The sequence below is a fragment of the Dama dama genome, chromosome 27 (genome assembly GCF_033118175.1).
Source record: "Dama dama isolate Ldn47 chromosome 27, ASM3311817v1, whole genome shotgun sequence".
Lineage (NCBI taxonomy): Eukaryota > Metazoa > Chordata > Mammalia > Artiodactyla > Cervidae > Dama > Dama dama.
Window position 1 is genome coordinate 35792452 of NC_083707.1, and position 246920 is coordinate 36039371.

Sequence of the window (246920 nt, forward strand, 5' to 3'; positions counted from 1 at the left end):
CTCGGCACAAATCTCAGTACCCTTGATTCAGGTATTTACCGTCTTTGGGTAGATGTTGGCAGCAGGGCACCTGCATGTCCCTGAAAGTGAAGGGGCTCCCTAAATTTTGTTGCTTAGTACCTGGTCCCAGCCCTGGTTAGCAGTCATAGACAGCAAGATGGCAATTTTGGTGACAACAAGATGCTAGTAGGTGGGTGGGGGTGGAGTGGTGAGTTGCATAGGAGGCCATTGTGTGCAGTCTGCAAAAAATCCATGAAGAGAGAGTCACTCCATGAGCACATAGGGGGCAAATGTCAGGGTGGCCTCAGAATATGATTGTTGCCTTACATCCTTGGAGGTATTAATATATGCAGACTTCAGTGTTAATGGAGAGATGTGAATTCCTCTTCCACATATTAAAATGTATTTGGTGCATTTCATTCCTCCTGGAAAACTACAGAGAAGTTCCAGTGATGCAACTGTGTTATTTCCCACTAAGTGTTTGCTTTATAATGAAGGAAAACAGGCATATTTCTTAAGGAACAGGTGTAGTGCTAGTGGATAGGAGAATAGCAAACAGTAGGGGCCCGCTGCCTTGGCAACAGTCTGGTGTCCTAGCAACAAGCATATTCATCTGCCTGGCCTGCCCTGTGGAGTTCTGTCAACAGAGGTAAAGGGCTCACCCACTAAACTTAAGTGGCAGGCTTTCTGTTCCAGGGTGAAGCTAGGCCAGTAAGTGTAAACTTGGAAGTGGAGGAGAAAACGAATCATTCTGCCAAGAAGCCAGTGGTTTGGAAGCTAAGAGGTCAGCAATGTAGGAGTTAAATTGATTCACATCTACTCTTTATCTAGATGTGTTGGACATATGCTTCTTTCTTTATTTGTTCGCTCTCCTAAAGGAAAGATAAAAAATATGGTGGTGGTGGCTAAATTAGTCATGACTATGGCTCTGCCCCCCAGGCTTTCTTTGGGTTTAGAAGTGTGTTATTTTCCCCAAACTTCATTTGACCTGTGCCTCTCTGTTTGAAGCCACAAACACTAGGAGAAAGAGGACAGGACAGTGGCAGTAATTTAAATGTGGGAGCTTCCCTTTTCCCACATAGTTTCATGGTAATCGTTAAATTCTGTGAGAATGATTGAGAAGATTTTTGATCTGGAAAATGTCCAAAATATTTCATGAGACCCATAGGAAATTTCAAATGATTGGAACTAGCTATGGGATAGGATAAAGGGCAAATTTTCTGAAGTTGAGGCCAGGGCAGAAACTATATATATATATACACACACACACACACACACACACTTTATGTATAGTTTCAAAGAGTGCATCAAAAGGAATTAAATACTTAAAACTTATATTCCTTTAGAATGGTTTAACTCTTATTAGTGGGTGTCATAGTCTAGTAGGTTATATACACACATACACAAAGTGTTTAAAAGTCTTTCATAACTAAATCAACCAGAAGCCAAAAAGAAAAAATATCGTTAATAATGAATCTTAGGGAATTCCCTGGCGGTCCAGTGATTGGAACTCTTGTGCTTTCACTGCCAAGGGCCCAGGTTCAGTCCTTGGTCAAGGAACTAAAAACCTACAAGCCACATAGTACAGCAAGAAAAAAAGTTTTAAAAAAATGAATCTTAGCTGTTAGTTTCTAAAAGAAATTCAATCTTTCATTTTGACTCAAAATGATATCATAAAGTTCTAGTGAATTCATATTTTAAAAAAAATAGCAAAGAGAGTAATGAAACAAATTATAAAGTTAGTTTAAAAATTCAAGTGGATGTCTGAAAAATGTCTTTGGTAACTGTGGAGATCATTGTTCATAACAAAGAACATGCTGAGTAACTATGCTTGGATCATTATGACAACTTAGGCTTTTAAAATGAATTCTTACACATTTGAAATGAATTCCTTACATCCTGGTGACTAACCAACCAATTTAGAGATTGAAACTGCAAACAGATGGTATTATATTTCAGATGATTACCTGTAATTGATTAGTAAAAGTAAAGCACATAGCGATGAGACTATATTTTGGAGTATGATGTCAAGAAAAAAAACAAATTATACTGAGTGAAGATATAAGGCAAGTTTCGGCAGAGCATTAGGAGAACCTGGAAATAATCACAGGTAAAGCCAATCATATAAGGCAGAGTCTTGAAGAAGTTAGGGAAAGAAAATCTTTGTTAAATGTGAACCAAGAGAAAGTTACGTATGTGTATGTTAATGGTTTAAATAAACACCCAAATATATTTTACTTTAAGCAATTCCTTTAATTAAATGTAAACAGCAAACTCAATCATGTCAGCTTCTATTTTAGTAACATGTTTAAAAGAGGTTACAAATCTCCTAGTAACGATGTAGCTAGCCACAGTTTTTCTTAGGAAAAAAATTTATTTCTCTAGTAGTTTGTTCTAAAAGACAATGTATTTATAGAAAATGAAATTTAACACCAAAGAGGTACTATTTTGCAAAGTATGTGACTGTTGGCTTGAGGTATGCTCATCAAAATGCATTTAGTTTTCCAAAGGACAATTCTATACAAGGTTTGACCAAAGGTTTAATAAAAGTTTCAAAGTCCTGTTAAAGATTTCCTAAGAGTCCCCATCTCACTTGCTTCCATTTTACTTCTGCTTTTCTGTGGTCACTATGAATGCGCAAGAAGCAATTTTGCAAGCATTTATATGGCTGTGAGCCATGTATGAGTCAATTAGATTGCCTATTTTTTAAATCTCTCTAACAGTTTATAAAACAGACTAACCCCTTCTCTCACACTGCATCAGGCCTGGATTCTGCCCTTTTGAGGAAGAATACATTACACCAAAAAAAAAACAAAAACCACGGTGAGATCAGGGCAGAACGTCAGTATCAAACTCTTTTCCTTTTAAAAGTGATCTACAAATTCTTGAGATCTCTTTGAAACACATGTGCAATGCTCAGAAAACAGCGATTCTTTTTTTTTTTTTTTAAACAGCAATTCTTTGGTAACAGGGCCCCACAGATTCCCAGGCCCTAATCACGCCCCCCCCCCCCCCAACACCTTATTCTTCTAGATTTGTTTGTTTTAGATGGACTAAACCATGTTGCTTATCACAATTGCAAATAACTTGCCATGAGAAACCCACTTTCCATGAATACAGGTCTCTAGAGATAGAAGTTTCAGGGATGTGAAACACAATCTGTTCAATATTACTCTAGGCCGGTATTAAATATAATGAACCAATAAAAAGAGTGGCATGGATAAAACAAAAACTATTCATGTTATTTGTATTTCAACAGGAGGTTGAAAAAATGTTTTAAGTGCCTTCGAGGGCAGCAGACTTGCCTTCCTTCCTCTTTTCTTCCTTCCTTCTGCCCTTCATTCCTGGGCCCTGATGCAGCCAATATCGGCATGAGTTTGTATTCTCTGACCCCAGGGTAGATGCTGAGGCTACTAGTGATGCTCCTGCTGCTGCTGCTGCTAAGTCACTTCAGTCGTGTCCGAGACTGTGCGACCCCATAGACGGCAGCCCACCAGGCTCCCCCATCCCTGCAATTCTTCAGGCAAGAACGCTGGAGTGGGTTGCCATTTCCTTCTCCAATGCATGAAAGTGAAAAGTGAAAGTGAAGTCGCTCAGTCGTGTCCTACTCTTCGCGACCCCATGGACTGCAGCCCACCAGGCTCCTACTAGTGATGAGACATGGACTAATAGTGTGCTGAAAAAAATTCAACCTGGAATTTCTGCTTCATGGACCTACTTGACAGGCCCTGGTGAGATAACTGTATGCTATTTTATCCTACATATACATTCTGTATTTGGCAACACAGCACTTGATGTGGGCCATTCATTAGTTACATTGCAACAGGAATGGACCTCTGCTTGTTCATTATTTAGAGCCCAAGAATTGAGAGGAGCATGGGGTACAATACATAGAAACACCATGTGCTCAGTCGTGTCTGACTCTGTTGTGATACCATGGGCTGTAGCCTGCCAGAGTCCTTTGTCTATGGGATTTCCAGGCAAGAAAACTGAAATGAGTTGCCGTTTCCTTCTCCGGGGGATCTTCCTGACCCACAGATCAAACCCATGTCTCTTGCATTGCAGGCAGATTCTTTACTGTTGAGCCCCTGGGGAAGCCCATGGCATACAATAGGCACTCAATTCACTGGAAAAGACCCTGATGCTGGGAAAGATTGGAGGCAGGAGGAGAAGGGGATGACAGAGGATAAGATGGTTGGATGGTATCACCGACTCGATGGACATAAGTTTGAGCAAGCTCTAGGAGTTGGTGATGCACAAGGAAGCCTGGCGTGCTACAGTCCATGGAGTTGCAAAGAGTTGGACATGACTGAACGACTGAACTGAAAGTGGCTTTGATTTGCTCTTTCTGAAGATTTCCAAATGCAAATATAAAAAGAAAACAGTCATGCTAAAGCTATTTGTCCTTATCCAAACACACCATGTTCTCTACATCTCCTTGTATTTTGACCCATTGCTTACTCAGTGTAGAATGTTTTTGAGCAGCCTTTTACTTACAGATTACTTCAACCTTCAGATGGAGGGATAACACTTCTGTGATGCTTTGACTGACTCCTCTGTTTTGTGATGTTTCTTCCTACGCACATAGCTTCTTATACTCACAGTTCTCTTATGGCATTGTGATTATTTATTGACCTAATAGGATGTCCTCTTCCTAAGCTATGAATTCCTTAATAGTAAGGAATATATCTTTTCATCATGGTAGTCCCAATTCTAGCATGGGTCTGTTTTGTTGGGATACATGCTGTGTCCATTGAATAAAAGCTGTTTCCTTTCACATCCCAACAGGAAAGTCAGACACCTGATCAAGCAATTTGGTTATAGTATAATGCATTTTATAGTAGAAATATGATACAGTGAGAGAACAAAGGAGGGGAAGGTTACTTTTTCCTAGAGTTTGGGATTAGAATGCATAGAGAAGATAACATTTGGCCTGTCCTTGGAACATGACAAGGAGTTCACCAATGGATGACCTAGAAGAGAGAACACAATGAGCAAAGGCAAGAAGATTTAAAAGTGCACAGTATCAGGGCCTTCCAAGGTGGTCCAGTGGTTAAGAGTCCCCTCTTCCAATTCAGAGGACATGGATTTGATTCTTGGTCGGAGAACTAAGATGCCTCAGCACCAGGGCCACTAAGCTCTTGCACGCAACCACTGAGCCCACAGGCCACAGTGAATGATCTCACCGGCCACAGCAAAGATCCTGCCTGCTGCAACTAAGACCAGACGCAGCCAAATAAATATTTTTTAAAAATAAAAGTATTGCGCATGGGGCTGGAATTTTGCTTCCAGACAAGGTGGAATTGCAAGAAGCAGATTTATCTTCTCATCTGAACCAACTGTAAAACCAGAAAAAATATATGAAATGATGTTTTCAAGATCTTATACACAGGTAACAAAGGACAGTGACGGATGCCAAATAGGAAACGAGGAAGATGAGCCCTGTGACTGTCCCAACTTACCTGGAATTTTCAGGCTATGGTTTCAGGAGAAGGAAGCCAGGCAGGGCTCACTGGCCTGCCCAAGTCAGGGAGATGAAGCTGGGCATCTCAGGAAGCTTCATTTCCTAGAACCTGAAGAGATTCCTTTTGGAATCTTCCGCTGAATGCTGATTAAGATACTCATGTGAAGAAATTAACTGACACTGGAGAAAGAACCACCAAAAGGATGAAAAGGAATAATCCCTGGAGTTAATCCATTGATGAAATGGCTTTGGTTCCATTTCCATCAGCTGGAATGGAAAATCTCGTCATTCACAGAGATTGAACAGATAGGGTTTGCACCAGTAGTAGGACAAAATTAGGCCTAGACTCAAAGTTGTTCTAGTTCCCTCTAATGAAGCTGGAAAGCAGAAACTGTGTATTGGTTTTTTTTATTACTGTGTAACCCAGACACACAAACGTAGCAGTTTAAAGCAACACTGAATTTATCTCACAGTGGTTGTAGGTCAGGAGTCCAGGTACAGGCTAGCTGGTTCCTCTACTCAGAGCTCATCAGGCTGAAATGAAGTGAGCCTATTGGCTGGACTGATTCTCATCTGAGTCTTGGAGTCCTCTTCCAAGGACTGTTGGAAGAGTTGTTGGCAGAATTTACCTTTTTGCAACTATAAGACAGAGATCCCTGTTTTATTTGGATTAAAGGGCTACAAATAGGAGCATGGTTTCTATACTTTATTTAAACTGATAAATTGTCAACACCAGCAAACTGTGATAAGTTCTACATATATAAAATGTCATACTTAAAAAAGTATACAAGGTGATTTATGCAAACAAACCATAGATACATAACAATGAAATTGTAAAATGGTTCAAATAACCCACTGGAAAACAGGAAAAAGAACACAGAAGCGAAAAAGAGAGAATGAACATAAAACAAAAACTGGCACATTCAACTCCTAAAATAATAATAATTACATTAAATGTTACTGGTCTAAAGTACCAGTAAAGACTTACTATAAAGCTAAAATAATCAAGACAGTTTAGTATTGGTGGAAGAATAAAAAAATAGATCAATGGAACAGAAGAAAGAGCCCGGAAAAACACTCACATAGTCAACTGATCTTTGACAAAAAACCAAAGTCAATGAGATGGAGCAATGACTGTCTTTTAAACAAATGGTACTGGAACAATTGGACATCTACATGCAAAAAAATTGATTTGGACAGAGACCTTATACTTTTCATAAAAGTTAACTCACAATGGATCACAGACATAAAGTGCAAAATGCAAATTGTAAAATTCCTAGAAGTTAACATAGGAGAAAACCCATAATCTTGAATATGTAAAAACTTTTTAGATATTATGATGAGACCAAAGTCATGATGCATGAAATGAATAACTGATAAGTTGGATTTGTTAAAATTAAGAACTTCTACCCTGAGAAACACAATGTCAACAGAATGAGCAGACATGTCACAGAATGGAAGAAAATATTTGCAAATATTTTTCAAAATATCTGATAAAAGACTTTTGTCCAAAATATACAAAGAACACAAAGCTCAACAATTAGAAAATGAACAACCTGACTTTTAAAAAATTGGCAAAAGACCTCAATGGACAACTCACTAAAGAAGATACAGATAGCAAATAAGCATATGAAAAGATGCTCAATATCTTATGTCATTAAGAAGTTGAAAATTAAAACAATAATGAGATACCATTACCTACCTCCTAGAATAACCATATGTTTTTGTTTTTTTTTTTTTAGAATAACCATGTTTTTGAAAACCCTTAAAAATTATATAATAATTTGGTCTCTTATACTAGAGAAAAAAATTTTCCTAGCTTCTTCTTTTAATACAGTGAAAATGGTACAGAGTCATTACTTGTATATTAAGACAGACACACACTCAGAAATACATAGAAACACATGCAAATTAACAGACTACAAAGTCAGAGACCTTGTTCAAAATTTGTTTCTGTCATATACTGGCTTCCTGATATATATAAGTTAATTCATGTTCTGAGGCTCAATGACTTTATCTATACAATGGAGATACGTCAGAGGGTTATGATACTTTAAAAAAGAGAATCAAATAAAATTCTATAGAGGTACAAGGCACTTAGTAAGGACTTAATAAACATTTATAAATAAATATTCATTAAAATTATAAATTTTAATTATTATTAGTAAATTCACCCAACACCTTTCTCTGACATTATATTTCATATAATGTATGAAATTTAAAATTAATAAATCTTACTATCTTAGTGAAATAGCTATGTCTGTTTCTTAACCATGAAAAAATACAAAAGGTATTTTTCATTAATTTTTTAATCTTTTAGGATGCTTCAATTTGAAAATCTAGTCATTAGATTTTAATAGTGAGAAACTAAATAATGAAATGAACAATCCACTTATTAATTATTGTGTTTTTATATTTCACAAATACTAGTTCTTAGTCATTATGAACGCATTTTCCGTTTCCCAACTGCCTATTTAATGAAAAATACACAAAACTCCAGTTTATTTAGAGTGCAAGCAATTGAGATAATCAAATAATCGAAAATTTTCTATACTTCATATTTTGAAAGAAAATCCCAATCAAAATTAATTCCAAATAGGCAAGCTGATTTGGAGAACTTTTTATTTTATTTATTGTTATTTTTGGCCACACTACTCACCTTGTGGGATCTTTGTTCCATGCCCAGGGATTGAACCCCGGCCCTCAGCAGTGAGAGTGCAGAGTCCTAACCACTGGACCACCAGGGAATTCCATTGGAGAAATGAAAAAAAAAAAAAAAAATTTCCAGGTAGCTTCTATGAACAGTCTGGTTCCTATTGATACATGATGTTAAAAAGGATGAAGTTGAAGTTCACTAAACATCTTTGAATTATTGGTATAATCTGTGCTAATCAAATTCTTTTAGAATAAAATTTATTATGTATTAATTACTTTTGTCAGTCTCACACATTTCAAAAAGCACAAACACTGTGTGCAGAGAGTGTAAAAATATCCTTGTGTAGACTAAAAGAGCTAGATTACACAATAAAAATATATTCTAACTGACCTTATCTGAAATAGAAAATATGTATATACATGTTGAGCTGTAATGAAGATTGGATATGAATTCTGAGAACTTGAAGACTTGTATTTAGGAGCAAAGTATTTTAGAAATAGCTGAGGAAAGATTTTCAGCTTTTCAAATTTAGTCTTTAAAAGATAAGATGTATCATGTATATTTGTGGGAATATTTTGTATCCTTAAAATACCTTTAAATGAACATGGCTTCACTGAAGATAATGTGGACAGACTGAATCATCTTGTTGAAAATAGAAAGCGGGGGAATTAGTATAAAGGCTAAAGGACTTTTAAAAATACTTTGCTTGTAGTATAAGTCAAATCATGATGCCTTAAACTTACAGTGATATATGTCAAGTATATCTCAATAAAACTGAAAGAATGAAAATTGCTAAAATGCTAGCTGCTTTTCTCCATAAAGTAAAATAGGAATTTGAAAGTATCAACTTTTCCAATTAAATTAAATTCTTTATGTGATAAACCTTATAGGTACATATAAAAGGCAATATTAATAACTGACATTTGCTTAGAATTCTACAGCTTATTATTTCTTATTGGTTATTGTTTTGTTTTTCACAACAACTGAGGCAGGCATTATCAAAATCTTCATATTCCAGATGAAAAATCTGAGACGCAGGAAGCATACTTTTCATTTTCATCATTCAACTTTTCTACCAAATCACAACAAAGATAGTTTTCCCTTTCTTTAGACAATGAGGACTGTTTTCTGGTTTTGTAGTGTTCATTTTGTTTTTTTTAAAGTCCCATGACAGGGAAATGACAGTCATAAATAGTAAAGAGAGGTTGCTATTTTCTCCACCATTGAAACAGCAGCTAATGCTGCCTTCTTAGGACTAAAAACAACCTAACAAAACTCTGCACTATTCTAAGACCCAGAAATAGAGATCAAGTCGATCTTGGCTCCCTCTGGAATTTAGGTTGGCATTTAGGGAGTGGGAGTGTGTACTCTGGCATTAGGGATCACTCTGATGCTCAGTCCCTCTGGTGTTTACGAGAACATTAGTTTTGGAGAACACAGGGCCAGGAAACGGGCTAGAGGTCCTAAAAAGTAAGGAAAAAACACAAGCAAGTTTTCATACAGGACTTCAAATTTCATTCAGTCTACTGTTTCTACTACCATCACAGAATCCATTCTAAAATTTTACTCTTTTGCTAATGTGAAATTATCTTGTTTTTGGAGGGCATATGTTTCAGTCACTACATAGCTCTCAACTTGTTTCATAAGCCAAATAGTTCTGTTTTTAGAAACATATAAACTACTGTAGTTACCAGAAAAATTAGATTTAGACATGTGAAAAAGTGAAAGCAGTGACAGATTTTATTTTCTTGGGCTCCAAAATTACTGTGGACGGTGACTGCAGCCATGAAATTAAAAGACACTTGTTCTTTGGAGGGAAAGCTATGACCAACCTTGTTGTTCAGTCGCTCAGTTGTATCCAACTCTTTGCGACCCCATAGACTGTAGCATGCCAGGCTTCCTTGTCCTTACCATCTCCCAGAGCTTGCTCAAACTCATGTCTTTTGAGTCAGTGATGCCATCCAATCATCTCCTCCTCTGTCGTCTCCTTCTCCTCCTGCCTTCAATCTTTCCCAGCATTAGGGTCTTTTCCAATGAGTCAGCTCCTCGCATCAGGTGACCAAATTATTGGACTTTCAGCTTCAACATCAGTCCTTCCAATGAACACTCAGGACTGATCTCCCCTAGGATGGACTGGTTGGATCTCCTTGCAGTTCCAGGGACTCTCAAGAGTCTTCTCCAACACCACAGTTCAAAAGCATCAATTCTTTGGCACTGAGCTTTCTTTATAGTCCAACTCTCACATCCGTACATGACTACTGGAAAAACCATAGCCTTGACTAGACAGACCTTTGTTGGCAAAGTACTGTCTCTGCTTTTTAATATGCTGTTTAGGTTGGTCGTAACTTTTCTTCCAAGGAGCAAGTGTCTTTTAATTCATGGCTGCAGTTACCATCTGCAGTGATTTTGGAGCCACCCCCCCCCCCCCAAAAATAAAGTCTGCCACTGTTTCCACTGTTTCCCCATCTATTTGCCATGAAGTGATGGGAGCAGATGCCATGATCATTTTCTGAATGTTGAGTTTTCAGCCAACTTTTTCACTCTCCTCTTTCACTTTCATCAAGAGGCTCTTTAGTTCTTCTTTGCTTTCTGCCACAAGTGTGGTGTCATCTGCATATCTGAGGTTATTGATATTTCTCCCAGCAATCTTGATTCCAGCATGTACTTCATCCAGCCCAGTGTTTCTCATGACATTTAGTTAACAATAGTTTGATTATAATGTGTCTGGGTTGTGGTTTTCTTTGAGTTTATTCTGTTTTACGTCCTGTGAAATTCTTGAATCTGCAAGTTAATGTCTCTCACCAATTTGGAGTTTTCAGCCATTGTTTCCTGAAATATATTTTTCTGAACCAATTTCTTTATAGGACTCTATTACAAATGTTAGACTTGTGATATAGTCCCTTGACTCCTCATATTCAGTTTTTCTAATCTTCTCTTCGTTCTTCAGATTGGACAATTTCTGTTAATCTGTCTTCAAGTTCATTGACTTGTCATCTTCATTCTGTTTTTGAGTGCATTAGTAATTTTAAATATCAGAGAATGTATGTTTTAATATAATTTTGTCCTTTTTTTTATAATTTATTTTCTTTGCTAAGACCTCCTAGCATTCCATTTATTTTATCTCATATGTGTTTACCTTTACCTCGTGAAGTCTCAGTGGTAAGAAATCTGCCTGTCAATGTAGGAGACAGCAAGAGATGCAGGTTCAATCCCTGGATCAGGAAGATCCCCTGGTAGAGAAAATGACAACCCACTTCAGTATTCTTGCCTGGAAAATTCCACGGACAGAGGAGCCTGTGGAATTGTAGCCCTGGTGGGCTACAATCCATGGAATCACAGAGTAGAACCTGACTAAGCACACACATGCATGAAATTTATTATAGTATCTGCTTTAAAGTCTCCTTCATTATTTCAACATATGTGTCTTCTTGGGGTTGGCATCTGGTGATTGTCTTTTCTCTTGAAAATTAGTCATGTTTTCCTGGTCCTTTGCTTACCAAGTAATTTTGGATTATATTCTGGATTCTTTGACTATTGAATTGTGTGGATATGAATCCTGTTAAAATTCTCTAAAGGATGTTATTCATTATTATTATCTCTATTACTGTTTTAGCAGGTGACTGAACCAGTTAGCTTCGGCCTACAAGTTTTGAAAATCACTCTCTAGACGGCTGGCAAGACAGCTGGGTGTGCACCAGCCTTGAACCTGCAAGCAGACTCTCCCTGCCCCCAAGGACTCCAGCCCTGCCATGGCAGATTTTCAGCGCAACAGCTGCACTAACTTCTTGTGCACCCAAAAGGGAATGCTTCTGTTTGTTGAGATTATATTGTGCCTTGTGATTCTGACCCTCTACGGTGCCTCAACATCAGGCTATATCTCTCTGTCACTGATTGAATTGATCCTAGCGATCATCTTCTTTATAATCTACACATGTGACCTGCACACCAGGATACAGTTCATTCACTGGCCTTGGACTGATTTCTTCCGATCTCTCATAGCGGCCATCATCTACCTGATCACCTCCATTATTGTACTTGTTGAGAGAGGAGATCGCTCCAGAATTGTTGCCGGGATACTGGGCCTAATCGCTGCGGCCCTTTTTGGCTATGATGCCTCTATTACTTGCCCAATGCGACAATAAAGACACACAGCAACACCTACTGACCCCGCTGTTACCCAGTGTCCGTGAGCTGCCTTCATTTCTCTCTGTAATCTGCAAATAAATTAACTCCTTTCCCACCCCACAACACTCTCAGCCAACCCCGAGCCCCGCCGGTATTGAGGTGCAAGTGCCACTATTTAGAGAATTTATCTTCCCAGCCTGCCCACCAGCCCTCCTGGGTGTGTCTTGGTCCCCTTTCCTTATACAGTATCCAAAAGGAGATGCCATTTCTGTCTGGTCTATACCTAAAGCACAACATGGGGCTTCCCTGGTGGCTCAGTGGTAAAGAATCTGCCTGCCTATTCAGGAGACACAGGTTCAATTCCTGGGTCAGGAAGACCCCCTGGAGGAGGAAATGGCAACCCACTCCAGTATTCTTGCCTGAAGAATCCCATGGACAGAGGAGCCTAGTGGGGTGCAGGCAACAGGGTTGCAAAGAGTCTGAGATAACTGAGCCACAGGGAGGGAGAAGAGTGCCTCAGGTTTCATATTCCAGGCCCCAGGCTGGCTTACTCCAAATAACTTCCTCAATACGTGTGTGGGGAGGGGTGGGGGTGGGGGGCTGGGGAATGTGGTTCTATGTAGGAATAAACAAATAACAGATTGTTAGAATAACAACCAAAAATGCACTTTCTGTGGGCAGTGGTTCTAATCTCAGTTCAGTTTCCTGACCTTGCTGATGCTCCTTCAACCACATCCATCTCTAAGAGGTTAGTCCGAGATCTGGTTGGTGGTTTAAATCTTAATTCAAGCCCCAAAGCTTTTGCTGCTTTATGTCTGTCCCATGCATATGCAGCTTCCCTGGTGGCTCAGATGATAAAGAACCTGCCTGCCACATAGAGAACAGACTTCTGAACACGGGGGATGGGCAGGAAGGAGAGTGTGGAATGAATGGAGAGAGTAGAATGGAAACATATACACTAGCATTTGTAAAATAGCTGGTGGGAATTTGCCCTAGGACTCAGGGAGCTCAAGCCAGGGCTCTGGAACAGCCCAGAGGGGTGGGGTGGTGTGGGAGGTGGGAGGAAAGCTCAGAAGGGAGGGGACACGTGTATACCTATGGCTGATCCGCGTTCATGTATGGCAGAAATGAAAACATTATAATTATCCTTCAATTAAAAACAAATTAAAAATTAAAAAAGGATCTGCCTGCAATGTAGGAGACCGGGGTTTGATCCCTGGCTTGGGAAGATCCCCTGGAGAAGGGAATGGCTACCCACTCCAGTATTCTTGCCTGGGGAATCCCCTTGGACAGAGGTGCCTGATGGGCTACAGTCCATGGGGCCGCAGAGAGTCAGACATGACTGTGTATGTTTGCATATACAGCACGAGGGTAAGCCAGAGTCTTGTCTAGTTTCTGATACAATTTTGAGACATCCTCTTCTCTAGCTCACTTCTCTTCAGGATTTCTCCTACACTCTCTGCCCCAGAGAGGCCCCCTTCCCAGTCCTTCTGTGCAAAAAGGCAAGAGTTTCAGAGTAACTATCAATACTGCTGAACAGTTCTGCACTTAGGGCAAAGTCACAGGAGAAAAGAGCGGAAAAAATGGAAAACTCATTTTCAAATACATTGCTCCTTCAAGTTTTGACTCCACTCAGCAATCCGCCTGATTTCATTTACTTTTAAGAGTCCTCGGCTAATTATTTTTGTGTGTTTTGTCCAGAGATTTCATGGTGATCAGCAGGAGAGACGGGCCATAGTCGATACACTCTTAACATGGTCAGAACTGGAAGTCACATCCTGATATTAGAAGAAAACAAATTTTAAGGATGTTTGTAAAGATGTGTAAAATGAACATAAGGAAGAGTTAGGGTCTTGGTGATCACAGGGTCCAATGGAGTTCCCTCAGTAGTTGGAGTAGGAAGGGGATAAGAGTGCTAAGTATAGACAACACCAATCAAGTGAATTCTTGAAAATAAAACACCACGTCAGAGTTCAAGCATTCCAGTTATGGAGAGACCTCTTGATGCCCTTTCTCATATTCTTCTTTAGTGGGTAGTTCGCACAAACATCCTTTAGTGATGTCGTGTGTGTGTTAGTCACTCAGTCATGTCCAACTTTTTGTGACCCCAGGGACTGTAGCTGTGACCGTCCAGCTGCTAGGCCCATAGAATTCTCCAGGCAAAATTACTAGAGTGGAGTAGCCATTCGCTTCTCCAGGAGATCTTCCTGACCCAAGGATCGAACCTAGATCCCCTGCATTCAGGCAACTTCTTTTCTGTCTGAGTCACTAGGGAGGCCCCTAGTGATGTTTAGGGTAGTGATTTAGAAATTATGCTGCTCAGAGCTTTAGGCATTCCATGGAGCCCTTTCTCAGCCAAAGCAGTGGGGAGAGGGTAGGTATCCTGGTATTACTATTGGCTTCAATTATAGCAGCCTACTTTTATCTGTTGTTCTTATTGGGTGGTGTTGTAAGATGTCATAACAACTAAGATTTGCACTGGTTGAAAACAAAATAGAGAGCCACTTGTTTACAGTTGAGAGCCTGTCTTGATCATGATCAGTCCAGCAGTAGCATCTGTTTGGTGCTTTCCAGTTCTTCTCTGATGCTTGTAAAACAGCTGAGATTTCTAGGTAAGAAGTGCATGCCAAGTCACTTCAGTGGTGTCCAACTCTTTGTGACCCTGTGGACCATAGCTCACCAGGCTCCTCCGTCCATGGGGTTTTCCAGGCAAGAATGCAGGAGTGGGTTGCCATGCCCTCCACCAGGGAACCTTCCCAACCCAGAGATCAGGTAGGTTCTTTACCACTAGTGCCACTGGGAGGCCTAAACATTCATGTAATCATATGAAATGATGAAAAGGCACAATCACTCCCGAAATAAAGAATAAAAGTCAATCATGAATGAGATTGCTGGAAGTGTTTCTAGTATTAAATTTTCATTAGTGTCAAACTAAGAAACAGAATTGATACCTGAGGCATACCACAATTTTTTTTTTTTTTTTTTTGGCTACCATGAGGCTTGCAGGATCTTAGTTCCCTGATCAGAGACTGAACCTTCATCCTCGGTAGTGAAAGTGTGAAGTCCTAACCATTGGACTGCCAGGGAATTCTCCATAACAACATGTTTTGAATCTGGAAAGCACAGTTGTGAATTAGGTAGAAGGAATCCTGTCTCACGAATCCCCTTGATTCCCTTCACTGACTGCCCACCGTTTGGGAACACAGTGGTTCACTAATGAGAAATCTAGACACCCACGGCCTTAACTGTGTAGAAACAGGTCGGAATGGTCAGAGTGTCCTTCCTGTCATTCACGGCCCCTCTTATTCAATTCAGTTTCTACAATCCCCAGAACACACTAAGGCTTAGGATGAAGAGTCTTGAGATCTTGGGATAGGTAGTCTTCTCAAAGATAAAGAATTTCAGGTGCAGTAATACCTTAATCTTTTAGAGTGCTGTGTGTCAATTGTCTCATAAAACTCGGAGGAAAAATTAGGGGAAAATGTAATTGACAAATTATGGGAGAAAAAAGAATTTCAGGTAGAGAAACAGTGAAAGTTGAGGGCAGGGGTAAATTTGTCCTTAAGGAAGAATAAATATAGTTAAATTCTCGAGGTTAAACATCCTCTTTCTAACAGAGAATCAGGAAGTAATTCCACTTCATTTCGAAAGAACTACACAAAAGAAATGCTTGCTAAGCAGAAAAAAAAAAAAACTAGAATAAGTCCTATGGATATTAAATCACAGAATATTAGAGAAGAGAGGGACTTCCTTGGTCATCCAGTGACTAAGAGTCTGCACTGCCAACTTGGGGGGGCCCAGCTTCAATCCCTGGTCAGGTGACTAGATCCCATATGCCATGACTGAAAGTTTGTGTGGTGCGGCATCTAGAGATGCCACATGCTGCACCAAAGATCAACTATCCTGTGTGCTCCAACCAAAAAAATAAAAAATATATATACTTTTGTTTTAAAAAGGGGGACTTCCCTAGTGGTTGAGGGGTTAAGACCTCCCCTTCCAATGCTAAGTGTGTAGGTTCAATCCCTGATCAGAGAACTAAGATCCCACATGTCTCAAAGCCAAAACATAAAGCAGAAGCAATATTGTGATAAATTCAATAAAGACTTTAAGAATGGTCCACATCAAAAAGTATGAGAGAAGAGAGTCACAACACTCTGCCTTTAATTTGTTTTTAAACTCTGGGCCTAGATATTTTTCTCTCAAAGCTGAGAAAATGGGGGTGAGGGTAGGGGGTGACGAGTGAGAACTATGGAATAAATTTCTGCAGTATAAGATATAAAAATCTCCTAAGAACTTTTTTTGAAGTCTTCATCCAAAACTGGTTTATTACAGGAAGACATTTAGAAAGATGAATTTTTAAAAATCTACATGTCCATCAATGGATGTATAAATGAACAAAATGTGGTATTTCCATACAATGCAATACTATTTATCCTTAAAAAGGAAGAAAATTCTTACACGTTATGTGGGTGAACTTGAAGATATTATGCTAAGTGAAATAAGCCAGACACAAAAAAGAAAGATTGTGTGATTCCACTTATTTGAGGTACCTGAAATAGTACCTCATTCATAGAATACTATGAATAGTACCAAAGTCATAGAGATGAAAGGTTGCCAGGGGCTGGGGTGCGGGATGGGTATGGGAAGTTGGTGTTTAGTGGGTACAAGATTTCAGTTTGGGAAGATGGGATGTTCTAGAAATCACATCCCATCTTCCCAAACTGAAGATGGGTGGTGATGGTTCTACTGCAATGTGAGTACAGTTAATACCACTTTTCTGAACACTTACACATAATGAAAGTGGTAAATTTTAGGTTATATGTATTTACTTCAATTAAAAAATGTTCCCCTAATCTATTTAAAAAGTCAAGAAAGTACATAGTATATGATTTCATTTCTATGAAGTTCTAAGACTTGTAGAACAAATCTATGGTGATAAGAATCACAATATAGATTAATCTATATTAATGAGCTATTTATGGTGAGCTAATTATGGAAAGAGGGATGAGGGACTTTGGGAATGTTGAAAGTGTTTTAAATAATTGATCTGGTGGTGTTCACACAGGTGTGTACATGTTTTAAATTCCACTGAGTTGTACCCTTAAGATTTGTGCATTTTACTAGATCTAAGTTATACCTTTTTTTTCAAACCGATGTCTATGAAATACAAATAGGGTATTAAAAAGAGAGAGCAGGCTAAATTGAAATGAAAACATATTGAGGGCAAAAGGAAAAAGAAAGTCTTTAAGGAAAATAAATTTTTTAAATGCAGTAACTCAAATAAAATCCATTCTGAAGGTCATATGTAGCAGACATCTCAGTGCAGCAAATAAAATCAATGTCTCAGAAGACAAACTTCAGAAGCTTTCTCAGAATGTAGAATAAAAGAAGAGAAAGAGAGATAGGAAGACAAAGATGAGACCCTAAGTACTGATAATAGACATTCCAAAAGATGAGATAAATGAAGCATATGCAATAAACTAATAAGAAAATTTCAGTGAGGTGAAGAAACTTAGTCTTTTAAAAAGTTCCCTCTTCCAGAAAAAAAAATTATGATAAGAGATCCACCCCTGGGATTATCCCAGTGAAGTTTTTGAATTTCAGAAATATGCAAAGAATCCTGCAAGAAAATGTTGACTATAAAGTAACAAAACACAGATTGGTCTTTTTCTTTTCCTCAGTAGCATTAAGTCTAAAGATGATAGTGGAGTAAATCTGAAGAATTTTTAGGGCAAAGATTTATGAACCCAAAAAACTGTGTCTAGCCATGTTGTGAAGACAACAGACACTCTTAAAGATGTGCTAAACCTCACTTAAGTATTCTTTATTTTTTTAATTATTTAAAGTTTTAAATGAGTTAGGGGTTTGAAAAGGACAGTGTGGAGAATACAGTCAATAACTATGTAATATCTTTGTATAGTGTCATATTGCAACTAGATTTATCACAGTGATTGAATGAATAGAAATATTGAATCATTATGTTCTGTAATGGAGATTAACATAATGTTTGTAGATCAATTATATTAAAAAACCAACCAACCAACACAGAAAAAGAGATCAAATTGTGGTTACCAAAGATAAGGCAGGTGATGGGAGAAAGAAGTGGATGAAGTCAGTCAAAATGTACAAATTTCCAGTTATAAGGTAAGTACTAGGGATACAATGTACAATACGATAAATATAATGAACACTTCTATGTGTTATATATGACAGTTGTTGAGAGATTTTAGGTGTGATTCAGACAAGGTTTTAACTATGCTGAGAACATTATTGCAATTTTCTTTGTAATCTGATTACTTCCAGGAGAAAGTTTCAATTTTTCATGTTCCTTCAATACTTGCTAATATCCTTTTTTCTTTTAATAAGTCAGAGTTGGCATTAGGCTTGGAGCCTTAAGCAAGCAACAGTAAGTAAACAGAATATAACACTGTTTCCTGCTTTTTAAAAAATGGTTACCTGCCATTTATGGAAAGTGATTCTGTTTTTCCATCTTCTTCTTGTTCTTTTTGATTTTCTTTTTCCAACTTCTATAATGATGTAAAGTTTTCCACTTAATTTACTTTAAAGTTTACATTTAAAACGTGACACACTTTAAGAAAAATGATAAGTAAATAAACGCACAGCATAGAAGATATGAAATTGGTATTTGACTGATATCCAGTGAGTGGAAAGATACTGTCCTAAAATGATGAAGAGTACGTATTTTAATCGAAAGTTAACATCAGGCTTATAGATGAATTATTTCTCTGGAAAACTGGTGAAGGACGGGACTGCCTGTCATTTGCCTCTATTGCTCTGGCCAAGACATGGAGACCTGAAATAGATATAAGATAGGATTACTGGTGAGAAAGAAACCCAATCATCATCATTTAGAAATCTATATTTTATCAAATCTATGGCTTGCTGTTTTCCACATTTTAACCTCTCCAAAACTGAGATATATCTCAGAATTAGTGATTTGTCACAGTTTGTTATGTCCCCTCTTTGGAGGACATTGAAAGATTTTATAGACCCAATAGTAGTTCAGCAAAATGGCTTGGTAAAAGGCCACTACATATATCAAATTCAACACTGCTCCTTTATACCAATAATCATGAAATAATCAGAACATGGGTCCTATTCAAGACAGCAACCAACATTTTAGAATCCCAGAAATAATCCCAATGAGAAATATGTGTTGCCGAGATGATAAAATCTATAAAATTTTGTCAAGAAACATTTTTACAATTTTTGAATAAATAGAGTTTACTGATTTTTGAACTGGAAGATGGAATATTATAAAGTATTCCTTCCAAATTAAGTCATAAAATATTTTCAGTTAAAATAGTAATGTAATGGGATGTAATACAGAGTGAGGAGGTACATGAAGAAATATTCTTAAAATCATATGGAAGAATAACTGGTTAAAATAGTTTGGGAAAATATTTTAAAAGAAAAGTAACAAAGAAGGAATAACTTTTTGGGGTTATTAAAATAATCACATTAACTACCATTATATTATTATGTTTGTAGAATTAATATATCTGCAATGAAATTACAATAGTTCAAGAATAAATATAGATATTATAATTAATGTATGACAATGAGAGTAACATAATCAATAAGGAAAGTTAACTTAATAAACAATGTTGATAGAACTGTTCAGCAATTTGAAAAGATACAAGTAGATTCTCAATTTATTCAGTATATAAAAATGAATTTCAGTTGGAATTTTAAAACTATGTAGAAAGCAAGCCATAGCAAGGGTGGGGAAAGGAGACAAAAAAGAATATATATATATATATATATATATATATATATATATCAAACTTTTGGAAGGTGGGAGGAGTTTCTAGGCATAAAACTAGTAAAACAAATTCCTTTTAAAAAGTCATTGACAGAATTTTTGAAAGTATGTATTTTAATTGATAAAAATACATTCAAAATGTTTAAAGAAATAAAAAATTGGTAAAAATTTTCAATTTTAAGACAAAACTTAGTATCCTTAAGACATACATATATATGCATACCTACATATATACAGATACATACATACATTCATATTTATACTCATATAAATCAGTAAGAAAAATCCCAAGGCCCTCATATAAATCAGTAGGAAAAATCCCAAGGCCCAACTGATGAATAGGCACAAATCATAAATTAATTCATAGAAAAAGAAAAACAACTAATTAACAACAAATGGCAAAATATTCAACCTTGTAGTAATCAAAGATATGCAAATTAATACAACAATGAGCTAAGATGTTAATAATGACACATTCAGCACCAGCGAGGAGATATTAAAAGGGACATAAATGTCTGTAGCCAGGGACTTCCCTAGTGGTTGAGCGGCTGAGGCTCTGTTAGAGATGCAGGGGCCCAAGGAACTAGATCACACACGCCACGACTAAAGGTCTTGCATACAGCAGCAGAGTTGCTGCAACTAAGACCTGTGCAGCCAAATAAATAAACAGTAAATATTTTGTTTACTTTTTTTGGTAAATATTTAAAAAAATAAATAAATAAAATAAATATAAGTAGCCGGAGTATAAACTTGCATCACTATTTGAAAAACAATTTGGCAAAATACATCAAAAGTGTTTAAAATACTTTGGCCCACTTCTGAGAATCATTTTGAAGGAAATAAGTTTCAATAAAGGAAAAATTTTATAATATAAAATTTAAAAAAATTTTTTTAAAGGGAAAAAAAATCCAAAAAAAGAAGGGAAAGAAAATAACTTTATGCACCAAAAAACTTAATGAAAACTTATGCACAAAAAATCTTTATAGTAGCACTATTTATCAGTTCAGTTCAGTTCAGTTCAGTCGCTCAGTCGTAGCACTATTTATAGTAATGGTTAAATAAGCTATGATAAATTTCTGGACTGGAATATTATGCAGGTACTAAAACATATTTAAGGTAAATATGCTTATACAAATCATTATGTAAACTGAAAAATAACCAGTATATAAGAACTGTACGTACAGCATATAAAACAAACAAACCTCTGCAGGGAACTAAATAATTACAAAAAAACTGCAAAATTATCAATAATGATTATAGTTGAGTGGTGGGAATATGGGTGAATTTTGTTCTCTTACTTTTCCATATTTCCCAAAATCTTAAAAATAAGCATGTACTATTTTTATAAGAAAAAAAAAAAAAAAACAACCATGAGTATTGCTTTTAAAGGCCTAGCATATGCCCTAGGGAATGCATGAAGCAGTAAGGGCAAGAACACATAAACAAGAGCATATGTATTAATTCAACTAGCAGAGCACTAACACTGCCTGCAAATAAAAAGCAAAGTTTATAAAGGGTCATGGTTATTAGGAAAGAATATGCAGGCAGCACAGATCTTTGTTACCCCATGGACTGTAGCCCTGCCAGGCTCCTTCTCAGTCCGTGGACTTTTCCAGGCAAGAATATTACAGTGGGTTGCCATTTCCTTCTACAGGGGATCTTCCTGCCCCAGGGATCAAACCGGAGTCTCTTGTGCCTCCTGCATTGCAGGTAGATTCTTTACTGCTGAGCTACTGGGGAAGCCCCAAGAAAGAATCAGTTCAGTTCAGTTCAGTCGCTCAGTCGTGTCCGACTCTTTGCGACCCCATGAATCGCAGCACGCTAGGCCTCCCTGTCCATCACCAATTCCCGGAGTTTACTCAAACTCACGCCCATCGAGGGTGATGCCATCCAGCCATCTCATCCTCTGTCGTTCCCCTTCTCCTCCTGCCCCCAATCCCTCCCAGCATCAGGGTATTTTCCAGTGAGTCAGCTCTTCGCATGAGGTGGCCAAAGTATTGGAGTTTCAGCTTCAACATCAATCCTTCCAATGAATACCTAGGACTGATCTCCTTTAGGATGGACTGGTTGGATCTCCTTGCAGTCCAAGGGACTCTCGAGAGTCTTCTCCAATACCATAGTTTAAAAGCATCAATTTTTTGGCACTCAGCTTTCCTCATAGCCCAACTCTCACATCCATACCTGACCACTGGAAAAACCATAGCCTTGACTAGACGGACCTTTGTTGGCAAAGTAATGTCTCTGCTTTTTAATATGCTGTCTAGGTTGGTCATAACTTTCCTTCCAAGGAGTGTCTTTTAATTTCATGGCTGCAGTCACCATCTGCAGTGATTTTGGAGCCCCAAAATATAAAGTCTGACACTGTTTCCACTGTCTCCCCATCTATTTCCCATGAAGTGATGGGACCAGATGCCATGACCTTAGTTTTCTGAATGTTAAGTTTTAAGCCCACTTTTTCACTCTCCTTTCACTTTCATCAAGAGGCTTTTTAGTTCCTCTTCACTTTCTGCCATAAGGGTGGTGTCATCTGCATATCTGAGGTTATTGATATTTCTCCCAGCAATCTTGATTCCAGCTTGTGCTTCCTCCAGCCCAGCGTTTCTCATGATGTACTCTGCATATAAGTTAAATAAGCAGGGTGACAATATACAGCCTTGATGTACTCCTTTTCCTATTTGGAACCAGTCTGTTGGTCCATGTCCAGTTCTAACTGTTGCTTCCTGACCTGCATACAGGTTTCTCAAGAGGCAGGTCAGGTGGTCTGGTATTCCCATCTCTGTCAGAATTTTCCACAGTTTATTGTGATCCACACAGTCGAAGGTTTTGGCATAGTCAATAAAGCAGAAGTAGATGTTTTTCTGGAACTCTCTTGCTTTTTCGATGATCCAGCGGATGTTGGCAATTTGATCTCTGGTTCCTCTGCCTTTTCTAAAACCAGCTTGAACATCTGGAAGTTCACAGTTCACGTATTGCTGAAGCCTGGCTTGGAGAATTTTGAGCATTACTTTACTAGTGTGTAAAGTAATGAGTGTAATTGTGCAGTAATTTGAGCATTCTTTGGTAGAGTATATAGGGTAATATTTACATGTTGATGGGTAAACATTAGGAATCAGTGCCTCTGTTCAAGTTACAGGGATTTTAGAGATGTTATGTTTCAACTGGGCTTTGAATGAAAGGGAGGGGGAAAATGGTGAAATCTCAGAAACAGACATTTTTCTGTTTCTACATGTTTGGCATGGAAGTCTTTTAAAAAAAAATTAATTGGAGGATAATTGCTTTACAACGTTGTGTTTGTTTCTGCCATACAGCAACATGTACCAGTCATAATTATAAATATATAAATATATCCCCACCCTCTTGAGCCTCCCTTCCTCCTCCCATCCCACCCCTCTAGGTCGTCACAGACTGCCAGGCTTGGCATGGAAGTCTTAAAGTTGAGACAGAGTTGAGTGATAAAAGTTGTTATAAAAAAAAAAAAAGGGAAGTAGATGTTGAGTGAAGAGCCTGTCACTGCCAAAAAAGGCAATTCACCAATTACAGGCCCTTAAGAGGAAGAATATAAGTGCCTAAAAAGCAGTGGGCCAGGAAGCTCATAACTGGGACTCAATGGAGGGCTGCTGGGTGGGACCAGGGAAATGTGGACAGGAGGCTCTTGGAAAAAATGAAAGAGTTTGTGACCAACCATGCGTATCTGTTATCATCTCCTTGATTTGGCCTTTCCTCTCTCACTAGGGTCATGTGTACACCATCTCAGGGGTTCCACAAACACAAACTATTGTGGAACCCACCTTTGGAATGAACTTGCAACATCAGACATTTACATGCTGGAGCTTGTGAGTGTGGTAACAGAAGGGTCCCCAAGATGGCAATAACATAGAGCAGGGAAGTAGCTGTTTTACAGAAATCTGTTTCCTTCTATTTCTCCATTCTGTTTCCAGGGTCAGTGCAAGTATTTTTGCAGTTGAATGGAATAGCAACTTCTAAGAAATAAAAAACAGATGTTAGAGAAAAGCATTCCAGGGTGAGTCAGGAGAAGCCCTTAAGGGCGCCCTGTGCTCATGGCTGGCTCTACACTTTTCCTTGCAGAAATCTTGATAGATGCCGAATCCTCAACTTTCCTAGGCAGCACTTAGGCTGCCTAGGATGTAACCATGTTACTACTACCGTTCACGTAAAGGATATAAACATGTACATCTACTGCTGTACACCTAGTAGATATAAACATGTCAAACTACATTGACTCCCAAGCTTGAATGTTCTGTAGAAAGAAAAGAAAACCTTGCCTAATCTCAAGAGCACTCCTGAGTAAAGTAACATATTCTTCCTGATTCACGTCACAGATCTAGAAAAATGTGTACATATAAACTACTTTTGTGGGAAAATATTAATCATATAAAACCAACTTCCTAAAACAGAACTGAATGTAAATTTTCACAACTTAGAGTTTACTAAAGTTGTTCAGAATCAATTGAAGCTCTTCTAGACTAAAAAAAGAAAAAAAATAATGCCCTTTTGGAAAGTTACATGAAACATAATAAGTATCATACTTTCTTGGAAATGTAGCTATAGTTTCTGCAGGAACTTAGCCACATAACATTCTTAACACATTTGTGGTATGCAATTTTGAAATTACATGCAATTTATGGCACTGAATTACAATTGATAAGTAATTTACAGTATGTACCTGAATTTTTGGTATGTTTTTAAGACAGACTAGACATTGCACTAAATTGAGAAAATATTAAAATACAGGTGAAAATGTGTTTATATGGGAATATGATAGCTTTATAATTTTTTAAAAAATCTGGAAGCATTCTTTAATGTGATTAAAAAGCTTTTTCATTTCTTTTGTACAAAGGTTTTATTGAAGTAAAGACAATAAACATCAGTTAATTTGTCATTCCTTTGTGTGCATGTGTGTGTGTGTGCTCACTCGCTCAGTCGTGTCCGACCCTTTGCAACCCCGTGGACTGTAGCCCACTGGGCTTCTCCGTCCACGGGATTTTCCCAGCAAGTACACTGGGGTGGGTTGCCATTTTCTCCTCAAGGGATCTTCCTGACCCAGGGATTGAAGCCATATCTCCTGCATCTTCTGCACTGCAGGCAGATTCCCCACCGGGAAAACCCTGTCATTCCTTTATAACACTTTATTGTGGACCACTTCCTTGTGTCATGGTTAAGATAAGAAAAAGTATAAAAGGTACTCTCCATATATGTCTACATGCACATTTAACTATGAATTTTTTTTTTTTTTGCTTGAAATCCAACTGCTGGGTCATCTCATGCTGAGAACTATCCCAAAACTTAGTGGCTCAAAGTAGCAAGCATTTTCTTATGTGTTCACGATTCTGATGTGTGGGCAGTGTGTGGGGGGATTAGCTTGTCTCTGTTCCCTGTGGCATCATCAGGGGCGTTACAAATGGCTAGGGACTGCTGGCATGGCTTGACGTGGGTCAGAAGTCTGGAGTCTCTGTTCTCTACGGATTCCTCAGTCATCTTCCATCTGATGTCTTCTTGTGGTTAGTTAGCTCGGGTTTCTTCACACCATGGTGATCTCAGTTTAGTTGGACTTCCCAGAGCACCAAACCGTTAGTTGCCAGGCAAACTCACATAGTTTAGGCTTGATATTGGCACACTGCCATTTTTGCTGCACTTTGCTGGTTAAAGCAGGTCACAAGGCCCCAGCCCAGATTCAGTGTGGGAGGGGCCTCCAGGAGGGGGTGAATACTGGGAGACAGGGTTCAATGGTGACCCTCCTTGGAGGTTAATTACTACATCACTGTTTGTGAAAGAAATTCTGTAAACATTAAAAGGAATCTATTTCCTACCAAATAACCAAAAGCAAAGGAATCTTGGACTTAATTGTCTTTCACTATACACAAGTCTACACCCAAATCTTTCTACTTTTTCCATGATCTCTCCCAGCTATGCCTCACTCAAATTCTTTTAGCACCGCAGTCTCTTCATTAGGTCCGAGCAAGAGTCTCATCTAAATTAAACATTTCCAGATGTTTGAATTCCAAAAACCAGAAAAATTAAAATATAACCAACTTGATACATTTGCTTAAGCTTCCAACTTTGAAATTTTTCAATTTCCAAGTGAAAACATGAAAAAAAACTGTACCATTTCCAGCTACTCTTTCTTCTTAAAGGAAAGTACATTTAGTTTTTTTTTTTAAGTAATCAAGAGAATTTCAGATTGAAAGACAATCTTAAAGTAGAACTACTTACTTTACGAACATACCACCAAGGATGGCCCCTGATTCCTGGACCCAGTGCTCGGAAACCTCTAGTCAAGTCCCTGTTAACTGAACGTTGTCAAGATCCTTTTTATTCACACCTTGCTCTTTTCATTTCACATTTTCCCCTAGGGACTGAAACCATATTGGGTGGGTGCTAAGTCACTTCAGTCTTGTCCGACTCTTTGCAACCCCGTGGACTGTAGCCTGCCAGGCTCCTCTGTCTGCGGGATTCTTCAGGCAAGAATACTGGAGTGGGTTGCCATTTCCTTCTCCAGAGGATCCTCCCAATCCAGGGATTGAACCTGGTTTCTCTTATGTCCCCTGCATTGACAGGTGGGTTCTTGACCGCTAGTGCCACCTGGGAAGCCACCACTTTGCAAGTTTTATAATTGCCTTTTTATATGGAATCATTTATCTGTGTGATGTAAACAATACAGCTGGGAGATAATTCTAGGACCTCCCTGATGGCTCAGCTGGTAAAGAATCAGCCTGTAATGTAGGAAATCCGGGTTTGAGCCCTGGGTTGGGAAGATATCATGGAGAAGAGCACAGCAACCCACTCCAGTAATCTTGCGTGGAGAATCCCATGGAAGAGGAGCCTGGTGGGCTACAGTCCATAGGGTTGCAAAGAGTTAGACATGACTGAAGCAACTTAAGACGCACACACAAACATATTGCCTAACAGATGGTAAGCACTCAGTATGTGTAATCAGTATTATATTCTTAATCTATTTGTACATGCTATCAATAGTTTGTAATTGCATTTAGGATTTTAATATATACTTTAAGGGTGATCTCAAATGTCCACAATGCTTTGAAGAAACTAATGACCATAGAATTTTAAAGTTAGAAAGGGAATTTAATGTCATATAAGTCTATTCTATTACAGGTGAGGACTTCTCTATTGAAAAACAAAAACATTGATACAGAGTCATTCTATCTTATGGTAAAAGACAACTAGTGTAGGGTTACAATAATCAGATAGCTCTGTCGATCAATAAAATATATAGGCCCCACCTATATTTCTAGTAGTTTAGCCAGATGGACTTTCAGTCCCACTTACATTTTATCAGGACCACTCAAGTATTGTCTTAGCTACCAGCATTTTTTCATGTGCCCAAGTGGAAAGCAGCATAATGCTCCCAGTTCTGAGAAACAACAAAATTCCTAAGACTACCTAAAAATGGTAGTAAAAAAGAACAAGCAGGGTTTAGGAAATTTATTTTAGGGCAGCTGCCAGATTTATTTTAAGCTCTATGCTTAAAAATAAATTTAATTCACATGACTGGCTTAAAATACTGGAGCCAAGAAAAGTCACTGCAAAAGCATTTCATGAAATACCTGAAATTTGTCTAATTGTCTGTCTTTTTGTGAGGACTGACTTTTATCTTCACTGATACTGTGGATTTTAGATGCACTGATACTGTGCATCTAACACAATACAAACAGAAGGCCATGTTTCAAACAATAGTATATTTTCCTAAGCTCTGACTCACAGCAGAAAGTTGGTGTGCTGTTCAGATGCTGTACGGTGCTTTTCATACAGAAAGACAATTGGTTCGTCTGTAGCCTTTTCCAGTGGAGGATAAAACATCCACATTTTCGACTTTTAGCAATCCTTTATTTGACCTATGAGTCAAACTGAAGATTGATTGGAAATGAATTAAGGCAGATTTCCTGCTGAAAGTACCTTATCAGTAGGTTAGGTAAGGCGTCTCAGTCTCTCCCACAACAGTCAATGAAGCAACTGAATTAGGAGGAAAGGCCCATTATTTTCAGGTTCTACTTCAGTCTAGTAAAATCACAATTTTAAGTTTCACTGAATGTTTTTAAATCGAAACGGCAGGATCACACATCAAGACGATAACTAGAGTGGGAGGCTTAAAGGTGTAAAGGGAACTAGTATGAATAGTTTACAAAATATTGATTTTTTCCCCTATGAGATTATTTTCCTTTTTTTTTTTAAACTAAACTAAGCTTGACTTCTACTGACTGTATCTTCCGGAGTCCATAGTTTAAAGCTCCCCTGACACACACCCTGAGTTTAGAGGGTTATGTACTACATTGCTTCGTAATTTTCCCATGGAAGCAAAGACGAGTTAAAACGACGTGGGGTTCACGGAGGGCTGACGCTAAGGCACTACAGAAGACCAGCCTCCGCTGGTGCTAAAATATTGGTTCCTATCAGCGACGAGGCACCGTGCCTTTAAAAACAGAAAAAAACCGTATCTCCCAAATAACAATAACAAGCATCCTTTCTTGACACAACTCTCCCGACCGCTGCAGCCCAGAGGAAGCAGAGCTGGGGCAACGGCCAGGACCCGACCGAAGGCGGCGAGAGCTCCTCCCCGTGCGGATCCCACGCCGCTTCCCGAGCCCTGCGTGGATGCTCAGAGCCTGCCGGGCCCAGGGCGGTGCCACCCGCCGCACCCAGTCCACCCGTCCCGGCTGCCAGCCTCCCCGCCCGCCCGCGAAGCCCCGGGTGCGCCCCGCCTTCCGCCCCGCCCAGCCCAGCCGGGCCCGGGCGGAGGCGCCCAGCGTGCGCGCGCGCGCGGCGCCGGCCCGGTTCCCCTTCCGAACGTCCGCGCCCCGCATGCGCAGTGCGCGCCGGCGGTCTCCGTTTGTTTGAACAGGAAGGCGGACATATTAGTCCCTCACGGCCCCCCTCGCCCCACCCCCCTCCACCCGGGCATTCGCCGCGCGACTCGCCCTTTCCCCAGCCGCGGCCGCAGCGCCTCTCAGAAGCTTCCCCCAGCCGCAGCCGCCGGGACCCGACTCTCGTCTATCCTCGCCGCCCGCTCGCCAGCCCGTCCTTTCCGAACCTCCACAGGGCACCGACCTCGCCCTGCCCCACCGGACACCGCGGCAGCAGCCCCAGCAGCGTCGGGACAAAATGGGAGAGTGAGGCTGTCCCGTGGGGGACCAGCTCCTGGCCGAGGCGGATCGGGGCGTCGGGCCGGGCCGAGTGGAGCCGGGGATGCGGGGCTAGACCGCCTCTAGCGCCTCAGAGTGGAGCGGGCCCGGCCCGGGGCCCGAGCGGCGGCGGCGGCAGCTGGCACAGCTCCGCGCCCGCCCTTCGCATTCGCCTTTCCTCTTCTCCCTCCCCTGCTGCCCGGAGGAGTCTCCACCCTGCTTCTCTCCTCTCCCCCCTCCTGCCCGTCTCGGCACCGGGAACCCTCCATGGCGAAGGCGGCCGGGGCCCGCTAGGCTGCAACCCTCCGCCGGAGCGACGGCGCAGTCGGCCGTCGTGAGGAGCTGCCGGGTGGGATGCGACTTTTTGCGTCCGAGCGGCTGTGGGTCGCCGTCGCCCCCGGCCCGGGGTCCGGAGCGCGGAGATCCCCTCAGTGAGGGGGAGGAGGGGGCACCGGGCGCACCTGGTGACCCTGGGGTTCCGGCTCCCCCGCCCCGCGGCCGCGAACCCACCGCCGGAGGAAGTTGGTTGAAATCGCTTTCCGCTGCTGGTGCTGGTACGAGGGTATTGTCACAGCAGCAGCAACATGTCGACTGGGGACACTTTTGAGACTCGGTTTGAAAAAATCGACAACCTGCTGCGGGATCCCAAATCGGAAGTGAATTCAGATTGTCTGCTGGTGAGTAGCCCTGTTCTCTGGTGCTTGTCTGAGTCTATATTTATTTCCTTCCTCTTGCTCTCAGTCTGGTTATCTGCAGTAGAAGGTTTCAGGTGTACATCATCTTGGAAAACACCAGAACCTGGCGTTTTCCCTGAGGAATCTTGGAGTCCCTCTAAAATCTCCTGCCCTGGCCCGGTGTATCATTGGACTGGCTCTGAATTCCCTGAACTTTTAGTTCTGACTCAGTTCATCATCACACAAAAGATATTTATAAAACTCTGTTGCAGGCATCATATAAAAAGTTACCACGTCAAAGTTACTACTACGTAGGTAGCTTGTTGAACTGCGAGCTTAGTTATGAACTTTCCTATCTGTTTGACAGTGAGGTTGGAAAAGACTGCTTTCCATTTCCATCTGCTTAGCTCCTTAAGGGTTTAATTTTTAGACTTGTGACAATGGAGAATCGATTTTGAGGAAGTGATTTTTGAGCCAAAGTGTCATAGGTGATTTGAGTCAGAGGAACTTTTTGCTGGACTGTTAAGTGTAAAAACCCAAGCTAACTAATGATAGATCATCACAATATTAACGTCTTTTACAGCACTGTTGATTACAAAAGTACTGCACAGATATTTTGTCATAACTGCCTTTTTTGGTGTTGTGCTTAACATGATAGATTTTGTAGCATTCTAAGAAAGTATTTATGATATGAAAGGCCAAAACACTATTTAAAAAATTCTTCAGTGTTTGATAGCATGCACAGTTATCGATAGATAATTGGAGTTCTTAAGTTTTGTCAATTTCCCCTAATACTGATAGCTGCAGTCTGTTCGTAAGCAAGTTTTTCCTTTATCAAACAACTAGCAGTTATATAATTAATCAGTTTTGGTCCAAACATAACCACTTTATCTTTAAAGTTGCAAGGAATATGTATGTGGGTAGTAATTTACAACCTTCTCAGGGAATTAATGTTATATGTACACAGTATTTGGGATTAAAGTTAGGTGAACTAGATGATGCCATTCAGATAAATAATAACCGTTTTAACATCTTATCTTGAATCAGGAAAATGTAAGTTAATGTATGAAATTAATATACGTTTCAGCTACTCAAAATAGCTGTGTACATATATTTTTAAAAATGTATGGGTCTACAAGAGAGTTTCTCTCCAAAGCTTTCTGAATGACTTTAAGCATCCTTGACTGAAATAAGAATTGTGGGTTGTATGTTTGAAATATCTCACCCACATTGTGGATGCTCTTCATATTGAGAAACAAAAAGGAGGGTTGATGCTTAATACAATGGAAAACATTTTATTGAATAAGAGAAGAAATTAGAACGTATCTTTCTAGGGAGGATCTCTAGAATTGTTAAGAAGTCTCAGTTTTCTTAATACTTACCCAGTTTTTGTATATCTTTGATTTTGCCTTGTTTTTTGATCTCATTCCATGGAGCAGTGTTACAGGGAATGTTTAGTAGGGGTTGTTTTGTTTGTTTTAGTGGTCTCTAGCCTCTTGTCATAGTTTCATTTGGTGGGAACTTCATAAGTTTATTGAAATGTGGAGGATACTGGGAAGTGGAAGTCATGAACCCTGTCCTTGAAAATCTTAATCTCATAGATATACACACAAAAAAAGCAAAACACAGATTGAGAAAATATGTAGTAAGTTTCAAATGACTGGTATAGGTAGTATATGCTCTTGGATATTGAAAGGAAGAACTCTTGAGTTGATAGAGTATGTTGGATGCTGGATGGATAGGATTTGGGTAGAAGGTACTCAAAGGGGGAGTGGAAGATAACATGAATTGAGTGGTGGAAACATGACTGACTGGCACATGTTTAGGGGAAGAGAAGATAAAGCTAGAAGGATAGATTGGGGTTAGAGCATGGAGGATTTGATTGTTAGGCTAAGGCGTTTAGATGTTTTTCAGAATGTTGTGGCTATTAAGTATTTGTAAATAAGATCACGCCAGGATGAATGAAGAAGGTGAATGTGGTAGTTGTGTGCAGGATGGGTTGTGTGGCGAGAGACTAGAAATGGGGTGAGATTGGACATTTAAAAAGATTACTGTGATAGCTTAGAAATGATTGAAGCTCCAAGTTGGGTCATTTGGATGGGGAAGGAGAATTGATGGAATTTGACTGGCAACAGATGAGTTTTAGGTTTGTTGTGTTTGAGGGGATAGTGGGACGACCACAAAGACAAGATCTGCAGACTATTGGAGATGTGAAACTGAGCTCATAGTTAAAGATAACATTTGGAAATCATCTGATAGAGGTGCAAGTTGAAACTGATGTAATGATTAAAGGGTGAAACAACAAAGAGGAAGAGTCAAGAAAGTGGGCAGGCAGGGCCTCTCAGAGTTAGGACCCCCAGGTATCTTAGAGCCCACGGCCTTAAAGAACCATAGTCAACAGACTTATCCCCCCACCCTCATCTTTCTGTTTAGTTCCATAATTATTTATTGTTAGCAGTTAAAATTTTATTATATTAATCTGAACTTGGTAAAGATTGAATTTTTCTTTGGAAGCAAAATCCTTTGTCCAGATTCGTAGCTTCTAACATGAATTTTCTATTTTATGTTTCTTATCAAGCATTCATTCTTTCATTCATTCAACCATTTAGAATGACTGACCAGGCAGCCTCATCTTTTTCAATGAGTCTGTTTTTATTCTTTTCCTTTTCGGACTTTGGACATCTGATGTATTGTAGGAACAGTACCCTTTTAAAATTGATTGACTTTATCTATTTTTTGGCTTTTGTTGCTTTCTTTAGCTGGTACTTATTGAGTAGTATGTATTATGTATACACATTATGTATTATGTGCCATGTGAAACACTGAAGTTCTGATATATTTTTGATAATCTCAGGGAAAAAAGTTGTCAAATTATGTTTCCTTGACTAGATCCCTTCTTCAGAAATGAAAGTTCCCACACCTTTTGCTTTTAGAAGAATTTGCTGGGGTCTTTTAAACCACCTCACCCATCATAAAAACAGCTTTTTTTGTTGAGTGTTAGTGGTTATATGATAATGTAACTGGGAGAAGCCCTGATGAATGATTTCTTCAACCTTATCTTGAATACATAGCTTAAGAACTAGATAAGCACATTTTTCATGTTGCAAATGCTAGTAGAGTCTGCAGATGCTAAGGTAATATGGTACCCATTACCTTGTTTCTCAGATCATCCACATTGCTCAGGAATTTGTTTTTCTGTCTGTCAGATTCTTTTCAGTGTCCTAATGGTTCTCTTACTGTCCATGTAATAGTTTATGATTATCCAAGAGCTGTTTTCCTTTTCCCAACTTTTTTTTAAACTTTAGAATTATTTTATCTAAGGCTTGTTAGCAATTTCTCAAGTTGTTGAATACCTCTGAAAACAGTAAGGGATAGACTTTAATTAATGTTAATTTTTCCAGAGGGGAAAAATGTCTATAATTTGTAAATTAAAAAGGAAAAACAAAGCCTGGTGAGTGGGAAGGTTAGGTATATATTTGTCTTGAAGTTTGACATATATTTCTTGAAAATATAGCTATCAGACTGCAGCTTTTTTTTTTTTAAGTTATTGACCTTTTCCCTCCTAGTTTTATTTAGTCAGTGGAGGTGTAGCAATGAGTTGGTGGCATGAAGGGAAGGGAACCAATGATAGTTGAACAGTGCATACATACTAAGTTTCAACACTGCTGTTCGCTTTGTATGTGTTACTACCATCTTTCATTAGTCGGTTTTTCAGAATGTTGAAGGTAGATGTTTCAAGTTTTTGGTTTTGAGTTTTTTCTCTTTAAAGTCTCTTTCTGGGCTTTCTTGACCTACTGATTTCCTGTCTTTTCATTGCTGACTGTTTTTTCTTTCATCATCAAGCTTGAGTGCCGTAATACTTATCTTTCTCTTCTCCTTTCTTGAAGAATTCATCCATTCCTATATCTTTGACTGGTATTATCTCGTTACTCATGATATCCTGGTCTTCATTTTTCAGTCTTTTTGCTGTTTTTGAATCCTAAATACCTGACTGCCTATTTGGCATCTCTATGTGGATGTCATATTATTACTCAAATTACTAATATTCCAAAAACAAGCTTTGTCCCATGTAACTTACCTGTTAATACTGCTAGTATGCCTGTCACTCAGTTGGAACTTTTGTTGTGTACTTTCACTTTGACAGTCCTCGGTCACATGTTGGATTATTTCAAAAGAGTGTGGCTAGCATTCCAGATTCTAGATTATTGCTGTATAATCCCTCTATGTGTTCTGCCAGTTGAATTGATCACATTTGGATTCGTATTACTGTTGGAATGAAAAGACTTTGAGGTCATTGACTCTTTCGGCCTTAAAGCTATATGCTTGCCAGTGTTCATAATTTATGAGTTAATGAGTGTTACCAGTTATCTGTTGCATATCCAGTTAGTTTTGGTCAGAATGTTTTGATAGTATGTTGCAAGATTAAAAAAAAAAAAAATTCTTTCATTCAGCAAATCTCTGTGTAGGTTCTAAACCTGGATTCAGATGTAGGCTCTGCCATAATACTTACCAGATGATTGTTGGTAAATTATTTTAACCTCTCAGAGCTTATTTCATCTTCAGGAAAGTAGGGGGATAATAGTACTAGATTTTCAGAAGGATTAAATAATATAGACAAACTGATTATCACAACATGTGGCATTTAGTTAGCATTTGTTAATTGGTGACTATTATTTTTGTCATATTTACAGTATTCCTGTTACATGCTAGTTACTGTGCTTAGGCTGGAAGTTGATATTTATTGTGTTCTCTAAGGGCAGAGTAATTTATCTGGCACTTTAAAACCGTGCTCATAAATTCACAATCCAGCTCTACTTTATTTGAAGTGTCCAAGCCAACTGTTACTGAAAATGGAGACATTTAGATGAGATTCAGTATGGCGAGGAGGGGCTTTTGAAGAATGTTTATTCATTTAGTCATGATTTATAACATCCCTACTTTGTACCAAGGGTTTAGATTGATTAAAAAAAAAGACAGGTGGGAGCTGGTCTGTAGAGATGTAGTTTTCTTACTCTTTTCCTGCATATCTTACACTTTCACTATTCTGTTAAACAGGCTTTTGCACTACAAGAACCCTGTGGGTGTACAGAGAGGTGGCTCAGAGTAACAGCTGAGACATGAATTGGGCCATTCATTAGTTTTTTGAGTCAGAAATGTTTTTAATCCAGAAGAAGGAACCACATATGCTATTTTATAATGAACAAAAGAGTGAATATCCAGTTTTCAAGTAGATTTTGTATAACTCTACAGTTTTATTTCACAATTATAAGTTTTGATGTTGTTGTTAATGTAGTAAAGACTAGAGATTTTTCTTATGACATGTGACAGAAAGGCCTGCATATCAGAGAAGACTACATACAGAGTTCTGTTGCTGAAGATGGTCTGGTAGCTCCCCTTTCCCATTACCATCCCTACTAAAAGAGAGACACATCCATTTAGTTAAAGCCCAGAACATAGCTGATGAATACCCCACACATATGTGTATAAGAACGTGAATAGATACTACTATTTCACAATGGAAACATTTTTCAAAAATATCCTGTTAGCATAGTATAGTGAGAAGTACACTGGACTGGAAATTCAGAGCATTGGCCTGTCCTTGTTTTGCTGTTAACTCGCTGTGTAACTAAGGAGATCTTTTTTTCTTACCTGGGCTTCAATTTCCCCAGTGAAGAGTTGGGCTGGGTAGTTGCTAATGTCCATTGCGTCTCTAAAATTTTATAAGTGCTTATTATAATTCCTTAAAAACTTAAAAAGTTGTGTTATTGATTTATTATTAAAAAGAAAAAATTTAAAAGTTAAGTGATTTGGGGGTAGAAGTATAAGAATAGGGACCATCTTTGGTAAGTGCTATTTTTGCAGCTAGTTCTACATAGCCGCAGAAGATCACCCTAAAATAATTTTTGTTATATTTGACAGTTATTCTTTTTTGCATTTGTGACTTGTGTCATTATTTTAGGGGATTGTGCTGTTTGAACAGAGAAAGCAGTAATTATGCTTTTTGAAACAGAGAGTGCAATAATTGAGTTACTCATTTGTATTTCCATTAAAATGTGTACATGTGCTAGTTTACTTCTCTTAACTCTTGGTGCCTACCCCACCCCCGATTTGGGATTGTGACATGTAAGAGTACACATTTTCATTATAGTTTCTAAACAATTAGTAGTAGGTTGGATGTTTAAATTAATGTCCCAAGTTTGATGTCTTAGGTGAGAGGTTTGTCTTATACTTGTTTTTTAAAGTGTAGGCTAACCCCCTCTTTTTTCCTATGCTTATTTATTATTATTTAATTTTATTTTATTGTTATTCCCAGACTCTTACTTATAGTCTTTACCATACTTCCTATACTGACTTTTGGCGAGAAATTGAGACTTTATCTCAGGTTGTTCCCTGGAACTAATTTTGAAATAATGAACTGCAGTTAACTCTTCTTTTTTCTCTTTGCTGTTATTCATTCATTAATGAGTAATGAATTCATTTATTCAGCAAATGTTTATTTGATGTGTACTGTGTGCGAGGTGTTCTGTTAGGCACTGGGGACACCATGGTGAGTAAAAACAGAGGGCCCTGCCTTCATAGAACTTACAGTCCCAGGAAAAGGATAAGAGTGGGGTAAGCCTTGAAGGGGGTTAAGAGATACGATGATGCATTTTCTTTAAGGTGGGGTATGCTTAAAGATTTGTGGTGAAGTAGTCCGAATATATAATTTTCAGATACGAGCCTGTAGAGTTTGTACCAGATTCCCTTGAGGACTTGTTAAAAATGGAACCTGGGCCCGAGCCCAGACAAACAAAATCAGAATTCTTTGGGGTGAGTCCTAGGATTCTGCATGGGACATGGACTCTTAGACAGGCTTTAGTTTGGAAACTATGGTTGTAGGGAAGGAACATGAATTTTTGTTTCGTTTGGTAATTTTATAAATGAAAATTTTCAAACATTCACAGAAGTGGGGAAAATAGCATAGTGAACCCCCACTACCCAGATTCTGCAATTTCAAAATTTTGTCATACTTGCTTCATCAAACACCCTTGTTTCTTGCCAAAATATTGTAAAGCAAATCCCAGACATTGTCATTTCACCCTTACATACTTCAATAAACATCTTTTAAAATTTTTTCTTACATTAACACAGTGGCCGTTATCGAGTCTTAACAAAATGAACAACACCTTGGTACCATTAATTTCTAGTTTATATTCAGATTTCTCTTGTCTAAAACGATGTCTGTTTTGCAGTTGTTTTGTTAGAATCTAGATCTGGACAGATTCTATGTGTTACATTTGTTTCCTAGGTCTTTTATTAATAAATCTCTTTTTCATGTAGAGTAGTCCCCTCCACCCCATCTCCTCTATCCAGCACCTACATTGTCTTGATGAAAAAACTAGGTCATTGATACCATACAATATTTCACATTCTTGATTTTTTTGTTTGTTTTCTTGTCATGCCATTTAACTTGCTCCTATAGCGTCCATGTTTCCTGTAAGTTGATAGATCTAAAAGCTTGATTTAATTATTTCACCTTTTAGTCAGTAGTGTTTCATAGATTGTGTTTTCTTTTGCGTCACATCAAGAGGCACACAGTTATCTGGCTGACCCACCCTTTAGAATGCTAAGGTTGATCAGTGTGTTCAGGGGGTGACAGCCTGTAATAACTTGCTTTCTAAAATCCATTAGTATCCTTTCAGCTAATGGTTCCATCCGTTTATAATTTTTAGCCGGAGCAGTTATTCATTAGGGAAAGCAAAATGATGGTTTTCTAATTGTATCATTCCTTTCAATTTTTATTGGCGTATAGTTGGTTTATAGTGTTGTGTTAGTTCCACGTGTACAGCAAGGTATGAATCAGATGCACATATATCAACTTTTTTTTTTTTTTTAAAGATTCTTATAGTCTTTCTCTTTATTTGCCACTTTTCAGAGTAAGTATTTTAGAGGTTTCGTGTGCTAGACATGGCACAAATTGGGTATTTAAGGGAAATTAAAGAAAGGGGCTATTTATAAACATACAGACAATATTTAAGGAAATCAGTAGGAATAGTGGAGTACCCTGGGACAAGGAGCACTGGAGAGAGACCTGCTACCACCTCTACGCCTGAAGGGACAAAGGAAGAAAGCAGATGGGAAGGGCAGCCTTACAGAGGGGGCTTTTTGGCTAGGGCTTTTATGGTTTTATGTAGAGATAGAACCAGGGAAATATATCCCCTCCCACCCTATAGTCTCCTATTGTGGGCTCCCTTTACCTGAAAAGCTGGTATACAAAAGAACCCATTGCTCCAGGCAATAAAAAAGTAAAGTGTTAGTCGCCCAGTCCTGTCCAGCTCTTTGCGACCCCATGGACTGTAGCCCGCCAGGCTGCTCTGTCCATGGGATTCTTCAGGCAGGAATACTGGAGTGGATTGTCATTCCCTTCTCCAGGGGATCTTCCTGACCCAGGAATTGAACTTGGGTCTCCTGCATTGCAGGCGGATTCTTTACCATTTGAGCTACCAGGGAAGCCCCTGTCCATAAAGGTCAGCAAATAAGATAGACCCAACGCTTATTTATTTCTCTCTTTTAAAAAACTTTTTTATTTTTGGCATCATTGTGTAAACCATTAAAAATGTATTTATATACATGATGTGTTTCAGTTTTTGTCGTCTTTGCTGTGCTCAGTTTGTCTTGTCTTTGACTAGTGGAAGCTTCTTTGCGTTGACTCCTGTGTTGTTTGTCTATGATCCTTATAATCTCTGAGGAACTTCCTTGTTTCTTTGTGTAATAAGATGCTCAGGCTTCTCTTGTACCTTTCTTGCTCTAGACTTGGAAGTCAGCTGTTAGTGGGGAATGATATTCTGACACTGCAGCCTGGATGCAACCATTGCTGAATGGTTGGTGGGTGATAGTGGGGCGGGGTCTGAAATCCTGAATTTTACTCTGGTTGACACTGTAAATTGAAAAACCGTATGGCCTTGGATAGCTAATACTTACTCTCTGACCCTTGTTTTTCATTAGGAGTATAATACAAAATTCGCTAATTGAAATCATCTCCAAATTGTTGTTGGATATAGGTTGCTCTAAATTTCCAACCTTATTAAGAAATTGTTTTAGATTTGTCTTCTATCCTTTTGTTAATTTTTAAAAATTGTTTTAGTTCAACAGTAGGACAAAGAAAATGTTTCTCTGATTTTTATCATCCACTCTAAAAGTATTTACTTATCTCACCCTAATTGTATTTCCTCTGCTTATTTCTAGTAATACCTAGTCATGGAGTCAGTGTTGTCTAGTGATTGAGATCATGTGCTTTGGAGTCAGATTGTGTGATTTTTGAATCCCAACCAGATCAGCCACTTAGTAGCCTTCTGAGTTTCGGCAGAAGTCTTAACTTCCTTAAAACTCAAATGCATACATCATCCTCAAGTAAGATTACTCATAGACTCTTACAGGGCTGTTAGGAATATTAAATGGGGTAATGCTTGTGCATGTAACATGTTTTGCTTAGTTCCAGCATTTAGTAAATGTTAGCTATCATTATCATCATTGTCATCATTATGTCTTCATAATTTGTCCAGGAGAAAAGGACTTTGGTGTTGATTGACCAAGTGCATTATTATCTACTGCCCCACTCCATAGACCATATTTTTACTTTCGTTGAGTGATCTTGGACAAGTTATCTCACTTCTTTGAACCTGAATATATTTAATCTGCAGAATGAGAATCATGATAATATTTCTTCATAGGTTTGATCATGAGGATTAAGTGAAATAATTTATTTCCAAGTTCTGTAGGTCCATCCAGGTGTTGATAATAGTTACTCCTTTCTTTGCTATTATAGTTTTATATTACAAATTTGATGAAGGTTCCACTGTTAGAAACACTAGTACTTGGAAACTTGGGAGAAGAGGAGATTCTTTATTTCAAATGTTTCTCAAATCTGCTCTTTGCTTTCTGTTATTGCTGCCCTACTTAAATCCAAATTTTCAACCAATATTCTTGGGTTTAGTGGAACATCCTCGAAATTTGCCAGTATAGTCCGTACCTATGCCTTTCTTTTTCTTTAGTGCCTTTGGTCATATGGTCTTAGCTTATGTATTTACTTAGTTTTAATTCCTACTATTCTCCAAAACAGACTGTATGTTCCAGGTGGATTTTGTCTGTCTCCAGCATGTGCCTGCTCTTTTCCTCCCAGGCCTTCTCTTTCTCTCCCTTTGAGTTCTCAATGTCATCTTGAGTTCTTCTCAATGTGGTCTTTGCCAGTTTTCTCATCTTTGTAGTCTAACATAAGTCACAACTGTGTTATATTGTTATTTTCTCTTTTGAATTTCTATAAGTACTTGTAATCTGTCTCAGGTAGTTTAGAACTTGATCAAAACTATCTTTGAGTCTGTCTTAAGGTCTTAAGTGTTACTTTCAATTAATATTTGTTGTAAATAGTTGTTCACCACCCGCCCCCTTCTTTGTCTATGAGTTAGTTAGGACTCTGTCAGTTATACATGATAGCTCTCAGCTTCAGTTTTCATAGGCAAAAAAAAAAAAAAAAATTTCTAGAGTCATGGGACCTGGTCTCATTTAAAGTAAAAGGTCAATTGAACTTCAGTAAGAATTGAAGCTTGGGCCTCAAATGCAGGCAAGCGTTTTTTCTCTTGCTTTGTGTTGTCATTCTCTCTGACAGTGAACTAGTGTTAGTCACTTGTGGAGGATATGTTTGCCTAGAGCACTGGCTTTATATTTAACAACTTCAACTACTGACTGTAAATCTTGGGGTCTTAAACCCAGCACTCTGGATTCATCGATTCAGCTTGGGTCAGGTGCTCACCCCTGTTTTAAGGATCACATGAGGACCATGTGGTTGGGGAGGCAGTTCGCAGGAAAAGAACAGTGGGGGAAGGCAGACTCTCACATAGTCTTCTCCCTTTTTTTTTTTTTTGATCTTGGATCGATTGAACTCTCTTCAACAGCCATTTCCTCAGTCTGTGAAATAGAGTTAAACGATGACTTATTTCAGAGGGTGGTTGTAAACTTTAAATGTGATCATCTGTGAAGCAGGGGTTTGAAACCTCCGCACAGTTGTGAGAATAAATGGCTGCCCCTCGGTCCCTTTTGCCCCGTGTCCTGTGCTCCTCTGGCCTGGCCCCAAAGCCTTCTTGCCTGTAGGAGTTAATCCTGCCATTCTAGGTTGTTAGCGGTCTTTTGGCATTACCCGACTCAACCCAGTCCCCCATAGCTTTTCTCATCTTTTTGAGTAGAAGAGCATGAAGAAGTTATGTAAATATTTAATATAATTAAGTTAACTATTATAACTCCAATCTAAATAAAAACAATAGGCTTATTTCTATAATTGTGTCATTCAGGCTCTGTCCCTGTGCCTGCCTTCCTTATGGTAGGGGCCAAGTACCCCTTTAATTTAGTGATTAAAGGCTAAAAGGGCCTATGGAGATTCCACTCCTTTTACTAGGAATCTTTATTGTAACAGATTGAAAACTCAACCCCAATTAACTTTAAACAACAACAGATGTTTCTTGCCTCTGAATAGTTGATAAATAGATTCTAGCTTCAGAAATGTCCTTTCTGGGCCCAGGCCATGTGACTGGGAGCTAGTTTTCTGAATCGGCTTTTTTAGTATTGTCTCCTTTCTCAGATACATAACTCCTTGTGGTTGTAAGGTGCCTGCCACTAGGCTCCATGACTGCTTGTTCAGGTCCAGTGGGAAGAAAAAGTCTTCTTCTGACCTGTCAGAGTTTCTAACTGATTCGTGGACTGGATCCTGTGCCTGTATCTTAATCAGTCACAGTGGTCTGAAGAGTGGTGTGATGATAGGCATAGGTTTCCACCATACGCTGTAGTCTCAGAACTGGGAGAGAGTCACCTTATCCCAAGATAAGTGTTGCATGAAGGCGGGATGGAAATTTCAGTTTCCAAGATAAAGGGAGATGATGACCTGCTAGGCAGTCCCAAAGAGCAGTAACTCCTCATCAAGAGAAACCCGTTATGATAATTTATTCTCCCTTATCATTTTTGGAAATACTTTTTAAAAAAACTAAATTGTTATCTGATGTTAGAGTTAAAATAAGTATTGTCAGCTAGTTGCCAAAGACCGCCAGCTTAAGACCACAGCTGGGATAGCATTTGGTCCTTTAACGAAAGGATACGTGAATGCTGCTTTGCTTTAATGATAAGTCTTTGGGTAACTTAGTGAAAGATTTCCAAATGCCTGTTCATGGATCAACCACATCAAAGCCAAATACGGATTCTGACAGTCCTCACCACGGCCTTACCATATGAGAATTGGAGTTGGAAGATGTAGTATGCTTAAGAGGGTCTGGGTGACAGCATAGCCAGGTTTGGGAGGACTGACTCAGTTGCCCAGTAGCTAGACATCACGCCTCCTGCATATGGTTGATTTGGTCTCTCAGAAGAGATTAGAAGTTTACTGTTCCTATGAGATTAATATTTTTTCCTAAGTGAAAACATTTACATTGCTTAAATATCTCTTGACCTTCTGAGCTATTATATATTGAGATACTGATGCTCAAAATGTGAACTCCATGAGAGCAGGTACCCTATTGTCCAACTCACTGATGGGCCACTAGTTCTGAGAGCAGTGCCTGGCATATTTTTAAGTTTTCAATAAATATTTATTTGTTGTTGAATTATTGGAAAATATTTTTTGTTTGTTTCTGTGATGAAAGCCAGGAATGGCTGACTTGAGGTTAAGAGATAGGTGTAATTGGTAATTTATTTAAATCTAAGCTGTATCTATTCTAGGGGATAATATATTTTAAAACTGCAAGTGGTATGTTTAAAGGAATAGGTGGGGTCCCCCACACCCCAGTATCTTTTACTTTTAGATGAGAGACCAAAAGCCAGTGATACTTATTTTTATAACTTTGCACATTCATTATTTTATTTAATCTTTACAACAATCCCATGGGCTGGCTGATGCAGATATTAATCTTTATAAATTAAATTAAACCTTAGAAAAGGTAAATGAATTTCCCAACATACAGCATATCATCAGTGGCAGGCTTTCTGATCCTTACTCTGTAGCATAGTAGAAAGAGCATCAAAGTTGGACATAACACACCATCAAGAGAAGTGCTTCCATAGCACTTAGGAGAGTGCTTTGAACACAGAAGGTACAAAGTGAAAAACATTTAAATTGAAACGTATGGGGGTTGGTAAACAACGGAGTAGGGAAGGTGAGATACGTAGTAGTAGAGAAAAGATCTTGCTAAGTGTTTATTGACAGTGTTGGAGGGGAAGGTAAGTTCTGTAGTATTTTACCTCAGAAGCAGTCATCTAGAACTTGATTGGATAAGGGATAGAAGTCAGTTCTTTGATCAAAGTGCAATGTATTTATTGCAAGGTTTAGATAACTTTTTGCTAAAACATGTCTTTGTTGGATTTGACGTGTCTGGAAAGTGTTAGTAGGCAATCCAAGCTATGAAGCATGGCGATCTGAAGTAGAAGAAAATTATTATGATGGTGAAGATTAATGGCACCATCATGCATGATACTTTGACAGTAGACAGTAGTAACATTTTACTAAATTGGCATGAAATAAGATATAGGATGACTTTGGGAAAATGTTAAAAAAAGTTAATATCCGTGTATTTGGTGAAGTGATAACTGTCATGTAACAGAACTGAACATTTATCAGGGGCTGGGGTAGAGGATTGACTGCAGAGAGGTACGAGGGAACACCAGGTGGTGGAAGTGTTCTGTGTCTTGATTGAAGCGGTGGTGGTGGTTATACAGCTGTTGGTTTGTCAAAATTCAGTGAACTCAAGCCTAAAAGGGGTGGATGAATTTTGCTGTACGTAAATTATTCCTCGGTAAACTTGACTTTTTAAAAAAGAAAAAATGCTTATTTGGTGAAAGCGTTAGTAGTCCTGTGACAGAACTAACGTTTGTTTGCTACTGTCAGTAATATGGTTTTGGACTATGCAGGATGTCTCTGTGTATGGCTTCAGTTATGTGTATGTATGTGTCACTTGGGGAGGACCTGTGCTGACTAAATTTTGAAGTATGATTGAAAAACAACTGATGCTGTTTGTGGCCAGTGATAAAATTAGGGCTTTTAGGTGAAAATTAGGATTTTGAAAAACTTGTGTTTGCTACTGTGAGCGTGACAACTTTCCAGTACCTAAAAACTTTTGTCATGTAGTTGGTGGTGACATTAATAAATGTGATTTTTCAATATAGTGTGATGAAATGTATCAACATTTGGAAGAGCTCATAATCTAGTGGGCCAATATTTTCTGAATTACCAATTATAAAATCATCCATTAGTACAAGATCTAAATAGTATAAGAACTTCATTGCTGCAGTTTCAGATTCCATCTTGTAACTGACTTTCCTATTTTTTTTTTTGACCACATGCGGGATCCTAGTTCCCCAGCCAGGGATCAGACCCAGGCCCTGGCAGTGAAAGTGCAGAGTCCTAACCACTGGACCACCAGGGAAGTCCCTAATGGATTTGTTTTTAAAAATCCTTTCTGATGATCTTTTAGTCAGTGTGCTAAAACTATTAACATTTAAAGTAGTATTAATGTGTTTGGTTTCTTTCCCATTTTCTTACTTATTTTGTACATTTTCCCTTTGTTTCATTTGCCTCTTTCTTGCCTTCTTTTGGATTAGATATACATTTTTTAGTATCCATTTTAGTTTATTGTGTTTTTGATTATATATTTTTTGTGTGTGGTTTTTTTTTAGGGGCTGCTTGCTATTCTAGGGATTTCAATATACATGCCTGACTTTTCACAATATGCTACCACTTCTTAAGGAATGTAGAAACCTTACCACTATAAATGCCCCTTCACCCTCCCCTTTGTGTTGTAGTCATCTTATGTATTTCAGCTATGTGCTTAGTCGCTCAGTCGTTTCTGACTCTGCAACCCCATGGACTGTAGCCCGCAAGGCTCCTCTGTCCACGCGATTTCCCAGGCAGAAATGCTGGAGGGGGTTGCCATTTCCTTCCCCAGGTTTCAGCTGTACCTATTTGTCTTCATTGGTCAGATGTATTTTAAATAACTCAGCTGGAGAAGAATAGATACTTATCATATTGGTTGCTCTTCTTTCTTGCCTCACATTCCAAGTTTCCTTCTACTGTCATTTTCCTTCTGTCTCAAGAACTTCATGAACTTTTTCTTTTTTTTTTTTTAAGTTCTTTTATAGCAGGTCAGTTTGCTATGATTTTTCATAGTTTTCCTTCCTCTCAGGCTTTTTAAAATTATATTCTTCTTCCTGAAGGATATTTTCAGTGGCTATAGAATGTGGGTTGACAGTTCCTTCCTTTTGATACTTTAAAAATTGTGTTCCACTTCTTTCAGAGGTTTCACATAGTTTCTGGTGAGAAATTTGCAGTTGTCCAATTCACTCTTCCCCTGTAATTAATGTCATTTTTCTCTGGTTGTCCTCCAGGTATTTTCTTTGTTTTTTGTTTTCAGCAGTTTGATTATGATGTAGGTTCTTTTGGGATTATCCTGTTGGGTTTCACTGAGCTGCTGGAATCAGTAGTAAACATGGGAAGTTTTCAGCCTTTGTTTCTTCAAATATTTTTACCGCACCAAACTCTTTCTCCTTTCCTTTTGGGACTCTTTAAGAGCACAAATGTTCCCTTCTGCTGTTTTCCCACAGGTCCCTGGGGCTCTGTTCATTTAAAACCTTTTATTTTTTTTCCCTGTGTTGACTAGATAATTTCTACTGATTTATCTTCAAGTACAGGCATACCTCATTTTATTGTGCTTTATTTTGTTGCACTTCACAGATACCGCATTTTTTACAAATCTGGGGCAACACTGTGTTCTGCAAGTCTAGTGGTGTCATTTTCTTCCAACAGCATTTGCTCACTTTGTGTCTTTAAGTCACATTTTGGTAGTTCTTGCAATATTTTGAACTTTATTTGTTATGGGGATCTGTGATTAGTAATACTTGATGTTAGTACCATGACTATTGAAGTCTCAAGTGGTACATTTTTTTTAATCAGTAAGGTATTTTAAAATTAAGATGTGTACATTGTTTTTTAGACATAATGTTATAGCACCCTTAATAAACAACAGTATAGTGTAAACATAAGTTTTATGTGCACTGGGAAGCCAAAAAACTTGTGTGGCTCACTTTATTGCAGTATTTGCTTTATTGTGGTTGTCTGGAATCAAACCCACACTATCTCCAGGGTTTTCCTGCATAGTGAATCTTTTCTCTGTTATCTCCATGCTGCTGTTGAGCTTACTGAGAGTGTGTTTTTCATTTTGGTCATTGTATTTTTCCCTTCTGAATTTTCCATTTAGTTCTTTTTCTTATTGCTTGCATTGTCTAACCATTAATTTTAAGTGCTTGCCCTTATTTTGGGGAGTGCTTTAATAATAGCTGTTTTTAAAAGTCTTTGTTAGATAATTCCAACCTTTGTGTCATTTTGCTGTTGGTGTCCTGCCATTCATCTTTCTTCTAACTTTTACAGGATGTTACAAATTAGTGCAGAGAGGTCTAGTGCTCCCTTCATCCAGTTTTCCTCAGTGGTTTTATTATGTGTAACCTTGGTACAGTATCAAAACCAGAAAATTGTAGTTGGTTCAATGTGTGTGTATAGTTCTGGGCCGTTTTTTCATGTTGAGATTCCTGTAGCCACTGCTGCAATCAAGATACAAAACTAATCCATCACGGCAAAGATTTCCCAGTGTTACTCCTGTATAGATGTATCACCCCAACTTTCAAATCCCTAACCCCTGGAATCCGCTAATTTGTTCTCCATCCCCATAATTTTTTCATTTGAAGAATGTTATTAGAACAAAATCATACAGTAAACATCTTTTGAGATTTTTTTTTTCTTTTTTTACTCCTCATAGTGCCCCTGAGATCCATTCCTGATGTTGGAGGAATCAGTAGTTGACTCCTTTTTAGTGCAGGGTATTATTCCATAGTGGGCTTCCCAGGTCGTTCGGCAACCCACTCCAATACTCTTGCCTGGGAAACCCCATGGACAGAGGAGCCTGGTGGGCTATAATACATGGGGTTGCAGAGTCACGACTGAGCACTGAGCACGTTCTTGTGCCTCTCAAAGGGACGTTATTCCCTAGTGTGGATGTACTGTAGTCTGTTTAGCCATTTACCTGTTGAAGATAATTTTTGTTGTTTCCATTTTTTGGATGTTAGAGATAAAGCTGCTGTGAGCATTTGTGTGCAGATTTTTGCATGTATAGTGTTTTCATTTCTCTGGGATGAACGTCCATGAGTGCAAATGCTTGGTCATATGATTTGTTGTTGTTCAGTTGCTACGTCATGTCCATGTTTGTGACCCCGTGGACTGTCGTACACCAGGCTCCTCTGCCCTCCACTATTTCCTGAGTTTGCTCAAATTCTTGTCCATTGAGTTGGTGATGCTATCTAACCATCTCATTTCTGCCGCCCCCTTCTCCTTTTGCCTTCAATCTTTTCCAGCATCAGGTCTTTTCCAGTGAGTTGACTCTTAGTATCAAATGGCCAAAGTTTTGGAGCTTCAGCTTCGGCATCAGTCTTTCCAGTGAATATTCAGGGTTGATTTCCTTTAGCATTGACTGATTTGATCTTGCAGTCCACAGGACTCAAGGGTCTTCTCCAGCACCACAGTTGTTGTTGTTTTGTTGCTAAGTTGTGTCCGACTCTTTGCAACCCTGTGGACTGTGGCTTGCCAGGCCCCTTTGTCCATGGGATTTCCCAGGCAATGCAGGAGTGGGTAACCATTTCCTTCTCCAGGGGATCTTCTCAACCCAGGGATCGAACCACCACCACAGTTAGAAAGAATCAGTTCTTCAGTGCTCAGCCTTCTTTATGGTCCAACTCTCACATCTGTGCACACCTCCTGGAAAAATCTTAGCTTTGACTATATGGGCTTTTGTCAGTTATATGATACTGGTTACAAAACTATTTTTCAGAGTGAACTCTCCCATTTTATATACCACCCTGCAGTGTATGAGAGATTCTGTTTCTCTGCATTCTTGTCAGCATTGATATTGTAACTGTTTTTCATGTTGGTTGTTGTAATGAGTATATAGTGACTAATGATACTTAATATCTCTTCATGCACTATTGGTCATCAGTACATCCTCTTTGGTGAAATGTCTGTCTATATCTTTTGCACATTTTCTAATTAGATTGTTTTTTATTGTTGAATTTTGACAGTGATTCAGGTATTCTAGTATGTTGGTTTGCAAAAAAATTTTCCTCAGTATTTGGCTTATCTTTTTATCCTCTTACCTGGATCTTTTGCAGAGCAAAAGTTATTTTTTACAAAGTTCAATTTATCAAAATTTTTAAAAATACTTTTTGTGTCATGTTTCAGAAACTTTCACTCAGTTTTGTAGTTCTCAAAAATTTTAGCAGTTGTTTTTCTAAACACTTTAACATTTAAATCAGTGATCCAGTATGAGTTAATTTTTGTGTGAGGTAAGAACTTTAGATTGAGATTCATTTTTAAGATAGATATTCAGTTTTCCAATACCATTTATTCAATTCAGTTCCTTCATTGAATTGCTTTTGTACCTTGTCAAAAAATCACTTGGCTATACTTGTGTGGGTCTATTTCTTGGTTCTCTGTTCTGCTCCATTCATCAACACAGTTGGCTCTCTTTATCCATAAGTTCCACATCCACAAAATCAATTTACAGCAGATTGAAAACATTAGAGAAATCCAGAAATATTCAAAGAGCAAAACTTGTGTTTGCCTATAGTCAGCAGTTATGTACATAGCATTTACAGTGTATTTACAACTATTTATGTAGCATTTGCATTGTATTAAGTATTATAAGTTCTCTACAGCTGGTTTGATCTAGGATGTGTGGATGGTATATGCAAATGCTGTGCCTTTTTGGTTTTTTTGGTCACACTGCACAATTTGCTGGATATTAGTTCCCTGACCTGGGATCAAACCCAGCTCTGGCAATGAAAGCACTGAGTCCTAATCATTGGACTGCCAGGGAATTCCACTGTGCTATTTTATTTAAGGGACTTCAGCATTTGTGGATTTAGGTATTTGCTGGGGTTGTAGAACCAATCTCCTGGAGACACCAACAGAGGACCATATGTCTGTCCTTCCATGCATAGCGCACTGTCTTGACTGTTGTAGCTATGTGAGTCTTAAACTTGGGCAGAGTTATTCCTCTAGATTATTCTTTCTCAAATTCTTTTAGCTTTTCTAGTTCCTTTGCTTTTCCATATAAATTTTAGAAAAATTTTGCCTATATTTACATTATGTACAAAAGCTATTGCTGGTATTTGATAGGAATTATGTTAAACCTTAATGTCAATTTTGGGAGAATTAACGTCTTTATCATGTTGAGTCTTCCAGTCCATGAACACTATATGTCTCTCAATTTATTTAGATCCTTCTAAAATTTCTTTCATCAATATTTTGTGGTTTTCAGCATAAATTCTTTGCATATTTTGTTAGATTTATTCCTCATTATTCCTTTACCTGAGTAGATGTAAATGGCATTGTATTTTACATTTTGGTTTCTCCATGTTTATTGCTAATATATAGAAATACAGTTGTTTTTGTGTGTTAACCTTATGTCTTATGACCTTGTGGAACTCACTTATTAGTTCTTGGTGTTTTTGCTTGTTTTTCTTCTGTAGTTTCCTTGTGATTTTCTGCATAAATGATGATATCAGTAAATATAAATGATTAACTTTCTTCCTTTCTGATCTGTATGTCTTTTATTTCCCCTACTTCATTGAGGTGGCTGTAAGCTTCAGTGCTGTGTTGAATTAGAGTGGTGAGAGAGGACATCCTTGCTTTGTTCTTGATTTTTGAGGGATATCATCATTTTTTTTTTTACCATTAAGTTTGATGTTAGTTTCAGGGTTTTTTTGTAAATATTCTTTATAAGTTGAGAAATTGTTCACCTCTATTCCTAGTTTCCTGAGAGTTTTTCTCATAAATGGGAGTTGGATTTAATCAAATACTTCTTCTGCATCTGTTGATATCGTGATTTTTCTTCTTTAGCTTGTTCATATAGTGAATTATACATGAAGAGTACTTTTAAGATTTGCTGTCTTAGCAACTTTCAGACACTCATGCAGTATTGTTAACTGTAGTGACCATGCTGTGTTACATCCCAAGGACTTACCATATTATGCTGAAAGTCCAAGCTCTTATTTTACAACTAAGCCCTCTTTCCATTCTAGTCCAGTATCACTTCTTTGAGCAGCTGATGATGGTTGTTGTGTGTACGCGAGCGCGCGCGCGCGTGTGTGTGTGTGTGTGTGTGTGTTGGAATGTGAACGGGGCTAGCTATCACTGTGACCGAAGAAGGAAGCCTCTTCAGGCTTGAGTCATTCTTAGCTCAGGGATCTTCATATAATGAGGTGACAGTCACTCTGCTTTCTCAACTGCTCACACAAGCTGGGGAGGCTTCAAAGGAAAGAATCCTTTCCAGTCGTAAGTCTGAGAGCTTTGGTAGACATGTGCCTCCACAACCTTTCTTTGACTCACAGCGTTTTGAAAAAGCCCCTTTAGACCAAACACCTGCATCATGGTGGTCTGGTACGTGGGTAGACGCCTCTGATTTTATCCTTGGCAACTTATGATGTAATCTTATGTTCCAGAATTAGAATTTAAAAATGAAAGTTCATCATATTCTTCCAACCAAGTGGTGGAAACAGGCTTCTTTATCTATAATGCTTTTATGTGTATTTCTTTGTATAGCTTTTTTTTTTTTTTGGTTGCTGTAGGTGTTAGACATGTATAATTTACAACATTGGATTGGTGTTGACATTTTACTGGTTTGAGGAAAGGGTAGAAATCTTTATGTTCCTTTACCCTCCTAGTATATAATATATTCATCTTAAATATCTATATAAAATGAGAAACAATTAGGTAATATTAAAATTCTTTGCTTCAGCTTTCAAGAGGATGAAAATATATTGTATTTATCCCTATTTTTACTTTTTCATTTGTTCTTTCTGTTATCTGAAGATTCATTCTTTTATCATTTTTGATTTGAAAAATTTCCTTTATTATTGTACACCAACTATACTTCAATTAAAATTTTAAATTTTTTAAAAAAATAAATATATAAAAAAGAATTTTCTTAAACTGTCATTTTAGGATAGATCTGCTGGTCACAAATCTCTGGTTTTTGTCATCTGAGAAGATCCTGTTTTTTTCTGGATATGGAATTCTACTTGGACAGGTTTTTTGTTGGTTTGGATTTCTTTGGCTATGTTCTATTAGTTTTTTCAGTTTAGAGGCTTAGGTCTTTTGCGGAATACAGGGAATTTTTAGCTTTTATTTATTTCACTCCTTTTCAGTCCCATTATCTTTCTTTTCTCCTTCTGGGCCTCTAGTGACATTAAATCTTATGATTACATAGGTCTCTGAGTCTCTGTTCATTTCCCCCACCCCCAACCACCTTTGATCAAGGTCTGGCTTTGTGAAAATCTGTATAGGAACTTTAAGAAGATAGCAATGAACTGTGTATTTTTTTTTGAATTATTTTATTTTTTAATTCAACAACAAATGTAATCATTCTGAAAAACTATTCCACATTTTAACTATATGTGTTGATTAGGGTGACATGAAGCACACAGGCAAGTGACTCATTTTGCTGCCTCTAAAAGGAAACACTGCTTTGCATCCCTTTCCTCTTTATTAAATAGTCAAGATCACACACTGGTGCTTATTAAAATAACCAGTAGATTTGGCTCTTTGAAATGTGCCAACCCAGTGACCACGAGGACTCTGAAAAATGAAGATTCCACAAGCCATTTCTGTGACTCATCAAAAGGCTTCAGACTGGGAAGGAAAAGTGCATTTCATTTTTTATTAGTCAATATAGTTGGCTGGAAATCAGTTTGTTTTTCTCACTTTCATTTACAAATGAAGGTCTGGGTTTATTGGAAAATATTTTTATACTACTGCTAACTGAACATATGACATGTTTTATTTTTCCCCAACGAAACGAATCAGACACTTGCAGGAAAAATTTGAAAAGTAAACTCTCTTCCCCCAAAATAAAATCAAATCATCTGAAAGTTTTCAGTTAGTCATGCCCACACAAAATCTAGCTTGTGTTCACCCATACCTGTAAACTGTTAAAATGATGGGGAGGAAAATCCTCTGAGAAATTACCCATGAATATATTGTTATGACTTATTATGATGTATCAGTTTCTTACAGTACAGCAGCCCTACATGGTCACATTTCACATGTGATAGTTACTGTTGTTATACTTATTTTACAGATGAGGACATTGAGGCTGTGAAGGGTTAGGTAACTTGCTTAAGATCACATGACTATGAAGTGTTCTTGGTTGGAATATGAGTCTATGTGCTTATGACGTGATACTGTATACATAGAAATATTTTTCTTTTTTAGAAGGTTGATGTCTCAACTTTGTATCTTAATTCTGCCCTCCCTCAGATTTTTTTGGAACCTCACTTAATCATTTTTATTCTTTAAAAATATGTCTCCTCTACCTAAAAATATGTCATCAAATTTAAATTTAAATCATGCAAGCTTCTAATTTTTCTCATTTCTTTTGGCCATTATTTCATTTGTTCCTTTTCCACTAGCCTTTCTATCCATTATAAGCTGGTTTATGCCCCTTCCATTCTGAGAAGCATTCTATTTAAGGTCGATAGTAACCTTTAAAAGAAAAGCTTCCCCAAAGGTCTCACCCTAGCTTCTCTGGGCCTAGGTGGTCTATTGTACATCTCTACTGTAACCTCTTGCCTCAGGTGTCTGTGGGGTTTGTAGTTTTCTGGTAGCTTTTATGAGCTCTGCCCGCACTGCTTTGTCTGCCTGTATTCTTAGTTACACAGAACAGAAAGGTCCTTGTCTCGGTCCTTCAGACATCCCTCAGATAGGTTAAAACAGGCATACACAGCAGTTCACAAATACAGTCTCGCTCTGCTCCCTCCAGTTCAAGGTGGGGAAGTGGAAACCAACCTGTTACCTGCTCAAGACCAAGACCTTCCCCACTTTGGGAGAGAGTGGGGTAACAGTGAGGAAACATGTCACAAATTTTCCCTATTTGAATGTGGCTTTTACTCCATGGGATGTTTGCTTTTTTTCCACTCTAAACCTATTTTCCTGAACTCCTACAAATTTGGTTTACGGAGCTGCTGGTGGGTTTTTTTCTGCCTCCCCCCCTGTAGGGGAATGAGAGTTTGTAGTTTCCTAGTCCACCACTTTGCTGATGTCCAGTAGTGACTTTAAAAAAAAGTTGTAGCAAAATATATAGAATATGTAACTCACCATTTTAATTATTTCTAAATGTACAGTTCAGTGGCATTACGTTCTGCAACTATCATCAGTGACATTTTAATTACAAATTATTTGGCTCCTTTTGCATTTTTCATTTTAGTTGATCTCTCTGTTGCATTTTGCTCTTAAGTTCCTTCTGCAGTTTTTTAAGCTTTCCTGACACTGTTATATCTTCCTTCTCCATCTCTCATTGCTCATTGGTCATGTTTGCTCTGCTTGTCTTTCAGATGTTAATGTTTCCCAGGAGGCTATTATTCACTCTTTTTCCATTTTCCCCTTGGTTTACACTTCCTGGGTAATTGCATCTGTTATCGTGATTTAAATGTATTCTTGTGACTTCCAAATCTGTATCACAGCCCAGTCTCTCCGTTGAACTCAAACTCATATTTTGAACTGTCATCTAGTTATCCATAAAATGGTAGTATTCTACAGGGACATCAAGTTTAGTATATCTAAAATCTTTATCTTTCCTCTCCAAAATGTATTCTCTGCCTTGGTTAATGAAGTCACTCTCTACTCACCTAAACTGGAAGATACTCATTTTTAATCCTTCCTGTCCCTCTTTCAGTCATTCTTCAGATTCTTTTGCTTCTAATGCTCCATTCCTGTTGCCCCCATTTAGTGCAAACTTGGATCTTTTTGTGCTTTATTACCACAGTAGGCTCCTGACCGCTCCCTTTCCCAACTGTTTCTTCCTCTTCTAATCCGTTGTCTTTATCATTGTCAGACTTCAGTAAAATAAAAACTAGTCTTGTCACTCTTCCTTTCCCCACAATTCCTATGGTTCCAATAACAGAAATACCAAAATTCTTAGCATGGTATGTTATACCTTTAATACACATTCTGTAACCCATCCTCACAGCATTGTTTCCTGCACCACCTGTTCCTCATATCTATGGAACCAGAGCATCCTATTCTCATTCTTTAAATTTTTCTTGCCTTTGTTCTCTTTAGATTGCCTTACCCCACCTCCATCTTGCTCTTTTCAAATTCTCTTCTTTAAAGATCAACAAGCTCAAACAAATGGAGCCTAATTAAACTTATAAGCTTTGGACAGCAAAGGAAACCGTAAACAAAATGAAAGACAACCTATGGTCTGGGAGGAAGTATTTGCAAATGATGCTGCCAGTAGCGGATTAATTTACAAAATATGCAAATAGCTCATACAGCTTAATGTCAAAAATACAAACAACTGAATCAGAAAAAATAGAAAACCTAAGAGGCATTTCTCCCAAGAAGACCTATAGAGGGCCAACAGGTTCATGAAAAGATGCTCAACATTGTTAATTAGTAGAGAAATGCAAGTTAAAACTACAATAAGGTATTCCCTTACAATGGTCATGGCCATCATTAAAAAGTCTACAGATAACAAATGTTGAAAAGGGTGTGGAGAATAAGGAACCCTCCTTACACTGTTGATGGGAATGTAAATTGGTGTAACCACTATGGAAAACAGTATAGAGGTTCCTTAAAAAACTAAAAATAAAGAGTTAGCATTTGATCCTGCAATCCCACTCCTGAGCACATACCTGGAGAAAACTAATTCGAAAAGATACATGTACCTCAATGTTCATAGCAGTGCTATGTACAAAAGTCAAGACATGGAAGCATTAAATGTCCATCAACAGATAAATGGATAAAGATTATGTGTGTGTGTGTGTGTGTGTGTGTGTGTGTGTGTACATACATACAGTGGAATATAGGATAGTGCAATATTACTTAGCCATAAAAAATGATTAAATAATGCCATTTGCAGCAACGTGGATATACCTGGAGATTATCATATTGAGTGAAGTCAGGCATTGAAGGACAAATGTGATATAACTTATATGTGAAATCTTAGAAAATAATACAAGTGAACTTATTTACAAAACAGACTCATAGACATAGAAAACAGGCTTTTGGTTATAAAAGGAGATGGGGGGATTAATTAGGAGTTTGAGATGAACTGATACACTCTACTGTTTATAAAATGGATAAATAACAAGGACAGGGAACTGTATTCAGTGTCTTGTGATAACCTGTAATGGAAAAGAGTCTGAAAAAGGGTGGATACACATGTAACTCAGCCACTGTGCTGTGCATCTGAAGGTAGTGCAACACTGTGAATGGACTGTAATTCAATGTAAAGAATGGCTGAGGAGAAGTAACTGTCAGCTGATCCTTCATGTCCTTTATGAAGCTCCAGTTAAGCAGTCTTTTTTCTGCTTGTGTACTTTGTAATACTCAGGATCCCATATTATTTACTTTTTCTACCTACTAACCAGTGAGCTCCCAGAGACAAAGTATTTTACTGTTTTTATCATCAGCATTATTACTACTACTACTCTTTCTGTTTTCTGAAGGCAGACTTATAAATAATTATAACAAGTACAGTAATTCCTGAAGCAGGAAGTGCATAGGAGGTGTTTTATTTTTTAACATTTTTCTCAGAGTGTTGGGGAAGGCAGCACAAACATTTGAGGCAGTCTGCATATACGAAAGGAGAAGGCAATGGCAACCCACTCCAGTACTCTTGCCTGGAAAACCCCATGGACGGAGGAGCCTGGTAGGCTGTGGTCCATGGGGTCGCTGAGAGTCGGACTCAACTGAGCGACTTCACTTTCACTTTTCACTTTCATGCATTGGAGAAGGAAATGGCAACCCACTCCAGTGTTCTTGCCTGGAGAATCCCAGGGATGGGGGAGCCCGATGGGCTGCCATCTATGAGGTCGCACAGAGTCAGACACGACTGAAGTGACTTAGCAGCAGCAGCAGCATGTGAGAAATATTCATGTTCCAGCTGGGGAAAAGAGCAGGTAAAAAGGCAGTGGGGTAGACTGAGCAATGGGAGGTGACTGTAGCACAGTATGACTCAAGCTTCGATACATGCATGTAGAGAAAGATGAGGCTGCAAAGGTATAGTTTGAGATTGATTGGGAAAAGCCACAGTATGTTTAATTAACTATTTGGAATACTAAATTTTTTGTTGTATAATTATCCTAGGACGCACTGCCATGTATATAGTAATGTCACGTTGCTTAAACATATTTTAGTTTAATATCAGAAGTTGTTAAAATTCCCTGCTGAAATTCTTTTTCCATTTTCGTATCACTGCTTAATTTTGAGAAATTTCTTATCTCTTTATCTAACAAAGAGATTAACATGAACCCAAAGTATTTTCTTTAAGTGGTACACCGCCTGTCATCAAATATTTGACAGTAGTCAAAAAAAATGTTTTTGATTTTCAGAAGTACTTGTTTTACTGCCTTAGTTTTAATTTTTTTTGTGTGGGGGGGTAGTTTCTCAAAAATCTTATTTAGAATAGTAACGATTTTGATTTTGAAATTTTACTTAAATATGAAATTTTTTATACATAGTATAGTTTTCTTTCCTAGTGCCTTTATATTCTTGTACTTTATAACAAGTGTATTATTACTAATGGACCTAATCTTAAATGATCTTTTACACTGGAATCTTACTTTTGTAATTCAAAACTATCCAGAGACTGAAGTTTGCAACGGTGTTAAGTTGAATAGTTTCCTCCTGCTTCTCCTTTACTTAAACTCTGTTGTGAGATAACACTACTGGTGCTTTCTCCGCTTCTAATACTGGCTCTTTTTAAGACATATGAAATGTCCATTCTTTAGAGTTTCTTATAAAATGTTATACTTGTCGTTAATTATGGATGCTTTTGTGTGTTTATGTGAAACTATTCAATACTTCTCTAATGTGACTAGCCTCTTTCAAAATACACTGCCATAACTGGTCTACTATCATTGTTCAAATATACGTAGCAAAGGATTTAATTTTTGTAATTCTTTGACATTGACTCCTTTCCATAATAATTGATTATTATGGAAGGATAATAATTAATGTTAATTTCTGTTAAGGTTCTGAATTCTGGTACTAGAATATGAACTTTAGGAAGTGGCAAGTCTTATTCTCCATTATTTTACAGAGCTTCAGAGTATTGAATAAAAGTCAGGATTCTTTGTTCTACTCTAAGGTTGTATTACCTTGTGTAGCATCTCTACTCCATTAAAGTGGAAGCCTGCATCCCTGTCCCCAAACTCAGTGTTTTGACTCCCCTTATAGCCTCTGTTGGTATATACATTAGATTATGGTAGAAGGATATCATCTTGCCCATTCTATTACTCTGATAAAAAATATAATTTTGGCTTATGAATGATATTGAAAAACTGTATACCGTCTCCTGCAATTGTAAAATCAAAGTATATGGTGATGACTGTGCACAAGTTAGTGGAGGCCACTAGTTTTCCATTAACAAATGCTTGCTAGAATTCTATTGTTAAGAATAGTCAGATGTGTTATGTTTTTTTTTTTTTTTTTTTTAAAAACTACTTGTAATTATATATGGGATTTCTACACTCAGAAGGGATTTAATATCATAACCTGAGATTTACTCTTGAGGTTTTATGACCACATGACCAAAATACCTATTTTCTCTTTGTGTCATTTCTGTCAGTAGTGAGACTAACTTGTAGAGCTTTCAAATGTCAACTAGAGAAGTAAAGAGTGAAAAGTGGAACTGCTTAAGGGTTGAATACGTCACTCATTTAACTCTCACAGAGCCTTTCTGAGTTGTAGTGAGTTATTTCCATTTTATAAAAGAGAAAACTGAGGCTCAGTTATACAAATGATTACCAAAGAGTGACACTTTTTGTCAGCCCCATCTTGCCCCTGGTCTCACTGTTTGAATGGATGATTCTCTCACCTTTTCGGTGCAACAAGTCTTATATCTCCTACATTGGCATTTAATGAACTAGATGTATTTCAGGGTGCTCTAGGTCACAACAGGGGCTTCCCTGATAGCTCGGTTGGTAAAGAATCCGCCTGCAATGCAGGAGACCCCTCTTTGATTCCTGGGTCGGGAAGATCCGCTGGAGAAGGGATAGGCTACCCCATCCAGTATATTTGGGCTTCCCTTGTGGCTCAGCTGGAAAAGAATCTGTCTGCAATGCAGGAGACCTGGGTTCGATCAATCCCCTGGAGAAGAGAAAGGCTACTCACTCCAGTATTCTGACCTAGAGAATTCCATGGACAGTTCATGGGGTCATAAAGTGTCGGACATGACTGAGTGACTTTTACTTCGTTTAGGTTACAAGAAGTAGAAGATCCAATGTAAATTGAGTTAAACCGTAAGGAAAATGTATTATCTTGAGATAGAATGTGAAGGATAGTTTCCAGAGTAGATTAATTCAGTGGTTCAAAAACATCATTGTAGACTCGAGTTCCTTCCATCTTTGTCTCTCTTGTCCTCATTGTGTTTGGCTTTGTCTCCTGCCATCTCCCCTTGAGGCCCCAAGGTGGCTGCTAAGTGTCATGTAGAGAGACGACAGTTTCTCATAAAAGGAGAGACTATCTCTGACATGTATCTCTTTCAGGAGAGAAGAAACTTTTCCTCAGAAACCTTTTTGTAGGTTTTCCCCTCACATTTGATGTGCCAGATTATTACCATGTTCCTGTACTTAAGCTGAACACGGGCAAGAGTAATAGGCCTCCATGTTTAGCTTAAATTAGAAGTGACCTCCTTGAGTTGGGGAAGATCTCTCCCTTCATGGAAGCTCATAGTTGCATGGAGAAAGGTGGGTTGCCCGAACAAAATCAAAATTGAATTAGGAAGGTAGAAGGAGGAAATAGTTGTTGGGGTAGGAGAGTCAACAACATCTGAGATGCGGTGAGTAAAACATCATGCTCAGTTCTAGGGCTCAGTTTAGTTGTTGCATCAGAAATCGAGCTGTGGAGATTAAAGTAAAAAATAACTCTAATACAAGGAAAACTGTTTGATTTCATAGGTAGTTTGGGGAAGGTCATGCAGAAGAGAATATGGTGGCGTACTAGAAAAGATGTAGTACTTTGACCCAGGATCCTAGGTTTGAGTCCTAACCAGTGTACTTTCTAGTTTTAATTAGAAGAATGACTTGTGATTTTCTATTAATTTTTGAACAGTGCATCTTGGACTTAAATATACATGTTTGTCCTCAATTCCTAATTTCATTTTAGAGATACAGGGTTTTTAAATCATGTTTTTATCATGGTCATGTTATTTCTCTAACTATTAGACTAAGAGTTCGTATTTTGATTGTAACACAACTTACTAACTAGCTCTGTGGTGTCGGACAAATCAGTTAATGTTTCTGATTGTTATTTCCCTTGACTATGGAATGTAGTGGTTAATTGAACAAGGGATCTTTTGAGGTTCTTACCTAACATTTAGTAATTAAAAAAAATTATTTGGAGTAAGATTGTAGACAGTTTGCAGTATATTTATTGGAAAGGGTGTGTTGTGAGTAAAGTTTAATGCACATTTCCCTCACTTTCTAATGTTTTATTGGATATTAGAAAACAACTTAAATTGTCATAAATTTAGATATTCTGAACATTTTAAAACTGAAAAGTGTCCTTGGAAGTAGGAGCTCTTAAAATAGTACTTATTATAAGATGTAATAATATGTTGATTTTTATTGCATTATGCCTACTTTATTTCCTAGAAATGTTTATCAAAATTGAACCTAAAATTGTGGGCCTAGTATTATTTGCATTACTCTATAATCTGTGCATTTTTTTTGGAGTGACATGGTCTGCTGAAACTTACTATCTAATAAGGAAAGTGTTATTTCTTGAGTAATATAATGCATTTGCTCTGGAGTGAAAAAATCATTGGTTTAATGTACATTTTATGCCCACTGGAAGATGCTGTGGGAGAAAATGAGATGTTAACTGTGGTTTCTGCTTTAAAGAGTTTAAAATCTAGTCAAAGGGGCATATATACATTTAATATACTTTGTCCCAGAAAATAGTGAATTAATATATTTATTGATTGGTTTTCAATACACCAAGTAAAGATTCTCATCTCTTTATTGTAAAAATCATTAACAGAAATATTCAAATGCTTTATGAGACTAAGAAATGTGTCTCAAGGATAGATGAACTTGCTCTGGTGGGGAGACTTTTTCTTCAGATCTGTACAAACCTCTGAATTCTGAAAAGCCAGAAATAGGGTTAGTTGGTCTCTTTAAGCAGTCCACAACATTGTTGGTATTACTACTAGTCATCTTCTCCATGGTCAGTTTCCAACCTAAGCAGTGATATATTTTAAAACCTATTAAAATTTGACTAGACTTTTCAGTTTCCTAGAGAAATATTTTAAGTGTTCTAAAATAGCTGGAGTTATTCAAACCTTTGACTTAACACAATGTATATCTCCCCTAGCTTTAATTTCTATTTCAGACTTTTATGAACATGACTGTTCATGGTCTCCAGAAGGTGTGTTTTCCTTTGCTGCTTTTTATTTTTGGGCTATTTTGTAGCAAACTTTCCCCAGTTAAATAAAATGAAGATGACTCGGGACTGTCTGAATGTTTTCCCTTTGGCACATGACAAGATTTAGTCTGAATAGATGCGTTCATGCTTGAACACTGATTGGCACACCTCCGCATTGTCCTGCTCTTTCTTAGATAATACTTAAATGTCCCTTAAAAGTGAAAGTAAAAGCCCATGTTTGTCCCTTACTGGTGGTGGTTCTAAAAAGTGTTTGAAAGAAAGAGAACCCAATATATTTATATATACACCATAAAAATGGATCTAAATGCAGAATTTGTTTTATACTAAACTTCACATTTTAGGAACTAATACTTGATACTACCTTATAAAATATTTGTGGTCCAAAATGTAGGTCATTTGTTTTTTATGAATGTCTAGGAAATAAATAAATGCAGTAGTTAAAGGGAAGTGAAAAGTAAAATTTCATGCCCATATATGGTGAAAAGGGCATGAGTTGAGGTCAGTTGTCGCCAGTTTGTGGTGATTTTGCTGCTCCTCTGCCTGGTAGAGTTAGAAAGTGAAAACTCTATTCAGTGTCCAACCTTTTTGGCATGAGGGACTGGTTTTGTGGAAGACAACTGCTTAACTTCTACTGTGCCGCCGGGTTCCTAGCAGGCCACGGACTGGTACTGGCCTGGGGCTTGGGGACCTCTGCTCTGTATGAAATAAAAATGAGTTTTCTCTTCTTCTAGTACTCATGTAACCTTGTGGAAGGTGTTAAATGAATGCAGGATGTGTGAGAGAAAGGCAGATTAAGCAGATTAAATGTTAAAGCATAAGTTTTACTCTTTATACTCATGAAAGAGGAATGTGTTCAAAGTGTGATCCAAAAACTAACTTTGTTTGTTTGTTTATTTGTTTAGGATGGATTGGATGCTTTGGTATATGATTTGGATTTTCCTGCCTTAAGAAAAAACAAAAATATTGACAACTTTTTAAGCAGATGTAAGTAATTTTTTGTGGAGGTTAATGCTAGACTATATATAATGAAATATTGACTTAGATAATTCAAGCCCCTTTTTTTTCTTTCTGTTTACTCTGACTATTTCATCAATAATATCTACATCAGATGAGAAGGAAATAGGAAAGAAACTTTGTCAAGTTTGAGTGCTCATCAGGAAAATCTAAAATTGCAGAGAAGGGAATAAAAAGTAAATGGTTAAAATAAATACGTTAAACATACGTGCACATTGAATTTCAATAATGTTTTATTTATTCTCTATTTTTCTTTTATAAATGAATTAGCTGTTGTATTTTAGTACCTTCAGGTTAAGAATTAATTACATATGAAAAGCGCTCCTACCTGTAAGATATGAATTTTCTTCATGAAACCTGGCATATACTTAAGTTTTGTAGATGTTCTTTTATAAAAACATGTTTTTAAGATTTTGATACTAGATATTTTGTTTAAAATTTGATTAGAAAACTTAATAAAATAGTTTCAAATTTTTTATCTTAAATAATTGATAATAAGAATTTTGGTCATAAAATCTTCCCCACTCCATTTTTTAAAATCTATTCCTAAACCGTACATATTGATGCATTTAGTTTGAGTTTGTTTTAGTGTTATCTGCCAATTTTGGTTACGTATGTTTTGTTAGAAAAGTTTTATTCTTCTAAATAGTCAGATCTTTTTAACTTTAGATTTACTTTCTTTTATCATTTCTACACTTTGAAATCCTGCCTCAGAATTTTACTTATCAATCTTTTGGGTTTCTGTTTCTCTCTTATTTATAAAAATATTTTTTTAGCCTTAATTCTGTTTTGGAATATAGTGCCAGATTCTGAATAGTTCTTAATTTCTCACATCTTACTGATATTGCAGGAAAATTTTAGTGCTGTTTAATTTACTTCACCTCCTTACTTAACAGTACAGAAGAACTGAAAAGGTGGAGAAGCTTGACCAGTTCTTTGATGGGAGGCAAAAGGATAAATGCTTGTTAGTACAGAGAGTAGGGGGGTGGTGGGAGAGTATAATTTGATCACAAGAATTGGAACACATTTAAAAAAATCTATTACTGGTTTTACTGTGCAACATTGCTGCTTTCATAATATTAAGTTTGCCTTTATATTATATTTTATAAATAGGAACATCAGTAACCATAGTAGAGATGTAGTAAGTAAAATGAAGGTAAAAAGCTAAACTATTTAAACTGATTAACCTGTGTAGTTTAGTCTAGTTTTTAGATTGAAGAAAAATACAGAGAATAATATTAAAAGTTTTAGTGATTCATATCTAGCATTAGGTAAAAATTTTGACTGAGTAGGATTTATACCAGGATTGCAAAGTTTGTTTAAGGTTCAAAAATCAGTTTGTATAATTTACCATATTAACATATTAAAAAGAAAATTCATAGTATCATCTTAGTAGATATACTAAGATATCTTGCAGATATCTCTCTGCAAACTTGGAATTGGAGGAAAATTTCTTATCCTGATAAGAGAGGCCACGAAAAACCTATAGTCCAGATTGTATTTAATTGTGTATGACTACATGCTTTCCTCCAAGAACTGGGAAAAGGCAACTCTGTCTTCTTTCATTACTTCATTCACTGTTGTCCTGGAAGTTTTAGACAGTGAAATAAGATAAGAGGAAAAATCATAAAGATTAAAAAGGAAGAATTAAAATTTATTCAGACAGCATTTTTTTTTTTGGTACAGAAAATCCTGAAGATTCTACAGGAAGACCTATAAGAACTTATCATTGAGATTGTAAGCTAGAAGATTGATATACAAAAAGCAGTTTATTTCGATATTTTAGCAATAAGCCACCTTAAATAGATGTAACAAATATAGCACCACTTAGAGTAGAAGCAGAAGCATGAAAAATTTAGGGATAAATTTGACAAAGTGTGTATAAGACCTGTATACTGAAAATGATTTCATATACTGAGACAAATGAAAGAAAACCTTACAAAAGATAGTGTTGATGGATTGGATAATTCAGTATTAAAATGTGAGGAATTCCCCAACCAGAGTCCATGTGGTCTCAGAACCTAAGCAGGCTTTTTTGTATAAAGTAACCATTAATTCTAACCTTCATATGGCAATATTGGGTCTGGAATAGCCAAAACAATTTTGGAAACTAAGAACAAAGTTGGAGGATTAACAGTTTTGAATTTTAAGATCAGAACAGTGTAATGAAATTAAAGAGTAAGCATATAGATAAATGGAACAGAAATAGATCCATACATATACAGTCAATTGATTTTCAACAGACTTGACAAGGGATTTCAGTTCCCAAACCTTACTTTACACTACGTGCAAAAATCAACTTAAAATGGATAATAGACCTAAATGTAAGAGCTAAAACTAGTAACCCTTCTAGAATGAAACATAGAAAATATATAGAATTTTAGTTAGGGAAGAATTTCTTAGATGGGACACAAATAGCACAAACCATTTTTTTTTTTTAAGATACTATCAAAATTCAAAATTTTTTCTCTTCAGAATTATATTGCTAAGAACATAAACAGGTAAATCACTGACTGGGAGAATATAGTTGCAAAGACAAGTGAAAGGGGAAAAGAATCTTTTTAACAAATGGTGCTCATAAAACTGGATATCCATATGTGAGAGAATGAAGTTGGACTTCTATTTCACACCCCGTATAAAATTAATTCAGAATGTAAAACTGTTAAACTCTTAGGAAAAAACATAGGCATAAATTTTTATGACCTTGGATTAGACCATTGTTTCTTAGATATATACCTAAAGTACAGCGGCAGAAAAAAAATCAATAAATTGGGCATCATCAAAATTTAAAACTTTTGTGCTTCAAAACTACACTGTCAAGAGAGTGAAAAGACAACTTACAGAATAGGAGAAAATATTAACAAATCACATACAGTTAAGTCCCCTACATATGGACCTTCAAATTGCGAACTTTCAAAGATGCGAACCTGTGTTCACGTGTCCAGTCGTATAGGTTAGTTCACATACCTGGCATTCATTGTCACATGCATGCATCCTCTCAAGTGGTTGTGCGTTTGTGTACTTCACTGCACAGAACTCTGTGAGTCCAGTACAGTATCTTTATTTCAGGCTCCGCGTGTCTGTAAGCAAGTGTAAAAGCAGCAGTAATGTAACTGGTACTGCTGTATTTTTTAAGGTACGGTTCTGTAAGATTTAAAATGTTTTCTGTATTTTTTATGTATTATTTGTATGAGAAGTATTGTAAACCTCTTACAGTACAGTACTGTGTAGAGGATTGTTTTAGTTGGGTACCTTGGGCTTACTTTGCTAGACTGATAAACCAATCAGACTTATGAACATACTCTTGGAATGGAACTCATTTGTATGTAAGGGTCTTACTGTACTTGATAAAGGATTGCTATCTAAAGTCTTACAACTCAATAATAAAAAGAGAACCCAATTTAAAAATGGGCAAAGGATTTGGATGGATGTTTCTCCCCCTAAAAAAAAAGCACACGTATGAAAAGTTGCTCAACGTGATTAGTCATCAGGAGGTTGCAAATTATGACCACAGTGAAATATCAGTACACACCTATTAGAATAACTAAAATTTTAAAACTGACAATATCAATCAAGTATGTGTGAAAATGGAGAGGAGCTGAACTCTGACACATTCCTGGTTGGTTTGTAAAATGGTGAGCCACTTTGAAAAACAGTTTGACCTTTTTCTTATAAAGTTATACATGCATTTATCACATAACCCAGGGATCCCACTGCTGGGTATTTACGTAAGAGAAATATAGTATGTATGTATACACGCAAAGACCTATGAGAATGTTTAAGGAGCCTTTGTCTATAGCTGTAAACTGGAAGCAACACAAATGTACATCAGCTGGTAAATAGATAAAATTGTGGTATACCATGTAATGGAGGATTCAAAAGTGAGAAAGAGTGAATTACTGATAAGTGCAATAATACTGATAAATCTCAAAAGCGCTGTGCTAAGTGAAAAAAACCAGGAACCCTGCCCCCAAAAAACCAGGCACAAAACAGTCCATAGTGTGTGACTCCCATTTGCATGACATTGTGACATTCACCTTCATCTCCTGAAGTTGTATTTATGTAATATTTCACAGAGAATAATAGGTTTTCATAGGATAGTATTCTTCATGTTGCTGAAATTAATTTATATGGATTTTTATAGTTTTCATTATTGAATACATCAGAATTATTTCTCTGAATGTAAATGTTTTGTTTTGAATTACTTTTTGCTGACAGGTATCTCATGTAGTGATCTAAGAATATGCCTGGAATATGGAATAAGATCTTTTTCTTTAGTAATTAAGCTCAAGTCTCAGGAAAGTATAGCAACTTTAAGGTATAGCAGCATGAAATATTTTAAACTTCAGTCCTGACTATATTAGAGGCTGTATTTTCATCTTTTTGTGTTGAAGACTGTATGGGGACTGAAAGGGAAAAGATAACCTGTGACCATTTGACTGAATACCTAGTTAAATATGTAGATTTGTTTCTCTGGACTCTATAGTATCTCAATAATGAGGACTACAAAGAAAATATCAGCTTCACATAACTGATAAAGATTTTAAGGTGAACTTTTAAAGTAGGGGTTAGAAAGATATCCAGATTAAATCAAACTATCTTGGTGACAGTCACTTTTTTTTTTTTTTTTAGTTACATTTTTGAAGAAACATATTTTGGGGGAGGTATGCAATGGAAGGAGGAGGAGGGGCAGATTTGAAAACAGTAATTTTGGCTGTCTGTGTTTGTAAACCATTATGAATTTAACAGAGATTTTGGGGTATAAGATTCATAATTATATGAATCTTTTAGAAAACATACTTATTAAACAAATCTTATCAGTCTACAAGAATGTAATGGAGATGGTTGTATGTATGAAAAAAAATCCATGAACCTGAAAGTAAAAATATGGTAGAGAATTTGTTTGGATTAAAAAAATAAACCCAGCAAGGGAAGTTTACAGCTATACAAGCTTATCTCAGGAAACAAGAAAAATCTCAAATAAACAACCTCACTTTATGCCTAAAGCAACTAGAGAAAGAAGAACAAACAAAACCTAAAGTTAGTAGAACTAAAGGAACAAAGATCAGAGCAAAAATAAATAGAAACTGAAAAACAATAGAAAAGATCTGTGAAACTAAAAGCTGACTCTTTGAAAAGGTAAACAAAATTGATAAACCTTTAGCTAGACTCATTAAGAAAAAAAGGGAGAGGGCCCAAATCAATCAGAAATGAAAAAGGAGAAGTTAAAACCAACACCACAGAAGTACGAAGAATCTTAAGAGATTACTGTGGGCTTTCCTGATAGCTCGGTTGGTAAAGAATCCACCTGCAGTGTAGGAGACCCCAGTTTAATTCCTGGGTTGGGAAGACCCCCTGGAGAAGGGATAGGCTACCCACTCCAGTATCCTTGGACTTCCGTTGTGGCTCAGCTGGTAAAGAATCTGCCTGTCATGCAGGAGACCTGGGTTCGTTCCCTAGGTTGGGAAGATCCCCTGGAGAAGGGAAAGGCTAACCACTCCAGTACTTTGGCCTAGAGAATTCTATGTACTGTATAGTCCATGGGGTCTCAAAAGAGTTGGACACGATTGAGTGACTTTCACTTTCACTTTTCATGAGCAACTGTATACCAGTAAAATGGACAACCCAGAAGAAATGGACAAATTCTTAGAAAGGCACAATCTTCCAAGACTGAACCAGGAAGAAATAGAAAATACAAATAGACCAGTTACCAGCACTGAAATTTAATCAGTAATTTAAAAACTCCCAACAAACAAAAGTCCAGGACAAGGTGGCTCCCCAGGTGAATTCTGCAAAACATTTGTAGACCAGTTAATACCTATCCTTCTAAAACTATTCCAAAATTTTGCAGAGGAAGGAATACTTCCAAACCCACTCTGTGAGGCCACGATCACCCTGATACTAAAACCAGAGAAAGATATCACAGAAAAAGAAAATCATAGCCACTATCACTGGTGAATGTAGATGCAAAAATGCTCAGCGAAATACTAGCAAACCAATTCTAGCAATGAAGTAAAAAGATGTTATACCATGATCAAGTGGGACTCATTCCAGGAATGCAAAGATACTGCAATATCTGGAAATCAATCAGTGTGATACACCACATTAACAAATTGAAGAGTAAAAAGCATCTGATCATCTCAATAGGTATAGAGAAAACTTTTGATAAAATTCAATATCCACTTGTAATAAAAGCTCTTCAAAATGGGCATAGAAGGAACATACCTCAACATAATAAAGGCTATGTATGACCAGACCTTAACATCATACTTAATGGTGTAAATCTGAATGTATTTCTTCTGAGATGAGTAATGAGACAAGGCTGCTCACTCTTGGCCATTTCTGTTCAACATAGTTTTGGAACTTGTAGCCACAGCAGTCAGAGAAGAAAAGTGTTAAAAGGAATCCAAATTGGAAAAAAGTAAAGCTGTCACTGTTTGCAAATGACATTGTGCTATACATAGAAAATCCTGAAGATGCTACCAGAAAACTACAAGAATTCATCAATGAATTAAGTTGCTGGATACAAAATTAATATACAGAAATCTATTGTATTTCTATACACTAAAAGTGAAATATCAGAAAGAAAAATTAAGGAAACACTCCCATTTACCATAGCATCAAAAAAAATAAAATACTTAGGAATAAACCTGCAAGCAAAGGACCTGTACTCTGAAAACTCTAAGGCACTGATGCAAGTAGTTGAAGATGACACAAGCAGAATGGAAAAATATATTGTGTTCTTGTATTGGAAGAATCAGCATCGTTAAAATGACCATCCTACCCAAGGCAATTTATGGATCAGTATTTTTCAGAGACCTAGTACAAAATATTTTAAACTTGTGTGGAAGCACAAAAGACCCTGAATAGCCAAAGCAAGCTTGAGAAAGAGTAGAGTGGAGAAACCAAGCTCCTTGACTCCAGACTATGTGACAGAGTTACATGAGTCAGAGCAGTGTGGCCTGGTATGACACAGACAGGGATCAGTGGGACAGTGCAGGAAGCCCAGAAAGAGACCTGTGCAATTATGGTAAATTAGTCTGCGACAAAGGAGGCAAGAATATACAATGGAGAAAAGACAGTCTCTGCAGTAAGTGGTGCTGGGAAAACGGGACCGCAGAACATTCTCTAATACCATCTAAAAAAATTAACTGAAAATGGATTAAAGACCTAAATGTAAGACCAGATAATATAAAACTCTTAGAGGAAAACATAGGCAGAACATTCTTTGACATAAATCACAGCAATAATTTATTTTTTGGATTTTTTGCTTCCTAGATTAATGGAAATTTAAAAAATGAATAAAATGGGGCCTAATTAAACTTAAAAGCTTTTGCATGGCAAAGGAAACCTTAAAACAAAAGGACAGCCTATGGACTGGGAAGAAATATTTGCAAACACTGCTAAGGACAAGGGATTAATTTCCGAAAATATCAAGAAACAACCCAATCAAAAAATGGACAGAGACCTAAATAGACATTTCTCCAAAGGAGACATACAGAGGGCCAAAAAGCACATGGAAGGGTGCTCAACATCACTGATTATTAGAGAAATGCAAATCAAAACTACAGCGAGGTATCCCCTTTGAAAAGGTTCTGTTATTGTATTAAATCACTGCACTAAAGGGTAAATTACATGTATCATTGTAAAAAGATTGTATCCCAAGTGTTTATTTTTCCAAGTAATTATGTTTAGTAACCTACTGTACAGTATTTTAATGGAGTTTCTCTTTTCTGTAGTGGCTACTTAAATTCCTTCCCAAAACAGCATTTCATGGATTATACACTTAATTAGATATTTATATGTATGTAAACAGGCAGTGATGAGCATCACAAAGTTTGTTCCTCTTTTCCCCATCTTAAAGTCTTAATATTTCATTACTCAGGCTTGCTTCAAAATTTAAAATACTTATTTTTTAAACTTGTTAAAATCATGATACTTTTCTGCTTATTAAATGGTATCTGCAGGGAAAATGAAATTGTCTCTACAGCTTGAACCGATGTAAAGACGAAAAAGTACTAAATGAAATTTTAAGTATTATGTGTATAATCTCCTAGTAGAGAATGACTTTTTAATGTTTTTTTGAAGCAAGATAACAGGGCTAGAAACTGTAAAGCAAACATTGACAGATTTTGTCATTTCAAAACTTTATATATATAAAGAAAACTGGAAAAAATGACAACATATGTAAAACAATTATATTCCTAATGTTTGAAGAGATCCTTCCAGTCCATAGGAAAAACAGAAACTATAAAAGTGGACAAAGTAACTGAAAATGTAGTATAAAGGAAAAAAATAAAAATGACCAATGAGCAGTTAATAGATGGACAAACGCATTAATATGTCAAGAAATGTAGGTTAAAATAAGAACACCCTTAACCCCCAGCAATCTGAGGAAGAAAGATAATAATATCTAGGATTGGTGAGGTATATTGGAGAGAAGTTAGACAGGATATTTTAAAACTAATACTCTTAATGAGCATAACCTAATACTTAAATGTATCTGGCAAAATCAGGTCTGCAAATACTTTGGAATATCAATAGATTATGTTGTCATTTGGGCAAAAAGTTAGAACAGCCCAAATAAAAATCAGTAGGACATTTCTGTCAGCTATCCATAGCTTGTTCAGTGAAAAAGCACATTGTAGAGTGTCTTTTTATGCCAATGAGTATGGATAACACATATTTTTAAATGAATTACACATAGTCTGATGAATAAATGTGCCATGATTTTAAAAACTGTTTCTATAATAAGTGGTTCTCAGGTTCCTCCCAGTTTTTCACTACTTAAGGCCGTAATTAACATTTTTGTACATACAACTTGGTATACTTGGTCTTCCTTTCTTTGGAGTAAATTCCAGGAATTTCTGAGTCAAAAGTTGCATCCAGCTTGCATTTTGGTATATGTATTGCCAAAATGCAGTTTTATACCAGAAAGTGGTATAAAAGTCAGAATTGTTTTAGTGGAGCCATAAAATTGAATGTAGTATGCAGTCTAACTTAGGGTATTACACGATCTTGTTTGAAGTTATTACAAGTAAAATATTACTAAATCAGATTTTCATACACAAATGTTAAATATTCTCTTTATTTAGTTTTAAAATAAATTATTTATCTTGGAATAAACTCATGGAAATGTTGCAAAAATAGTACAGAGTATCCTGAAGCTGCCTTGCATCCAGCTTTCTGTAATGTTAGCATCTTATGTAGCCATGGTACATTGACAAAACTAAGAAATTAAAGTTGGCCTATTACTATTAACTGCATACTTAGATATCAGTTTTTGCACTCATCTCCTTTTTTTTTTGGTTCCAGAATCCAGTCTAGCATATAGCATTGTATTTAGTTGCCATTTTTCCGTAGTCGTCTCCAGTCTGTCAGAGTTCTCAAGCTTTCCTTGTTTATTTTTATGACCTTGACAGTTTTGAAGATTATTGATAAAGTATCTTGTAGAACTTGCCTCAGTTTAGTTTTGTCCAGTGTTTTCTCATCATTCCACAGGGGTTATGGGTTTTGAGGATGGGTACCACAGAGATGACATGTGCTTCTCATCACATTATATTTGATATATGTGATATCATCCTGATTTGTTAGTGATAATATTCACCTTTATCACTTGTTTTAAGATAGTGTCTGCCAGGCTTCTCCCTTGGAAAGTTACATTTTTCCTTTTCGTACTTGATTCTTTGGAATCTGATCTCCAGTCCAGTCGATGCTTAGTGTGGAGGAGCGTCAATAAGCTACATCTCCAGACTCAGAAGACTACATATTATCTTACAGAGCAACTGTTTTTGATTTTGACAAGCTCTAATTTATCATTTATTTCTCCTATGGATTGTGCTTTTGTTATTGCTTGTAAAAATCATTGCCAAACCCAAGATTGATTTTTTTAAAAACTACTTTATTGATATATAATTTATGTACTGAAGATTCATCCATTTAAAGTGTACGGTTCATTGGTTTTTGTCTGCATTTATAATGTGCAGTCATTACTTCAGTTACATTTTGAACATTTTATCATCTCATAAAGAAACCCCATACCCATACCCTTTAGCAGTCACTTCCCATTTCTCTCCAAGTTCCCCAACCCTGGGGAATGACTGTATAGATTTGCCAGTATGGATATTTCCTATAGCTGGAATCGTACAGTATGTGATCCTTTATGACTGAATTTTTAGACTTAGCATGATCTCTTCAGGGTTCATCTATGTTGTAGCATGTATTTCATTCTTTCAGATTGCCAAATAATACCCCCTTTATAAGATAATGCCACATTTTATCTATCCATGCATCAGTCGATGAACATTTGGATTGTTTCCTGCTTTTGGGATAGTATGAATAAATGCTGCTGTGAATGTGCACAGGTTTTTACGTGGGCATACATTTTCATTTCTCTTGGGTAGATGCCTGAATATAGAATTGTCAAGTCTCATAAATTCTGTTTAACATTTTGAGAAACCCAAGACTGATTTTTTAATATTATAAAAAATATTAATTGATTTTTTTATATACTTTTATTATTTTGGAATAAATGTATGTGCCTGAACATATACGTTGTTCCTGAGCAGATAATAGCAGTGAGTGAGTGTGGCCATTTGTAAATAACGTCATCATATGTTTCAGTAAGTATCATTGAGCACATGCATACATCAAGGACATATTCATGAATGAAGTGTGGTCTCTACCCTTCAGGAAATGATAACATACAATCTAACAGAAGAAATACAAACAACCCCAGGCCATGTTGACAGATGAAACAATAGAGAAATAGCGGTGTCCCAGAGGAGGAAGGCAGGGTGCAGTGGTAAAGAATCTGCCTGCCAGTGCAGGAGGTACAGGAGACACGGATTTGATCCCTGGGTCAGGAAGATTCCCCTGGAGCAGGATATGTTAGCCTGGCGAATTCCATGGACAGAGGAGCCTGGCGGGCCACACACAGTCCACGGTGTTGCAAAGAGTTGGGGATGGACACGTATACACACACACACAGACACACACACACACACCGTCGAGTTGCAAAGAGTTGGGGAGGGGGGCACACATGGCGTGTGCACAGTAGGCAGCCTATCAGTTTGAGGGGATCAGGAATGGCTGAGGAGGAGATGGATAAAGAATTAGATCTTGGTAGTGACTTGCTCAAAACACACACACACACACACACACACACACACACACACCAGACACCACCCCCCCCAGACTGAGGGGATCAGGAATGGTTGAGGAGAAGATGGATAAAGAATTAGATCTTGCTTGGTAGTGACTTGCTCAAATAAAGTGGGGCTAGTCATTTTAGATGGGTGATCAACATCTGCAAAGGACTGGAGATGTGAAGCAGCATCTCTGTGTGGAAATTGCAAGTAACTGGGCATTGCCAGAGCATTGTTGAGAGTATCTAGAAATAAAAGATTGGAGAATGAGATCTAACAGCCATCTTACGCTGTGTTGAGGAGTTTGGGGTTTGGTTTTGATTTTTGTTGATCTGTTTCTCAAACTAGATTACTCTTATGTGTGTTTACATCTGTGTGCACACTGGCAAAACATGGTCCATCTTGCTGGAGCTTGAATCCTATTTGAACATTTGGGCATAGAATAATTTATTATTATTATAAACTGTTGTATTGAAACAAAATCAGGATTTAGGGAATTGAATCTTACATTGTAGATTTTCTAGATATGTTTTAGATCATTTTAGAGCTTATTAGGACTGCTGTGTGACTACTCTAGAAGTTTGCAAGGTGTACTGGATTTCTTTATGCAACGTGTGGCAGTATACTGGACAAATAGTGTATTGTACACAGCCTTTATTGCCATACTTTATTCTGACATTTTCTTAAAACATTTTTTAAATAATTAGGGATGTCTTACAATCTATAGTGATACGTAAAATATGATGCACTTTATAATTGAGGACCCTAAACTAGGCAAAATATATCTTTTTCTCATTAGAAAGCAACAGAATCATAGAAAACTTGAAGTAAATGGAAAATGTGGAGAATAAAATAATCTCTAATCCCACCATACTTGGAAACTACTGCAGTTATTATTTTGGTATATTCCCTTCTGGCTTTTTTCTGTCTATATATATACCAGTATATATTTATGTTTTTAGAAAATTGAGTTCATATACCACATGCAGTTTAATCTCTGCTTAATATCATATGTTGAACAACATTCTACGTAATTATTTTTCAGCAACACAATTCAAATGTTTTATAATACTCTATTGTACGTATATGTATTCCTAGAAGTAAAATTTATTGTGTAGAAAGTATGATTTTTAAAAAAAATACTCTAAAGAAAAACCATCTGTTTGCTTTCTAGAAAGTTTGAGAGACTGTATGTGATTGAAATATTTAAGTTTTCATAACTCTGAAACTATAAATTTTCAATCTTTCTGCGCTCTCTTTTGATGACTTGTGTTTATTTAGAGATGATTAGCTAATCATGTCAGAACTTACAGTGTTTTCTTGTGACTCAGTTTGCCCATTTCATCCTTGCTACCCGTGCTTCTCTGAATTTATGCTGCTGCTGCTGCTAAGTCGCTTCAGTCATGTCCAACTCTGTGCGACCCCATAGACGGCAGCCAAGCAGGCCCCCCTGTCTCTGGGATTCTCCAGGCAAGAATACTGGAGTGGGTTACCATTTCCTTCTCCAATACATGCATGCACACTAAATTGCTTCAGTCGTGTCCGACTCTGTGCGACCCTGTGGACTGCAGCCCACCAGGCTTCTCCATCCGCAGGATTCTCTAGGCAAGAATACTGGAGTGGGTTGCCATTTCCTTCTCCACTCTGAATTCATACTTCTCTGAATTTTAGCTTTCTGCCAGCATCACCTGGCTCAACACAGTTGACAATCACAAATTGTTAAAAGGATCTGGTGGTCACACATTCCTGCTTATTGGTCTTAGAAGTAATAAGGGCTTAGCAGTTTTATAATTTTGCTAGTATTAAATTTCATAAGAAACAGATTAATGTTTACTTTGGGGAAAATGGGCTTGGGAGTTCTAAGAATTCTGCAGTTTTAGGTACAGTTACTGGGATAGGGTTCACTCAAAGGTGGTATTTGAGAAAAGAATTGAAGGAGTTGAGAGGGTTAGCCATGTGGATGTTTAAGGATAGAAAATGGCATACAGAGGAACAGCCAGTGCAAAGGCCATAAGAAGTGTACCTGGCATGTTTGGACAGCAGCAAGGAAGCCATTGCAGCTGGAGAGGGTTAAGCAAGGGAGAGAATAGTAGGAATGAGAGTAGTAGTCAGAGAATGAAGGGAATGGGGAGCGTAGGTCATGTAGAGTCTTGTAGGCCATCGTAAGATTTTTGACTTTTGCTCTGGGTAAGATGGCAAGACATTAGAGGGTTCTGAGCAGAGGAGTGACATGATCTGACTTGTGTTGTAACAGTACTGCCCCATGTTAAGAACAGACTATTGAGAGACAGGGTTAGACACCAGAAATCAGTTAAGAAATGATTACAGTTTAGAAGCGATTGTAGTAGTCCAAAGAAGACATAATGGTGCTTGGGCCAGCATGGTAGCAGTGTAGAGGGTGAGAAGTTAGGTTCCAGATACATTTCAAAAGCAGAGTCAGCCAGATAGGATGTGGAGTAAAAGATAAAACAGGAGTCAAGAATGCCCCTAGGTTTTTGCCCCAAGCAAAACTGACCCATCAGCTGACATGTTGAAATCCTAGATAGAGGTTTGAAGTGAGAACACCTCTTGAGTCAGATACATTAAATTTGAGATGTCTGTTAACTAGGTGGATATATTGTATAAGCAATTGAATATTTAAATCTTAAGTTTCAGAGAGAGGTCTGAACTGAAGAAAAAAAAATTGGGAGTTGTTGATCTGTCAGTGCTTTTTAAAAGTCTACCAAATAAATGAGTGTAAACACAGAAGACTGCATCATGAAAGACTGAGCCTTGAGAAGATTTAGTGTTAAGAAATCTGGGAGTGCTCACTTCGGCAGCACATATACTAAAATTGGAACGATACAGAGAAGATTAGCATGGCCCCTGTGCAAGGATGACACGCAAATTCGTGAAGCGTTCCATATTTTTAAAGAGACACAGATGTACAGAACAGACTTTTGGACTCTGTGGGAGAAGGCGAGGGTGGGATGTTTCGAGAGAACAGCATTGAAACATGTATATTATCTAGGGTGAAACAGATCAGCAGCCCAGGTTGGATGCATGAGACAAGTGCTTGGGCCTGGTGCATTGGGAAGACCCAGAGGGATCGGGTGGAGAGGGAGGTGGGCAGGGGGATCGGGATGGGGAATACATGTAAATCCATGGCTGATTCGTGTCAATGTATGACAAAAACCACTACAATATTGTAATTAGCCTCCAACTAATAAAAATAAATGAAAAAAATTAAAATTAAAAAAAAAAAAGAAATCTGGGAGAAGAGGAGGAACCAATAAAAGCAGCTGAGAAGAAATCATTTGATGTTGGAAAAAGATTATCCTTAGTACTGTTGTAGGAATGTAGTACCCTGGAAGTCAAGTAAGTATAGCAGGGGTCATCAGACTGTCAGACGCTGCTGATACATCAACATGAAGACTGGGAATTTAGCAACATGGTGGTCACCTGTGACTTGCAGTTTTATTCTGGCTTTTTTGTTGTTTTTAATTTTGACCACACTGTGCAGCTTGTGGGATCTCAGTTCTCCAACTAGGGATTGAACCCGGGCCCTGGCAGTGTAAGCATTGAATCCTAGCTGCTAGACCACCAGGGAACTCCCTGACCAGCAATTTTGATAGAAAGGTAATGGCCAAAGACTACCCTAAAAGGATTTTAGCTGAAGGATTTAGACAGAGTACAGACAGCTTTTGAGGAATTTTGCCATAGTGCGGTTGAGTAATGGGGCAGTAGCTAGTGAGAGAAATGGCGTCGAGAGGTTTGTTTGTTTAAGATGGGAGTGAAAATGGCATGATATGATCCAGTTAGGAAGGGGAAAGCTAGTGACACAGCAGAAAGAGGGGAAAATTGCTGGATCTGTGTCCTCGAGCTGGTGAGGATGACATCACTGGTAGAGGGATTGGTGTGAGAGAGCAGTTTTCTCAAATAGTAAAAGTGAAGAAAGCAAATATATGAGGGCACATGCTGGTAGTTGAATATGAATATATAATATAAATATATCTATTTAATGGTAAGTCTATGACAGTTTTCTTTTCATCGTTTCAGGGTGGTAGCCAACACAGTCATTAACTATGAACAAGAATCAGTGGGAGGTTTGAAAAGAGAAAAGAAAATGTGAATTATGGTCTCTAGTAGAGTGGAAGAGTGAATATACTAAAGAAATGTATGATTGCCAAGCAGAATTAAGGGCACGCTTTATGTTTGCAATTATGGATTTAAAGTGGGATCTGTCAGTATGATTTTATGTATTTATCCAGACGTATTCAACTACATGGGTGCTGACATTGAGTTAGCTATAGAGTTAGATTTAGCTGAAATTATGGTTTTGCCAAACTATAATGAGGCAGAAAAGAGCCAAGGCATTAAAGGTGTATGCAAGTGAGTAATTATAATACTTGATTGTGTAATTTAAGCTGGGTAGATAAGAAAGAGAACCTTTCAGTGCAGTGAGGTACAGTAAAACCAGATAGGGTTAGTGGGTTGGGAGATCTTGGTGAGCTGGGGATTGTTGGGGTTGAGTTATTGGAGGGAGTGAGCAGGAAAGTTGAATGAGTGCTTAGAGAGTGTAGGATTTGAAATGAAGGGAGGACTGTAGTTACTGATATTGATAAAATCTAGTATGTGGAAATGAGCGGCTGAGATAAAGTGGAGGACAAGTTCCTTGGAAGAGAGAAGTTAAAGGTATTGAGAGGCCAGGTTATTAGAAGTATCATCTATGGGTGTATTAAAATCCTGAAGAATTAGGAGAATACTGGAGAGAAGGTTAGTAAACCAGAAACCAGAATTATCTGGCAGTGAGATGTGATGAGCTGGGGGTGAGTAAATTACAGTGACAGTAAGAGGTAGTGGGAGATATAACCTTGTAAACATGAAAAGCAAAACTGGGTGAGTGTGTAGGGATGGCAGTGGGGTTCCCCTGTCCCGCTTCCAGGGCCACTGGAGGGTGAGCACGTGGAGGGTAAAGGGCACCAGTGTAGAGCTGATGGGAAAGTGGAGTCAGGGGAGCTGGGTTTCCATCGGAGCCGGGGTTGGCAAGCTACAGCCCACAGGCCAAATCTGGCCTACCATCTGTTTTTGAATGTCTTATGAGCTATGAATGGTTTTTATATTTTTAAAAATAATTTATAGAACGTCAAAAGATTAGTAATGTTTCACGATACATGAAAATTATATGGATTTCAGTGTCCATAAGTAAAGTTTTATTGGGACATAGCCTTGTCATTCTTTTCTGTATTGTCTGTGATTGATTACTTTTCTGCTACAGGACAAGTTGGGAAGTTGAGTAGTGACAGAAATCATACGCGGCGTCTTTACTGCTTCACACCATTGCTCAGCATACTGTAGATCACAGTGCTGCAGTTATAACTCAGCAGCATTCCATGTGTGTCACCATACCACAGCATTTTATTTTTTTCCCCATTGTCGGTGCATGCCCATCATATCAGAACAAAAAAGGAAAAGAAAAGTGAACTTGAATGTTGTTACTTTGCACCACAGTGAAGTGTGGATTATTTCTTCAAGTTAGAGGGTGAAGTGTTGTGTTCCTACACAGTGACACTGTGGCTGTGCTGAAAGGGTGCAGTGGGCACTGACAGGAGCAGAACGAGCACTCACCATAACGTTCCCAACTCACAGGAAAGTAACAGTAAGAAAAGCCCGGAAAATTTAAAAGAGAATATCCCATCACAGCAGAATTTTCTTTACAAAATAAAGGAAGAAAAAGATGTTACGACCTTATGTAAGTTTACAAGTGGCTTATTTGTTAGCCACACAGAGCTGTTTGATGATCGATCGTGAGTGTTTGCAGCAGCAGAGCAAATGTGTATAGAGAATAAGACTGTTAGCTTCTTGGCAAGAACAGTAGTTGCTCAAAGCGTCAAGACTGTTGGGAACAGCAGCAATAGACAGTGTAAAAGCAAGATAATTTTGAGTGATTTTCCTTGACTCTTACTTATTTGAGCGATCATTGCTGAGTTTGAAGTGACTAAAGAATTAACCTCTGTGTATAGTCTGCGTGGAACAAGTACAGGCAAGATAGTTGAGGAAACACTAAGTACGACTTGAAGTGGGGTCTGCTGAGACGTGTGACCAGGGTGGTAGTTAAAATTGTGTGCGGTGCAGGAAATGGCTTAGTTGAACTAACAGATCTTGTGAAAACACAAGATGTTTAAAATTTAGAGCCTGCAGTTTGTATTATACGTCAGCAAGTACTTTTTGGAAAGTATTTGGATCTATCATGTGTTACTGAACCACAGTATCAGTGGTAAACCTTATTCAGTCTTGTGGACTTACACATGAACAATTCTGTACATTTTTGACAGTAATTGAAGCTGAGTGTGTCCATTTATCTTTGCATGCAGCAAGTCAGTGTCTTAGCAGTGGTAACATTTCATTGTGATTGTTTATGGATTTGTGTACCTCCCAAATCTGTCTGTCGAATCCCTCGCCCCTCGGTGTAACTGTATTTGGAGATAGGGTCAAACAAGAGGCAGTTCAAGTTGAATGAGATCATAAAGGTGGGACCCTGATAAAATGGGATTGGTGACAGGGTTAGTGTCCTCACCTGCACAGCACACAAGATGTCCTGTGAGCTCACAGAGATGCTGGCTGCCAGCAAGCCAGAAAGAGAAATCTCACCAGAAACCAAACTCCCTGGCCCCTGATCTTGGCCTTTGAGTCTCTAGAACCAGGAGAAAATTAATGTCTGTTTAAGCCACCCAGTCTGTGGGATTTTGCGTGGTAGGAAGAACTGACCAAAATGAAGATTTTTCTTCAGGAAGAGAACCACTCCCAACTGTCATTGAATTACCATTGAACACTGACTTTGGACATCAGTTTTTGCTTTAACCTAAAATTACAAGGCAAAACAGCACTTCTTTGCAAAACTGAAATGTAATGAAGTCATTTTGACAACTAATATTGTCTGAATCACAAGTAATGTTGAGCAGCTTTGTAAGTTGTGCTGTCAGAAATTAAAAGAAGCAGTGAAATCTCTACTTCCACATAAATTTGCAGCAGACATATTTTCGGGGCCCAAAACTACAGACTTAATATCATGTTTATGGCTCTAAACCTCATATAACCAGAGCCAGGGATCTTTCTCAACTCCATAGGCTATCATATAACTCATTATCTGGTTCATGACTTCATTATTTCTCATCTAAAGTATTACAGTATTCTTAAAATTCAATCCCCCCCCCCCAGCCTTGCCTTTATTGAATTTTATCTTTTACATAGTCGTTGGAGTAGCTGAAATGTAAATTTGACTATATTGTTTTCTATGCCTTCTTTCTTTTCATGGCTTCCCACACAGAGTGGTGGTTTTCAGGTGGTGGTTCTAGTTCCCAGCAGACCCCACAGGACTCTTCAGGGCTGCGGTAGAGGTGTACAAAATAATTCCTCTGCTACCAGCCACCACCACGATCCCCTTGAAGCAGAACGCTTTTATCTGTTTTCATATTGTACTGCTTTTAAATTTTAATGTGAAAAATATTTTTTGTTGATCTGCCTGTTAGTCTCTCTTTTCTTTTTCCCAACTAGCTAACTGCTACTCCCTTTTTTTTTTTTTTTTTTTTTTTATTCTTAAGACTTGTTTCAGGTTCTGTCACCTCCAGAAAGCCTTTTCTCGCCATCTCCCTCTCAGGCAGGCTTAGGTTAGGTGTCATCCTTGGTATTCCACAAACTCTGTGCTTGTGCTTTATTTCCCTTTTTTGCATTTTTTGGTATTATTATTTGTTTCTGTTTCATTTGAAATGCATAAAAGCAGAGACTATATTTTTAAAGTTACATTTCTATATCTACAGTGATTACTATAGAGACTGCATGGTTAACACAAATGTTTCTGCAGTAAATTGATTATTGTTTATATCTTGCTGATACATTTGCAATAGATATTTGATCTAAAATTAAATGTACTTATATTATTCCTATGTGAAAGTTTACTCTCTGTTGCATGTGTTTATAGTCCATAAGGTATACAAACACGAGTTTAAATTGTGCATTTCAAAAGAAAGACAAGATGATATATGCAGCTTTTATTAGTAACTAGAACTTAAGTTTAACAGCTGCCCTGTATTTTGTACAACTCTGAAATGTGAAGCTTTTCCATGTAATCTCATGCCAGTGTTGACCCGTGTGGATTAAAATAGCCCTATTTTAATCTATGACCAAATTAGGAATTAGAATATCTACCCAGTGGGGATTTTAAATTATTGTAGTTGTAGTGTGACAGGTTTATATAAATAATTGCAAATTCCCACTGTGTGTTTTAAGTTAAAGTCTCCATTCAAATAGAGAAATGTAATAAGTATGTGATTCTTTAGCATGTTTATTTTACCTTTGATATTTTAAATTATATCTTTTTAAAAGGATTATCAAAACTGACTTGATAAAAAGAAGATTTGTTTAATTAATCTAAAATGTCTACCTGTGGCCCCTTGGTTCAAAGTTGATATATACTTAAAAATACCAGGAACTAATTAACTAATTATCCTCAGTATATGTGTAGTATAAAGTTTGTTTTTTTTAAAAAAACATTCTGGTCAGATTTTAATAAAATTACTTAACAGCTAGAGTGAAGTCATTCCAGAATTTTTTTTTTTTTTTTCTTTTTCAGAATTTGTTGAAAACAGTTCTCAGCACATTGAGCATTTTTCTTTTACAACTTCATATTTTACCTGTATCAAATAATTTTTAATGCACATCTTTGTTTTTTGTTGTTTCTCAAGAACTTGAATGTTAAATAAGCAGTTTTAGTTATAACTGCTTCAGTGATTTAAAATTATAAACTTTCTCTTTTCATACAGATAAAGACACAATAAATAAAATTAGAGATTTACGAATGAAAGCTGAAGATTATGAAGTAGTGAAGGTGATTGGTAGAGGTGCATTTGGAGAAGTTCAATTGGTAGGTTATTTTAATGAGATTAAAAAATCTTTTTAAAATTAAAAAATCCACTTGTTTGTTTAACATATGATGTTTTGGAAAAGTATTGATTTTATAAAAGTCTTGCTTTAAATTGCTCTAGACTTTCTTGCCTACCAATATGAAAGCCTAGAGTCTCATTCAGCAGTAGTGTGAAATATTTTCCCCAAGCATTCAGGGGTAGAGAAGAGGTTTCAAGCATCAAAAGAGAAGCCTTTACTCCTGATACTACTCCATCTAAAATGCTGTGGCATAGTAAGTTTTTAAACAGGAAGTAGCATCCATAGCAGAGTGGAGAAGGGGATGGATGCCATAATATAGGGAATAAAGTTTTTTTTTCTAACATTACTTATGGTATTTAAAGCCTTAACGTGATCTTACTGGGGTAATTCAGAAGAGACGTTAAAACAGCAAGACAGTAATGTTAGATTATTTAGTAAATTGTTTGTGGAGACACTGATCTTTAAATGTTAATGACAGGTTCATTATTTTCCATTTCAAAGGTAAGGCATAAATCCACCAGGAAGGTATACGCTATGAAGCTCCTCAGCAAATTTGAAATGATTAAGAGATCTGATTCTGCTTTTTTCTGGGAAGAAAGGGACATCATGGCTTTTGCTAACAGTCCTTGGGTTGTTCAGGTATGCTTTTGCTGTTGTTTCATTGTTGTTGTACTGGTTTGTAACTTAACATATCTGAGAAACTGACTTTGTTTTTTAGTGAACAGTAAGAGAGAATTTATTGGCAGTTATAAAAGTATCTAATATGTCATTTTTAAAATCATAAAATTTAATGTTATTGAACCATCTCTAGGAAGGAAGTAAATATTTGTCTCTCATTTTATGGAATGGAAGAAAATGGGAGAAAGGAAGGAAAAAAAGTTAAGCTAGGCCTCCAAATAATATTGTATTGGCTTCAGGTTTTTCAGTGGAAAGAAAAATACACCAGAAAGTCAGTAATTATAAGTCCTGGTCTTGACTGCCACAGGCCTACCTGAAGTTGTGGCCAGGTTATTTCCAACGTTGAGCCTCAGTTTCATTGCTCAAAAATGTGAAAGTTGACTTAGATTGGTTATCTTCAACTGAATAGGTACCTCATTTGGAGTCATGGGAGCAAGCAGTTTTTTGGGTAGGTTATCATTCTGGGTTTTCTCTTGCTGCTTCAATTAGAGCAGCTGCATGTTTTATGTGTCTTATATATTGGGATTCTTACTAAGACTTCATGTGAGGGGGATAAGATTTTCTGGTTTAAAAAATGGAGTAAAACTACTAAGCTAGATCATTTCTGAAATCCTAGCATGAATTCTGTATCTTCTTTATTTATACTATGTAATGAAAACTGTCCTAAATAAGCATAATAGTAATTGGTATAAAAAATATGAAATATGTTTAAAATTTGCATAATAAGGCTTTTTATACTTGAAATGTCTGTTCTTGTTTGTATCGGCTATATAGAGCAGGGTCTGTCAGCCTTGGTATTGTTGACATTTTCAGCCATATAAGGGCTTCCCTAGTAGCTCAGTTGGTAAAGAATCTGCCTGCAATGCAGGAGACCCAGGTTCGAGCCCTGGGTCAGGAAGATCCCCTGGAGAAGGGAATGGCAACCCACTCCAGTACTCTTGCCTGGAGAATTCCATGGACAGAGGACTTGGCAGGCTACAGTCCACGGGATCGCAGAGTTGGACACGACTGTGTGACTGACTTTCCTTTTCCTTTCAGCCATGTGATGTTTTGCTGCTGGGGGCTGTCCTGTGCCTTATATAGGGTTTGTAACAGCATCCTTGACTTCTGCCCAGGTCCTCCCAGTAGCAGCCCTCCCCACCCCACACACCAGCTATTACCAACTAAAATTGTGTTCAGACATTGTGGTGTGTTGGGGAGAGTGGGTGGGTGGGGGCCATGCGACACCAACAGTTTCCCTTTCTGGTTGAGAACCACTGATATGGGGAATGTTCAATGTGTAAAAAGTTTAAAACATCACATAAATGTTTAAGGTTGAATTTACAACTTGTGAATTTGAAGCTTTATTTTTCTTGATACATTGTCTGTAAATAGGGAAACTGCCACCAAATCAGCAATGTTTTTTTAATTATGGTGTCCGAGTGATTCACTGTACATGTTAACCTGGGATAGTCATGAGACACCACTTAGTTTCTTATCCTTCCCTCTAAATATATTTTATAATTAAAGTTACTAAGTGAAAGTGAAAATCACTCAGTCATGTCTGACTCTTTGCAACCCGATGTACTGTAGCCTGCCAGGCTCCTCTGTCCAAAGAATTCTCCAGGCCATAATACTGGAGTGGGTAGCCATTCCCTTCTCCAGGGGATCTTCCTGACCGAGGGATCAAACCAGGGTCTCCTGCGTTGCAGGCAAATTCTTTACCAGCTGAGCTGCCAGGGAAGCCCATAAGTTACTAAATCCATAACTAAAATAACTAAAGTTACTAAATCCATAGCTAAAATTGTTAAATGCTGTTGAAAAAAATGAAATAAAGAATTTAAAGATATAACTGCCTAGATAAATTAGTTATAATTTATAATTTTTCTCTAGGGCTTATTTCATTTATTTTAGTTCTATTCTAATCTTACCATGTTTACTTAAAATGTCCTTTTGTATTCTCCCTGGTGGTCTAGTGGTTTGGATTTGGGGTTTTCAATGCCCTGGGCCCCAGTTCGATGCCTAATCAGGGTACTAAGATCCCACAAGCTGCATGTCATGGCCAAAAAAGAAAAAAAGAGTGTTCTTTTGTAAATTTGCTTTCCTCTTAACTTCAACCCTGGGTGTATAATATATTTATGCCTGATACCATTGCCAGTTTCGTATTGATGGACCTTCCCCTTCCTGCTTTGACTCTGTTGCCCTTTTCCTGCTTCTCTGTTGGCTGTTCCTCCTACTGACTGCAGTTGTTTACTGAGCACCTGTTGTAGAAAGTACTTTCAGTATTCGCTAATCTCTTTTTAACAACCTGGAAAGGCAGTTAATCCCCATTAGTTACATCCTCAATTTATAGATTAAATTTGTGCTTTTGTTCATTGAACATTCATTAAGTACTTGCCAACTGCCAGGCATCTAGATGCAGACTGGGCAGCAGGTATAAAAGTCAAATATGGTATAGTCCCAGCACAGTTCCATATAGTCTCCCAAAAAGGATATAATCACAGATAATTTGAGAGGTTATGTAATTGCCTAGTCACACAGCTAGTCAGAGACAATTAAAACTAAAGCCTAATTATTAGACTACTGGAAAATTGTGATATCAATATAAATTTAACATTAAACCCCACTATGCACAATTTAAATTAGAACTACAATATATGTTTGCTTAGAAGAATTGTATATCCTTTGAAAGGATAAATGTTATAATTTTTTAAAATTCTCAGTATAAGTAATTTAATTAGTATAGAAAACGTAGAGAAAAAAGTCTCCAGCTCCTCAGAAATAACCAGTTAATAATTCCTTGACATATGCAAAGTTCTTTGTGCTATTTATGTTTGTATTTATTTCCTTTTTAAAAACAGTGCTTACAACTACTGCATTTGATTATTTTATTTTTGACAATTCTTAAATGAAACAGTTTTGCTTAATCTTAATGAATTTCTTTGTTCTTCTGTATTTGTGTAGCTATTTTATGCATTCCAAGATGATCGTTATCTCTACATGGTAATGGAATACATGCCTGGTGGAGATCTTGTAAATTTAATGAGCAACTATGATGTGCCTGAGAAATGGGCCCGATTCTATACTGCAGAAGTAGTTCTTGCATTGGATGCAATCCATTCCATGGGTTTTATCCATAGGTAAAGATAAAAATGTTTAAAATTTCTCATTTGTCAAAGAGAGAAGCTAAAACTAAGTACTTTATTTGGTTAACACATCCCACTCTGAGTCCACCTATTCTTCCATATTACATAAGTGGTATTTCAGGATTTAAAACTTTGAAATTTGTAGTTCTAACATTTCAGTTTAGTGTTGATATAAATATACTCTTTTAATATTTCTTAATTTGATTATAAGGCTTTTATATAGTGTCCTGAAAAGTAAAATGTATAAGCTATTTTTTTAAGGTATCTTCCAGGGTATTAAATGCTTTTAATTTTTATATTCAAATTAATTTGCTTTTGATTAGTGAATAGATCATATTTATTTGTTAGAAGGGTAGTTTAATTTGTTTTACAAACACCAATTGGATTCTCTGTGTACTTGCTGTGCTCAGTGCCAGGGATACAAAAATGCAAGTGACTTAAGACCCTCTTCTAGGGTTATTTATGTATTTATCTATCTTGTGTGTTTCAGTTACTTTTTATGTTTGAATGTTACATTTTTTATAGTTATTCTCTCTCAAATGACTTGATTTTCCTCTTGGAAGAATCAAACTCTGCTTCAAAAGGAATATTATATGTCTTCTTCTGAGACATAACGTATGAGAGAGTCTCCCTGATGAAGTTCAGTTTATAGATGTGGAGAGACAGCACATATAGTTTAAAGGTGGTCTTACCTAAACTGAGTGAGGATATCTTACCTAAAATCATTGCCTCATATCATTTTTATCAACTTATGACCTGTTTCAGAGATACTCTATTTTTTTTTTTCCCTCTTCAGAGATGTGAAGCCTGATAACATGCTGCTGGATAAATCTGGACATTTGAAGTTAGCAGATTTTGGTACTTGTATGAAGATGAATAAGGTTAAATAATTAGATTTTAATTTAGTTTTGCTAATTCAAGATCGATGCTTTTTACAAAGTGTTTTAAGAATTTAAGAATTACTAACCGTATCTGGCCATGTACAGAATTGATGTGCCCTGTCTTATTTGTTGGACTAAAATGCCATGGTTTTGCTGTTGTGTTTGTAACTTGTAAGTACTTTATTTTTTTCCCCTATTTAGGGGAAGTGTGGATTGCCAGATTTACTGAATCTTTTAAAATAACTCTGTAATGTCCACTATTTTAACTAGAAATGGGCTTAGTTTAAATGGCACTAAGTACTAATGCCAGTGTTAAAATGCGACTTTCATAAAAACTGGATTTCAGTAATACATGTATTTTTTAGTGTCTTACTTAGCCTTCTATTAAACATGAAAAGATCTTACTACTTATTTTGGGAGTTGGTCATAAAAGATATCCATGCTCACTGTTTATATAATAAATAACATGTACATGGCTGAAGTAGCAAGTATGCTGCTTTATTTTCAGTTGAAACAGTTTATATTCTTTGAAACTTACCATAGAAGAATAACCGGAAAGTTGTATTTATTTTCGAAGGAAATTTACTGGTTAGGAGGAAAGCCCTATGTGAGAACTTTTGTGTAAACATTTATAATTCTCTTGCATTAATACCAGCTACAGTAAGTAACAGGTATATATAGTTTTGTTTTTATTTGGAGAGAAGTTTAAAATGTATAGTAAACGGAGATCAGTGGGCTTAACGCTATTATGCCCTTTTCCCATGCATGTGCCTTCCTGTTTTATATGTGTACAGTCGCTTCTTAATGTTTTTTTCTCTATTTCAAGTATAGTTAAATTGAATGACTATTTTAGTAAAAAACAATTAAATCACCTTTTATGTATTAATGTTATCGAGTGATTTGTTGTCAGTTTCTCAACATATTTGCCTTGACTTATATACTTGTTCTCTGCAGTTGAGATCATCTTATTGTTTCAACTGGGGGAATAATAAATGGTGTAATAATAAAAGAATAATAAGTGGGAAATAATAATTAATAAATGCACTATGTCTTTCTAGTGAATGTTATTACAAAGTAAAAGTATCTGTAAACACGTACACACATGAATATATATGTACATAATATGTATATAGGATTAAGCTATGTATTACTTTTTGACAAGTTTGCATTAGGTTTTAATATGATCTTTTTATAAAGACTTAGAGTTCTACAGATTATATTAAGAAAAAACTTGTGTTGAATAATTGACACTTTACATTTATATCCTAATTGAAAATTTGACCTCTATTTAGGAAGGCATGGTACGATGTGATACAGCAGTTGGAACACCTGATTATATTTCCCCTGAAGTATTAAAATCTCAAGGTGGCGATGGTTATTATGGACGAGAATGTGATTGGTGGTCAGTTGGGGTATTTTTATATGAAATGCTTGTAGGTGAGTAAAGGAGAATTTTATGTACCTCTAACAGTTGTTCATCTCCATACTTAGACTTGGCTTCTTCTGATAAAATATTACATGAAGTAAGCAATGTTGATTTTGTTAGTAGAAAACAGATTGATCCAAGCTCTGATCCAAACACACATACTTTGTGTGTTTTGACAAACTTGATGTGTTACTTCTTTTTATGTATTTGGTGTATGTTTTTAATTTATGCATAGTTAATTATCATTAAGCAGTAACATTGACTTTTCCTTTGAAGCTTATTTCTCTAAATATATCTTAATTTGCTTTTGTTTGCCCTGTCAATTTGTCAGGTGATACACCATTTTATGCAGATTCTCTAGTTGGAACTTACAGTAAAATTATGAACCATAAAAATTCTCTTACCTTCCCTGATGATAATGACATATCAAAAGAAGCAAAAAATCTTATTTGTGCCTTCCTTACTGACAGGTAAATAATTTTAACATGGAACACTATTCAAGGAAACTTTGATTTTGCTGCTCAGTTTTTAAGGTCTCTTTCTGAGCTCCTTTATTTGCACTATTGAAATTAAAATGTTACCATTCTTCAAATCATTCATGACAGTGAAACCTGATATAATTTTCTGATTTTTCTGGATCTCAATTACCTTACCTAAGAAATTGGGATAGTAAAAGATTCTTTTCTGATGACTAGATCAGATTGTAATTTTTTTCATTGTTAAAATTTAACTTAAGTATAAAGATGATAGTATATTTTATTGAATCTGGTTTTGTTGTTGTTCTTTTGGCCATGCTGCATGGGCTTGTGGACTCTTAGTTCCCCAAACAGGGATTGAACCCAGGCAGTGAAAGGGAATTCCCTGAGGGTTTTAGTTTTTTTAAAGAGACATGTTAAAATTTCTATGATTAGAGTGCATCTTAAGATCAATGGCATGTACTAATTTAATTGAGGGCATTTTTTTTTTCCCTAGTGATAGAAAAATGATGATGCATCTTCCAGTTGATGCCATTTAATACTGTATTGTGTAGTTGAAATTTGTTGAGATGCTAGAACTTAAATGTTCTTGCCAGCAGCTGAAACAGGAAAAGTAAATATGTGTAGTGATTGATGTGATAATTAGCTTGTTGGGAGAATCCTTTCACAGTGTATATGTATGAATATAAAATTGTCAGATTGTAAGCTAAATATCTTAAAATTTTATTTGCCAGTTATACTTCAGTAAAGCTGGGAAAAAGATTTAATTATATCTGGCATATACTTTTTGAAATTAAAGAGATAGTGCAGAGCTATACAAAAAAAGTATTAGTATTTCCTACCTCCTTCCTTCATTGACATGGTCTTCTAGGTTCAGCAAGCATTTTTTATAAATGTAAATGCATGTAAGGGTCTTAGAAACAGGAATGGCCTATTTTATATATATAAATAGATATATATATATATCCTTGTCATTTACTTCTAAAATTTAAATATGAACCAGTTGACTTACTAAGATTACATTTAGGGTTTAAGGTTGTTTATGGTTAAGTACTAGAGGGGCTTTGTACCTTTAAATGTGTTTCAATTTGAGATTCACTTTAATTAAAGTTAATTTATTCTCCTTCAGTATGTCCTTTAGAACCTGAAACATGATAGTTTTTGAAATTTCTTTATTTTAATATAAGCACTGTATAAATGTAGTCTAATATAAAAATCATGCTGGGATATAGAATTGAACAGGGTGCACAGCCTCTTCTCCACTATGTCCTAGCCCTTTGTGGGAAGCAGACAAGCAGGTGAGATACTTACTATACAGAGATAAGTACTCTCAAGTATCATGTGCCAAAGAACCATGGAGAGGTTCCCTAATCCAGTCTGAGAGAGTCAGTGAAAGTCATTAAAAGTGTCTTCTTATATCTAAAGCAATTTCTCTTTTAACGCATGAAAAAGTTTGGGATGTTTGTTGTTTACAAGTGCTCTCCTAAAGCACACGGTGCTGAGTTCCTCTTTCCAACTCAACTAAAGGCACATTTTAAAATGCTTTTTTTCTGTGCCTACTGAAGAGGCCAAGGATCAGTAGCTTGTCCCATTTAGTTCAGTTCAGTCGCTCAGTCATGTCTGACTCTTTGCGACCCCATGAACTGCAGCACATCAGGCCTCCCTGTCCATCACCAACTCCCGGAGTCCACCCAGACCCATGTCCATTGAGTCATTGATGCCATCCAACCATCTCATCCTCTGTCGTCCTCTTTTCCTCCTGCACTCAATCTTTCCCAGCATCAGGGTCTTTTCAAATGAGTCAGGTCTTTGCATCAGGTGGCCAGAGTATTGGAGTTTCAGCTTCAACATCAGTCCTACCAGTGAACACCCAGGACTGATCTCCTTTAGAATGGACTGGTTGGATCTCCTTGCTGTTCAAGGGACTCTCAAGAGTCTTCTCCAGCACCACAGTTCAAAAGCGTCAATTCTTCGGCCCTCAGCTTTCTTTAGAGTCCAACTCTCACATCCATACATGACCACTGGTAAAACCATAGCTTTGACTAGATGGACCTTTGTTGACAAAGTACTGTCTCTGCTTTTTAATATGCTGTCTAGGTTGGTCATAGCTTTCCTTCCAAGGAGTAAGCATCTTTTAATTTCATGGCTGCAATCACTATCTGCAGTGATTATGGAGCCCAGAAAAATAAAGTCAGCCACTGTTTCCACTGTTTCTCCATCTATTTGCCATGAAGTGATGGGACTGGATGCCATGATCTTAGTTTTCTGAATGTTGAGCTTTAAGCCAACTTTTTCACTCTCCTCTTTCACTTTCATCAAGAGGCTCTTTAGTTCTTCTTCACTTTCTGCCGTAAGGGTGGTGTCATCTGCATATCTGAGGTTATTGATATTTCTCCTGGCAATCTTGATTCCAGCTTGTGCTTCCTCCAACCCAGCATTTCTCATGATGTACTTTACATAAATTAAATAAGCAGGTTGACAATATACAGCCTTGACGTACTCCTTTTCCTATTTGGAACCAGTCTGTTGTTCCATGTCCAGTTCTAACTGTTGCTTCCTGACCTGCATACAGATTTCTCAAGAGGCAGGTCAGGTGGTCTGGTATTCCCATCTCTTTAAGAATTTTCCACAGTTTATTGTGATCCACCAGTCAAAGGCTTTGGCATAGTCTATAAAGTTCTCAATTTTGTAGGAGGGTCAAGAATTAGTTGTCATTGGTGTTTGGTCAGAAATATTTACTAGAGGATAAAATGGAAATTTTATATTTAAAATATCTTTTGGAGTTTTTGTAAACTGCTGGTGTGACGTAAAGTTGTTAGTTACAAAAAATATATTTACCACTATTAAAAAACCTATCAAGAAAATTCGTTAGGCTAATGAAGCAAGGAGAGTGATTCATCTGGTTATTTGTTGTCAGTAGAAAAACCATGGAGGATCAATAAATCTGTGAGGTTTTTTGGTGTGTGTGTGTTTTTCTTTGGAAAAAATTCTTTAATATTCTCAGTCTTCAACTTATTTTTTATGTATGCCCAAAATTATCCTGATAGTCAACATAATTTCAGGGTGACATAGAATTTTGTATTTATCATCTTGCACAAACTTTGCATTATGCCCATAAATAAATATGAACAGATACTAGTAATAAAATTAAATGATTAATGATTTTTCTCCTTTTCTCTCTATTAGAGAGGTGAGATTAGGGCGAAATGGTGTAGAAGAAATCAAACGACATCTCTTCTTCAAAAATGATCAGTGGGCTTGGGAAACACTTCGAGACAGTAAGTTGTTTCCTCTTGCATGTTACAATGAATATTTGAAAGTAGTTGTGGTAAATAGTCTATCGGAACTGCCTTCCTAAAATAAGTGTATATCTGATGAAAATCCAAAGCACACAAAATCTGATGAAAATCCAAAGCTTATGTAAGTGTTGTCCTAACCTGGTTAGAGAGAGACTGTTTGATAATATTGGGGAAAATATACTGCTCCTTCTCTGATGTTCCATTCAGTATGCCAAGATGAAATGTTATGTACATGTAATGGAGTTGGGCTCAGCAATCATAATGTGATACTTGATCTTTGTTGAATTGCTTTGTTTAGACTTCAGTATCTCATTGTAGAGGAAGCCAGTAATTAAGAGGTAATATTTCTCATGGGGAAAAAAAAAGTTTATTGTCTTGTTTTTGCTAAAACCTAAAGCACAAGGAGGTTCTATCGGAATTTAAGTTGTGTCAGCAGGTAAGAAATTACGGTATGCTTGGTTCTGTCAGGCTTGCAGCTTGCAATAAAAAAAATAAAAATTTGTAGTATGCAAGAAGTTAATTTTCAGTCCATTTAGACTATATCCCTGTTTTAATAACAGTTGAGATTATGACAGTTCACAGAAAACCTTGTTTAATGTAACTGAATTGAAACCATAATGGCACCAAAGGTTCCCATGATCTTTGTGGATTTGGGAGACCAAGAATTCACCTTTCCCTTGCTGAAGTCTCAGGAATTGTTCCCTTTTTCACTTAGCAGAGAAAGGATAGTGTATGTCAGCCCTTAACTTCCTGCTGCAGCATCAGCAATGGACAGTAATTAGGCAATGAACTCAGCTGTTTTAGAAACAGTTACAAATTAGGTATTCCTCTTAAGATCTGCTTATCTAGTTTAGATTGCAAGAGATGATTCTTTTTAATTTTGAAGAGATAGATCATGTAGGTTTGCCAATACTAGTGAAATATCCTTGTTATCATATGTCATATTGCCTTCAGGTACAGTACATATATTGTACTAAGCTATAAAACTGACTACAGAGGGAAAAGGGGAAATAAAGTTTTCTGGAAATTAAGAAATGACACTGCTGCAGATACTGACATTGCTGTCTGGAGAAGCTGCAGGAGCAGCCTCACCTTGAGAGACTCTATTATTAAGTTACACACTGGGAAATACAGAACTTCCTCCTCCTCATAAGTAAATGTGACATGATTATTGTTTTTCTGTTGCAAGAGAAGCTTGCAAGACAGAGATGAGTAGAGTGAGATGATAAGTGGCTGCTTTGAAAAATTCTGTTTTTTATTCAAATATGCCCTCAGTAAAGTTTCAGAAGGCTGGAAACACGTTTACAATTGTAAATAAGAGAAAATTTAAAAGAGAACTGCAGAAACTACCAAGTAATATCTTTTCTGTTGCTGCTTTTTCAAACTGAAGCTATGCATAAATAACTCCAGAGTAACCATACAATAATTCACTCTAAAAAGTAGGGAAGACATAATTCCTTTTGTATATTGAAAGTTGGTATTAATTAGGAGAGGAGGCAGGCTAGTCAGCAAGCATTGACCACCTGCTATATCCTGAGCACAGCTCTATTGCAGACACTAGGAAAACAGCTCATAGTCTAGTGGAATTGAGGCATCCACAGCAGTGGCATTTTTGATATTATACTTCCTTACTATAACTGTTTATGGAAAAAGCAAATAAGATGAATTGTGTCATTGATTTAAATCAAATGAACTGCATGTTTAAAGAATTTCTATAAATAGGTAGTATTATCAGTAGTTTTATTATCATTTCTGTATCTTTTCCAGATTTATATTTTTACCTATGGTTTTGCTACAGTCTACTTAGATTTAATGTACTTGAGCATTTTGAGAGCTCTCCCTAATCCTAATAACTCCTATTTTGTGCTTACTGTAAAAAAAGAAACAAAAGTTGAAGTCTATAGAAGTTACTGTTCCCTTCTTCCCTTTCTCTCTTCCTACCCCTTCTTTACTTCCCACCCCTAAAATACCAAGAATACTTCTATTCTGAACTGACCTCTCTGACCTGCCAAGATTTTAAAAATTATATAACAGTTATAGTTCTTTTTAATTTTCTTTTGCCTCTCTAATTTTCTTTGGCAAGATTTCTTGCTGTTTTGCAAATAATAGTTCTTTTGGTAGTTTTACTACTTACATGTCTGCAAGTTATAATGGCAATCTTCACCATCTGTTCCTTGGTCGTGTGGGAGCAGGGTACAAATACAAAACAGCTTGATTTTTGGCAGAATTTCCACAAGCTTCCTGATCTTACTCACTCTTAATTTAGAGGCAGTAAGTATTAAGACTGTAAAATTACTTTTTCCCACTCATTTGGGATAGAATTGAAGAAATGACAAATTAAAGACAAGAAAAAATGAGAAGACCTAAATAGCTTTCTGCAGGTCATACTGCTAGCAAATGAGAGCGTCAGGACTCAAGTCTCAGTCTGTTTGACTCCATCATCTTTGATCTTGTGAAATAGCATGTACCATTTAATGATTTCTACTGTTCAGTATTATGTAGATTAGAAATGCAGGGGATTGGCACTTGTTGGCAGTTAAATTTTAAGGAAAACAAAATAATAACATTTATTACATAGAATAGCACATTATTAATAATGCTATCTTATATATAACATGTGGTTACTTGAAAAACTTTGCCATTCATGATCTCATTTCAGATAAGATATTGCCATTACATAATCCACCTTTCAGTTGATGGAAGACACTTATGGTTAACTGTGGTAACTGTCAAAACATGTGATGAGTTTTCAGTTTAGTTAAAAGCAAACACAATTAACTGTATGTACATATGTGTTACTTTAGGTTCTGTTTTTCCATCAGATCTGGTGTCTTCTCTTAGGATTTTATATTTTCATGAAGAAGATAATCAATGTAGGCTTCGTGGATAAAAAATTCAGGAGCTAGCAAGTTTTAGGGTCTTAGAAGTGTAGACTGCCTCAGCATTACATTGGGTCCTTTTTATTTATTTATTTTTTATATTGGGTTCTTTTTAAAAAAATAAACTTTAAGAAAGATTGTCTCTTTTTTATTGTCATAAAGGATAAATATCTTAAAATTTACCGTTGTAATCATTTTTAGGTACACAGTTCAGTAGCATTATACACCTTCAGATTGCTGTGTAACCACATCACCGTCCATTTTCAGAACTTTTCTATCACGCCAAACTAAGTCTCTGTAACACATTAAACCTTAAATCTCCATTCTCCCCTTATCCCATCCCCCAGTGGCCACTGTTCTGCTTTATGAATTTGACTGTTCTTGCTGCTTCAAACAAGTGAATTCATACATCCTTTGTCTTTTTGAGATTGACATTTCACTAGCTTGTCTTCAGGGTTCATCCATATTATAGCCTGCATCAGAATTTCATTCCATTTTAAGGCTGAATAGTATTCCATTGTGTATTTATACCACTTTTTTTTTTTAAAAGTTCGTTCTTCTCTTGACTGATACTTCAGAATGCTTGTCCATTAGCTATGGTGAGTAATGTTTCTCTGGTCATTGGTATACAAGTATGTCAGAGTCATTGCTTTCTATTCTTTTGAGTTAATTTTTGTATATAGTGTAAGATAAGAATCCAACTTCATTCTTTTGCATATAGATATCCAGTTTTCCCAGCACCATTTGTTGAAATGACTGTCCTTTTTTCCTTACATAGTGTTGGTACCCTTATCAAAAAGCATTTGACCATATAATGTGAGGGTTTAATCTCTGAACTCTCTATTATACTCCACTGATCTATATACTTGTCTTTATGCCAGTAGTACACAGTTTGGATTATGGTAGCTTTGTAGTAGCTTTTGAAATCAGAAAGTCTGAATCTTCCAACTTTGTTCTTCTTTTTCAAGATTGTTTTGATTACGGGCATACCTAGCTTTATTGCGCTTCACAGATAGCTGAAGTTTTTTACAAATTAAAGATCTGTGACAGCACTGTGTGGTCAGATGATGGTTAGCATTTTTTAGCAGATAAATATTTTTTCGTTAAGGCCTTAATTTTAAATTAGGTTTTTAATTTTAACAGTTTTGAAAACATGATGCTGTTGCACACATAGCAGACTACATTATAGTGTTAACATAACTTCTGTACACACTGGGGAGCCAAAAAAAGTTATATAACTCACTTCATTGCACTGTTTGCTTTATTGCTCTGGTCTGAAACGGAACTCACAATATTTGTAAGGTATGCCTGTATTTGGGATCCATTTAGATTCCATATGAACTTTAGAATGGGTTTTTCCATTCCTGAAAAAAAAGACAGTGGAATTTTCAGAGCAGTCACTGAATGTGTTTCTAGTGAGGCTGCCTTTCCTTTTCTTTTCTTGCCTGTTTGCTCTGACTAGAACTTTCAGCATGTTGTTGAATAGCAGTAGTGAAATCGAGCATCCTTCCTTGTCTTGTTCCTGATCATTGGGGGAAAGCTTTCAGTCTTTCCCTGTTGCATATGATGTGGACTGTGGGTTTTTCAATAGTGCCCTTTATTATATTGAGGAAGTTCCCTTCTATGCCTTGTTGACTGAATATTTTTATCATGAAAGTGTGTTGGATTTTGTAAAACACCATTTCTGTGTTATTTGAAATAATCATGTGGGTATTTTTCTTCATGCTATCAATGTGATGTATTACACTGATTAACTTTCATGTGGTGAGCCACCCTGGAATATATCCCACTTGATCATAGTTTATAACCCTTTTAATATGCTGCTACATTCAATTTGCTAGTACTTTGTTAAAGATTTTTGCATGGGGGGATATTGGTTTATGTTTTTTTCTTGTGGTGTCTTGGTTGGCTTTGGTGTAATTCTGGCTTCATGGGATGAATTAGGAAATGTTTTATCCCCTTCTGTCTTTGGAAAATTGTGAGGATTGGCATTAATTCTTCTTTATGTATTTGATGGAATTCATTTGTGAAACCATCTTGTCTTGGGCTTTTTGTTGAGACATTTTTTGTTATTGATTAAATCTCTTACCATAGGTCTTTTCAGTTTTTCTTTTACAAGTAAGTTTTGATAGTTTGTGTTTCTGGAATTTGTCATTTCATCTCGGTTATCTAATATGTTGGTGTACAATTGTTCATAGTTTTTAAATTTTATCCCTTTTATTTGTAGAAGTTTGATAATCATGTCCCCACTTTAATTTCTGATTTTAGTTATTCATGTGTCTTCTCCTTTTTTCTTATTGAAGTAAAAGATTTGCCAATTTGATTGATCTTTTTAAAGAACCAATTATTTGTTAATTTTCATGTTTCATTTTCTGTTACATGTTTGATTTACTTGCATTTTGATCTGTATTTTTTCTTTCCTTCCTCTAGCTTTGGGCTTGATTTGCTCTTTTTCTAGTTTCTTAGAGTGTCAGTCTGGGTTGTGGATTTGAGATCCTTTTTTTTATATAACATAGGCATTTACAAGTAAAGTGCTTCCCTAAGTATTGGTTTCACTGAATCCCATAAGTTTTGGTATGTTGTTTTCATTTTCATTCATCTCCAAGCATTTTCTTTCTTCCTTTTTTTTTAATTTCTTCACCTCATGGTTTAAGAGAATACTATTTAATTTCCACATACTTGTAAATCTTCTGATTTTCCTTCTATTATTGACTTCTTGTTTCATTCCATTGTGGTTGGAGAAAATGCTTTGTATAATTTCAGCCTCTTTAAATTTATTGTATTTTGAACTAACATATAGTCTGTCCTGGAGAAGTCCCATGTGTATTGAGAAAAATGTGTATTCTGCTGTTGGTGTTGGGTTATGTTCATTATTAAGAGTGGGTTAATGAAGACACTCTTAGAACTGTTTCTTTTATGTCATTTATATGTGTATATGTGTATCTTTGGAACTGTTGTTGTATGCACATATGTTTATCATTGTTGTATCTTCTTCATAAATTGACCCTTTTATCAATATACAGTATTTTCACCTCACACTGGTCAGAATGGCCATCATCAAAAAAAGTCTACAGATAACAAATGCTGGAAAGGATGTGGTCTCTACCCACGAGATGTCAGCAACATCCCTCCCCCAGTTTTGACAACAAAAATTATGCACCCAGACATTTCTGACATTCAGACATTGCTGAATATCTCTGAGGGGCCAAAATTGTCCCTAATTGAAGACTTCAGACACTGTTGAGTATCCCTGAGGGCCCAGACTTGTCCCTGATTGAGAACTACTGTTGTAGGGTTAAATTTGTGCTAAGAGGATGTACTACATAAGGAATGACAATCCTTTTTTCCCCTCTTTCCACAAATTAGGCAGTTAATGTCAGGAAGCTAGAATCATCTAATTGGGCAGTTCTCTTGGCCATTAAGGAAAGAAAATGGTGGAAAAGCTCTTTTCCTGTTCACTGTTAGAACTGCAGCTTCTTTTGATTAAATGTGTTGTTTCATTCCCAGATTTATCTGATAGGTCACTGTATCTGAGATGCACAACAGTAGTTATTTCTTGCCTGGAATACCCAGATGATTTAGTAGAGCAATAATTCAAATTATGTGTGAAACTAAGATTGTAATGTCAGTTACTTCTGTTTGCCCTTCTTCATCTTTTTCTCTTAGGGAACATGAAATGACTGTATGTAAAATAATTATTGAATGTTTTGATGATAATATTTCAGTGATGTTTTGTTATACTCCTGTATCTTTAAACTAGAAAATGTTTTTCCAAAAATTTATTTTTAGATGTACTTTCTGTGGCATATTTAAGCTCTAAAAGAAGACAGTGGTAGTACTTGTTTCGTATGTTATTTTCATTGTCATGAAGATTTGCATTGTCACATACAGTTTTATTTTAAGTGTATGTGGGTCTTGCTTCCCTCAAGTTTAGAACTCCTGAAGAAGATTCTTTGTTGAGGTTTTGTATCCCTGCTCTCTTTTCCCAACAGCCATTTTATAAGACTTACCTGAGTTGTCCCCTAATCACTTAATTCAAGGAAGGTAACTATTAGTAGTCTGAAAATATAATTCAAAATAGTTTGCTCCTATTTAGTATATCATAATAATGACCAATAATGAAAAGAATCTGGGAAAAAACAAAAATATACACACACACACACACACACGTAAGTGAATCACTTAGCTTTACACATGAAACACAATATTGTAAATCAACATTAATTGGAGAAAAAAACAAAAAACAATTTTGCTCTTATAGAGCTATTGAGCCGGTGGGCAGGGGAATACTGATTATCTAGATTCTAGATAAGTAAAAATATTTCAGTAACAAATGATTAACTATACCCAAGACTGCTAAGAGAGGTAACTGATTTCTGGTTTGCTGTAGAGCAGATTAATAAGTGAAATACTGTGTATGAAGCTAACCAACTTTAAGTGCAATTTGTTTTGCCCTATAATTTCTGAACAGTCTTTTCTGTAGTCCTAATTGCTTTTGCACATCTTATACTGCTGTGTATTTTAAAACAAACCTTAATAATACTTGACTTGTAATACTCAAACTTGAGGTATATATGATAATTATCATAATTATTTTTGAAAATAATTGATTTACAGAATTATATAATCAGTGATCAGTAGCTGCTGATTAATAATCCTAGTAAAGCTTACTGTAATAGAATTCAGCCCATTTAGAATTTGTGGTTCACAAGTTATTTATATGTAGGAAGTCATTAGTAGTTAGTGCAAAATCTTTGTTTCACTTGATATTAAATTTGGAAAGAACTAATTTTGTTTCTGTTTTTAGCTGTAGCACCAGTTGTACCTGATTTAAGTAGTGACATAGATACAAGTAACTTTGATGACTTGGAAGAAGATAAAGGAGATGAAGAAACATTCCCTATACCTAAAGCTTTTGTTGGCAATCAACTACCTTTTGTAGGATTTACATATTATAGCAATCGTAGGTAAGTATGCTACACATTGGTTTTGAGGGTAGGCACTGATTTTGTTGTAGTCATATTGTTTTCTTAGGGATATCTAAAATTCACCTTAGAACATTTAAAGTAGATTTAATGGTGTATAAAAAGATATATTAATACGTCACATTCACCAATTAATTATATTTCCAGGGTTTCATATTTAGTATCTTTCAAACTCATCCATGCTTAGGATATTGTTTTTCAGAAATTCTTTGCTGAATAACTTAATGTTTCTTCACATTACAGCTATTAATAGGTCAAGAGATTCTGTTACTGTTGATATTTTGCTTAATCCTGTTATCCAAAAAGTTCTGGTTTTATAATGCATTTTTTAACAGTATGTAGTCTTCTAGCATTATCATCGCTATATTGATGTTACAAAAGGCCTATAGTTTTCAATTCTTCAAAAATTAAGTGATTCCTCCCTAAAACTTCTCAGTGAATTCATCATATTTTACATTATAAGGCTTTGTGACCTTAGGCAAATAGCTTTGATCTTTTATACCTTCATTTCCTCAAAAATAGGGATGGTGGGGATAATAATTGTGTCTCAGGGTTGTTGTAGGGGTTAAATAAATCAAGACACAGTAAAACACTTAGAGCAATGCTCTCCATGGCATAAGTACTCAGTGTTAGTTATTATTATCATTAGTATGAGCTAATGTTAGTTTTAGCCTTTTCAGTGAACTTCAGATACAAGTTAAACATTTCACGTTATTTTTATATGCTGGGCATTCATTCAACAGACACATTTGACAGTCTACTCTTCGTCACATATAAGGATTAATAAGATACAGAGTCTTCTCTTGAGATGTTCATATCCTAGTGAGGAAATGGACAAGTTGTACACTGTAGGTTGGCGAATACTACACAATAGAAATCTAAATAAAATGCTACACCAGTATATAAAAGTGAACTGAACTATATGGCAACATCAACTGGGTATGTCAAATCTGCTTGATCAATTTATTTTAGAATATGTACTTCTAGTCAAATTAACTCCATTAAAATGGTAGTAGACATTTGAATTTCTTGGAGTAATGATTAAATTTGAGGTTATTATAGCTCACTTTCTTTTAAAGTGAAACATCTTGTCATTTTAGTTAAAACTTTTAATAGGTTAATTCAGGTCAAGTTTAGAAAACAGGAATTCAGTTTAGTCCTGCTTTATGAAATTTCTCCAGTAATCCAACTATAAGACAATAATTTTGTTCTTTTGATACTAGAATACTTTCTCTATATCATCAGACAAGTAGATGATACTTGAGTTTTGACCCCTAGAAAAAGACAGTATTTTAATCTCTTTTCCCTCCCTAATTCTCTATGACTGTAATATTGGAACTATTTTATATTGAAATGCACAGAGACCCTGTAAAGTGGTATGTTTGTTCCAGCGTTCTTTTTTTCTATTTTAAAAATTTTGTATTTTTATCAATTTTTCTCTGTCTTGAGTGTTGTAAAACACCCAAGATATTGATGTAAACAACCCCCTAAGTGTTTTTATATTTTCTATAGTAGAGTTCAGCAGTTAATTACTTTTTCTACACAAAAGTGGTTACTTTTTCTACACAAAGGTAATCTTAAATAATCATTATGTACACGCATGCACTATTTGTACTGCATTATCATACACTAGATTATGTTCTGTGATTTTTCCTTGTAGTCATGTCTCATGAAAGTGAAAGTGAAGTTGCTCAGTCACGTCCAACTCTTTGTGACCCCATGGACTGTATGTAGCCCACCAGGCTCCTTTGTCCATGGGATTCTCCAGGCAAGAATACTGGAGTGGGTTGTCATTTCCTTTTCCAGGGGATCTTCCTGATCCAGGGTTTCAACCCAGGTCTCCCTCGTTGCAGGCAGACTCTACTGACTGAGCCACCAGGGAAGACCACTTCAGACCTAACTGTGGGTTTTATTTAATATACATGTTATTTCTGTGTTATGTTTGTAAAAATAAAGAATTAAGAACATGTACTCAACTTTTAAAAGCAGAGCAAGTTCGAAAAATAGGCATATAATATTTGTTACTGGTTGCTACTTGATATTAGAATTTTTTTTTTCTTTTAAAAACTTTTTTTCTTCCCAGATACTTATCTTCAGCAAATCCTAACGATAACAGAACTAGCTCTAATGTGGATAAAAGCTTGGTAGGTATTTTCTTATTGTTATTTTTTTAAAAGCTGTTTTGTGGATAATGTATTTTGTATGCATGATGCTAATATATATATATTGCTTCCGAATGTGTAGTTAGTGAGCCTGATTTTTTTTTTTTTTTAATTCGGCTGTGCGAAGTCTTAGTTGTAACATATAAACTCTTGAGATCTAGTTCTCTGACCAGGAATTGAACCTGGGCCCTCTGCATTGGTAGCTCAGAATCTTAACCACTGGACCACCAGGGAAGTCCCGAGCCTAAATTTTTATAGCATCTTTTTTACCTACTGTCTCCTCTCCTGCTTGATTTTTTGCCTGAATATCAAATGGGATATTATATGTGGAAGCAGTTAATAAACTACACGTTGCTACACAGGTTGACAGAGGTGGTCTTTTTAATCTTTGGAATTAGAAATTTATGATAATTCAGTGCTCAGGTAGGATCTTGACAGGGAAACAGATGACACATTCAGAAGGTTTAAATGAGAGTTTTCTGTGTGTGTGATAAAATTTATGTAACACAAAATTGACCATTTTATTAACACCATTTTTAAGCGACATTAAGCACCCTCACATTGTTGATGCGGTCATCACCACCGTCGTCTCAAGAACATTTTCTTCATCCCAGACTAAAACTTTGTGCCCATTAAAGACTGCATTCCACTCTCCCTCCAGCCCCTGATAACTGCTATCTTTACTTTCAGTCTCTATGAAATTGACTGTTCTAGTGAAATAATACAATATTTGACCTTTTGTGGTTGGCTTATTTTACTTAATGTCCTCAAGGCTCAAGCATGTTGTAGATGTATCAGAATATCATTCCTTTTTAAGGCTTAATATATTGTTATATCTATATACCACATTTTGTTTGTTCATGAAGAGAGTTTAATGAAGGGACTGTAAATGGTGTTATGAGCAGGATCACAGGGAGCAGTAAATAAGGGTGTAAAGCAGCCATTTATTGACAGCAGTGGGAAGCCATTGCCCCTAGTCTGAAGGACGGGGAGAGACAAATCTTGTTCCCACAGCCCAGAGAGAATGTGTAGAATCATGAAAGAGGAGCATAGAACATAGAACACTGCCAAAGCCACAATAAGGCAAGAGGAGAGTGAGGAGAATGGATATTTCATTTCTCCCAACTGATCTCCAGCTGGTGGCACCTGTAGGCTGAAACCAACTTTAAAATCATGGGACAGAAGAGCCCACGTAATGAAGTCTGTAAATTTCATGACAAAGAAGGCAGAGGATGGATCTTCGAGGCTGAAAGGGAGAGGTGACCAGTGGAGAGTAACTAGTAGAGTGAGCATCATCTCATTTGACCCTGAAAAGTGAATTACTATAGGAAGTAAATATTAGAGACATGAGTTCTTTTCATTGTGAGAGTAGTTCATAAGAGTGGATTTAAATTTTTTTTACTTGCTTATGTTTGAGAAGGTCCTTTTGGGTTAACTGGAAATTTTCTTAAATATACCAAAAATAAGCCTGGCCATCCTTAGACTAGTCTTTGAACTCTGTGTGCTGCAGCCTGTATTTTTTTTTTTTTTTTTAATTTTTTTTTTATTATTATTATTATTATTTTTTTCCAGTGGGTTTTGTCATACATTGATATGAATCAGCCATGGATTTACATGTATTCCCAATCCCGATCCCCCCTCCCACCTCCCTCTCCACCCGATTCCTCTGGGTCTTCCCAGTGCACGAGGCCGGAGCACTTGTCTCGTGCATCCCTCCTGGGCTGGTGATCTGTTTCACCATAGATAGTATACATGCTGTTCTTTTGAAATATCCCACCCTCACATTCTCCCACAAAGTTCAAAAGTCTGTTCTGTATTTCTGTGTCTCTTTTTCTGTTCTGCATATAGGGTTATCGTTATCACCTTTCTAAATTCCATATACATGTGTCAGTATGCAGCCTATATTTTTAATTGAGACGAGGAATAGGCTGCGTTCATTTTTAAAAGCTGATAAAATTCTTCTCTTTCTCCTTTATATGTTTACTCTTTTTTTTTTCTTTTTTTTTTTTTTAATGTTTACTCTTATATTTGAGAGAGCATGTGGTGGGAAGGGGAAGTGAGAAAAAGGGGAATGAACTATGTGGGTACCTGTTAGCTATTGTGTTTTTTTCTTTTAAATTCTCATCCCAACAAAGTTATTTGCCAAGTTAAGTGGCTAACCAGGGCTCAGAAATCCTCAAAATTAAAGCACATTTGATCTGGAGAAGGTGAAAATGAGCTGTTGTAACTCCACTCTCTGTATTACTTATTTGTAAGTATAGGGGTACATTAGGACTTAAAAAAAAATAATTCAGTGGCATCGTGTTTTCTTTGGGCTGATCTTGTTCGGTGGTGATTGCCATAAGTTTCTGTCAGTGACTCTTATCTTTCACTCTGTTTAAGATCAGAGGGGAAGAAGAAAATGTTTGTGTGCCTACTATTTCTGTTAACCTACAACTAAGTATAAAAGTCAACCAGTTTAATTTTCAACTCTTCCCTGAAATCCTTCTAGCAGAGATGCTAGTGAACAGCTTTGCAGTTGCCAAATATGATGAATATTTTTCATTTCATATCTTATTTTTCTTTTTTGTTGCATTTGACACTGAGCAATCCTTCCTCCTTAGAACTCTAACAACTCTCATACTCTCATTATTTCTTGCCTTTCTCCTTCTGCCTCTGGATTTTATTTTCAGTCCTCTTTTCAGTCTCTCCTTCTGCTTTCCCCTCCCCTTAATTATTAAATGTTTCTCAAAGTACTTCTGACCTTGGCTCTCTGCCCGTTTTCTGTAATTAATCTCATGTGTGACCAACTTGTTTCTCTGAGCTCTATACCTGAAATCCTTTCTTTCTCTCTGAATAGACTTCTCTTCCTGCACAGCTTTCAGACACCTCAACCTAGGCCAAAGCCAAACTCAGCCTTTCTCTCTTCATCCTCTCCCCAGCAATTCTTTTTGTCACACATCTTTTGTAATGCTCTTCTGTTCTTATTTCTAATTGGTTGTTGGATCATAAATTCTGCCTTCTGATTGATGCAGTAATTCATTTCCTCTTCATTTCTATAGCTTCTTCCTTACATTAGAACTGTATATTCTTTTTTGCCTGGACTGTCTATTAATTGGTTTTTCTTTGTCTAGAATTTCTCTGCTATCTAATGTATTCACCTTCTTTTTTACTGAAGTGATATTTCTAAAATGCCAACACTCTGTCATTTTCCCTTTTAAAGTGTTTACAGGTTAAAGTGCCCAACTCCTTTTCGGCATACAAGGAAATAGTCCTACTCACCTTTTCAGCTGTTGTGTGACTCAGTCTCTCTGTTATGTTCTGTCCTCTGGTTGTGATTTCTCCCCATTATCCAATCGTATTTTCTTTGTCCCTCTACTTTCGGACTCATTCATTTTGGCCAGAATGCACTCATTCTTTCACTTCCTCTGCTTGGTAAATACTTCTCTTCTTACAAGTCTCATCATAAACATTCCATATTCCTGGCAGATGAGGTCTGTCCTCTTTTCTTGTGCAGTATGCCTTATGTGTAATTTTATTTGTATCTACCACATCGTAATATTTTGTGTATATGTCTTTGAGTTATTGTAGGTTCTTGTCCCCCTCCTATTCCCTGTGTCACACTATTTAACTATTAGCTTTATGAGAACTGGGACCAAATCTTTTGAATTTTTATATTACTAGTGCCAACCACAGCGCCCAACATATTAACGTTAGAAGGAAATGCTTGTTGAGTTAATAAAAATTTCAGACAGAAGGGAAAAAGGTAAGATTGGATCAGATAATTTCCTTGTGAACAGCTATAAAATGGTAATATAAACTTACTAGTTTAAAATTCTCTATGAATATTCTTATTAAAGTGAGTTTTGTTTTTAATTAAAGCAGGAAAATTTGCAGAAAACAATTTACAAGCTGGAAGAACAGTTACATAATGAAATGCAATTAAAAGATGAAATGGAGCAGAAGTGCAGGTGAGAATATGCTTTACATTTTTCCCATTAAAAGTTGCATAGCAAATGCCTATTTGCACTCTAAATCCCTAAAAGTGGATGGAAGTAAGGCAGGGATGTAAAGATTGCCACTGATATACATTCAGTACAGACTATTCACTTACTACCTGATTTACTCATTTTCTCTCCCATTTTAATTAGCTGACAGGGAAAATTAGTTTATATTGAATAAGATACTTTGCAAAATGTAAATGTTGTTGAAGATTAAAATTCACTAAATGTAAAAAATTCACTAAATTTTTGATGCAAACACTCTTAATTTCCACTTTGCTTCTCTAGAACAGTATTTTTTCAAAACGTTTTTGTCCTGTGAGTCTAAATTTAGTAAGAGCCAATATATTTATGAAAATATTAAGTGATCAAGAGAATTTAAAATAGCCTACCATAATGTTGAGTTACTTATTACAGACTTTAACATTTTATAGTTACTGTTAGTGGATAGTATTGAATAAATAAAAAGTAGGTACTGTGGAGATGAAGTATTCAAAAAATGGAATTGGTAAGACTAGCAATTTTGTGACTAGGGGAGAAGAAACTAGTAAATTGCTCGCTGCCTATAGATTAAATGGTGAAGCATTTAATACAGGCTTTTTTTTTTTTTTTTAAAGAAAAGCACTTTAATATAATCCTGAGCACAGGATTTGTAACGATTTCTGGGTGTAAAACATAGAAATAAGGAGAAAGAAATGGATAAATATTATTACATAAATGTTGAACAGTTTGTATAATTAAAGCTAGAAGGCAAATGACAAATTAGTGATAGTGATGGTGGTAGGGATCAATTTAATGAAGAAATTAAGAGTGGCCAAAGTGGCCAATAATTATACGAAAATGAGTGCATGTGTGGTGGGGAGGGAGGTGGTGACCTCAAATAGGTTTGGGTAGGTGGTAGGTTAAGAGAGTCTAAATCTTAGAAGACTGTTTTTGAAAAGATTGAAAGCTGGAATTTACCGTAAGGGTGATTGAAAGGCATTCAGTTCAGTTCAGTTGCTCAGTTGTGTTGCAGTGACCCCATGGAGTACAGCACACCAGGCTTCTCTGTCCATCACCAATGCCCGGAGCTTGCTCAAACTCATGTCTATTGAGTCGGTGATGCAATCCAGCCATCTCATCCTCTGTTGTCCCCTTCTCCTCCTGCCTTCAATCTTTCCCAGCATCAGGGTCTTTTCCAGTGAGTCAGTTCTTCACATCAGGTGGCCAAAGTATTGGAATTTCAGCTTTACATCAGTGCTTCCAATGAATATTCAGGACTGATTTCATTTAGGATGGACTCGTTTGATCTCGCTAAAGCATTAAAAGTTATTAAACTTAAAGGAAAACAAAAGATCAAATTTGCTTTTTAAGAAACTCTCTGGTTAATAAGATAGCACTTGATATTTATTCACTAAGTGAGAATGAGGGAGGAAGATGAGTCAGGGAGAATTCCCAGGTGGTGTCCTTGTTTGGGGTTAGCAGAGGAACAGCAGAGTGGTACTGTGGCAGGGGTGTGGGGCGGAAGGAGTAAGTTTAGCTTTGGACATGCTGAATGAAGTATTTGGTGAGACATCCAAGTGAAGCATTGCACATACAGACTTGAAGCTCAGAAATATGTTTAGAGCCCAAAATATGAATTGTGATGGAGATGATGCACTTTCAGTTTATCTCAAAGTTTTGCCCAAGTTGCCAAGTTTGCTTTATATATGCCACCTTTCCCTTCATTTACTTAATCTTGCATTAAAGTTTAAATGATTGATCTTCGTTTAGTAGCAAGTTTTGCCTGAGGAATTCAGGGCTCCTTAATCTAGAATCCTTGAACCTCTCCTAAAGCATCCATGCATGGAATTTAAGGTCCTTAAACTTGGGGGAGAATAGTGAATCTTTTCTGTAACCTTTAACTGAAATTCAGCATCTTTAATTATGAACATAGTAATCTACAGGTGTTAGCAGTAGTGGTGAATTTTTTTATTACCAGTAAAAATCACAAATATTTTCCTAGAATGCAAATATTATCTCTAAATTCTATTTATGCTCATTACTACTTTAAAATTACTGCTGCTAGATTGTGTCATTTAATATATTAATAAAACATGTATATTAGTGAATCATACTGTTTTAAAAAGTTCATGACTGTATTTCACAATTTCTTTTAATCCTATGTATTTTATGCTTTAAAAATATTTTTGTGAAAAAATGCTATATGCTTCACCAGACTGACTTCAGAAGAGTCCACAGCATATGCACAAAAAAGGTTAAGAAATCTTAGCTAAATAGAAAAGTAAGGAATGTGGTTTTTCACCCCAGGCAGTAAAAAGTAAATGTATTTCTAATCCATATTGCTTTTACTTTTACAGAACGTCAAACATAAAACTAGACAAGATAATGAAAGAATTGGATGAAGAGGTACTTTTTATTTTCTAATCAGAGGTTGTCCTGTTTGAGAGTTTTTCCCTCTTTCAGATTGTTTTGTTTTCTGAGAATGTTACATCTGAACTTGATAGGTTGCAGCATACAACAGGACCAAAGAATCATGAGGAAAGCCTCACTTTGGAGCTACAAGTTCAAGTGAAATTAGATTATGCTTTAGTTCTTTTGTGTGGTTTTATTCTAGAACCATGCTCAAATTTTAGTACATGAATTTCAGTTTACTGGTTCTTAATAGTTGAAAAGAGAGAAAGGAGCAGGAGATGAGTTGAGTCTAGAACTGTAGCAGAAAGAGACAAATAGGAAAGAAGGAAGAATACAGCTTCAAAAGGACTTATATTAACATAATTTCATATGCTCAAATGGGAATTATATGAATCTTGGAATCATTTTTTTCCATCATCACTTAGCAAGAACTTGTTACTATCAGGGAAACACTGCCTGAACATTTTGTGATTAGGATGTTCTTTTGCAAGTATGTAGCACATTTTTATTCCTTCTGGTTACCTTGTAAATATCTTTCCAAAGTCCTTCCTCTCATTGTTTACATCCTTTGTCCTTTTTAGATTTAACCTTTCTGATGATTTTTGTGCTGTCTTAATTTTCTCCTAAAGAACAGCGTATGTCAGTGATGGTGGATTTTTTTGTCTCTCCCCCCCCATATTCATAGCCTCAAATATACATAGTCTGGACAGATTTATGTTATATTTTACCAAGTTGCCATTAGGCAATGTGGGCTTGGCCTGGCACTGTAGTATTTGACACTTGAGTGTTTAAGAAATCCTTTTTGCATATCCTCTACTTTTTGTTTAATTTCTAGAACACAGATAAAGCACAAATATGCTAGGTTTAAATTACTCGGCTTTCTAAATTCAAGGTAAAGAGGGAAATATTAGTTATAAAATTAAAATCATCCTGCTTCTGAAAAGATGGAGTGAAAGTCCTTTCCCTATTTCTCCCACTAAATACAGCTTTAAAACCTGGGGCATTAAACAAAAAAATTAAAAAGATTGTGAAAGGTGGAGGTAAGACAGACCAGCTAGAATACTTGAACCTCCAGAAATGATACAGTAGTAAGTACTCTGGGTTTTTTGGGCTTTTGTTTGTTTGCTTGCAGTGTGTATTCCATGCTGGGTACTGGATAAGCCATCAATCTGGGAACACCAACAGCACAGGTGAAAAAAACCACTCTTTAAGTAGAGGACCAGGAACGCAGCAGGCTAGCAAATCAGAAAACTTACAGTCACTGCTGTACTCAACAAACACAACATAGAAAATGTAACCCCATCCCCATCAGCAGAAACAGAGTTCGGAGCTCAGACTTCCAGCCCCATGACCAGGAAGGTCCATTGGAGGGACTTGCATCTCTGCTGGGCAGTGATGAGCCTTCCTGCCCCCCGCCCCCGCCACAGATAGTGTCATTGGAGACCATGTGGGGAATCTCATCTTCCATTCTGGCAGTTAGCAAGGCCCTCTTCCTGCTCCCTGTTGTGTTGGTATCAGAAGAGGCCTTGTAGAGAGTTCACACTTCGGACACTGAAAAAATGAGCGCCTGTCCCCCCATTGCAGTGTCTGTGGCAGCAGTGACCAGGTACCCTCCCGCCTTCATGGTGTCATGCGAGGAAGCCTCGTGGGGTGCCAGAACTCCCCTTTCCACCAGTGGTGAAGAGGACCCACTCCCTCCCCCAACCTGTGCGTCATTCAAGACCAAGTGGGAAAACCTAGATTTCTACCTCTATTTGAGAGAAATGAGGCAGCACTTCTGTCACCCCACCAGAACAGTGACAGGAGAGGCCTGCTAAAACAGAAAACCTTTAAAAATCCCCCATATTGTAAGATAATACCCAGAATGTCCAGATTTCATTAGAAAATCACTCATAATAGCCAGAACTAGGAATTTCTCAACTGGCATGAGAAAAGACAATAAACAGATGCCAACAGTGAGATAACACAGATGTTTAAATTACCTGACACAGATTTGAAAGAATCATCATGTTTCAGTGAGTAACTACAAATATACCTGAAATAGATGAAAAATATAAATTACAAAGTCTTTACAAAGACATAAAAGATATAAAGTAGAACCAACCAAAAGTTAAAAATACCTGAAATAAAAGTCTCAGTGGATGGGCTCAGCAGCACAGTGAAGAATACAAGGAAAAGAGTCTGGGAACTTGAAGATGGATAGAAATTACCTACTCTGAATAACAGAAAAAGTGACAGAGCCTCAGTGACCTCTGGGGCTATAGCAGAAAGATTCTTAGATTGTGTTTTTGGAATTGCTGAAAAAGAGGAGCAAAGAGGGCAGGAAGCAATGAAGGCTGAAAATTGCACAAGTGTGGAGAAAGATGTGAACCTGTAAACAAAAGATACAAGCCTACAAGAAACTGAGTGAACCACAAAAAGGATAAACCCAAAGATATCCACACCAAGACATACAATAGATTTATGAAAACTAACATCAAAGAAGAAATCTTAAATACAGCAAGTGACACTTCCCTAAAGGGGAAGAACTGTACAGATGACAGATTTCTTAGCAGAAACCATGGAGAGCAGAGGAAATGTACTGCTTTTTTTGAGGGCTGTAAAAAATCTGTTGACTGAGAATTCTGTGTTCAGTGAAAACATCCTAGATGAGAACCACAATGTTCTCAGATGAAGGAAAACCAAGAGAAATTGTCACCAGCACACCTTCTCTAAAATAATTGCTAAAGGAAATTCTCTAAATAGAAAGGAAGTGATTAAGATATAGTGAAATACCAGGAGAGAAGAAACAACAGAGTAAAACTATGGGTAAACACACTGCGCACTCCTCCTCCTCTTCAGTGTTTTATATTACATCTGACAGTTGAAGTGGGAATTATGGCGTTGTCCAATGTGCTTCTCCATATGTGTAGAAGAAATTTTTAGACAATTATAAATAGGTATCAGCAGAGGGACCATGTTACACTTTAATCAAACTGGTCATAATCCAATACCAGTAATATAATGTAATACCTAGAGCAACCACTGATAAGAATTATAGAGAGAGACACTTAAAAACACTAGATAAAAAAAAAACAAACTAGATAAAGCAAGTGGAATTCTAAAAAAATGCTCAAGTAACTTAAAGAAAGACAAGGAAGAAAAAAACAGAACACAGTAGAAACAAAATGGGAGCCTTTAACTGTAATGTATCAGTAATTATATTAAATATAAATTAAATTCAGCAGCAATTAAAGCAGATTGTCAGAGTAAATTTTTTAAAATCACCTACCCATATGCTGTCTACCAGAAACTGTTCAAATATAATAATATAGACAACTTTAAGGTAAGAAGATGGAAAAATACATCATCTAAGCATTAGCAAAAAGAAGGCAGCGGTGGCAGTATTGAAATCAGGTAAAGTAGACTTCAGGGCAAATAAAATTATTACTTTCAGAGGGACATTGCAGAATGACAAAAATGTCGATCCTCTGAGGAGATATAGCATTCCTAAATTTGTATTCACCAAACAGAAGAGCTACAAAATAGGTGAAGCAAAAGCTGATAAAACTGAAAGGAGAATAGACGAATCTGTGATTACTGTTTAAGGCTTTAAATACCACTCTCTAGACAGAGAATCAGCAAATGTATAGGACTCAGCCACACCATCAGCCAGTGGGACCTGTTCAACATTTGTAGAACCTTCTGCCTAACAATAGCAAAGGACACATTCTTTTCAAGCACTCAAGGAATATGTACCAAGATAGACCACGTACCAAGCAAACTTATACAGATTTCAAAGAATTAAAGTCATAAACAGCGTGTTCTCTGACCAAAATGTTACCAAGTTAGAGTGAATAACAGAAAAGTATCAGACAGCTCTGCAAACACATGGAAACTAAACAACACAGTTCTAAATAATGCATAGGTAAGAGAGTCTTAAAGGAAATGAAAAAATATATTACAATGTTAATTATATCTCATAGTTATGGGTCTTCCTCCTTTTAAAAATACTTCAACAATGAAAATGAAGATAAACATCAAAATTTGTGGGGTGCAGCTAACATAGTACTCTAAGGGAAATGTGTGCATTGAAACATTTACATTAGAAAAGATGACTGTGTAGCCAAGGGAACTATAGTCAATATCTTGTAATAACCTATAATGGAAAGTGACTTCAAAAATAATACATGTGTGCATGTATAACTGAATCGTCTTGCTGTGCACCTGAAACATTGTAAGTCAACCATACTTCAATAAAATATTAAGAAAAAAAAGAAAAGATGAACTGTCTCAAATCAGTCATCTAAGCTCCTACCTCAGGAACCTAGAAAAAGAAGAGCAAAATAAACTGAAAGCAAAGAGAAGGAGGGAAAAATAAGGAGCAGAAATAAGTGGAATTGGAAACAGGAAAACAAAGTCAATGATAAGGAAAAACCCAGCTGTTTGGAAAGATAAAAAAAATTGACAAACCTCTAGCAAGATTGTCAAAGGAAAGATAAGACACAAATGATCTGTATCAGGAATAAGGCAGGGCATATTCCTACAGACTCTTACAGATATATTAAAGGAAATAATACAATTCTAACCACCAAAGTGTGAGATATAGGTGAAATGGACCAATTCCTCCAAAAGTACAGGCTACCACAACTCACACAATGTGAAATACATTATAGGAATATCTGTATATAACTATTAAAGTGAATTCATAATTTAAAAGCTCCTCCAGAGGTAATCTTCAGGACCAGATGGCTTTACTAGAGGAAGCTACCAAGTGTTTTAAGAAGACTTAACACTGATTCTATACTGTCTTCTAGAAAATATAAACGAAAGGAACATTCCCCAGTGGATTTTATGAGGCTAGAATGACCAAGATAACAAAATCAAGCAAAGACAGTACTGCAAAGAAACTGTGGATCAGTTACCCTCAATTACAGCCAACTCATTTTTGACGAAGGTGCAGAAGCATTTCGGTGGAGAAAGGATAGTCTTTTTCACAAGTGGTACTGGGGCAGTGAGGTATTCATAGGCCAAGATATGGACCTCAACCGAAGTCTTACATCTTAGGCAAATATTAACTTAAAACAGACTTAGATTTAAATAGGAACATAAAAAATATAAAACTTCTAGGGAAAAAATATAGGGGAAAATCCTTAGGACTTACAGCTTGGTGAAGAGTTATACATTACACCACAAACGTGATCCATATAAGGAAGACAGTTCGATAAGTTGGACTTTGTCAAAACTAACAGTGCTTGCTCTGTGAAAGACTCCGATAAGAAGGATGACATGATAAGCTGTAGACTGGGAAAAGGAACCATTGTTGTACATAACAACTTGGATGGATTGCAGAGATACATGTTGAGTGTAAAAAGCTAATCTTAAAAGAGCCCTCCTGTATGATCCCATTGAGATAACATTTTAAAAATGACAAAATTATGCAGATGGAAGACCTCCTGTTACTGGTTGCTAGGGCTGTCGGTGGTGGGAGAAGTGAGGGGTGCATGTGGCTATAAGTAGTGACTGGAAGGAGATCACTGTGCTGATGAAGCAGTTCTTTTTTTTTTTTTTTTTTTGTTCAGTGTCTTTATTTTTATTTATTTATTTTTTTTATTAGTTGGAGGCTAATTACTTCACAGAAGCAGTTCTGTATCTTGGTTGTAGTGGTAGTTCTGTGAATCTGCACATGAGATAAAATGACATCAAACTACACATGTTGTATATCAGTATCAATTTCCTGATTTGGTTATTGTACCATTGGTAAATATAATGTATTCTTAGGGGAAACTGAGTGGAAGGGTACGTGTACTTACTGTCTGTGGAACTTCTGAAATGTATAATCATTTCAAATTTTCAAAATGAAAAGATAAAAGTTAAAATGATAAAATCTTATAATTGAAAGGATTTTGGATGGTCTCTGTCAAATTTTACTCTATCTCTCTGGCAGCATCTTACTTAAAAGATGGATTTCACTTACAGATGGGAAAGCCCAGAAAAACACACACTGTAAAAGGTTTGTCCAGTGTGGAGTCTTAAAGATAGAAATATAGTATTAAATGCAAGATATGCTGATAGTGGTAACACAGAAGCAGAAGATAAGTTTTTTTTTTTTTCAAGTTGTAGAATTTGGAGTATTTTTTTTTTCTTTAACTCTCCTTTCCCCTTAGTTTCATTTTCAAAAGTGTCTTTTTCATTACTTTCTAATATACATTAAGTAGGTACATGCATACATAGAACATCTTAGGAAAGATAAATTGTTACCAAAACAGGAAGAAAAATTAAGGGAGACCTCATATAGGGACTGGTGAACTTAAACCACAAACACTAACCTTTGGTATCACTTGAGTTTTGTACCATTTAATTATCAAATAATAATATCAATTGTTACCTAATCCCTTGTGTATTTCATTTCTTAAATTTAGGATTGTAAATGAGCCAAAATATTGGTATTATTTGTGTTCATGTTAAACTGATACAATGACCTTCAGTCTGACAAGATTCATAGAGTTGTTTTTATGTTCATGGATTTTTTTTTTTTAAATCTGAAAATTTATATATCTAGTTAAAATACAATTACTGTTTTCTTCTAAGGCAAGATAATTCTACTGTTAGAAGGGTATTGTTGTTAGGAAATACTTTGTGATTTTGAAGCCAAAGTATCTATCTTAATTAATTGTGTACTTTTTAAAAAATAACTGAGTATTCCCTTGAAGAAATGAGGAGTATTAATTGCAGTGGTTAACTTTCCTCATAATTTCAGGGGAATCAAAGAAGAAATCTAGAATCTACAGTATCTCAGATTGAGAAGGAGAAAATGTTGCTACAGCACAGAATTAATGAATACCAAAGAAAAGCAGAACAGGAAAATGAGAAGAGGAGGAATGTAGAAAATGAAGGTAAATTGTTGCTTTTCCTTTGAAAAACACTGAAATTTCTAACACTGTCTTGAGGTCTTTGTCTTCAGGTTGTCTTAAATTTAGTGCCTACGATATATTTTTGAAGACTCAGTCCTAAGACCCTTCATGAGCTAATACCCATGGCCCAAGATAAATTTATAACATATTTAAAATCAGTAGTAATGTTGTAGCTAGGGTAGTGATTTTTACCCTTGTGTATGTATTAGAATATCTTGGGAAACTTTAAAGAATACTAATGCCTAAACTCCAGAAGTTCTAATTTAATTCCCTCGACATGTAGACTGGGCATTGGTATATTTAATAAGCTGTCTCAGCACTTCTAACAAGTAGCCACATTTGAAAATTACCAAACTAGAATTTTTATGTGTCTTGATATTAGTGATACAAATTTAAAATAGCTTTCTACATCCTTTGATCCAGTTATTTCACTTCTAGTAATTTATGTCACATACATTTGTGCACATGCATACTGATACATAAACAAAGTTATCAATTTTAGAGTTGTTTAAAATTGCAAAAATTATGAGCAATGTAAATGTAATCTGTGATAAACTTTAGTGTATATGGTTGAGTACTATGCATTTTATAAGAATAAAGCATTTCTTTATAAACTTAGAATCTCTAAAATGTATCTTAAAAAAATACTAATTGTTTAAAAGAAAATGGCATATCTATATGTGCTTAAGTGCTTATATATGTATGTATATATTTGTGTATATATAATGCTTGTGAAAACACACATTTGTGTTCTTATATATTCGGGTATGGATACACAGACTATCTGAGGAAGGATGTGCAAGAAGTTAGTAATAGTAGTTGCTGAGGAGGAGAGCCAGAGGGGCTGGAAAACAATGTGCTGGGAGAAAGACTCGTGTCTGTACTATATACCATTTGGTACCTTTTAAATTTTGAGTCATATTGAAAGTAATTGAAATAAGCAAAGATTTGTACTTTCAAAAATAGAGAACATTAAAATTAGCTTTGTATCAGGACCCCCCTGGTAGTCCAATGATTAAGACTCTGTGCTTCCAAGGCAAGTGTGGGTTCAATCCCTGGTTGGGGAACTGAGATTCCACATGCCATGCAGCATGGCCCCCCAAAAAAAGAATACAGTAAAAAAGAAATAATAGCTATGTCATTTCACTAATAGATTAACCTTTATTAAAAGGATAGAAGAATTTGAAATATAACAGTGGACATAAATCTGTTTTTGCATTGTGTATTATAAAACAGTACTCTACTTTTTAATAAATTTAAAATGTGAGTAATTCCAAGATGAAATTTAGAACTAATATAATGGGCTTTTATGGCCTAAGACAAAGTTTCCTGTTTTTTAAGAAGGGTTTTGTATATTTCCTCAATGAAAACTTACATGTTATTCCTTCATTTTCTAGTTTCTACATTAAAGGATCAGTTGGAAGACTTAAAGAAAGTCAGCCAGAATTCACAGCTTGCTAATGAGAAACTGGCACAATTACAAAAGCAGGTAAGTTTTTGGAATGAGATTTTTTTAATTAAAATAAATTTGTGTTTTGGGTAAAAAAAAAAAAAAAAAAAAAAAAAACTATTTTCTTGCTCTCTTTTTTAATTAGCTAGAAGAAGCCAATGACTTACTTAGGACAGAATCAGACACAGCGGTTAGATTAAGGAAGAGTCACACAGAGATGAGCAAATCCATCACTCAGCTAGAGTCCCTAAACAGAGAACTGCAGGAGAGAAATAGAATCTTAGAGAATTCCAAGTCACAAGTGGACAAAGATTATTACCAACTGCAGGCTGTATTAGAAGCTGAACGAAGAGACAGAGGTCATGATTCTGAGAAGATTGGAGACCTACAAGGTAATATTTTTTCTTATTGTGGTAAAACAGACATTAAAAGTTACTGTTTTAGCTATTTTTAATTGTATAATTCAATGGCATAAAGTACATTCATGTGTTGTGTAACCATCACTACTGTCCATCTCCAGAACTTTTTTATCTTCCCAAACTAAAATGTTGTACTCAGTAACTGCCCATTTCCCACTCCCCCGCAGCCCCTGGTAACCACCCTTCTACTTTATGTCTCAATGAATTTGACTGCCTCATAGAAGTGGTACCTCAGTATTTGTCCTTTTGTGTCTTAGTTATTTTTAAGTGTAAGGTAAAATATTTTTGATCATATTGTCCTGTATAGTACACCTGTAACTGATATAATATTGTATATCTAGTATACTTCAATAAAAAAAGAAAATGACCTTGGTAATACTGGAAATGGTTAGCATTCTTTCTCTTTCAGGAGAATTCGTATCAAATTGTAATTTCTTCCCTCTCTCAGGTACCCTTGTGATGGAGGTAATGTGGTTATTTCCAATCTTAACAGCCAGTTTACTGAAACCTTAATTTTTAAAAGTGTCCAATTCACAGAAGTCTTACTCAAAGTGGAACTAATCCAGGTAGAGAATATTATCACTATTTAAACCTGGGATTCTTCATGTGTTATTGGTAGAAATAGAAAGTAAACAGTAGAAAGAGAATCCCACTGCAAATAAAAAATTCAGTACTTGGAAAGGTTAGAACTAGAGATATCAGCAGTCTTTCTGAGTCTAAAAGGAAAAATATGGAGTATAATTAACAGCGAGTAAAGGAATACTTTTGTCACAGTAATAAACTCGGTTTGTTTTCAACAGGATGCCTGGCTTTAACCATTTCTTACTTTTTTTTTTTCTATTTTCTGTTTCTGTAAGCGATAGCGTCCATACTACCTAATCAAAACAGACACGCTTGGAAGTTGCCAGATCTTTCAGGGAAAAGTAGGGGGTGGGGTGGTGCATTTTAACCTAAGTCACAGGATGGGAACATAGTTTGGAGTCTCCTGGGACTTGACGATTAGCTCTAATTCTGTGGCCAGAGGTCAGGGTCAGTTTTTGGACTTTAGAAACAGAAATTAGGGTCTTCCATTGGTTCTCAACTGAGGAGTGTTGCACAATCTTATTTCTCAGGGACTAGGCTTAAAATAGATATGAATACAACCAAGAAAGTATCCTCATTATATGTATTAGAAAAGCCTCATATGCCACGTCCTTAAATTGCCGCTCTAGGCCTTCTTATATATAGCTTATTAGCTGTGTGCATGTCACTTCATCTGCCTTCTTTATCTGTAAACCAAGAAGATTGGGTGACTCCTATAAATTCTTGCAATTCTAAAATTCTTTGAGTCAGTGATTTTCCAGATACTACTGAGTTTGAAGTGCTTGCTTTTAAGGAAGAGACCATCATTATGCGTTTATCAACAGTGGTTTTAACTGACTGTTTAGATGTTTGTGAAGTTAAGGAAGATCATAGCATGACTTATCATTAATGTGTATCATTTTTCAGTGCTTCCTTGAAGGTTTATTTTTTGATTTACATGTGAATCAAAGCTCATACACATTAAAAAATGTGCAGAATTTATATGAGCCTCAACATGCATATAAAAAGTACATTGTGGTAAAACACACACACATGCACACATAAAATTTTTACACTTAACTTTTTATGGTTCTTAAGACATTTTGGATCCCTCAGTATAGATCTTACAGTTTGAGAGGCTGGTCTTGTGGTAAAGTGATGGTTATTTGCTAGTTGAATGCTCTCCATGTACACTGATGAGCGTCTTCATGTGTGTGGGAAGTGACTTCCCAAACATAATTGGACATTATATTCTTCAGGCTTTGTGGGCCACATATGATCTCTGTTACATGTTTTTCTTTTTTTGCTGTTTACAACCCTTTAAAAATGAAAAAAAAAAAAAAATGCTTAGCTTCATGTCATATATCATAGTGTAATGTACTTTTGTTTTTAACTGTTACACAGGCATTTGGAAACCGTGTAACCATTTTTCTCTATATGTTTTTGGGTTTAACTTTTGGAAATAGTAGATCAGTTTTCTAATCTAACCAGTTTTTTAAGATTCCATTTATTCTTCGTCTCTTTGATTGGCCAAATTTTGAAACATGTTTGAAAAATAATCACTATGACTAGTTTTTTTTTTCATTGCCCTGTTATATTTCTAACTGCTTTTGTTTATTTTTTTTATTGAGGTGAAATTCATATAACCTAAAGTTAACCATTTGAGAGTGTACAATTCAGTGGTGTTCAGTACATTCACAGTTCTAGTTCCAAAACATTTTCATTAACCCAGAGGAAAACTTTGTGCCCATTCAGCTGTCCTTCCCTGTATGACCCTAGTAACCACTCATCTGTCCTATATTTCCGAATTTACCTGGTCTGGATATTTCATATAAATGACATCATATAATTTGTGACCTTTAGTTCAGGCTTCTTTCACTTAGCTTATTTTTAAGATTGGTTGATGTTGTACCATGTATCAAAACTTCATTCATTTATGGCTGGGTAATATCCTGTTGTATGTATATATATATTCCATAATTCATTTAGCTCTTCATCTGTTGATGGACACTTGAGTTTTTTCACCTGTTGACTGTTATGAATAGCACTGTTGTGAAATTCAGGTGCAAGTATTTATTGGAATACTTGCTTTCAAATCTTTTGGATACCTATGAGTAGAATTGCTGGGTCACGTGGTAATGCTCGGTTTAATTTTGAGGCACTTCCAGGCTATTTTCCATAACAGCCACATCTCATTTTATTTCCACCAGCATTGTGTATCATTTTAAGTTTCCACCATCATTGTCTCATTGTGGTTTTAGTTTTCCTAGTGGGTAATGAAGTTGAGCAATCTTTTCATGTGCTTATTGGCTATTTGTATGTTCTTTTTGGAAAGATGTCTATGCATGTCATTTGTGCATTTATTTTTTTGTCTTTTTGTTGTTGACTTTTAACAGGTACTAGACCTTATCAGGTATATGATTTGCTCATGTTTACACCTCTTTTGTAGTTTGTCTTCTCATTTTTCTTAATAATGTCCTTTGATTTACAAAAGTTAATTTTGATAAAGTCCAGTTTAAAATATGTTGCTTATGCTTTTGGTGTCGTATCTCATAATACATTGCCAAATTCAGGATCATGAAGATTTACTCCTGTGTTTCCTGTAAGTTGTATGGTTTTAGCATTTATATTTAGGTCTTTGACTAACTTGAGGGCTTCCCAAATGGCGCTAATGGTAAAGAACCTACCAGCCAATGCAGAAGACGTAAGAGGACAAGGGTTCGATTCCTGAGTCAGGAAGATCCCCTGGAGAAGGGAATGGTAGCACATTCCAGTATTCTTGCCTGGAGAATCCCATAGGCAGAGAATCCTGGCGGACTCCAGTCCATGGGGTCGCAAAGAGTCAGACACAACTGAAGCAACTTAGCATGCGTGCATCTGGTTGTCCCATTACTGTTTGTTGGAGAGCCTGTTTTCCTTCGCTGGTTGGTATGGGCATCCTTGTTAAAGGCAGCTGGCTGTGGGTGTACACTTTCTAGAGTCTCCGTTTTATTCACTTGGTTGGTATGTCTGTCCTTACGCCAGTAACATACTGTTTTGGTCACTGTAACTTTATAGCAAGTTTTGAAATTGCAAGTTTGAGTTCTTCAGTTTCATTGTTCTTTTTCAGTACTGTTGTAGCTATTCCAAACTGCAAGTAATAAATAAATTTACTAGTTGGAGATTTAAAGCTTTTTTTTTTAATCTTAATGATCATGCTGGGGAAAAAGGATTTCTCTCTCAGTGACTGTGATTTGAACTTTTTTCTCACTTGACAGCTCGAATTACATCTTTACAAGAGGAGGTGAAGCATCTCAAACATAATCTTGAAAGAGTGGAAGGAGAAAGAAAAGAGGCTCAAGACATGCTTAATCATTCAGAAAAGGTAAATGATTTAATGTAGACCAATTATGAGATAGTTTTACTGATTACCAGATATTGTAAGGTGATTTTCTAAGAGACCATTCATTCCTAATCTTTATATGTTTACATTTCTAAAAATTTTTATGGTTGGTTGGTGTGTGATGTATGTGGACCTTATTTTGAGCTTTTTAAGGTGTTATTTGGAGGAGGAAAATGGCAACCCACTCCAGTACTCTTGCCTGGAAAATCCTATGGACAAAGGAGCCTGGTAGGCTGCAGTCCATGGGGTCGCTAAGAGTCAGACACGACTGAGCGACTTCACTTTCACTTTTTACTTTCATGCACTGGAGAAGGAAATGGCAACTCACTCCAGTATTCTTGCCTGGAGAATCCCAGGGACGGAGGAGCCTGGTGGGCTGCTGTATATGGGGTCGCACAGAGTCGGACACGACTGAAGTGACCTAGCAGCAGCAGCGGGGTGTTATTTATTTGTTTTTATCCTTGAAGGGTATTAGATATCTGATCATCACAAATTGCGTTGGTTTGGAGATATCTCTCCATGTAGAATTTTCCCCCATTTTTTGTACATGGGAAAGATGAAAATATTGAACCTTACCAATTATGAAGAGGGAGAACAAAGGATTAGTATATAGCACTGTGTGTGCTTTTTCCATTTTGTTGGTAAGAGTTAGCAATATAGTAAAGAGTGTACATAAAGTATGGACCTTTGCCTGTAGAATTTTCTTTTCAAAAATGCCATTGGTTATCCTCTGTCCTTACCTTGCTAAGAAAAGGATTAAATAGGTAATATGCAGATTTAGCATACCTCCCTGAAATGTTGTAGGTTTACTAGATCCTCAGGTAAACTATCAGAAAATCCACCACTTACCTTGTCTTTTGGACATATTTTGTGGCATTCAGAATAGCTTTTTGATGTCTAAGACTGGTATTAATTTGGAAACAGGATGAAAGAAGAAGAGTAGAAGCCCCCAAACAGGATTGGAATACATGTTAACTCAGAGCAAGATAAATCTAGGTGTAAATGCAAATGTAAATAGAGATTAGTTTTTTAAGTGGTAGCAAAAAATTTTAAATGAACTGAAGAACTGTCCTGTTCATTTCTGGTCCTCTCAGTGAACCCTCCTGAATATAATAGAAATCTGCCTTGCCATCAGCCATGGCTAATGATTCACATGGGAAAGGAGGGAGGAGGGCACAGAGAGGTGATATTTTGTTTTTAATTATATGTGCTTATTGTGATTTTTAAGTAAGATATTATAGGTAGTGTGAAGTGCACAGGAAGTATAAACATAAAATTATGTTCTGAGTAAAAGTATTTAAGTCCATATAGTATAATATTTCAAGCCAAGATGATTCATATATTATCTCTTAGGAGATAAAATTAATGTAAGATTTAGTGATTTGCTTTTTGCACAGCATAGTACTTGACTCTCATTCTCATTTTACAGGAAAAGAATAACTTAGAAATAGATTTAAACTACAAGCTTAAATCATTACAGCAACGGTTAGAACAAGAGGTAAATGAACATAAAGTAACCAAAGCTCGTTTAACTGACAAACATCAATCTATTGAAGAGGCAAAGTCTGTTGCAATGTGTGGTAAGTGTCAGTTTTAATATTTTCTGCATGCTTAGTTTTTAAATAATGACAACAAAGGTTTTTGATTTTGATGAAATTTCATTGTGTAGTAGTTTAAACTCTTAGACATTATAAATGATGATCTGGGAAAGGGGGGCCTTCCTTTTTTTCATTTTTGATGCATTCCTTTTTTTAAAATAAGTTTCACCTGCTAGTTCCCTTACTCCACCATGCTCTGCTCCCTATACTACCCTCCTCTCCCTGTAAAAGTCAGTGTATTTTCATTTCTCCCAGTTTTTCAGCCCCTTCTTGTGTTTTCTTTGAAATCCATTCTGGAGCTCATTGTCTGTTGATTCACCTTTCTTGCTTTGTATCTTCAACTCTGTTATTTCTTTGTATTTCCACTGAATTATGCCTCTAAATGCAACCCTCAATCAGACCAGCCAGCGGCTTTTCATTGCTTCAGCTAGTTCTTTAGATGGGTGTTATCTCAGTGCATTGTCTGCAGCCTCAAGTGAGCTGTTGTTTTATATATGTCACTCATCAATTCCTTCTCCTAAATTTTTCTTTCTCTCCTCTAGCTTCCTATGCCATGTGTTTATCACTTTGCTTTTAGGTGAACATTCTCCTATTTCAAAAAGAAACTGTGAAGTCATAGACTTGAACTCCTCAGAATCTAATTCTCTGACTTGGTCAAGCTGTCCTGCTCCTTTACCATCTTCATTATCATCTCTCTCACCTTAGCAGAGTGTGATCCTTTTCCTTTCCTTGCTAATATGCTCCACCTATACTCCGATCCAGTCTCTTATCTCAACTTAATTACTTTTTCTTTCCTTTATTCTCAACCTTTTCCCTCCACTGAATCCCTTCTTGTTGTTAACATGTACTTATCTTTCTCATCTGTTTAAAAAAAAAGGACAAACCATTGGAGCAACCTGTGGTCCTTCCTAATTGCCACTATTTTATTCCGTCCCTTTATAGCCAGATTTCTAAAAAGATGTCTTCCTTTTCTTCACCTTCTACTCACTTCTTAACCTGTTGTAAGCTGAAGTGTCACCTGTCACCTTAAATTCAGTTTATTCAAGAGATAAACTTGTGATCTTATCTGTCAAATGGTCTCTTCCCGCTATTCTTACTGTATTGGTTGATGATTATCTTGTTTTTATGAGCCCATGCTTGTAATCAGACAAATCTCCTTTGCCTCTTAGCTTCTCTTATGACTGTTTCAGAAAATTAGATGGGGAAAATGCACTGAAGTGCCTGTACACAGAAAGCTTTCAGTAAATGGAAAATATTATCATGACTATGGATGATAGTGATATTCATCATCCAAGCTGGAAATCTGGGAGTTACTTAGAAAAACCCCATTCTGGTGGTTTCTATTTTGTCACCTAGACCGGACAGCCTGAAAGTGAGATAACAGACTTAATAAATTTGAATCCTGATGGTACAACTCAAGAGTTTCAGGACCTTAGTAAATTAACCTCTAGAACCTTAGTTCTTGATGTTGATCAAGAAAGGAACCTCACTAGAGACTTATATCTTCTGATAATAATTAAAATAAGTATTATACTGTCATAGAATCTTTTTTATATGCATTGCAAAAATTAAGTTTATATCACAGCCTTAAGCCTCTTGAAACTTTTGTGGAACAGTGATAGGTATACATTAATAACCACAACTTTATTTATTCATTTATTTTTTCACTTTTGTCTAACTACCTCCATTTTTCTCCTTATACACTCTACTTTTTTTCAAGCTGTACTTTCATATCATTGGGCAAGTGTTGGATTTGGAAGATTTGTTACATTTTTATGACTCTCTGCCTTTAAAGATCCCACTATACCAGTAATTCATAATGTTAGAACTTCAGTAATAAATCTTTTAGAAGATCCCAGGATGTTAACAGTAGGGGTTTTTGACACCTAGGTGTCTTATACAGCCTGTGAAAGTCTTAAAGTAATCTTTTTCATTAAATGTTTATTTGTAACTTTTTCTTTCACAGAGATGGAAAAAAAGCTGAAGGAGGAGAGAGAAGCTCGAGAGAAGGCTGAAAATAGGGTTGTTCAGATTGAGAAGCAGTGTTCTATGCTAGATGTTGATCTGAAACAATCTCAGCAGAAGCTGGAGCATTTGATTGAAAATAAAGACAGGATGGAGGATGAAGTAAGAAAAATAATTCTGACTTTCATTCATCTTATAAAGGAGAAAATCATTGTTATGACTAAAAAGTCAGTATAATTTAAACATGGTGGAGATTTAAATAAATTACCTACGTATATCTATGTTCACTGCTATAAGGTACAGAATAAGATAGTTCTGGGCTTGACCTCCGTGGAACTTGCAACCCAAAGGGAAAGACAGATACTAACATTGCCATGACAAGCATACCAACTTAAAAAGGGCGTACCAAGTTAGGAGTATCAGGGCTAATCATGTTCAGGAGGTTAATGGAGACCTCACCAACAGCTTGACATTTAAGAGCTGAAGAAGGAATGAATGAAGAGGGGAAGACAGAGAATAACCTCTGCAAGCACTGTGCAGTGATGGAAAGTATATCACACTGGAAGGTCTGAGCAGTACGATTGGATTCAGAGTGGCCAGGGACAGCGCCAGAAAAGTAAACAGCAGATCATGAGGGAAATTGTAACCACTATAAGAATTTGGAGCATTTTAGTCCTTATGCCCAGTAAGTAGTTGATAAATATTTATCAAATTGAATTAAATATATGTTCAGTTTTGGGGGTAAACTTTGCAGGGCTATAGATTAGAGCACAAACATTTATGAATGAGCTAATAAATTTAAGTACCATTTAGGAATGTCCCTCCAAAAGTAACTTTTATACTCACCTTCTCCTCCAGAATTTCCATACAGGTACCATACAAAGAAACCAGATTTTTTTTTCCCTCCAAGATTTCATGTCTGAAATTTGGGAGTTAATTTGATTTAACTCTAAATTCTGCAGTAATAAATGCATAAAACAGTGGAGACTCTTTAGAATACAGTTATTTTCTGTTTGTATAAGGAAATAGTGTACTTGAGGTTTGATTAGTATTCCTTCAAATAATGTCTAATAAGTTATTAAACAGATTTACAATCCCAATTATTTTTCTCATTCATAGGTTAAGAATCTAACCCTGCAGCTGGAGCAGGAATCAAATAAGCGACTGTTGTTACAAAATGAATTGAAGACTCAAGCATTTGAGGCAGACAATTTAAAAGGTTTAGAAAAGCAGATGAAACAGGAAATAAATACTTTATTGGAAACAAAGAGATTATTAGAATTTGAATTCGCTCAGCTTACAAAGTAAGTCTCGGAAATTACATTCTTAATTTCTTTTTTGTGTGTGTTCAGCATTTGCTTATGTGTTTGATATTTTATATGTGTATAGATTATGTACTTAGAGTTTGTGAAATGAAGATTTAGGAAAAAACGTTTAGAAAAAATAAAAGAATTTATTTGCAAAGAAGGTTTGCAAGGGAGTTCAGGCTTTGGAAGGGCAGACTTTAAAAAATGCAGTTATTACAGGGGGAAAAAAGATATTGTCAGGACTATTAACTTTACAAGAAGTCTGTTTATGGTAGAAAAACAGTTTTTTGGTATGATTTCCATATCCACAAAAATCATCTGTCATCACACTAGAATTACAAAAATCAGGAGTATTTTATTATGGATTAGTACCTTACAGAAAATATTCAAGTTTTCTTTACTTTAGAGGCTGGAATTAGACATGATGACCCCGGATGTGTTTGTTTTCTTTGGTTCATCTCAGAATGCAGAGTGTCCTTTTTCTCTGTTCTTGAGATGTGATGTGTCTGCTTACTTGAAATAGAGACACACCAGGGTGTCACTGTGACTCTCAGAATTTGTGTAAGGACGTGCTTCAGAGATTTAATGTCAAAGATGAGGATGCCTTAAGCCAAGTCATGAGATTTTATTTCCTCCAAATTTATGTTATAATATCTTCATTTGCCAGCTTCATGTACAATGCTGTAACTCTTGTGTAGAATTGTCTCTCTTAATTTTGTTTTCTTTATGTTGGTGAAATTCTTTTTCCCCTTTAGAGCCACTGTTTTCACCAAGTAAGGTGTTCTATAATTTTCTTCTCCCACAGTAACTTGCACTCAACATTTAGCTAATAATTTCTGTCAACCATATGCTGAAAGTAAAAAGCTTTTACCATCTAATATGAAAACCCAGCAGCTGCAGATGGAAATTGTTCACCGTTCAATAGCTGTTGTTGTGTTGCATTGTGTATCTTACTTTTTAGTCCTTGCCTCTCTGTGAGCGGTGTTTACATATATGTATTCTATATATGTATATCTCACTTTATCTGTGTTACTCCTCCTCTGTCAGCTGTTGTTATTGCCTCCCTTCTTATTCCATATCTGAGTATTCATTTCCACCCCACCTTTGTGCTTGCTTAACCATAAAATATAGTACTAAATTTTTCTTATCATTTATCTAATATGTTCATGTTTTTAATAGTCTACTTATTGCATAAGACATTTTAAATATATCCCTAAGAAAGCTGTTCTCTACAAAAATTTACCAAAAAAATATCATTTTACTTTTGCATTCCACAGTTAATATTCTCCTGAAAGTGAACTTCAATAGAAAATGGTTTTCTCTACTTTTCATAGTATCATTTTACAAGGAGCAAAATGGCACCAGACAGTGTGTCCTAACCAAATATAGCTAGTTAAGTAATACTGAATGACTAAGTATGAATTTTTTAAAAACAGATTATTTTAGTAAACCTTTTTGTTTTAGCAACTTTAAGAAGCAAAAGTCTAGTAAGAGTAGGGGCGTTTGTTTACCTCTTTCTCTTTCGTCTGAAGGCAGTACAGAGGGAATGAAGGGCAGATGCGGGAGCTGCAGGATCAGCTGGAAGCGGAGCAGTATTTCTCGGTGAGAATCACTTTTAACATGTAGACTGTTTCCATAGCTGACTTAACAAGGGGTTTAGATGTTTAATGTGAGCTGTGATTCTATTTCAAATGACTATAAAGTAGTTTTCTCCCGTTGTATATCCCCTTCTCCACATTTCATTTCTGAATCTGTGTTGGTAGTCTAAGTTATAAAGAAATGACTTTTTGTGCAAATATTTCCAGAATTGCTTTCAAACTGGAGCTACTTAGAAGAATCTGTTAAGAGTTCTGTCTGCCTGGTACCAAGCTCTGGTGGGTTAGAGTGCCCAGGATTATCACGTGTGGTTCATGTGTGCACATCACAGTGGCCTTCGTACATACATGTGTAGCTCTCACTGCATACGGTTGTAGGTATAGCTAATGTTCAAGAGCTTTTTCCTATTTTGGCTCTGTGTGCACTTTATGAATCTGTTATGCTTTTTCTCCATAAAAATCATTTTCTTTTTTTTACTATAGGCCAGTTATTTTCATTACTACTGTTGATCAGCATTTATAGCTATTGTTTTGAGGCTTTATTGAAAACTCTGAATTTTTTGTTGCCAAGCTTGTGCCCTGACATTTCAGTTTGACATTTATCTAGCTGCTCCATTTCTGTTTCACTGGCAAGCCGCACTTAACTATGGGCTTTAAGCAGTGTAATTAAATGCACAGAGTTTCAGCTGCACTGCTGAATATGCCCTAGAAACAAAGTATGAACAATATTGGAAGTAATGCTTTCCTCAGTAAAAAATCTGGATACTGTTAGAGCTCTATGGAATTTTATGCAGTTATGAGTGGTGACTTTTCCATTTTTTGTCTGTTTCTTCTTGGCTTATTATACAATCCCTGGAATATGTTTTTAAATTAAAAAAAAAAATTCAGGATTGTTGAAAACCTTTTTCCTGAATGTAAATTAGCCTTCATTTTTTCAGTGTGTGGGGGTGACTTCCGCACAGTGGTCTATAATATCAAGCACACGTTCCTGTCCGTAGACTTCCACAGGGTAATCTTTCAGTGCCTCCGTATTTGGGGATGGATGTCCAAGTGATTTGTGGTGGTTCTTATGGATTCTTGATTTTTGCCTCTAAAAACAATACAAACTATTAACTGTCTTTAGTTTTGGTTTATTCTGTTGCTTGTGAGGATTGGGTTAGATGTTGCTAAATTTGATAAGTTATTATGAGCTGAATTTAAGATTTTCTTTAATTTTGGCTTTCAGATCAGGTTATTTTTATTTCTTCATTGATTCCACATATAAATTTCAGTAATTGAAGTCGGAGAAATGAGAATTTGATTACTAAAGGCAGAATGGACTATTTCATTTTAGAAATTGTAAACAAACCAGAGCTAGTTATCATTTTTCTTTCAGTTGAATTCTTGTAGAAATGTATTTTTCCCCCAGAGAAGTGCTGTTTCTCAGAGGGATAATTAAGTATGCAGTGTAAAAGTCATACTCCACAGCTGTTTGCTGGTCCTCACTATTTTTTCCTTATCTTTGAAACTAAAAGGTGTTGTTAAAAAAACAGAAATTGACTTCACAATTGGAAGTTTATACTCTATAACCTCCGCATCTATTACTGTGAAATAAAACTACAATGAAAATTCATGTTACTATGAAATAAAACTATAATGAAAATTCATGTGTAAGACTTTGTATAGATATATATTTTTACTTGTCTTCGGTAAATTCTTCAGAGTGGAGTTGTTAGATCATATGTTAATTGTTTAACTTTATAAAGAACTACCAAACTGTTTTTAACCCCATCAATATACTTACTTATTCTTTTCACTTGTTTTGCAGACACTTTATAAAACCCAGGTAAAGGAACTTAAGGAAGAAATTGAAGAAAAAAACAGAGAAAACTTAAAGAAAATACAGGAACTACAAAGTGAAAAGTATGTCCATTTTACTTTGGAACAAGAATCAGTCCTACAGCAAAGATTTCTTAACTTTTAAGTTTAAACAGAGAGAGTAGATAGGTCTTTATTCTTATGGCAGTGAAATAGCAAATCTTACTGGCCTAGTTCGGAACAAATCAAACTAAATTTTGACTAAAATTTGCCTTTATGGTGAAGAAATAATTTGGTACTTTAACACTATAGGAGTTGTACAGAGATTCACTAAATTGTGACAGTAAATTGTTTTCAAAGGTCTCTTAATCTTCAAACATCTGTTTGTATTTGCAAATACTACATCATGTAGTATTTGCAAGTTATAATTTTTATGTTAGGTAAAGATATTTAGGGTTTTCCTCTTAGTATTATAAGGCAGGTTAGTTTCTATTGCATGTGTGCTTAGGGCTTTACAAGGAGGCAGTCTTATAAAGCTGTTAAGTTTAATAACTGCTCATAGCTGGATAGTATAAGAACAGACATTGAAGCTGGTTTTCTCACATTGTTGTATTGTTGTATGTCTTATCTTTTCCTCCCTCCTCAAATCAACAACTTCTTGTTCTCATTCTCAGCAAATAGTCTTGTTTCCTGAAAGTCATAGGACATCTACTCTCTTCCACTGACAAACCACTGACCTGTCTGCAACTGTACCTGTAAACCCTACCTTCCTTTTGATTCATGAAAATAGACAAAATTAACATGAGTTGACCTAAAAGGCAGCCCTTCGATCTCATCCCTTTGTGCCTGTGGCTCCGATTATTCTCTCATCTTTCCATCATTTCTTTTTTTTTTTTAATTTTTCTTGGAGTGCTGTTGATTTAGTGTTGTGTTAGTTTCAGGTGTACAGCCAAGTGGATCAGTTACACTCCTCCATCACTTTTTTCCTTTCTGTAGTCATTTCCATTGTTACATAAGCATAGAGGTAAACATTTTCTTAAAAAATAACCTCCTTTTCTTTTAACGATATATCTACTTACAGATAGCAACCTATTTTTTTGCTTCCTTTTGTAACAAACTTCCTTGAAAAGTGACATACCATTTACCTTCAGGTTCTCTTCTCTCATTCTTTCTTGAGCTCATTCAAAACTTTGCACCCATTACTCTACCAGAATAACCGTTTTCAAGGTCACCTGGGGCTTCCTAATAGTTAAGAACTGTTGTCAGTTCTTACCTATTTATCTTATTTAATAGCAGCAGTTGGCATCATTGATTACTCTCTCTGAACTTGCTTCATTTGGTTTCTGTGACACCGAACTCTTTCCACCTATTGAACCGTCTCCTCTTCCTCACCCGTCTTTGCTCCTTTGTCGTTTCCCATCTCTGAGACCTTTAAACTCTGGAGGGCCCAAGGGATCACTCTCTGCTTGTTCTCATCCAGCCTAATGGCTTTAAATAACATCATTGTGCAAGTATATTCTTCCTTGAATTATAGACTTGTAAATCCAGCTGTCTGACATCACCACTAGAGTGTTTAACATATCATATATAACATGTCCAGAAAAAATGCCTTACTCCCCAGCCTACTCCTTGCTGTCTTCCCCATGTCAATATTAGCTGTTTTGTTAGTCCTAGTTGCTTAATCCAAAAGTTGGCATCATCTTAGACTCTTCTTTTTTTTCTTATATTCTGCATGCAATCCATCAGTATATCCTAGCTGTAACTAAAAAGCCTGTCCAGAATCTGATCATTTCTCACCACTTTCCATCATTTACCAACTTGATCCAAAGTGCCATCATCTCCAGTCTTGATTATTTCAGGTGTCTCCTTACTGCTTCTGCTCGCTGCTTCTGCCACTGTATTGCCGCCTCTGCCATTGTCCCCCTACTAAGTCTGATTTTAACCAGCAGCCTGAATGATCTCTTTAAAATGGAACACTCAGAATAAAAGCCAGAGTCCCTCTGTTGTTTTAGAAAGCCTTCTAACACTTGTTCTTTCTCTCCAATTCACTTACCACATCTCACAACCACCCCTGACACCCCTCACATTAGCTTCCTTCAGAACATTTCTTATTAGATGTTTCCTTTGCCTAAAAGCATTCCCAGATACTTGCGTGGCTCCTCTCTTCCTTCTTTTATTTTCTCAAATATCAGCTTAGCAAAGAGGCATTCTTGATTGCCCTCAATAGAATAGTGACCACACCTTAGAGCCACTTCACCTTTCCTTTTATTGTTCTTTGTGGCGTACTATATATCATTCATTTCTTTAAATTGTCTCACCTTGCTAATATATGCTTTCTGAGGGCAAGGAGTTTGTTACTGCTGTATGCCTTAAATCCCAGAATAGTGTTTGGCACATAGGAACTTTAAATATTTGTTGGACAAAAGAATGGATATTATTAATATTTTTTGTAGTTACTATATGTCTTCCTCTTTAGGCTTGAGGCAGAAAATTTTATTTGTATTACTTCCTTAATAGAAAGTAGGTGGAAGTCATTCATTTATTTAATAAACATTTATTGAGCACCTACTGTGTGTGCAGGTTACAGTTATGACCGAGATAACTTATCGAAGACAGTTTCTCTTCCTAGGAAGAGCAGGCAGACTGCAGTGATCTGGTTGTGGTCCGAATGTCAATTCTGAAAGGCTTTAAAGAGTTATTCCCAAGGAGCATTCCTAGAATAGTTATAGTGGTTTGCAAATCTATTTATAAATCTTCATAATCTCATTAAATTTCAGAGCTGGAAGGGACCTCAAAAATAATGTAGCTTAATCCTCTCATTTTATGGATTTGATTAAGTTGAGTTCTTATAAGTGTAAGGAACTTGCTTAGTGTCCCTACCCAGTGGAATAGAATGGGGATAGAAGGGGATCAGGGTCTAGGTCTGGCCTCTTGATTTACACGCCAGTGACTTCCCCACTGTGCCATGCTGCCTTTCCTTCCAGACCCCAGCAAATTCCTTTTCAGGAGTAGACTGCTTGCCATTGTTCTATTACCTTTTCTTAGTTAAGCAAGATAACACGTACAAAATTTTAGCATCCTTTTTCAAAGTGTGAGAGATTACTTTTCTAGAAAGTTTGTAATGGGTTCAGGGTTTGTTTTAAGCAATAAAATACTTAATTCTTTTATCATTTAAATAGAATTGTGTTTTTAACCATATAGTTAAGTTGGAAGGATGAATTGGATTTGTTTATACTCATCTCTGTCTTAAATCTACCAGAGAAACTCTTGCTACTCAGTTGGATCTAGCAGAAACAAAGGCTGAATCTGAGCAGTTGGCTCGAGGGCTTCTGGAAGAGCAGTATTTTGAACTGACCCAAGAAAGCAAGAAAGCTGCTTCAAGAAATAGACAAGAAATTACAGATAAAGATCACACTCTTAGTCGGGTAAGTGATAGTTAGCTAAGTTATGTGATTAAAATTAATTGAAAAATCTAAACAGGCCACATTTTAAAGTGTTTGGGTAAGTGTATGTGCATGAGTATTTCCTTACACACAATGGTCTACTTGTATGCATATATAAAATAGTTTATATAATCTAAAACAATTGTTAATAATTTAAATTGTTACTCAGTATATTGGGTTTTTTCCCCCTTTCTGGTTATAGATCTTAATATAGTTTATATGAAGAAATACTTAACCTTAAATTCATTTGCTTTATTATCTTAATAAATTGCAACTGATTTCATGGCCAAAATCCTATAAAATTCAGAGATGCCCTTTTGGGATGTGGATATCCACAAAAATTCTTTGTGGATATCTACAGATCCATTATAGAGAAACCATTACTACTAACAGTTGTCTATTCCTGAAATGTATAGTATGGTCAATAGATTATGGGGCTAGAAAGGGGAATTAGAGTTTTCTTCTTGGTGGTAAAGCCACCATCAAGTGCTCTGTTGTAAGTAGATCTGGATTCAAACCCCAGCTTTGCTCCTAAGAAGTTATGTCATCTTGGCAGTTTGCTTTGACTTCTTCAAGCCTCAGATTCTTCACTATAAAATAAAAATAATACCTATGTCATAGGATTCTTATGAAGATTAAATGCAGTCATATAAATAAAATGGGGAACAAGTAAATTACTGAAAGTAATTGTTGGAGGGCAGAGAGAATGAAAAGTGCCCACTGAACTGAGAAGGTATCTTTAGACTAAAACGGCAAGACAGGCAGCTCTGTACAGTCTTTGGACAGGTTAATATGGGTCCAGTACTCACGGAGTTTCAGGCAGACAATGATCTAGAAGCATTCCCGGCTGCACTCCACACCACCAAAGGACCATTGGGACAATTTTATAGTTCACCTAAGGTTTGGGAGGTATGTGCTTAAAGATAGAAAGTGCGTTCCTAAGTCAAGATTTATGAATGGGTCACTAGTCTTGTGGGAATAAGGAATATGTCAGCAAAAGTCTTCATCATTGTTTGGGGACTACAGAGCATAGAGGCCACTTCTGATTAATAATACTACCTACAAAGCCCTTGATGACAAAGAAATGATTTTATCACACAGTGCAGTCTGGGTAGGGTCAGGGAAGGAATAAACGGGGAGGAAATATATGGGCCCACAGTGCTATCTTTTATGCTAATAGCCATTTGGTAATCAGTCAAACATTTTAAATTGTCCTTTTTGTCACCATTATTCAGATGAAGAAACTGAGGCCCAGAAAGATTGTGACTTGCTGAGGGTCACAGAGACAGAACTAAATGTAGATTTCTTAGTTTTTAGTCTTATTCTTATTTCATTACGTTTTGTATTCCTTTCATTTGTATGACTAGGTATGTATACATGCACATTGAAATAATTTTTGGAAGTTAACAGTTACTCTAAAATATTTTCAATTATTTCCACATATTTCAAATTGGAAGCCAGACATTTTTATAGTTAAGCAGTGTCTGACCTGTCCTTGTCTGTGGAAAATGCAAGTATTTGTTTAAAGATTATTGTTTTCAATATGAGAGTAGCAAAGAGATTATACAACTTCAGCCTTTCTGTGCTTTGTTTAGCTTGAAGAAACAAACAGCATGCTAACCAAAGATATTGAATTATTAAGAAAAGAAAATGAAGAGATAACTGATAAAATGAGGAAGGCAGAGGAAGGTATGTATGATTTTTTAAAAAAATTGTAACGTTAAAATCAAGTTTAGAGGTAAATCTTTGTTGTGTGTCAGGGTTTTGAAGAATTTGTTTTCATATGTTAAATAACTTGTGTAGCCTTAAGTATTATCTTGAATAGAGTTAGTCACTCCGTTGTGTCTGACTCTTTGCGACCCCATGGACTGTAGCCCACCAGGCTCTTCTGTTCATGAAATTCTCCAGGCAAGAATGCTAGAGTGGGTAGCTATGCCCTTCTCTAGGGGATCTTCCTGACCCAGGGATCGAACCCAGGTCTCCTGCATTGCAGATGAATTTTTTACTGTCTAAGTCACCAGGGAAGCCCCTAAGTATTATCTTAGGGAATTTAAATATTCTCAGCATCACTCCCCCCACGAAAAGGTAAATGTATGAGGTGATGTATGTGTTAATTAAATTGATTGTGGGGGGATCCTTTCACAGTGTATACATATATCAGTTCTTCACATTGTACATTTTAAAATCTTAAAATTTTATTTGTTATACCTCAATAAACTGAAAAAAAGAATTATTTAATGAAGTCACTGAAAGTTACTATGTAGTATATACTAATTTGAATAATGAAGGACATTATATGTTAGTTTGCAAGGCAGAAATTAATGGCATATATGACATTTTATATAATTTGTTGACAGAATATAAATTGAAGAAGGAGGAGGAGATCAATATCCTTAAGGCTGCCTTTGAAAAGAATATCAATACAGAACGAACCCTTAAAACACAGGTATACATGTGCTCAGCCTTCCCCATATGTTTGTATTTTAGTATCATATATTCAGAAGTTAATATTTGCTCCTCATGTCCTTTTTCTTAAAACGGAGATTGTCAAGTCATTGGAACAAATAATGTAATACTCTTTCTTCGTTAAATGTAGAAGTCTTATTCAGGAAATAGAATTTCAGTTGAGTTAAGAAAGCTAATTTGTCTAGTTATCTGATTAGTAAAAAATATGTTTTAGATTGTATGGAGGACCCATAATTGACAGTAGGAAAACTTAATGAGGAGAAAGCATATGCTTGACTGAAGTCAAGAGAGAAGAATGACAAGAAAGAGAAGAATTGGGAGTAAGAAACTTAAAAGGGGTGGATGTATCATTTTGCTTTGTATTTTGCAGCTAAAACTCAGTATCTTATCATTGTACTAAGTCATCTAGTAGTTTTAAATTCTTCAAAAGGTACTGTGTACCTCAGCTGATTTTTTTTTTAATTACAGTAAAATATTTTGTACTTAGAGCTCTTTACCACTAATTTACTCTCTCAGTAATCCTTCAACTAAAGTAATTTTTCAAAAATGCACTTAATAGTCATTGAAAATCCTTCAGTGGGGATTTTACTTCTCTCTGTAAACATAGACCATGAAGAAAAGACTGACATTTATTCTTGGACATACTCCAAAAGAATGTAAGTTGAAAGAAAATGAACTAGGACGAGTATTTACAGCATATATGGATAAATATAAAGAGGATCTGCAAATAGGAAAAAAGACAGTTCAGTAGAAAAAAGAAAAAGCCAAGGGACACTGGAGAAAAAAGAAGCAGTGAAGATTGTTTTAAAAGGCTCAACCGTAGGGACTTACTGGTGATCCAGTGGTTGAGACTGTGCTTCCACTGCAGGAGGCAGGTGTTTGATTCTCGTCACGGAACTAAGATCCCACATGCCTCAAGGTGTGACCAAAACAGAAAAGGTTCAACCACAGTAGTAAAGCAAGAAATAAAAATGGAAACAATAATGAGATATCTTTTTGACAATCAAATTGACAGGTTTTAATGAGACGTGATACTCAGCTTTGAGTGTTATAAGCATATGGGGAAAGTTCATTCATACAAAAACAGTTTAACAGAAGAAAGCATTTGAATGTGCATATTCTGTGACCCAGTATGTGCTCATTTATGAATTTATCCTATTTAAATACTTCCATAAATTCTCAAAAGAAATACTCACAAACAAAATTGCTATAGCATTATTTTTAAAAGTGAAAAACTAAAACTAACCCATACAATGAGATGCAAAGAAGCCATTAGAAATTAATGAAGTAGATCTACATGTAATGACACAGAAATAGTATTTACTGTGATATTTAATACAGTATTAAATTTAGAGAGCAAGTTGCAGCACACAGTGTACTGCAAAATTCCATTTAAAATGGAAACATTTATATATTATCTACTTATAGTTTTAGGAAAAGTCTAGAAGGATATATACCCAGTAGATTGAAAGAAAAGAGAAGGCTTTAGCAGAGATAGTCTTTGATGAGTGATAACTGTAATAGCTTTTCATGTTTTTCACATTATACTTCTGTGGTTTTTTTGGTTAGTTCAGTGAAATAAGCTTTTACTGCACTAAAAAATTTACTCAAGGGTTCTTTATCCTTGATGGGATCTAATCTATATGGAAATGATAGTGGTTAGGGATTTGTTCTATCTTGATGGGAAAATCTAATTTTTTTTTAAACTAATACAGGACAGATATACGCTAGCTTATGTTTTGTGGCTTATGTAGCTAATTTCCTGTGCTTTTAACAGTCCTGTCTTATTTAGAATATATTTTTTCCTTCTGGCAAAAGGGGTTAGCCTCAACTATATTTACAACCCCATTCACATTCAGGAGGGCCTGAATGTGGTGCCTCGTCCCCCTGCTCTCCGACTTGTCTAAAAGAGAAAAATTATCTTGAGCCTTCTTGCCTGTGTACTGTTTCCTCTAATTCTTGTGTCATCCTTGGCTCCCCTCCTTACTACCATTTCTTCTTTGCTCATTTGATTCCTGTTGGTCTTTTTAAGAAGCATGCATGGACACAAATGCAGGTCCTTCAGGAAGCCTTCTGTGACCTCTCCGAGTCTCAGTTAGGTACTGCTGCTGTAGCACCTTGCTTGCTGCTTTCTCCTGATTTTCCACTCAACACTGTCATGCTTGCTTTCCAGCTCCTCTGCCAGACTAGGATATCTTTGGGGTTAACTGTATTTTCTGTCCTTATATCTAGTGCCTATCAGAGTGCTTACATGCAGTATAGTAAGTGCTGAATAATTGTTGAGCAGTAACTGGATTTTTGTAAGCCTATCTGGTTCTTGTTAAACATTTGAACAATGAGATGAATCAGTAATAGTTACTTGTGCTACCAGTTATCATATTCCAACTTCATTAGGTTCTCCTAATTTTCACATACACAAAAGGTCCTGCTTCCTGATTTTGAAGGAAAAAAAAATTTTTTTTACTGGAGGCTTAAATTGAATAGCTACAATGAAGAACCTTATTAATAACATTTTAATGTCATAATAGGCTGTTAACAAGTTGGCAGAAATAATGAATCGAAAGGACTTTAAAATCGATAGAAAGAAAGCAAATACACAGGATTTGAGAAAGAAAGAAAAAGAAAATCGAAAGCTCCAGCTTGAACTCAACCAGGAAAGAGAGAAGTTCAACCAAATGGTAGTGAAACATCAGAAGGAGCTGAATGAAATGCAAGCGGTAAGTTTGTGTGTGTGCATTTGTTATTACTGTATATACCTAGCTATTTCTTAATGTTTAGTTTGTTTAGTATAAAAAATGCATAGTTAGGTTTATATTCTTCCAGTTTGATTACTGTTACTCTAATATGAACCATGATCTTGACAAACTAGGAAAATACTCTATTAACTATAACTTGAGTAATTTTTACCCCTTAGCATCTGCTTGATTAGAAATGCTACTTTTGGAGAAACCACCAAGGGTTTTCCTCTGTATCGTTTACACTTTCATTGGAACCATAAAAGCATTTTCTATTGTTTTAACAGGTGTTTGGGTTTGGTTTTTAATGCTTTATGTTTTAGAAGAAAAAAAACCAAAATACTTTTTTAAAGCAAAGAGAAAAGGAGCTTTATGCACGCAGTGTATTCCTGAGGAAGAGAACTTGCATTTTTATAGTTGTATTATAATCTGTGGTAGTAAACATTCGTGAAGTTCATAGTCAGTTTTTAGTATTAGCAATTCTAGGTTACTTATTTTATAATTCCACTGATTCTTAGTTTCTAATGTTGGAGATTTGAACTTAATTCTTTATATTATCTTGGTACTTTTTAATTTTTTTAAATAGCAATTGGTAGAAGAATGTACACATAAGAATGAGCTTCAGATGCAGTTGGCCAGCAAAGAGAGTGACATTGAGCAGCTGCGTGCCAAACTTTTGGACCTTTCAGATTCTACAAGTGTTGCTAGTTTTCCCAGTGCTGATGAAACTGATGGAAATCTTCCAGGTAAGAATAATTTCTGTTACTTCATTCAGGCTTGCTAAAACATCATGGGAATTAATGTAGATGTCTTTTATTTGGACTTCTAACTCTGTCATTTTGTCCATGAATTCTTAAGAAGGGATTTATGTTTCTGATGGCCCAGAGTCTGATATTTGCATTCTTAGTGCATTTTATAGTATAAAAGCAGTCACAAACAATCTTAGGCTCTTAAGATAGATCTGAATGGCTCTTCTTAAATAGAAACCTGCAGTTTATGAATCAGTATTGAGCAGCCCCTCCCTATGGTGAAAGTCAAAACTGCTGCTACAACTCTTAGTGTTTAAGGAAAATTGTACATGTTTTTATGTGTAGTAGCTGTTTAGTGTTTTATGTATTTTTGTGCTGAAACTAAGAACTGTACTTAATAATCAGAAACATAGAGGCTGTATATAGAAACCTGCCTAGTGCTATAGTGTTAAACTTCAACCAGACCTAGTTTCAAATTTGGAGAAATAGATAAAAGCAGTTGGGAAGTGCAGAGAGGCGGCAGGGAGTGAAGTAAACTCAAAAGTGAGGAGCTACGATGTCAGACTGTTTCTTCTTTTTCCTTTTTTTTTTCCAGTGGAGAATCAATTGAAAAATAAAATACGGCCTCATGTTTTGATACATTGTAGTGTGGATTAGAGTACATTTATGTCTTTTTAACAGAGATGAGCAGTACATATGATGCAGGTTCAATTTAGAAATGAATAGGTTATAAATATTAAATCATGCATTATGAATTTTAAAGGCATACATATACACACACAGACACACACATTTAATGTACTACATATTCTTAGTTCAAGGTCTTGAGAGTTTTAAGTGGTCTTAAACTTGAAGTAGATTTTAATTAATGTATTTCCTGAATAATGCATGAAAAGAAAGATACAGAACACCACATTTGATATGATAAGGATTTGTGTTAACAGATATTACTTTTTGTTGTTGTTGTTGAGAATTTGAAATAAGAAACTTGATAGACTACCTAGAAAATTTCATGTTATTGTTTTTAGTCAAGAAAGTGAAACTCAAAATAGGAAGTGAATTCACTTCTGACATGTATTCTATGTAATAGTCATTCTTTTGTGGCTTTGCTACCCCAAAATGAGATTTCTGGAAAGGGAAGGGCAGGGAATAAATGTTTCTTACTCCAATGATCAAAAAATTCGTTCTATTTTCCCATTTTTGGCTCTCTGAAACCTCCAAGAGAAGCCTCTTGAAAATCTTGTAGCTTCACTTCCTTATCAGAGGATCACTTTGGAGTTAATAAGAATCTCTAGCTTCAGCTGTTGTTTGAGCATCATTGTAAAGTTATGACCCAGTCATCAGTTAAGAAAGAGTGTGACATGGGAATTCCTGGCGGTTCAGTGGTAAGGGCTTTGTGCTCTCCCTGGAGAGGTCCTGTGTTCAAAATTGTTTTTGTCTTTATTCCATCCATTTCCCTTCAGCTTTGTTTATAATGTCTTACTATGTATGCCTTGGTTTTCTTTGTATTAGGTTAAACATTTCAGAGACTGACTTGGTGAATACTGTCTAGAGGATTTGAATTGAGAAATGAGATTGGGGGAAGGTAATGAGTTTTATTTCATCCTGGCTTATTCAGGAAGGCTAAACTCGAAGCATCATCAGGTGGTTTGACTGGCAGATTTAGGTGAGGTATCCATTTAGATTTCAGAATCCTGATCTAATAAGCCCACTCAGGAGGGATCAGTCAGCAAAGAAATTTTTAAATGGTTCTACTGGTTCCATTCTGAGTATATTACTTAGTATAGCTGTGTATTTTCAAAGATTTTTGCTTTTTAAGATTTTCAAAGTTCAAGTGGAGGGGAAAAAAAGGTGCTGGTGGCCATTCTCCATTGACCAGTCTGGGTATCTCCCTATTACTGTGTTCTGAATTTGAAATTTTACAGAGGTCTCTACAGTGCTGCACCTTTTCATATCAGAGGCTGTGACTTTCATATTGGAGGTAGAAATTAATGGATAATTATTATCAAAGTTACATTACCTCTGTATCAGATATCTTACTGCTTGCCGCTGCTGCTGCTAAGTCGCTTCAGTCGTGTCCGACTCTGTGCGACCCCATAGACAGCAGCCCACCAGGCTCCCCTGTCCCTGGGATTCTCCAGGCAAGAATACTGGAGTGGGTTGCCATTTCCTTCGCCAATGCATGAAAGTGAAAAGTGAAAGTGAAGTCGCTCAGTCATGTCTGGCTCCTAGCGACCCCATGGACTGCAGCCTAACAGGTTCCTTTGTCCATGAGATTTTCCAGGCAAGAGTACTAGTAAATTAAAAATCTGTATTAAGTCTTATCATTTACTGGACCTCTGGCAAATAAAGTTAAGTTTTTGCGGTCATATCTAGAAAGTATTGTAAAAAGTTTTGGCATTCATTCTTAATTTGAGAGTTACCTATCATTCACATGTCTGAAAGATATTTTGAAGGTAATGATTAATTTTATTTAGTTTGGAAGACTGATCAATGATTGGAGATAATCAGTGCATCTGAATTCTTGAGCATTGGTTGATTTTTTTTTTTTAATTTTTATATCACTTCTCAACTTAAATTTTTTGGAATGGTTCTCTAGCTGTGTCTCTTAAGCAATACATAGTTTATCCAAGTAAACTTTGGTAGTCTTCAGAGATTCGCCTTGATGTTTGAATTGGCTATATTTGATAACTGATTTACACCTCTTTGTTACACCTAAGAGGTGTAACTCTTTCTTATATGAGTTACATATAATTAACTCTTAAAGGAGTTAATTGCTGATATTGCAATAATATCTAAATTTTTTTTAAGTTCAAATTGCTCTACAAATCAATGAAACCTGGGACCAAGTTTTTTTTTGTACTTCTTTAGTATGTTATTGATAATAATCTAGACTTAGAAGTCCTCAACATTTTTTATCTGGAGAAGCTGATTTCTGTTTGTATTATAAAAGAATTTAGAATATTATACTTTCAGGTTGCCACTTAGGTCACAGGTGGTCATAGTTTTAAAGGAGGTCCTTACATACTAAAAAAAATTTTAAAGAACTGAATAAAAAACTGGTATATTAAGTTGCATATAAGACAAGAGTAAGTAGTTTTTTTTAATCACTGAGTTTGGTTTACCTGCTTCTCTGAAGGGAATTCACTGAAAGGAAAGACTAAAATTCTGTTATAACATTATTGTCAAAAACCAATTTTAAATTGGCAAAAACCTTCATATATCTTACTTTTTTGAGTTTCTGATTTCTTCATTTTATTTCAATTAGGGCAGATATAAAATTGGGCTCATTTAATTCATAAAATGCCTTTGATGTATAAAATTTCTATAGGAATACTGAAATGGCACCATACAACAATTCATTGAAAATATATTTCAGTCAGTATATTCAAAGAAAACACTGGCAAATTAATCCAAACTTAGAACCAGAAAGCTTAGATATTTCTGGCACTTACTCTCATAGAGAAATAGCTTGGAAGGAGGATATTTTGGCATACACTATTTTGTATAAATGTCAAGATTTCCATGGCTTTAATGTCTTTTATTTTTAGTGAGGAATTACTGGTATGAAATGAACTTTGGCACACTGAGGGGAACTTTTCCTAGCAATTACTTTTCCTTTTATAAATGAGAATATTTGTGAATGATCAGCAGCCTTCTGTATGTTATTGAATATAAGTTAGCCCTGTGGTTTTTAAATTACAACCATTATTTAAATAGGGGGTGAGTTTACTTGGCTAATTAAGAACGAAGGAACTGCAGAATAATAATTTTTTAAAAGGTATATCAGGTACCTACTCTGTGTGTCAGATGCCTCGGGGTGTGTGTGTGTGTGTATATATATATATATTTCTTTTTAAAGTGTTAGGATATGGTACCCTGCTCTCAAACTTTCCATGGAACTGCCTAATGGGACAGATTAATTACTGATGAACAAAATAATAATGCCTTAAGTTGGGAGAAGAAGAGGATCTCTTTGAATTGAAGTTTCTCATTATTTCTTCCACTTTAACAACTAAATGAAGGAGAATAACAAAATCAAAGGCCATTAGGTACATGGAAGAAGCTGGAACAAGATCATCACTCCTGATACAGTTAACTGCAAAGCTTGTCTAAGGAAAGATTAGCACCGTGCTCTCGGAATTGAAACTCAGAATTAGATTGCCTGGGTGAACCCTGGAGCTTTGCCAGTTGCTAGGCTTACCCTAGGGCAAGTCAGTTCACCTTGCTAAGCCTTATTCTCTTCGTTTGTAAATGGAGGATAGGAGGACCCATCTTATCTTATATTCCTGAGAATGTAATATCCTATGTTCATGAGGTTATACATAGATTATATATGAGGTATTACTTGCACTTGATAAATAATAAATATATAGTAAATGTTACTATTATCATTACTTTAAGATCAAACTGTTTTACAACTTTTAAGTTCCACAGAGGAAGGTAATATATATTCCCCTTAGGGTCATGATTTAAACAATGGTATAATGTCACATCATAGCATTGTACCTTAAAGTTGGTTGCTTTTCTTCTGTGTTTCAAATATAATAGATCTAAAAAGCACAATTACAGTCTTATCTGTCACCCGATATAAAATAATAATTTCTAAATTTAATCATAAGCATTAATTACATTTAGTATGTATTTAATATACTTCAATGTTAACGATAATAATTATAAAATGCCTTGATTGAATTAGTCAAAGAGTTTCTGGTGGGCACAAACTGGTAAAAGATTAGCAATTTTATCTGCTGAATTCTGTGTTCTTTTACTGTTTATTCTGATACTACAAACTTCAAGGCTTTATACATCTTTAGTTTGCTAAGAATTGTAATTGGAGTTACCACTAGAATTAGGGAACCCCTCCCCAACCAAATTTAGACACTTTTAATGAAATTGTTATAGATGTTTTACCAGAAAGTTTATCAGAATATTGTACTGAGAAAACAAATAAAATGCTTGTCTCTTATTCTTTATATCTAGTTGGTTCTGCCTGCATTCCTTATTTATTTATCTTCTATTCTTACCTTCTGTGAGTAATAGGACACTTCTGTACTTTTGCTTGCTCTTTCTCGTGTAAATCATGGCTCTGACTTGTTCCACTTGCTGCATTTTTTTTTTTTTTTTTTTTGGCTCAGTACTTTTATATCAATGTTAAATGATATTTAAAGTCTTTTGTATCATATCCCATTTAAGCTGCAATCCATTCCAGTCTTGCCTGGCTGTTAAGGGTATTGTCATTATTTCATACTTTTATGATTGGGTACTGAAAGTTAATTTTAAGGGGAAAGTGGCTTGGAATTTTTTTCTGCAATTTTTGTATGGCCATTAAAGTTGATTTGTGTGATTGAAGCATGAAAGAGCAGATTTTAGCACTTATTCATGTAGCCGTGTTACAATGCCTGCTGCTGCATGCTGTCAGACAGCTTGTAATAGCTTTTCCTTTTGTGACAGAATACTATGTATTTTTTTCCTTCTAGAATCAAGAATTGAAGGTTGGCTTTCAATACCAAATAGAGGAAATATCAAAAGATATGGCTGGAAGAAACAGGTACCATATAACTCAGTTTTTCTAGTTGACATTTTGTTGTATATTTTATTTTTAAATCATAGAACTTATATTAATTGTCATTTTTAGATTGATACAATATAATCTAGACATAAAAGGCAAGTATTATACTTACCACTTTAAACCAAGTTAATACTGCTGTTTTCTCTTCTCCTTGTTTTTTTCATTTTAGTATGTTGTGGTAAGCAGCAAAAAAATTTTGTTCTATAATGATGAACAAGATAAGGAACAATCCAATCCATCTATGGTATTGGACATTGAGTAAGTTGCCTTTTATTCCATCTTAAGTCTGTTGAGTGTTAAATTATTTTTAGACTTACCATTTAGTTTATATTTTGTTATTTAAACTGTGTTATAAACTTCTTTCCGTAACAAATTTAAATAACACCTTTATATTAAATCCTACTTTTATCAAAATATGAGAGAGAAAATATTGCATACCTGATTGATGTATTCAAAAAGCATTTCTTGTAAATGTCAAGTATTCATTGGTATTACATTCATAGAACATCTCAAAAAGTATATAATTACGTTGGTTGTTAATGATAGGTCAAAGAGGCCCCAGCTAAAACACGAAGTTCCAGCACGGGGATCCCTCACTGCCCTGTTGTGGCCATGGGAAGCATCCTTCCTGTGCGCCCCTCTAATGCTTGGCAGCCACTCATCTGTCCTCCATTTGTGTAGTTTTGTCACTTGAAGGATGTTATATAACATCCTTGGAATGGAATCAAATAGTGTGTAACATTTGAGATATGCTTTTTCACTCAGTGTAGTTCCTTTGAAGTCCATCCAAGATGTAGTTTTTTTCTTTTCATGATTGAGTGTTCTGTTGTATGAATATATCAAGAGTTTATTTAACCATTTATTTGAGTTTTTGCTAATTTTGGCCTATTAAAAATAAAGCTGCTTTGAACATTCATGTACCAGTTTTCATACAGATTTGTAAGAAGTTGCCATACCCTTTTTCCAGAGTGGCTCTGTAGTTTTACGTTTCTGCCACAGTTGTATGAATGATCTAGTTTCTCTGCATCACCACTAGCGTTTGGTTTTATTACTATCTTTATTTAAAAAAGTCTGATAGGTGTATAGTGAAACTTACTGTGATTTTAATCTACATTTCTCTAATAACTAATCTTTTCCTATGCTTATCTGCCACCTCTGTGTTCTCTTCAGTGAAATACCTGCTTTTGTCTTTTACTGTAAATGTGTTTTTATAATTGCCTACATCTTATTTCTTTTCATTTTAGTAAATTGTTTCATGTTCGTCCTGTAACACAAGGAGATGTGTACAGAGCTGAAACTGAAGAAATTCCTAAAATATTCCAGGTAAAAATCTGAAGTTCTAATTGTAGAAGACCCTTTACCTAAGTAATAAGTGTATTTGTGAAGTAAACGTAAATACATCAATACTTTTATACATTTGAAACTTGAATGTGCAGATCCAGACTTTTTTAATCTTCTGTTTACCATTTCTGAATGTAGATACTATATGCAAATGAAGGTGAATGTAGAAAAGACTTAGAGGTGGAACCAGTACAACAAGCTGAAAAAACAAATTTTCAAAACCACAAAGGCCATGAGTTCATTCCCACACTCTACCACTTTCCCGCCAACTGTGAGGCCTGTGCCAAGCCTCTCTGGCATGTTTTTAAGCCACCGCCTGCCCTGGAGTGTCGAAGATGCCATGTTAAGTGCCACAGAGACCACATAGATAAGAAAGAGGACTTGATTTCTCCATGTAAAGGTAAGGCATGAAAGTGATTCTTATACCATTTAATAAGATTACTTCTTCAAGTGTAGCACTTCCTGTAACAAGTTGAAAAGAGATAATAAGATGTAATATTTTGGCACTGGTGGAGCCACATATGTATTTCTGATTTTGCTTTATTTTTACTAGGTTATGACTAATGTTTTCTCCTTAAATTTTGACAATTAAAAAGAGAAGATACCGTCCAAGCTTAATTAAGCATAGTAAATCTTTTCAAATTGTTAAGAACCTTTGAGAGGGCTCCTTTAAGTATTATGTGACTTTGATTGTGCTCTTTTTTCTTAAAATAGTAAGTTATGATGTAACATCAGCAAGAGATATGCTGCTACTAGCGTGTTCTCAGGATGAACAAAAAAAATGGGTAACTCATTTAGTAAAGAAGATCCCTAAGAATCCACCATCTGGTTTTGTGCGTGCGTCCCCTCGGACACTTTCTACAAGGTCCACTGCAAATCAGTCTTTCCGGAAAGTGGTCAAAAATACATCTGGAAAAGCTAGGTAAGGATTGAAGTGTTAACCTTTCTCACACTAAGTGACTGGATAATAGTTATCAAAACCCAAAATCAAATTGTTCTTTTCCCTGTAAAAGGCATCATTTGTAGTTGGGTCTTTATATATGACTTAAAATGACTTTACAAAGTAGTTTAACTGATTCCTGTTTAAAGCTCAGAATATTTATAAATATCGTATTTATTTAGTTCCATGTCAGGTTTTATTGTAATTGGTTGTGTTATACATGGTAGATATTTCACCCTTAATGTTTTAAGCAACTGTTTATCCCTTTTTAATATAAATAGGTTCATGTGAAACTTTGCTCATCTTATTTTTAGCTATGTTAGCATAAATTTTTAAAAAATCAAAATTATTTGACATCACTGTTACAAATAAACTTTTTGGTTAATTACCCTTTTTTTCTTTTTGGGGGAGGGTAGTTTAACTACTTTTGAGAAAATTTTTTAAAAGTTTATATGGTAAAATGAACAACTGTAGGGCATAATTAAACCCTTTCTTGAGAAGTGGCTATGCTATCCTCAAAGTTCTCTAATGCATGGAACCTTGGGGACTCAGAGAAATTAAGCAGCTTACACAGATCACACAGCCAATTTCTGGCATAGTCATTGGAACCCATTTTTATCTGTTTCTAAGCCTATGTTTTTTCTCCTATACCAAATACCAACTTTCCCTAGAGTGTTAACCCTCTACTGAGAGGGATATTTGAGTCTAGAACTGATTTGTCTCTGCTAATGTCACCCAACTCTTCCAAGCAGGCTTAAAACCCTCTTTAATTTATCCTGTTTCTTTCTTTCTGTATTATCAGTAACCAAGTATAATTCTTTGGATTGACTCACATCCATTCCTCCTTCTGTATTCCTCAGCTGCCATACTGTTCCAGTGCTTTATCCCCTCACTCTGGTCTTCTTTGTGTAGAACCCTGTATCAGCCTCTCCTGCACAGGATAAAAGCTGAATAAATGTAAAGTACTTAAAATTGGTTTACAGCTTTGTAGGGGGAATATTGTGTTTGAAACAGTAGAAGCAGAAAGGAGATAATGGTATATTTTTTTCCCTTTTCCTGTTTGCCAAATTTTGTGTATTCCTTAATTATTATATATAATGTATATGTACATTTCCTTCTAAGTTTTCTTTTTGTATTTATCAGCTGAGCACATTACTTACAATTTTTTTTCCCCTTCAACAGTTAACCACATGACCTAGTACCTTGTGGAATTGTGTGGGATGCTACCTGATGAAGCAGGCGTCTCTAACCATGCAGAGCAGACAGGCTGTTCCTTTGACACAAATATCACAGGCTTCAGGGTTAAGATTGCTGTTATTCTGTCCTTGCTTTGGCACAAAAGCACACTGAGGATTGTTTGTTTTGTTTTGTTTTTTTGTTTTTTTATTGCGGGTTTGCCTATAGGTAGATTAGATTAATTATTACTATGTAATGCAAGTACAATTGAGGGAAAGCTTAGCTCGATATATTTTTTTAAAAAGGTGCTGCCTTTTTGAATTTCTAAGAAAATGCCTGTCAATCATGATAGAACACAGTTTTCCTCATACCAGTGAGAGGAAGAGACTTTCACTTTCAAGTGGAATGGCTGTCACTATCAAGATCAGCTCATGGAAGGAGTAAAGAAAATATCTCAAAATGAGACAACTGAAAGTTTTTTTAAAAAATAACTTCAGTTTTCGTGCTCTTGCAAGACTATACAAAACTATTTTAAGAAAGCAGTGATATCACTTGACTTCAGTGCCCTCACTGTAGAATTTAAAAGCCTTACTGTTGATTGCCCATGGTGGACTTGATGGAAAATAAATATCTTACATTATGCTTTACAAAATACTGTATGTGTTTCAGCAAGTTTGTAGATTGGGGAATGGGAGAAGGCAAAAAAAATTTTTTTTACATTTAATCTATGCATTTTTGCCAAGCCATATTGAGTTATTTTTTACTACTAGAGACATTAGGAACTAACTGTACAAAAGAACCAAGTTTAAAAGCATTTTGTGGGGTACATCATTTCTGTAATTGTATAATGTGTTTCTTTGTGGTTTTAAGTGATAAAGACATTAAGTTAACAAACATATAAGAAATGTATGCACTGTTTGAAATGTAAATTATTCTTAGAACACCTTCAATGGGAGTTGCATTGCCCTTTTAGTGCCTTAATTTGAGAGAATTATTTTACTGCCATGACTATAAAAATTTGAAAAAACATTTTCAAAAAATTACATGTCCAGGGGGTTTTTCATTGATAATTGATTTAATTTAAAATATTTAGAGGTTTGTTGGACTTTGATAAATTGATACAATCTTTGCATCAAACTACCTGCTTAAATAGTGAATGACTTTATAAAACTCAGCAAAAATACGTAGAAGGTTGCACCCAGTATAAAAGAAAATTATGGCAATACATCTGTGATGTTTTCCAGTTAACATAGGAATTACCAGATAAATGCTGTTAAACTCTTGTTCAATAACAAGAGTTGATTCATATGGGCAGTATGACTTATTGTTTATTTTTTTAACCAAATACCTCCTCAGTAATTTATAATGGCTTTGCAGTAATGTCTATCAGATAAGAAGCACTGGAAAACTGATTCGTCTCTAGGATGATATGCATGTTTCAAGTGGTATTAAAAGCCGCACTGATGGATATGTAATAATAAACATATCTGTTATTAATATGCTAATGACTCTGTGCTCATTTAATGAGAAATAAAAGTAATTTATGGATGGAGACCTTTAATAATGACTGCTATGGTGTTTTCTCATGGCTGAGATGAATAGAAACCATGCTATAAATTAGTCCCTGACTGCATACAAATGTTTGTAAGATCTCATGACTAGATTAAAGTGAATTTTTAAAAGATAAAACTGGTTTGTGCTGTAAAATAAGAGTGGCTACAATTGAAAAGTTGGCTAATGTCTGTTAGAAACAATTCCCCTTGAGTCTCTTAAGTTTCTCACATCCGGAGAGTGGAAGCTTTGACAGCCTTCGTTCTACACTATCTTTGTCAAGGAGATTTATATAGTGAACAGCCTTGGGAGATACTGTGTTTCCATCATGGAGAAGGCAGGTTTGTTTTCCGTTGTATAATACACATAATGTTTCTCCCCAGGGCAAAAGTTGGGCAGAGTTGCTTGTGCTTATTATAAAAGATTCAGGTACCCTAAACTTTGGACTCCTCAGCTGTGATGCAAACCCACCCCACTGCATGCTCAGCAACCCCCTGGACCACTCTGCATCACCCCCGTGGCACTCAGAGGGCAAAGGGAACTGATGGGAACTTGCAGCTTGTGCTGCTTGCTGTGCTGTTCAGTGTAAAGTCATTTGGCTTCAACCCAGGATCCATGAAGTGATGGCAGGGCTGACTTGCAGCATGCAAGTGAACCTCAGATCCTTCACAGTTCTGGACAGTGTCCTTACCAGCTCCTCAGAACCGTCACCATCACCTCAATGTAGTATGTCCAATGTAATAAGGTCCAGTAGAGTGCAGAGAACACAGTGAATTTTATGTATTTGAGAGAACTTTTTAAAAAAAACAACAAAATATTAACTTGAGCATAAAATCACTGAGAACTGACAGAGCTTTCAGCAATGACTTCAAATGCCACATTGCAAAACCAGGTCAACCAAGAGAGTTCCTTCTTTTCTAAGCTCAGGAAATCACTCAATCCTAAAGTACACCAACATGATGAAGGTCAAGGGAGTGTCGTGGTCAGGAGAACACCCCCCTGCTAGTGCTTTGCAGTACCTTGCCCTGCCTGCTGCATGCCTTCAGGGGATCTTCCTGATCCAGGGATTGAATCCACGTCTCCTGTATCTAATCACAGTGAAAAGCCTAATCATTCCTAGGACCTGGGAAATCCTCTTACTCCTGGAGTCATGTCCATCCTTGAGCCTATTCCTGTGTGCAGAGGCTGTTACTAAACCAAACCTGGGTCTGCCTGCCCCATACACAGCAAGGCAATCTGCTGACCCTGGGCTGTAAGGAAGGGAAGTACAGCATTGATTTCGGGGCCAAGTGAGAAAGCCTCACGCTGCCAATGGCTTTTATAGATGGGTAAAGACGTAGGGACAGTGTGTCAGGGTGTGTGATCAGCTTGTGCACAATTTGTGTGTGTGTGTGTGTGTGTGTGTGTGTGCGCGCGCGCACAATTCTTGACTGAGAACAAGATTGATGGTAATGGTACTAGGGTGATGTTTTGGGAATCTCAGTCAGCCTTCTGGTTCTGATTGCGTTGGGTCTATATACTGGTGGTCAGCATGAAGTTAACTTTCTCTTTTTTGGTGGTGATTTAGTCACTGAGTTGTATCTGAGCCTTTGGGCTATATGGACCATAGCCCGCCAGGCTCCTCCGTCCATGGGATTTCCCAGGCAAGAATACTGGAGTGTGTTGCCATTTCCTTCTTCAGGATCTTCTTGACCCAGGGATCAAACCCAGGTCTTCTGCATTGGCAGGAGGATTCTTTACAGACTGAGTCATCAGGGAAGTCCAGGGGTTTTAGTATCTGCAAAACAAATCAAGGATACAGGATGAGGGACACGTACACCATGGCTGACATGTCAATGTATGGCAAAAAAAAAAAAAAAAACACTCCAATATTGTAATTAGCCTCTTATTAAAATAATTTTAAAAAAATCAAGACTATAGTTCAGGATATTACCTAGAACCCTTGAGGGGAAACTAAAGGTCCTTGACTTGACTTTATAGCTAAACTATTGTTACTTCATCTCCTTGACTGTTTTCCTTTGTTTCTGCATTTTTCTCACTGATTGAATTTGCTCTTTGGAACTCATGGAAGGCTTTGGAGACTAAAGCTTTTCTACACACAAGAGGTGGACGTGGTGGGGGATCTGTCCTTGGGTAGGCCCTTTCAGGGGTCTGCTTGGTTTCAAGAGAAGTAGTGTTGTGATTGGTTACACGTGAGGCCAGACCCACACAAACCTTGACATTGAGAGAGGAGGAAGGGTTGGTTTGTAAAAGGAAAATCAGGCTTCTCTTTTCCAGTAAGGCTAGAGGCAAAAGCAACAAATGTTCCTTATAGTTGCTGGTTGCTCTGGTTCTCTAGGGGAAAACCTGGAAAATTTGGCACATTCTGTAATCTTTAAAACATTGAATAATAACCAGAAAATGGATTTGTGTATGGTGAAAGATAACATAGGAGTAATCACTATACGAAAAAAGGGCATACACGTGGTGAAGTTCTCTATGGAATCAAAGAAATCTGAATGTGATGGTAAGTACTAAATTGGGGGTAAAAATACATGTGATTAAAAGATTGTTTTGCTTTGGAAAGTGTCTACATTATTTCCTCCTATTTTCCTCCCAACACAGTGCCCACCACCAATCTTTGTTAAAATGTGTTTAAGTTTTTAGGAGGAAGGAAATTTCTAGTTTGTTGCTCTGATTCCCAGGTGAGTTATCAGAAGGAAAATACCACTGTTTTTTGTCTGTTTTGACATAACGTCCAGTCACACTGAAAATTCACTTGAAGAGTACATGAGATTTTTAAACCAATATTTCTGCTACTACCACACAGTTCTCCACTTTAATTTTCTGCTTCAGTCCTCAAATATCTTGCTCTAAGTTACACGCTATGCAAGTTTTCTTGTAGAATACAGAAGTAGAGAAAATTAAAGTGGTCTTTCTGTCTTGACTGAAAGGGATCCCTATAAAAGATTTCTTGATATAGGTTAGCTCTTTGCTTTGGAATAAGGTCATTTGAAAATGTGTAGCACATGGAAGAAATTTCAATATTACACTTCTCAGTTGTGCTGACAAGTGACTTTAAGAAGATAGAAAACTCTGCTTCAAGGAGACTAAACCTTTTATCCTGGCCCTCAGGCTCTCCCTAACTGCCTCCCGTATTACCCACCCTACATTATCTGTTGCCACAGCCCAGCACACATGTCCTCTGCTGTATTCTAGCTTCTCTCCTTCCTGTCCTCCACATGCATATTTACTTCTTACTGTACTAGTTTTTACCCTACATTTGCTGATGGACCATTAGCATCTGCCAGGCAGGGTCCATGAGCCGACAATCAATACTTGTTGAATCAGTGAATTTGATTGATTTGATGTTTTTCTCTCTCTAAAACCTTCTTGCCCCCAACTGCTTTCCATTTGCCTCAATTTCTTTCTGTTCTGAATTCCTATCATCACCACCCCAAGTCCATTATTCAACAAAATACATCAAATGATAACACGGCGTCTTGGACCTCAGGGAGACTACATTTCCCAGACTTCCGTGCGGCTTGGCCATATGATTGTTTTCACCACTGAAATGTGAATGGACGTGATTTGCCCCCATCCCTCCTTTTCCTCTTTCTTAAAAGGATATTGCTGCCCTGTCCTTCCCGCAACCACCTCTCCCGTCCCCCGCTTATATTCTTCCTGTGGGCTGAGACCCAGTTACATTTGCAACCCATCCCCGACCAAACAGAAAAAGACAAGCTCTTTACTGCTTTGCTGCTCAAAAGGGTGATTTCCTGAGAGCTTGTTAGTATCTTAGGCTTCATCCGACACCTGCGGAATCAGAGTCTGCACTTTAACGGAATCCCAGGTGATTCACATCCACATTAAACTGAGAAGTTCTGCTTTAGGGGATAGCAGAGAACTTTTTGGAAGAAATGTTGGTCTTTGTTGAAGGCCTCATAAAGCAAAGCTGTTGCTCCTCATATATGATTTGGGAATATAAAATGTATCCATATATGTTGTTTGCATATTCACTGGGGTTTTATGGAAGAGGAAGCCTGTGGTAGACAGTGTAATGCTTCCCCAAAGATGCCCATGTCTGAATCTCCTAAATCTGGGAATATGTTACTTTGTATGCAGGTCTGATTACTCTAGGGATTTTATTTTTTAATTGATTTAGTTTATTTTTTAAAATTGGACTACAATTGCTTTACAATGTTGTGTTAGTTTCTGCTCTACAGCTACTCTAGAGATTTTAAATGAACATATCCTGGTTATCCAGAGGAGGCCAGTGTAATCACAAGGGGCTTTATAAAGAGGGAGGCAGAGGCTCTGAGTGAGAAGAGTTGCTGGGCAGATGGAAGCCGAGGTCAGAGTGGGGCCGCAAGACCAGGAATGTGGGGAGCCTCTAGAATCTGGGGAAGGTAAGGAATGAATTTTGCTCTGGAGCCTCCAGAAAGAGTGTAGTCTTGCCAATACCTTGTTAAGACCCTTCTTGGACTTCTGTCTGCCAGAAGTGTAAAGTGATAAATTTGTGTTTTTTTGTGTGTGTGTGGTTTCAAGTTACTAAATTTGTGGTAATTTGTTACAGCAGAGGTAAGAAATAAATACCCAGCCCTTTGATTTGGGGTAGCTTATGCCCTGTACCCCAGTGTGTTTGAGTTGGAGTCAGGCATTCCTTTCCTTGTCATTGGTCAACTATGTATTCTTGCTCAGGACACAGAATTTTGAAGGAGTGAAGTAGGCTTGGGATTTGAAATTACTCATGTAGGAGTGGCCAGATTGTGACCCTGGCTATGTTCCCTGCTGCTCATGTCCCTGGGTTTCTATCCATGACCAATGCCTGGTTCCCAGGTTTTGCTAATGATTGTGTAAATTTACCCTATATCACCCATGAGCTTCTTGTCTCAGGTTTCTGTTGTTTACAGCCAAGAGCTCTGATGAATTCAGAGCCAATTTCAATATTTCTAGTAGATTCTAAGTCTCAGGAGGGGAGAACCTTTGTTTTGATTCATCTTTGAATCCACAGCTTCTACACTGAATGTCTTGCACTCAGTACATATTTGTGAATCAGAAGAGCAAACGGCTATGATGTTGCTACTTGATAGAAATGGGGTAATTATAGGAGCAGACTTGAAGCAAATGTAAAAGAGTTGGCATTCAATACGTTAGAGATGCATAGGATTTTTGTTGGCCAGATGATGGGGGGGCATTCCAAGCAACAAATGGTAGGTGGTTCACCAACTAAAAGCCTTTCTGGTATCTGCCATCTTTTACAGGCACTTGTTTATTTATAAATGAACAGGTTAAGATATTACCAATATATTTATTATTTAAAGAAATCCACCTTAAGCAGAAGATTCCAGTAGACACAAGTAGATCAGGATTTAGGCATGTATATATAAGAAGTGCGCCAAGGTGGCTGGTTATCTACAACTTCTGCAGACATCCATGGAGACCAGCCATGCAAATTTCCTTCTATGCCTCCTTTCAGTGCTAGCATTGTTTCAAATTCTCACTCTGCCCGCTTTGTCTTAAATTCAGGTCCCCCAGTGAGGCTAGAAGTTAGTTGTACCAAAATTTGGGGCTGTGTTGCAAACAAACTTAGTCTAGAAGACTCCCTGGTCATGGATAGAATAAGCAAGCTCAAAGAAATTTCTCTTACATCCAATTCTCACAGCATCTGATAATTCCAGAGTGTCTACTGGGAAGCCACAATTCTGTTTTATAGTCTGGTGGGGGGAATACAGACGTTGAAGAAATAGATGTATGTTGAAAGATAGGAAAAACACACCAAAGGTTCCCACATACCACAACTAAGGTCTGATGCAGCCAAATAGTTTCATTTTTTAAAATGGGAAGAAGATCTGAATATACATTTCTCTGAAGCAGACATATAGATGTCCGGAAGGCACATGAAAAGATGCCCAACATCACTGATTGTTAGAGAAATTTGTTGTTGTTTAATCGTTAAGTCATGTCCAACTCTTTTGCGACCCCGTGGACTGTATGTAGCCCACCAGGCTCCTCTGTCCATGGGGTTTTTCAGGCAAGAATACTGGAGTGGGTTGCCATTTCTTTCTCCAGGGGATCTTCCCAGCCCTGGATCAAATCCACATCTCCTGCATTAGCAGGCGGATTCTTTTGCACTGAGCAACCAAGGAAGCCCTATCAGAGAAACAGAGAAATGTAAATCAAAACTACAATAAGGGTTTCCCTGGCAGTCCAGTTTAGGTTAAGACAGTGCTTCCACTGCAGGGGATGTGGGTTCAATCCCTGGTCTGGGAAGTTCTATGTGCCACACTTCGAGGCAAAAAAACAAACAAACAAAAAAAAACTGGAAAAACTCCGCAATGGAGTATCCACTCACCCTGCTCAGAATGGCCATCATCGAGTCTACAAGTAATAAATGCTGAAGAGGGTACGGAGAAAAGAGAACTCGCCTGCACTGTTGGTGGGAATGTAAATTGGTGCAGCCACTGTGGAAAATAGTGTGGAGTTTCCTTAAAAAGCTAAAAATAGTTACAATATGATCCGGCAATCCCACTCCTGGAAATATGTCTGGAGAAAAGTAATTGAAAAGATACATGCACCCCAATGTTGATTGTAGCACTATTTACAGTAGCCAAGACATGGAAGCAACCTAAATGCCCCATCAACAGATGAATGGATAAAGAGAGAGGGGATGTATATACACAATGTATTCCATACCTTCCCATTTAGCCATAAAAATGAATGAAATAATGGCATTTACAGCAACATGGATGGACCTAGAAATGATTACACTAAGACAAAGACAAATATATGTGGAATCTTAAAAAATGGTACAAGTGAGCTTATTTACAAAACCGAAATAGGCTCACAGACATAGAAAACAAACTTACAGTTACCATCAGGGAAATTGGGGCAAAGGATAGATTAGTTTGAGATTAACAGACACTGCTATATATAAAATAGATAAGACCAACTGTATAGAATAGGAAAGTATATTAAGTATATTGTAATAGCCTATACCAAAAAAGAATCTGAAAAATATATATATTCTATACAGAATTCTTTGTGTGTGTGTGTGTGTGTGTGTGTGTGTATGTTTGTTGTACACCTGAAAGGAACACAACATTGTAACTCAACTCCAATTTAAAAAAAAAATCTGAATCTATGATGACTTAACATTACACATGTTACTTTAAATAATGTTCTACAGCATCTTCGTGTCCTTCTGGTCACATTTTGGGTCTTGAATAGTGAAATAGTGAAGGGTGAATAAGACTCCTGATGTAGACTGATGAAATCACTTTCCAACTGGGTTGAAATATGGCCCGTTTTAGTTTTGAGATAGCCACTATCCCAGCTCCTCTTTTGCAGTATAAAGGGTCGTTATAAAACCTCTATATTAGGCAGGAAACACCTTTAATTTGTACCTTTTCGAAATTCCTTCGTTCATTCACGGGTTCTGTTTCCTCTGTAACTCATCTAGAATGAAACTGATTTCAGCCACGACAACTGAAGAGTTTGAAGAGGCCTCAGAAACCATCCTGTAGAAGGAAACAGCAACCCATTCTAGTATCCTTGCCTGGGATTTCACTGACAAAGTAATCTGGCGGGTTACATTCCAGGGGTGGGGTCGCAAAAGGGTCAGCGGGGACTGAGCAACCAAATAACAACAGGAACCTTCTAGTTTAATTTGCTTCTTTTCCAGGAGCGGGAAAGAGGTGAGGACAATTAAGTGGAGTCTTCCGCGGGGCAGTCAGGGGCGCTGTATCTGTTCCTTTACTAGATCCAACCTAGAGTCCAAACAGGTGTTAGGAACAACAGTAACACGTTAAAACCAAGACAAGCCTATATGAAATACTCTCCAAGTACCTTGATGTTAATTTTTGTTGCAAAACCCTGAAAGGGAGGGCTAGACATTTTCACTAATAAGAAGACCAAGTTGAGGGGCGGGGCAAGGCTTTTCTCCTGGCTCCTTTAGTAGAAAGAATAAAGCCGCAGCTTGCACCGCCCCGCCATTCGGAAATAGAGGTAGAAGACTTGGAAGAGGCTGCCGTAGGGACACCAGGTCTCCCCCACAGCCTCCGCGGCCCGGCGGGGCGCGGCGGTGCCCGAGCCCGGTGGGCGCAGGCGGGGCGCAGTGCGCAGGCGCGCACCTGTGCGGCGCAGGGGCCGCGCGCGCCCCGCCTCTCCCGCCGCCCTCGTCTCTCCACCCGCAGGCCCCGCCTCGCTTCCTCCCCGCAATCGCCCGGTGGCTCGGCAGGCGGGCGGCGTGCTGCTGCGTCATCGCCAGGGGCCGGTTTGAATGAGTTTCTTGTCGCCCCGTGTCTGCCGCAACCACCACCGCCACCGCCGCGCCTCCGCCTCGGCCGCCACCGCAGGTCCTTCGCGGCCCCTTCCCTTCGTCGTCCTTGCCAGGCCCGGCCTTCCCGCGCCGCCGCGCCCCCGCGCCCCGCCATGCCGCTCTACTCCGGTGAGCTCCTCCTCGCCGCGCGCCCGCAGTCCCGCCCGGGGCTAGGCCGCTGGGTAGGCCCGGCCCGCGGGGCGGGCTCCCGGCCGAGCACGGGGCGGGGGGGGCGGGGAACCGCGGCGCCGAGGGACCCCGCGCCCCTTCCTCTCTCGCTCGAGTTCCGGGCCCTGCGGCGTGAGGCGACCCGGGAACCCCGGCGCCGCCGGGTGGGTGGGGTGGGCGCAGGGGGCGAGGTGGGGAAGCAGCTCGCGTCGGCCCCCTCCGAGTGGTGACTCTGCAGAATAGTTTGTGCGGCTGTCCTCGCTTGCGGGTTGCAGTGAGGGTGGACCAGGCTGGAGGTGCGGTGGCATTTCCCGGGCTTCTCGAGTGGTAGCCTGGCCTCGGGAGGGAGGGGCGGCCAGGAGGGGGAGCCTGGGCCAGGGAGTGGTGGAGGGGCCGGGGATGGGAGGTTAGCCTTCGACGTTCTTGGGATTTCCCTCGGCTTACTTCTTGAGCTGCCCCTTTTGTATCAATTTCAGTTTTATCCCGAGGCAGATGGCGAACTTACCTTTTTGCTTCGTTTTTGTTTCATGAAACATTGTTTTGGGCTTCCACGGCCGGAGCACAGTGTTAGCTTTTAAGAGGTGAAGGAATACAGATACCCGCGGGCAAGGGCATCATTTCATTTTGATTGGCGTTTGACAGTTCCCCCCCCCCACCCCCCACCCTTTGGCGTGATGGTAGTCCAATGGGTGAGGCAGGATCACGTTTTTACTGGAGTTAATGGACCTTGCTGTCTCCCAGTCTTGATTCAAAATGGCACCTAAAACCTCTGTGGTGGTTCCAGTTAGCTATGGGTGTGTGATTCATTGGCTATGGTTGACACTCTTATCATAATTCCTTTCGTGAACATTTAGCATTTTGAAAGAATGACATCAAACAAAAGAATAATATTTAAAACTCTAGGTGGATTCTTGATATTCTAGAATTTTGAATTAAATACTTTAATAGTGATTTTTTGTTTGGGGGAAAGGTGGAGATGAAGTAGAAAAGAATAGCTTTATTGCTTTACCAGGCAAAGAGGGGGAACCACAGCAGAGTAATGCCCTCAAAACTCTTGTGTGCCTGAATGCTTTAATAATGATAGCTCAACCTCTTTCTGAAAGCCGTAACAATTAACACTTGAAATATTCTATTTATGCAATAAAAAATTTAATGGGCATTAAGTCATGGTGGGTAAATATCAGTGCATGCTGCTACTTAAGCACACAGGTAGGCTCGCAATTAAACCAATCCCTGTCTTTGTTCCCCTCGAAAAATGCCTGTACTCACCAAACTTCCTAGCTTAAAAATTAAGTTCCATCTTAAATATCTAATCACATCTTTTTCTTATTTCCAAAATGAGGGAACTGAAGTAGATTTCTAAGGTTTCTTCTTTGACATCTCCATATTGAGAATCTGTTTATTTCCAGGTTCTGTGAAAAGCCCTATATTTAAAAAAAAAAAAAATTTTTAAGTACTGATTCATAAGATTTAGTAAAAAAGAATTAAATGTCCAGTCTCATATATGATGAAGGGTAAGTGCCGTAAATACATTTGTGTTTGGTGCAAAGCTCAGGTTTTTATACATATTGCTTTGTTTTAATCTTCAACATAATCCTTTGGTACTGGTATAATTGTCCTTTATGGGTAGGCGAAAAGTTTAACTTGGCCACAGTGACATAGTTAAATAAATTTCAGATATATTCATCTTCATTTTTTCTCTTACTGTTTTGATCTTTTCCTCTCTCATCTTTTGTTTGTGCTATTGTTTTATGTTTCTGGCTTATCTCAGTGATTGTAGTTGTTCCCTCTTCAAACCTATATTTTCTCTGTCACTGCTGGAGTGATCTAATGTTCAAACCAAAGTGGCTTTTATAAACCTTTCAGGGACTGCGCATTTTGTGCAACACAAAGCCTGTACATTTTAACATGACTTAAGTTGTCCTCCCTGACTTAATCCTTGGTCCGTTTCTCCTTTTTCAGCTGCTTCCCCATCACTCTGGAAATTACTTGTCTCTCAGGATACCAGTGCTGTTTTATGCTTTTGAGTATCTTTTCCAGGAATGCTTTTATTCTTATTTTCAGGCTAACACCTAATTTCTTCTTTCAGACTCAAAGTCGATAGTGGTAACTTCTAGTATCGCTTTCTCCAGGGTGTTCTTCCTCACTCATGAAGCATTACTTTGTGTTCCTCTGGCATTTGTAATATTCACATTGTTGATTGTTTTAACGTTTTTCTGTCTTTGCTTTATTAAATTGTAAGTTCATAGAGTCTCCCTAATGCTTTCTACCGGGTTTATCACTGAATGAATGCTAACATTGATTGAACTGGGATTTGGAGTCAGGGTCACACTTTTTTTTTTTTAATGGCGCTGCATGGCATGAGAGGTCTTATTTCTCTGATCAGGGAATGAACCCAAGCCCCTTGTAGTGGAAGCATGGAGCCTTAATCTCTGGATTGCCTGGGATGTTGGAGGGTCACTTTTTTACATTCTGATTTTAGTAATCAGAGAAATCAGACAACTACTAGTTGTGGGATTCTCATTTTGAGTAGGTATAAAGGTTTCAGTGGAAACAAACTGTGTAGATCCTGGAGTTAGTATGTTTATTTAAATGGCAGCCCATGGGGCTTTGGGGATCTTAGTTCCTTGACCAGGGATTGAACCCAGGCCCTGGGCAGTGAAAGTGTGGAGTCCTAACCATTGGAACACCAGGGAATTCCCTAGTTTATTTTTACATATTTCAAAAGTAGCTATTTTATGAGATTGATTGAATTTTTTATTATGGTAAAGTATATGTAACATGTTCTAAAGTATATGTAATTCAGTTCAGTCATTCAGTCATGTCTGACTCTTTGTGACCCCATGAATTGCAGCACGCCAGGCCTCCCTATCCATCACCAACTCTCGGAGTTTACTCAAACTCATGTCCATCGAGTCCGTGATGCCATCCAGCCATCTCATCCTCTGTCGTCCCCTTCTTCTCCTGCCTCCAATTCCTCCCAGCATCAGGGTCTTTTCCAAAGAGTCAACTCTTCGCATGAGGTGGCCAAAGTATTGGAGTTTCAGTTTCAGCGTCAGTCCTTCCAATGAACACCCAGGACTGATCTCCTTTAGGATGGACTGGTTGGATCTCCTTGCAGTCCAAGGGACTCTCAAGAGTCTTCTCCAACACCACAGTTCAAAAGCATCAATATTTCGGTGCTCAGCTTTCTTTATAGAAGAACTCACATCCATACATGACCACTGGAAAAACCATAGCCTTGACTAGACGGACCTTTGTTGGCAAAGTAATGTCTCTGCTTTTTGATATGCTATCTAGGTTGGTCATAACTTTCAATAGTTCTTACCATTTTTAAGTGTACAATTTTTGACCTTGAGTGCATTCACATTGCTATGCAAACGTCACCATCCACCTCCGGAAATTTTTGATGCTCCTAAACTGAAACTCTGTACTCATTTAGCAATAACTCCCCATTTCCATTTCTCCCTAGCCTCTACCATTCTACTGGTAACCACCATTCTACTTTTTGTCTCTGTGAACTTGACTACTTACTCTAGGTACCTCACATAAGTAGAGTCATATAGTACTTATCCTTTTGTTATCTAGATTATTTCACTTAGCATAATGTCTCCAAGTTTCAGACATGTGGTAGCATGTGTCAGAATTTCATTATTTTTTTAAGGCTGAATAACGTCCATTGTACGTATATACTACATTTTGTTCATTGATTCATCTGTTGATGGACGCTTGGGTTGCTCCTGTTTCTAGGCTATTGTTAAATAATGCTGCTATGAACGTGGGCGTGTAAGTATCAGTTTGATTCCCTGCTCTCCATACTTTTGAGTGTATACCTAGAAATGGAATTGCTGGATCGTTGAGTAGTGATTCTGTGCTTAACTTTTTGAGGAACTGCCATACTTCCACAGTGGTGGCACCATTTTTAAATTTCCATAGAGATGCACAAGGGTTCCAGTTTGCCTACATTCCTGCCAACACTTGTTATTTTCTGTGTGTGTGTGTGTTTGTCATGTTGTTTTTGTAGTAGCCATCTGAATGGCTGTGAAGTAGGATTTCTATATCTTTTAATGATTCAGGTATATTTTTTGACTTTTCTCTTTTTTTTTTTTTTTTTTTGTTTTTTAATTTGGCCACACCATGTGGCATGTGGGATCTTAGTTGCCCAACCAGGAATCAAATGCAGCCTCCTGCAGTGAAAGCAGAGTCCTCACCATTGGACCACCAGAGAATTCTTGGATTTTTCTTAATACTTGACCACCTCTTGCTCAGGAAGCAGACCTTACCTGATCTTAATGATTGTTCAAATAAACACATTTTGAAGCCTGTGTACCTTATTCTGGGAGGTGTTTCAGTGTCGTCATTTTTTGCATATATTATTGGAGGAGGATTCAGAAACCTTGAATATTTACTGACTAGTTTTGTGAAGTTAATAAATCAGTCTGTTTCTTTTAAGTCTCAGTTTCCTTATTTATCAAATGAGAGTTGAATTGAGTGAGTGAGTGAAGTCGCTCAGTTGTGTCCAACTCTTTGGGACCCTGTGGACTGTAGCTCCTCCATCCATGGGATTTTCCAGGCAAGAGTACTGGAGTGGGTTGCCATTTCCTTCTCCAGAGGATCTTCCCAACCCAGGGAATCAAACCCGGGTCTCCCGCATTGTAGGCAGATGCTTTACCGTCTGAGCCACCAGGGAAGCAGAGAGTTGGATTAGATCCAGTTCAATTTTATCCAAGATCTTTTGCACTCACTTCACTTCTGATTTGGTAAGCATTAGTAGAGTAAAAAGGTTAGTGACATAGTTTGGTGGTCAAGAACTAGCCTAATAGTTCTAAGGATCTTCTAAATCTTAAGCCTTGTTACTTTGTAAATGAAAACAAAATTATGGTTTGTTTGCAGTTACTGTGAAATGGGGAAAGGAGAAATTTGAAGGTGTAGAACTGAATACTGATGAACCTCCAATGGTGTTCAAGGCTCAGCTTTTTGCACTGACTGGAGTCCAGCCGGCCAGACAGAAAGTTATGGTGAAAGGAGGAACACTGAAGGTAAAATGTAGTCGAAATTCTCATCATGTACTTGTGAAAATAATTAACACCTGAAAATGTAACATTTGAGTTATTTTTATTTGGTGACAGTAGATAGTCTATGGGATTAAAACTTATTCATATTAAGAAAGGAACAGTGTAGCTGTTTCAAAACGCTGCTGTTGAGCAGCAATAATGTTTTTATTTTAAATGCATGGTATCAATGAATACAACTTAATTTTTCCTTTAGTTCATTTACAGTGATCACACTGTTTTAGAGATGAGGATTGGCTACCCCTGTTAACTGGGCAATAAAACAATATAAGAATACTTATTCTTTTGTTTTCAACTGTATGTATGTTAAAAATGAGGAAAGTAAATTATTTTATGTATTTGATAAACGAGGAAACTGATCACCAGAGAGGTTTAAGTAACATAATAAGGGACCAAAGGAACATGGAATTTAAAGATCAAGCAAATCTGGGTTCACTTCCCAACTTTGTATGACCTTGGAGAAGTACATTATCTCAGGGGGCATATATAGTTACCATTCCTTTTGATTAGCAGTAATAGTCCTTAAATTGAGAAGGGATTTAGGAACTTACTTTCGCCTTCGAAGTATGATGTCTAAAAAGAGATAGTAGCACCACCCAAGGGTAGCATATGGAATGCCTGGTACCTTCTGTGGAAAGGAAGGAACTGATATGGAACTGACTTCCTATGAAAGGAAGGGCTTAGCTGACAAAATATCTGTGCCAAACAGAGCATTTTAGAAAACATGGTTTAAAGCTCAGTCATGTCCGACTCTTTGCGACCCCGTGGACTGTAGGTTACCAGGCTCTTCCGTCCGTGGGATTCTCCAGGCAAGAGTACTGGAGTGGGTTGCCATTTCCTTCTCCATTAAATGAACATACAGAAGTTAAAGTATTTGTTAGTTGATGCATAGGTGTGAAATTTAGGTCCTGAGAAATACTTGTGGACGCAGCAAGTGTTAGTAGTGGTTAGTGTGCCTGGGCGGTCTTCTTTACTCTCTAGGAGCACTTTCATTCTCCAGGTCTCTTGATTTGGGTGATTAGTTGTATAATCATCCTAATTGTGTAGACCTATTTCATTCCCTAGGTTGTTCTTTGTTCTTATCACATAAATTGTTCTTAGCTCTGCTGGTTCCAAACATGCAGAAAGTTAGCATTTGTCATATGTCATCAATCAAGTGTTTCAGTACTTCTGGTGCTGCAAGTTTACTGTCTTTTAGATGGTATCTTATGTAGTTTAAACAGTTGTTAGACCTATTAGTTTTAAGGCTGCATTATTTTTTTTGTTTTTTAAAAAATATTTTGGTTACAGTAATTTTTAAATCTGCATGCAGAAAATTTTTATTTTGAAGTAGAAGTCTAAAATTACTTGATTGTTAGATTATGTTTGGATTATACAGGGATGGTTAAATGTTTATTATTTGTCTTTAAAACAGGACGATGATTGGGGGAACATCAAAATGAAAAATGTGAGTATTATCTTAACAGTAATTGTAATGCAATTCTCTAATTATTACACAAAATTATTTTTAAGGCTTTTTTTTTTTGTCTGTATATCCAGTTGTTCCAGCATCACATGTTGAAAATATTTTCCTTTTCTCATTGATTTGCCTCAGAGTCTTTCTTGAAAATCAATTGTTGGCCTATTTTTGAACTCTTGTTTCATTGATATATTTGATTAATCTTCTACCACATGGTCTTGCTTGCTGAAGCTTTATAATAAGTTTTGAAATAAGGTAGTGTAAGTTCTCCAACTTTTTTCTATTTCCTCAAGATTATTTTAGCTCCTTTGCTTTTCCTTATAATTTTAGAATTAGTTCCTACAAATGGACTCCTAGAATTTTGTTTTAGATTGCATTGAATCTGTAGTTCAGTTTGGGGAGACTGAACATCATAAAGGTATTGAGTACCGAAATCCTTAAATAAGGTATAGTTGTCCATTTCTCTTAGCTCAGATAACTTTTCAGTATGGAAATCTTGTATGGTTTTTGTTAGTTAGACTCTGGAACTTATTTCTTAGCTGTTAACAATACTTTAAAAATCTTTGTTTTCCAGTGATCGTGGCTAGTTTATAAAAATACAACTTATATTTATCCTGTGACCTTGCCAAATTCACTTATTAGTTCCTAGTAGTTCTTTCATAGATTTCACTGGGTTTTCTATGAACATAAGCATGACTGTTTGCAAATGGAGGCAGTTTTACTTTTCCCTTTCCAGTCTTTATGACTTGCTTCTGTTTTTGCCTTACTTCATTGCTGGCACTTCTAATACAGTGTTGAATAGAAAGTGGTGGAAGTGGGTATCTTTGTCACTTACTAGTTCACTGAGACCATTTAAGTTATGAATGGCTGTTGAATTTTAAGTGCTTTTTCTGCTTATTGAAAGGATCATATTTTTCTTATTCTGATAATCTGGCTAGTCTCATTGGTTTTTCACTGTTAAACCTCGCATTTTTGACATGCTGTTCTCAGATTTCTTAATCTTTGTGACCTCTTTACACCCTCAAATTATTTTTGAACCCCACAGAATTTCATATATATGGGTTATATCAATATTTATTGTATTAGAAATTAAGACTGAGGGAATTTGGGGGAGAATGGATACATGTGTATGTATGTATATAGTCACTGTTCATCCGAAACTGTCATGATGATGTTAATCAGTTGGCTGTACCCCAATACAAAATAAAAAGTTAAAAAAAAATAAGGCTGAGAAATTAAAAATATTCATTTAAAAGTAGCAGTAACAAACCTGTTAACCTGTTAATTTCATTAAAAAAATTTTTTTTTCAGAACAGCAAAGAAAAGTGAAAGAATGGTCTTGTTCTACATTTTTTCAGGTCTCTTGACAGTCTAGCTTAATAGAAGATAAATGAATTTTTAGTTTTGTTTCTGCATTCTCAGTTTGTTGTGGTATATGGCTTTGGCTGAAGTATATGTGAGAAATCTGGTCTCATAACAGTTAAATATTTGGAAAAGGGAGATGTCTTTTCAGTTAAAATCGTGAACGTTCTTTGATAGTACACCAAAACTCAACACATGGTAGCTGGTTTATTGATTTGTTTGATGCTTTTGAACTGTGGTGTTGGAGAAGACTTTTGAGAGTCCCTTGGACTGCAAGGAGATGACTCATTGGAAAAGACCGTGATGCTGGGAAAGATTGAAGGCAGGAGGAAAAGGGGATGACAGAGGATGAGATGGTTGGATGGCATCGGCGACTCAGTGGATGTGAGTTTGGGTAAACTCCGGGAGTTGGTGATGGACAGGGATGCCTGGCGTGCTGCAGTCCATGGGGCTTCAAGGAGTTGGACACTGAGCAACTGAACTGAACTTAATGTTGTAGAAACCACATCAGTGACCTTTTGTATGTTAAAAATCTATGTTTTGCACTGAAGAATGGATCTTACACTCATGAGTGACTTTGAAACATCATATATTGGTCATTTGGAAAAATTGTTTTTCTGAGTTATTTAGATCTTACTTTCAAGTAAGTACTTTCATGAAATGCTCATGCATTTCATTATATAATTCTTCAAAATTGCATTTGTTAATATCACTACCAACCTCAGTAGAAAAGTCTTTAATTCTAGAAAATTGTCAGGTGCATAGTGACAGATGGAAAATTCTTTTCACTTGAAAGCTCTAATTTTGTCATTGGCAGCTATAAATATTGTCAGTACTTTGCCCTGAAACTACTAGCTCACTTTCTTCATTTTTAAGGAAATATTACTAAATACTCAAGTCTAAAAACCCATAATTTGTCAGTTGTTTTAAGTAGAAATTGTATTTTGTCAAAAAAGGCAAGTAGTCAGGTTTCCAACACAAATGTTCGTGCAAGCTTATTGTGAAGACAGCTATCATAAATTTGGTATGCAGAAGTGTTTTTTTTTTTTTAACTTAATTGGTACTTTGTAATTTTTTTTATACCTTCATGTGTGAATAGCTTTCTCCATTATCAGCATCCCCCACAGAGTAGCACATTGGTTAAATTGATGAACCTACATTGATACATCATTATCATCAAATGTCCATGGTTTGTTAGGGTTCACTCATGGTATTGTATGTTCTGTGGGTTTGGACAAATGTATAGTGATGTGTATTCACCATTTATAGTGTCATAGAAAGTTGTTTCACCATCCTAAAAATTTTCTATGCTGTACATATTTATCTCTCTACCCTTGACAACTATGGATATTTTTATTGTCTCTGTAGTTTTGCCTTTTTCAGAATGTTGTATAGTTGGAATTAAACAGTCTGTAGCCTTTTCAGATTGACATCTTCAGTAATATGCATTTATGTTTCCAAGTCTTTTCATGGCTTGATAACTCAGTTCTTTGTTCAGTTCAGTCACTCAGTTGTGTCTGACTGTGAGCCCATGGACTGCAGCACGCCAGGCCTTCCTGACCATCACCAACTCCTAGAGCTTCCTCAGGCTCCTGTCCATTGAGTTGGTGATGCCATCCAACCATCTCATCCTTTGTTGTCCCCTTCTCCTCCACCTTCAATCTTTCCCAGCATCAGGGTCTTTTCCACTGAGGCAGTTCTTCACATCAGGTGGCCAAAGTATTGGAGTTTCAGCTTCAGCATCAGTCCTTCCAGTGAGTATTCAGGACTGATTTCTTTTAGGATTGCCTGGTTGGATCTCCTTGTAGTCCAAGGGACTCTCAAGAGTCTTCTTCAACACCACAGTTCAAAAGCGTCGGTTCTTTGGCACTCAGTTCTCACATCCATACATGACTACTGGAAAACTATAGCTTTGATTAGGCGGCCCTTTGTTCGCAAAGTAACATTTCTGCTTTTTAATATGCTGTCTAGGTTGGTCATAGCTTTTCTTCCAAGGAGGGAACATCTCTTAATTTCATGGCTGCAGTCACCATCTGCAGTGATTTTGGAGCCCAGAAAAATAAAGTCTGTCACTGTTTGCATTGTTTCCCCATCTATTTGCCGTGAAGTGATGGGACTAGATGCTATGATCTTCATTTTTTGAATGTTGGGTTTTAAGCCAGCTTTTTCACTCTCCTCTTTTCACTTTCATTAAGAGGCTCTTTAGTTCCTCTTCACTTTCTGCCATAAGGGTGGCATCATCTGCGTATCTCAGGTTATTGATATTTCTCCTGGCAATCTTGATCTCAGCTTGTGCTTCATCTAGTCCGGCATTTCACATGATGTCGTCTGCATATAAGTTAAATAAGCAGGGTGACAATATACAGCCTTGACATACTTCTTTCACAGCTATCAGTCTGTTGTTCCATGTCCAGTTCTAACTGCTGCTTCTTGACCTGCATACAGATTTCTCAGGAGGCAGGTCAGGTGGTCTGGCATTCCCATCTCTTGAATTTTCCGCAGTTTGTTGTGATCTACACAGCCAAGGCTTTGGCGTAATCAGTAAAGCAGTAGTAGATGTTTTTCTGGAACTCTCTTGCTTTTTCTGTGATCCAACAAATGTTAGCAATTTGATCTCTGGTTCCTCTGCCTTTTCTAAATCCAGCTTGAACATCTGGAAGTTCAGGGTTCACCTACTGTCACCACATTTGAAAAAGGGAAATAGCATCTTGGTATTATTGAAATAGTTTTGACTTCACTGGCTCCGCCGTGAAAGAAGCTGAGAGACCTCCGAGGTTCATAGACAACACTTTGAGAACTGCATACTGGGACAGACGCACTTGAATCATATGTATTTATCTCTTATTTATTGCTGGATTTAGTTTTCTCATATTTCCAAAGATATTTTTATGTGTTGATGAGGCATAATGTTTTGCATTATCCTCACTTTGTCATCATAATTATGTGGACACTCATTTAAAAGAGTTGGGGAAGTATTTCCTTTCTGTTTTCTGAATGAGTTTGTGTGAGATTGGTATTATTTTCTGTAAATATTTGAAATAAGTTACCAATAATTACATCTGGATTTGGGTTTTCTTCATGGGAATTTGATATTGTTTCTATAGTAGGCACCAGACTATTTTGATTTCTTTTTTTTTTTAATGTTTTTGTGAGTTTTCTTTCAAGGAATTTGCTTATTTTAAATATGTTGAATTTATTGACATAAAGTTGTCCCTCGTATCTGAAATGGTTAGTTATCCTGTTATATCATCATCATTTATCGATGTTCCTTCTTATTCCTGTTATTAATAAAAATATTGTGATCAGTGTTGGTAAGGATCATAAGTCTGTTTGGTTTTTGACTGCTGATTTTACATGTTACCCATTTTCTATTTTGTTGATATTTATTCTTATTTTTTTCTCTTTGGAGTTTAAGTTACTTCATTTTCTTGCTTTTTAAGGTGTATGCCTAGATTATTGATTTTTAAAAAAAATACCTATTTTCTTCTTATAGACATTTAAAACTATTATTACTAATTTTTCTTTAAGCACTTGTAGCTGAATCTAGCGGTTGTGATATGCTGTGTTTTTATTATACAGTTAGCGGTTGTGATATGCTGTGTTTTTATTATACAGTTAAAATATTTTCTAATATACCTTGTGATTTCTTTTTTGAGCCATGGATTGTTTAGAACTGTATTTCATTTCCAATTTATATGGGGCTTTTTCTAATATGTTTGTGTTATTTATTTCTAATTTGATTCTGTCGTGGTCACATAACATATCTAGTATTATTTCTGTCCTTTGAAATTTATTGATAATTTGTTTTACTCCATTCATTTGAATGTTTTCTGTGCTCTTGAAAAAATAAAGATATGCTGCTATTGTTGGGTAAAATGTTTTGTAAATGCCGGTTAGATCAAGTTGGTGTATAGCCTTCATGTTCTTTCTATCCTCACTGATGTTTTATCTGTGTCTTTTATTAAATGTGTCATAGTCTCCAGCTCTTGTGGATTTGATTGTATCTCCCTTCAGTTGAATCAGTTTTGTTGCATCTGTTTTTAGGTGTGTGCATGTGTAGGATTGTTACAGCTCTGTGAGTTGACCTTTGATCAAAATGAACTGTTCCTGTTTATCACTGGTAATATTCTTTGCTCTGAGTTTTACCCATTGTAGATTTTTGGTTCTTTTTTTTTTTACAGATTATTTATAGGTTTTTTTAAAGAGGTTTATCAGGTTAAGGAAAGTTCTGTTTCTGGTTTGTAGAAAGTTATCATGAATATGAGTTGAGTTTGTCATATACTTTTTCCATATATTTTGAAATGTTAATTTTATCCTTTAATTTCTTAATGCAGTGAACTATGCTTCCTTTTTTGAATAGTTAGCTAATCTTAATGTATTTTCTTTTAAATATAATTCAGATTCTACTGGTAGTATTTTGTTAAAATTATTTTTGTGTTTCTTTGTGTGAAAACTACAGTTTGTAGTTTTCTTGGACTGTCTCTGAGGCTTGCTGTCAGTGTAATGTTTGCCTTATAAAATGAGTCAGAAGCAGTCCTATCTCCCCTCTTTTCTGAAAGAGTTCATATTCTGAAACTGTTGCAGAAAATTGTCCAGTGATGTTCTCTAGGCTTGGAGCTTTGTTTGTGGGAAGACGTTTAATTAAGAATTTAATGTCTTTAATAAATGTAGGACTCTTCAAATGTTACATTTTTTTCACACCAGTTTTGGTAATTTGTGTTTTTTAGGTAATTGGTCTGTATCAGTTGTTGAACTGATACTATACTCTTAATAACCTTTAATTCTAGACTCTGCAATGCTGTCATTTCAACATTCCCTTCCACCCTGCTCCGTATTGGCAAATTGTGATTTCTTGCTCATTGTCTCTGTCACCCAGGGAGAAGTTGTTCAGTTTCATTGATTTCTCCTACTCCTCATAGGGTCATCTTCTGCTTGTTCATTTATTATTTTAATTGATTTTTCCCTCTTTGCTTTATTTCCTTTGATTTTAATATATACTTGTGCTAGCTTCTTAAGGTAGAAGCTTATTTGATTTATTAATTTTAGGCCTTTTTTGTTTTCTGCTTTGTCCATTTTTCTATTGTATCCATATACACTTGAGTTTTTTTTTTTAAGTTTGTAAAAATTTTGATTGTGGTAATGGGGAAGTGTTAAGATTTATATAGTTAGCGTCATTAGTCCTTTCATCTTTTATGTCAATTCTAGAAAAATCTTCCAAAATGGCAAAATTTTAAAAAAATTAACTTGGATGTTTTATAATTGTTTTATTTTATTTACATTTAAGTCCTCAATTTGTAATTCATTTTGGGCATGGCATGTCATAAGGTGAAGAACTAGAATATTTTCCTAAATTATTATCTTCAACATTTCTTCATATGTAATCTGTTAATAATTTTAAAGATATTGTTTTAGTTTTCTTTTTCAGAAATTTATTAGCTGTTTTCATGGGCATGAGTTTATTGCATGAATGAATCATTTTGTAAAGTCTCAGGAAGGGATTTAATTAAATTTATATGATAATTTGGAATCACATCTTTATAGTAATTTTTCCAGTCCAGAAATTTGTTGTGTCCTTCAGCTTATTTAGATATTTTTTAATATCCTTATGTAAAGCTTTATAGTTTTCTTATTAAAATATTATATATTTCTTATTATGTTTACTCTTAATTTGGTATTCATTCTTTTCAGTTGTATTTTCTAGCTGACTATTGCGAGTATATTCTTCAAATGTTTGGTTTTCCTGAGACAGTTGTCTTTGGAAAAGAATTCTTTAGTGATTGCTTAGTGCTCCTTTGCTATTATCTTATAAAAAGTATAAGTAAAAATAATAGGTGATAGAATGATTGTCATAGGTACTCATAAGGCTTGAGTTTGTTGACCTTATTTATTTCCTAATTTAATCCTCATCTAGATATTTTTATCTTATTGGCCTTCCTTAAAAAATACATTTTTCTGACTTTTCTCCCCTCTTTTTAAACCTCTCTACCCTCTTTTTCTCAGGTGTTCATGTCTTCCAATTAAGATATTGCATACGATGTCCACATTTCAAGATTATGAGTTTTAGGGTGACAGTCTTCTTTGTTCTGTTGTGTGGAATGTTACATCTGTATTGAATCAGTGTTTCCATAGGATAATAATGTGTCGAATTATAAAATTAGACATTTTGAACTAATTTATATATTTGGCTTGATAATTTCCAACAGTGGAGATTTTTCTGTTCACTTGTAAATAATGGTTACAGAACAGACTTTCATAGGAAGAATATTATCACTGCTTAGTGTGTTAGGGAGAGAAATGATGCCACTAAATATGAATGATTGTTTGAAGAAGTCTCTCCTTTCCAATATTGAAAACATTCTCAGCTTTCTTTGTGACAGTGTTTTTGTCCTTAGCTTTATTGAGGTATAAATAAAATATAGTATATAGAGAGTAAAATTCACCTGCTTTAGAGGTTCATGGATTTGGTTAACTTTACACAGTCATGTTACCACTCCCACAGTCAAGATACAGACGTTCCAGCATTCTGCAGGTGACCTTTGGCCTGAAGCAGCACGCTAGCATTTCATGATTTCTAGTGTATTTACAGAGTTGTGTAACCTTCACCACAGTCTGATTTTGGAATATTTTCATCACCCCAGAAAGAAATGCGTTCCCATTTCCAGACAGTCTCTTTTCCCATCTTCAGCGCTTGCAGCCACTAATCTGTCTAGATTTACCTTTGCTGGCACACAGAAGCATGTGATATGTGTTTTTCTGTGTCTGACTTATTTCCTTGAAGATAAACATGGTCAGCTTTTGAGTTTTCATGAAAAAAAATTTTTTTTTTTTAAACAGGGAATGACTGTACTAATGATGGGGTCAGCAGATGCTCTTCCTGAGGAACCCTCAGCTAAAACTGTCTTTGTAGAAGACATGACAGAAGAACAGTTAGCATCGGCTGTAAGACATATGTTTTATATATCTGATTATTACTTTTTAAGAAGTACAGTTAATCAGATGACTTTCAAAAAGTAGCATCTGCATATTTTGACGATTTAATCGACATCAGGATGTATGTTATCAGCAGTAAACCAGAGTTTTGTTTTTGAAATTGGCTCACGGGATCCTTTTCTAATTGAACAATTCATTACAAAGTCATTAACATCTGTAATAAATGCATCTGGCAGACAGTGCTGTTAAAGTGTTTACCGTTATTTTCCTGGGAAACAAGCTTAAAGAAGTTACATAGTTTAAATGCTGGGATATTTAAATTCTCAAAACCTTCCATGGTGAAAATACATACAGTTTATCCTTAATTTAAGAATGCAGTGTTAGTTTAGAAACTGGCCAACACATTCTTGTCAAATATTATTATCGTTTTTATTACCCAGCATTTATATAGTACCATTTGTTTTTTGGAAGTGTTTTTTTTTATTTTTTTAATTTGTTTATTTATTTTGGCTGTGCCCGGTCTTTGTTGGGGCATGTGGGATCTAGGTCCCTGACCAGGAATTGAACCTGGGCGTCCTGCATTGGGTGTGCTGAGTCTTAGCCACTGGACCACATGGGAAGTCTCCTTGAAGTATTTCTGTATATATTTTGTTACCCTCTTCTAGGGATAAACCTACAGAGGAGGCAGGACTGATAAAATTCTTTTTTTATTTTCAAGAAGGGAATTAAAACACAAAATGATTGTCAGCATGATGCAAGTAAAAATTTTTTTGTTAGGAAAATAAAACGTTGGGGTGGAATATAAATTGGTATGAGTTGCTAAATTATATTTGCTTGAAAGTGTTTAGTGATTTATATTTGCAGTGTTATTTTATAAAATTGATTTACTCCTTTTCCTTATCAGATGGAATTACCATGTGGATTGACAAACCTTGGTAATACTTGTTACATGAATGCTACAGTTCAGTGTATTCGTTCTGTGCCTGAACTCAAAGATGCCCTTAAAAGGTAAGACAGAAGAGAGATTGTTTTATGTCTTTTTTGGGTAAAGAAGGTTCACATTTGGATGAGTAGTATTCTTTTGCACTTTGATATATGTTTATTTAGCAGCTTAATTGTGATATAATTCATCCATCAAAAATTCACCTTGTTGATGTGTTCAAGTAGATGGTCTTTATTATATTCACAAGAGTATGCAAGTATCCCACAATGTAATTTCAGAGTACACCCCTGCCCAGAAAAAACCCTCATACTCGCTTCTTAGACCTTTCCCACCTCCAGCTCTAGGCAACCATTAGTATACTTTTTGTCCTACAGATTTGCTGATTCTGGACATTTCATATTAATGGGGTCATACACTATATGGTCTTTTCATGACTGGCTTCTTTTACTTAGCATACTGTTTTCTAGGTTTATCGATATTGTAGCATGTAAGGTCTACCCCGGTGGCTCAGATGGTAAAGAATCTGCCTGCAGTGCAGGAGTCCTGGGTTTGATCCCAGGTTGGGAAGGTCCCCTGGAGGAGGGCATGGCAACCCACTGCAGTATTCTTGCCTGGAGAACCCCATGGACAGAAGAGCCTGGCCAGCTATAGTCTGTGGGGTTGCAAAGAGTTGGACACAACTGAATGACTAAGCACATACAGCATGTGTCAGTACTTCATTGCTTTTAATGACTGAATAATATTCCACTGTTTGATTATACTATGTTTTGGTTATCCAGTCATCAGTTGATGGACATTTAGATTGTTTCCACATTTTAGCTAGTATAAATAATGCTGCAGTGAGCATTCAAGCACAAGTTTTTGTGCAGATGAGTTTTCATTTCTCTTGGTTGTGAGTAGATTGCTTGCTCACATGGTAACTCTGTTAAGCATTTGAGAAACTGCCAAACTGTTTTCCAAAGTACCATTTTACATTCTCTGCAGCAATGCTAGAGAGCTCCCAGTTTCTTTACCTCTATACTAGTCTTTTTAAACAATATTGAGGTTTATGAAACAAGTTTCTAAAAGCTTTAGGCCGTTGTGGGTAGTGCTGCTGTAAACATTGGGGTGCATGTATCTTTTTGAATATAGTTTTGTCCAGATATATGCTCAGGAGTGGGATTGCTGAATCATACGGTAGCTCTGTTTTTAGTTTTCTAAGGAACCTTCATAAAGTTTCCCACAGTGGCTGCACCTACTTACATTCTTATCAATGATGAGGAGGGTTCCCTTTTCTCTACACCATCTCCTTTGTTATATGTAGACTTTTTAATGATGGCCAGTCAGACTGTTGAAAGGTGATACCTTATTGTAGTTTTGATCTGCATCTCTCTAATAATTAGAAAAGTTGAGCATCTTTTCATGTGTCATCTATATGTCTTTGTAGAAATGTCTGTATAGGTCTTCTGCCCATGTTTGGATTGAGTTGGCTTTTTTTTGCTATTAAGTTCAATGAGCTATTTGTATATTTTGGAAATTGATCTCTTGTCGATTGCGTCATTTGCAAATATTTTCTCCCATTCTTTTCATTTTGTTTATGGTTTTCTTGACTGTGCAAAACCCAAGTTTGTTTTTAATAATTGAATTATATAGAAACATGTACAAATGAATTATCTCAGAATGAACACATCCTTGTAACCAACACAATCCTGGATCAACAGAATCCTGTTAACACTCTGAAAATCCCCTCACCAATCCCTTCTAGTCCACGGACCGCACCCTTGTTTGTTGTACTCACTTGACCTCATAGAGTAATTTTTCTTTTTTTGAACTCCTTATGAACAGAAACATACATATTATATATTATATTCATTTGAGTCTGGCTCATTATGTTTGACTTTTCCATGTTTTGTGTGTGTGTGCATTTTTGTTCGTGCTGTAGACTACACCATTGTATGCATATACTACCAAATAATTATTCTTTTTTCTATCGATGAACGTTTGAGTTGATCTATGATTGATTGGTAGTGAATATTTCACAGATGATAGAAATATAGTCAAGACATCCTCTTTTTGTAGGTGATAAAGTATAATAAGCATTAAGTTTATTACATTCAGATTGTCTATATCATTTTTTATTTATTGACTTGACAAAGATTGGGAAAAGTACTCTATTGGTTCTTTTGTCTGTAAACACTCAGTATTTTTATCTGTTAAACCTCTCAGTACTCATGTCCATTCTTCCTCTTCTCTAACAGTTTTTCTTTGTAAAGTTCATTATGAATCTTGTTTGGCTGATTGGATAGTTTTACCTTAATTAGGAATTATATGTTTTCTTGTCATAATATTGAGAATTTTGGGGAGATGGTATTAAATTACCTATGATCTTTCTGTTTCTAGTTATTAAAAAAAAGATTGATAATTCATTAATGTATCTTTTGTTATAAATGTCAAATAGTTACATCCTGTGTATGGCTGTGTGTATGCTTGTGTATGCATGCTCAGTTGTGTTTGACTCTTTGCGACCTTAGGGACTGTAGCCCACCAGGTTCCTCTGTCCCTGGAATTTTCCAGGCAAGAATACTGGAGCACATTGACATTTCCTTCTCTAGGGGATCTTCCTGACCCAGGGATTGAACCTGTGTCTCTTATGTCTCCTCCTGCATTGGCAGGCAGGTCCTTTACCAGATGAGCTTCCAGGGAAGCCCCTGTTACCCTGTAGCTAGATGTAAATGCACAACAGCACCCATCATGTGATGACACGGCTCAGGGATGTTACGGATGCCCGTGCTTTACGAGTACTTCATTTCAACTTCAGAAGTGCCCTTTAAAAGTGCCAAAGTGTCTGACAGGAAAACTGTTAGGATTTTTATTTTTTTAATGAACATATATAATTTAGGGGCCTTCCCTGGTGGCTCAGCGGTAAAAGAATCTGCCTGCTAATGCAGGAGGTGTGGGTTTGATCGCTGGGTTGGGAAGATCCTCTGGAGAAGGAAATGGCAACCTGCTCCAGTATTCTTGCCTGGAGAATCGAATCCCATGGAAAGAGGAGCCTGGTGGGCTACAGTTCATGGGGTTGCAAAGAGTTGGACACGACCGAGTAACTAACACCTTCACTTTCATGGGTTATTGTATATTAAACAATTAAGGATATTTTAGTTGTCGGAGTTTCCAAAAGATCTAAACAAACAAATGAAAAAAAACAAGACTCTTCAACTGAATATAACTCAACATTTTCTGTGACCTCTTTCATTCACTTATATAAGCACAGAGTTTTTGTTTTAATTGAACTATAATTTATATCTAGTTAAAGGTATGCATCTTAAGTGTTGGATGTGAGCAGTTTTGTTAAATCCAAATTCTCTGTGACTCATTTTACAGTCAAATTAATGGAACATTGTTATCATCCCAGGTTGGTATTGTATTGTACCTTTTCCTGGTCAGCTACTCAGCTCTTCCCCATTGCCCGGTGTTTAATATTATTTGAATCATAATTTCTGATCCTTTGTCATAAAATATTTAAGTAGATATGGTGGTTTGAATATTTCCTTGGGTGACCAGTCATTTGTACTGCTATAAAATTAACTGAGATTCATAAAAATGAATTTAGAAATCAGAAACTCCTCGAATAGAGGAGCCTGACAGACTACAGTCTGTGAGGTCACAGAGTCAGCACGCGTGCGTGCGTACACACACACACCTCATTTTATAAGTGAGGAAAGTGACTTGAAATTTATTTTGTGTTTATAAGAAGTTAGTGCTGAATATAGGCTTATTGATTTCCACTGAATGTTTTTGATCTAAAGCTTTTTTCTTTATTTCTGAAATTATATTTTGTTTTCTTTGTAATAATGGACAATGTACTTTTTTTAATGCACAGTTTGTAGGAAATATTATAGATAAGAGAGGGGAAAGAATGTAAAGTAGGCTTCATTTACCTAAATTCTGCTTTTTCTTAGCAGTCCTTTTGGACCATATAATTCTTAAAGGAACCAAGACTGGAAGAGAAGTAAAAATGGTGGGGACAGCTCAGGGAAACTTACCGTTGAGGGTGTCAGTGTCATAATGAGTCTTTTGAACTTGTTTCTTCCCGTCTGATTTTCAGAATCTAATTCTGTCCTACTGTTCATAGGTATGCAGGCGCCTTGAGAGCTTCAGGAGAAATGGCGTCGGCACAGTATATTACTGCAGGTCAGTATCTATATATTCTACCAAAAGCATTTACTGAATACTTGCCTTTGAAATCAAAGAAGGCAAGTTAGTTTTAAAAGTGTTCAGGAAGTATGTTTAAGGATTTAAACATATTCCAGATTTCAGTATTCGGGAGTTCAGTACAAGACAATTAAGTATAGGCTGAAAGGGAGGAGCTTTGGGAGTGGTTACCTGATGTCCTGAAAACTGCTCATTTGTAGCAGTTACACCTGCTTGATTCCTGGGCAGAAGTTGTGTGTTCTCTGTATTGAATGAATATACACTGCTTTGTTAGGAAGGCAAAGGCTATCAAGGATTATCAAGGATAGAGAGACTTAGAGCACCACCCAGAAGTTGTTTATAGCTAGTTATTGCATTATGAAGTCTTCTGATGAGTTCTTTAAGATTTAAAAACAAAATTTTTTCTTATTAGGGATCCAGCAATTGCAAAAGGAATAGATGTACTTAAAAATAATTAATAAGCAGTTCTTTATTTGTATTGAGAATTTACAGTAGCTTGTATTAAATATGTCATTATTTTACTAAGCGGGTATTTGCTTTGTTTTTAAGCCCTTAGAGATTTGTTTGATTCCATGGATAAAACTTCTTCTAGTATTCCACCAATTATTCTACTGCAGTTTTTGCACATGGCTTTTCCACAGTTTGCAGAGAAGGGCGAACAAGGACAGTATCTTCAGCAGGTAATCAGGGCAAGGTTCTGTGGTTTTCATTTTGTATATGTAAAACTTAGGTGTCCTACACTTACTTACTAAGCTCTATTTGGAAACACAAATGCCAGTCCCCTCCAGTTAACGCCATCATTATCTCTTGCCTGGAGAGGTGCAGTAGTCGGTTAACTGACCATCTTGCTTCTACCGTCTGTGGTGCTTCTCTACACAGCCCTCAGAGTCCTTTAAAGAATGTAAGGTTATATTGGTTCCCCTGTTTTCTGTTTCGGTCCTAAACAGTCTACTGCCTGTCTGCCTCTCTGAGCTCGTCACGTACCACTGTTCCCCTTGCAGTTCTCTCCAGATACACTGGCTTCCTTGCTATTTAAAAAAAGAACTCTCCACGTATCCTCTTTCTATAGAGCCTTTGCTATTTTTCCTTTGGCCGTCAGATAGGGATGTGCCTTGCCTCCTTACCTCATGGCTCACTTCAGGTCTCATGGCTCAAATGTCAAGGCATCAGAGAGGCTTTCCTTGACAGTCCTACTGACTAGCACACTCCTCTTCCCTTAATCACTTCCTACTCCCATATTGTTTTTTTTTTCTTCCTAGCCCTCTTTACTTGAATTTGTTCTATTTTGTTTATTTATGTTCCCCACTAGGACTTTTTTCTACTCTGTTGACTGCTATGTAGTCCTTGTATCTAGGATGGTATTTAGCATAATGAGTTCACTAAACATCTCTTGAATGAACAAACTATTCTATAATGCTTCATTGTTTTGAAGGTCATAAAATATTTAATTTGGCTTAATATTTAAAACAAAACAACTTTCTTCCCCTTCCCTAAGGAAACTGATTATTTTAAAAGTATTTTGTAAATCAAACACTGTATCCACCAGGATTACTTACTGTGTCACTTTTTAAATTACAGGATGCTAATGAGTGTTGGGTACAAATGATGCGAGTATTACAGCAGAAATTGGAAGCTATAGAAGATGATACTGTTAAAGAGGTAATTGAAATATATTTGTGAATGTAGGCTTTGATTTTCCATCCCATCCCACCCTAAAAGTCAAAATAAGTTCATCTTAATAGATAGACATGTCCTTGAATACTTGAGATACTGAATCTGTAGTTGGAATTTGACAGCTTGCATTTGACGCTTGAATTCAGTGTATTATTTACTAAATTTAATCCATTGAGCTTACTGAGCATCTGTAGTTTTTTGGTAATATTTTTTGATCAGTAGAAAGATTTTGCAGACAGGGATTACATTAAAAAAAATATATGCATTACTAAACTGGATTGTGTGGGAGGTGATGTACATTAATATCCATGTGAAGTAAAATTGGAATTTTTATTTCATCTAAATTTTTGCAGACAGATTCTTCATCTGCATCAGCAGTGACACCTTCTAAAAAGAAAAGTTTAATTGATCAGTTCTTTGGAGTTGAATTTGAGACAACGTATCCTTATGAGCCACGATTCATATAGACTAATCATAACTTACTGAATATGAATTGGTATAAATAGTATTGTTGACTGGAGTGGTGGATGGGATATGAAGGAAAATTCTTCAGAGGTTTTTATGGTTAAAAAATATGGAAATTAGGAATTTGAAAAAAGTACCCATTGGAGTGATCTTGAAGTTTAGATAAATGGATTCTTTAAGGACATTCATTATTTTTTCCTAAGAATATCTTTAACAGAATGGCTCATTAATTCACCTCATAGAGAATTAATTTTTAATTGTATGAAATGGGATAAATCAGCAAAACTATATACATGAAATGGAAGCAATTAATAAAACATAAATTTAGGAGAGCAGCATTTTCTAGATCATGGGTAGATTTATCTTTGAGTTATTAAGACCATTTTAAGACTATATAAATACCAAGTTATTTGCTGAGAGTTTATCCTTTTACACACATTTCATTAATCCATATTGTTGGTAAGTGAATGAGCATTTTTAAGTATTGAAATGAATCTCTGCTGGGAGACTGAAATGTTTTAAATACCATTGAATGATGTTATTTTAAAAAGCATTGGGATAACGTATTTTGTTAGAGATTATATAGCAAATTGAATGGCTGTTGGCATATTCCTTAACTTACTTTGCACAGCATGAAATGTACAGAATCTGAGGAAGAAGAAGTCACTAAAGGAAAGGAAAGTCAGCTGCAGCTTAGCTGTTTCATCAATCAAGAAGTCAAGTATCTTTTTACAGGACTTAAGTTGGTAAGGACAGTTACAGTTTATCCACATGGTTTGTGGATTCCTTTATTTACAGATATACCTACTTGCTCACTTTGATTTGTAACCCCAACATCAATACTCGTTCTTTCATGGTCACCTGTAGACATACGCAAGGTGGCAAAAATTCTGAGATGTCTGACTCACACTGTCTCACCTGAGGTCCCCACAGGTGACCCTCTGCTGCCTTGTTTGAGTGGAAACTAGTATGCTTCTTGCAGTGATTTCAGTGCCACGTTTCCTGAATTTTTGTGCTTTTTGTAGGCGATCTTGCTGTGGATAGTGGCCTTCTGGCATGCTGCTGAAGTGCTGTCTGGTGTTCTAAGCGCAGGGAGGTGGTGATGTGCCTTAAGGAGCAAATAACGTTGGTTAGAGCAGCTTCATTCAGGGTTGAATTACAGTGTACTTGGCTGTGAGTTCAGTGTTATTGCGTCAACAGTGTGTGTTAAGGTGTCATTACACAGCAGAAAGACTCATAAAACAAGGTTGTATATTGATGGGTTGACAAAAATGTTATGACCAGAGGCTCGAAGGAGGCCTCTGGGGGCATTGCAGTGAGGATATATTAATACTGGCGAGATAGACACTGGGATTGGCCCGTGCAGATGAGGGCCTGTAGACATTCTGCCATTGCACTAGGATTGCAGTCGAGGCCCTAGAATTTAAGTGCTTTTTGTAGGCTTTTTTACTGGTTTGTGGCAAAGACAGATCTAAAACTCGCTTCTCTCACGATTCAGTTAGTTCTGTCTCCCCACTGCCATACTAAAGACCCTCTCTAGTGGGCACATTGATAAAGTAGAACAATTTTGCTTGCTTGTCATTTATTTGACAGTTTGGGGGAATATGTACATCTCTCTTAATTTTTTTTTTAACTTTGGCTGCACCGTGTGGCTTATGGGATCTTAGTTCTCCTACTAGGAATTGAACCCATGCCCGCTCGACAATGAAAGCTCAGAGTCCTAACCACTGGACCACCAGAGAATTCCTCAGTATTCCTAAATATGTACATCTTTTGAAGGATAGGCAGTGAATTGGGGCAAGTTTCATGGCATCAAAATGTTAATTGGAGTGTGTGGGATAGAATGTTTTGACAAGGACTTTCCAGGATATTTTCTTAATAATTTTATAAAATTCAATGAAATCTAAGTATACCTGGAACATCTTGATGATGATGAATTGATGATAGTAGTATATAGTTAACCTGATCAGTAAGCTCTAGTACATGGGGATGCAAAGAGTTGAGCACATGTTAAAAATTTTAAAAAGTACCAGATATGCTTTCATGTTTTCATGAGATGTTAACATTAATTGTCTTGGTAGTTTTAGATGCTTTGTCATCATTGGTTTTATCCTTGAGTAATTTTTGCTCCACATTTCTTTACCTCTTCATTGCTGAGTAAACTTGGTTAAATGTTAAAAACCTACTCCGTAGTGATTCCTTTTGTAATGTGGTTAGTAATTTTAAAAAATCAAACCTGGAACAATTTTTATGCAAGTATAAGATGATTATTGCTGCTCTTGCTGCTTAGTCACTCAGTTGTGTCTGACTCTTTGCAACCATATGGACTGTAGCCTGCGAGGCTTCTCTGTCCATGGGATTTTCCAGGCAGGCGTATGGCAGTGGGTTGCCAGCTCCTGCTCCGGGGGATCTTCCCGACCCAGGGTTCAAACGTGAGTCTCTGGCGTTTCTGCATTGGCAGGCGGATTCTTTACCACTTGCCGCCGCCTGGGAAGCCCCCAGCATGCTTACTAAACAGAGACTATGTACCAAATAGTTCTCCAGGCTTTCTTCATGTGTGAACTCATGTAATTCTGACACCAGCACTGCGACGAGGGGCTGTCACTGCCATTATAGGTGATGCCCAGAACTGCGTTTTCAGGGTCACACAGGCAGTAAGGACGGAAAGGCAGACACTGGTTAGAGGATGCAATGGCTGAAGGCTTTCCCACATCTATTAGATTAACAGGTTTTCTGTGTTGTGACTTTTCTCAAATTTAACAGTAATTGATTGGTTCTGGAAGGCTTAGCTACATAAAACATAAAGAACAAGAGTTATTTACATTCTCTTCCTTTTGCTCTAATAAGAATATTTTGATGATCCGTAAGTAGAGGAATACCATGAAAGGTTTTCTTATGTTGTATAAAACACAGTATAAACTCTCAGAATCTGAGCATTTGGGTCGTAAATTAAAAGATCAAATGATTTACATTCTGAAGAGTTCATGCAAGTAAAGACAAATTATTTTGATGACTTTTAAGAACTAAACCATATCTAAAAGCCTTCTCACTTTGTCGTCATTCAGAGTATTTCTCAGGGGTGTAAATCTGTTGACATACTGTATGTTATCTATTAAATAGTCCTAATTTTTAAGAGAATGAAAGATATAATTCTATATTACAGAAGACATTTTTTAAATGTTTGGTCTGTTCTTTTCTAGCGACTTCAGGAAGAAATCACCAAACAGTCTCCAACATTGCAAAGAAATGCTTTGTACATCAAATCGGTAAGTTTTGGAATCCAGTTCCATTGAATCGAAAGGTTGCCAGTTAATTAATGTTACCCAGACTTTGTTTTTACCAAACCGAGGAATTAGAAACTTGGTGATGTTTGCATGTTACAGAATTTCTTTCCATTTTCTTTCCTAAGTCCAAGATCAGCCGGTTACCTGCTTACTTAACTATTCAGATGGTTCGATTTTTTTACAAAGAGAAGGAATCTGTGAATGCTAAAGTTCTTAAGGTTAGTAATGAATTTCCTGTAATAATTATAATTTTTTGAAGGTAGTTCCTTATTTACAATAGATTTCTTTATCCTTTTAGAACTCACTTCAAAATACTGTAAATAGAGAATTATTAACATTAGACAAGTGGTTATTAATCAAGAATATATATTGGAATTGTCTGTTTTCCCTTTTCTTTTAACATACACATGCCTGCCCTTCAGCCCTATCCAAGCATCTGATTAAGTGGGGCCTCGGGTCTTATATTTTTCAAGAGTCCCAGGTAATTCTGATGGATGCCCTCCTTTCCCCAGTAGTACCACTAGACCAGATCCTCAGTTGCAGAGATACCGGTCCAGTAGGTTTGGGGATGGGAGTGGGCTAAGCGGCAGTATAACACACTGTATTCTATGCGATTCCTTTCTTCCAGGTGAAAGGAAAGTGTTAAATTACTGGTGACCAAAGAATGATCATTTGATGTCAGAGCCAGCCTTAGGACTTGTCCGTTTCAGTGAACTGTAGCTCTGCAGTGTACCCATAGAGTCTCTGATCCTTTGGGAAGGGGTATATAATTCTAACGTCTTGAGCTGAATTTCATTAATACATTTTCAGATATACTTAGGGTTGTACAAGCAGGTTAAATGTAGTTGAAGTAATCTGCTTATTTAGTATTTCTGAAATGCTTCATTTGTTGTTTAAAATTTTGGTAGCTCCTCTGTACTCTGTTTGATGGGTTAAAATGTTTACGGAAAAGTTGAAAAGAATTTTTGTCTTAAAATTAGGGCCAGATTGAAAATAAGCATTATATTTTCAACTGCATGGGTCTCCACATGAATTTTGCAGGTCTTATTTTCAGCTTTATTTGAATATGAAAATAGTAATGTAAAAGTGTGATAAATATTTTAAGTAACTATCTTTTTAATTCTGTTTGCACTTTTTATTTTTGGCTTGTAAATAGGATGTGAAATTTCCTCTTATGTTGGATGTGTATGAACTATGTACACCAGAACTTCAAGAGAAAATGGTTTCTTTTCGATCAAAATTCAAGGATCTAGAGGATAAAAAAGTAAATCAGCAGCCAAAGACAGTAGGTTCTTATTGTTCATTTTCTAACCGGAACATGTTTATCTTCACTCTGTGTTCAGTATTCACTTTATATTGTTCATCTGTTAGTAATAATGGGTGACTCTATATTTGGCATATATACAAATCCTACATGTATTGGTGAAGCCCTTAAAATTTTAGATATATTTTAGCATAAGGAAAAGGACTCTGGCTATGCTGAATGGGTCCTTTATGATAGAATGAACATATTTCTTTCTCCCCTAAAATCTGCAGCTTATATTCTTTTAAAATTTATTTCCTCAAAGCACTTCGCACAACATCTTGCCTTATAAAATTTAGTGTATTATTTTCCTTGTAAGACATGATGTTATCTCCATTTCTTAAAATGGATTGGTGTTACAGAATATTGCTTCATGCCCACTGTGACAACTAAAGTTATATCTTTTAATAAGTGCCTGTAACTCTTAAAAAATTATAACCTTAGCAACTTTATATTTAATAAGTTGTATATTTTAAATTCAGAGAAGGCACAGTTGAATTACATGTTTTCTTGAAAAGGGAAAAGATATTTTCTGGTAACTAGGAATATTTCCAGTGTGATATTACATACCAAATTTTAGAATTAGATTCCTCTGCAGGTTTTGTGTGTGTATTAAAAGCAATTTTTGAAATTAAACTTGAGATAATTGTAGAATCACATGCAGTTGTAAGAAATAATAGAGTTCCTCGTTTCTCCTAGTGGTAACAGCTTGCAAAACTATACTATAATGTCACAACCAGGATATTGACATTGATATGGTCTAGATGCAGGACTTCTTTATCATCACAAAGATCCTTCTTGCTGCCCCTTTGTAGCCAAGTCCACTTTCCCGCTACCCCCTTCATTCTTATCAGCAATGTCTTGCCAGTCTATTTTCTTTGAATTCTTGCCAGAATTTGGTAGTGTCACTATTATTTTAGCCATTTGTGTAGGTTTGCAGTGATACTTGATGTGGTCTAAAGGCTAATGATGTTGGGCACGTCTTCGTGTGTTTCTTTGCCATCTATGTGCCCTCTTTGATGAAATATCTCTTCATATTTTGTGTGTGTGTGTGTTAGTTGCTCAGTTGTGTCCAACTCTTTGTGACCCCATGAACTGTAGCCCACCAGACTCCTCTGTCCATGGAATTCTCCAGGCAGGAATACTGGAATGGGTTGCCTTCTCCAGGGGATCTTCCTAACCCAGGGATTGAACCCAGTGTCTCCTGAATTGCAGGCAGATTCTTTACAGTCTGAGCCACCAGGAAAACCCCTTGTTTTTCTACCCATTTGCCATTTGGTCTTTTACTCTTGAATTTTGGGAGTTTTTATATTCTAATACTAATCCTGTGTCAGATACATGGTTTCTAAACATTTTCTCCCAGCCTGTAGCCTCGTCTTTTCATCCTATTAACAGGGTCTTTTGAAGAGGAAAATTTTTTAAATTTTGTTATAATTTAATCTGTTTTTTTCTTCAGTTACTCTTGCTTTTAGTGTTATATCTAAGAAACCTAGTCACAGGCCACAGGCCATGAAAGTTTATGCATATGTTTTCTTCTAAGGTTTTTATAGTTCCTCCGGTTAGGCTTTTTTGATTCATTCTGGGTTAATTTTTGTATGTGAGATGAGGTACAGGTCCAAATCCTATTGCATGTGAATGTTCAGTTGTCCCAGCACTTCTTGTTGAAAGGACTATTCTCTTCCCATTGAATGGTCTTTGCACCCTTGTAGTGAATCAGTTGACTCTAGATGTGAGTGTATTTCTGGGCCCTCAGTTTTTTTCTGTTGGTACGTCTGTCCTTAGGCCAATACTGCAGTCTTTTTTTTTTTTTTTTTTAATGATTTTATTTATTTTTGACTGTGCTGAGTGTTGCTCCCTGGACTTTTCTTTAGTTGTGTCAGGTGGGAGCTACTCTCCAGTTGTAGTGCACAGGCTTCTCATTGCAGTGGCGTCTTTCGTTGCTGAGCACATGGGCTCAGTAGTTACATTGAATGGACCTAGTTGCTTAGCATCATGTGGGATCTTCCCAGACCAGAGATCGAACCCATGTGCCCTGCACTGCCAGGCGAATTCTTTAGCACTGAGCCACCAGGGAAGCCCAGGACTACAGTCTTGATTACTGTGGTTTTGTAGTAAGGATTATAGCAAAGTACAAAACTTCCAACTTTGTTCTTCAAGATTGTTTTGACTTTTCTGAGTCCCTTTTATTTCCATATTTATTTTAGGATGAGCTTGTCCATTTCTTCAAAAACAACTGGAATTTTGATGGAGATTGCATTCAATCTGTAAATCGATTTGGGGAGTATTTCCATTTTACTAGTATTAAGCTTTAGAATCCATGAATTTACTGTCTTTTGATTTATGTAAGCCATTAAGTTTTTCAACAGTCTAATAATTTTCAGTGTACATTTCTTGTACTTTAAATTTATTTGTAGCTATTTTATTATTTTTGATGTCTTTAAATGGCATACTTTTTCCAATTTCATTTTTGCATTCATTACAGTTGATTTTTTAATATATTGATCTTTATCCTCTACTTTGTTGAAGCAGTTTATTAGCTTTTTTTTTCCTCTTATTTTTTTGAGAGATTGTGTATAGAATTGATGTCTCTTAAACATTTGGTAGAATTGTCTTGGTCTGATAATCTTATTAGCCTGGAGAGTTCTTTTTCAGGAGTTTTTTTTTTTTTTTAATTTAAAAAATTTAATTGTAAAACTTTAGTTACAGGCTATAGAAATAATTTATATCATATTTGGTTTGTGGAGTTGTTCCATTTCATCTAGCTTGTCAATTTTACATTTTTTTTCCCTGTTATTCAGGTGTTTGCACAGTGTGTAGTGGTATCCTCTTACATTCCTGATATTGGTAGTTTGTGTCTTTTTTTTCTTGTCAGTGGTGCTAGAGGATTGTCACTTTTTTTGTTCTTAAAGAACTAGCATGTTTCATTTTTTTTTTCTTCTGTTTTTCTGCATCTAATTTGATTGATTTCCACTTTTATTATTTCCTTTTTTCTGCTTGTTTTGGCTTTATTTTCCTCCTCTTTTTCTAGGTCCTTAAGTTGTGGGAACTTGGGTTTTTTATTTCAGACTTCCTGTTTTCAAATATTAGTGGTGTAAATTTCCCTCCTGGCAGTGCTTTCAAATTGTGTTCTGCAAATTGTTGTATTGCATTTCTGTTTTCATTATGTTTCTTGTATTTTTAATAAATTTCCCTTGAGACTTCCCTTTGACCTTGGGTCATTTAGAAGTGTCGTGTCTAGTTTACATGTGTTTGGAAAATTTCCTGTCACCTTTTTGTTCCTGACTCTGGTTTGAGTCCATTGTGAGAAAACACATGTGGGCGATTTAAGCTCCTTTAAATTCGTTGGGCTTTGCTTTGTGGCCCGTGATGGGATCTGTCTTGGTATCTGTTCTCTGGGCGCTTGGAAAGAACGTGTGTTTCACTGTTGTTGAGGCAAGTGTTGTGTGATGTTGATTAGATCCAGTTGGTTGATGGTGGTGTTGGCTTTTCCTGTAACCTTGCTGTTTTTGTCTAGTTGTTCCATCAGTTGTTGAGACAGGAGTGGTGAAGTCTTCAAGTAAAACTGTGGATTTGTATGTTTCACCATTCAGTTCTGTTAGCTTTGGCTTTTCATGTTTTGTAACTCTGTTATTTGGTGTGTACACACAGGATGGCTGTTCTTGGTGGAATGATTCTTTGATTATGTAGTGTCCCTCTCTGTTCGTGGGAATTCTCTTTGTTCTCCAGTCTACTTTGTTTGATGTTAATTTTTCCATTTCTCCTTTCTTTTTGTTAGTATTTGCATGATACATCTTTTTCCATTCTTTTACTTTAAATTTGCCCATATTATATTTGAAGGTAGTTTCTTATAGATAGCATATAGTTGGGTCATATTTTTAGTCCTCTCTGTTAATGTTTAGGCTATTTACATGTAACATAATTACTGATATACTAATGATTAAATCTCTTCTATATTTTGCTGTTTTTTGTTTCTCTTTTTTCCATACTTGTCGGTTATGTGAACATTTTTTAGAATTCTAATTTGGTTTACATATGTTTTTCTAATGTATTTCCTTGTGTAGCTTTTTTTGTAGTTGCTCTAGGTGTTATAATTATATAGAGGAGTGGTTGACCTAATTGCCTTTTTGTTGTAAGATGCTTTGGCTTCTTGTCATTTTAGCTGTCACTTAAACTGCTGGCATTGTCTTCATTATCATTATAGTTTTTAAGAACTTTGTCCATATGCCTAAATAAATTGTTTGAATTTGTATTACACACAGGAATGGGTTGAGGCAAGGGAATTCCCACCAAAGATTCTTGTCTAAAGTTGTGAATCTTTTTAATTTAATTTAAATTTAATTTAAATTAATCATAAATACTTGCTGAATTAAATATTTAAGTTCATTTGAACTGAAGTGGCAGGTGGCCATGGCTCAGTAGAGTTAATATAAGTTGCTGTAATTCTGTTTTTGTGAGGCAGCTTTTTATCCTCACCTACATGGTTTGATATTGTGGGGAAAGCGGCAGAATTGACTTTCTTTTTTTCTACCCTAGAACAGTGTTTATCTGGACTCTGTATTCACTGGTGTGCTCTACGTTTAGTGGTTTGAAGTTGGTCCTGTAATCAGGATCTGCTGCTATACATCTGAGATTGTATGTTATTAAACAGTAGGACTCTGGGACTCACAGTTTTATGTTAATAATTGTTGTTGCTGTCGTGTCCAACTCTCTGCAACCCCATGGACTGCAGCGTGCCAGGCTTCCCTGTCCTTCACCGTCTCCCAGAGCTTGCTCAAACCCATCCATTGAGTCTGTGATGCAGTGCAAATACCTCGTCCTGTCGTCCCCTTCTCCTTCTGCCTTTAGTCTTTCCCACCATCAGTGTCTTTTCTAATGGGTTGGCTCTTCAGAAAAGGTGGCCAAAATATTGTTAACTGTAGTTCTGTCATTTTAAGCACTGTGCAAGGGAGATCATATTTTTCCTTTGTTTTGCCTTGGTGATTTGTATTATAATAAATATTTGTGGAGACATATAAGAGAATATAAATTTTATTTCCATTACCATGAAATTAAAAAAAAATTTTTTCCCCTCAGGGTGACAAAAACAGTAGTCCTCAAAAAGAAGTTAAGTATGAACCCTTTTCTTTTGCTGATGGTAAGTGAAATCTTCATTTGAACTGAGTTTTACTGTGTGTAGGCTTTTTAAAAAAAAATTATACTATCTTTCCACATAATCTGTTTCTTTCAGATACCAAGCTTAAAAAAAGTTGTGTTTCTTAAAGTATTAATTTACCTTAGTATGAGATAGTAAAAAAATCACTTTTCAGTGAATATATGTTCTATAAATGATAGCATACTTATCTTTCATGAAGCTTTAAGTGGACCATAATCTTAACTGGATTTTAATAATAGGGTAGTATTCTGTAGGATAAACTTAAGTTGTTCTTACTTGTTACTTAACTTGAGAAAGCACGTATGTTTATATCTGATATTACTGGATTTATGTCTTTCTTTAGACATTGGCTCCAATAATTGCGGATACTATGATTTACAAGCAGTGCTAACGCATCAGGGAAGGTCTAGCTCTTCAGGCCATTATGTCTCGTGGGTGAGAAGGAAACAAGGTAAAGATTGGTGTTTTTCCCAACTGTTGCATGCTGTTTTGACAAGTTTAAATTTTTTAGCACATTTATTCTGAAAACTTTTTGATCTCAGAACCTCTTTTACATTCTTAAATTATTGAGGATGCCGAAGAACTTTTGTTTGAGAATTGTATCTCTTTAATATTTACTAAAATAGAAGACTGAGAAATTCATTTTAGACTGACATTAATGAAGTCATTACATATTAACATAAATAATTTTTTACAGATTAGTTGTTTAAAAAATACATTATTTTTCACTGCGCCGGGTCTTTGTTGCTGTTCAGGCAGGCTTCTCATTATGGTGGCTTCAAACAGGCTGTAGAGCGCATGGGCATTGTTGTCCCACAGCACATGGGATCTTCCCTAACTAGGGATCAAACCCATGTCCCCTGCATTGGCAGGCAGATGCTTAACCACTGGACCACCAGGGAAGTCCAAATAACATTTTAAAAATAACAGTCTTTTCCAAAACAGAAAAATATTTAACAACGTCGATTTACATTTTTCTTAGTTTGTTAGGCTGAATAGGAGACAGCTGGATTCTCCTGCTTCTGCATTCTGTCTTCTCCTGCTTTACACTGTGTAACCTCTGGAGAATTCCAAAGCAGTCTTCAGAGAGTGGTGGGGGTGGGGAGGCAGATGCTTTAGAAGTGTTATGAAAATAATTGTAACCTTCATGGAAACCCCGAAAAGATCTTGAACGTGAGTAGTCTCTGGACCACACTTTGGGAACTGTTGGTATGGCAGATGGAATACTACTGTGCCTAAAACTACCCAGTACCTTTTTTGCAATGGAACTCTGAAAAAATCGTCAATGAGATAAATTTTGTGTTTCTGTCTCGCACTTTAGATGAGTGGATCAAGTTCGATGACGATAAGGTCAGCATCGTGACGCCAGAGGACATCCTACGACTCTCTGGCGGTGGTGACTGGCACATAGCTTATGTTCTCCTCTATGGGCCTCGCAGAGTGGAGATCATGGAAGAGGAAAGAGAACAGTAATCTTCATTTTAGCTATTTATGCTTAGGTGTGAAATAAATGTTATTTGTTGATCATTTCTATAACCCAGAGCTTTGGAGGAAGATGTTTAGGTGGTTTTATGTGTCTCCCCTCATGTGGAACAAGAGAGGGCAGAAGCAGACCACTCTGTGTTACCGACCTAAGAAATTACAGAAAAGAGAACAGAAAAGAAAAATTGCCTTTGGACTGTGCTGCCCTGTGTAAAGGTGGCAGGAAGAATTTTTTAAAAAGCTTATTGCTTGGATTGATTTTTAAAAATTATGAGTTGAAATGCCTTTCAACCATTACTACCTTCTGTGATAATTTTTCTCCCTGTCTTTTTCAGCCCAAGATTCAGCAATCAGATGTTTATTGCACACCTATTACTCTATTATTTGTTGTTCTTGCATGGTTCAAACCACCAGTGATTCAGTAGCTGCCCATCCTTTGCCTTATCTAACACAAATGTTGCCAGGAAGGTGGAAAGGAAGTAAGTTTGATCTCATTGTGTAACTCAGTGCTGCATCCCCACCCTCATGGAAACATGGGTACAATCAAGTATTTGTCCAGCCTGACTGTTGCTGGCTTTTCATGACTTTAAAATAAATTGTGATCAAATAATAGTACATTTGATTATACATTTGTTACTGTGTCTCTGATGTACTATGGTTTGTACATTGAACTTTGCTATGGTTTTGTAGTAATGAACCTTAAAATGTTGACAAGCTCCAGTTGCTTATTTTTAGAAAATGAGGATATTTAATAAAAAAAAAAAAAAAAAAAAAAGAGGGACTAATAGCTTTTGACCTCAAGTCTTTCATCTGTTGGAGCTTGGCTGAAGTTCAGATATATTTAATACTATTAGTTTCTGCAGATGGTTAATTATGCTCTTAAGCATCTATTTGAAAATACTACCTTCTTCACCTGCTAGCCTAATACTGTTTAAAGAGAAACACAAAGTTGTAAAAGTAATGAAGTTCTTTGGATAATGAATGCAACCATGTTTATCACATCTGTTCCTTGGCTCAGTTGGGTGTTTGTTTCTACTCTGTCAACTCCCAACTTCTTCATGTGTATCTCAAAATTTAATACCAGTGATTTTTAGTAGAAATATCAAGAGTGTGAGATACTGCAATATATAGTAGATTTTAATACAGTCTCATCAATTCATTTTTGTTTTATTGTGAGTGAAAGGATAGGATATCAGCTGTCTTATTTTCTTTGAGTTAGATATTTATAATAAAGTTGTAGGGATTATCATGAAGTCTTTATCCTTGCTTATGCTGTTTTAAAAGGCTCTACAGAGCACAGCAGTGACAAAAAAAAATGGCCATTTTCCTCTCAAGTTTGAACAATGTAATCTAAGAATACTTAGAGGATAAAATAAGCGTTTCAGGGAAACTTACCTGTAAATAGCTTCTTAAGCTAAGCTTTAATACTGGCAGTCAGTCCTCTGGCCTTGGAGAGCGTGCAGAAGAGGAAAGGGAGGTCGAGATTCTTTTATATATTGGTATGATGCTTGTGAATTGTGAACTTTTTTATTCACTGTCTTATTTTGTTCTGAACAACTCTGAGGACAAAAATTTAGCAATTAGGATTCAGATATTATGATTTGGAGGATGCTGTAGCTACTAGGTCACGTTGGATTAGAAGAAACTATAGGAGCCTTTGTGGGATTAGCATTTTAAATGGTAATCTCTTAACTGTCATTACAAAAAACTTGACTTCATTTGATCCAAAAAAGCATTATTCCAAAGATTTCTTGAAGTGTAAGAAATTGGACTTCTACTAGTGTCTTTTAAACTGTTAAAGACTATTTTAGAATTCAGCCTTGCGTATAAGATCTTTGAAAAGGAGAATAAGGAAAAAATACGGGATTCCTGAGCGTGCCTTACAGACTGTGCCCCCTGCCCCGAGGCCCTTTTGATAGCAGAGCTGTGCTGGAGCACTGCTGGACTGGCAGCAGGCGCTCAGACCTCCCTCAGCATTGAAGACAGTGACGACCTAGCCTTCGAGCCCTGAAGGGTGAGCTGATTGGGAACGGGGGGCAGACGGTCCGGTCCGGCTGTCACTGCAGGCTGTGCGGAGGTGCTGTCACACACATCTCATTGGACCTTCGCAGCAACCCCTGAGGCATGTAGCCCTGTTTTAAGTGACCTGAGACATAAGTTCTGTAAGGCTAAGAGAATTAGGTTTTATACTTCACCCCATTTCTTTCAAGGTTGGGGGTTGGCACATCTTTCTGTACTGGGCCAGATATTTTCATACGTTTTAAGCTTTGTAGGCCATAAGTCTTTGTTGCAACTGTGTACCTTTGTAGCGTGAAAGGAGCCCAGAGGTAGGCAGGACTTAAGGAAGGATAGGTGTGGCTGTGCCGTAAACACCTTACTTATAGAAAGAGGTGGCAAATAGAAAGAGGTAGCAGATGGACCACTGTTTGCTGATCCTCTGCTTTAAAGCATATATGGCACTAGAGCAGTCATGCAGGTTCAGAAAGTATTACTGCGGGATTCTCGGCAAGTTAAATTCTGTAACTTCAGGGCATGCAGGAAACACCATGCCCCTGAACATTGCTAACTGACTTACACATATATAATTAACAAAAATACTATGTGACCTTGAGGTCACTTTATTCTGCCCATTTCCCCAACTTCTCCCCCTAAACCCTGAGGTCAGTCAAGAGCCAACATATATTCTGTTGTTCGTGGAGCACCAGCCAACTGTACAACTGTTATAAAAATGTTTATTGTTTACCAAAACCAGTGGACCTCTTATCAAATGCTGCTTGGTAACAAAACCTTATCACAGTTTTAATAATAATAATAAAAGAACGAAGCTAACTGTTTGTCTCATTGTCATTAGTTAGACTTTCTGCAAGGTCACTTAGCCCAGACTTGTTGAGTGCGTTGATCAGGTTCTCGGGTGTGGCGTGCGCCCCCTCCTGGTCTTGCCAGGCCACGAGCAGCTGCCTGGCTCTCATCTTCATGTCTTCGCTGTCACACTCGATCTGTCTAATTTCTGAGTCCTTCATTTCCAAGTAAGGAGCCAGGACCTTCCACTGTTCACCCAGTTTGTTGGCAAACACCTCTATCTGGTCCCCTGTTACAGGTTTGTCCCGCCGAACATCAGGACCTAGAAGACACAGGGAAGGTAAATTAGAACAGAGGACGAGGACGTGTGAGAGTCAAAGTCCATAATGGAACACGGGCCACTGAGACGCCAGTAAGTTTTATTTTAAAAGTAAAACAGTCCCTTTTCATATTTCCCCTGGTTGAATTCTTATGATCATTAGGAATGTAAAACTAAAGCTGTTGCCTGTGTTACAATCATGAAGGCTTTCCCTGAAACCAGTGGCCCCCAATCTAAACCCCGAGAATTAAGAGGTATGAGGTGCATTCAATGTAAGTGCTTTCCTTCCCAACACTTCCCAATATTATTGTATAAAATGCACTACTGGAAAAGTTATCAAGCAATGCTTTAGATTCCTCACTATAAGAAACAGAGCTGAGATAAACAGTAGAAGTTGAGAAGTAGATCAAATAACGTACCTCTCAACAAAGAACCCCAATCTTTTCCAATTTTGTAAAATAGCCAAGAAAATTCAATTCTTACTTTCATTTTCCTTCAGTAAAGCATCATTATCTTCCTCATCTTCATCCTCACCTGTTTTTATTTCTTCAGAAGGAGGCTACAATGAGTAAAAAGGAATGTCTTAGAGTTCCAACTTCTACAATCAGAGAAGTGGGGATAGTTTTGATCTTTTAGATAAGGGATTCCAGTTATGGGGCCCAGAACTTTCCCCCCCCAAGAATATTAAATGTGAACGTCAGGTAAGGATCACAGTGGGACAGTGTTAACCTGGAGAAGGAAGAACGGGGGACAACCAGAGGTTGGAAGGACTCCCTTCACCCCAGCCTGGGAAGAAGGGAGTCAGTGGGAAGCCTGGTGAGATGACTTGCACGCACCCAGCACATACATGGTAACAACAATCTGGGGCAGACCGGGGCCCATCCGTGTGCTTAACAACATGCTTTGAGTAACTCTTTGGTTGTATGCACACAGTATAGTTATTACCATACTGTATTAGAAAAGAGAACAGAGTGGGAAGATAAGCCAAGTTGCCTACCCCGACCCCATGGGCCCTGCCTGTGATAAAACAGAATGCACTGGCAAACAGGAAGAATAATCAAAGTATAATAACTTTATACAACATGTAAAGTTACTTCATCAATTTATGTATTGATACTTCCTATAAATGTATACTCAGAGGCATTATTTCCTCATTCTAAAACAACAGGGTTTGTGGATCATACTTTTTCCACATGATTAAAGTGAAATTCAGCTTTTAGCTCAAAGAGCAACAGCAGTTTTACAAAAGAAGAGAATGCCAACTGAAGGATAAAACACTCATCACTCCTACTTACTGGTAATTCCTTGGCTAGCTTTATTACCATGTTTTCGAGATATTCTGGCAAACTTTTAAACTGCTGGTTGGTTGGCTGGAAGAAGTGAGGGCTTCTGCGTGCTAACAGTCTTAGGGCTCTCCAACCATAATTTGAGTTGTTCACAGCCCTATAAAAAGAGATATCAATCTTGTGATTTATATAGTTACTTACAATTTTTATATTCCCTTCTAGTTAATGGACTTAGTTCACCAGATGAAACTCTACGCTCAGATCAGTAGCTGAAGGCACCATTCTTCTCACTCTGACCGTAGCCCTAAAGAACCTCTCAGCATGCAGTTCACTTACAAATAGAAACCGGCAGAGTCCGAAGGGGCAGGTTCATGTGCAGCAAACACACTTTAAAAGTTTACAGACACTTAAAGGTCAACTAGTACGCGTCCAGGACTGGCCAGGTGCTGTGCGTGCAGGACAGAAGTCCTCTGCCTCACCCTTAGAGAGAGACTCAGGCTCACTGCTCACTGCGTTTCTATCCACACTGGCAGTGCCACCTGCAGGTGTGAGTTTCAGAATATTTTATAAACCCAACAGATGTCATCATGTAACTTAATATCTGCTTTTTATAAAATTTACATATAGCATCCAAAGTTTCATTTGCTCAGTATCAACCTTGGTGAATGAAAAATGACTCCAAAACTGAAAAGGACACAGCAGTAGCCTAGACCATAAACACTGACGCCAAGAACAGGATCTGCCAGATGTTCCCGTGGCAGGAACAGGTGGTGCACAGTACGGCAAGAAAAACCTCCGAGACTAGAGACCCTGTGCCAGAAATAGGTGGGCCACAGCGAACCCAGAGCACAGATCTGTTCTGTTTAAAATTTTCTGCAAGTGGTCTGGAGGCCCCCATGAGGTCTTAAGAGCAGCTCATTGACACCGTGAACTGAAGGGGAACAGAGAAAAGAGGTGACAGGTGGGTTCTAAGGGGATCTTTCCACTTGTGACACAAAGCATCGTTCTAAGTTGCTTGTTTGTCAAAATGGGAATGGTCGTTGCAGTCAGGACATGGAGTAGCATGAAGCTGGCAGATAACCTCACCTAAGAAAGCACTACTCGTGTCAGTGGTCTCCCTTAGTGTTCTGGTACATACTGCAGTGCTTAAGACAGAGGAAGTCAGCTCATGAGAAACATTACTTACTTGTATTCACTTTCAACCATGTTTTCAGGGTCAGCCTGTTCAATGGCTTCTTCGAAGAATTCCTCCAAAGTTGGCATGTATTCCCTGGGTGTTAAAATAACTAGTGAAGATCATGTGTGTGCTTAATACTCATAAAATGGAGGCAATAAAGATTCTAGTATTAACCTCACTGATTTACAGTTAGATTACTTAGGAACTCAGATATTTAAGGAGGTGATGCAAAACTAAACTTCTCAAAGGGGACAGTGGAGGGCAGTGTGCTAACCCCTCCCCCCACCCCGCCCCCCATTATATACAGTCTAGTCTGGAAGGGAACACACACACCACTGTATACCGTCATGTGTGACAGAGGGCAGCCAGGGGTTTAAGAGCATTAAAATCGGACCAGCAAGCAGGACGTTTTCACATCCACGGATAATTTTTTTTAAAACCAGAACCAAACTGAAATGATAACCAGACAATATGGTTTAACACTGAGCTTAGTTTAGATTGTTACCATGGTAGCATGACTGGTTTTTAACTGCATCTTTCTTGAATTTGTATTTAGAAATAAAATTTGATACACTCAAGTAAGACCCAAGAATTTGATCAGATGACTATGACTAAAAGATGGGTCTCTCCAAAGAGATTAAATTTCGCCATATTGAAACGACAAGTGACTGTTTTCTTTTTTAAAAAAGACATCAAATCTTTATACAATTTTTAAAGATTATTTTCCATTTACAGTTATTACTAAGCATTAGTATATTCTCTGTGTTGTACAAAATGGCTATAATTTCTTGTTGCTAGGAGATTTACTTGTTTTTTCAAATCTGCCTGGTCCTTTTTGAGACTGTCACCTTCCTTTTAGTTGCTTATTCTACCTGCTGATTCTTAGTCATGGTAAATTGTTTTAGGTTTGGATGGTGAGCTTATCTTTAGACTTATCTGGGAGATGTGATTACCCCTTCCCCTAGGAAAAGCTTTCTGCCATCAGCCTGGGAGTCTTTAGTGTAAGTTTCAACTCTGAGGCCACATAACAGCAGATACGGTTGTAATTCCTCAGGGAATACCTTTTTCTTTTTGCCCACATCTCAGCGGGGGAGTGGATACGCTCCTTGCTTCAGTGCCAGTGAGCCAGGCCCTCTTCCTTCCGCCCTGTGCTTTTCTTACAGAGTGTGTGGAGGGCCTCAGCTTTACCCAGGGGCACTCAGTGACCATCTGCAGGCCTGAAGCCTTCCGTTCTGTCCCCTGTTGCTGTAAAACCCTCTGTTGCTGTAGAACCCGCTTTTGGTTCCCAAAGCAGGACTCAACCTGCCCTGCTCCCCAGCTACAGGTAACCAAGCTGCAGTTCTTACTCTGGTTTTTCATTCTCCCTTCTTTGGTGAATCCTTCTTTCTTGTGACTTCTACAATTATTTTATTAGCACCTCTAGGTGTTTTATGGAAAGCTATATTCTGCTGAGCCGAAGTCAATGACGATAAATTTTAAAATTTCTTTTGAGCTCTGCTTATAGCTGACAAAAAATTCTATGCTAGTTAACATTTGAGAAAAGCAACACTTCATATGAAACATTTTAAACTTGCCTGGTCTCTGATTTACAGGCTTCCATGTTGTCAGGACAGAGATTCCAAAGCCTTGTTAACTCATCACTACAAAACACACAAAAATAAATACGTTGTTTATTTTTTTTAAAATATGTTGTTTATAGACACCATTCTCTTATACATTAAAGCTATAAAAATAGTTGGAGTAAATAGTGAATTTTGGGATGGTGATGAGTTTTGATCATTACATTTTGGTATTTAGCAAATTTTCTATTTGAGCATATATTTTATTAAGTAATAATAACCATTAACCTCTTTCTAAAGTAATCAAATGCAATATAAAGCAAAGAATAGTTAACCGGAAGGTAGAAGAAATGAAAGGATTATAGTACCCTGCAACAACCAGAAACAGGCCGCATCAATCTAACAACAAGTGGATTGTCTGACATGGAAAATATGGCAGAACGTACAGCCGTGGATCTTGGAAGCCGGAGACAAAACAGAGGTTCTGTCTTGTATGAACGGCACAGACTAATCGGGTGTAGTTTGCTTTAGTCATCTATGTACATACCAAACACAAGAAACTTGGAAATTCCAACACAAAACCTGGACAGTTCTTACATTAATATTTTCACAATATAAAAGCTTCTATGATAACATCCCTCGCTATGGAGACAGGTTTACCTACTTTCCCATCAGAATTTTCTTGGTGGGCCCTTTCCCCAGGAAGTCTTCCGGCGCTGCTCTTTTCCGCACTGCTCTTGTGGGCTTGGCGTCTGATGTTCTGTGAAAACACACTGGGATTTCAGATGGATGGCAGAGATGGAACAGCGTTAAACATGCAAGAAAATTTAGTTACTGTTTTTTCCCTAAAGTACATGGATGCTTCATATCATTACACTCCTCAGAAGACAAAAATGCCACACCAGGGGACAAACTACAAGATGTGGGTACATAGCAAGCATTTTCCCCTCAATAATTAGTAACAGAAGTAAATCAAAGCAGTTTTATTTTTATAGAGTACAGTTTATACTGTTACATGAATACATTTACACATATCTGTATGTCATGTAAAATAATCGTGTCAAGTTATATTCTGAAATGCCTTTCTCATACTGCTTGAGATGAGTATACATTTACCTTTCTTTCACAAAACTTGGGCAGCCTTCATTTTTCCATGAGTTCCAGTTTTCTTCAGTGTTTAATATATGCTGGGGAAAATAAAGTACATTTTGATAATGAAGCCTTGGAGAGTTTACTGGGTGCCAAAAAGACTATGTAAATATAAAACACATACCTCTACCATCTTTGAAAATCTTTCTCCATCAGGGGGGTTTTCAGATAGTAGCTGTGATTAGAAAGAATATACTAAGCTTTCAACAACTTTCTGCATCATAGGAGTGGTTGTAGGCAGAGAACCAAGAAGTGTTTGTGGTCTTGTACCTGAGCTTAACTTTATCCTTATTTTCCTATTTGGGGCTGAAACAAAGAAAATTCTAAATTTTCATTTTGTTCAATCATGGGTTTGTTGCGTGATGAACTTACTTGATAAACTGATTTTGTAGTATCTTCAATCCAGAGTGATTGCTCATCAGTTAAAACATAGTTTGAACTAGGAAACAAAGCAATAAAAGCATGCTTGAGTTACAAGAATGTTTATTCAACTTTAAGATTTATCTACTGTCTGAAACATAAAGCATGTAACAGAAGTGAACTGTAAACAGTGTCAAAAATTACCAAAATGAGAACAATCACAATGAAATTTTAAGAGAAAAGTCTTGTATTTAATTCTTTAGAAAGATGGCTGAAATTGAAGCCATTAAAGTATATAATGGGGATAAAACACTGAATCAATGTGATTAACTATGAACAGAGCAATGACTGTTCTCTAGAGTAAGTTCAATATGGCATAAAAGCCTCAGAGAAAATATTAACATACTCCTCTCCAAGATGCAGTCAAATAACTCATACTGTGTTCCTTTAAAATGCATTCTAAATGTAATAAATGAAATCCCCAAACCCTAGAGAAGGCTGAAGACAGACCCAAACTGTTAGTAGGTGCCATCAGTTCAGCTGTCACTGTGTACTGGGTTCTCTGTAGTTTATAGCCATCCAATGAATACTGATAATGCTAGGATCTAAGAACTTCACATACATTATTCATTAAATTTTCAAAACGAGGAAATGTGCATATGTTAAACACACTACAGGGGCTCAAAGCTCAGGTCTGAAGCTTACATTCAAACCCAGGTCTGCCCCTCGTTTCTACTATGCCATACCACACCTTCACAACAGACAAGGATAATAACACCTTTGAGTGCTCCCTATGTGTTACCTTAAAATTACAGGTCTGAAAGCTGAAGTGTGGCTAGTGAGTGAGGAAAGTAGGATTCAAAACCAGCAGGAAGAAAGCCACGTCTTTACACGACTGACGCAACACTGCCCTACACACTCCCACCCGGGTACAGGGAGCTCTGCCTCAGGGGTGCGTGGGGCAAGCGGGATGGGGCTGCACACAGGAGGTACGAGACAGCGCAGGTCCCGAGCAGCTTCTCTGAAAAGCCAGAGACCAGAACTCCTCCGTGCTTCAAAAACTTAATTCTTTTCAGTTGTAATGTCCTAGACAGTCCCACACCTGGAGAAAAACCATCATTGGCTGAGTTAGCAAATGAGGTTGGGACAAGTTCTGAGCAAGGTGAGGAATAGCTCCACCCACAACAACTGAAAATTCCGGGATGCCTGGCGCTCACCAGGAAAGACACTGACGGCCTTTTCTCTGAAACGAATTCCTTAGTGTCTTGTATCTTACAAAAGCCCTTGGTTATCCGGTTTTCAGGGATGTGAGCCTTACAAATAAAATGAACCCAGTACATAAGAAAATACATCAAATACATCAGTAAGCAATCTTTCTCTTTGCTGATGTTTATAAGCCATTTATTACCCATGTTAACTCACCTTTTGAATTTGACCTGCCCCTTGAGATACTGAAATAAAATGAGATACTGCAACAAGATGTGTCGACGGAAGTTACTGTCACTCAGCTGTAAATCCATCAGCTACTCAAAAAACAAGCACAACACAGAACAGCACATTAAATTCAAGCTCTGCCTGAAGGGACATGTGACGTGACTACAGAAATGGAAGATTTCAACTCAAAAAACATGCAGAGAACTCACTGTACGTGAGCCCCACACAAGCCCCAGGAGAGTGCAGCAAAGGCTTCCTTTAGAATTCTTAACCAGTTATGCCATGAGATTTATGTCGGTCATTAACAATGTTCTACCTGTGGTCCTGAGGTCAGAACGAAAGGAGACATATAAAAAAGTAAAGGCAAGAAAGAATGAGATATAAAGAAATAGTGGCCAAAGGAGGGTCCCCATGGATAAACAGCGCCAAGAGATGCTGCTCTTTGTAGTCCTAAAAGTGCCTGCAGCAGGGTGGGTGCTCAATAAGAAAGCGAGAAGAATCAGAAGTGAAGAATCACCCGTGAATAAAACGGACTGTTGTATTTTAGAGAAAAGCATCACACCTGTGTTATCACAGGATTTTGAGGAGAAAAGACTTGAAGGTCATTTATGAGGAAGCTCTTCAACAACACTGCCACCTAGTGGTCGCCCTGTAGGATGACTTCAGCGATGAAGGCATCTCTGATCAGTCCCTAGAGGCTGAGGGAGGGCAAGCTGCGGCTCTCTGTCCGTCGGTTGCCGTCTTCTACAGGCGTAACCAGTGAGACACCTGACGGCCCTTGGAACCCGTCTCCAGCTCCAGGTTCCAAGTTCCCTGGGCGATGCTTCCATCTACTAACCCAGCAGCTGGGCTACACCCTCTCCCGGCAAAGCCACTCTGACCTAAAGATGAGAACACTCACTAGCTGGGGCCTGGGGCAGCTGTGCAGAAGGTCAGCCATGGGAGCAGATGAAGCAGGCACTGCCGGCAGGGGACCGACAGAGCAAGAGAACAGCCATCTTGGGTGGCCTGCTCACGCGGCGGCCAACAGTCATTACCACATTACTCACCAGACACTTCTCCTTCAGGGCCGGCTCTTGTTCAAGCAAACCCATGTCTTTTCTGATTCTGTTATCATATTAACCATCCCTAAGCAGTAAGCTGACTGGCATGCTCCCAGCCTTCCCTTCTTCCAGGCCTGGATGACTGTATCTCCACCTGGGCTCTCAGCTCCCTGACCTCAACTCCAAAGACCGTCACCGACCCTTCTACTTGGTCCCCCACTACCACGGCCCCAGCCGTCACTCAGACGCCCCAGCTCTGAAATCTTTACTCACAAGCTCCTGTCCCTCCTGGTCTGCCACTCAACTGCCCAATGTACTTAATATTTGGACTTTACTGAGAATTTATGTTCCTTGAACCCTTACTTTCTACATATCTCTAAGTCTCAATCCTGTTTTTACTCTAACCCTATTTTAGTCTAGACAAAGGGTCAGGAAACGTTTCTTTAGAGTCCCAGAGAGTAAATACTTTAGGCTATGTGAGTCAAGAGGCATGTGATGGATAGTATGCAGGTACTTAATGTAACTTAATGTTAAATGTTACAAAAACAAGCAGGAAGTCGGCCAGATGTGGCCTGTGAGCTGTTGTCAAGGGACCCCTGCTCTAGACCACATGGTCTAGCTCTTGAATCACCTTCTTGCCAACTTCTTTCACACCCTCATCCCATACTTCTGTCACATCTACCGGGCAAAAGGGCAACTTGCATCAAACCAACCGTTGGTCACCTTCTCTATCCTAACACTGAGGTTCCCACCGAGGCTGCAGGTGGAGCTGCTTCAAAGAAAATACAAACCTCACAGCCACGCAGATGCAACCACCGCTCCACTACTGTCTCCAGTTGAGAAGTCTCCCTGATCTCTCATCAGCATCTTCACTCTCCAAGGCTTCTCCACAGCGACTATCTCAACCCCCGCACTGAGCAGAGCACCACTTACTACCCAGCCCTCTCGCTCTCGGTGGGTAGCCACCTCTACCTTCAACGAGGAGGAAAAACTCCCTAAACTGGATGTTTCCACTGTACCCACATCCTCGTTTGTCTCGTTCCTCTGCCACAACATCACCGCTGAAGCTGATCCTGTGTGATGTCCCATCAGTAACTACCCTGGTGCTTGTCTTCAACCCTTTCTTCTTTCCCACTGAGCATTTAATAACTTCTCTCAAAAAGATCCCATAGCCTCACCTCATCCTCCCTGAAGAGCAAAACTTCTTGAAAGAACTGGCTACATTCCGTGCTCCCATCCAGTCCTCAGCCTGCCGCAACCCGTGGGGCACTGCGTCACCAACCCACGGGAAATGTTTTCGTCAAGATCACCAGTGACTGACTTGTTACATTCAGTGAACACTCTTCACAGTCCTCATCCTGCCTGATATGCTCGGCTTCCATGAAGTCACATCTTTCTAGTTTTCCTCCAATTCTCAATCTTCTCCCTCTCCTCTCCTTTCTTCCTTCTCCCTCAAGTGCTGATTTTCTTCAGGATTTGGTTTGTTGCATTTTTCTCCTAGTCTACACTCTTTTTAAATTACCACATATATGCTGTTAAACAAACTATATACCAGATCTATACTTTCATCTCGATCAGCTCCAGATCTGTGTCCTAAGAAACTACTCCACATCTCATCTGAATGTCCCACTGACAATGGATCAGATTTCCCATCCAAAATAGAACACACCAATTTCCCCAACAAAGCCTGCTTTTCTCCAGTGTTGGCTATTTCACGGAGAGGCTCAACCACTCACCTAATTGCCTAAACTACTCCAGGAAGACTTTCTGGAAAAACCAGCAACCATGAACCACAGGAGCAAACCTGAAGTTGGAGCACATATAAATGAGAAGAAAGAAATAGGAGGAACAAAGACTGAGGCAAGACCCTGAGGAGTTCAGTCTAGAACTCCTGGCTTGAAGAAACAGGCACTGTTTATGAACTTGAGCTTTAAAATATCATCTTTTCCACATTTACTTTTTATGTTGGATGATAATTTTTAATAAAAACAACAGATTGAAAACAGGGGTCAACAAGACATTGAGTCAGATGGGAAAGACTAGTTTGATCATTTAAACTAACTGCTTCACACTATCCTTAAGAAAACAAGGCCCCAACAAGTTAAAATGACCCCTGCAAGGTCACACAACTATTAGTAAGAGGAAAGACTAAAACGGAAACACTCAATTATATTCTTTCTTCCACAATATACATTTTCTAGTTCTACTTTTCTTCAGTTATTTTAAAAATTACACATTTACATGATGCAATGGGTGAAATATTTTTTTGTTGTCTTTTTTTTGTGAATAAAGGGCCGTTTATTGTCCTTAGTTTTTACTGCACCTCTTAGGCTCAGGCCTGCCTTCCTGATGATTATCCTAAACCTAAAAAGGCTCAGGCTACTCTTCTTAGCTATTCTTATGTGCCTTTCTGTCAATAAACTGTACACATAAAAAATATCCCTTTCTGCACATTTGAAAATTTTGATAAAAAATTAAAAAGCAAAACAATACCTACTCTGTAAAATTAAACTGAAATATGAAATCTTCCATTTCCATTACTTTAATACAAAATACATTAAAAAATCTTTGCTAGAAAACAAAATATTAAGAGCATTCACTTTGATCAAATTCTTAACTAATTTGTCATTATTAACACATCAGATCAAAATACCTAATTTTCAAATTATGGAGTACTTCTTAAAGTTCAAAAAGGCACAGTTAAGTAATACAACATTCACATCTCACGATCCAGTTACATATCAAATCCTAACATTCTTACTTGTTCTACATTTGTTAAAGAAACAAAATATCATCGAAACAACTGACGCCCCTCTAGACACTCCTTTCACTATGGCAAGCACTGCCATGTATTTGGTGTTGATGATTCTAACGCATATACTATTATATATACGAGGCATCAATAAATGTCAAGGTATTTTGCATGTTTTCAAACTATACTACATGCATTACTCTGCAAAAAGCCATGTTTCATACATTATTTTGACATGTACAGCTTAATACATGGAACTCTAGTTCAGGGGTTGGCAAATTTCTGTTAAGGGTCAGTCTGTAAATTATTTCAGGCTTTGTTGTTGTACCATCTTCACCATTACTACTCTGTTGTCGCTGGGCACAAGCAGCACTGACAACACGTTAAGAAATAAGTGTAGCTGGGAGTCAGAAATACTCATTTACAGAAACATGCAGTGAGCGACATGCTGACCCCTGTTCTAAGTCATCCATTTTTGGTGCTTTACAGAACTCAATGGGATAAAAATTTAGCATAGTTTACCACCCACCCTAGATAGCATATTAAAAAGCAGAGACATTACTTTGCCAACAAAGGTCCATCTAGTCAAGGCTATGGTTTTTCCAGTGGTCATGTATGGATGTGAGAGTTGGACTGTGAAGAAAGCTAAGCGCCGAAGAATTGATGCTTTTGAACTGTGATGGACTGCAAGGAGATCCAACCAGTCCATCCTAAAGGAGATCAGTCCTGGGTGTTCACTGGAAGGACTGATGTTGAAGCTGAAACTCCAATACTTTGGCTACCTCATGCGAAGAGTTGACTCATTGGAAAAGACCCTGATGCTGGGAGGGATTGGGGGCAGGAGGAGAAGGCGACTACAGAGGATGAGATGGCTGGATGGCATCACCGACTCGATGGACATGAGTTTGAGTAAACTCCAGGAGTTGGTGATGGACAGGGAGGCCTGGCGTGCTTCGATTCATGGGGTCACAAAGAGTCGGACATGACTGAGCGACTGAACTGAACTGAACCACCCACCCAGTCTCCTACTTATGAACATTTGGTTATTCCCACATTTTCACTCACAAACACATAGGTTACAATCAATGAGTCTTGTGTGTGATTCTCTAGGGCCCACTTCTTGGAAAAGAAGTTTTCACTTTGCTCTTTATTATAAAATTGCTCTGCAAAGTGGCTGTTACAATTTATAGTCAACTAGTGGTGTGTGCACTAGCTCTCTGCTCCCCACAATTCTGTCAATATATTTCTTGTTAGGATACTTAAATTTTGCCAATTTGTTAAGTGTGAAGTGATTATCTCATCATTTAAGTTTCTTTGGGTACTACAGATGTTTAGCATCCTTTCTAAGCTCATTAGTCATGCAGGTTCCTGTATCTGTAAGTTATTTGTTTATACCATCTTTCCGGTTTTCCACGTGGTTGTGTTTTTGTCAAAGGAATATTCAGGATAGTAATCTTTCTTGGTTCTGGAGGTGGTGAATACCTTCTCCTTGTTTGTGGCTTGTCTTTTTACACTGTCTAGTTCTAGTTCTTTTTTTCTTCTTTATACCTCTACTGATACTCACTCTCTGTTTTAATTATTAGACCTTTATAGGTCTTAATATCTGACAGGGCAACTGTTCCCACCTTCTTCTAAATTTTCCTAGTTACTCTTGGCATTTTGCTTTTCCATAAAAACTTTAAGATCAATTATTCAAGAGCCTATTTGGATTTGATTCAAAACACATTGGATTTATGGACGTATTTTGAGAGAGGTAGCACTGGGTCTTCCTATCTATAAATGTCATCAGACCTCTTCATTTTTATCATTTTCTCCATGAAGATCTCTCCCAGGTATTAGTTTTCACTGCTGTTTTATACAACATTTTGTCAACAGGAACACTATTGATGTTTTCCTTTTGTAACTTTGCTGAAGCTTCCTCAATTGAAACAGTCTGTTGGTTCTCTCAGATTTTCTTTGTAGACGATTATATTGCCTTCAAATACAGACAGTGCAGTCTTTTTTCTCTGAGGCATTCAACTCTCATTTATTTTCTGTTTTCTCTTACTGAAGTGACTAGGTCCTCCATTTCAGCACTGAACAGAAATATGGTTGGTAGACATCCGTGTCTTGTTCTTGAAATTACTGAGAATTCTTTTGAATTCCCTTCTGATTTGTTTTTGTAATAAGTATTAGTTATTATTTGGTCTTTATTTTTTAAAAATAACTACACTTGATTAGTTTTTACAATATATTTTTCATCTCTATTCATAAGTGAAATTGATATATACATTTTTTCTCTTGTTCTGTCCTTATCGTGATTTCATTTAAAAGTTACATTAAAAAAAAAAGTTACATTAATCTCATATAAGAACCTAGGTTGCTTTTCCTTTATTCCTTGAGGTACTGATAATATCTACCTAAAAAAATACAGGCCTGATGTAATCTGAAAGGTGTCACTTTGGTTACTACTTCCTTGTTCTATGTTTATTCCGGTTTTTAATTTGTGAATCCATTTTGGCAATTAATTATTCTACGAAATTACTATTTCATTAGATCTAAAAACAGCAGTTCAGAATATAGTCTCTTACACATTTTATTGTCTCTTTTGACTTCCAATTACTCCTGTTTTTATTGCTAACAATAAATTTATTGGTACCTTTTCATTTTTTCCTTGGTCAGGCTTGTTCTCTGAGAACTATTATAAAAATTCTTTTTATAAAATTTTTCTTTTCAAGTTTTTGGTTTTGCTATGTTCTATAGCTTCTTATATTTCATTAATTTGTGCTATTATCTACTTCTCCCAAGGCTTATTCTGTATCTTTTAGAGCTTATTAAATTCTCAGCTAGTCATTCTTTCTTAAATTTTTCATTAGTGCATTTCAAGTAATATTTTTACCTCTCACTTTGTGACCCACACACAACATAAAATACTTTCAATTTGCTGTATAATAACGTATTTATAACAAACTTAGAATTTCCATTGTGTCTTCCTCTTTAATTCCTGGAGAATGCTTTTCATGTTTCCATACATTTGTATCTTTTAAAACTATCCTTTTTTTTTTCCTTTATTTATTTATTTATTTTTTCAGTGGGTTTTGTCATACATTGATATGAATCAGCCATAGATTTACACGTATTCCCCATCTGGATCCCCCCTCCTACCTCCCTCTCCACCCGATTCCTCTGGGTCTTCCCATTGCACCAGGCCCTAAAACTATCCTTTTCATAGTTCTAATTTAACTGCCTTGTAGACAGAGATTGTGTGTATTCCGTACAACAGTAAATCTCTGAAATATGCTGAGACTTCCTTTATGACCTAGTACACAAATTTTGTGAACATTCAATGTGTACTCAAGACATTATCTCTACTTGTTGTGTACAAGTTTCCATATATACATCAGGATTATTTTTTTATTATGCGAAACTGTCATATACCTGTTAATCTTGGTTTGCCTGAACCATCAGGTACTCAAGTTCATTACTGCTAAAATCTTCCATATACCTACTAATCTTTATAGTTTGTTCAACCCATCAGTTTTTGATGAAGGCACTTAAAATATCCCACTGTAACTGTGGACCTGCCAACTTCTCATATTGTTTGAAGTTTTTTCTGATATATTTTGAGGGTATATTATTAAGTGCAGGTAAGTGTACGATATCTTCTTGGTGGCTCATTCCTTTAATATGCATTCCTTCATCCTACTTAACGTTTTTTGCCTTAAATTTTATTTGTATTTATGTAGCTTTCTTTTTGTTGGTATTTGCCTGGTATGTCTCTTTCCACACTGATACTTCAACTTTTTTTGATCAGTTTTTAGTCGTATACATCCTCCGTGGTTGCAAATTATTATGCACTTGCTCTATATTCCAGTTGTTACATTCTCTTGTGTTCTCTTTTCCATGTAAGTTTAAAACTTCTTAGGTCTATTTTTATTGCTTCTTAATGCAAACCAATGGAATTACAAAGCTAGCTGTGCACTGCAAGGAAACTAGAAGGGTAAGATTATAAAATGCAAAACTCTATAAAACACAAATCTCTTTAAAAGGAAACCACTATTCTCTGGAAAACAAACCAACAGCAATCCAGCACGTGAATCTATGATTTTCTCTTGGACCTTTGGTGATGTGGGCTTCTACCTGCCTTATCTGAGCTAGTTTAGAATGTTTCCTTTACTTCAAATAAAAGTGCTTGTATATAATCTCCAGTTTGCCTAATAATTTCTGATAAAAATAATGTCAATTTTAATATTAATTTTTTTCTGTTGATTGATTAGCCTTTTCTTTTTTGTGAAAGCCCACTGACTTGTCTGTCAAGGTATAGGGAATCGGACAGCAGTCTGATACAAAAGTAGTATTGCTGCAGGAGCTGCCTATTTCTCAATTAAAAAACTGTATACTGTATAAAACTGATACAGATAGTATACAGATCAGTATACTGTATAAAACTGATCAACTGTGTATCTTGAGAGATTTCAAGGAAAACATAACCTCTCTCAAGTGTACTACAGTTCTTTCTTAAATTATTTAAAGGGATCACCAAGTTCCTACATAATCCTGGGAAGTTGTTTAAGTGGCAGTGACCGCCCTCGTGAACACTTCTTTTTTTTGAACATTTCTTTTCAAATGTCTATCAGCACTTATAAATATACTGACTTATGTTTTTGTCTAAATCCTGACTATGTAGTGCTCTCATTTCTAGAGGAGCTAACATTTTTGATGGTTCTTTTGCTACAGTTATTATTAATTTCTATTACTCTGGCTAGTAATAGCCACGATGGGTCATTTCTCATTCCAGCTTTATTCTTATCTTTTTATCAATTAACCAGTCATCTCTGCCAATTCTTTTAGAATTAGGCTCCAGATTCAGAGCCTACACATGGCTGCTTGGCAGCCCCAAAGAATTTACTCTCTTATCTTGTTTGCATAACTATGGCTTGACTCATACACAGAAGGGATTCTAAAAACAAGAAAGAATGATGAGTATGTCCTAAACTTTCCACTGTGTTCACTGATGCTCATGGGGCTGCCCTGCATTAGACCCAAAGAGTAGAGTGTTAGAAGAAAAATGGCAGTTCAGGCCTCCCACCTTGAGGACCATTTCAGGTTGGTTTTATTTCATGTACTGATAAAAGGTTTAGTAATTGTGTTTGCCTTCTCAGATGAGTGGAAGCACACTCATATGTTAAAACTGGCATGACTGTCAGCAACAGTCTTCGAACAAACTGCAGTTAGTAAAACTCTAAAGGTTCATCAATGCCTGCACTGTATGCCGGAAATACATGGGAAAAATATCAAGATTGCACAAGAAGGGTTCTATGTTGAAATTTAAGATTAAACTTGCTGCTTAAGAGGCAACAAATGGAAGTAAAAATGCAAAACATCATGCCTTACATTCTTTGCTGCAATTCTCTGTGCCTTTTTTTCTTTCCATACTATAAAGTTTTAAGCTTCTAAAAGCTGCTTTTACCTCTGTCATACTACCTAATGGGATTCCAATGCCTAACCCTGAAAGCTCTCGCTGTCTGCACCAGTGAAAACGCTCACAAAGAGTTGGTAAAGGAGACACTATTCTAGCTAAGTTTTTTTTGTTTGTTTTTTTCCTCAGCAGAAATATTTCTCCCCTGTTTTCTGGTACCTATTGTTGGTATCTGTTAGGAGTCTGTTCCAGTATACTTGTGGGTTTTTTCCCCTCCCCTCTTTGGTGGCCTACTTAAGGTTTTCTCTTTGTCCTTGTAGGTAACAGCATAATGTACTGAAGTACGGATTCATCTTTCTTTATCCTGCTTGGCAGCTGCAGCATGCTTTCAATGTGAGAACTTGGGACTTCCTTCAGTCCCTTAGTTTTTCCACCATTCTCTCCCTTCTGTTCTTTGGAAATCCTCCTTAAATATATGCTGCAATTTCTCAGTCTATCTTCCATGGCTCCTAACTGCTTTCAGGTTAGCAAAAAAGTCTGTCTCTTTGTGCTGTATTTTAGGTGAACTTTTCATCACCCGTTCCTCTTGTCGCCTGTGTCCAATCTATTGTTTAATTTCTATGTGCTGTGCTTTCAATGATCATATTTTTCATTTTCAAGACTCTCACTTAGTTGTCATATTAAACTGCTCTATTTTCATTTCTGCTCAAATTTTTCAGTTTCACAATTTCCTATTCTCAAAGGATGTTCCATTGTCAGTGATCTCTTTGATTATCCAAAACATACATATTTTAAAGTTTTGGAACATATACATCAATAGTTGATTTTGTTGGTGATCTTTCTTAGCACTGGATTTCGGAATTCATCAGAGTTTTGAATGGAAGGACAGCCTTTGGCAGAAGAATGGTAATATCTGTCTTAGCTCCTTTTCAAAAGTGGGTTAATTTCTACCCCAGTCTCTGGCTTCAAGCAGGTGAAAGTGGCTCCGGCTGCTCGTCCCACATGGAACCCACCTGGTCTCACTTATAGCCAAACTCTTGGGTGCCACCACCTACTTGGAATATAGAATCCAGGAGGCCCAAGGCTTTCTTCACAGTGACTACTTGGCAGTTTGGGTCCATGAAGAGATTCATCCAGCTCTGGATAAGGAAGCCCAGCTTTGTCTTTGTGGTTTTCTCTTTTTAGATTTTACCTATCACTGCTATGTGTTTGGAGCAAAAGGAGTGAGCTGAAACAAACTCAATGTGCCATCCTGACTAGGAATTTACATAATCCCTTAGCATTGTAAATGAAAAACACTTACTCATTAAACTGTATAAATAAAATTAGCAGGGAATTTTAAAACCCCTTGTTTGTACCTAAATGGCAAACTAATTACAAAATATTTTCATAAATGCAAATTAAATCCTAACTTAAGGTTCAAATATATGTACTTGAAAGTAACTAAAACCCACTTATCCTAAAGTAAATTTACAAAACAGACAATGCAGAACAATTTCGTTTACCTTTGAAATCAGTCTTACTTATACAAGAAAAAACAGGACTCTCAAAGTAACATTTATCAGTTTTAACAAAAAATAAAGTCAGAAACTTTTCTACTGTATTTAACTTACAAGGCTATCAGCTAAATAAAAAACAAACAAACATATTTCTTACTGTGCTTCATGAAAAAAGGAGATTCATACCTTTTCACTTGTTAAAAATTTTGCAAAATATACATGCTCTCCTCCTGTTTTCAATTCTTCCATCTTTTTCCTTGAGGCCTGAGTATCATCTAATTTATAACTCTTAAAAACAGCTAGGACTTCTTCAGAATACTGCAAAATAAAAATGCTAATTAGTTTTATTTGGCACTGTTGCCCAATCACTTGCTTAGTGCTTCACTATATCAAAATAATCTACAATTTATTCCCAGTTAACCATATATGCATACTGAAGGCACATTAAGAAAAATTCTGACAGCAAAATAGGAGAAAACTATTCTGTGTGAGATTTTATGGTTACTCTAAAACTAGGAATAAGCTCTCTACTTCTGAAGATATGTGATTTCTTAAGTAGTTTGTGTAAGGAGAAAACAGAGAAGGGAATGTTTTGAGAGAATAAAGAAATTTGAGAGTAAAATTAGCTGTCTAATCAGCAGTGGGAACTCTCAAGCCTTTTCTGTGCTAAAGACAGCGACCAAATAAAAACATGATGTCAAACCCTATCCAGTTGAGGGACAATTCCAAGTGACTTCTCACTTACTATTTAATCTCAATTTGGACAGTTATGTGGAAAAGAAAAAGTACTGCATATAAAATAAAAACTTTATTGCACATAAAACTTTAAAAAGTAACAGAATACACACCATTCTCCTTTTAAAAGCTATACTTATTAACTTTAGATTCTGACTACAACAAAAAGGACAAACTGACCTTTAAGTACAAGAAAAGAAATACAGAGAATTCTTTGGAAAAAAAAAAAAATGAAGTTGGCAAATTTTTCCTGCAAAAAGTCAGACAGCAAATATTTTAGACCATATGACTCATCAAATGGTCTCAATTACAACTACAAAAGTTGGCCATTATAGCACAAAAACAATCACAGATAATATGTCAATCGTTGGTGTGGCTGTTTGCCAATATTGTATTAACTTTATTTACAAAAGCAGGCATTAGGCTGGATGTGGTCCAAGGCCATAGTCTGCAGAGTCCTGTTGTAACAGGATAGCCAAAATAATTCTGTGCAAAATAAAGGCAGAATGTAGTCTGCAAACAGTTCATCAATGCATGTTGACAATACTATGTAAAAAAATCAAGCCAATATAAAAAACCAAAGCTGTTAACTACTAACCTTTAAATCCTCAAATAATTTATAAACTACTCTCAAAATCAATTGTTTACATATTAATCTACAGCTTACCATCTATATTATGAAATAGGTATAAAAACATAACAGGCAGAAGAACTAAATAGGGAAAAGTATGCTGGACAAGAGTCAAGTTCTGACTGCCATTAGCTATAAAATAATGGGCTTTTGGTACTTTGCAATGGCAACTCACCTTGAGAAAAGTTTTCCATGAGATTTTCTCATAGCATTGCACAGGGTTCCTAAAGTAATCCTGAAGTGACCAAAATTTTCGGTACAGGTTGTAATCAATTGGAATGGAGCTGATAAAAAAAATGTTACATTAAATAAATCATTTAAGTAATTTTAGAAATATCTAAATGCTTTAGTTTTCCTTGGGGCACAAATCCTTTTAAAAATCTAATGAAAGCCATGGCCTCTTTCCCCAGAAAAGAATACAAATTCATAAATACTTATATAAACTTTACTATAAATAATTTCAGGGGTTCTCAGACCCTTATTCCGTCTTTATCTTCAGTAGTGGAACCCCTGAATTTTGGCTGGATACATTCAGAATTTAAGGCTATGTTCCCAACCTCTCTTGCACCAGGTGTGGCCATGTGATTAGATTTTGCCCAATCAGCTGGGAGTGGGAGTCACATGTCCTTTGTGGGCCATTTTTCACCATTTTCTCTTTTCCCTGGCTGGAAGGCAGATGTGATGATGAACCATCCAAGACTACAGGAAAAAGAGCAAATACCCAGGGACAGTGGACTAAGAAGTTAGAAGGAACCCGGGTCCCCAGACGATCTCCCTCAAGAGGGCTACTGCATCAGCCCTGAAGCACCTATCTTCAGACTTTTACGTGAGAAAGAAATTAATTTTATGTGGTTTAAACTAATGTTCATTTGACTCTAATGTTAAAAAGTCAAAGGTGCTATATCCCAACCAACACACTAAGCTAGGGAGACCTAGTAGGGAATAAACACATTAGGTACACATCAACTTAGGATTACAAAAATGGCACTACTAGTTCAATCTGGAAACATTACAAATCTTCAGTGTGAACACATATTCTTTTAATTTTTAATTTTGCAAGCAATCATTATGCTATAAACTGTTCCAACTTTTGATTTTAAAACAGACATTTAAGACCTTGTATCAGCAAATCCTGTTAAAAATGGTTGTGGTATCAACTATTTCATATCCTCCAGTATCTACAAAAATATTTCCACATCACCACTTAAAATTAATTCTGTCTGTAAACATAATTGCATACTAGCTTATTCCATTCTTTCTGAATAAACCTTAAAAAGTTGAACCTATGGATTACAGTTAGCATCTTTGCTAAGCTTCATGCCGATACAAATATTCCAAGAAACACTGTAGTTTTATACGGGAAACAGGAAGTAGGTTTAGTGATCCATACAGCACCATGATCTCAAAGCCACGCTGTGAGAGGGAGAAAGGGAGGAGCTAGCTGCCTGCGGTTGGCTTGTCAAATGTTACGCATCTGTGTAAGGTCGGCCACGCTGAAACAACAGACTGCCTGCACACAATTTAGAAACCAACTGATTCAGTCCATTAATGATTCAGGAGTTAAAATTTTAAGACATATATATAAAGTTACAAATAAAAGGAATCTATAAGCATTATTTCCTTCCTCCTTGTCTACATTCTCCTACCTCCTTCCTCTCTGTACTATCTCAGTACTTGGTAAATCATTAAGGTATTTTCTATGTAAATCAAGAAATCTGAACTTCTAAACACTCACCAAGTTGTTGGAGCTTCATCATCTCCCATTTCACCTTCTTCTACATCCATTCCTTCTTCTCTGTCCTCTGTGTGCTAAATTTTTAAAAAATGTACATCTGGTCATAAAGCAGTTGTCAGGCAGAAGAGAATTCTACATGACAGGGATCTAAGAACTCAAGAGCAGTATGACAATAAGATAATCATGAAGACACAGTGTAAAGTTTTAAACCAATACTTTTCCAAATATGGTCAGTAGATTCTCTCCACGAATAGAGAACCTATGGCAAAACATGATTTGGAAATATAGTACACAATGATCTTTTGTGAGAAGTGAGAAGATCATTAGTACACTAAGGACTCCATGAATCACAGTAACTAACTCTCAAAGGGAATTTAAGTAGTTTTTGTCCCCAACTTTCACTGAACTCTGAAAATCTTCCCCCACTCATACAGATAACACTTATTATCTGGGAACATTTTAGGATATGCTTGGTGTCCAGCTCTATATTGAAAATTTTTAAACAACTAGTTTACATAGACTAGTCCAGGAAATATCTAAAAGACACATAAAAGAGAAAGGAAAAATCTTAAAGTCAGTATCATTTCCAAATTGACAATGATTACAATTTAAGGGATAAATTAAGTAAACTATTCTGATTAATTTAATGTGAAATATTAGTTATATCTAATTAAAGAATTTTTAAACTTTATAACTTGCTCCTAAATGAAGAGCAGGTAATGAATGTCCAACAATTTGCCATCTCTGGACTGTTTTCAGTCCATGTATGCTCAGTCGTGTCCGACTCTTTGTGACCCCATGGATTGTACAGCCTGCCACGCTTCTCCGTCCATTGAATTTTCTAGGCAAGAATATTGGAGTGGGTTGTTATTTTCTTCTCCAGGGGATCTTCCCTGACCCAGGGATTGAACCCATGTCTCCTTTACCACTGTGCTACCTGGGAAGTCCTAGTTATCTCAATAACAAACTTAAAATATATTCTGTTGATTTCACATCAGCCTCACCTTCTGACCCAGTGTGCTCTCCTGCTCATTGGTATTGAAAACAGTGACATTTTCCAGATTAAATTGACTCTGCAAGTTAAGACCTATTAAAAAACAAAAAAAGATTTTCAAAGCAAACCCAAATATCTAAACCAGTTTAGGAATACAACTTTGTTGTCCTATAACTAAAATATATAAAATGATAAATAACTAATTAAGCAAAAGATCAAGTCAGAAAGTAGTATCACACTTGATTTTCAAATTCTTTCTAAAATTCATTTCTTGAAGGTGCTTTTAGAGTATGCAGAATTCTATACATACTAATACAGATATAGTTGATCTGTTATTTATGAATATTCTAGAACAATTTTACAGAATGCTTTATGTACTAATTTATGACTTTGCTGAAGCACAATCAGAAATTGTATTACTCAGATAGTATAAATGTGTAATAATGTTTACAAAAAAAGTATAGTGAGAGCCGTGTTTCTCACTGTCGGGGAAAGAAGTTAGAAATAAGCAGGTCTATTGGTGCGGGATTAGACTCACAAGTTATCAGTCACTATATCACTGTATTGTTTTTGGTCATTTAAAAAAAATGTAGACAGATAACAGCAATAAAGATGCATGTGTATATGTTAGTATTTATACATATCTTTCCAAGCTGTGTGCACTGAGATGGCTTAGAAGCAGTGATATTCTAGTAACAATTAGCGTATCTAGGGCCCAGATCTTGTCTTTTAAATACCATTTTAAAAATAAGACAAATCAGGCTCTTTGGAGAAGTGGCTGAGAAGGAAAAATACATGATGCACCTGGACTATTCTTTTATATAAAAAACGCATGAAAGAGAACCCAATGGGGAGAACTTGAACAATTTGAACAAATAATGATATTGAGATTATAATTCATATAAAATAAATATTCATGAGTTTCATTTTGAAATAGATGATTGAACTGATAAGTAAACAAGGGGGAAGACACAACTACTTTTCGTTTTTTTTGGCTGCATTGCATGGCTTGTGGGAATCTTAGTTCTCTGACCAGGGATCAAACCTGGGCGCTCAGCAGTGAAAACTCAGCGTCCTAACCACTGGTCCGTCAGGGAATTCCAGAGACAAGTCTTCTTTAGAGAAGAATTCCAATTCATAAATGTAGAAGGTATGAGAGAGATAGAAAATCATCACCAGGAAACCTAATAATAATTGCTATAGGCAAGATCCACTGATGAATGCTACTCAACTCAGTGGGCAAAGATCTAGAGAGAAAAGGAATATTTGCATAGCCTCAAAGTATCTCCCTCCAAATATTTATTAATTACAAAGGGGAAAATAGTAGCTTTGTAGTAGAGAAATATGGAGATCAAGGATTCTCTCTTAATTAGGTGATCAAAGATAACATCCCCAGTAAAAAGACATATCAACACCATGCTGAAACGATGCACTGAGAAAAGCACATCACCCCTGTGGTCTTCTTCTGCAAATCCACAACTGCAATCTAACTATGAAAAACACCAGACAAACATAAATTGAAGGGCATTCTACAAAATACCTGACCAGGACTCTTCAAAACTATCACGGTCATGAAAAAAACTGCAAAGGCTGAGGAACTGTCACTGACTGGAGAGATTAAAATGAAATCACAACTAAATGCAGGATCATGCACTGGATCCTTAAATAAAAAAGAAAGCAGTGATAAAACTGATACAGTCTAAATAAAGTACTGCACCAATGTTGATTTCTCAGTTTTGATAAATGCACATAGTATGTAAGAAGTTAACATTAGGTGAAGCTATTCAGGTACTTTACATATACATATAGTCTAGACTTTAAGTCTAAAATTATTTTAAAACAAAAAGCCTTTTTTTAAAAAAAAAAAAAAAAAAAGGAAAACTAGTATGCTAGATGAAGTCATTAAGCTAGTGAATGAACTTGGCTCACCCTTCTGTATTAATTACTTAAAACCATCTTTGTCTATTCTCTATTACTCAATAGCACATGACATAATTCTCCATTAGGTTAAAAATTTTAGTCACACTTAACTAAATTTAATGGATAAACTACATGCTAAAACAGCTTTCTAAAGGTCTTGGGATATATTCTACTGACTCTTCAGCATCTACAAACACAAGAAAAGAAGTACTACAAGAAGATATCCCGAAATGCCAACCTAGCTTATGTTAGTAAGGATGTTTGGAAACTGGGAGGCACTTGCATCAATGATAAGACTGTAAAATGAAGCAGCCACTTTGGAAAACAGTCTAGTGGCTCGTCAAGAACTTAAACACAGAGTTACCATGTGATCCAGTAATTCTACTCTTAGATATACCTCCAGGAGAAATTAAAACAGTTACTATATGACCCATCAATTCCATTCTATGTATATGCCCAAGAGAAGTGAAAACATACATCCATACAAACTTGTACACAAATGTTCACGGCAGCATTATTCACAATAGCCAAAAAGCAGAAGCAACTCAAGTGTCCATTAACTGAAAAATGGATAAACAAACTGCAGTCTATCCATACAGAGAATATCCTTCAGTTGTAAAAAGGAATGAACTACTGATACATACAACACAGATGAATCTTGAAGATGCTAGGTTAAAAAAGCTAGTCACAAAAGACCACATATTGTATTATTCCATTTTTTAAAATGTCTAGAATAGGAAAAATCCACAGAGATGAGTAAGTAGATGACCTATTCTTCGGGCCTGGGAGAGAGGGCAGGGATAGGGGTAAGTGCAGAGTGACAGTTAGCAGGCACAGGGCTCCTACGGGAGGAGAAATGTTCTAAAATCAGCTGCGGTGATGACTGCACAACCCTGTGAACATACTAAGAAAACAGAAAATCACACATTTTCAATGGAGAACTATATGGTATGTGAATTCACATCTCAGTAAAGCTGTTAAAAAATACAAAAAGTTGAGCTTCCAGTAACAGAAGGCTAATAATGAACTAATTAACAATTCAGATTAATCCTCTCACTAAGGACAGCTACAAACTTGGATTAATTAATTCTATAAATTCTTACAGAGTATAAACCCTGTTCACAGCATTGTTTTAGACAATGAAATAGAAAAATTGTTTTTTTGTAAAAACTGTAAAGAGTGAGGAATATATGGCAAAAAACTAAGAAGGCAAGAAAGATAAGCAATGCAGCGTCAGCACTCAGAGCCATTTCTGTTTGTCAAACAGGAAGAATCAGTTGCAAAACTGAGCCACTGTTTGGCAGCTTCCTGAAGTAAGGATGTTAAAAACAAACCTAAGGAAGGTGCAGAATCTAATAAATCCTACCCCAACCATCTTCTAGGCTGGGACGTACAGGGTTATGTCCTCAGGTAGGGATGAAACAAACTGCAGCCCTGCACCAAGTCTTCTTGATGACCTAAGCAATCACAGACCTCGAGCTGGGCTAGATGAAGGTAAGCTTACACTAGTCGTAGCACCTTCTAGGGTGCCTGGCAGGTCATGAAAGCTCTCTCTGGAGAAAGGTATCTAACCCAGGCCTCCAAATTATTCCTTCTAATATCTTCCCAAACATAACATCAAACGCTAACCAGAAACACAAAAGAGGTAAGACACCATGAGTGAGAAACAAGCACAAGAGTGAGTGAGAAAGAGCCATGAAGACTTAAGACACTGGAATTATCAGACACATAAATAAGGTAACAACGCTCACCCTGGTGAGACAGTTAAAAAACAAGTTTGAAAACAGCAGGGAGTAAGACACTAAAAAGTGACACAGCAGACTTAAAAAAAAGACTTTCTAGAAATGAAATGTACAGTTACTGAAATTAAGAACTCATTTTCAGCAGATTATTCATAGATGAACAGAGAAGTAGTAAACTAGAAAACATTTCTAAAGAAATCATACAGAATGTGATGGAAAGAGACAGAGATGAAAAATGCAGAAGGTGTAAGAGATAGACAAGGTATAGAATGTTAACTAGAGTTCCATAAAGAGAAAGCAGCATACACAATATCTGAAGAAATAGCAGCTTACTTTTTTAGAAAGTGGATGAAGGACAACCGATACACAAACTCAAGATGCCCACAAATCTGAAGAATGATAAATTTTAAAAATCCATGCTTAGATACATTATATGAAACTGAAAAACCGAAAACCCCACAAACAAAAATTCAAAGAAAAAGAAAATTTCAAGAGCAGAGAAAAAAACAAAACAAAACTAGATTATCTTCAAAGGAGTTAGACTGACATCTGACTCCTCTCTAGAAAACAAAGGCAAAGTAATGATGACCTTCCACTAAATGAAATCCTATGTCCAGTGCCAACCTACAAGCTCTATACTTCAACCACTCTATCTAAGCTTCAACCATTGTTCAAGAGTAAAGAAATAAAGATTTTTTCAGACAAAACAAAATTTGCACTAAAGTCTAAAGACTAATAGTCACAAATAGAGGATCAGAAATACAAGTTGTAAATACACTGGTAAATTGAAATTAATCCTGACCACATTTAAATAAGAGGAAAGAAAAAAAGCAGACATACAGCAGGACAAAAAGAAAGTCACAGGTAATTTTGCCACTGCTAACACACACCATAGGTCTTACCACAAGCAGGCACTGTTCTAAGCTCTTCCATATTTTAACTCATTTAATCCTTACAACAACATGTGAAGTAGGTGGTAGATTAGCTGATATTAAGGAAGGGGTGACTGAGGCAGATAGACAGTTAAAATCTGGCATATCTGAACAGACTGTGGAGGGCTCGAGAACACTGCCATGCTTCACTTTTGGACCTGAACAGGGGTTACCCAACTATTTGCTTCATAACTATTATACTATATACTTACTTTATGCACTTTCATTCTACTGTTATATTTCATAATGATAAAAGAAATGAACAAAAGTAAATGTGACTAAACAGTAGTGACTGAAGAAGAAAATGGAAGCAGAAAAACTGGCAGGCATTAAGAAATGAAATAAAAACATGATTCATGGCTACATATTTCAGTGTGATTCAACTGTACATTCTTATTAATAAGCTTTGAACTTGAAGAATCAATGGCTTTATTTGAGTGTTACCTGTATTATACACTGGAACAGGTACAACTATTTACAAGTAAAAGAAAATGAAGCGACAATTTCCTATGCTATCTTTCAACTTTTTAGAACCTTTTTTTTTTTAAAAAAATCATCATGGTATATTCTAGTCCATGAAAAACAGGTAAAAATTTTCCTGCAAAGCAATTTATGTACAAAAGCTCACCTGATTTCTCAGATAAAGGGAAAAGCCTGGCCAAAAAGAGCTGAATTCGTCCACAGAAGACTGTATTCTGGGATTTTGATAATCTTCGTAGGAGATCTAACAACAAATGGAAACAAAGGTTACACAGAAGAGATCATTCTATATTTATTACAATATACCCAAGTGTCTTAACCAGTTCAAAAGTATTTTCCTAAAGCAGTAGTTCTCAAAATGGGGGTAGAAACTATTTTCTGTCACAAAAAATTAAAATTAGACTAGAAAATTAAAAATAAAACGAGTTTAACATGAACAAGATAAACTTTATTCACCTTTTTGGTTTTCATTAAGTTTATGCTTACAACAGGAATAGATAAATTTAAAGCAAATGATCAGTTTTAATAAATCAGACTGCTATTTTAAAATGAAGATACAATCTACTTAAAAAAAAATTTATAACCTGTGTTTAATTCAACCACCTGGTTTCCTGGCCATATTTCCTTCTAAAAAACCAATCATTTACTGATTAGTTACTTACCATTGCACATACGTAGTAAATAATTTTTTCCAGCAGAGTAGAATGTATTCTGAAATTAAGACAGAAATTATTACTACTGTTCTGAAGTTGGTACACATTCTTCAATAGTAAGTCACAGGAAGTAAGATTTTACAGAACACTAATATGTGCTGAGAATCTACTATGTCGCTTTCACTTTTTCCAAGCAAATAACATTTTTAATGAAATATTTTCAAACATATAACAAATACGATTCTAAGTTACTTTTAAAACATGTAAAAGTGTGTGTTTTCAAGGTAACTGTTTCTACTCAAATTTTGTACTGTCATTTTTTTCTCCATGTGACTCTTACTTGGCTTTTCCAAGACAGCAGAACATATAATTCTCATAAAGACAAACTTTTTAGCAATCAGCAGTCAGAAATAAAAGCAAGAAACAAAACAAACTACCCTCAGAACTCTAGATCTATAGAAAGCTAAAGTTAGTTAAAGTTAGGAAAAAGAAACTAAGGCACTTACTGATTTCCAAGTAGCAACATTTCTTTCCACAAAAGTGAATATTGTGTCACACTGATCCAAAGGAAGACAGTCCAAAACATCTCCCAACAATACAAAAGGTGTAGATGCCGTACAAATACCTTCAAGTGGAGCACAAGCCAATTTAAAGTTTAAAATATGACTGAGTAAAAGAGCTCATGTAAAAAATTTTGAAGATAATCTTAAAGGTACACTTTGTCAATCCTAACAAGGCTGTGAAAGGCAAGAAACAGAAGCAACCTACAAGTCCCCAAGCAGGATATACTTAAGTTCATTTAAGTTTTGGTATGTGATGATATCATCACCCTTGATAACCCTTCTAGAGCATTTACTATATGTCAGGCACACTAAGGGCTTCGCATACACTAACACGTGTAATCCTCACAACCCTATGAGGTAGGTAACATTATCTCCAGTTTACAGAATGGGAAAACTGAGACACAGAGAAGTTAAATAACTTGCCCAAGATCATAGAGCCAGTAAGCAGTAGAGCTGGGATACGAACCCAGGCAGTCTGGCTCCACAGTCTGTTTTCGTCACCACTAAGCTATTCAAAAGAATATAATGCAGCCAATTAAAAATGATGGTTATGATGACTATAATAACTTGGAAAATGCTTATGATATAATGTCAAGTGAAAAAGGCAGGGTTCAAAACTGTATGGATATTATGGTTATAACAATAAAATCTATTAAAAAGACTAGAGAAACTAAAATCATATACCAAAATAAATGGTAGTTTTTTAAAGTAGAAGAACTGGGACTACTATTTTCCCCTTTCCTCATTTCCAAATGTTCTGTAATAATGCTAAATTTAAATTGTCTTTGTCATTTGAAAAGATCTAGTCCAAAAAAGATAACAAAAAGGTTTGATACTAATTTCAGTTCTTACTATACTTTTAAAATAATACTGTTGTTTCAAAGGAAAAATTGGTAAAATAAAAAGTTATGTCTAAATTCAATCTTACTAAAGCAATCAACTAAAGACTTCAAGGTCATCTAGGCTAGTTAAAAATGCTTTTATCCCCCTGCTCATTCTTCTTTCTATTTTTAGGTAATAGATATCAATGCTTGTTAAGGGTTTAGGAAAAGTAGCCACTTCAGCATGGTATGTAAAAAAAGTATCTAGGGGCACTATTAGCCCCTAATACTGCATTCACACAGTGGTTCAGAAACCAGAAGTAGTATTTCCAGCCCTGTGCTGCACTGGAAAGATCATAGCTGGAATGTAGTATGAGGGATACTGCCTAGAACCAGTGAGGCATAAAGCAGCAAAGTTCAACTCAATGCAAAGGAAACCTGATCATCAGAACCAGCTAACAGAAATCAAACGGTGAGCTTCATCAACGGGAGCAGACGATGATCCCCTGCCCAGGATGATACTGAGAGGAGACAAGACAGGCCAGAGACAAGACTGAACCAGATGACCTCCAAAGTCCTTTATCACTTAGATTTGTGATACTTTGTGTCCTGTATACCCAAGAGATTAGAGTGCATACTCCCTGCCCTTAGCTGAAGTATAATTTGGCAAAATAACACACATTTAATAATTACAGAACTTAAGAAAATTACCTAGACTCCACTCTCAAAGATTCAATGAAACTGAGTGAAAGCCTGGCAGTCTCATTTAAAATGGAGATTCACTGGTGATTCTGATGAGCTGGGTGATAACATGATTCCCCAGCACTGTCACAACCTGTGTCCCAGCCTCTATGCTGCCCTCTGAGCTTCATCTTAACCTTGGCCACAGACACCTCCTCCTGAGTTCCCCACACCTTGCTATGTTCAAGCCTGCATAGTTTTGTTTACAATGTTTTCTGCCTAACTAGGCTTCTTCCTCTCTATCACATGGTAAATTCCTACTCAGTCTTTCAAAGCATAGAGTACATACTGCATCTAAAAAACTTTTCTGGTACTTTTGTGTAGGCTACCACATCTCTGCTTCTGAAAGCACACTGTACATAAATTATAGTACTTATCATATCCAAACTGTTTATTTTTGTTATGTAGACTATGAGCTTTTTAAAGGTAGGCATTTTTGAAGGTTCTCATCAGTGGAGAGTCTGACACAACAGAAGCTCAATAAATGTCTGCCAAGTTGAGTTTAACAAAACGTGTTTATGGACAATTTGAAAATCTGTCACATAAAAAACAATACAATAATATTGCTCTCAAGAAGACATTTTTCCCATCAAATTAAAATAAAGAGGTATTTAAACTTTTATTCATGGCTTAACTGAGTTCTTAAGTCCCTATCTTTCTCAAATAAAGTAAAAGTTTTAAACACAGACTTTGTATAACTTCAAGCATTTGCCAGCAAAGGTCCGTCTAGTCAAAGCTATGGATTTTCCAGTAGTCATGTATGGATGTGAGAGCTGGACGATAAAGAAAGCTGAGCACCGAAGAATTGATGCTTTTGAACTGTGGTGTTGGAAAAGACTCTTGAGAGTCCCTTGGATTGCAAGGAGATTCAACCAGTCAATCCTAAAGGAAATCAGTCCTGAATATTCATTGGAAGGACTGATGCTGAAGCTGAAGCTCCAGTACTTTGACCACCTGATGCGAAGAACTGGAAAAACCAATATGAAGAGCCATTGGAAAAGGCCCTGATGCAGGGAAAGATTGAAGGCAGGAGGAGAAGGGGACAACAGAGGATAAGATGGTTGGATGGCATCACCGACTCAATGGACATGAATTTGGGCAAACTCCAGGAGTTAGCGATGGACAGGGAGGCCTGGCGTGCTGCAGTCCATGGGGTTGCAAAGAGTAGGACATGACTGAGTGACTGAACTGAACTGACTGAAGCATTAAAAACATTACCAGTTTACAAGAGTATCATATCAGGATAATCAATGAATGAAGTAGATGCTGCAAACTGACAGAAACTGGCAAGGAACACTCCATTGCAGTACACATTAGAATATGCTTAATAAATGAATGATGAATAAGCATTTCATAGAAGTTTAACTCCTAAAGCCAAAATTTATGAACTACTTAAGTTCACAAAATTGCTTGTGGCTACACTGGAAGATCACTTTTACCTGGTGTGTTTCAGTTTTTGTAGGAATAAGTATCAAAATAATAAATATGCGAATAGTGCTTTACAGATTAAAAGGCACTTTTCACATAAACTATATGAATAAGTCAAAGGAATATTTTAACCAAACTAATTAAAAAAAGAGTACTGATGAACTACTTTTCCATTGCTTCTTTATGCAAATATTTAATGAGCTACTACTGTGTATTAGTCACTGTGTACTCACTACATGCCTTTTTAAAAGTCTGCTGAAACTACCTCCTGCTAACCCTGGCCCATCTTAACCATCCTCTACCTAGTTTTCCTGCCAGCAGTTTCTCGCCATCCCATGCCTTTCCCATAGGTACTCTTTAGCACAGCATACAAAGTCCTTTACAAATGATCCTAACTTACCTTCCTGCTTCTTTCCTCATGGTTCTCATCATCCTCTCAGCATTCTGCTCCAGTTTTTTTTTTACAGCCCTTACACCCCAGCTCCTATGTTACAGTTTTCTTTCTAGCCCATCCTGGTCCCTTCAGCATCTGAAGTTTAAAGAACCACTTCAACTACACTTCAGTCCCACTTCAATTACCCCCAATAAGATATTTACATGTGTTTCCTTCATGAACCACTAGGTTCCTTATAGGCAGGAAATATGTTTTATTCACTACTGAATCTCCAAGTCCTAGCTCAGTACCAGGCACATAGTAGATGCTCAATAAATAGGCACTGGATGAACAAAGTAAGTGGAGAACAAAGACATGTCAGTGTGTACTGTATACTAGTGACAAGAAACAACTGTGAGTTAATTTCAGTGGGACTTCTTGGCAAGGGGGGCAGGTAGGCAGAATTTGAAAAATGAACAAAATCAACTAGGTAGAGAGGTATGGGGAGAATACGTTTTCAATACAGCATGTCATGTCCAGGATTATTTTAAAACCAAACCAAACCATACTTACCTTCAGTTACTCCCCCAATAGCAAGAGAAATAATAGCTAAAACGTTTTCACATGATGAATGATTTATCTACCAACAAAGGAGAAAACAACTTAATTTAGGAACCAGAATTTAGACTAATCTGATAATAAGAAAAACATACCCTCTGACATTAAATTGATTATCACAAACATTGGATAAAGATATTTCTCACAGAGGATAAAATTACTAAGAATATTTTAACAATGAATGATAAGAGCCCTAACTGTAGAAGTATATTAAATAAATAAGCAGCAGGTGATTCACTTAAAATCCACGAGTCTTGGGAAGATGGTTACATTGCATGATTAAGCCTGTAAGCTAATCATGTAAAGATGCGCTGAGGCCATTAAGTCACTCAAAGGCAGCAGACAAAAGGCTGGGCCAGGGGGATTAACTGCACTAGTGCATCAATATGTCTTGGGGAGGGTTTTATTAATAATAGAAGAGAGATGATGCTTAGGTTTGATAACATCATAAAAAACAGCATTTATTGACTGTTTATTAAGTGCCGTTTTATGCAACCCTGAAAAAATGGTGTTTCCTCTTTTACAAATGAAACTGAGGCTCAAAAAAGCAAGGTAACCTTGCCCAACGCCTAACAACAGGTGACTAGGTCTGAAGAAGAGGAAAGAATGAATACAGAACTGTCCTAAAGAAAGGGACACTGTTTTATGGCCACTGGAAAAGAATCTAGCTTCTTGGGATCCAAGCTTTGCTAAAGGAAGAATAAGCTGTTGGAACTTTTCCTTTCATTTGGGTGCTCCACTAATGGTACACAAAGTCAGATTTTTCACATTTAAATTTCTGTACTGAAGTTGGATAGGCTCTTGTTATCTATTACTAACTGAGAAGGAGGATGCTGATAAGGAAAATGAGGGCCTGGAATCCGTGCTGAACATCCTTGGACTAGACTTCTCATCCACTCCAGAATGTGTCGCTGTTTATACAGCAAAGACAGGGCCCATCTTCAAGTTCTAGTTCTTGCTCAGGAAGACCTCGTGTCAACTTTCCTTATACATATTCAATGGCAGAGGGCTCTGCTAATTTATTAAACCAAACTCTTAAATTGCACCTATGCTATCAAAACCCTTATTCATTATGTAACTCCTATGCTGACTATGACCAAGTTAGGTTTCACAGACTAAGAAGTTCACTCCAGAAAAAAACAGTCATGGTTAAATATCTATTCTAAGAATAAAAGCAAATGAAAAAATAATATTTACTAATCTGCCAGCAAAATTTTAACAATAAATAAAGGAAAAACATACTTACAATTTCTTCTTCTAGAACACCTCTAAAAGCCTGGTCAAGGGTACATTTTTTTTCATTTTCACTATTAAAAACAAAAAACACCTGCATTTTTAAAACAGCTCAGGGTAAGTATAAAGATTTCAATGAGCCCATGTCATGGATATTAATGCCTTACCTGCCAGGTAACTGGCTAAAGGTATTCAACAAGGGCTTGATATTTTTGTTGTTCAGGGCCTCTCTCGTAGATTTCTGGAAGAAAAAAAAAAGCACATAAGTTGAAGGATTTTTTTATTCACTGAAAAACACACCACTCATTAATTGTATGTCTAACTAAAAAATGTTTCTGAGAAAAATTACCTGTCAGTCATTTCAGCAGTAATTCTCAGTCAAATGCTACTTACTCATCACTTGAAGCTTGTCGAGAGCTTCCAAGCTCAGTTTTCTCATTCCAGGTTTTCCCTCCTACCTTTCGTTTAAATATGCTATTCATTCTGCTTTAAAAGTGGCCCCTTATTTACAAGTTTTGTTTCACAGCTTCCTCTAAAGGTCATTAATAATGTTATCCCAGTCAATCTATCCAACCTTATTTCCCAGTAACCCCAAACACATACTGTCCACTAGGCTCTAGCCATTTTTCCATCATTTTCTATCAAGTTCACTCTAGTGTATCCATGCACATTGTTCTTCCCACATGCTCATGCAAATTCTATCCATTCTTCAAGACCCAACAAAAGTCCCACCCCCTCTAGGTAGCTTGCACAGCACAGTCCCTGACATCAAGTAAACACTGATGTCTTAAAGTACTAAAGCTGCTGACTGTCACAAAGTAGTTGTAAGTGGAAAGCAAAAATACTGCCAAGTCATTCACTCTGTGAAAATTCACATACACTTGGAAAATCATCTTGTTACCTCACAGGAGTTAATTTATACTGGAAATGGTCCATTCCTGGCTCTGTGAGTAGGCTGTGTAATCTTGGTGCATGCAAGTTCAGTGGTGTCCGACTTTTCGTAACCTCATGGACTGTACCCCGCCAGGCTCCTCTGTTCATGGGATTCTCCTGGCAAGAATACTGGAGCGGGTTGCCATTCCCTTCTCCAGAGGATCTTCCCCACCTGGGCAATGAACCCACGTCTCCTTTGCCTCCTGCACTGGCAGGTGGATTCTTTACCATTGCACCACCTGGGAAGCTCATAATCTAGAGCATACCCCTTTGTCTCTGTGATTCATTTTCCTCACCGGTTACATATATGGATTGTTGCAGATCCTTATTACCACCAGCAGCAGTGGCATTACCTGAGAACTTGTTAGAAATGCAGAATCTCAGGCCCCATTCCTACTGAACCAGAATCTCATTTAACAAGATCTCCAGGTGATCCCAACCCATGCTCAATCTTAAGAAGCACCGGGCTACATGATCTCCTATTAAATGGTCACTTCCAGGACTGATATGACCTTGGATACACCTAACAGTTTCTCCTCTCAGAATTTCAGAAAACTAGGGACGAATACAGTCAAACGACTTAGAACAAGGTTCTTCATTTGGTGATGGGCAACATAAAAAGAATACTGAGTCTGAAGTCAGAAAAAACAGTGAAGCAAACCATTTAACTTTTATGCTTTCAAACTGTGGTGCTGGAGAAGACTCCGGAGAGTCCCTTGGACTGCAAGGAGATCAAAGCAGTCAACCCTAACGGAAATCAACCCTAAATATTCTTTGGAAGGACTGATGCTGAAGCTCCAAACTTTGGCCACCTGATGCGAAGAGCCGACTCACTGGAAAAGACCCTGATGCTGGGTGACTGAAGGCAGAAGAAGGGTGTGACAGAGGATGAGATGGTTGGGTGGCATCACCGACTCAATGGACATGAGTTTGAGCAATCTCCGGGACATGGTGAAGGGCAGGGAAGACTGGCATGCTGCAGTCCATGAGGTCGCAAAGGGTCGGGCACGACTTAGCGACTGAACAACAACAAAGGCGGGGGCTGGGGACCGGGCTGTCTCAGTTTCTATCTCATCTACTGCGGATATTTAAACACCCTACTTCACAGGGCTATTTTGAGTTAAATAAGCTAACATCAAAACGCTCTGTAAAGTGTTTCCCCAAATGCTTAAATTACTGTTCCCCAAGGCGGAAGAATAAAATGACAGCTGACAACCCTTCCCAAGCTGATCAGTTTGCCTCGCCCCACTTAGGACCGTCCTCAACGATCTCTAAGGAGTGAGATACAAAGGGTTAAAGGGTGATGAATAAGCGGCGAGAACCACCTGGCAGTTAGGAGGCGGGGCGGGAGCCGGTTCTCTGGACTAAAACCATTCCCGCCTTCCTCTAGAGCAGCCCCCCTGCCCGTTCTGGAAACACCCGCCTGGCTAAGCGAGCACCGCAGAGGAGCAGGACCCAAAGGTAGTCTGCGGGTGAGCCCTCCACTCAGGGCGCAAGGTCCCGGGACTCGCCGGCGGAAAGGAGGAGACGGACCGCAGAGGACTCGTGGAAGAGGCAGGTAAGGTGCCTTTATCGCCTCCCCAGCCCACGACGGGGCCGGGAACCCGTCGCCGCGGCGCAACGCCTCTGTCCCCGCTTTATCCCAGTGCAAAATTCGAGTAATTTCAGGGAGAGGAAAGCAACAAATAGCGTTGGGCCGGAGCCGCGCCCACCCGCCCGCAACTCACCGTAAACCGCGTCCGCGCTTCGGGCAAACTGAAGAGCGGCGGCGTCGGAGACATCTTCTTGGCTGCGCGTGCCCGCCACTTCGTCGCGGCGCCCGGCGATGACGTCAGGCCGGGAGCAACGAGAGCGCCGGCTCCGTGCGCGGCTAGAGCGGCTTGTGGGCGCAGGGGCGGGTCCGGTGGCGGACGGGAGATTCCCTGGTGAAGGAGGTCGGACGGGGGTTGGGAGCCAGGGTGAGCCACTCAGCGCCCGATCCGGGTTCGTGGGTAACAACCCATGGGGTGACTGTAGACGCGCGGCCTCGCCCTGTACACGCTGCGGGTTACAAGCCGGGACGCGCGGGCTCTTGGCGGGGGTTTTCCTGGTTTGGGAAGTCGGGTGAATGGCGGCTGGTTACGGCTCGATGGGCCGCGAGGGAAAGTAGTCGCCGTCTGAGAACCCAAGTCAGGCGGCTTCTCCGGGAGCTCCGGACTGGGGAGGTGACGGCAGTGGCCGTCGGATCAAAGTCCTTCTTCCCGAAGGAGTGGTCCCAGCTCCGGATTCGCGCATCTGCCTTGCAGGTCACGGGCCCTGTAGCTCAGGTGCAGTTCCATCTTCTGAGAAATAATAATAATAATGCTTATATCCCTGGGCTGTTGAGGAGCGTGAATGAAGTCATGAATGCAAGCGTGGCTTGTGTAGCAATGTAATGTGTGGGGATTCGTTCATTTTGCTGGCAGATAGAGGGCTCTACTGAATGAGGAAGATCGTGGAGGAACGCAGTACTCGGCGCTGATTGGATAGCCGGTGGCGCCAAATCCCGGGGTTAAGGCACCTGTTGTAAGACCTAGTCTTCTGCGCGGTTTCCTCCCTCGTCTCCGCTCCCTTGGCCAATGAGAAGCCAAGGGGCAGTCGTCTTTCCGTTGGAATTATGCGGTGGGGAAAGAAGCACTGACCTAAACACTTCCTACCAGCTCTTACCACCTGCACGTGTTCCCAAATGAAAGCCTGGCGCGCAGTACCTGGCTCCCTTCGTGGATATCCAGCTAGAGTAAGGACGCTAACAAAAATATAGCTTTGCGTAATCTTGTCCCTAAGTGGGAATTGTGAACAGTGATGGTTACCTGGAGCGTTGCAGGTTTTTTTTTTTTAGAATCAATAGAATCGTTTAGGTTTGATTGTACAATGTAGGTTGCCAAATTGCCCAAATCAACTGGTATTAACTGATTTAATAGGTAGCTGATGTAATCGGATTGTTATCATACTATGGATGATTATTAACTATGTGGAGCACAGCTAAAGTAAATAAAATTTACACAAGAGATAAATAAAAAATATATGTGTGTGTGTGTGTGTGTGTATATATATATATTTTTTTTTTTTTTTACAAAAATCCAAACGGAAGAAGAGCTTGAGTTTGTTGATGCATCCATCAAAGTCTATAATTTAAATTAGCCAAAGACTTAGAATTGTGGGGTTTTTTTAATCACACATTTGCTGTGCACCTGTGCTCTCTATAGGCAATAGACAGTATTTCTTGAATGAATAGTAACTATACCTTTGAATGACCAAAATAATATAGATTAATTGCTGTTTTGAGGAACTGGCAATAAGAAAGGAAATAGGCAATGCAATTTTAAAAGACACTCATCAAAAATCACTACCAGAGAAATGTTTTAGCGTTTAGATCGTAAAAATGCCTTGTAATTCCCAAGCACTTAACATGTAAAACATTTGATCCTCTAAATGATATTTTAAGGTGAGTAACACAGCTGTTGTGCTCATTTTACACATGAGGAAGCAAACTCAAAGAGATGGGGTTCCTGATAGAGGTACTTGGCCAAATGAGAGTACCCATGGGTTTTGATTAGGATTTTTGAACTCTTTACACTGTTACAGTGTCTGTAAGTAATAGTCAAGTTTTATTGAGTACCTTCTATGAGCCAGACACTTTTCTTGTATTATCCCTCCTCCTTAGCATGACATTGTACATAACAGGCTTGTTTGTCCTGGGTCATATGTCTAGAGAAAGCTGTTTAGAATTTGAACCCCTAACTTTAATCCCAAAGCTTGCATTTTTCTTGAATCTTAACCCATAAATCTTTACAAAGCTATGGACCTGGTTAATGTCTCATGAATTATTCCTTATAATTCGAGAAGGGTAAGGATTGTGAAGAGGAACTAAAAAGCCTCTTGATGAGAGTGAAAAAGTTGGCTTAAAGCTCAACATTCAGAAAACTAAGATCATGACATCTGGTCCCATCACTTCATGGGAAATAGATGGGGAAATAGTGGAAACAGTGTCAGACTTTATTTTTGGGGGCTCCAAAATCACTGCAGATGGTGATTGCAGCCATGAAATTAAAAGACACTTGCTCCTTGGAAGGAAAGTTATGACCAACCTAGATAGCATATAAAAAGCAGAGACATTACTTTGCCAACAAAAGTCCGTCTAATCAAGGCTATGGTTTTTCCAGTAGTCATGTATAGATGTGAGAGTTGGACTGTGAAGAAAGCTGAGCACCGAAGAATTGATGCTTTTGAACTGTGGTGTTGGAGAAGACTCTTGAGAGTCCCTTGGTCTGCAAGGAGATCCAACCAGTCCATCCTAAAGGAGATCAGTCCTGGGTGTTCATTGCAAGGACTGACACTGAAGCTGAAACTCCAGTACTTTGGCCACCTGATGTGAAGAACTGACTCATTTGAAAAGACCCTGATTCTGGGAGGGGTTGGGGGCAGGAGGAGAAGGAGACGACAGAGGATGAGATGGCTGGAAGGCATCACCGACTCAATGGACGTGAGTTTGAGTAAACTCTGGGAGTTGGTGATGGAGAGGGAGGCCTGGCATGCTGTGATTCATGAGGTCACAAAGAGTCAGACAAGACTGAGCAACTGAACTGAAGGATCATATTGTCATTCATAGCATAAGTTTTCTAAGTCTGTAATAATACCATTCCAAAGGCAGACATCCAATAATGCATAAACTCTTTAATTTAATTGGGTACCTCTTTTTCCTCTTATATTAGTGCACTATTGTATAAACAGTACTTAACTGTATAAAACTTCAAAGCAGTCTTGAGAAAGGATAAAACTGAAAGTATCACTTCCTGATTTAAAAAAAAAAAATTACAAGCTACAATAATCAAAATAATATGGTGCTGGCATAAGAACAGATGTGTAGACCAATGGAACAGAATAGAGAGCCCCCAAATAAATATATGGTCATATGTTTTATATTTATATATGGGCAACGTATGTTCAATAAGAGTGCTCAGAACACACAATGGCAATAGGATAGTCTCTTCAATAAATGATGTTGGGAGGACTTCTCTGGTGGTCCAATGGTTAAGACTCCACACTTCCAATGCAGGAGACGCAGGTTTGATTCCTGGTTGGGAAACAGGATCCCTTTTGCCGCATGGTGTGGCCATTAAAAAAAAAAATGGCGTTGGGAATACTGGACATCCATGTGCAGAGGAATGAAATCAAACCTTTACTTCACGCTATACATTTTTAACAGAGAAGGCAATGGCAACCCACTTCAGTACCCTTGCCTGGAAAATCCCATGGACGGAGGTGCCTGGTAGGCTGCAGTCCATGCGGTCACGAAGAGACGGACACAATTGAGTGACTTCACTTTCACCTTTCACTTTCACGCATTGGAGAAGGAAATGGCAACCCACTCCAGTGTTCATGCCTGGAGAATCCCAGGGACGGGGGAGCCTGGTGGGCTGCCGTCTATGGGGTCGCACAGAGTCAGACACGACTGAAGCGACTTAGCAGCAGCAGCAACATACACTTTAAAAAAACCAACTCAAGTTAAAAAGGCAGAAGACATAAACAGGAAATTCATACAGAGGGGAAATATGAAAAGATGCTTAGCTTCCTGAGCAATTAGGGAAATGCATAAAACAATACTGTGATATTGTTTTCTCATCTATGAGACTGGCATGAGCTTAAAAGTTTAATGCATGTTGGGGAGGAGGTTGGGCACCTGTACTCAGCTGATGGAAATGGAATCTGTTGCAACCATTTTGGAAATGAATTGGCATTTTAGTAAGGTTGAAGAAGTAATACCCTTTAACCCCAGAATTCTACTCTAGGTATAAACACAAAAGGATTTCTTATACGTGCATACAAAAAGACATGTGCACGTATGTTATTTTGGTACTGCTGGTAATGCCACAGAATTGGAAACATAAAGTGTCAATCAATGAATTGCTGAATAAATTTTTTAAAATACTCATTTGCTGAGATTTTAAGGCAGAGAAAATGAAAGAGCTAAATGTATTTGTTGCAGTGTGAATAAATCTCTTTTGTTGAAGTGATCATGTTTTACTTATTGAACCCGGGTCTCCTTCACTGTTCAGTTCAGTCGCTCAGTCGTGTCTGACTCTTTGTGACTCTATGAACTGCAGCACGCCAGGCCTCCCTGTCCATCACCAACTCCCGGAGTCCACCCAAACCCATGTCCATTGAGTCAGTGATGCCATCCAACCATCTGTCGTCCCCTTCTCCTCCTGCCCTCAATTTTCCCCAGCATCAGGGTCTTTTCAAATGAGTCAGCTCTTCACATGAAGTGGCCAAAGTATTGCAGTTTCAGCTTCAGCATCAGTCCTTCCAGTGAACACCCAAGACTGATCTCCTTTAGGATGGACTGGTTGGATCTCCTTGCAGTCCAAGGGACTCTCAAGAGTCTTCTCCAATACCACAGTTCAAAAGCATCAATTCTTCGGCACTCAGCTTTCTTTATAGTCTAACTCTCACATCCATACATGACTACTGGAAAAACGATCGCCTTGACTAAACAGACCTTTGTTGACAAAGTAATGTCTCTGCTTTTTAATATGCTGTCTAGGTTGGTCATAACTTTCCTTCCCGCCATGGCTGCAATCACCATCTGCAGTGATTTTGGAGCCCAGAAAAATAAAGTCAGCCACTGTTTCCACTGTTTCCACATCTATTTGCCATGAAGTGACGGGACCGGATGCCATGATCTTAGTTTTCTGAATGTTGAGCTTTAAGCCAGCTTTTTCACTCTCTTCTTTCACTTTCATCAAGAGGCTCTTTAGTTCCTCTTCACTTTCTGCCATAATGATGGTGTCATCTGCATATCTGAGGTTATTGATATTTCTCCCAGCAATCTTGATTCCAGCTTATGCTTCTTCCAGCCCAGCGTTTCTCATGATGTACTCTGCATATAAGTTAAATAAGCAGGGTGACAGTGTACAGCCTTGACATTCTCCTTTTCCTGTTTGGAACCAGTCTGTTGTTCCATGTCCAGTTCTAACTGTTGCTTCCTGACCTGCATACACATTTCTCAAGAGGCAGGTCAGGTGGTCTGGTATTCCCATCTCTTTCAGAATTTTCCATAGTTTATTGTGATCTACATAGTCAAAGGCTTTGGCATAGTCAATAAAGCAGAAATAGATGTTTTTCTGGAGCTCTCTTGCTTTTTTGATGATCCAGCAGATGTTGGAAATTTGATCTCTGGTTCCTCTGCCTTTTCTAAAACCAGCTTGAACATCTGGAAGTTCATGATTCACAGATTGCTGAAGCCTGGCTTGGAGAATTTTGAGCATTACTTTACTAGTGTGTGGGATGAGTGCAATTGTGTGGTAGTTTGAGCATTCTTTGGGATTGCCTTTCTTAGGGATTGGAATGAAAACTGACCTTTTCCAGTCCCATGGCCACTGCTGAGTTTTCCAAATTTGCTGACATATTGAGTGTAGCACTTTCACAGCATCATCTTTCAGGATTCGAAATAGCTCAACTGGAATTCTGTCACCTCCACTAGCTTTGTTCGTAGTGATGCTTCCTAAGGCCCACTTGACTTCACATTCCAGGATGTCTGGCCCTAGGTGAGTGATCACACCATCGTGATTATCTGAGTCATGAAGATCTTTTTTGTGTAGTTCTTCTGTGTATTCTTGCCACCTCGTCTTAATATCTTCAGCTTCTTTTAGGTCCATACCGTTTCTGTCCTTTATCATGCCCATTTTTGCGTGAAATGTTTCTTTGGTATCTTTAGTTTTCTTGAAGAGATCTCTAGTCTTTCCCATTCTGTTGTTTTCCTCTATTTCTTTGCACTGATCACTCAGGAAGGCTTTTTTATCTCTCCTTGCTGTTCTTTGGAACTCTGCATTCAGATAGGTATATCTTTTCTTTTTTCATTTGCCTATCACGTCTCTTCTTTTCTCAGCTATTTGTAAGGCCTCCTCAGACAACCATTTTGCCTTTTTGTATTTCTTTTTCTTGGGGATGGTTTTGATCACCTCCTCATGTACAATGTCACGAACCTCCGTCCATAGTCACTCTGCCTATCAGATCTAATCCCTTGGATCTATTTGTCACTTCTACAGTAAGGGGTTTGATTTAGGTCATACCTAAATGGCCTAGTGGTTTTCCCTACTTTCTTCAGTTTAAGTCTGAATTTTGCAGTAAGGAGTTAATGATCTGAGCCACTGTCAGCTCTCGGTCTTGATTTTACTGACTGCTTATAGCTTCTCCATCTTTGACTGCAAAGAATATAATCAATCTCATTTTGGTATTGGCCATCTCATGATGTCCATGTGTAGAGTCATCGCTTGTGTTGTTGGGAGAGGGTGTTTGCTATGACCAGTGGACTCTCTTGACAAAACTCTGTTGTTTATGATAACACAAATTATCTTAAATTCCTTTGGAATGATACCCCCTTTGAAGTAACTGGTTCTTACCACAAGAGGTCAGCATTTGCATGGAAATATCTCCTCTAAAAAGGCAGCGACAAAAGAGAAATTTTTGTGTTTAGATGTATTTCTATCTGAAGTGCATTCTGGTACTGACCTTTCACTTCTTTAGTCAATGCAAATTGTAAGTCTGTTATTACTACAGAAGAAATGGTATGTGTGTACATTTTATGCTGTGTTAGAACAGTTCCTTTTCCTTAGTTTTGAGCAACTTGACAGCTCCATCCAGTCTGCAGGAGTCAGGAAGGCTCAGCTGGACTTTGTTGGTGTTTTTTTTCCTTAAGGAGTTCCTCTATTAGCTGTGTATGTCAATTTCAAAAAGAAATGAAAAAGACCTACATCAGGGGGAGTTACTAAGTCATGACTATTTCACGAGGTTTTGTGACCTTCACTGTAACGTGTGCTATTTTTATTCATAACTCTTGGAGGAAAATGAAGCACTTTGCCCTTGGGGCTAGGCTGGTTCTGGTTAGACTTTCCACTACAATCTTTCTTTGCCCAACTCTAGCTTCCTTCCTCCCACTTTGTAAATGGAAAGTAGGGAAGAGTTTCCTGTTTTGAAGTCAGCACCAGACCCACACTAAATCCTCAGCGGTTGATGGCAGTGAAGCATAGATTGGGAGTCGAAGATAGTATTTGTATTCAAATGTGTCCCACTGTCATTAGCACACTGCCTTTTACTTGAGTATCTGCTTTGAAGAAAACAAATCTGATCAGTCCATTCCTTCAGTGGCTCCAAATAGCTTTCAAGACCTCATTGGATTAGCTCCACATTCAAAACTATTCATAGTATGTCCATGCCCAACCCATCAGCTTATATATTAATATCTTCATATTTGGGCTTCCCTGGTGGCTCAGTGGTAAGAATCTGCCTGCCAACCCAGGAGATGCAGTTTCAATCCTGGGTCAGGAAGATTCCCTGCAGGAAGAAATGGCTACCCACTCCTGTATTTCTTGCCTAGAGAATCCCATGGACAGAGGAGCCTGGTGGGCTACAGTCCATGGGGTCGCAAAGAGTCAGACGCCACTGAGCGACTGAGCACACACACACATGATCATGTTCATAATAAGTTACCATATGCTAAGCATACATCGTTTTCTTTGCCATCATTTTTTTAAATGCTTTATATACATGAGCTCATTGATTCCTTCCTTTTTAAGAAATCTATACAAATGAGAAAACCAAGACTCAGAGAATTTCAGAAATTCTTTACATGAGTAGGACTTGCGTTTGAGAGTGTATTTGACTGGAGTCATAATTATACGTTGTATTTCTTTTGTTTTGCCTCGCCTTCTAACCACATACTTTGCAGCCAGACTAGCTACTCTCAGATCCTTTTGTGTGTAATAACTTTTGCATACATTTTTGCTTCTTCCGGAATGCCTTTCTTGCCCGCTCTAACTGATCTGATCCTTCTTGTTTAAGATTCAGCTTAGTCATCACTACTGTGGTTGACCCTGGTGTGTTCGACTATATTCATGGTCCCCACTCTGAGTCACAGAGTAGTTTTTCTCAACGTGTGTGTGTGAGGGGGTGCGGCAGAGGACTTGGGACGTGACTGCTAATGTCATGCCACAAGAACCATTGCTCTGGTCCTGCAGAAAAGAACGTGTGGAAATCCATTTTTAGCCTGAACCCCAACAATGAGGTGGATTCAAAATAGGGAATAAAATAAGTCCGTCTCCTTTGACACTGGGATATAATCACTAGGAGAGTACTGATTGAGCAGTAACTGAAGTTTCAAGAGGGAACTCCCCAGATGGAGCTGCAGGACTAAGAGAATAGAAAAATATTACCCACGTGAACAAATAAAATGGGTGGCTGTATTCGAAGGTTAGACCTGAAATGAACTCTGAGCCTTTGCAAATATAGGAACCAAAAAGCCTTTCAAAGCGAAGGAAAACAACTTCCAGCTAAACTACAGGAAGGACTTGGGTGCTCAGAACGGGCAAACCAGGAGAAGCAATGCTCCTTTCTTAAAATCCTTTCCATCCAGTAGCTTACTGCTATTCTGAGCGTGCTATGTGGAAACCTCAAAGGTTTGCATCGCCAACATTCCTTTTCATTTGTTTCTCAAGAACAGGGAGCTAGACTTTCACATACATTTGTAATATGAGCATTGCCTTACCTATTTTGCAATGGCTTCTTCCTCTTTTTTTTCTTTTTAATTGCATCTTGAACAGTATTCTCGCTGATGAGACTCTGGAAATGTCCAGGCAAATTATGTTTCCATTTTCTTAAAAGGAAGAAATTCTTTAAAGACATGACCTTGTTAGTTTTGTATTTCAAGTAATTTCTTTCTTTCACTCAATTGGAAAATATTATGAGACAGGGAAGGGAATTTGTATTTACTGGGGATATGCTAAGTGCTAGACAAGTCTGTCACATGCATTATCTCAATTCCCAGCACAGTGACTGTGATGCATTGGTTTTATGCCCATTTCACAGAGGGGGAGGTAGGGACCAGCAAAGACTGAATAAACTGGTGGTTAAGTGGGGAAGCTGAGATGTGAATAGCATCAAGCCTGATTCTGCTACAAGGTTTCCCAAATTTAAATGAATAAACCCCCTTTTTTAAAAAGGATAACATTCCCACAGACCCCTTGTGATGAGTAAAAGTATTTTATGTCTCTTAAGTGAACAAACATAAAACTAATCATAAACATCTCATGTATATGATGTTTATGTAACTACAGGACTAAAAGCAAATATATGAGTTAAATAGCAAAACTTCCAAATGACATTCAGTTCAGTTCAGTCAGTCAGTTGTATCCGACTCTTTGCAACCCCGTGAACTGCAGCACTCCAGGCCTCCCTGTCCATCACCAACTCCCGGAGTCTCCCCAAACTCATGTCCATTGAGTCGGTGATGCCATCCAACCATCTCATCCTCTGTCATCCCCTTCTCCTACTGCTCTCAATCTTTTCCAGCATCAGGGTCTTTTCAAATGAGTCAGGTCTTCACATCAGGTGACCAAAGTATTGGAGTTTCAGCTTCAACATCGGTTCCTCCAATGAACACTCAGGACTGATCTCCTTTAGGATGGACTGGTTGGATCTCCTTGCAGTCCAAGGGACTCTCAAGTCTTCTCCAACACCACAGTCCAAAAGCATCAATTCTTTGGTGATCAGCTTTCTTTGTAGTCCAACTCTCACATCCATACATGACCACTGGAAAAACCATAGCTTTGACTAGATGGACCTTTGTTGACAAAGTAATGTCTCTGCTTTTTAATATGCTGTCTAGGTTGGTCATAACTTTCCTTCCAAGGAGTAAGCATCTTTTAATTTCATGGCTGCAATCACCATCTGCCTGATTTTGGAGCCCAAAAAAATAGTCAGCCACTGTTTCCACTGTTTCCCCATCTATTTGCCATGAAGTGATGGGACCAGATGCCATGGTCTTAGTTTTCTGAATGTTGAGCTTTAAGCCAACTTTTTCACTCTCCTCTTTCACTTTCATCAAGAGGCTCTTTAGTTCTTCTCCACTTTCTGCCTTAAGGGTGGCGTCATCTGCATATAAGAGACAACCGAGGTCAGAGTAATAATAACTACAAACTTACTGAGAGCTTACATGTGTACCTTTCTAAGTTATTTACATGTTGTCTTATTTAATCCTCAAAGTTTTGTGTACTTTTACAGATGAGGAATTGCACAGACTTAATGAAAGTTATTGTTACTCCAATCTCAGCAGTCACTCAGCCACCCCTTTGTTTCACTAATATTTGCTTGCTACTAACCCTACAATGCACAGCAGAAGGCACTCCTGCAAAAATGGATAAAAGGTTTACCTGCTTCCAAGCAGATGGTTAGCCATTCACCAAAAATATCCATTTTTTTTCATTGGGCAGGCAGCTACATACACTGTATTTCTTACACCCTTGCAAGCAAGCACATAATACAGTGAAGTTCTAACCAATGGTTTGTGAGAAGTCTTGCCTCTCACTTTCAAGGTAGAGTTTTAAGAAGCAGGGGTTTTAAGTGCCCTCTTCATACCTGTTCCCCTTTCAGTGTCTCAATGCAGAAGAGGGCCCTAGGAAATGACACAGCCACATGTCTTCAGCCTGGGTTCCTAAATCGCCTTGTGGAAGAGAGCTGCCAAACAATATCTCCTTTATGCTAAATTATGGGAAAGAAAGAAATGTTTTTGGTCCTTGAGCCATTATATATATTTTTTGAGGGGCTGTTTATGATAACAGCTAGCGTTATCCAAATTAATATACTCTGAACTCTAACCATGATGGAATGCGTGGAAAGGGTAGGTAGTTGCAATCAAATACGTTGCCTGGTTGGATTCGAACCTTCAAGAGGGAGAGGATGGGGAAGAAACTAGAAAAATGGGGTCCTTTTTAAAAAAAATATTTTTAATTTATTTATTTGGCTGCACTAGGTCTTCATTGCAGCCCATGAAATTTTTAATTGCAGCATAAAAATGGTTAGTTGTGGCAGGTGGGATACATTTCCCTGACCAGGGATTGAACCTGGGCCTCCTGCACTGGAAGCTCAGAGTCCCAGCCACTGGACCACCAGAGAAGTTCCCCATGGGATCCTTTTTTATCTTGTTTTTCTACTGAGGCCAGACCCTGCCCAGATCCTCCTGGTCTCCCTATTGTGTTTCACCCTGGGGAGTGTTTCCCGCCCCTCCTTTCTCCTCCATCATTTTCTTTGTTGTCAGAGCTTCCGGGCAGTCTCCTGGGCTCAGCCTTGAATGGCATCTACTAGCAGTGTGCTGGCCCCCTTTTTATATCTGGGTCATGCTTTGTGTGTCTTTGTGCATTAGTGTGATAAAGAGCTCTTCCTGACCCTTTGGCTCCTTTCCCAAATGATCCATCGACAGTTTCTACAGTGAAAGATTGGTCTTCCAACAGTCCATAAATAATCTGACTTACTCATCAAAGGAATTTCATAATACACAAGGCACTTAACCGGTTTCATTGAAAACAAGGTTTATTGTATTTGGGGAAGAAGTTGTAAAATTCCAGGTTAACTGTACATCTGTTTCTTGAGACAATATGCCTTCCTGTCAATGAGCACTTTCTAGAATGAAAGGCCTACGCCTCCACTAAATGGCAAAGCCAGCGGGTGGTTCCTGTAGTATTTGATCACCAACTTTCAACCTAAACTATGGGTTTGACACAGTACAGTCACCCATTTAGCAGACCTGTAAATGCTCTGAGACTGTTCTATCCACAGTGGGCATGAGTGAAGATTGGTTCTGTGGGTGCTGCTCTGATTCTGGGCCACACAGGAAGGCCTGGCTTGGGTCCTGCTCGGTCCTGCTCCAGGCTCTGTCTGGAGGCCTCCCTAATGGGAGGCATGGGTGCTGTCCAGTTCTCTCCCTCCTTCAGGGCACTGCCAACCTGCAACCTTGGCTTGGAAGCTGTAGTAACACAACTAAAAACAAATCGTAGGCACATTTTTACCTGCAGTTGCCAAGTGTCCTGGATCAACTGTTCTTATCCAATAAGCAAGCCTGAATCTTGGAGAAAAATAAGCACTTCAGAAACTTTTGGAAATTTCTCTCTTTCTTTCTGTCTCTCTTTTAAACTCCCCAAACTTGAAACCAAAAGAAGGCAATACTTCTTAAGTTGCTATGGGTAGATTCAAGGGTCTACACTGATAATTTTTGCTATCAGGACTTCATTTTACATTTTAAAATACTATTGGAACTCTGAAAAAAAAATGACTCTTTTGGCAGGTTTTCAGGAAATAAATGCTTACTGTGTGAGATCCGAGAAAAAAGGACGGAAAATTAGTCACTCAATACGTTGAAACATCCAGTTAACTTCTAAGTCCCTGGAAAAATCAACACAAGGCAGACCTCTTGCAGATTTCTTAATTTTTTGATTCTCCTAGAAATGCCAATCTCTCAGCTGCTGGAACACAATTTGTGAGCCAGGATTGGCCCAAACCAAGTTGTGGTTTTTTTTTTTTTTTCATTTTTCTATAGCAGTAGCATTCAAAGCAGTAATAACAGCCACAGCGTCAAGTGTGCCCTCTAAAACTGGACAGAGTAGGAGTTGGCACGCAGATATTTTTCTGACTTGCTCTGTAGAGGGTGTCATGTTCTAGCAGTCACTAGAGGAGTAGTGACCACCCACTGGGTGAAGACTTTATGGGATAATCTATGTATTCTCTAGCCCAGCGCTACTCCCTGGTTTGGCAGGACGGGGCACCAAGGAAAAGCACAGACGTTACTGCTCAAGAGCCTCATTCGTTTCACATCTCTGCCCTGAACCTACCACAGTGGGAAAGTTAACCAGCCACCTACTATCCATTACCAGCACAGTGGAGAGAAAGATCACGCGATCTTGGTGCTAACTGGAGATGGACTGCTGCCACGCTGTAGCCCGACTCAGAGGGGCCTTATAGAGGCTCATTTTATAAAGAAGGAGAAGCAGCCCGAGATACAGGTTGATATGAATTCTTGGACAAGGGTAATGGCTCATCTGCTTGGTCAGGCCCCAGAAGGAACCAAAGTGGAAGGAGTAGGGTTGCTCCAACATAGTGAAAGCCTGGAGGAGTTGACTGGAACCCAGAGCGCTTGGTAAGGAAAGCTGGGGAAGAGGCATGAGCCTGAACTTATGGTTGTGGGCACAGAGTGTGTGTATCTTCGTATCTCACACTAATGTCCACTAGAGAACCCCCACTGAAGAGGTAGCTTTCAACCACAAGGTAGACAAGATATCTCATCTTGTGGATGTATATATACAGTGATGAACCTTGGGGAGACCAGATCATCCACTTGGTGGCCAAATGATTTCAATTTCAATCTGTCCTTCAGTTCAGTTCAGTCACTCAGTTGTGTCCGACTCTTTGCAACCCTATGGACATTAGCATGCCAGGCCTCCCTGTCTATCACCAACTCCCAGAGTTTACTCAAACTCATGTCCATTGAGTTGGTGATGCCATCCAACCATCTCATCCTCTACTGTTTCTCCTCCTCCTGCCTTCAATCTTTCCCAGCATCAGGGTCTTTTTCAGTGAGTCAGTTCTTTGCATCAGGTGGCCAAAGTTTGTAGTTTGGAGTTTCAGCTTCAACATCAGTCCTTCCAATGAATATTCAGGACTGATCTCCTTTAGGATGGACTGGTTGGATCTCCTTGCAGTCCAAGGGACTCTCAACAGTCTTCTCCAACACCACAGTTCAAAAGCATCAATTTTTTGGTGCTCAGCTTTCTTTATAGTCCAACTCTCACATCCATACATGACTACTGGAAAAACCATAGCTTTGACTAAATGGGCCTTTGTTGACAAAGTAATGTCTCTGCTTTTTAATATGCTGTCTAGGTTGGTCATAACTTTTCTTTCAAGGAGCAAGCATCTTTTAATTTCTTGGCTGCAGTCACCATCTGCAGTGATTTTGGAGCCCTGAAAAATAAAGTCTGTCATTGTTTCCACTGTTAACCCATCTATTTGCCATGAAGTGATGGGACCAGATGCCATGATCTTAGTTTTCTGAATGTTGAGCTTTAAGCCAACTTTTTCACTCGCCTCTCTCACTTTCATCAAGAGGCTCTTTAGTTCTTCGCTTTCTGCCATAAGGGTGGTGTCATCTGCATATCTGAGGTTATTGATATTTCACCCAGCAATCTTGATTCCAGCTTGTGCTTCCTCCAGCCCAGCGTTTCTCATGATGTACTCTGCATATAAGTTAAATAAGCAGGGTGACAATATACAGCCTTGACATACTCCTTTTCCTATTTGGAACCAGTCTGTTGTTCCATGTCCAGTTCTAACTGTTGCTTTCTGACCTGCATACAGATTTCTCAAGAGGCAGGTCAGGTGGTCTGGTATTCCCATCTCTTTAAGAATTTTCCAGAGTTTATTGTGGTCCACACAGTCAAAGCCTTTGATATAGTCAATAAAGCAGAAGTAGATGTTTTTCTGGAACTCTCTTGCTTTCTCGATGATCCAATGAATGTTGGCAATTTGATCTCTGGTTCCTCTGCCTTTTCTAAATCCAGCTTGAACATCTGGAATTTCATAGTTCACACACTGTTGAAGCCTGGCTTGGAGAATTTTGAGCATTACTTTACTAGCATGTGAGATAAGTGCAACTGTGCAATAGTTTGAGCATTCTTTGGCATTGCCTTTCTTAGGGATTCGAATTAAAACTGACCTTTCTCAGTCCTGTGGCCACCACTGAGTTTTTCAAATTTGCTGGCATATTGAGTGCAGCACTTTCACAGCATCATCTTTCAGGATTTGAAATAGCTCAACTGGAATTCCATCACCTCCGCTAGCTTTGTTTGTAGTGATGCTTCGTAAGGCCTACTTGACTTCGCATTCCAGGATGTCTGGCGCTAGGTGAGTGATCACACCATCGTGATTATCTGGGTCATGAAGATCTTTTTTGTACAGTTCTTCTGTGTATTCTTGCCACCTCTTCTTAATATCTTCTGCTTCTGTTAGGTCCATACCTTTTCTGTCCTTCATTGTGCCTGTCACAAGGACATCACTCTGTCCTTACCAGAATTGATTCCTACCTTACCCACATGTCTCTGTCAATACTGTCAACCAAGGGCCTACAGAATTCCTGATCTATTAAAAATGGCAGCTTGCACACCATTGTGGCAATGGGCACATGACCACGAGATCCACTAGTCTCCCCAGATATCCGATCAGTCAGAAGTAGCTAGTCTAATGGCATGGTGGAAGGACTATTGAAGGCTCAGCTAGGGTTCTAGCCTTGGGCCAATAACCTGTAAGGTTACCATGCTATTCTCCAGGGTGAAGTTATATGCACTAAGTCACTGGCTATAGTGCTATGTTTCCCAAAACTGGAATTCACAGGGATAAGAACCAAAAGGTATAAATTGGTGTGGATCCTCTCAGGATCCCTGATTATCAAGCTTGCAATTTTAGACTCCACCACTTCAAAGGTTCTGGTTTCCACAAGGGGACCACCAGGCAGCAATTCAACTTGAAGCTGTGGCCACTGGAGGCAGGTCATTTGAGGCTCCTCATGTCAGTGGAAGAACTGGCAAAGAAAAGAATTATTCCCTTGGTGGACAAAATTGACCCTAACTACTATGAGGAATAGGGTTACTCTTACACAGTGGAAGTATGGAGGAGTTGACTGGAACCCAGAAGGCTTGCATGGGTGTCTCTTGGTTCTTTCTTGCCGGGGTAACAGTAAGTGGGCAGCTTCAACAGCTATGGCTTGATGAGGCCAAAGCAGCTAAGGACTCAGGACTGAGGTTCTGGGTCAGCCCATCAGGCTGGTAGCCTCCAGTGGCCAAGGGTGAGTGACATCTAGAATGGGTGATGGGGGAGGTAGATGAGGCCTTTATCTTGGGATCTGCTTTCCAGGCAACTCAAGAAAGATTCCCAGGTTTTCCCTGGTGGCTCAGTGGTAAAGAATCTGCCTGCCAATTCAGGAGACACAGGTTCAGTCTTCGATCCGGGAAGATCCCAACTAAGCGTGTGTGCCACAACCATTGAGCCTGTGCTCTGGAGACTGGGACCCACAACTGCTGAGCCCATGTGCTGCATCCCCTGAAGCCTGTGAGCCCTAGAGCCTGTGCTCCGCAACAATGAGAAGCCTGCACCCTGCAACTACAGAGTAGCCCCCTGCTCACCATGCTAGAGAAAAGTGACCGTGACAAAGACCCAGCACAGCCCAAAATAAATAAGCAAAATTATATTTACAAATGAGTTATAGAAAAATATATAGAGGATCTGTGAGTGTTTAAAAAGAGAAAAGATTCCCAGCACCTACTACAGGATCAGAACGTAGTAAGTTGGCCACAGAGGTTGACCATGTGAATCTTTGATGATTGTCTGAATGAATGCAGTAAAGGAACTCAAGTTAATTCACATTTGAGAGTGCCGGGGTCTCTCAGGGAAGGTGCATTAACACGTGGCACTCCCAGCCTCTGCACGGCATGGTTCACCCGCTGTTCCTCCCCCAGAATCAGGCCTTGTGGTGAAGGCTCACACGCAGCTTTGGAAGGGTACCAAAGCCCCTCTGCACTCGCCTCCCCAAGCCAGGCTGTCACCAGCAGGAACTCATTATTCACTCAGAGTCAGAGTGACAAGAGAGAAACACAATCCTTCAGGCTTAACCATTTCCTTTCCCCCCAAATAGAAAGGCCAAGTCACACATGGCTGCAATTTGGACGCTATGTCACTTTCGCACTTTCTTGCTCCACACGTAAGCCAGCTGAATGTTTTTGAAAGGGACCAAATGAATGTCGTTTTTAAATGATCCCATGTACCTTATCCCAATAAATGACCTAAATAAACAGCAAGCATGATATAATTACAACATTGACAGTGGTCTCAGGCTCAGCGCCATGAGAAATTACTTTCCCTCCACCCCTTCCTTTCTCTCTCCTGGGATCAGTTGGTGGGACATCAATTCTCCAACAAATGGGCTGTCTTCTTGGGACATAATCTTCCGCCTGGAAGGACTTGGAGATGTTTTTGCCTAGTGCGTGCGTGCTACGTGGCTTCAGTCGTGTCTGACTCTTTGTGACCCTGTGGACCGTAGCCCACCAAGCTCTTCTGTCCATGGGATTCTCCAAGCTAGAATACTGGAGTGGTTTGCCATGCCCTCCTCTGGAGGGTCTTCTTGACCCAGGGATCAAACCTACATCTCTTATGTTTCCTGCATTGGCAGGCAGGTTCTTTACCACTAGTTTCACCTGGGAAGCCCAATGCCAAAAGCAGAGGCTTTGCCACTCGTGTCAGAAATCTTATCAGTCTTTAACTCTATTCCCAA

At 37.3% G+C, this 246920-nt stretch overlaps 3 protein-coding genes, 3 long non-coding RNA genes and 2 other non-coding genes across 10 annotated transcripts; 4 read left to right on the top strand and 4 right to left on the bottom strand.

Annotated features, from left to right (window-relative positions):
• Window positions 1–18082: 18082 nt before the first annotated feature.
• LOC133047566 (uncharacterized) lies at window positions 18083–29223 on the bottom strand. The gene is made up of 3 exons (XR_009690773.1): window positions 29113–29223; window positions 23820–24011; window positions 18083–19059 (listed from the first exon to the last, which is right to left on the bottom strand). It is a non-coding gene; the product is annotated as an uncharacterized LOC133047566 (long non-coding RNA).
• A 112-nt stretch (window positions 29224–29335) lies between these two features.
• On the top strand, window positions 29336–148621 carry ROCK1 (Rho associated coiled-coil containing protein kinase 1). Of its 2 annotated transcripts, none has more exons than XM_061130845.1 (33): window positions 29336–29863; window positions 61265–61346; window positions 81322–81422; window positions 81944–82081; window positions 85064–85239; window positions 86042–86126; window positions 87419–87563; window positions 87884–88022; window positions 91215–91306; window positions 99014–99173; window positions 101275–101335; window positions 105218–105303; window positions 107673–107721; window positions 114467–114602; window positions 116018–116109; window positions 116216–116462; window positions 120308–120414; window positions 121862–122012; window positions 123997–124157; window positions 125115–125299; window positions 126835–126904; window positions 128705–128799; window positions 131954–132119; window positions 133733–133826; window positions 134495–134583; window positions 137132–137320; window positions 137925–138084; window positions 143568–143638; window positions 143829–143917; window positions 144904–144982; window positions 145139–145400; window positions 145715–145922; window positions 147123–148621. In XM_061130845.1, exons 1-33 carry the CDS (start codon window positions 29771–29773, stop codon window positions 147124–147126), a joined length of 4062 nt encoding a protein of 1353 aa, XP_060986828.1. In that variant the 5' UTR covers window positions 29336–29770; the 3' UTR covers window positions 147127–148621. The 2 variants fall into 2 exon arrangements, with proteins under 2 accessions (XP_060986828.1, XP_060986827.1); XM_061130844.1 differs by having other exon boundaries at window positions 29339–29863; window positions 105215–105303.
• Window positions 75327–75433, top strand: LOC133047904 (U6 spliceosomal RNA). Its single transcript, XR_009690906.1, has one exon. It is a non-coding gene; the product is annotated as a U6 spliceosomal RNA (small nuclear RNA).
• On the bottom strand, window positions 101515–101587 carry TRNAG-ACC (transfer RNA glycine (anticodon ACC)). Its single transcript has one exon. It is a non-coding gene; the product is annotated as a tRNA-Gly (tRNA).
• An 83-nt stretch (window positions 148622–148704) lies between the features above and the next one.
• Window positions 148705–158903, bottom strand: LOC133047568 (uncharacterized). The gene is made up of 3 exons (XR_009690775.1): window positions 157640–158903; window positions 156053–156166; window positions 148705–150444 (listed from the first exon to the last, which is right to left on the bottom strand). It is a non-coding gene; the product is annotated as an uncharacterized LOC133047568 (long non-coding RNA).
• Window positions 156941–191063, top strand: USP14 (ubiquitin specific peptidase 14). The gene is made up of 16 exons (XM_061130849.1): window positions 156941–157095; window positions 162028–162173; window positions 163621–163653; window positions 171862–171966; window positions 172862–172965; window positions 177012–177070; window positions 177641–177771; window positions 178670–178750; window positions 179119–179204; window positions 179862–179976; window positions 182431–182496; window positions 182640–182732; window positions 183671–183799; window positions 188891–188951; window positions 189313–189420; window positions 190291–191063. Exons 1-16 carry the CDS (start codon window positions 157080–157082, stop codon window positions 190440–190442), a joined length of 1485 nt encoding a protein of 494 aa, XP_060986832.1. The 5' UTR covers window positions 156941–157079; the 3' UTR covers window positions 190443–191063.
• A 778-nt stretch (window positions 191064–191841) lies between these two features.
• On the bottom strand, window positions 191842–229650 carry THOC1 (THO complex subunit 1). Of its 2 annotated transcripts, XM_061130847.1 has the most exons (22): window positions 229486–229650; window positions 226993–227066; window positions 226839–226899; window positions 225548–225614; window positions 221555–221673; window positions 221058–221106; window positions 220544–220639; window positions 215332–215414; window positions 214328–214401; window positions 212768–212876; window positions 211413–211544; window positions 200523–200623; window positions 199113–199179; window positions 198865–198915; window positions 198708–198778; window positions 198256–198351; window positions 197607–197672; window positions 196042–196125; window positions 194865–195012; window positions 194053–194128; window positions 193282–193572; window positions 191842–192010 (listed from the first exon to the last, which is right to left on the bottom strand). In XM_061130847.1, exons 1-22 carry the CDS (start codon window positions 229537–229539, stop codon window positions 191991–191993), a joined length of 1989 nt encoding a protein of 662 aa, XP_060986830.1. In that variant the 5' UTR covers window positions 229540–229650; the 3' UTR covers window positions 191842–191990. The 2 variants fall into 2 exon arrangements, with proteins under 2 accessions (XP_060986830.1, XP_060986831.1); XM_061130848.1 differs by lacking the exon at window positions 191842–192010 and having other exon boundaries at window positions 193164–193572.
• Window positions 229645–230799, top strand: LOC133047567 (uncharacterized). Its single transcript, XR_009690774.1, has 2 exons — window positions 229645–229716; window positions 230203–230799. It is a non-coding gene; the product is annotated as an uncharacterized LOC133047567 (long non-coding RNA).
• Window positions 230800–246920: the final 16121 nt, after the last annotated feature.

Bases quoted from the DNA above. Each gene is read 5' to 3' on its own strand.
- USP14 (XM_061130849.1), top strand. The intron at 162,174-163,620 runs GTAAAATGTAGT...TCTTTAAAACAG, and splicing joins TGAAAGGAGGAACACTGAAG to GACGATGATTGGGGGAACAT. The intron at 182,497-182,639 runs GTAAGTTTTGGA...TTCTTTCCTAAG, and splicing joins ATGCTTTGTACATCAAATCG to TCCAAGATCAGCCGGTTACC.
- ROCK1 (XM_061130844.1), top strand. From the start codon at position 29,771: ATGTCGACTGGGGACACTTTTGAGACTCGGTTTGAAAAAATCGACAAC. The intron at 137,321-137,924 runs GTAAGTTTGTGT...TTTTTTAAATAG, and splicing joins AGCTGAATGAAATGCAAGCG to CAATTGGTAGAAGAATGTAC. The intron at 143,639-143,828 runs GTACCATATAAC...TTTTCATTTTAG, and splicing joins GATATGGCTGGAAGAAACAG to TATGTTGTGGTAAGCAGCAA.
- THOC1 (XM_061130847.1), bottom strand. From the start codon at position 229,539: ATGTCTCCGACGCCGCCGCTCTTCAGTTTGCCCGAAGCGCGGACGCGG. The intron at 221,674-225,547 runs GTAAGTATGGTT...CTCCACTTGAAG, and splicing joins TATTGGGGGAGTAACTGAAG to GTATTTGTACGGCATCTACA. The intron at 197,673-198,255 runs GTAGGTAAACCT...TGTGTTTTGTAG, and splicing joins AAGAAAATTCTGATGGGAAA to TGATGAGTTAACAAGGCTTT.